This window comes from Narcine bancroftii, chromosome 1, assembly GCF_036971445.1.
Source record: "Narcine bancroftii isolate sNarBan1 chromosome 1, sNarBan1.hap1, whole genome shotgun sequence".
In the NCBI taxonomy this organism is placed as follows: Eukaryota; Metazoa; Chordata; class Chondrichthyes; order Torpediniformes; family Narcinidae; genus Narcine; species Narcine bancroftii.
The window spans coordinates 228,673,577-228,961,934 of record NC_091469.1 but is presented as its reverse complement, the minus strand read 5'-3'; the positions used below and the strand labels follow the sequence as shown (position 1 = coordinate 228,961,934).

Below are 288,358 nucleotides of genomic sequence, written 5' to 3'. Positions count from 1 at the left end.
ATTATCTCCAAACTTTAACCCCTTATTTTAACAACTTTCTGTTATATACGTTACTAAAAATGCACTTCAAAAATCAAATACAATATACTACATTCCTATTCTTAAACTGATATTTAAATTCAAAATAAAATCTTGAAATTGTCAAGAATGATTCCTATTGTGATAGATTATGTTATATTTTATATTGTGTATAGATATGTTTTAAAAGAGATAAATTGGGGCAGATTTTTAAGTGTAGGTCACATACAAACACTTCAAAACAGATCTCATTTAAAATTCCAGAGCTCTGCTCAAGTCAGACAGTCCAAGCTTCGAGTGCCTTTGCAAAAACTTGGAAGAATGCCTATAGAGACTTCACAAGTAGGTTTAATTGGACATGCTGTGGAGTAATGGATTATTGTTTTGGAAAGCAGCAGATGAACGGACTCGGAAGATTAGGTCTGGAGCCGCAATCTAAGAGTTGGCTGTTCTAAAAGAGTCATGTGGTTTTCTTTGTGTGAGAGAGAGAGAGAGAGAGAGAGTTCAGTTCTACAGTTCAGCGGCATCAGCTGGGACTGGAACATGTCAAGCTGACAAAATTGTGGAAAACCCCATTTTGAAGATGATTTGTGAGTTCATGGTTCAGCCTGGTCAAAGGCCTTGTGGTCCATACCAGAGGAGATGGCTCACTGTATAATGTTTCACTTGAAATAAGGGAAAGAGAAAAGGAACTCTGTGGTGACATGAAAGAAAGAGTTTATCATCTGGAAAACCCTGATGGGGCAAGTTTCTTCAGTAAGATACTGAAGTGGCTGATCGAAAGGGATCAGTTATGCATGTCCAATGAGCAACACATTTCTCTCTGAAAACTGACAATAACCTTCCTGAGCAGTAAACCATTTACTTTTCAAGCACCAAAGCCTGGTGAAATTCATAAATATTAAATTCTGTGCATAGTATAAGAATTGCCTGCAACCAGTGATCTTGGAAGAGTGAGAAGTGAGATTGGACTGTGAATTAAAGAACTTTTCTGAACACATTACCACCACATGCACTTAGAATTAGAAAGGGGTTAAGTTAATAGTAATAAGTTTGATCCTGTTTTCATGTTTAAAGACAATTAAAAGCAACTTTTGTTTAAGTAACCATTTGTCTTGGTGAATTTCTATTGCTGCTAGAGTTTGGGGTCCTCTGGGCTCATAACATTATTTTATAAAATATATTGATTGAAATCACATGATATTCTAATTCCCTATTCCATTTTGCTATTGATGTCAGGGTAGCTGGTCCATAGCTCCCCTATTTAATTTCTTCCTGTTTTCTTGAACAGTGATTTTACATGTGCTACCTTCCAATCTGTTCCAGAACCTAATAAACTTTGGGGAACCATCATCAATAAGGCAGCATCGGGTGATGCAGGTGATGGTGCTCTCTCACTAATCCACTGACATAGATACAATTCCAACCTGCCACTCTGTGTATGTGGAGTTTGAACCTTCTCCCTATAACTGATGGTGCTTTCCCCAGGTGCTTCTACTTCAACCCACATTCAGAAGACATGTTGGTTGTAAGGCAACCAACAATGTCCCTTACATAGATGGGTGATAAAAGAATCAGGGGTGATGAGCGTCGATGAAAATATGCAAATAGGGAAAAAGTCATTACACTGAGATCTGGCATGGCCTCAAAGGGCTAACTGACTTAACTCAACAAGGAAATGTATGAAATAATACATTTAATACCCGGCAGCCACTTATTTTAGAACTGTAACTGTAGGGGTTAAAGTATGTTTCATGCTCACCACTTTTCTGTTTGTGGTTTTTTGTTTAACATTTTTATACTGTCTCCTTGCAACATATTTGGTTCAGGGTCATAACTAGTTTTCTCTGTTTGCTTGGGAGATAAATGTTTCGTTTCTTTTGTTCTGCGAAATTTTCTTCCAACATTTTCTGTTGACTATTTAACAACTTGTAACAACATTTAACAAAATATAATAAAATTAACAATGCTTAATATCATTTAATAAACTTCGGAAAACTCAACTTACTCTAGTACGAATTTGTTTGAATGAGTCATAGACAACAAAATTCTTTTCGCATCCAAGCGATTATAATGGAAAGTAGTTGCTACAGAAACCTTAGGATCAGGTTGTGATATTTTGGCTCTTCAATGCTTGTTTTTTTGTGTATTGATTTGGTATTGGTTGAAGTTGAAATTTTGTCCTTGTGGAATAAATTCCTGTGAAGAATGGGAGACTGTTCAGTAATTGTTTCTTCCTCTTTGGACCTTCTCCTGAAAAGTCATAAAAGCTTACTATAAGAACACTAACTTATGCAATGGTGGTTTATTAATTTCAATTGATGTCAGGGTATTCCTTGTAGGTAATTTTATTAACTTTAAATTTCTAACTGCACTGTGCAGAGTGTCTCCATAGTTCACAGGGGAAACTGAAGCAGTGGAAAATGTGTGAAGAAGTTTGCAGTGATGGTGTCAATAGGAAAGATTGAATAAGATAAAAGGTGATAGAACTGACAGAATGTTTTCACTTACTGGAGAAACCAAAGATCTTAAGTACAAGATAACTGCCATTAAATTGATAGGATAAATTTGAAACTAGTTCACATGGAAATACTTAATGCAAACAAAGCAATGTGAATGAAACATCTGGTGAATGGGTTTGATGAGATAGATGATTTGACCTCTTTATTTAGTATTTAATTTTTTTTCACTTGAAGGACATTAAGTGCAGTTTAAGTCTTATTTTGTGAGCATAAGTTGTAAATATGAGCAATGATTCCAGGATATTCCATTAAATAGATAAAGGTTTAAAAATTTTGATGCAATCATTGTAAATTTATGATATGACCGGAATCAATTGATTAGGTAGAGATGCACAATATATTCCATAATTTTTGTATGAAACAAGATATACATGCTTTCCCAAGTTGCTGATTTTGTTTTACGATTTATAGACTAACAGAATAGTCTTTGATAGCTCTACAGAATCCTTCTCTTCATATTTTTTTTATTTTTCTTTAAAAAAAAGGCAAAGGGAACATTCTCTAACATTGTATCGTTGGCCACAGTCAACAACATCCTTCAGCTCGCTCTCTCCTGGGAAGTAGCCAGGCGAAGGTTGGCACTGACATGCCATCTTCCATCCAGTCACACAATAAACTGCAACCTGATGCTTATTGATGGTGCTTTGATTAACACAAAAGCATCTATATAAGTACGATGGTTCAGAAACCATTTTGCCCTTCTTTACTTTTCCTAGTTTTTGCTTTTGCTTCTGTATTGACAAAGTATATGTCTGAGGGCAAAGACCATGTCAGTAGTTCCTCTGTTTGCGCGAAAGCCGCATTGTGATTCTGGGAGAATATTCTCGGCGACACTAGGTATTATTCTATTTAGTAGAATCCTAGCGAAGATTTTGCCTGCAATGGAGAGCAACGTGATTCCCCTGTAGTTTGAGCAGTCTGATTTCTCGCCTTTGTTTTTGTACAGGGTGATGATGGTGGCATCACGAAGATCCTGAGGCAGTTTACCTTGGTCCCAACAAAGCTTGAAAAACTCATGCAGTTTGGCATGCAGAGTTTTGCCGCCAGCCTTCCAGACTTCTGGGGGGATTCCATCCATACCTGCTGCTTTGCCACTTTTCAGTTGTTCGATTGCCTTATATGTCTCATCCAGGGTGAGAACCTCATCCAGCTCTAGCCTTAGGGGCTGTTGAGGGAGCTGGAGCAGGGCGGAATCTTGGACTGAGCGGTTGGCACTGAAAAGAGATTGGAAGTGTTCTGACCATCGGTTGAGGATGGAGATCTTGTCGCTGAGGAGGACTTTGCCGTCTGAGCTGCGCAGCGGGCTTTGGACTTGGGGTGAGGGGCCGTACACAGCCTTTAGAGCCTCGTAGAAACCCCTGAAGTCGCCAATGTCTGCGCTGAGCTGGGTTTGTTTGGCGAGGCTAGTCCACCACTCATTTTGGATCTCCCGGAGTTTGCGCTGAAGATGGCTGCATGCGCGACGGAAGGCTTGTTTCTTCTCTGGACAGGACGGCTTTGTAAGGTGAGCCTGGTGGGCAGCTCGCTTCTTTGCCAGCAGCTCCTGGATTTCCTGGCTGTTTTCGTCAAACCAGTCCTTGTTTTTCCTGGAGGAGAAGCCCAGAAGCTCAGACAGCTCCAAGAAAAATGCAGAGAACAAAATAAAGGACTCTACATCACCTTTGTTGACCTCACCAAAGCCTTCGACACCGTGAGCAGGAAAGGGCTTTGGCAAATACTAGAGCGCATCGGATGTCCCCCAAAGTTCCTCAACATGATTATCCAACTGCACGAAAACCAACAAGGTCGGGTCAGATACAGCAATGAGCGCTCTGAACCCTTCTCCATTAACAATGGCGTGAAGCAAGGCTGTGTTCTCGCACCAACCCTCTTTTCAATCTTCTTCAGCATGATGCTGAACCAAGCCATGAAAGACCCCAACAATGAAGACGCTGTTTACATCCGGTACCGCATGGATGGGGGTCTCTTCAATCTGAGGCGCCTGCAAGCTCACACCAAGACACAAGAGAAACTTGTCCGTGAACTACTCTTTGCAGACGATGCCGCTTTAGTTCCCCATTCAGAGCCAGCTCTTCAGCGCTTGACGTCCTGCTTTGCGGAAACTGCCAAAATGTTTGGCCTGGAAGTCAGCCTGAAGAAAACTGAGGTCCTCCATCAGCCAGCTCCCCACCATGATTACCAGCCCCCCCACATCTCCATCGGGCACACAAAACTCAAAACAGTCAACCAGTTTACCTATCTCGGCTGCACCATTTCATCAGATGCAAGGATCGACAATGAGATAGACAACAGACTCGCCAAGGCAAATAGCGCCTTTGGAAGACTACACAAAAGAGTCTGGAAAAACAACCAACTGAAAAACCTCACAAAGATAAGCGTATACAGAGCCGTTGTCATACCCACACTCCTGTTCGGCTCCGAATCATGGGTCCTCTACCGGCACCACCTACGGCTCCTAGAACGCTTCCACCAGCGTTGTCTCCGCTCCATCCTCAACATCCATTGGAGCGCTTACATCCCTAACGTCGAAGTACTCGAGATGGCAGAGGTCGACAGCATCGAGTCCACGCTGCTGAAGATCCAGCTGCGCTGGATGGGTCACGTCTCCAGAATGGAGGACCATCGCCTTCCCAAGATCGTGTTATATGGCGAGCTCTCCACTGGCCACCGTGACAGAGGTGCACCAAAGAAAAGGTACAAGGACTGCCTAAAGAAATCTCTTGGTGCCTGCCACATTGACCACCGCCAGTGGGCTGATATCGCCTCAAACCGTGCATCTTGGCGCCTCACAGTTTGGCGGGCAGCAACCTCCTTTGAAGAAGACCGCAGAGCCTACCTCACTGACAAAAGGCAGAGGAGGAAAAACCCAACACCCAACCCCAACCCACCAATTTTCCCCTGCAACCGCTGCAATCGTGTCTGCCTGTCCCGCATCGGACTTGTCAGCCACAAACGAGCCTGCAGCTGACGTGGACTTTTTACCCCCTCCATAAATCTTCGTCCGCGAAGCCAAGCCAAAGAAGAGAGAGACAAAGTATATGAAACTTACCAAATTAATTCATGCTTTGTAAGAAACGTGAGTGCCTGCAAAATTAATTAGCAGAGAATGAAGCTGGACATATTGTTACGAGCCCAGAGGACCCCAAAACCCAGCAGCAATAGATATTTACCAAGACAAATGGTTACTTAAACAAAAATTGCTTTTAATTATCTTTAAACATGAAAACAGAATCAAACTTTAACATCATTATTGACTTAACTAACCTAACTTAACCCCCTTCTAATTCTAAGCGCACATGCTTGTAATATGTGTGTAAGTTCAGAAAAGTTCTTTGGTTCACAGTCCAAACTCACTTCTCATTCCTCCAAGTTCACTGGTTGCAGGCAATTCTTACACTGTGCACAGAATTTAACATTTATAAAGTTCACCAGCCTTTGGTGCTTGAAAGGTAAATGGTTACTGCTCAGGAAGGTTCTTGTCAGTTTTCAGATTTGTTTTCCCAGGACATCCACAACTGATTTACTTCCATCAGCTACTTCAGTGCCTTGCTGACGAAATTTGCCCCTTCAGGATTCTCCAGATGTTAATCTCTTTCTTTCATGTCACCACAGAGTTCCTTTTTGTTTCCCTTATTCCAAGTGAAACATTAGACAACCAGTCCTCTCCTCCTGAACCACAAGGGCTTTGACCAGACTGAACCAAGATCTCACAACCCATCTTCCAAATGGGCTTTTCCACAAGCTTGCCAGCTTGTCCTGTTCCAGTTCCAGGTGCTGTTGCTGGCTGTAACATTGTAGAACTGATCTCTGAGTCTCTTTCTTTCTCTCTCTCTCTCACTGAGAGAAAAACCTGTTTGATGCTCTCTGCTTGCAAAACCACATGACCCTCTTGGTTCCCTTCCAGACAATATGTGGCTCCAACAAGCTCTTTCATCTATTGCCTTTTCATAAACAACAATCCACTATTGAAGTCTTTGGGCACTCTCCAAAGCTTTTGCAAAGGCTCTGAGGCCCTGATACATCTAGCATTGGGCAGAGCTCCAGTATTTCAAAGAAGATCTGTTTTAAAGTGTTTGTATGTGACCTACAGTAACAAACTGTTTATCTCCCAAAATCATATCTGTATACTCTGTCACAATAGGTCATCACAATATATCCATAGGGATGCAAATTCAGATTTTTTCCACAATATGAGCTCTCATGCCTGATGAGAATGGAGCAAACCCCGATTCAGTTGTGGCCCGGATGTTACTGCCCCTGGGCTACCCTCTGTACCTGCTGTCCACGCCCTGAACTAAGAATTAATTGATATGGAGTATGTATACTATAGGTCAGCACAACATCATGGGTTGAAGGGCTCATATTGTGCTATTCTTTCTTTTTAAAATATTTTAATTGAGTTTAACATATAAGCATAAATACAGAATTGACAACTACATAATAATTCATTTGTGTACAAGTAAGCATGCACAAAAAAGCAAAAAGCCAATGACAAAAATTAGATAAAACTACATCAATAATTACTTATAATACCTCAAAACATTTAATTGAATTGATCCATGCAACCCTTTTATTGAAATAACATGTAAAATAAAGCAAAAAAAGAAAAAAAAGACAAAAAATGAAAACCCCTTTCTCTAATCAAGGTTACCTTTTGAATTAATAAAAGAAAAATCAATAGTGTGAGAACACGCAATGAATGACCGGAACATACCATAATTGTTAAATCTTCCAATTATAAAAAAATTTCTAAGAATGAGATCCACAATTTCATAAATTGAAACTTTCTATCTTTAATATTATATCTGATTTTCTCTAAACTTAAACAGGACATTACATCATATAACCCCTGTGCATGAGTAGGGGATGAATCATCTTTCCATTTCATTAAAATTGCTTGTCTGGCTATCAATGTGGTAAAAGCTAAAGTTTTTTTCATGAGATGCTGATATTTTAATCTGAATCACAAGAAAAACAAAACAAAGCAATTAATGGGCAAGGTTCCAAATTAATCTTAAAAATCGTTGATAAAGTTTGGAAAATATCTTTCCAGAATCTCTAAATTGGGGCACTTCCAAAACATACAGATGAGGGAAGTTCCAAAATTTTTACATATCTTACAAAGTGGATCAACATCTACATAAAAACAAGCTAAAGTTTGGATATATGAGTTCTGTGTGCCACCTTAAATTGCATAATCTTCATGTAGGGGGTAGTTTTACAATGTCAACTATTGCTGAGTGTGGTGGAACGTGGTACTGCAGACATGACCTCACTGGGCTGAGCAGGCTGGCCCGCCTTCTGTGCCTGTAGTTCCTCCCTGTAAGATCGCTAATGAAGGCTGAGAGCCATAATCTCCTCCCTCATACCTGACTTGGATGTGAGCCAGTAGCATGAAGAGGCATGCCAAGTTTTTCTGATTAATAAAGCCTTTGACTACTTGCGTTGTGTCTGCGGGTGGTCATTGAATGTGCCTCACAGAATATGGGGGAAAACACAGAAGCATAGTGCAAGCTGTGGAGAAAAGTAGTTACAAATAGTATAAAGTCATCAGCTTTTGCCAGTGAGAGATCAATTTAAGAGCTTGATAACAGCTGAAAAAAACTGTCCTTGGATCATATATGACAGGAATAAGGTTTGAGATACGTTGACTTCATTGGCACCCTGATACCTCTCCGAACAACCTTGTACTTTCAATGCTTAAGTTATAACTTTTAAAACATTTTAATTTAGATATATCAGACAGTAACAGACCCTTCCAGCCCACAAACCTGCACTGCCCATATATACCTGTGACCAATTAACCTACTAACCCCATACATCATTCGAATGTGGGAGGAAACCGGAAGACCCGGAGGAAACCAACGCAGACACGGGGAGAATACCAACTCCTCACATACAGCACCAGATTCAAACCCAAGTCACTGGCACTGCAATAGTGTTGTACCAACCACTACACTAACCACAATAAAGGCAAACGTAAATCTTGATCCTTGCCCGTTTTGAAATCACTGCCTCCAGTTTCCCTCATGTCCCTACTTCCTTTATCTGGGGGCAGACGCCCAATGGCTGATCTGGATAGTAACTGGGTCGTGAACAGCAGCACTGTGGCATGGCGCCCTTGAAATATCTTTGCAAGTTATTGACAGATAGCAAAACTAGCATTAGGGCTTTTCATTGGTAATAAATTAGAACAATTAAAAACAATTAAATGAAGTTAATAATTTTAAAAAACTAAGCATTTAACATTTAAAAACAACTAACAAAATAAATAGAAAACATGAAGCAAAATGAATAAAACTAACACTTTCCCTGCACTCCAAAAAAAAATTGGGTGTTTGGATTCTTTGCCTGCTGCGACTGAAAGATGATTCTCCCGCCTATTTGGCTGTGTTTGTCAGCAGGTGTAGAATGTACTGAAGTTTAAACCACTGAACATTAGAAGGTGACCAATATTCAACGAGATTGGACCCTGTAAAACCCTGAAGCTACAGGGTTTATGTTTTCCCCGCAAAGAGCATCTCCTCCTTGGTACTATTATACCTATAGATTTGACTCATGCACAAATTTCTCTCCAGGCCAATCCCCAGGACAATAACAAGAAGACAACGCACTTGGACCTGACCTCAGATTCTGAACAATCAAACACTAAAAGCCTTTGCACAATGGCAGTAAATGGCCTGATCTTGAAAATCTGTGCTGAGCAACAGTCTTGTTGGGAACAATCTGCAGCTCAAACCACCCCCCCCCCCCCCCCCCACCCCACGCTTCCAGCATCCTTTTACTCAGGGGAACGCTATCAAAGTTCAATCCCTTTCTCCAGTGCTCGAACTTTACATTTAATCTCTGCCACACCTGGAACCAACGATATATAACAAGTCTTCTTTGGCTTGGCTTCGCGGACGAAGATTTATGGAGGGGGTAAAAGTCCACGTCAGCTGCAGGCTCGTTTGTGGCTGACAAGTCCGATGTGGGACAGGCAGACACGGTTGCAGTGGCTGCAGGGGAAAAATGGTTGGTTGGGGTTGGGTGTTGGGGTTGGGTGTTGGGTTTTTCCTCCTCTGCCTTTTGTCAGTGAGGTGGGCTCTGCGATCTTCTTCAAAGGAGGTTGTTGCCCGCCAAACTGTGAGGCGCCAAGATGCACGGTTTGAGGCGATATCAGCCCACTGGCGGTGGTCAATGTGGCAGGCACCAAGAGATTTCTTTAGGCAGTCCTTGTACCTTTTCTTTGGTGCACTTCTGTCATGGTGGCCAGTGGAGAGCTCACCATATAACACGATCTTGGGAAGGCGATGGTCCTCCATTCTGGAGACATGACCCACCCAGCGCAGCTGGATCTTCAGCAGCGTGGACTCGATGCTGTCGACCTCTGCCATCTCGAGTACTTCGACATTAGGGATGAAAGCGCTCCAATGGATGTTGAGGATGGAGCGGAGACAACGCTGGTGGAAGCGTTCTAGGAGCCGTACGTGATGCCGGTAGAGGACCCATGATTCGGAGCCGAACAGGAGTGTGCGTATGACAACGGCTCTGTATACGCTTATCTTTGTGAGGTTTTTCAGTTGGTTGTTTTTCCAGACTCTTTTGTGTAGTCTTCCAAAGGCGCTATTTGCCTTGGCGAGTCTGTTGTCTATCTCATTGTCGATCCTTGCATCTGATGATGATGATGATGGCGCTTGACATAACATGTAACACTGTAGATATTAACATTACATTAAGATCAGCATCGAATCCATGCTGCTGAAGACCCAACTGCGCTGGGTGGGTCACGTCTCTAGAATGGAGGACCATCGCCTTCCCAAGATTGTGTTCTATGGTGAGCTCTCCACTGGCCACCGAGACAGAGGTGCACCAAAGAAGAGGTACAAGGACTGCTTAAAGAAATCTCTTGGTGCCTGCCACATTGACCACTGCCAGTGGGCTGATCTTGCCTCCAACCGTGCATCTTGGTGCCCCACAGTCGGCGGGCAGCAACCTCCTTTGAAGAAGACCGCAGAGCCCACCTCACTGACAAAAGACAAAGGAGGAAAAACCCAACACCCAACCCCAACCAATCAATTTTCCCTTGCAACCGCTGCAACCATGCCTGCCTGTCCCGCATCGGACTTGTCAGTCACCAGCGAGCCTGCAGCAAACGTGGACATTTACCCCTCCATAAATCTTCAGTTGCGAAGCCAAGCCAAAGAAGAAGAAAGATCAATCATATTAACTATTTGACTTATGTGTCCAATTTCAGGCCAAATGCTGCAGGGATGAAAGTTGTTAATATCTCCAAAACAACGGCCCTGAATTCTATTACTATACTGGTTATTACTAGTATTGTACTGAAGAAAGTCAGGAAAATATATTTTAAGCCAAAAACACATCTGATGCACCCTAATGTACAACAAGAGTTTAGATGAACAATTTCAATGGTACAAATCTGAAATAATAAATGGAAAACCCTTGTAGATCAGGTGGATACTGTGGAGAGGAAATCAGACAAATGTTTCAGGCTGATGACTTTTAACAGACAGATAATAATTAGTGATAAAACATGCTGCACAGAAAGGTGGAGGGAATGAAGAAACAAAGGGAAACGTTGGTTCTTGGGCAATAGGTAGAAGAGCTTAACTGATAAAAGTGATAAAACTCTAAAAGAGGTGGAAATGCATAGTTTTGTGAAATTATGGACAATGGAGGGATGCCAGAAATCAGAAATAAAAATGACAATTTAGCTGCTGATAAACTTGAATTGTTGACTCCAAAAGGTTGAAATGTGGACATTGGGGTGATGAGGTGCTGTTCCTCATTACTTGGAACTTTAGAGGAACCATGTGAGAGGCGATGGACAGAGTCCTCAGAGGGGGAGTGAGTCAGAGAATTAAAGTGCCTCTCGAGCACTCCATGATGGCAGATTTCAGAGCCACTGGACAACAGTCATTTAGGCCCTTAATAAAATTCTTCTTTGACAATGAAATGATAGTAGCTTGTTGAAGCAGGTTGGTAACATGGCGACAGTTGGTCTGTGCAGATACAGAGAATGTGTCCAAGGACTCCATCCGGTCCATTTGCCATCCATGGGTCCACTCTCCAGAAGACGGATCTGATGGATTTGTAACAGACTCCCAAGACATTTGTTTCTGGTGGAAATTTGAAAGAGTCGTTAGATTTTTCTTGCTGGTTTCTAATTTTCACAAACAGTTTCTGAATTATTCTGCATGTCCTACCTTGCTCCATGAATTGCTCCCAACCCTGGCAACTCATTTTTCTCCACAGCTTTTGTCCAAACTTCCAGTGGCACACATTTTGAAACCACCTTGGAAAAGATACAATATTCCCCATGTTTGTGCCTCCTCAATCATTGCGCAATAGAGACCTTTAAAAGACGCTGCTGCTTATGGAAGGTTCCAGAGGTTGTAAACACCTTCCTGAATTAGTAGGTTGACCTGAAAGCTTTCACCTGCACCTGAGACAATTGATGACTTGAAAATGCCATGGGAAGGTTAAACCTTGTTGGTTCCATGAGCTTGCTTTAAGAATATCAAATAATCTTGATCTGAGGCTGGGTTCTGCCATCTCTTCAGCTTTGCAGGTTGACATCAGTCCTCTGCTGAGACCCACTAACTAAGCTCCCCAGACTAACAAAGTGTGTTTGTCATCGAAAAGAGAATGTTAGTTGTCTCAGTGATATTTACAGAATCTTATGAACCTCACTTGATAGTTAGCATTCAGCTCTAGTCTATGGTTTTAAATTCAAAACTATTTATAGGCATGATGGAGGACCTCAGTTTTCTTCAGGCTGACTTCCATTTTGTGGCTAGATTACAAGCTCTTATGATGTCACTTTGTCTCTTCGTGGTTTTTTTTCCACCCTTAATTGCTTTAACTCACATCACATGAGTCCAGTGGGAGCTTTGATCCTTAACCCAAAGGTCTCTAATCAAGACTTGCATCACCAGGTTCAGGAATAGCTGCTGCCCCTCCACCATCAGACTCCTCATCAGCAAATTCTTACTTGTGCATTTGATTTTTTTTAAATTCTTTCTGTATTGTACGGTTTGTTTACATTCATTATCTGTTTGCAGTTCTCTGTACAATTTTTTTTCTCCACTGCCAATGAGTGGTAATTCTACCTTGCCCACGGGAAAAAGAATCCCGAGGTTGTATGTGATGCCATTTATGTACTCTGACAATATATCTGAAATATCATTTAGTTCAGAAAACCCTCAGGACAAAAAAACACTGAGCTTTCTTGCAGAAAATTACAATATTCTGTTGATTTGTGTTCATTAATTTAGTATTTAAAATGAGAAAATGATGCAATGGTGACTATGTCATGAATTAGAAAGTATAATTTTTTCAAAGATGCAATTCTTTATATATACATACATATATTCAAGATATTTTCATTGCAAATTTTATCTCTTATTTACAATATGCAAATATATCATATTTATAGTTATCTATTTATAGTTCCTTTGTATGGTTGATGACCATGTCAGACAACACATTGCACATACCAACACTTACATGTTCTGTTCCATCACATCACGGCATGTAGACTTTGTAATCAGAAATACACCTCTATTAAAAAATATTTTTGAAAGGAATTTTTTTTTTTAATTTAATGTTTTTGCTGACAAGTCCAAAATTAATTGGTTGTCCTTGCCCATTAAAAAAAAACGGTGGTGGTCCAGCTGCTTGATCCATCACTGACTGTATAGGGAAGGTTCTCCCACAAAGCTAATGGCTTGACATTTTCAGGAATCAATCCTGGAATCCATGAACATCTGAGTTAGGACGTTGTACAACTTGAAGGGACTTCAGCAGTGGTTGTGGTTCCGTCCATCCACTCAGTCGAAGAAGTTGTGGGTTAGTGAGATGCTATCAAAGGAATTTTACTGCAGGACCATCTTTTGGACTCTAGTATGTTGAAGATTGAGTAGCACTGGAGGGAAAGGTGCTAGTGGGATCCAATCAAGCTTCATCCTACAAGTTGTTGAGCTTCTGGGCTGTTGTTGGGGCTGCATTTATTCAGGGTAATGGAGAGTATTCCCTATTTCTGGATGGAGATAGGGTATGAGAGGATTTGCACTAGTTGTAGGATAGCTACCTTCCATTGCACTCTTACACTGAAGTTACCTACATTGTACCTGTGTAACTGCCCTCAGTGAAGGATGTCTTATGTATGGGTCTGCATAAGGAATATAAAGATATTAACGTGGAGAATAGGATCTTGCTGCTGGAAGGAAAGGAACAAGACTGATTTAACAAGAAGAAAATAGAGAATAAGGTTTATGACTTGAACGGTTTGGCAGGCAGTGAATGCATTGGATATGTTGAGAAGATTGAAAGGTACAATTGGTGGCATGAAGTAAAATCAGTGTCTCACAAAGCCAGAGAACCAGCTTCAATCCTTACCTCAGTATTGTCGGTGTGGAGTTTGCATGAGCTCCCTTGTAGCCGTGTGAGTTTCCTCTGGGTTTTTCTGTTTACTCCCACTTTCCAAAGACATAGGTTGGTACATTAATTGACCAGTAAATTTCTATGAATGGTAGAATCTGGGAAGAATTAATGAGGATTAAAGAAATGGCATTCCTCCAGGAATAGTATGAATGTTGGGGGGGGGGGGAGGGTGGTAGTTTGATGGTCAATGTAGATCCTTGAGTCAAAGGGCACATTTCCATGTTATGATTCAATGCCATCATGGAATTAGCCTTTCACCCTTAAGAAGGAAGTGTGGAAATGTTCATGAAGTTAACAATATCATCAAGGTCACAGGAAAATGGCAAAAAGTGTCAATAAGTGAAAAAAAACAGAAATTTAGTTGATGAAGGTAGAAGTTGTGACAGCATTGAGTCTGGAAACTATGAACTGCAGTTGAGGTCTTGTGTAAGGACAACATTACATTTTTGAAGAGATATGATAATATGCCACTGATATTTTTGGAGCCATGAGTTAAGCAAGTGTCACTAAAATCCAGAAAAACATGGATGTTGCTGGTGTGGCTTGATACCCAACCGTAGTGTAACCATTCAATTCATGTACTTCAACAGGCCACAGCCTGCGAGAAACATTCTTTGCCATTCAGAGATCCTCTGAGGAATAAATTTTACACAAATGATGCACAGATCAGATCAGCACTGTTCTCTGTTTCAATGCAATTCTGCAGAGTCCTTGTATCACTTGCCTTCTAATAGGAAGGGTGAATCTTCTTTGCAAGATACTATCTTTAATGACTGGCACAGATTGGGTATTAAGTGTTTTAAATATCTTTTTATTCAAAACAGTTTTTCTTCCTTTGAACAATTGGTGGTAAAATTTAACTTAACAAACACTCATCATTTTTTTAGATATTTACAAAGATCCCTGATTTTCTGCGAATCCCGAGGCAAACTTCCTTGAAACACTTTTTGATTTACAGCTTTCTCATAAAGGTTTAATGTCTCTTATTTATAATAATTTGCTTGATTTAAGAAAACCTATGTTAATTAAAATCAAAAATTATTGGGAACAGGATCTAAATTTCTCATTCTCAGATGAGGTGTGGGATTCTATTTGTAATCTGATTAATGCAACCTCCTTTTGTGCACGACACTGTTGCAATTTAAAGTGGTCCCTAGAGTACATATGTCTAAAGCAGTGATTCTCAATCTTTTTCTTTCCACTCACATACCAGTTTAAATAATCCTTATGCCATTGGTGCTCTGTGATTAGTAAGGGATTGCTTAAGGTGGTAGGTGGGTGGAAAGGGAAGGTTGAGAATCACTGCTCTAGACCCAATTGTTACTGAAATATTTGGCTTGAGAAAAATTGTAATTGGCCCATTTCCTTTAGAATTATGAAGCCATGCACTTTACAAGCCATTTAGGTACAATTAAAACAATGGTTTTCAAACATTTTCTTTCCGCCCACATACCACCTTAAGCAATCCCTTACTAATCACAGAGCACCTATGGGATAGGGATTACTTAAAGTGGTTGTGAGTGGAAAGAAAAAGGTTGAGAACCACTGGTCTAAAGTTAAACTATCTCATTTTTATTCAGATATAAATCCTCTATGTGATAAATGTAAAATTGCTGATGCTTCTTTGGTCCATATGTTCTGGACTTGCCCTAGTTTAGAAAAATTTTGAAAAGATTTCTTTCAAACATTATCAGTGATTCTCAAGTTCAAATTAAAACTTTCCCCTTTAATTTTAGTTTCAAGAAGACGATGTTTTACTGACTTCAACTCAAAACCAAATTTTATTTTTTACTTCATTGATGGCCAGACGTGCAATTTTGATTAAATGGAAAGATAATACTCCACCTACACATACACAATGATTAAGTGATATTATATTTTGTTTAAGTTAAGAAAAAAATTTAGATATGCCATTAAAGATTCAACTTCCAAAAGATGTGGGGTCCATTTATGGACAATTAGCTTTGGTGTTGTGCTCTCCATCTCCAGGTTGTCATTATTTGATTCCTACATGTCAGCTCTTAACCTTGCTTAGTAGTAGGGGTTCTGATTAATAAGGTTTTATTTTGTGGCGAGGGGGGGGGTTGTTTAGTATTCTCTTGAATTATACAATACAATATATAACTGTACTGTTCAATTGTGCATAATGCAAACATCAATAAAAATATTTTAAAAGAGAAGAAAGGAAAACATTACAGCACTGTACAGGCTCTTCGGCCCTCCATGTTGTGCCAAACCATATAAAAGTGCTAAACCACCTCTATCCTATAACCCTCTACTTTTCTTTCATCTGTTGCCTATCTAATAGTCTTTAAAAGGTCCCTAATGTTTCAGCCTCCACCATCATTCCTGGCAAGACATACCAGGCCTCAACAACTCTCTGTGTAAAAAAAAACTTATGCCTTATAGTTCCCTCCCTTAATCTTAAACATATGTTCTCTAGTGGTTGTTATTCCCACCCTAGGAAACAGGTATTGGCTTTCCAACCTATTTACGCCTGAAGTGAATGATTTGTCTGGACTGTGAAGGAGAAAATAAAACAATTAGGGCCAGAATTAGACTATTCAGCTCATCACTTCTTCTCCACTATTCGACTCATGGCTGATGGAGTGATTGTTATTGGGCAAGGGGTCCAGATAGTTCATGAACCAGTTTGCTCTTATGCATTTCTTCTTACAGGAAGGATTAGACTGATAGTGGAATAGGTCAGCACAACATCATGGTGGAAGGCCCAGTACCGTTCTACATTCTATTGAATGCCTGACCGCTCCATCGTGAGGTGTTCCCAGGCTGATGTGCCGATGGATCGACAGATGTAGGCACAGTTGAGATTGGAACTTGCAAAAGCTTAAGGAAAAGATGAAGAAGTAGGCGAAGCAGTATATGCCACAAGGTTGGGAGAAAGGGCTTCAAGTGTGAGAAGTTCCGGCCACGAAGTCAAAGGACTGTAAAGATGGAATCTCTGGCCCACCCTCCCTTCACCAGTAGCCTTTCACCATCACCCTTTGCAAAGATAGTTAGTGATGGCAATAAATTAAAATGAAGGCTCCAAATTTGATGGCAGGCTGCTGATACTTTGCAGGAGAAAGCTGCACAGATTCTGCTTGTTCAGTTTTTGATATGAACTGATAGCTCCCAGGCAGTCCAAACTGTTGAGCAGCTGGATGTGCACAAAATGTGCTTCTCATTTTGCAGCTGCTTTGCTAAAAATCCTTGACTATATACTCAGTAGAACATCTTGGGCCTCTGTTTTCCATCCAGTAAACCATTGCCTTGTCTGGCTTTTCCATTGTACCTCCTTGAACTCACCTCTTTTGCATGAATCACCCCGATCTGCATTCCGCTGCACTGGGAACCAAGAGGATCAGAGTGAGTGAAGTGGCACCCAGCAGGTGGGCAGCCCAAATACCCCTGGCCCATCAAACTAAAGGCCCAAGTCATTGGAGTGGCCGGAAGGAGAGAAGAGCATCCAGGATCAGCAGTAGGTTTACCGCAAGGTTGACACTCTATGTACATTTGTTTGAGGGAAGAGGAAAGAGACACTATTCTGCTGCACTTGGACGTCAGCATCAGCTTCTATTAAAAGGTTGTCCTCAGAACATGGCCACACCTTCTCAGCGGCCCTGATTGATCATGTAATTTCAAAAGAAGATGAGAGATTTTAAAACTCAGTAGAGTGAAAACTTGTGCACATATTTTTAAGTGAGTAGTCCCAATTTAGGTTCACACACCACATTATATCATAGAGACTCTTTAGGTTCACATATGTCTTTAAGTTCGCACGTCTTCAGGTTCACACGTCAGGTTCATATATTTGTAGCTAGGTTTACTGTTCAAACACAGCACTGCAGAGGTCATCGGTGGTTGATTCACTCACCTTGCATTTGGTTGCCTGGAATGTTCATCAGGAGACATGCATTCAAACACAACCCCCCACCCCCCTCCACCACCATAAGAGCAGGGGAATTGAAATTCAAGAAATTAAGTTAGAGATAAAATTTACAAGATTGTATCAGTAACTGTAACCATTAAATTACCAGATAATTGGGGAGGGAAAAAGTTTAAAATTATAAAATGTGTGCCACTATCACTGAAGGACAACCCCTGCTGAGCAATTCCAATTGATTTCTGATCGGCTGGGAGAGAATCCAAGAATACAACTGAGTGTCTGAATGTAATACTCTTTCAAACTGCCATTTTCCAGCCTTTAACCTTTAACATCAGTCACAGGCTAAAGGAGAATGAAAGCAGTAGAATAAATAAATGCAACAATGACTCGTTTCTTTCTTATCTTCTTTTCGAACAGGGTTCTTCAGTTACGCAGGAGGTGTTGGTTGGAAGTACACCAATCTCAGGAAAAGGCACAGGTAGACCATTTCTAAGGCTCTGAGGGATTAAAATGGATAATCCGCTTCAGGGCTTAGAGGTAAAAATAGAAGCAGTAACTAGAACAAGCGGAGAGGCAAATAAGTAAAGGCTCCTTTCACTATTATTCACACTGCAATATGTCTCCAAGGAGCCTCTGCAACGATCCCGACGGTGCCTGATTTTGTGAGGCTGGAATCAATTAGAATGAAATAAGAAGCGAAGAATATCTGAATTCCAAAATCCAAAACTAAATGGTGCTGACCTTTAGGCATGGGCCAACACAAAGATAAGTCTTACAGTATTTAGGAACAGCTACGTAAAGCAAGGTAAGAAATATAATCAGGATTCAAAAAACATCGTAATGTTATTCCAGAGAGAAATTCTAACCTAAATGTTGCATTCCTAAATTTAATGCTTTGATATAATATTGTATTTAATCTTCTGCTTTGATTTCTTTTTTTTTCGGGTATTATCCGGCCACAGAACAATTGCAGCCAGGTTGTGCTGAATGACCTCTTTGCCATCTCTGACCTGACCACCAGCAAATGGTCTTCACAGTCATCAGAGTCCAGGGTCTGTTGCAGACAGAGCCCATACTAAATTTATGGTGCCATGTTCCCTCCCCCATCCCCCCACCCCACCACAACTCCTGTCATTCACTCCATGCAACTGTTCTTTATGCTCTGCTGAAGGAACATTCCACTCCTGCAGGTGTCTATGTGGCAATTCTGTGGTGGAAATAATAGATCAGAAGGACAGGGCACATTGAATTTCTATCAGGTAGAGGAGGGGATTTTATTCATGAGAATCTTGTCATGAGAAGTGGAATTTGAAATATTTTGTAAAAATTCTCCTCTGGGCCTGAACCCACACCTGGTTCCATTTTATGTTGTCTGACAGAAGGCAGAGAGTCGGGATAAATGTGAGTTTTTCAGGTTGGCAGAGAGTGGTAAGTGGGGTGCCACAGGGGTCGGTGCTAGGCCCACAACTATTAATCATTTACATTGATGACATGGTGGAGGGGACAAAATGTGGTGTAGCCAAGTTTGCGGATGACACCAAATTGAGTGGAAGAGCAAATTGTAATGAGGATGTGGAGAGTCTGCAGAGGGATATAGTTAATGAGTGGGCAAAGGTCTGGCAGATGGAGTACAATGTTAGTAAGTGTGAGATTATCCACTTTGGCAAGAAAAATAAAAGAGCTGAATATTATTTAAAGGGTGAAAAACTACAGCATGCTGTTGTGCAGAGGGACTTGGGAGTGCTTGTGCATGGATCGCAAAAAGTTAGGTTGCAGGTGCAGCAGGTTATTAAGAAGGCAAATGGAATGTTGGCCTTCATCGCTAGAGGAATTGAATTCAGGAGTAGGGAGGTAATGTTGCAACTGTATAAGGTGCTGGTGAGACTGCACCTGGAGTACTGTGTCCAGTTCTGGTCTCCATATTTGAGGAAGGATATACTGGCTTTGGAAACGGTCCAGAGGAGGTTTACTAGGTTGATCCCTGGGATGAAGGGGTTGACATGATGAAAGATTAAATCGTCTAGGATTGTATTCGCTCGAGTTCAGAAGAATGAGAGGAGATCTTATAGAAACATATAGAATTATGAAGGGTATGGACAGGATAGATGTAGGAAGATTTTTTGAGCTGGCCGGGGAAACTAAAACCAGAGGACACAGTCTCAAGATTCGGGGGAGTAGATTTAGGAGAGCGATGAGGAAAAATAGTTTTTCCCAGAGAGTAGTGAATGTTTGGAGTTCTCTATCCAGGGAAGTGGTTGAGGCTGCCTCATTAGACATATTTAAAATTCGGTTTGATAAATTTTTACATGATAGAGGAATTAGTGGATATGGGGAGAAGGCAGGTAGGTGGAGTTAGGTCATAAATTAGATCAGCCATGATCGTATTGAATGGCGGAGCAGGCTCGATGGGCCATTTTTGGCCTACTCCTGTTCCTACTTCCTATGTTCCTATATTGCCTCTATCCATTTGCCTCTTCCAACACAAGGGATCTATGAGGTTCACCTTCTCTCCCTGTTAAACAGTGAACCAGCAACAAAAATGTCACCTTTCAAATCCACTCTCATCCCTACTGCAACACCATTAATGGAGCTATTCAACAGTCTAAAAACTAGCTGGTTAAGGGTAAAACTAACTATAGCCACTTTCAGGTGCTCAGACGCAGATAATGCGTCGGCAGATCCGGCTGGGGGAGTGCAGCTGGGACGTTCAGGTGGCGGCGGAGAAGACACCTTTCTGTCACCTGAACGTGCCGGCTGAAGGAGAGCCGTGTCTGAGCGAACGCCGGCTCCTGTGGACTGTGGCCGTAGTCCCACTGCTGCTTTCAGGTGCAACGGGGGGGGATTCTCCTCCTGGCCGGGTTCTCCACTTTCAGGGGGCCACCCGACAGCCACATCGGGGTAGAATAGGCGTCTTTACAGTCAGATATTCTGGCCACCTAAAAGCAGCTATCTCTACCATCCTTCATAGCCTCATTGCAGCATTTACTTAACCTGCCTAACCTCTACCAATGCCTCTCCTCTGGTCCAGTTGATAGAATGGTCCCAGTGGTTTCATCTTTACATATCAAATGTTATTTTTAAATGATAGAATCCCATTCTGGTCATTGAAACCCATGCTGCCCAATTAATCTACCAAACACTTGGTTGGGAGCATGTGAGGAAACCAAGGCACCCAGGAAAACCCACGTACAAATTCCCTAATATCTTGACCACAGAATCTCCCAGAAGCCCACTTATTCTTTGTTAACAGCCAACATCTACAGCCTTCAGAATGGTTAAAACATATCACCAGAAGTAATGGTGGCCTTCATCTCCAGTCCTTCTCTACCCATTCCACTGTCCTCCGTGAATCTCAGTATCTCATTTAACTCTCTTGATTTTCTGATCCAATACCTTTCATCTTCATAACATCAAGTTCTCAAGCCTTGTCTCAGGCTAACTGCTGTCAAAACTCCCACTTGTGTTATTTCTGGAGTCAACTGTTCCATTTACTACCCTTCCCTCTCGCCGATAAACCATTTCCTGTGCTGCACCATACCTTGTTCTTATAGGCCATTGGCCACAATGTCTGCACACAAACATGATAGCAAATTAAATTAAATCTCTGCAGCTCGCATCTGATACATCGCTCTCTCTCTCTCTCTCTCTGTCCCTTCATCAGAATCAGAATTTATTTTCGTGAACAAGTCTCGAAATTTGGAGTCTCGAAATTTGGTGTTTTGAAGCAACATCACAGTGCAAACATTCATATTATAAACAATCTGACAACATTAATATTAAAAAAGTGCACGAAAAGGAAGGAATCGTCTGTGGTTCATTGATTATTCAGGAATATGATGGCAGCAGGGAAGAAGCTGTCCTTGTGCCACCGTGTGCTCATCTTTAGGCTCCTGTACCTTTTTCCCAATTGGTAGCAGAGTAGAGAGGGCATGGCCTGGGTGTTGGGGGTCTTTGAGGATAGAGGCTGCTTTTTTAATTCACTTCTTCTTGTAGATGTCCTCGATGGAGTGAAGTCTGGTGGCTATGATGTCGCAGGCCAAGTTAACAACCCTCTGGAGTTTATTCTTGTCCTGAGCGTCAGTGCCTCCATACCAGACAGTGATGCAACCAGCCAGGATGCTCGCCACTGTACACTTGTAGAAATTTCTGAGCGTTTTCGGTGACGTACCGAATCTCCTCAAACACCTCACAGAATATAGCCGCTGGTGAGCCTTCTTTGTGATTGCATCAACATGGAGGCTCCAGAACAGATCCTCGGAGATGTTAACACCCGGGAATTTGAAGTTCTTGACCCTCTCCACTACTGAGCCCTCGATGAGGACTGGGCCGTGTTCCCCTGATTCTTTCATATTCATCTAAAAGCCTCTTAAATACTATTCCATCTGCTTCCACCACTACCCCTGACAGTTCATTGCAGATCACTGCCACTCTCTCTGGGAAAAAAACCTGCCTTGTGCTTGTCCTTTCATTTCCACCTCTCCCGCCCCCCCTCCCCAACCTCCGACATGTCCTCTAGTACCAATATTTGACTCGTTTATCTTGAAGAAAATTGTTTCCACTGTGGAATATTCCAATACTACTTATAGTCATATATCTATTTACTATTTCTGATTTTACATATTTTTTCATATTTGAAAGGATCAAACTTGCATGAAAATGACTCGGAGAAGGAGGAGAAGTAGCAAAAGAAGAAAGAGTTCCAATTATAAAGAGAGTAAGTAATCAGGCATTCAGGGACCCTAAAACACTGCCAATGACAAAAGAAAGATGAAATGGTGTAAAATTTATGAAATAAATAAGAAGTTACTTAAATTAAACTATAATTATGTGGAGTCACAATAGATACTAATTATTTGGTGTGTTCGACGTTGAAACCTTTGAAAATACCAATGGAGCTTGTGAACTATGTTAAAAAACATAAAAAATAAAAAATAGGGCAACGCTGTTACAGCGCCAGCGATCAGGTCCGGGGATCGAACCCCGCGCTCTCTGTAAGGAGTTTGCACATTCTCCCTGTGGATTTTCTCCCGGAGCTCCAGTTTCCTCCCATCCTTCAAAGCGTAAGGTCAATTGGGTGTACAGGTATACCCCGCTTTACGAAAAAGTAGAGCATCCCTATGAAACCTTTGCTATGTCGAAATGGCGTGAAGCGAAGACCTATTCATTACTATTGAAGGCTATTTTCACGAAAGCGAAAACCCATTCAAAACCAATTCAAATCCTTTCGTAAAAGCGAACACAGGTTTCTTCGTAAAAGTGAATTTTCGTAAAGGGAGTACTCGTAAAATGGTGTATACCTGTATTTGGGCGTCAAGGGCTGAAAGGGACTGTTTCCGTGCTGTATGTCCAAATTTAATTAACTGTGCTTCTTTGCCCACGACTGTTATTCCTCCCACCCACCAAATGTTTGCATCCACTTTCTCTTTATTTTCCATACTTTCTTTTCACTTCTAAATGGTTTATTCACTCTTGGGCATCTTTGCCTCAAGCATTTCCTAATTTTCTTTTGGTGACAGTCATCTGCTTCTGGTATCTTCTGTCTGCATGTGAAACTGAGGCCGAGTGTGTGTGAATTCATCCTGGGTTAAGTGGCCGTCCATAGATTTAGATGCGGACCTTGAACCTTGCTGACGGACATCGGGAAAACGCCCATGAGGATGGTGGAAGTACAGAGGCCCAAGTCAGAGGAGTAGGAACAAATGTCTAGAGCTTGGTTGGAGAGGTGGGAAAGTTTATCAATGGGATGATTCAAGTGCTAATGGTGGAAGGAAAAATTGTTACAAAAGGAAGATACTAATGAGTTTTTCAATGGAAGTCTCTTTCTTTTACTCTTACGGACTGGAATGCCGGAAACAGGATCTAAAGGTCCAAAGCTTTTACAGCCAGCTCAGATATTTAATGAGATTTTGGATGATTCCCTCCTCCACTTTCCTTCTCGTTCCCCATAACCCTCAGGGTGTTCTCCATGTTGAATAAGTTATGGTGAGTGGAAGGGATAGGAGGTGGAGATGAATTCCCTGTAATGGAAGGGAGCACAGATTAACATCCCTTTGGATGAAGTTCTCATTAAGAGAACTAACACAGGGATCTTTTACTCTAGGATCTGTCTCACCAAGCCCTAGATCAGTGGTTTTCAAACTGCCCCCCTAAACTCACATCCCACCTTAAGTAATCCTTGTGCCATCGGTGCTCTGTGATTAGTAAAGGATTGCTTAAGGTGGGAAGGGAAGGTTGAGAATCACTGCTCTAGACCCAATTGTTACCAAAATATTTTGCTTGAGAAAAATTGTCATTGGCCCATTTCCTTTTGAATTATGAAACCGTGCACATAACGAGCCAATTAGGTACGATGAAAACAGTGGCTTTCAAACTTTTTCTTTCCACTTACAACCCTTGCAGAACACTTATGCCATAGCGATTGCTTAAGGTAGTCCATGAACTTAGGGGGGGAGTTTTAAAAACCACTGCCCTATACTATTATAAAATAGTCTACTGCAAACTCTTTTAAAATCATTTTGAGCCTTAATAATTCCTTTTTGTGCATTAACATTTCATGGACTTGTATGCCTGCAAATTCCTTCCCATCCTCACAGCTCTGAGGCTTTACCACTAAGGGAGTATTTAGAAAATATTACAATATTTAATGCTCCAATTCACACCCTGTACATCCTAACTTTGTGCTGTGTGCACATCCTATTTGTATCCTTCTTTATAGCTTCTTAGAAGTGAGGTTATTATTGGACTTAGATGTGAAATTAGATCAATAAATACTCCATGGGACACCACAGAGTTGAATGGCAATAAAATGCAAATATTTAAGGAAATTTTAATTTTTTGTATTATCTTTGGAGATCATCATGTTAAACCTGTTCTCAAAAAAAAAAAATTTATTGATTAACCCTAACCCTAATGTGCCAGCAGGGCAATTAATTGGTGGAATGGATTTCCTTGATACTTGTAATGCGACTGAATGCACTCAGAGACAAGTGAGGAGTGCACACCCGCTTTTGCCAGTAGATAAAATAGTCCTCAGGAGAATCTGAGGTAAGGCGGGAAAACCAGGGTATGTATTGGAGTAGGTGAGGGTGGAGCCAGGGGAGGAGCCAGCCATCTGAACAACACACAGACAGTTCACTGCATCCACCCCTTCCTTCAGAATTGAGTCTGCGGATGAAAAACAGAGAGCATTCATTCAAAAAAATGAATACTTTTCAAATATTTATGTTAAGTCTGTCAGGGGATCTGGTAATTGTGGTTGAGCGCTGCAGAAATGGAGGACTTTGGGCTTCCCAAACCTCCTGGACCCACTGTGGTACAGGGTCAGTGGGTCTTGAAGGCTCCAGCTTGGGTCGTGGGGTGATTGGACCACTTCCCGAGCAGTGTCCTCCGGGACCCTGAGTGGGATACTCGGTAGTTCCAGGCACACCTGAGGCATCTGACTCTCAGTTCCAGAGGGTGCCAGGTCTCTGATCGAGACAGTGCCCTCTCTGCCGTCAGGCTATGCCACATGGGCATATGTTGGGTTGGCATGCAGCAGGTGCACCTTCACGATCAAGGCGGTCTGTCTTGCTCATCCTCATGTGCTTTCTCAGTAGAACTGGTCCTGGTGCCATTAACCAAGCCAGGAGAATAATCCCAGACGTGGATTTCCTCTGGAACATAAACATAAGCTCATGAGGAGTTGCGTTGGTCACCATGCCGAGGAGCGACCTTATGGAGTGGAGCACCATGGATAGGACTTCTTGCCAGTGTGAGTCTGGAAGGCCTTTGGACCAGAGAGCCAATTTCATGGCCTTCTATACCATCGTGTTCTCTTTTTCAACGTCTGTTCCTCCATGGATTATAGCTGGTCATCCTGCTTGGGCCAATGCCCCTTATGAGCAGGCACTGGTGTAGCTCTTCGCTCATAGCCCCGGTCGCTATGGGATATAGTTGGGATACCTGAACAGGATGAAAATAGACTGCAAGGCCCTGATGACTGTGGTAGTCATGTCTGGGCAGGGGATGACGAACAGGAAATGAGAATACACGTCCATAATATTGAGAAAGCACAAGTTTCCATTGGTGGAAGTGAGGGGACCCTTGAAATCGACACTGAGTCATTCCAAGGGGCAGGATGTCTTTATCAGGTGGGCTTTGTCGGGGCGGTAGAAGTGCGGCTTGCACTCCACACAGACCTGGCAGGAGCTGGTCATTTCCCTGATGTCCTCGATGGTGTAGGGCAGGTTGTGTGACTTGACGAAATGAGCCATTCAGGTGATGCCTGGGTGGCAAAGCTCATCGTGCAGTGACTGCAACAGTCCCATGTGTGCAGAGGCACAACTTCCTCATCCTTTTTGCATTATTAAACATAAGTTCCACCAATTGCTGGTCAGTGAGCAGTGTAAATTTTCTGCCGGCCAGGTAATGCCTCCAATGCCTAATGGCCTCCACAATGGCTTGAGCCTCTTTTTCCACTGATGGAATCCAAAGCTCTTAGCCTTGTAGGGTGCAGAGTAAAAAGCAACCGGCCTGCCCGCCTGGTTAAGGGGAGCAGCCAGAGCTACATCAGAGGCATCAGTTTCCACCTGGAAGAGTGCGTTCCCATCCACTGCATGCATGGTGGCCTTTGCGATGTAGCTCTGAACATAGTTGAAAGCCGCCTGGGCTTCAGCCAACAATGGGGAAGAGGTGAACTTTAAGAGGGGGCAGGCCTTATCTGCCTAGTGAGGGACCCATTGAGTATATTAGGAGAAGACGCCCAGGCTCCTCATTAAAGCTTTCATGGTCTTCATGATCGGAAGGTCTAACAGGGGTGCATTCGACTGGAGTCAGGTGCCAATGACGCCATTCTCCACCACAGAGCCCAGGATCGCCAGATGTTTCATCCAGAACATGCACTTACTGGAGTTGTACACGAAGTTCAGAGCCTTGGCCATGTGGAGAAACCTCTGGAAGTTGGTGTCATGGTCTTCCAGAGAGTGTCCACAAATGGTGACGTTGTCAAGATATGGGAAGGTGGCATTCAACCCATACTTGTTGACCATTTTGTACATCTGTCTCTGGAAGACCGAGACCCCATTGGTGATGCAAAAAGGGACCCTCCGGAATTGATAGAGCCATCCGTCTGCCTCAAATGCTGTATAGGGGCAGTGCTCAGAATGGATCAGTAACTGATGGTATGTAGCTTTCAGGTCAATGATCGAATAGACCCAATTCTGCACAATTTTGTTTACCATATCTGAAATTCGAAGGAGGGAGTACACATCCAGGAGTGTGAAATTATTAATTGTTTGGCTGTAGTCGATCACTAGCCTGGACTTTTCTTCCTCTTTCACGACTACCACCTGGGATCTCTCCATGGGCTGTTGCTGGGTTCAACGATGTTTTCTTTGAGCAGCTGCTGTGTCTCAGCTCTAATAAATTCCCAATTCCCCCACACTGTATCGGCTGCTCTTTGTAGCTATTGGTTTGTAATCGGGAACAGGTTCAGAAACAGTTGTGAGGGGGGGGTGGTGGAATTAATATTTAGGGTGGAGAGACCACATGTGGAGTCCGAAATTTGGGACCTTCCGTTTTGCACCATGATTGGAGGGTGTGGGCCAGAGTACTCCACGGTCACGCTTTTAAGGTGATATAGGAAATCCAGGCCCAGCAACATAGGAGCACACAAATCCTTCAGTACATACAATCAGAACATACAAAATTCCACCCTCCCCCCTTTTACAATTAGATGTACTATACAATACCCCTGGATCGTCACAGAAAGCAAGTGCGAAGCTATGAAAATACAATAGTCCGTCGGGTACACTCTTAAGTTGTACCGCAGAGCTGTCTCCGTGGAGCCCTTGTCTATTAAGCAATCAGTCAAGTGTCCATTTACCCTCACCTCTATCGTCGAGATATTCAATTGGTGAGGTATTGTCTGATCCAGGATGACTGATGCTAGTGCTCTGGAAACCCTGTTGCTCCCCATGCTGATGTTGACTCTCTCCTCTTGGCCCACGGGCAGAAAAGATGGCATCAACCACCAGGTGCATTATGATGGCTGCCCTCCATCTTGATCTGTAGGAGGACAAGGAGGCATTGACCATGAGGCACAACAAGATTGCTGCCATTGCTTCCCATAATGCTTTACTTCGGGTGGCAGGTCACTCCACAAGGTGCAGCAAGATGCTGGCACTTTGGGACTCAGGCACAGGTTGAGCGATGATTCGGGGTTTGCACACCCAGTCACCATCTTTGGGTTCCCTTTAGCCAGGCAGACCTTTACCCAGTGCTTTCACTTACCGCATCCTGAGCACACGGAGTCCTTCACGGGTCCTCAGGCGCAGGGGTACTGTGCCTGTCCGCAGAAAGGGCATCCCCAGTCATGCATGGCCACAACAATCGGTGCTGGGGCTGCGGGGGTCGGTGGTGCTCCAATGACCTGGTCCTCTGAAAAGGCGCTGATTTTACCCATGAGGTCGTCAGTTCCCAGTTGGGCCTGCTCGAGGGCTTTCACCAGCTCAGGGTGCAGGCCAAGTCATTCTTCCACAACTCCAGCAGTCACTGCCTCACATACCTCGACCTCACTCCTGCCACGAGGATGTCCCAGATTTGTTCTTCATCTCTCACCCGGGCCGTGGCCACTTCGTAGTGACATTTTCTGGTCAGGGCCCACAATTCAAGGACATAGTAGTCCAGCAACTGCTGACGTTGAGACTGTCAGTTCCTCACCAGCACATCATTCTGAGGCCTCATGTAGCGAGCCTTCAAGCTTTCTATGGCCGACTCATAGGTAGCACAGTCTCTGATAATAGCGTACCCTTTGGGGCTGACTCGAGAGAGAAGTGCCAATCTCCAGAGACTATCGGAGTTGAAGATGTTTTGGGTGGCCATCAGGTAGGACTGGAAGCACTCCAGCCATTCAGCGAATTCCTCTGGGACCTCAGGGGACAGAGGGTTAATCTCGAGCATGCCTGGTTTCAACAGGGCTTCCATCACGTTTCCAAGTTAAGCTATTAAAATTGTAACGCTACTGAATGCACTCAGAGACAAATGAGGAGTACAAACTCGCTTTTACTAGCTTACAATCAATGGCAAGTAGACACAATAGTCCTCAGGTGAATCTGAGATAAGGTGGGAAAACCAGGGTTTATATTGGGGTAGGTGAGGGTGGAGTCGGGGGAGTAGTCAGCCATCTGAACAACAGACAGATGGTGAATTCCAGTTCACTGCAATACTCCTAATAACAAATGCAATAAATGATAAATCCAACCATTTATAATCTTTTATTATCAACTAACCTTGGGGCTGAGGCCTCCCTATTAACTGAATTTAATTTGTTCCTCTCAGGTAACAATCTGTCATTACAGTCTGATTGTCCGAACATCACCTGCACAACGTTGGTAGATGGAACTTCATCGAGCCCTGCCAGCGAAAACCCAACCCCTTCACCAGTAAACAGAGGAGCACAGTCAGATCAGGAGAGCAGCAACAATGACAGCAGGAAACATGGTCAAGGTACATCCAGATCAAAATTAGAGCTGGATGCATTGGACAAAACAGTAGGCAAAATCACCTTCCAGGTATTGATCAGAGAAACTTTAACAGAAGAAGTATCAGTCACAATAGAGCACTCACTGCTGCATCCAAAAATAATCGAGCCCGCCAAGATCATTTCCCAATGGCAGCCTCAGTGTACAATGAATGCTCGTCATTCAGAACATGAGGCGCTTGCCGAGGAACAATCCATGTCATCCGGTGCCAAGGTGGAAATCAGAACTGTTGCATTTTCCGGTGATGAAAGCACTTTCCTGGTGGGAAGCAAAGATGAATGTTCAAAATGTCAAGGTCATCCCCTGCTGTTGTCTTGTTCTGCTGCTTTGAATGGCAAATGGGATCAGTGCACTGACCAAAGTTCTTGGGTAAAATTCAGGATCACAACAAACGATAAAGAGCGGAAAGTATCTGGGGAAAATTATGTCATTGCCCAATGTGAACAATGTAGTTACGACAAGTTTGCACACAGAGAGAACCACAGAAACAGTGAGAAGGTCCTGTGTCCCATTTATCGCCCTTCATCCTCCAGTCTATGCATATACCCAAATGCAGGAGACTGCACATCCAGTCAAAACCTGATGGTAGATTCTGTTGTGAATATCCCACCTCCTCATGAGTTTGCAGACAGCAGTGAAGATGCAAGACCGTTCTCTAAGACTCGAGAAAGCATTCGTTTAAGTGCAAAGGAACGTGGCAGTGAGTCTGATATATCCCCTATCACATCAGCAGATTCTGAGAGATATCTTTCTTCTGACGGGAATGAAATGGCAGGAAGTTCAAGAGACCAGTCCTCTGCAGTTGTGAAACAAGAATGCAAAATATTGAACAAATGGGAAAGATTAGCTGAGTACAACCACAGGGTTCAGGCTTTAGGGCCATTAGCAACTCCTTCTTCAAGCCAACAGTTGGGAGAAAATAAAAATAGTTCAAGAAACAATGCTATTGGTAATATCGACAGGATAGAGGCACAAAAATATTGTCAACTGCAGCCAGCAGTGAGGAGGAAGACATTCCCAGATAGTGATCGAATGGACCTGGCTCTCCAGATGGAATGGAAGGACATTCCAACCTTGCTTTGCCAAAGTCAGTCCCAGTCATCACATACTCACCCACCTTTGTTTACACAGACTCTTCCCAGGAAGAAAGGTAAACCAGAGAGAGTCTCTAATGAAGATTTCAGAAGTTTCTCATGTTTTCAACCCTCAAGCAAAAGAAATTGCAAGGATTCCTTTGATAGGAGCAGAATTAGCTGCTGGTCCTCATCGGACACATTAAGTCCCACAAAATCCCCAGAAATAAGTTCTGAGATGTATGGAAGAGGCAATGCCAGCCCATGTAGGTTTCATTCAGAAGAGAGTGCCGATGATGTGTTCTGTCTGAATCCGAGCATACAATCAGAATTTGAAGGATGGAAGGAATTTTTTAGGACAGATTCGTGCTTACATGAAAAGACTTTGCCTGGTGAAGGTACGAAAGCTATCATCCAGTCAGACATGGACTCGTGGCAAACCACAGATCTCCAGGAGCAAGGAGATTTCACAGAGAGTGGTTTTGATGAAGAGACGTTAGATAGTGATTACCCCAGCGAATTAGCTGATGATATAATATCAACAAATGAGCATTCTCGCATTCAAATCACACCACCTTCCCCAAGTGACCATGTTCCTAACCACGGTCCAAAGACTGTAAATGGATTTGACACTCTTTCTAAACTGGATAGCGGTATGAGGACAAAAACGGGAGATCAAGGCACCGAATTCAAAAAGAGAAGACATTCAGTGACAATATTACAAACAGGAGCATTTGATCAAAGATTAATTATTCAAAATAATAGCCGTAAGATTGAGAATGCTAATGTATTACAGCATTTCTCTTTCCTTGGACAGCATTATGAAGAAGACACTGTGTTCAATGAATCTAATACACCAGAAATATGCGAGTTTGAGCAAGACCATGCTTCCCCAAACACTGTGGCTGATATTCATACTCCCACTACAACTGAATCTCTATCTCAGGTCTCTCCTACTGTATTGATGGATGATTGTGAAGAAAATCCTGAAAAGGCAGTTTCATCAGCTTATGAAAAAAATGAAAATAATCTTCTGAAAAATACACAGAACCGAACAATTACTTTTGGTACTCAAAATAAGCAAAATAATAGCACGGAATATTCCACTCAGCAGAGCGGCAGTGAGCAGAAGCTTGCAGGAGGACGTGAGACATTAAAATCAAACATGGATGAAGTTGACGAGTCTTTGCAAGTATTGCCCGCAAGGGGTAATTTTCTTCCAGCGGATTCTCAGCCGCCAGACCAGATCACCCCGGGTGAAGAAGAGAAAGCGGAAATAAGTTGCCAAATGCTGGAACATGCAGAGAAACAAAGATGTCATCAAGGTATGGCAGAAGACATTAAATAACAATAATAAATTTTCTATGTAAAATAAAAGAGGAATCTTCATATTAATTTGGAATTTTAAAATATAAATTAAAAATGACGATAAAATTTAAGTCTCAGTTCCAGAACAGTATAGAGAGTGTAGGTGTATTTGGGTGGTACGGCTCGTGAGCCAGAAGGACCTGTATCTCTAAATTGAATTAAATTAAAAATTAAAACAGAATTGGCTAGCACGCTCAAACTCTTTAACAAGGCACTGTCAACTGATATTAAAGACACCCAAAACTCAGTCCTCCCGAGTTTATGTAAGTAAAATTCTTCTTCAATATAGCCGCAGATTTTCATGAGTCAACATTCCATGTTCCTCATCCCTTCAGACTTACTTTCTCAGGATTCGAAGGTCGACCTCATTTGTCCAGGTCATCGGGAATTGTGGTGAATCCCTCAATGGAGGGAAGGCTTCAGATGATGCCATGGAGTTCTGTCGGCAGCTTGGGACCAACGCCATCCACAGAACTCTTCGAAAGGCTGGAGACGGCCGGAGCAGTTCTGCCATCTCAACATTCATTTGTCAAGGCTGGCAAAAAAAAACTGCACTAAATGAAAGGAACATTTCCATGTCACTCAGTGCATGTATATTCCATTGAGCCAGGGAAAGAGGATAATCAGGAGAAAGAACTGTGGTGTACAAGGGATGTAGAAAATCTATGGTGGTTAAGAAGAAAAGCTTATGGGAGATTTTAGAGCTTGAGAGAATTAGAAGATTGCTAGGAAAGAGCTGAAAAAAAGACTTAGGAGAGCTAGAGGGTAGATGAGAAGGCCTTGGTGAGCAGGATTAAGAAAAGCACCAATACATTCTACAAGTACATCAAGAAATGAAAGGTAAGTCATGTAAAGATAGGGACCATCTGATGCCTTTATAATTACTTCTAGTGAATTAACATTTCATGGACTTGTGTGTCTGTTAATGTCAAGTTCCTTATCATCCCATGGCTGAGGCTTTACCATTCAGGAAATATTACAATGTTTAATGCTGTCATTCACACATCTGGGGTGATAGTGGAAACGTGCATGGAGTTGGAAGAGGTAGCGGAGGTCCTTAATGAATACTTTGCTTCAGTATTTAGCAGGAAAAAGAAGCTTAGCAATTGTGAGCATGTCTTAAAGTAGACTGAAATGCTTGAGTGTGTTGATGTTAAGGAAGAGGATGTGCCAGAGCTTTTGAAAAGCATGAAGTAAAGTTAAGTCGCCACGACCAGATGTAATTTACCCAAGACTAGAGTGGGAAGTGACGGAGATTGCTGCGAGCCACTGGCAATGATCGCTGCTTCATCACTGGGAGAGGAGAAGTACTGGAGGAATGTTTTTCCCATGTTCAACAAAGGGAGTGGAGATAACCCAGGAAGGATGTGAGACATTAAAAACAAACATGGATGAAGTGGACGAGTGTTGCCCGCAAGGGGTAATTTTCTCCCTGCGGATTCTCAGCCCGCCAGACCAGACCGCCCCGGGTGAAGAAGAGAAAGCGGAAATAAGTTGCCAAATACTGGAACATGTAGAGAAACAAAGATGTCATCAAGGTATGGCAGAAGACATTAAATAACAATTAAAAGTTTTCTATGTAAAATAAAAGAGGAATCTTCACATTAATTTGGAATTTTAAAATGTGAATTAAAAATGACGATAAAATTTAAGTCTCAGTTCCAGAATAGTATAGGGAGCGTAGGTGTGTCTTATTTCAGTGGAGGACAAGCTGTTGAGAAGATCCCATGAGACACAATTTACAAGCATTTAAAGGGGCATAATCTGATTAGGGATAGTTTATTGGTTCATCAGGGGAAGATTGTGCCTCACGAGCCTGATTCAGAATATTGTCATGAAGGTGTGTCATGAAAAAAAAAGTAAATTAGTGTAAAAGAAGAGAAAAAAGTGAGGTTGTGTTTATGGTTTGTTGTCCATTCAGATGGCGGAGGGGAAGAAGCTGCTTTTATGTCATTGTGTGTTCGTCTTCAGGCTCCTGTACCTCCCACCAGATGGTAGCAGTGAGAAGAGGTCACAGCCTGGACGGTGAGAGTCCATGAAGATAGGTAGAGGCTGTTTTCTTGAGACACCGACTCTTGTAGATGTCCGCAATGGAGAGAAAGCTAATGCCCATGACTGAATTCTTACCGATGACAGTGAACAGGGGATATATGCATATGGATTTCAGAAAGGCATTTGATAAGGTTCCTAATGCAGGGCTCATTCAAAAAGTAAGGAGGCCTGGGAATCTAAGGAGGCCTTTCTTTGCGAATGTAGAATTGGTGTGCCCAGAGAAGGCAGAGGATGCATAGTTCATATTCTGCATGGAGGGTGGTGACCAGTGGTGTTCCTCGGGAATCTGTTCTGGGACCCCCTCCTTTTGGTGATTTTTATAAATGATCTGGGTGAGGAAGTGGAAGGGTGGGTTAAAAGTTTGCAAATGGCATCAAAGTTGGCAATGTTGTGGATAGTCTGCAGGGTTGCCGGGGTTCACAAAGGGATATTGATAGGATACAGAGCTGCACTGAGAATAGGCAGATGGAGTTTAAACCAGAAAAATGTGAAGTGGCTCATTTAGGCACATTAAATATGAAGGCAGAATACAGTGTTGATGGGAGGACTTTGAGCAACGTGGAGGAACTGAGACTATGGGGTCCATGTCCACAGGGCACTCAGTGTTGCATAGTTTTGTTAAAAAGGTGCATGTTGCGTTGGCCTTCATTAACTGTGGGATTTAGTTCAGCAACCATGAGGTAATATTAGGGCTTTAATTAGATCCCACTTGGAATATTGCATTCAGTTCTGGTCACCTCAGTGCAGGAAAGATGTGGGTGCTGTCGAGAGGATGCGGAGGCCAATTACACAGATGTTGCATGGATTGGACAGCATGTCTTAAGTGAACTTGCTCTTTTCTCCGTGAAGCAATGGAGGATGATGGGTGGCCAGATGGAAGTGGTCAAGACCTCCTGTAGATGGCCAGATGATTTTTTTCCCCGGGGGCTAACAAGAGGGGACATGATTTTAAGGTACTTGGGAGTAAGTACAGGGGGTGCAAGAGATCAGTTTTTCACACAGAGAGTGCTGGATGCATGGAATGTGCTGCTGGCAACGACGAGTAGGCAGGAACAATAGGATCTGTTAAGAGGCAGGTAGACGGAACTGAGCAAAAAACTGGAGGGGTATGTAATAAGGAAATTCTAGGCAGTTGTTAGAGTAGCTTATTAGGTTCACACAACACAGTGAGTCGAAGGGCCTGAACTGTACTGTAGATTTCCATGTAAGCGAAACAAAAATAATATCTCACCCTTTCCCAACCTTTCTTCCCACATCCATACAATCCCCATTTGAGTAAATATCCTGCACTGGTTCTTATTTGGCACAGCATTCAAAAACAAATGTCCCAGGGTAAGTGCTAAGGAATCGCTGTCTGTTCTGCCTTTGGACTCCCAGCCAGGGAAAGCAGCCAGCAAATGTCCAAATATACTAATGCTCTGAAGCTTACTGGCATTTACACTGAAGATTTTCTCCTCGCAGAGGCCAGAAATCACTGGAATTCTCTGTTCAAGAGGCTTATGTGGGCAAGATCACTTCAGCAATTTAAAGATCAGTTAATTTGAGTAGTGAGGGATTAAGGGGAACTGGCACAGAGGAGGAATTGGTGCTTAGGGCAGGTCAGCCATGATGATTCATGGTCATGAAGACTTGATGGGCCAAGTGGCCTTCTCCTGTTGCCTCAACTGAATTCTGCTCTACCATGCAGAAGCACGAGGTGCCATGCCAGGTTCTTGCAAATGTTTCCACACTACAGGGTTGATATTTGAGCAAACAATGAGAAGCTGGAGGAGCTCAATGGATCAGCAGGCAACATCCATAGGTAGAAATGAAAAGAAACACACAAATGCTGGAGAAACTCAGCAGGTCAAACAGTGCCTTTATGTAGCAAAGGTGAAGATACATCACCAATGTTTTGGGCCTGAGCCCTTCATCAAGGTGTGGGGGAACATAAGAGGTGTCCGAACAAGGGGGTGGGGGGGGGGTTGGTGAGGGTGGGAGATGATAGCTGGAGGGGGGGGGGAAGAAGGTCCGCAGGAAGTGGGGTAGAGTCTAGGCAAGATGGAGAGAAGTAGGAACTGGAATAACTAGTTAAGGGGGGGGGAGGGGGAAAAAGGCAAGCTTTTTAGTGGACTGCAGTGAATTCAATGTTCATGTCCTGGGGTTGGAGGGTGCCCAGATGAAAACTGAGATGTTCTTCCAATCTGCAGGTGGTCAGGGTGGGGTAGTGTGAAAGGCCATTGACAAACATGAAAGTTTGAGAGTGTGACACAGAATTGAAATGGTTTGGTCACTTTTGTGGCGGATGGAGAGGAGGTGCTGGGCGAAGCAACCTCCTAATCTGCGACCGGTCTCTCTGATGTAGAGAAGGCCTCAGAGGGTGCACTGGATGCAGTAAATGAGTTTTTTGGAGGTACAGGCTCCATCTTTTCTCCCCTCATTCAATTCTTCTTCACCTACATCCTCAACACTTCCCACACCCTCCACCTTCAGATTCGCCAAACCGGACCACCTCATCTTCATGATGGATGTCCAATCCCTTTACACCTCCATTTTCCGCACAGAAGGCCTCAAAGCACTTCGATTTTTCCGGGACCTCAGACCTGAACAGTCACAATCCACCACCACCCTTCTCTGCCTGGCAGAACTTGTCCTCACTCTTAACATTTTTTCCTTTAACTCATCCCACTACCTCCAGATTAAAGGAGTAGCCATGGGTACCTGCATGGGTCCCAGCTACGCCTGGGTGTTTGTGGGTTTTGTGGCGCAAAATATGCTCCAAGCCTACACAGGCAAGACCCCTCAACTCTTACTTCGGTACATCAACGACTACTTTGGAGTGGCCTCATGCACCCGTGATGAGCTCGTCAATTTCATCAATTTCGCGGTCAATTTCCACTCAGACAAACTCACCTCCATCTCCGATGACACTCTCCACTGACATTTATTACAAACCCTCTAACTCCCACAACTACCTGGACTACTCGTCTTCATACCCTGTCCTCTACAAGGACTCCATTTCCTTCTCTCAATTTCTCCGTCTCCGCCACATCTGTTCCCACGATGAGGTCGTCCAGTCCAGAGCCTCTGAAATGTCTGCTTTTTCCACAAATGTGACTTCCCTTCCTCCACTATTAACTCAGCCCTCACACACATCTCCATTCCCCACTCATCTGCCCTAGCCCTCCTCTATCCCCAGAAAAAATAAACACAGAATCCCTCTTGTCCTCACCTACCACCCCACCACCCCACCAGCTTCCACATCCAACACATTATCTGCCAGAATGTCTGGCAATTACTATAGGACCCCTCCACCAGACACATTTTTCCTTCTCCTCCCCTCTCAACCTTCCATAGGGACCGCTCCCTCCGTGACTCTCTTGTGCACTCTTTCCTCCCCACACATTGCTTCCATCAGCACCTTCCATTGTGGTCGCAGGAGGTGCAATACCTGCACCCACACCTTCTCCCTCACCACGGTCCGTGGTCCCAAACAGACCTTTCAGGTGTGTTATGAGCCCAGAGGACCCCAAAACCCAGCAGTAATCAATATTCACCAAGACAAATAGTTACTTAAACAAAAGTTGCTTTTAATTATTTTTAAACTTGAAAATAAAATCAAACTTTAACTTATCACTATTAACTTAACTAACCTAACTTAACCCACTTCTAATTCTAAGTGCAAGTGTATATGATGTGTGTGTAAGTTTAGAAAAGTTCTTTGATTCACAGTCCAATCTCACTTCTCATTCTTCCAAGTTCACTGGTTGCAGGCATTTCTTATACTGTGCACAGAATTTAACATTTATGACGTTCAATAGGCTTTGGTGCTTGAAAGGTAAATGGCTACTGCTCAGGAAGTTTCTTGTCAGTTTTCAGAGAGAGATTTGTTGTTTGCTGGACACAAACTGATTCTTCTATTCAGCCACGTCAGTGTCTTGCTGAAGAAACTTGCCCCATCAGGGTTTTCCAGATGATAACCTCTTCCTTTCAGGTCATCACAGAGTTCCTTTTTGTTTCCCTTATTTCAAGTGAAACATTATGCAGCCAGTCCTCTCCTCTTGTATGGACCACAGGCCTTTGACCAGGCTGAACTAAGCACTCACAACCCATCTTCCAAATTCTTTTTCCACGCTTGCCAGCTTGTCCTGTTCCAGACCTAGTTGCTGCTACTGAATGGAATTATTTCTCTCGCTTTCTCTCTCACTCAGAGAAAAGTCTGTTTGACTCTCTCTGCTTGAAAAACCACATGACCCCCTTAGAACTGCAAACTGTACTCAGACAGACTGCAACTCTGACGAGTTCTTTCACCTGTTGCTTTTCAAAACACAATCCATAAGTGAAGTCTCTATAGGCACTCCCCAAAGTTTTTGCAAAGTCACTCAGAGCCAGCCTGTTCGGCTTGAGCAGAGATCCAGTATTTTAAATGAGATCTGTTTTGAAGTGTTTGTAACCTGCTCCAATTTATCTCCTTTAACACATATCCATATATAATATAAAATGCAACATAATCTGTCACAGTTGAAGCAACACTTCACCTGTATCTCCAAAGAACTCATTTACTGCAACCAGTGCACTCTCTGTGGCCTTCTCTACATTGGAGAGACTAGTCACAGATTAGGAGATCGCTTCATCCAGCACCTCCTCTCTGTCCACAACAAAAGTGACCTCCCTGGAGCCCACCATTTCAATTCTGAGTCACACTCTCAAGCTCACATGTCTATCCCTGGTCTTTCACACTACCCCACCCTGACCACCCGCAGATTGGAGGAACCACGCCTCATTTTTTGACTGGGCACCCTCCAACCCCAAGGCATGAACATTCAGTTTACTGCATTCTACTAATCAGCTTGCCTTTTCCCCCCTCCTTCCCTTCCAACTAATAATTCCAGTTCCTACTTCCTTTCTCTCTCCACCTAGCTTAAACTCCTCCCCTCCCCTTCCTGTAGTCCTTCTCCCCCCAATCCACCTATCATCTCCCACCCTCACTAACTCCCTTCCCCCTTATATTCGGACATTTCTCATGTTCCCCCACACCTTGATGAAGGGCTCAGACCCGAAATGTTGGTGATGTATCTTCACCTTTGCTACCTAAAGGCACTGTTTGACCTGCTGAGTTTCTTCAGTATTTGTGTGGGGTTTTTTTCCACTTAACCACAGTGTGTGTCAACAGAATCCTGCATGGGTAGAGATGGTGAGTCAACATTTCAGGTTGGGACCCTTCATCAAGACTCGGTCTTGAGCAAACAATGTACAGCTGGAGGATCTCAGTAGGTCAGGATCTATGTTGATGTTTGCCCAATTTTGTTTCCTTCCCCACTTGCACAAAGTCCCCTGTTTCCAGATCCTTTCTAGAGTCATTCTCTTGCTACCCACCAGAGGGGGGACTTGAGTAACTGGGATGGATTAGACCTCCAACTTTCACCATGTGAACATTTGATCTGCCCACTAGGTGGAGGTGTATTTTAAATCTGCTGTTTAAAAAAAATGCCCAATAATCACAATTACAGCAAATATGTTGCCTCAGAAATGGAAATGATCCACTGTAAGAAAATCAAATAAACTGGCATCAATTTGTAATTGTATTTAGTATGCTCCATCTCTTAACCAGAGAAATTAATTCCATTATCCTTCAAAAAAAAACTTAAATAGAAGGCAAGGTTGGCGTAGTGGTTAGCGCAATGCCATTACCGCGCCAGCGACTGGGATCTGGGTTCAAATCCTGCACTGACTATATGGAGTTTGTATGCTCTCCCCATGTCTGCGTGGACTTTCCTCGGGGGGGGGGGGGGGCTCTGGCTTCCTCTCATCCTTCAAAGCATACTGAGAGTTATAGGTTAATTGGATGTAAATTGGGTGGCATGGACTCGTGTGTCAAAAAAGCCTGTTACCGTGCTATATGATCAATTTTTTTAAAGTTTAAAAATGGAATTCAGCCCGCCTTTCAGAACACTCCTGTCCCCACTTACTGCCCTGTAACTCAGGGTCCATAATCACCCCTCCAAATTTTCCTGCCTCCACTAACTTCAGAAGCTATTTGTAACAGCTGCTTAGCCAACCGACACACCTTTGGCCTGTGGGAGGAAACTGGAGAGCTTTGATCCAGCCATGAGAGATCATGTAAATTCCACAATGAGATTGGCTCAGACCCAGGTTGTTGCAGGCTTGTGGCAGCAGAACTACCTGCTGTGCTACTGTGTCACCCGCAACCACAATTCCAACAAAAACTTGCTCATAGAAATCAGAAAACATTACACAAGTGAACAAGTATAATATGCAGTAAAACTCCTGATATCTGGAATTCAAGCAAACGGGAGCCTCAACCAACCGGCAAACAAATCAAGGAAAATAAATTTTAAAAATTTTAATAATTAAGGATAAAATAATTGGTAAAAAATATGTACAGTAGGTTTCAAATTTTAAAAGTAAATGTTCTCTGAAGTAACACACAAACCTTTGGTGAAGATGGGGGCAAATATTCAGCCAGCAGAGGGCCTTGGTCGTGCTTTGCTCATTGAATAAAGTTGTGTGAAACAGTAATGGCGTTGCCCAGGATGGAGAGCTGGTTGATGCCGTTCGCCATTCGGTTGACTCTCTTAAAGTATCTCCTTAACCCTGTTTAGTAAGAGTTGCTCCAATCAGAGTGTTTATCTGTAAATATGTGGGGTTGGGGGGGCTGTTAATTATCTATAATGTTATTGTTCATCTTTTGGGCGGATCCGTGAAGGGGGAGGAACCTGCAGATGCAGCAACAGTTAAATGTTTTCAAAGAACGTGCCTGAAAACAAAGTCAAATGATTTAAGGTTTATATATTCATGCAAGTGAAGTTTATTCAGTGTATGTGCAGTATTCATGTCTTTTAAACTGTTTATTCTTAAAGCAGGTATATTAGTTAAAAATCTTAAGAATTAGTCTCAAGCCACCATAAAATACGCATATCCAGCATCTACAGTATCAATCCCCATAGGTGCCTGATACCAGGAGTTTTACTGTATTATCATTTAGGTTTTGAGCACAACTATATATAGGTTTGCAGTTCAAAAGTAAAAAATAAATTCCAGACATAAGGGGGTTCAAGGTGGGCCAGGTGAAACTCAAAATCAACCTTTTTGCTGATGATGTGTTAGTATATCTAACAAATCCCGGGGAGTTATTGGCTGGGCTGAGGACCAGACTGAGGATTATGGGACAGTTTCATGTTACAGAGTAAATTTGGATAAGAGCGAGGTCATGCCTCTGACAAATGGGGATTTTGATCAGTATTAACCTGGCAGTGAGTTTGAGTGGCCAAGGGAAGGCATAAAGTACTTGAAGGTTGTAGTGCACGTCGAAAGAACCAAAGACTTGTTGATCCAACTAAAAGACTGGAGCATATCACAAGTAGGTCGACCAGTCCAGAATGACCTGGTCTGGCGAGGAGCAATCCTTTAAGACCTGCCAGTAGGTGCGGCTACCCTCTCAGCCAATCACAGTCATCCTACACTACCATCTGTACATATGTACATATACACATTGGTGATAGAATCTGTACTATCAAAGGGTCAAAGTTGATAAGGACTTATGTAATTTGTATAAGCTTAATTATATCCTTTTGCTCCAGAAGATTGAGGAGGACCTGGCCAGATGGAGGACTCTGCCCATTACATTGATAGGTAGAGTCAACTGTGTCAAAATGAAGATGATGCCAAGACTCTAATTCCTTTTCCAGTCATTACCCATTGCTTGTCTCTGGGGTTTTTTAAGGTGCTTAACAAGTGTGTCAGGAAGTTTCTGTGGAACAGGAAAGTGGCTAGAATCTCCATGGAAAAATTATCAAGGGATTATAAATTGGGGATTTAAAATTCCATGATTTTCAAAAGTATTATTGGTCATCCCAAGTGAAATTTATCATCTCGCTATTTGAGGGAGAGGGGCCCCAGCGTGGATGCAGATTGGGCTGCAGTCATTAAGTAAAGAGACGGCCAAATAATTTATTTATAAATTATTCTCAAAGAAAACGGATAACTCCACTCTAAAACATGTACTTCACATGTGGAAAAGGATAAAATAAGGTATTGGATGGAAGGTGGGATATCCCCCAAAATGCCCCAATTTAGAATAATTTAATACCCTTGACTCTATAATGGTAATAAGATCCTGGACACCTGGTGCCAGGTGTTATGAAGGGCGGCATCTTATGTCATTTAAGCAATTGAGAAACAACTATGATTTGTCCAACAGAACATTCTTCTGCTATCTGAAATAAGATCTTTCTGAGGGAAAAATTGGGACCAGCATAACCCTGCCTGATTGGAGTGACATGGAGATTCTAATTCAAAAGGGGAATTGTGTAAACTTATTCCTAGGATGTATAACATGTTCCAAAATCAGGGCCCGAAACTGGGCCTACAGAGGTTGAGGGAGAGATGGGAGTCGGACTTGGGGACAACAATTAATGAAGAATGGTAGCAGGACCTGTATCTGGACAGTGTGACGGGTCATCACTGCCAGATACAGGATGGTACCGTATAACTTCCTGCATCAGTTATACCTCACACCTCAGAAACAACCCAGATCAAAGTCTGAGGTTTCAGAAATGTGTTTTAGATGTGGTGAGGAGGTGGGAACTTTCATCCACTCTACCTGGCTGGTTCAAAGACCATGGGGACATTCTAAAAAAAATTATGAGTGGATTCTCCAAAGGACCCGGAGCTGTTCTTGGGGGATATTGGAGAAGTGCAGTTTAGACTGACTAAATTCCAAATTTAGTTTGTGAAGGTCACAATTCACTTTTGGGAATTGTATAGCTGTTTTGTGGAAGTCTGACTCCCAGCTAAATACCACATGGTGGAATATGGAAATGCCGAGTTGCATTTCCCTGGAGAAAACCACATTTAACCTATGGAGGAAACATGACACATTCGGTAGAGTGTGGCAACCTTACTCACAGTACATTGGTTCTTGGATAGATTGATTCCCCCTTTTAAATAGGGATAAGGTTAAATGATCCCAGTGCGGCCAGAGGGATGATTACGGAAATAGGATGTGGTACAAACTTTGCACCTGCCCTTTTCTTTTTAGATCCTTAGTTTTCTCTTTTCTTTTGAGTTCCTTTCTTTTTAGTGTTTTTCTAGAGGTTTCGATAGGCCCACGATGATTGGGATCGACATATGTTTTTGGAATGTATTCTCTGAGAGGGGTGGGGTCAAATACAGATTTTGGGTATGAATGCGTACATAGCTGGCTATGTTTATTGGACGATGTAAGTCTGTGAAAACTAAAATATTCCAAAAAAAAGTAAAACATAAATCTGAGCACTTGAAGTTTATGGATGAGATGTTTACGTCCATGTGCATCAACGTTTGGTCCAGGTGAAGGTCATTGGCTGTCTGGTAGTATCATTAACATGGTTTTTCTTGCCTAGATCTGAATGGTGAGACAAACTGTCTTCTGCACCTGCCCAGTGACCCTGTGCAGAGGGATGGGAAAGCAAGTGAGGACTGTCCAGTGGTTCCATCAAGAGAAGGATCGGAACACTGGGCAAAGAGGCGCCAACAGTTTAAGGAGAGAAGCTCAACTGGAGGAAGCACGAGCACCAGCAATCAGGAATCAGGTGAGACCATGGGTGGACACATGAAGGACATAATTAAGGTTCAATGGGCCAGGTCCTGCTGCCGCTTCGAGCGGCTTTCCTTTGCTGCTAACAGGAAGATATTGATACTGTTTCCAGACCCCTTGATGTTGATGGGCTGATGACATTTTGAATGAAATGGCAGCACCAGTGTCTTGCAGGACATAAAGCCATCACAGGCGTGACCTAAAACTGGGCTCAAGGAGAGGACATGCAAAAGCTGTGAACTCCATAGGAGAAGGAATTGAACAACAGATCAAGTTACGTTGGAGGTGATAGGAACTGGCAGGGACGGTGTTTGATTATGTTGGAAATATTTCAAGGTAGAAATAATTTATGTCATCCTGCTCATCTTTAGAACTTGTTCTTAGTTTGTCTGGTCGGAAGATGCATATGGAGCTGGGAGAGGCCTTCTCTTCGTAGAAGTAAAATGTTTGTTTCATTTTTATTGAGGTAAATAAAAATAATGATCCAAAGGGAAATTGTAAAATGGCCATGGATCTTTTTGCTCTCAAATAAATTACACTCTCAAACCTTGGAGGTAATACATGAAGATCATGATCATTAAAATGGTGTCAGAATTGTGATTTATGAGGACTTCTGATTATCTGAAACCCTGTTTCTGTTCTTCTCTGACGTATACAGTGAACTCAGAAGAGACGCACTCCATGGACTTAGCTCAGGTGGTTGCTGGGCATGAGCAAAGGGGCATTTACACCGACACCTACAATTCTGCCTCTTGGATCTTCAGAGGAGACGAAGGCAACCCTGAAACCGATACCCGTTGCCTTGGGAAGAGAGCTCGCCCTGCAGCAAGTAATATATTTGCACTCTTTGCTATCATTAACCAACTAATTAAGGACTCATTTTAATAACATTTAAAAAGCAAGTTCTGCGACGATACGCTGTGGTACATCTCTTGGCCACCAGGTGACCTAAGGATACGGCACCAGGCCTAATGACATCCGACCACCAGGCAGGCCCAAAGGGCCCATGGTATAAAGCTGAGGTCCTGACCGTGTGGTCTCTCTCTCTCTCTCTCTCTCTCTTGCTCTCTCTCTGTTTTCCCCAGGACCACTGTAAGCACAGCTAGCAGCTAACTAGATCTTTATGTGAGTGGAATAAAGCTGTGCTACCCCAAACAGTATTGTGCTTGTGTTTTCCTTTGCGCAGCCTGCCACAAGTTCAAAGAAAACTTTAATGTTGCAATATATCACATATCAATGTTGGTGAAAACCACAGAGCACCAGACTCAAACCAACATCACCTTTTCAAGCAGAGCAAAGCAAACCAACATCTCAATAAATCTTTAGTCAGTCCCACACTCAATCATTCAGAATCCCAATCAACTTTTTTTTCATGTATGCACTTATTTACCTATGCCTGACCCTTGGTTCTCTCCAATAACGTACAGGACTCAGAAAATAGTGTAACTTAACAACCAAATAGAATGCTCAGTTTCCCATCACTCTTGCAGGAATTTTTTTTTAAACCAGATTTAGGGTTTGATATTTTCAAATTTTCAAAATTAACAGAAGGCCATGAATTAGAAAGGAGAGTCAACATGGAAGACTACAGCAAATTTCACAAGGATGGTAATGAACTTGTAGGTTTGGCATTTAAGAGGCAAATGAAATTGAATCTTTAATAATTGAAACTTTGGTTTAAAAGGTAAGCTATTAAATGGATAGATGAGGAAAGAGATGTGGTATTTAAATACATCAGTGTAAATGGGAAGTTAGCAAATGTATAACATACTCAGTTCTGAAAGGATAGAACAGAAAATAGAGAAATTATGCTAATTAATGTATCAAGCCTTGGCTAGACATTAAGAGTACAGGTACACAATCCTTTATCCGGACATCTAAAATCCAGAAAGCTCCAAAAACCAGCATTTTTTCCTAGTGCTGGTACAGCGGAGGAAGAGAGAGAGAGGGAGAGAGAGAGAGAGAGAGAGAGAGAGAGAGAGAGAGAGAGAGAGAGAGAGAGAGAGAGACGGCAGCGCGACAAAGTTGGGTGGGGTGGGGGAGAGACGGCAGCGGGACTCAGGCGCGCGAGGGGGGAGAGAGTAGGCAGCGTGACTCAGGTGGGGGGTGGAGGAGAGAGAGAGAGATGGCAGCATGACTAGATTGGGCAGTGGAGAGAGACGGCAGCGTGACTCGGGTGGGCGAGGAGTGGGGAGAGAGGTGCCAGTGTGACTGGAAGGGGATGGATACAGCAGCACAATTTGGGTGGGCTTAAATCTGGGGCAGCTGGCTTTTGATCTGAAATCTGGAAAAATCTGAATTTTGGAACACAATGTCCCCCAAGGGTTCTGTATAAAGGATTGTATACCTATGTTATGTTTACTTCTTGACACTATAATGTAGTAATAAAGAGACATTGCAAAGCATATAATGTCAGGAAGGATATCAGAACTATGACAAATGATTTGGAAAAATAAAATGGCTACATTTCCTCTTTTCACATGATGAGTTCCACTTGCCAACCACCTTCTGGGTGAAATATTCTTCCTAAATCCCATCAGATTTCCTACCTGTGCCCTTTGGCCCATCTGCTAAGGAGAAATATTTCCCACTATCTACCTTATCCCTGCCCCTCAAAATTTGGCATCCATCAGTCCAGGCACTCCTCATCCTTCTCGGCTGGTCTGGTCCTCGGCAACATGGCTGCCAGATGGACATTGGCGGGCTAACCAAATCGAAGGATAAACGAGCACACCCGAGTCTATGAACAGCAAGTCTGGGTAGTTATCGTAACATTGGTGGAAGGGACCACTGTGTGGTCCTTGCGGAGATGAAATCCTGTCCCTAGTAATGTGTGGAATAATCCTCCTGGTTATGCATGAGGTGGACAAACACTGGCAGCTGAAATGTGCGCTCTGACAAACTGCAACCTTGTGGCTTGGCATGTTGCTGACTATCCCACTACTATTGAATCAACTCTGGTTCAATCAACTCTGTCTCAATAAGCAGTGCGGAGGGCGTGCTGGGGCCACACAGGGATTCGTGTTTGCTAATCAGCATATGATTGACAGATTTAAGTGATCCCTGAGTATTTTGATTTTGATTTTGATTTTCAACCTTATTACAAAGTGTTTCTCTTGTTCCAGTTGCGGAAATGCATTACTCCAGATTCAATTCCCCTGAATATTTGTTTGAAGCTCTAACCTTTCAATTTGCCCAATTTTTATGAGTCCAGAACTACCACTCTTCATCCACGACCTTTCAACCACCCCACTCCCTGCTCCCCATACTGTTCTTCTAGAATGCATGTTAAGGATTCTGCACCTTTTTTTAAAAAGATTTTCCTTATTTTTTCACACTATGAACCATATCAATCAAAATACACACAAACATTTCCCTCTTGAATATACACAGTGTCATTTTCTCCCCTTATTTCCCCCTCCCTTCCTTCCCTCCTTCCCACCCCCCCCCCTCCCAAATCCATTAAACGTTCAACATATACAATACAATAAACCTATTAAGCAATGTCATCACACAATGAAAATAAACAAGCAAATTGACACTGGATCAGGTCATTTTGTCTTCTTCTCATTCTATCATTTTAGGGGGTGGAGGTCCGAGGCAAGCCCTCTCTGTTATCTTTCATGTACGGTTCCAAAATTTGTTCAAATAATGTGATTTTATTTTTTTAATTATATGCTATTTTTTCCAACGGAATACATTTATTCATTTCTATGTACCATTGCTGTTCTCTCAGGCTCTCTTCTGATTTCCAAGTTTACATTATACATTTTTTGCTACAGCTAAGGCTATCATAATAAATCTTTTTTGCGCTTCATCCAGTTTGAGGCCTAATTCTTTACTTCTTATATTACTTAGATCTCTGGGTTTTTTGGTATGTTGCTTTTTGTGATTTTATTTAATACCTGATTTAGATCTTCCCAAAACTTTTCCACTTTCTCACATGCCCAAATTGCATGTACTGTTGTTCCCGTTTCCTTCTTACAGCGAAAACATCTATCTGATACTGTTGGATCCCATTTATTTAACTTTTGGGGTGTGGTATATAGCCTGTGTAACCAATTATATTGTATCATGCGTAACCATAAATACGAGGATTCTGCACCTTATATAGTTTCTGTTCCAAATACGTGACATAAGCATTTATTTCATATTCCACAGTTCGTGAACGGACGGTAAAGATTGCCAAGGGAACTGGTGACTATCCCTGGGGATTTAGGATTCAGTTTTCAAAACCCATTCTAGTCACAGAAGTCGATACAAGTAAGTCTCCCAAGCTTTGATCACTGTGTGTTTGTATTTAATGACAGGATCTTTGCTACCCAGGATTTTAAACGCAACAACGATATACAGCATAAGTGGCCTGAAACTGGAAATGGTGCCAATGAGAGAGTGAGCTGTAACGCATCCTACTCCAGAGGTTCTCAACCTTTTGTTTCCACTCACATACACCCTTAAATCTATCTACTATCTGGTTAGTAACGGATTACTTCAGGTGGTATGTGAGTGGAAATAAAAGGTTGAAAACCACTAACCTACCCAATTTTTATTTTCATCAAACTTTAAAGGAAAAAAAATTGGGAAAAGTGTAAACCAGTTGAGTTAATTTCACTCATGCTGAATATTATCCCCTAATTATTCCCTATAACCTGTCTAATAGTGCTTTCTCATTCCTGATACAACTAGATAGAACCATAGAACACTACAGCACAGGTGATACAACCATGACACTGGCAACTGCAGGGGGGGAAACACTGTACCTGCAGGTAGGTAACCTGGCCTTACCTACTCACTGTCAATCACTGGCCTATATAAAGACTCGTGCTGGCCTCTTTGGTAGTCAGTCAAGCATGTGGAGCAAGGAAAGTACAGAAACCTTGTGTGTACAAGTTTAAACAGACTAATGCCTGTTTGGGCAGTCTACAAACTTTGTGTCTGAATTCTTCGCACATCAGCACTCACACCCTTCTAGTCTGTGCTGACCAAAGCTCACTCGTCCCACTGACCTGCTCCCATTCCATAACCATCCAGTCCTCTCCCATCTATGTATCTATCCAATTTACTCTTAAAACACACAATCGAGCCCACATTCACCACACTAGAAGGCAGCCCATTCCACTCTCCCACTACACTCTGAGTGAAGAACTTCCATCTAATGTTCCCCTAAATCTTTCCCCTTTCAGTTTAAGACTATGACCTCCCGTATTTATCTCCTCAAATCTAAGTGGAAAAAGCCAATACCTCTCATACTCTTGTAAACCTCTAACAAATCTCCCCTCGTCTTCTTCGCCTCAAGGAATAAAGTCCTAACCTGTTTAATCTTTCACTGTAACTCAGTTCATGATGGCCCAGCATTATATAGATTCCACTGTCCAATTGCAGAGGCCACCTCCGATGATAGAATGTGATTCACAATACATGCCAAATCACAGAAGGTCCATCACAGAATGAGGTATGGGCCACCCACCAGCAGGAAATGAGACAAAGGGGCACATTAGTCCAACCCTGCTTGAGGTAAATCCTTGGAAGACCAGCATTCTCTGGGATAGAACCATCTGCGGCACGAAGGGAATGGAGAAATAAAGGGGTGGAAGTAAGGTCGAAATGCAGTAGTTAAGCTACTTTTAGAAGTGGAATGTGGTATTTTTATATCACTCTTGATTTCCTATAAAGTTGTGAAATCGATAAAATAAAATATGGCCCAGATTTTGTGCTTGGTATCTAAAACTGGTGCTCACTGCAGAGTTCGAAGAAAGCCGCCCATAAAAATCTCCTTCCAGTGCAGAGTTTGTATTATCTTTGACAGATTCAGGTGTCCTCCATTCATGCACAGAGCAGCTTGTCATTTTTAACAATAATCACAGCCGGAACCAGAAAGGAAAAAAAACCACATAATTTCAACATTTTTTAAAATTGTTCATACATTTTAAAGAAGAGAAAATAAAGACTGGGACAAGATAATACAGTAGAAACTGAAATATTTTAAATGAAAATTAATATTAAAATCATGAAATTTTGAAATAATTATTGAGGGGAACTAGATTTCTCACATAAATGCGTTTTTTTAAGGCCAAGGAGTTGTTCATCAATAATTATGGACTGTTAGAATCTTCATTCAAAAGGAGAGAAACATTGGGTGGAATATTTGCAGATGGAATGGATGCCTGACAGAGAAGTTTTCACTCATTCTGAGTTTGTCTTCATGCATTATATTTAATGTTATAATATGTCCTGATGCCTATCACATGATTATTACCAATCAAACCTTTCCACCCATCTACAAAAAAGTATTAGGATGGAAGAGCAAAATATCTGTCAAAGAAATAACAGCTAAAAGAGCAACAAGGTTCAGAAAAAATGCTGGGGGATCTCAGCAGGTGTGGTTTTTTCATGTCCAAAAATGAGTCAGGAAATGCGGAGAATTCTTCACAAAAGTTTAAGCCTTCATTTGCAAACAAAATCTGGGACAAATCAAAGCATGAACTCTGATGCTATGAGACACTGCCCTCTTTTTCATACAGATTTTTAGTTACTTATCAACGTTTGACTCTGATTGATGTTTTTTACCAATTAGCTCATCCTGAGTTCGTTTCTCGGTCACTACTTCTTGCGCTACACTTATCTTCTTGTAACCGGCCTGTTTCAGAATGAATCACTCACCACTATGGTACCCCTGCCTTGTCCTGTCTATCTTCTCCTATCTGATCTCCTGTTACTCCCCTGATCTCATCCTGTTTGAATGCTTATTCTCCTAGTGTCTGTAACCACTATTATTTTCTTAGATTTGAATGTATGGCCTTGATGTTTTCTCTCTAGACTTGTGTTTTAAAGTTAGCAGTTTTGTGTAACCTTGGGGATGAAGATATATTTCCATCTTTGTGTTTTAAGTTAGCAGGCTTTGAAGTCAGCAAATTCTACACATACGATAATCAGCCAACTTTTCTAATACTGTGGCTGTTACTTAATTACATTAATATTTTCCATAAACAATGTAGTTGAAGTACATAATAAATTGTTACATAGTAATGGATTAATGAATGCATAATGAATAGTACATAGGTCAGGGGGTAGCCAAACTTCTAATTTTACATTTTTAATGTAATCATACAGTACGATAACTGGCCTAATATTTCAGGCCACGTGTACGTACTAGGAGTATAGGTTAATTGGGCGCCACAGACACATAGACCGAAATGACCTGTTACTGTGCTGTATGTCTAAATTTAAAATGTAAAATTAAAAGGTTGGCTACCCCTGACATAGGTATATTTTCCATCCAGGTCATGCAAGATCCCTTAGACCTTGACGAAAAATTCAGCCCTGAAACATTGATTATATATCTTTACTTCCTATGGATGCTGAGTTTGGCCAGCATTTTTTTGTATTTACTATTTTGTACAGACTTTCTTGTTTCACTCTTAGCAAGGAATTCTTGAAAATATGGCCTAACTCCTGAAGGCACCGCAAGATTCAAGATCAAGATTCAAGATTTAATTTATTATCATAGTAATAAAACAATATCATATTACTTTAATTTTTTTTCCCCTGCAGCAAAGCAGACAGATTCACCACCGGCAGGAACTGCCTAAGCGCCTCTTACAGTCAGAGAGAGAGGGAAGCAAAAGAGAGATATTCCTCCCCCCCACCCCCAACAAGTCACCGAGTGTCTGTAGATTCACCTCCAGCGCTTCCGCAGCCCCCACAGCTGCACAGAGTCCAGTCCAACCTACTGGCAACCCGAGCTCCAGATCCCAACCTCTGATGCGGTCAGAAACCCTTCAGCGCCCTCAGCACCTCCTCGCATCCCGGTTCCAATACCTGGTACCCCTCCAGCCAGTTCAAGCCAGTCTCCAGCAGTATGCAGCCCGGCGCGAGTCTCCGACATTGGTCTCCAGCAGCCCACAGCTTCCGTGGGTTCTTCGCCTCGAGTTACCAGCAGCCTGCCGTGTGCACTGTTCCCTCAGCTGCAGAGTCCCCTCACTGGTCCGCCACCATGGTCACCATCCCCCACGGGTCATCTCCTCCGCTTCTCCTTCTCAGATGGGGCATGATCTTCCCATCCTCTGGCGCTCTGCTCCAGTCCTCCACTTCCCTTCTGCCAATTAATGGGATCTTGGGTGCAGACCTGTGGTCGCGGGATTTCAACTAAAACCACTGTCTGCTCCCTCAACGGGCCGTTCAAAGCCTGTGTGGAGCTGAAGGAGTCGACTAGGCACCTGGACCCCGCGGGAGTACTGTATATCTGCTCCCTCGCTCCCTGCTACAGCAATTCTGGCAGCACCACCATATTTCTTTGCATTGGCAGCTGTCAATCATGAAAAGTTTAAATTCAGAGATAAGCAAAAGACTCAAATTGGAGGAGGTTAGTGTTACGAGCCCAAAGGACCCCAAAACCCAGCAGCAATAGATATTCACCATGACAAATGGTTACTTAAACAAAAGTTGTTTTTAATTACCTTTAAACATGAAAAAAGAATCAAACTTTAACTTATCATTATTGACTTAACTAAACCTATCTAAACCCACTTCAAATTCTAAGCACACATGTATGTAATGTGTGTAAATTTAAGAAAAGTTCTTTGGTTCACAGTTCAATCTCACTTTTCATTCTTCCAAGTTCTATGGTTGCAGGCAATTCTTATACTGTGCACAGAATTTAACATGTATAAAGTTCACCAGGCTTTGGTGCTCAGAAGGTAAATGTTTACCAGTCATGAAGGTTCTTGTAGGGTTTGCAGAGAGAACTGTGTTGTTCCAGGATTTTCACAACTGAGGTACCACCATTAGTCACCTCAATGTCTCGCTGATGAAACTTGCCCCATCAGGGTTCTCCAGATGATAACCTCTTTCTTTCAGGCTATCACAGAGTCCCTTTCTGTTCCACTTATTCCAAGAGAAATGTCAGACAGATAGCACTTCCAGCCATTCACCACTCTGGAGCTTCTGCTTCAGTTCCAACCAGCTTCTCGTGGCTGACACTGATCAGTCTCTCCCTCTATCTGAGATTCCAACTGCCAGCCACATGTCCTTCTCTCTCTCTCTCTCTCTCTTTCTCTCTCTCTCTTGCAAAACCCCCTCCTTCTCCAATAAACAGTCTTCTAGTCCATCTGTTGTTTTAGGTAAACAAACCTCTCAATGACCTCTGAGTGAGCACTATGCAAAGAGGTCAAAAGCCTTGCAAAAAGGTCCAACACAGATAACCTGACTCTTCCAAGACAAAAGCCTATTCATTTCATGACATCATTTCAATTAGCACCTACTTTGAAATGTGCATAGCATTTTCCATAGTTTATGTTGTCATTGAATATGTATTCTTCAAATAAGATCTGTTTTAAAGTGTGTGCATGTATGTAACCTACTCTAATTTTACCAATTTATCTCCCAAAAACATTCCCAAATATTCCATCACATTAGAAAGCTTAAACAGATGTATATTTAGAAGGATCATGGAAATTGGTTGAAATTAGGATTTGGAAAACTGCTGAGAATTACAAAATCAAGTCATTCCTTAACTGGGGGCAAGTTAGCAGGCACAGGTGTGGTGGATGAACAGGTCTCAGTGTGAGATGGGACACAGATGACCGAGATTGGGGTATCTCCCATCTTATGCAGTTTCTGCTGATTAGCCCAGAGAACACTGCAACAGTAGATAAACAGTTTCTATTCTTAACGATATATTCTTCACGATTTGCATTTCTATTCTTAATAATATATCTCTTAAGACGCCGCATTTTTTGGACATTATATCGGTGAATGGTGATAGCCTGTTGTTATTCTTGATGCCATAAAGAATTAACTTAGTAAAATTGAATATTTACTGACCCTTTTTATTGGCCCAAAAATCACATTTTCAGTATGACCCATGTAAAGGTCAACCCCCCCTATTTTTGGCCCCAGCTGCCCAGCCATCAGAGTTCCCAATGCCCCGACCGTGGATCCTTACCCCAGCCAGCCACCCTCCGGAGCTCCTGATATCCCGACCGAGGATCCTCGTGACTACCACCCACCCACCAAAGTTCCCAGCACCCCCAACGTGGACTTACCACCCACTCCTCACCATCCGAGCTCCCAGTGCCTTGAACAAAGCAGGTGAATCTATATAAAAGTTGGCCACCCCCCCCCCCCAAATTTTTTCCAAAAAATCGGTCCAAAAAAACTCAACTATTACACTGGTATATATGGTAAGGATGATTTATGTACTGAACATATGGGTAAAAATAGCTTAGTGAAGAGTTTCTGTTTGTAGATGTGAGATGCACATTTTCCTGGTAAAAGCCTCTACAAAATAATGAGCTACGATATTTGTGCTTGATTCCAGACGGTCCCGCTGAAGAAGCAGGACTTCAGATTGGTGATATTGTATTAGCTGTCAATGGCACTGATGTGACCAGCATCCCTCACTCTGAGGCAGCCACCCTGGCTCGACAAGGTATGGAAAGTTACAGTCAGCTTCAAGCATAACCTGTGTTTTCATTTGCAGCGACAGTATTTCAAGATGAATGAGTTGTAGAATACATTCTGTTTCTTAACTTAACTAATTTGGTCTCGGATTCCCCCAAGTATTTTTTCAATTTATTCTTTTTTTTTGGAATGTGAGCATCACGGCCAAGTTTATTATCTTTCCCTGCATCCCCTTGCTAATCTTGTCAAGTTTATTGTCACCTCGTTGCACCAGTGCAACTCGACAAAACACCACTCTCCGGCCCTTGGTGCAAAACACGTCGACACATAGCCAGACATAACACACATACAAGCAATACATATGCAGGCAATACTAATATATAGAAATAAATATTGTTTCGTAAATATGAGTCTCGGATAGTTAGTGTGAGTAGATCCTTTAGTCGTTGAGCATTCTCACTGCCCGTGAGGAGAAGCTGTTCCTCAACCTGGTGGTGCTCCCATATCTCTTTCCAAATGGAAGCAGCTGTATGCAGAGCAGAAGGGATCCTCAATGATTTTGCAACCCCTCTTCAGACAATGATCCCAGTTGATGAGGGGGAGGGAGACTCCAGAGATCATCTCTAACACTTTTCTAGTCCTGTGGATTGACCTCTGATGCATTTCCCTGCAGCAACTGCACCACACTGTCATGCAGTCAGCAAGGACACTCTCGTTAGAGCTCCTGTAGAAGGTTGACATCCTGGTGGCCGGTCGACTTGCCCGCCTTAGTCTTCTCAGGAAGTGCAGTCACTGTTGCAGCTTCCTGACAAGTGAGGAAATGTTATGTATCCATGAAAGGCCACTGGTTAAGTTGTGCTCTCCCCTCTCTCCACTACAGAGTTATTGATGTGTAGTGGAGGGTGGTCATTCCTGGTCCTCCTTAAGTCCACGATCATCTGCCTTTTTGAACTACTGCATGTCCTGGTGATGGTATACCCATTTTGCTTTTGAGTAGAGCAATGGGTTCCAGCATTTGAACCCAGTGACAAAGAAGAAAGGGTGAATTACATCTCAGCGACTCCAATGTCATATTGAGTTCCAAATGGCTCTCAGAATTTGCTTCAATTATTTTGAGAATTGTGAAGCAGATTTACATTTCACTAAACTTCCCTGATGCCATTACAAGCTGCACACTCCTACAAGTGGTGAGCATGGCATAACATACCTGACTAAATCAAAGTGAAACACGATAGGCTGCAGACGCTGCAATTGTAGTAAATTTACCGCAGTGCTGGAGGAACTCACCCGGTCTTTTCAGCATCTCTAGGAGACACAGATATATTGCCGATATTTCGGGCCTGAGCCTTTCTTCAAGGAAAATGCAGAAAAAGGCAGAAGCAGGATAGATCAGAAAGTCTTCGAATCCCTTATCCTATCCAATTAACACCTTTTGTTGGTCTGGATTCCTTGAATTCTGAGACCTTCTGATGCATCCTAATTGTAAACTATCAGTAAAGTATTAAATTTCTGTTCCTAATCCAAAGTATTCCACTCATTCAAAACAGCTAAAAAAAATATAATAGCATTCAATAATTAATTGCCATTTGTATATTCCAAATCCTAGGTCCAGACTTTCTAACGCTAGTGGTGGGATCAGATATCAGCCGATGCCCTAACACACCACGGCCAGCATGCCGTGGATATCTGCATAAACGAACACACTCTGGGCTTCTGAAGGGTTGGAGAAAAAGGTGGTTTGTTTTAAAACACAATGGATTATTCTACTATTACAAGAACAAAATGGTGAGAAGTTATATAACTTTCAAATGTTTCTCTGAACCTTTAAGCAAATGAGTAGTGTGACAGAATATACATATGTTTTGGGAGATAAATTGCGGCAGGTTTTTAAGTGTAGGCTGCATACAAACACTTTAAAACAGATCTTATTTAAAATGCTGGAGCTCTGCTCATGCTAGACATGTCAGCCCCGGAGCCTTTGAAAAAGCTGTGGAGAGTGCCCAAGAGACTTCACTAATGGATTGTTGTTTACAAAAGGCAACAGATAAAAGAACTTGTCAGAGCCGCAGACTGTCTGGAGGGGAACTTGCTGTTCTAGGAGGGTTATGTGGTTTTGCAAGCAGAGTCAAACAGGTTTTCTCTCTGAGAGAGAGAAAGTGAGAGTGAGTGAGAGAGAGAGAGAGAGAGAGAGAGAGAGAGAGAGAGAGAGAGAGAGAGAGATCAGTTTTGCAGTTTTACAGTCAGCAGCAGCAGCTGGGACTGGAACAGGACAAGCTGGCAAGCTTGTGGAAAAACCCCATTTGGAAGATGGGTTGTGAGGTGAGTTCTTGGTTCAGACTGGTCAAAGCCCTTGTGGTTCATGTAAGAGGAGAGGACTGTCTTCCTAATATTTCACTTGAAATAAGGGAAACAAGAAGGAACTCTGTGGTGACCTGAAAGAAAGAGGTTATCACCTGGAAAACCCTGAGGTGGCAAGTTTCTTCGGCAAGACCCTGAAGTGGCTGGTTACAAGGAATCAGTTGTGGGTGTCCAGCAAACAACAAATCTCTCTCTGAAAACTGACAAGAACCTTCCTGAGCAGTAACCATTTACCTTTCAAGCACCAAAACTTGGTGAACTTTATAAATGTTAAATTTTGTGCACAGTATAAGAATTGCTTGCAACATGTGAACTTGGAGGAATGAGAAGTGAGATTGGACTGTGAATCAAAGAACTTTTCTGAACTTACACACACACTACATACACATGCGCTTAGAATTAGAAGGGGGTTAAGTTTCATTAGTTAAGTCAATAGTGATAAGTTAAGGTGTGATTCTGTTTTCATGTTTAAAGATAATTAAAAGCAACTTTTGTTTAAGTAACCATTTGTCTTGGTGAATATCTAATGCTGTTGGGTTTTGGGGTCCTCTACGCTCGTAACAGTAGATCAATCAGCAAGACAAGTGTGATAGAACAAGAAGCTATATCACTGTCAAAGCAAATAACTTCAAGGCTATTGTCTGTTTGGGAATCTGTTACAAGTACTAGTAAGGGGAATTTCAGGTAGGAAAAATAGCCACAAAAATCTGAGAAAGAATTTTTTTCATCTAGATAATAGTTGCAAACCAGAATGTATTGATTGAGGAGGTGATGGAGGCAGGTATTCTTACCGCATTGTGGAAATATTTGGGTGACCACTTGGATTGCCATCTCCACTAATTCCATTTGCCAGACTTGGTCTACGCTAGCTATGGACAAATCTTTGGCAAATAGTATTAGTATAAATGGGCATGGTGGTCAGCGTAGACATTTCATTGAACAGGTGACCAAGAGAGTAAATGATGAAAACATGGAATATAGCAAGGTTTTTGACAATGTCTTGCATAGTAGACCCAAAGGGTGTGATCACATGGGATACAGAATAAGTTGGCCAATTAGGTACACAACTAGCTTGGAGGAAGTAGTCAGAGGGTGGTAGTGGAGGGCTGTTTTTCAGACTGGAGGCCTGTGACTGGTGGTGTGGTCCCCTTCTGTTTATATATATATTAACAATTTGGATGAGAGTGTACATGGCACCTAGATTAGTGGTACACTGGACAGTGAAGGTTGTCTAGATCAACTGGGAAAGTGAGCAAAGGAATGGCACTGGAATTGAACTCAAGCAAGGGCGAAGTGGTGCATGTTGGGAAGTTAAATGAGGGCAGGACATACATGGGGTGGCACCTCCTTGTCGTTGTTTTTAGTGAGCTTCAGCACCTAAAAAATTACCACTGCACCCCTGGGCACAGGCACATAGTTTGCTGAAAGTAACAACATAAATAGAAACATGGTGAGTGTAAGTGGTGAAGAAGGCAACTGTAGGAAAGGTGTTAACTTTATTAAATTAGCTCTTATGTTAATGCAGTATATGAGCCGTGAACAGTGAAGAAAAAGAAGTAGAGATGCTTATCAAAAGTCTCAGAAAGGTTAAGCGGATAAGAAATATGTGTAGAATTTGGGAATTCGGTCCATCGAGTCTACTCCACCATTCAAATCATGCCTGATGTATTCTTCCTTTGAATCCCATTTCCCTGCCTTTTCCCACTACCTTTGACACCTTGACTAATCAATAACCAATCTCCGCTTTAAATCTACCCAATGACGGCCTCCACAACCATCTATTGCATCAAATTCCACAGATTCAACTACCTGGCTGAAAAAAAACCTCCTAATTTCAGTTCTAAAGGGCCAACCTTTTATTCTGAGGATGTGTTCTCTAGTCCTGGACTCTCCTACTGCTGCAAACATCTTCTCCATGCCCACTCCTTCAGCCCTTTCAATACTTAATATGTTTCAATGAGATCTTCCCTCTCCCCCCTACTGGCTGAACTCCGGCAAGTGGAGGTTCAGGGCGATCACACATCTACATACATTAACCCTCCCATCCACAGGATCATTCTTGTAAACCTCCTCTGGATCTTGCCCAATGCCAGTAACCTCCTTCTTTGGATATGGGGCCAAAAGCTGCTCAATTTTCCTAATGTGATCTGGCCAATGCCTTACATTACATCTTTGCTTTTATTTTCTAGTCCTCTTGAAATGAATGCTAACATTGTATTGCCCTTCCTTAATACCAACTTAATATTACCTTTATGCAATCCTGAACTAAGACTCCCAAGTCCCTTTGGACGTTCACTTTCTGATTTTTATTTCATTAAGAAAATAATCCTCGTCTTTATTTCTTGTGCCAAAGTGCAGGAATATACACTTCCCAGGGAAGTGTATATTCTGCCACCTCTTCGTCCATCTCCAAATCTCTGCCAGCTCCCTGCTTCCTCAACCCAAACTGCCCCAACACCTACCTGCCTCACCACCTACCTGCCCGAAAACCTACCTGCCCCAACACCTACCTGCCCCACCACCTACCTGCCCCAACACCTATCTTCAATGTGATTTGTCATTGAAAGAAGAGGTCCATTTGGATATGGTTGCACAAGGCTCTGTCTGTCAGTTTCACTACCCACTCAAACTGTTGCCTGAAAACATGCTCATGAACAAAGCTGTTCAGTTGAAGTAGTCGGTCTTTGTCAGGGTTGAGCTGCAGGGTTGGGATTTAATCTTTCTTCAACAATATTTTTACACCAGGATGAAGGAAGGTGCCAACCACTGGATGTGATGAGACTGGATGGGGCTGAAGTTGCAATTGACACCAGCCTCGGGAAACCATTTGTCTTTAAATGTTTTTTACAGTCAAGAAACAGGACGTTATACTTCTGCTCAACTTCAAATCAGGAAATGAAAAGGTAAAGATGCATAAAGCTTCTACTGTTCACTAAACCTCGACAGCAATGGAGGGGCATCATAATTAAAACATAAAGGTTCAATAATGATACAGTGTGTATTTAACATATAAGAAAATAATTTATATGACATTTTGCATCCATCTGTAACTTTCATGTAATCTGTAAACTAAGGTTCTTCAATCAGCTATGAAATAAATGATCAAATAACCATATTTAATTGATTGGTTGACAAAAAACATCTTGGAAAACTCCCATGATCTTCAAAATTGCAACTGATTCTTGTTTCACCCAGCTCAATGGGAAAACATCCCATTCAAAAGAAGAATTGCTGACAGGGCAGAAAGCCTTCCAAAATGGTCGAAGTTCAGCTTGAATTAATCTCCTGGTATCTCCCCCCCCCCCCCAAAAAAAATAATTAGTGCAAAGAATTTTAAATTTCACGTGTTAATCAAGCATTAATTATGGACGTAATAAGCTAAGAAATTTGATTAGATTCAACTTTATTGTTATTGTGTGGAAGTAAAATACAAAACCAATGAAATACAATTAACCTCCAACCAGAAGTTAGAATAAAATAAATAAGAGGAGGTGTAGATGATGGAATCTCCCTTGCAATTCCGTCAGATCATGCTTGATCTGATCTTGGCCTTAATTCTACTTTCCTTGCTGTTCACTAAAATCCTTGACCTCTGTTGAAAAATCCTTGACCTCTGCTGTAGTTCAAACACCCGCCCATCTCAGGCTTGAATACATTTAATGATTTAGCACCCACATCCCTGAGAAGAATCATCAGAGAGAAGTGACTCCTCACTTCTATCTAAACTGGGTGATTGCTTCTTCTGAAGCCAGGTCCACTTTCTCTAGTTCTCCCACAAGGGGAAACATCCTCTCAGTATTACTCAGTCAAACTCAGATTCCTCCATATTTCAAGTTAATTTATTATCATCCGATTGTACAAGTACAACCCGATGAAACAGCATTCTCTGGTCCTCAGGGCAAAACATGCAAATACACATGAAAATAAAACTCACTGTGGTAAACAACTGTTATACTGTGATTGGCTTATGCCAGCTGGACATGCCTCCCAAGATCGATCCTACACACAACCCCTTTTGCATGCTCCCCATTCACCCTGCCACGATCAGTCGATGAGGATGGTTGTGGTCCAGTCTACAGTCAATAAAAGCCTATCGGTTTCATACCCTCAGTTTTTTATGGTAATTGATGGTGCATCAGACACTTACAGGCAAATATTTACAGATTTTTTTTTAAGTTAGATAATGTTTAATAAATAGAATCTCAGAGGGTTTGTATGAACACTTCATTCAGCATTCTCACTGCCTGTGGGAAGAAGCTGTTCGTCAGACTGGTGGCGCTGGTTCTGATACCCCTGTATCTCTTTCCTGTTGAGAGTAGCTAAAAGATGCTGTGTGCAGGGTGGAAGGGGTCCACAATGATGTGGCGCACCCTCTTCAGACAACAATCCTGGTAGATCATGTCAAAGGGGTGGAGGGAGACCCTGTTGAGATCACCTCTCATTTTTATAATCATTAATGAACATAGAAGTATGGACCCATGTTTAAACATTCCATCATGCCAGAAAATAATTGAATGGTTTACTTCCAATTTGAGCATATTTCTACTAAAAAAGACTAAAATACCATCATGTCATTCCAGCACAGTGAAAATGTTGAATCTGGAGAAAGGGTAATTGAATCATCCAAATACAGAAAAATGCCTGGTATCCAGGAATTCAAGCAACCAGCAAAAAATTCGAGGAAAATAAAAAAAATAAGAATAAAATAATAGGTTAAAAAAATGTGTAGTAACACACAAACATTTGGTGAAGATGGGGGCAAATATTCAGTTGGTAGAGGGCCCTGGTCGTGCTTTGCACATAGCAGCTGTTTGAATAAAGTTGTGTGAAACAGTAATGGCCTCGCCCAGGATGAAGAGCTGGTTGATGCCACTCACTGTTGGGGTGACTCTTTTAAAGTGTCTCCTTAACCATGTTTAGTAAGATTCGACTGGTCAGAGGTTTTTTTCTGTAAACCTGGGAGAGTTGGAGGGGGGGGGGGTGTTATTATCTATAATTGTTATTGTTCGTCTTTCGGGTGGCTCCATGGAAGGGGAGGAATCTGCAGATGCAGTAATGGTTAAATGTTTTCAAAGAACGTGACTGAAAATAAAGTAAAATGCTTTACAGTTTATATATTCATGCCAGCGAAGATTGTTCAGTCCAAGTACAGGTATAGTATTTTTGTCTTTTAAACTGTTTATTCTTAATGCAGGTGTGTTAGTTGGGCATTGTAAGAGTGAGTCTCAAGCAAACTGGAAAATACACTTATCCAGCATCTACCAATTCCCATAGTTGCCGGATACCAGGGGTTTTACTGTAACCTGTATTTGCAAGTGAACCAGGAAACTCAATTGGTGTGGGATCTTCTTTCCAATGTAGTTTCTATTACAGAACATGTACTTATTAGGGAGGGAAAAATGCACTAGTAATGTAAATCTGCTGCAGTATGATATTCCCATTGTACCATTTGCTCAAATTCCTGGACTTTGATGTATCTAATGAAGTGAACGCACATTCATTTATTTCCTCCTGTCTGCAGGTGGCTGGAAGCTATGGAGCGAGCAATACATCCTGTTCACCAGGTATGAGAATTATACCAACTACATCATCGTCTTTTTAATTGCCCTTGTCGCAGCATCTTGCTTGGGCTGATATTCCCATCTGTTGAACCTCCATTCTTTTCTCATTTGAAAGCAAACTCATTGGACTTTCCAAAATCTGCATTTTTTTAAAAATTCAGTCCTACCAGAAGCACATTGAGGAACACTTCAGAAGAGCAGTGCACGGGTCTATAATGAATTTCCCGGAGAGCTTCCTGGAGGTAGAGATGGTGGAATCCCATACAAGGGCATCATTTCTGGTGGTTGGTGTGAGGCAGGGGCTGTTCTCAGACAATCCCTAACCTCCCTAAGGAGAAAGATCATTTAAAGTCCATTGTAACTCTCACCCTGGCCTTGGCGGCCTGCAGGACCAAGCCTCCATTGCAAACTCTCATCCTGTCGTCTCCCACCCGCCCCTTCCCACCTCTGATTTCCCCAGTTCTCCCCTTCCTCCCTTGGATCCCTCCGACCCTTCACCACTTGATTCACCCTGTTCTCCTCCCCCACCACCCCCCCCCCCCGACATCCTGAGCTGGTCTTTACCATCCATCCAACCTTCCCCTCTCAAAGACAGAACACTGTCCACAACAGAGGCTTCACCTTCATCCCCTTTTGTCCACACCTCAATGAGTTCCGCACATGCCATAATGCCGAGCTCTTCTCCTGTTGGCTTCATGTCTAAAACTAGGATTCTCCATCCCCACCTACAGACTACTTCTCCTGCCTTAAACCTTCTTCCTCCTTCTGGGAACCTTGTTCCAGCCTTCTGCCTACTCTGGACCTTTATATTTCCAACTGCCACTCCCCTCATTCATTCCAATCTCACCCCCTTGGAACACCTGGCCCTCCACTCTCTCTTCACAAATCCCAACCTCAACATCAATCCTGCAAACAAGGGTGGTATTGTTGTGGTCTGGTGCACAGACCTCTATCTGGCCGAAGCCAGACGACAACTCTCAGACACCTCCTCTTATTTACCCATCTAACAGGACCCCACCAAAGCTCATCAAACCACTGTATCAGGGACCATCTCTGAACTCATCACCCAGTCATTTCCCTCACATGGCCTTCACCCTCATTGTTTCCAACCCTGCAGTGCCTGGTTCTACCTCCTACCAAGTTCTGTAAACCCAATTGTCCCTGTAGACCCATCTTTTCCGTATACTCTTGTCCCACTGAAATGATATCTGCGGACCTCAACTCCGTTTTGCCCTCCCTGATCCAGACTCTCTTCACCTACATCTGGGACACTTCACACACCCTCCATCACTTCAACAGCATCCCTGAATCCAACTGTCTCATCTACACCATGGACATTCAATCATTATACACCTCCATTCCTCTTGTAAAGACCTTGTGTTTTTAACTCTTAGTTAATTTTGTGCCTGTCTCTTTAAGAGAGCTATTGTTTGTAGCGTTACCATAGCGACTATGTTGTAATATGTCAAAATTTCTGTCCAGACTAATGGATTGCTTATTATTCGACAACTCGCAGAGGAAGTGTGAGCACAAGACATTATTCTTTTAACTTTTTGGTGCATCTCTTTAAAGTTTGTGTATTTCTATAAGCTAGTATCTCTAAGCTTTTGTATCATCATATAGTAAATACTTTGTTATTCATCATTATGAAAGTCTTAATGCAAACTTATGCAAAATGTTTATCTATTTATCAACAAATTATTTCATAAAACAGCAGCCACAGAGTTTGATTTATTGGATTAAAGAGATCAAAATTTGTAATGTCACAGCTCATGCTTTTGGAAGATGGTACTTTGAAATTAGGATATATTAGAATAAGGAAAGTGTCATTTATACCCCTTACTGAAGCCCTCAAAGCCTTGCACAGTAGGGTTTGAAGGATGATTGTGGGAATAAAGGTCAGAGGGAAGACTGGGGAATGCGATTTTACAGACTCCTCATTATAAGCATCACTTTGTCGGAGAGTATCTTAAAACTAGTGCAGGAAACAACTTCCTCTCTGCTGGGAGAGGAGCCAGTTGCTGCCCCGCTAGGACATCAGCTGGCAGCAGATTTCCTCCTCCTTTTGCCTGTTCTATTGTTCAGACTGCATCTCATGTCACTCAAGGCTCAGGTCTACATCCTGCTCTTCCTCCTGCACTGTTGGCCCTGGATTGCTGGTCTGTATATATTAGGATGGCAATTCCAAAGGAGTAAATGGTCATAGGTGACCATATATTACTATATGTAGATAGATGTGTGTGTATAAAAAGTTTTTTTAAACACATTGCTTTTATATATATATGTATATATATATATATATATATATATACACACACATATATGGTAATATATGGTCTCCTATGACCATGTCCTTCTTTGGAATGTCCACCCTATTAAGCTTTGGCAAAAATTTAGCCTTCACAGCAGCTGGGGATGCACTGTAGAGAGCTGGATTGATTTTCTTACAAAAAGGACTTCCACAATGCTTCTCATACTTGCATGCCTCTCAGTGCAGCACCATTGAGAAGGGTTGGCAGGATTACATAGCAGAGCAACAGAAGAGCTATCCATTCCCCAACCTCATGCTTCCCAGAAACTTGGCGACTCAGTTCTTTTTCGTCTGGATATTTCTCCATGGTAACAAGCACAAAGGTGAATGCGACATTCTAAGAAACAATAACTTTGCTTATTCTTTTCCTGTTGAACATCTTCATTGAATTCCTTCAGTCTCACTGCTACTACATTGTTCTCCTTATAATTCTGCGCTGTGCACGTTCACAGTTTAAACGCTTTCACATTGTTGGGCGTTACCAATTGCCCCAATAATCACAGAGACAAAGACTGAGGAGAACGATAGGCTTTATTACACACAAGACTTGCTGGCCCAGGTCCAAGCTAGGGAAGTGAAGGGAAGGAAGAGGTGACTCGACCTTTATGGCCTGGGTCACAGGGGAGGAGTCCAAGGAAGAGTCTAGGAGAGGATGTCATCAGGAGGGCGGGCCATCCCGTACCTGTACCGGCCAGTACATACAATAAACCATATCATTACACACATATTATCCAATTTCTCAATCTGATGGAATCAGTTGCAGCCTCAGTGACACATACCCATTCCTCCAAGATCAGTTCAGCTCGAGTCATGCAAGACTTGCCCAGGGCATCAGACTACAATGCTGGCAAACCCCGGTGCTCAGCATTTCTCACTCAACTATTGCTCTACCTGGTTTTTTTTTCACTTTCACCTCATCTCTGTCAAGGATCTACAAAATCCTCTTTTACCTCTCCTCTGAGGTCAGACTGATGTGATGACTCCTCAAGGCTCACTAACAACACAGCCCAGAACTTTTCTAAAACAGAATCGAAGCAATCAAGAACTCCCAATAAAATATGGCACGGCACAGTTCATGTAGTGGTTCGCGCAACACCTTTACAACGCCAGCGATCGGTACCGGGGTTTGAATCCCATGCTCTATATAAGAAGTTTGTACACTCTCCCCGTGTCTGCATAGGTTTTCCCCAGAGATTCCGGTTTCCTCCCACCATTCAACACGTACTGGGGGTGTAGGTTAATTGGGTGTAAATTGGGCGGCATGGACCCGTGGACAGAAATGGGCTGTTACCACGCTGTATGTCTACATTTAAATTTGAAAATTAAAAAGGTAAATTTAAATAATATCCGTACAATCACTACAAATAATGTGGCACAAGATGTTTTTGAAGATGTGAGGTAAAATACTACAGACAATTTATTCCGTTCCTTACACGGCTTCAACCATTAACTTTAATCCATGGCACACACCCAAACATATGACTTAGTTTCTGTACAGGTGGCCAATTCTATCTTGACTTCCTTTGCAAGCTATTGTTTAACTTTAAGTGTAATGCACTATTGGATACAGCTTACATGGTGATCACTCAGACAGCAATTCAGTTCTCTGTCTAGAGATTCTTGCAAGTTACACTGAACCTTCTGCATTTTATAATCCAAAAATCCCACCTGTGACAACTTGAATGATGCAGCCTTCTGGAGGTACTAGTACAATGCGCAAAAGTGCAGGAAGAACTCAGCTGGTCATGCATCAATAGGTATTCAATGTTTCAGGCTTGAGCCCTTCTTCAGGTATGCCGAAAATTAAGCAAATGCCGAAATAAGAAGCTCGGGAAGGGGAAAGGGAGAAGAGCACAGGCTTGTGAGTGAGAGGGTGGATACAGGTGAGAGAGGAAAGAAGAGAAAGGAAGTGATAAGGGGTGGGGAACAGAGGGTTGAGAAAGATGGTCTCTGGTAGGAGAAAGGAAGGGAAAGGGGTCGGAGCTAGGGGAAGGAAAATGTGGGTGATGAGCAGGGGAAAGGGATGAGGGAAAGTAAGAAAATAGATGAAGGAGTTTACCAGAAATTGGAGATAGATATTGATGCCATCTGGTTAGAGATTGCTAAGTCAGAATACAAGGTCCTATTTGTTAACTTGAAGCTGGCAGTATATGTGGCTATGGAATGACATGTTTGGATGGCAATGGGATGGAGAATTGAAGTGGTTGGCCACTGGGTGGTCCTCGCTGTTGCAGTGGACAGAGGAAAGGAGCTCATTGTAGCAATTCTTCACTCTGGGTCCTGTCTCTCCATTTCAGGATGCAACCTTCCTGTTTGATTATACCATTGACATCTTGCATGTCTGCAAGAAGACCATTCTGACCTAGAATGTTTGATATCCAAACATTAGCACAACAAAGATGTTTTGTTGGGAGGAAGGTTAGTTTATCAACAGTGGTTTCCCCTTCCAAGCATCTGTTGAAAACAGACCCAGTCCCTCTGAATCCACCTTGTTTGCATAATTTGTAACCTTTGGTGACTTGATTACAAGAAGTTCTGCAGGATTTCCTTTCAGCTTAAAGCCCAACTCAAAGGTCCTACACTGACACTGGGTTAAACACAACATCTTGGCATGGGAATTTTGACCAATCTTTGGACAAATTTTGTTCACCATGAGTTGTGAATATCTTGTTGAAGACAACAGACTACAATAGCGGCAAACCCCACATTCCACATGATCCATACTGAGACATCCCACTGAATGACTGTTTGCAGATACCTGTTGGTCTGCAGGCTTCTATAGCAGAGTTTGGAAACAGCTACTTAGATATTCCAAAGTCAGCAATTCTCTTTTTTTTTAAATAAAAATAAATATAATCCCTTCAGCTTCAATGCCTCATTGATTCCGGGGAAACAGCGAGCCGGCACGGACTGCCCAACTACTCGACCCCGAGGCTTCAACAATGAAGTTAGGCCTCGGGCTCCAGAACCGCCATTGTATTTCTGTTCTATTTATTTTGTTTTTAAAAAAAAATAGGAGTCAATTAAAAGAAAATTTTCGGAAGGGTCCAGTCGTGGTAAAAGGGAGGGATCTTTCTCTTCTTTCCCCGGTTCCGTTGCTATGAGCGATGACCCGAATCTGCCCTCCTTCCACCGTAACAATGGTTAAAATCCAAAGTCAACAATTCTCCTTTAAATTTAGACATGCAGCACGGTAACAGGCCATTTCGGCCCATGATCCTATACTGCCCAATTTGCACCCAATTAACCTACGACCCTTGGTACATTTTGAACGGTGGGAGGAAACCAGAGCCCATAGTGGGGAAAACCCACACAAACACGGGGAGAGCGTACAAACTCATTATAGGAAGCGTGGGATTCGAACTGCTGCCCTAATCATTGGCGCTGTAAAGGCCTTGCACTAATCGTACCACCCCCTTAAATAACCATAAAGGCAGCAAAGTGGATTGCTACTTGAATTGTGGGTCGTCAAAAAAGGTCAGGGGATTACTAGCAAAACCTAACGCAGGTAAGATTTTTTCTAATGCATGAAATAGATCCAGTTTCTCAGCAGTAAAATAAATGTAGGTAAACAAGAGAGATTGCAGATGCTTTAAACTGGAGCAACTCGTGCATTGCTGGAGGAACTCAGAAGGTCCTGCAGCATCCACGGAAGGCAATAAATAGGTGATGTTTCATTCTGTGTAGAGAGACACTAGGAGGAGACTGAATTCTTTCTGGCAAGAGCTGGTGCCCACACCCTGGAGACCTGCCATGTTGAACTATTCAATTATTGCACTTCTACCCCTGGCTCATCCTCCATGCATCTGCCCTTCCAGCCCTCAGCACAACCCTGAATCTCCTGATTGATCATGCAGCCGAAATCAATCAGGGTCAAGGAGAAGACAAACCTCACGATTTATTTTGATTGTCTGGGTTTCCTTACTGCCAGGTGTCCCCAGTTCGATCCTGAAGAATCCTTTTTGTTAATTCTAGTCAAGGTGGTGGAAGTGCTGAGGATGGTGACATTTAATAAGTACTAATGTACTGTATTAACAAGGGCATTTCTCCTTTACAGAATCATGTCTGGGTGGATGTGACTCACCACAATGCCAACCTTCCACCCTTGGCCATCAAGAGTCCAGAATGTCTTGGACTCCTCCATCAGGTGGATAGAAACAAGAATCTACGGGCCCAGCATTACTGTGTGCTGAAGGATGCCTGTCTCTATTTCTATGCAGGCATTCGCTCTACACATGCACTCGGTGAGCAATATTTGGGACGTGGATGTTACAGGAAAACATTTAAGATTTTTTTTTTAAAGCTTTAGAACTGAATGATTAGCATTCTCTCCACAAAAGAATCATCAATAATCTTGCCAATGGAAACATCTTCCAATCTACAGTCGTGGATTTAACAGCACAGAAGCAGGCTCTTTGGCCCAACTGTCCATGCCAACCAAGTTGTCTACCCATTTTCCTATATTTGGCACATAGCTTCTATCTAGATATTTGTCTAAATATCTATCAGAAGTAAAATGGTACTCACCTTGAGCACTCTCTCTGGCAGACTGTTCCATATACCCACCAATTTCTGTGATAAATATGCCCCTCTCAGTTTAAATCTATACCCTCCAGTTTTTATTCCCTTATACATGGAAAAGGACTATGACTGTTTACCTTATCCATGTGCCACATGATTTTAAAACCATACAAGGTCCCATCTCAGCCTCCTGTGCTCCAGGGAGATAAGTCCTGGCCTATGAAGCCTCTCTTTATAATTCAACCTGCCAATCCAGGTAGCATTCTTGTGAATCTTTTCTGCAACCTTTCCAGCTTATTTAAATCTTTCCGATAGCTTGATGACACAAATGACACACAATACTCCAACTGTGGTCTTCTCAACATCTTGGAGAGATGTAACTTGTCTTGTACAGTTGTGACAGTAGTCTTTATGTGCACAGAAAATTATGGCACAGGAACAGGCTCTGTTGGCCCTTCTAGTTTGTGACTAAACCATTTTTCTCTGCCTAGTCGCCCTGACCTGCACCCAGTCTATTTCAGTCCAGACTTCTCCCATCAATGTATCTGTCCAAATTCTTCTTAAATATTAAAATTGAGCCCACACTTCAGCTGGCAGTTCATTCCACACTCCCAACACTCTATGTGAAGAAGTTCCCCCTAAACTTTTCTCCTTTAACTCTTAACCCATGGCCTCTGGTTTTATCTCTCCTACTCCCTGTGGAAAAAGCCTATTTACATAATTTTAAATACCTTCATAAAATCTCCCCTCATTCTTCTCTCCTCCAGTGAATAAAGTCATAACCTGTAACTCAGTTTCTGAAGTCCAGGCACCCTTTCAATCTTATTGATATCTTCTCTGTCATTAGTTGATCAAACTGCACACAATACTGCAAATATGGCTTCACCAATGTCTTATACAACTTTACCATAACATCCCAACTCCTATACTCAATACTTTGATTTATGAAGGCCAATATGCCAAAAGCTCTCTTTACAACTCTATCACCTGTGACCCTACTTTCAGGGATTTATGCATCTGTATTCCCAGATCCCTCTATTCTACCACACTTCTCTGTTCCCTACCATGTGTATATCCTTTCTTGGTTTTTCCTTCCAAAATGCAACACCTCACACTTGTCTGCATTAAACTCCATCTGCCATTTTTCAGCCCATTTTTCCAGATCCCTCTGCAAGCTTTAAAAATCTTCCTCCCTGTCACAACTCCTCCAATCTTAATCTCATTTGCAAACTTGCTAATCCAATTTACCACATTTTCATCCAGATCATTGATATAGATGACAAACAACACTGATCCCTGAGGCACACCACTAGTCACAGGTGTCCAGTCTGAGAAGCAATCATCCACCACTACTATCTGGCTTTTCCCGTCCAACCATTGTGAAATTCATTTCACGACTCCACCATGAATGCCTAGTGTCTGAACGTTCCTGACTCCCATTTGGAACCTTACTAAAGTCCATGTAGACAACATCCACAGCCTTTCCTTCACTGAGTTTCCTGGAAACCTCCTCAAAAAACTCTATAATTTTGGTTAAACATGACCTACCATGCACAAAGCCATGTTGACTATCCCTAATCAGTTTCTGGCTATCCCAATAATTGTATATCTGATCTCCTAGGACACCTTCCAATAATTTACCTACTACTGACGTCAGGCTCACTGGCCTATAAATTCCATGGTTACTTTTGGAGCCTTTTTTATAAAACAGAACAACGTGATCTACCTTCCAATCCTCTGACACCTCACCCATGGCTAAGGACATTTTAAATTGTTCTGCCAGAGCCCCTGCAATTTCTATATCAGTCTCCCTTAAAGCCCAAAGGAATATCTTGCCAGGCCCTGGGGATTTATCCATCCTTATTTGCTTTAAGACAGCAAGAACCTCCTCCTCTTTAACCTATGTGACCTCACTGTTCATTTTCCTTACTTCCCACAACTCTGTGCCCCATTCCTGAGTGAATACTGAAGAACATGTCTTCATGCCAAAGAATTTTTAAAAAGCCTGATTATGCTCTCTTTGGTGGTAAGTGCAAAGTTATATAACTAAATATCATTCAATGGACTCCTGGTCACCAATTTTGCAGGGTGAAAATGAACCTCATTTTATAAACTGAACATTAATTTGTTCCTAAGGAAGTTAAGTTTAATTTATTTTGATCTCCTCTGGTTGCAGATGATTCCAAGTCCACAGTTTTGCATTTCCTATATTGGTGTATACAATTGAGTATGTTTTCTCAGCTGGAAATTACCAGACAACCTCTAATTAAAATGTAAAACATAGAGGTTTGAAAGCCAAACTGCTTTCAAGCCAGCTCCTTTTATCTCTTCGTTTAGTTTGGTCTTCCTCATTCAATTACAGGGAATTCAAATATATGAGAGTATTTGACTTAAAATCTACATTAACTTGCATAAATAACCCTCATGAGTAAATAAAATATTTTGAATCTACTGTCTTTGAAGCAATTCTGCAATAATGGTCCAAGTATGATATTCCGTCAATCACAAAGTGTCAATCACAAGATATAAGTGCAGAAGTCGGCCCATTGGCCTAGCGAGTCTGTGACGCCATTCTAATCACGAGCAGATCCATTCACCTACTCAGCCCCACTCCCTAGCTTTCTCCCCACAACTCTCGATGACCTAATCAAATACTGTCTCAATCTCTGCCTTAAATACACCCAACGGTCTCGCTTCCACAACCTCCTGTGGCTACAGGCTCACGCCCCTCTGACAAATACTTTTTTCCTGCATCCCTGTTTTAAATTGATGCCCTTTTAGCCTGAGGATATGGCCTCTTGTCCTTGAAGCCCATACCATGGGAAACATTCTTGCCACATCTACTCTGTCCAGGCCTTTCAGCGCTTGAAATACCTCTACAGTTCTCAAAGTGAGGTCTCACCAGTGATTTATAGAGTCTCAACGTTACAGTCAATCCATGACTTTAGGAAACAAAAAAAAAGACCTTCATAAATAGAATTAATAGGCATTATACAAGGCATATAGGACAAGAGCTGCTTTTACAGTAAATTGGATGGACATATAAAGTGTGGCAAAATCAATAGGGATCATAGTTGAGTATCTGACTGCAGAGAAAAAAAATGACAGAAAATCATTAGTGTGGCAAATAGCGGCAGTCTCGCAAAAGAAATGGAACAAATTGAGACTAAAATGCCCACCAAATAAAAACTCCTTCATGTAAACTAGCATAATTCTGCAGAGCGGACAATTCCATGGAAGAGTAGTTAATGTTAATTTAATGGAAAAATGAAATCCATCTGGTTTTCATTTTAAAAATAGTTATTTTAGACAAGATGCCACTGTATTACAATTGTCAATTTTGAATAGTTTTTCACAAATTGCTTCTTCTGTTCATTGTTCTTATTGGCGATGAAATTAGCTGATCGAATATCATTTCACAGACCCTGTTTCACATGATTTATCAGGGAGAGTAGCAGCAGTCTCCATTGCTATCTGACCCTGAAATCTACTTCTACAAGCTCGTATATTTATATAGAGGGACAGACAAAGCTGTTACAAAAAATAGGATTACATCATGGGATAAACCCATTGAAAACTACATCAAGACATTTATTACAATTTTTGTCTTTTAAAATCTTAGTTATGTCTAATTTGAAGAAGAATGCATCAGTAACCACTGTTAACGTCCTTGACCGTGGTTAAGGCCTCAATTAGCTTCTAAATAATATCTCGCTGAACAGATGCTGTATTAAAATGGGCTGTCTGCCGATTATGTTAGTGACAGTATCTTTCCTTTCTTCATAAAATTTCTTCCACACGACCTTTCGCCTTAAGGCAAATCAAAATAGCAAGTTTGACCATAGGTAGCACAGAATGCATTACGTACTGGATTTAAATACAATCAATCATGGAAGAATCACTGAATCACAGAAATTATTGCCACAGAGCTGGCCAAGAAAGAGACTAACCTACTTCCCATGTCTCAGTGTTTAGGCCTGCAGTTTTTAAATGGCAAGCAAGGTATTCTTCACTCAGGGAATCAGATCCAAACCACCATCACTTCTGCTGATTGTTTTCCTTTAATTCCTCTCTTTTCCTTCCACTTATTGCCTCAGGTCTCTGCCCCCTAATTATTGGGCACGCTGCAAATTCACTTTCTTAATTGTACACCTCAAATTGTGTATGCATAAGCCAGCTTCAAACAGAAAGCATCCCTGACTTCTTCACTGAACACAATTAATTATGGAGCTGGATAGAGAAAAATGGCAGATTGCCAAAGCTGGGGAAAAGACTTCACAGCTCAAAAGTTATCCACCTTCAGTGCACATGATCCTAATGATTTATTATTTCTTGCCCCATGCAACATCTTAGGATTATAAAGACAAGAGTCAAACTTTATATTTCGATTTTGGTCCACCATATTCATGCCAATCACCAAGTACCCATCAACTGTACTAATCTCCTTTAGCAGCACTTGGCCCATAGCCTTCTTTGTTTTGCCAATTCAAGAGCTCCTTACGATACTTGAATGTTATGAGAGTACTGGCCTCCATCCAAAAACACTGTTAGCTTCTTCAAGTTTATTGAGATTACACACTTTTCTCTCACCATATCACTAAATGCTTGCCCTGTGTTGGCTGAACACGATTATCCTCAATTTAAATATTAATAAGACTGAAGCTAAGTTTCATCATTTTGCACTTCAAACGCTTTTTTCTCCCCTGATCATAATCACTCCCAATAGCATTTTATCTCTAACATCAAGCATTTCCAACTTCCTACAAAGTCCAATCTTGTCATGACCACAGATTATCTGCTACTGAAACATTTGTCCACACTCTTCTTGCCTCTCGACTCTATCCAACCATCCGAGGGAAATTATGAAAGCCTGCAGACGTTGTGATTGTGGTAAATGATGGAGGAATTCAGCAGATCTTAAACCATCCATCGGAGGTAAAGATATATAACCAAAGTTTCAGGCCTCAGCCCTCTTATGATCCCTTCAAGAAAGGATCAGGCCTGAAATGTTGGCAATATGTTGTTACTTGCTATGGACACTGCCAACCCTGCTAAGTTCTTTCAGCATTTCTGTATTTTTTTCTCTATCCAACCACTCTCCAAGCTAGATCATTCTTTTCTTACTTTCTTAAACTCAAGCTTGTCTAAAGGTTCATTAACATTTGTGGTGATACAGTCATTGGACTGTCTGTGACTGCCTGTGTCCGCACTCCTGCAATGCCTACTGTAGGGGGAAACCCACTGTACCTTCAGGGAGGTAACCTGGGAGACCAGCTCCACCTACTCCCTGCCAATCACCGGCCCCGTATAAAGGCTCCCGCCAGCCCTTGCGCAGGAGTAGAGCCCACAGATCCAGAAGATACAGAGAACCTTGTGCTTCTTTCGTTTGCATTGCAGCACACTACCAAATTATTAACTTTACATTAAAATCTTTTCATGTACTCATCCCTTCCCAGCTCCAATGTCGCCAATCCCCAAATTCTTCTGGCATGTCTAGTCATTTAATTCCAGCCTCTCAATCATTCCTTAAATTTATTTCTCCACCACTGGTGCCTTTCCCTCAGCTAACCCCACTATCTCTTCCAGAACCTCTTGACCTTTTGTTCCTTCTTTAATCTTTTGACCTGACTGCCCTGCAACTCCTTGTATTGCACTGTATCAGAAATCACTCCTGTGAAGTGTCCGGCAATTTTCTTTACATTTAAGGTACATTGTAAATGCAGGTTTTGGATGGAATGAGAAACTGTTGTCCTCTCTCCTCTCCCAGATTGGCGCCAGGTCCAAGAGCAAATTTATTTCTTTGTTGGGAAATTGGAATGGAAAGGTGGTGCTCCCCCCCCCCCCCCCACTCATAAAAATGGCTGTCGGTTGTGATGGCACATCTGTCTCTAGAAAAAAATTCTAAGGGGTCCTTGATATTCATTTCTTAGCTGATGCTGAATTTCATGACTTTTCAATGAGGTTTAAATTCCTGACCTCACGAGGATTTAATCGTCAGAAATCCAACATAGCCCAACAATTAATTTTTAAAAAACAGATCTTCGGTCCTGAAGCTTTTGGACCAGTTCGTGGGAGTGCCCTTATATCTGGTGAGAGCACTCTGCTATCGGAACGAAGAGAGCGCCGATGCTGTCCTTTCCTATACAGCAGAAGAGCTCACTGACAACATTTTGGCTGATTTGTTTATACCATATCCTTTCCACAAAACTCAACTCGTGAATAATTGTATCGCTATGGTTTTTACAGGGACACATTCTGCAGAGAATGCGCATCGCCAGATGAGATCATCCCAGCATGAAACTCACTGTGCTATGTTTTTGTATGGGTAATCTGTTGAGTTTTTGTTTTGAAAAGATAATAGACCACACATCAAATCCATTGATCAGGAATCTTGCAAGAAAATAACCTTAATGTTGAACAAAACCATCAGTGCCCTCTATGGCATGGCAGAGGGAGCAGCAGTGGACCAAATTAGCCCCTTTCACATTGGCAAACCGCTAAACTGGCGGGTGAATGAACCGTTTTGAAATACCAGTTGCCATGGGAAGAGCAAACACAACCCCACCAATAACCTTTTTGGATGCAATTTCAGAATCTCACAGTGAAGAAGGTGAATTCCTCGTTACTGACTCCATGCTAACAAATGGTGTCCATATCAGTTTCCTGGTTTTTTTTTCTTTCCTTTTCAATCTTTTTATTGCCTCTAATATATGCAAAATACATAGGTACATTTGGTAGTAATAAAGTAAGTTAATATCGAATTAAAAATACCAAATAACAATGAACAAGGTACACACGAACCCATGTTATTAAATGGGGAAAAAAACCATATATTCCTAAACTAAGAATCAAACCCTACCCTATGAGGGCTGCTGGCCAATTTAAGGAGTGCACTAACAACTATGGGGTCATAAAAAAAAAGCAGAGATGAATAATCTAAAAGTTTTTTTTAAATTTTACTTAAATTTTTCAAATTACACAGAAAAAATATGAAAAAATACTATAACCCCCTCCCCTACCTCCTATAACATAAAAAAACCACTAAAAATCCTAAAAAAAACTTCCCCCAATCCTCCCTCCCCCCCAAAAAAACTTACAACAAAAATCAATATTCCCTGATTGATGTACCAAACTTATTACAATTAGTTAATTTCTATAGCCATATATTTCAAATAAAATCCCCACATATCAATAAAGAAAGAATAATAGTTTTTCACAGTGTATGTTAATTTTTCTAAATACAAACAAGACTGTTTTTAGTTGTACATCATTCTTCTATGTAACCGCTATACATTTTCTTTCTACTGCTAAAGCTAACTTTAAGAAAGCTAAATATGGTTTAGGCATTCTTAAATCAAGAAATGGGGCCTAATCATATCCCAATAAACATAACCTTGGATCCAACTGAATATCCATTTTAAACAAATCTCTCAAAAATTTTATAATTTCTTCCCAAAAATATTTAATTTTCTTACACAACCAAACTGAATGTACAAAAGTACCTTTCTGTTCTCTACATCTAAAACATAAATCTGTTATACTAAATCCATATCTTTTCAATTTCTCATGAGTTAAATATAATTGATGCAAAACATTATAATTAACCATATTATATCTCACATTGATTCATTTTGTAACACTATCAACACACATTTGTGACCATTCTTCCTCTGTCAATACAATATTTAAATCTTTTTCCCATTTCTCTTTAATTTTATACATATTTACTTTTTCAGTTTTTTTCCTGTAACAATCTATATATATCAGAAATAAAACCTTTTTCACTTTTATCTTCAATCAATAATTCAAATTTCGTTTGACTTGGCAAATTTATTTTCTTACCATAACACTTCTTTAAAAATTCTCGAAGTTGATCGTAAGCAAACAAAGAATTTGAGGCACTCCCATATTTTTCCTGTAATCTATTAAATGAAGAAAACTTCCCTGCTTCAAAACAATCTATAACATTTACTATTCCTTTATTTTTCCAATCCTTTAAATAAGGACTATTCAATGAAAAAGGTATTAATTTATTCTTGATATATTGGTGATCTTATTGGAATCATCCCTTTACGCCCTACAATTAAATTACGATTATACCAGATATTCATTACATGTTGTAAAACTGGCAAATCAAATTCTTGTAATAATAAAGGATTCTATTTATAAATAAAATGCTTAATGTTACCTTCCAAGATCTGATCCATCTCTATCTGCGCCCACCTAGGAGGTTGTTCAGTATCAAATAGTCTATTAATAAATTTCAACTGAACCGTTTTGTAATAATTATAAAAATTGGGTAATTGCAAGCCATCTAATTCATAACTCCAAGTCAAATTTTGTAAAGAAACTCTTGATAATTTACCCTTCCATTGAAATAACCTCATTACCTTATTTATTTCCTTGAAAAACTTTTTTGGTACCAAACATGGAAGAGATTGAAAAGAAAACCTGTACTTGAGGATAAATATTCATCTTTATACAATTCAATCTTCCAATTAACGTCAATGGTAAATCTTTCCATTTATCTAAATCAATTTTAATCTTGTTTAATAAAGGTGCATAATTTAAATTAAACAAATCTTTATCATTTTTATTTACAACTACTCCTAAATATTTAATTTTATTTGACCATCTTAAGTTAGTAACTTGTCTACAGTCTTTATAATCTTCTTCCATTAATGGTAAAATCTCACTCTTTTCCCAATTAACCTTATATCCCGATAATTTACCATACTTATTCAATAATTCCTGTAATGACTTTAATGAAACCTTTGGATCAGTTATATATATCAAAACATCATTTGCACTAATTTTATATTCATTTTCATTCACTCTAATTTCCCCAATACCTAAATCTTGTTGAACCACCTGAGCTAAAGGTTCAATCACTAAAGCAAAGAAAAAGGACAACTTTGTCTTGTAGAATGAGACAAATTTTTAAAATTTGAAATCTGACCATTTTTTAACACACTTGCTATAGGTCCCACATATAAAGCCTTAACCCAACCTCTAAAAAGGACCAAAATTAAATTTTTCCAATACTTAAAAAAAATTCCATTCAACACGATCAAACGCCTTCTCAGCATCTAAAGATACAACCAGTAGTTGATTATTTTGTTCCTTTGTCGCATTAATGAAATCAACTTAACTATATTATCAACTGAGTACCTGCTCTTGAGAAAGAATCAGGAAATATACCTGTTTCAATTGTTTGTTTCAAAACATCTATATATAATGGAAATAGTAAATCATTAAACTCTTTATAAAACTCCACCGTAAAACCATCTTCTCCAGGAGATTTCCCATTAGGCATCGATTCCTTCAATTCTAATTCAGTAAATGAAATATCTAAATTCTTTACTTCTGCTTCATTCAGCATTGGTAAATTTAAATTATCCAAAAATAAATCAATTTGATCAATATCCTGACTACCTTCTGATGTATACAGATTTTAATAAAATTTTTAAAATTCATCATTAATATCTTTTTGCTTATAAGTAATTTCTCCATTCTTCCTAATAGCATTAATTGTCCTTGATACTTGCTCAGTTTTAAATTGTGTGCTCTTTCTCCCAATTCATAATAATATTGTTTAGATCTCAGTATCAATTTCTCATATTTATGTTTGTAAATCATTATAGCATAATTTCAATTTAGATAACTGTATCTTATCATCCTCTGTACAGTTTTTCTGTAACCTTTTCTCCACACCTTCAATTTCTTTCTCCAAATTTGAACTTTCTGACTGATACTGTTTTTTGATTTTTGTTGTTTAACTAATAATTAATCCTCTTAAACATGCTTTTAAAGCATCCCACAAAACAAACTTACTTTGAGCTGAATTTTGATTTGTTTGTAAATAAAAATTAATTTGATATCTTATATATTTAACAAAATCTGGTCTCTTCAATAACATTTCATTAAACCTCCATCGATAAGCTGTCTCTACCAATTCAGTACCTAAACATCTAATTAACAATAATGAATAATCTGACAATAATCTACTTTTATATTCTGCTAAATTAAATCTACCTTTTAAATGTTCAGAAATCAAAAATAAATCTATTCTAGAAAAAGAATTACGTCCAGTTGAATAAAATGAATAATCTTTTTCCGTTGGGTTTAATTTTCTCCAAATTTCCACTAATTCAAATCCTTCATCATTTCAAGCAATCTTTTTGCTATCTTAAACCTTCTAACAATTTTTGGAGATTTGTCCAACAATGGGTCCAAACAGCAATTGAAATCCCCTCCCACCAATACATTCCCATTTGACTGATTCAGATTTAAAAATGCCACTGAAATAAAAGCCTCATTATCTTCATTTGGTGCATAAACATTCATTAAAGTCCAACGTTCAGAAAAAATTCTACAATTAACAATTAACAGTCTTCCCGTATTTGCAAAAAAGAATATACCGTGAAAGGTATTTTCTTATTAACTAAAATCGCCACACACCTAGCTTTAGAATTAAATGAAGACAAAATTACATGTCCAACCCAATCTCTTCTTAATTTTGAATGTTCTTTTTCTGTTAAATGAGTTTCTTGCAAAAATGCTATATCTACTTTTAATTTCTTAATATAATATAAAATATGTTTCCTCTTTATCGGATGATTTAACCCCTTAACATTAAAAGTTGCAAAATTTAAATTACTCATTACAATCTATATAATGGCACCCAATTTTTCACAGCTTACTTAAACCCCTCCCAAACAAAAAAAACCCTCTAAAACAACCCTTAAACCCCGCCTAACCAAAAAAAAACTGCAAAGCAGTAATTTCCCCCCCACCCCTTATTAACCAGGTGCGGTTAATACCAACAGTGGCTGATGACTTCGGATTTAGCTGGGATAACATCTTCTCCCCAGCCAGAGAGCAAAGAAACTCTTCATTTACTGAATGCTTCTGGAATTTCTTCTTGGAAATCCATCAATTGTTCAACTTCTAGTTTCTTCTCACCTTTCCCATTTCCAGCTATCCAACACCACCAACAGTTTCAATGCAAATTCCTGTGTCAACTTAGAATCTGGTAAAGAATTAGCAAAAGTTAAAGCTGCCTATGGATTTTCAAAAAACTGAGATTGGTATTGCCCATAAAATATTTTTTTTTAATTGCTGGGTATCTAAAAGTAGATCTGTGGTCTTTTTTCCATAAGACAGTTTTAGCAGGATTAAACTCTTTCCATTTCATAACTACCTCCTGATTCAAATCCGCATAAAAAAACCTTACTGTTTTGAATTACTATTGGACCATTCATACGTGCCCATAACAGCGCTGCACGTAAAATCATGATCTTGATACCTCAAACACCTCACTAAAACAGCTCGAGGTGGTTGCCCTGGTAATGGTTTTTTTCTAAATGCACAATGAGCTCTCTCTATCTCCAAACCTTCCGGAAAATATTCTGGACCAAATACTTCAACAATCCATTCTTTAAAAAACTTTGTAGGATTTACTCCCTCAAAACCTTTTGGTAATCCCACTATTTTAATATTATTCCGCCGACTTTGATTTTCTAATGAATCCATCTTTCGTAAAAAAATTATTCTTCTCAATCTGCCACCCAGCAACTGCTCCTTCCACTTGATCCACTCTATCTTCCACATTTTTAATTTTGTTTTTGACTTTATCCACCTCTGTCAAACATTTACTAACATCCACTTCCATTGATGCAATTGCACCAGACATATCAGTAATTTAAAGTCTAATATCAGAAAGTTGCTGGTCAACATTTTGAAAACTAGTAGAAACATAATCCATCAAACTTCTCATGTTGTTCTGTTATAGTTTCCAACATTATCATTACATCAGAAGGGGGCATAGGATTCATAGTGCTGGGAGACTTATATGGTGAAGGTACTTTCAAAGATATTGGGGTACCTTCCACTTTAGCTGCAGCTAACAATAATTGATTGTCTTCTGCTTCCAGGTAGTGTTCTAATTCTTCTTCCATCTCTTGTTGTAGCTCAGCTTCCTGGACTTCTACAGGCTGGCTGCAGGTCTGTTCCTCACTCATCATCAAGCTGAGCTCCTCAGCCTGACCGCTGAGTGGCAGCCCACGCAGCTCTCACCCATTCGAGAATCTCACGCATGCACACCGCTGCCCGCGTCCCTGCAGCGACCATCCTTGGCTTGTCTCTCGTGTACTGCGTTAAAGATGCAGTCACAAGAGATGTTTCGTGTCTCCCCACGTTCAGTGGCACTACTCAACATGCCCAACGCAGCTGATCCATGCACGTTGTGGAACTCCCTTAACGACGTCAATGACGTGGCAGTGGTGGTGCTATCTTGCATCGCCTTGCGCATAGAAGATACCGTTGCTGTAGCCAACCTTGCCGATATAGGTCGCTGACTCTTCGGCTCCATCTCAACTTGAGTTCGAGGCTTCAAATCTTCAGTAAGGCCCGTTTTTCCCAAATCCCTTAACTCTTCCAACTTCTTAAAATGTAATTTTTTCGAATGTTGAACTTGTTTTCTCTTAATCAATTTTCTTCTCATATCATATACAGTCCTTTCATAAAGTTTTCAATCATACACTAAGTTTTTAAATTCGGGTTCTAAACTTTCTAGCTGAGGAGAGATAAGCTCCCACGTCTTTACCCTACACCATCTTGCCACGCCCCCCAATAATCTAAAAGTTTTGAAAGTAATTGAGAAAAATATCCCAAAGAAAAAGAAAGATCCACTGCAGTAGCAGAACAACTAATTTTTTTTCTAGAGACAAACATGCCATCACGTCCAACGACCAGTGAGTATGAGTTGGTGGGGTGGGGGGGGGGGGGGGGGTGGACACAGCATCTTTCCATTCTATTCTGATTTCCCAACAAAGAGAGTAATCTGGTTCAGTATAATTTTCTTCATCAATTGTATTATACTCCAGATAAGTTAAATGGACTTAATCCTAATGATTCCAATAAGTGTTTTCAATGTGTAAAAGAAATAGGGACTTTTTTTTTTGCATTCATTGTAGTCTTATGAAAAGGTGGAAAGGTTTTGGAATGAGCTGAGTTTATTATTAGGGTAAATTATGAAGATAAAGATACCAAAGGATTGAAGAATATTTTTACTTGGAGATATCTATGAAAAGGATATAAAATTGAAATTGGACAAATACCAAGAAAAATGTTTAAGTATTGCAGTAGCAACTGCAAAGAAATGTAGAGCGATGTCATGGAAAGATGATAAAGGAGTGTTATTAAGTAGATGATATAATGAGTTGCAAAATTGTATACCTTTGGAAAAAATTGTGTATAGTTTAAGGAACCAAGTTGAAAATTTTTATAATATTTGGAAACCCTATATGGATTTTATGGATAATTTTCCATCCACCTCTTCTATCTTACCCATTCCTCTTAATTAGTAATCTTTAATAACAATTAATGATTGTCTCTGCTAATATTATTGTATATTAAATGGTGGGTGTTTCTTTCTTTTCTTTTCTTACTTTTTGGGTGGGAGGGGGGATAGATATTTGATTAATTTTTATTTGGTTTTTTTTGTAATGAAGCAAACAATTTTTTAAAATTGCAAAAAAAAAGAAAGTAATCTGCTTTTGGAACTAGCACCAACCTTGGAGCAGAGACAGGGCCTCAGTTTCACATCCCAGCCAAAAAAGAAACAGCATCTCTCTGCACCACTCCCACATTCCTCTACCCGAGAGTCAGCTCAGCTTCTTGTGCCAAATGGGACGATCCCACGGCCTTTCAGCTCAGGTGTACTAATTTATTCGTGGATGGCACTACCCAGATATCACAATGTTTCTGGGGCCATCGTGTTAAAATGCACGATGCCGTGCACTTCAACACCACCGCAATTTGTAATCAGTTACTTTTGGCTTTGTACCGTCAGGTGGGATCTACTTGCAGGGTTACACAGTCACCGAGCAGAACATTGGGTCAAAGCGCACCATAATCGAAGCTAAGCCACCTTCGGAAGAATTTAAAACCTTTTATCTGTGTGCAGACAATGCAGCTGACAACAAGCGGTAGGTGCGGGGATGGGGGGGTGGGGGATTCCATTCCCAAATCCCTTAAAGTGGAACTTAAACCATGGATTTTAATCGTGATATTTTATCCTATTTTTGGGGGTCATTAAATCATTATGAAAAAATATTCATCATGAGACCATTTGATTAGGAGTCTTCAGTAACTCTGATAAATAATTGAAGCAGCTTGAATTTTGCTCAAATTAACAAGGCGGCAGTAAATGTTCAGATAGTTCCAAGACTATGTTTGTGATCTGCAGAGCAAGTTATAAGCCAACTTCTTCAACAGCCTGCAACTGAGAGAGAGAAGCCGCTGCAGCAATAAAGAGAGAAAAAAAGTAAATGTTCTTTGACTATTTCCCCCCCCCCCCCCCCTTCCAGGTGGACCATAGCATTGAAGGCATCTACAGGTAGGTGGCTGCCCCTGCATCAGGCCATTCATGACTTCATGACCAATCCTCCCGAAGAGACACGGATGTAAGAGGAACTCCGACCTTTCACCGATAAATGTAACTGAAGGCAACAAAGGCAAAACTTCAAAACCAAGATAGATTGTTTTTTTTTTCTTGCATAAGAGTATTAAAGGTGATGAAGAAAGGCGGAATGGAAATAATTAAGATGCAGTGGGAGGCCATGAGAAGCTCAAGCAACTGAATGTTCCAGATAGAGATGATAATAGTGTTTGTAAGTCTGCATCAACTGGCAAATGAATCCATGAAATCTCGCTTCGTATTCCAGACAATTCTCACTCCTTGTTTTGACGGAAGTTATGATAATTAGAATTCCTCGTGCATCTTTAGTAGGAAAATAAACAATAGGCAAACCACTAAATAATTCAGCATTTTGCCACACGATGCCATCTCTCCATTAAGAAATGATTTGAAGCTGTATCCTAGATTTGAACTGAATAAAAGAATGCGTAGAACATTGTGGCTATTTTCATCTATTCGAACAGGACGTTGACTTGACAGAGGGAAGCAATGGTCGTAGAGAGTTAAATGTTTGGCAGATCTGAAGGGGATCCACTAGTACTTCAAGATATTAGTCCATCTTAAAAAGCTAAATTACATAGCACAGACCATTCCAGCAAATGGTGGAGCTAACACCAGGATGCAACCAGTCCCAAGACTTATTTATGCTGGTTGTTTTATTTCTTTTAGTTGTTTGTTTCAGGAGTAAAAGGCGTGTTGACAATTTTTTTTTATAGTTCATTCCAAGTGGCCTGGAATTTCTCCAAATAACCAAGAATTCTGCAGTTAAACAAGAAAGTCAGCAGGTGCTGTGATTTGTAGGATGACAAAATGCTGGAGAAATTCAGCGAGTCACTGAATTTAGCAAAGGTAAAAAATTACATAACAAGCAATTCAGGCCTGAGCCCTTCATCAAGGAGTGAGCAAAAAGGAGGCAGGCGTCTCTATAAAATGGAGGGGAGAGGAACAGTGAAAGGAGCAGTGGCCCAGAGGCAAGAGGCGGATAAGGGAAGGAAGGCACAAGAGAAAAAAAGTTGAGGTGAGGGGTAGCTCTTTGAATGTAGAAGGAAGGGGGTGGAGAGCTGGAGGAGACAGAGGAGTGGTGGAATAGAAAATGGAGAAGTCAACGCTAATGCCATCCAGTTGGAGAGCGGTCCGACAGAATATCAGGTGTTGCTCCTCCAATCTGTGGGTGGGCTTGGTTTGGCAGTGCATGAGACCATGGGTAGACATGTCAGCAACGAGTGGGGCACGGAATCGAAATGGTTGGCCACTGAGAGATCCCCCCACCCCCCCCACCCCCCAACCACACTGTGGGCAGAGTGAAGGTGCTCACTGAAACTTACCGAGTCTGTGACCAGCCTCTCTGCTGTATAGAAGGGCACAACGGGAGCAGCGGATGCAGTCGATGATTCCCGCAGATTCACAAGTGATGTGTGGCTTCACTTGGAAGGACTGATTGGGCCTTAAAGAGTGGTATGGTCACATGGGTAGGTACCAAGGGGACGAATAGTGGGGAAGGATGAGTGGGTGTGGGTGTCATGGAGGGAGCTGTGCCTGCAGAAGGCAGAAAGGGGAGGAGATTGGAAGTTGTGGCTTGTGGTAGGATCACTTTTTAGGTGACGGAAATTGTAGAGGATAATATGTTGGATTCAGAGGCTGGTGGGATAATAGGTGAGGAGAAAGGGAATCCTATCCTTGTTGCATCTATGGACAGAGGGAGCCAGGGCAGATATGGGTGTGGATTATTTCAGCCATCTCCATCACATTTGCTCCCAGGAATTGGTCTTCCATTCCATCTGAGATGTCCTCCTTCTTCAAATCTCCTTCTGCTACATTGACATCAATTTTATCCATTTTGCTGCTAACTTTCACCCTGACCTCACAGTCACCTGCTCCATCTCTGGCAACACTCTCCCCTTTCCTGATCTCTCGATCCTCATCTCATGGAACAACATTTCTACAGATATTTTCTACAAACTCACCAACTCTCAAAATTAGCTTGACCACCCCTTTGCACACCATGTCACCTGTAGAGATACAGTTCCTTTCTCTCAGTTCCTCTGTCGCATCTGCTCCAAGGATGAAGCCTTCCATTCCAGATCATCTGAGATGTCCTCCTTCTTCAAAAATAAAAGCAGCTTCCCCTTCCCACCAACTCAACTCTCAACCCCATCACCTCCAGTTCCCCTACATCTGCCCTACTGCCCCTAGATATTACAAGGACAGGATTCCAGCCTCCACATCCAACATACTATCCTTCGCTATTTCCGTCACCTACAGCATGATCGCAACACCTGAAACATCTTCCCTTCTCCTCCCCTCTCCACATTCTGCAGGGACCCCTCCCTCCGTGACTCCCTCATCCCTTCCCACGAATCGCCCCCTTGGGTCCTACCCCTCCCTCTGTCATTTCTCAGCTTTTTTTCTTGTCCTCTCCCACCTATATCCACCAATGACCTCTTGCCTGTGGGCCTCTGCTCTTCTCCATGCCCCTGCCTTCCCCATTTTATTCGGATGCCTGCAGGCCTTTTGTTCATACCTTGATGAAGGCCTCAGGCCTGAAACGATGGTTATGTATCTTTTTCTTTGCTGCATAAAGGATGCTGTGTGACTTGCTGAGTCTCTCCAACATTTTTGTGCAAACTAAGATTTCTGCTGTTGTGAGACTGGTGATGTCACTGCTGTCTAGTCCTGCGAACTCCGAGTTCCCAATGCCCTCTATGGCATTCTCCAACTCTTGCCACACAAAAGGCAGGTGACAATTTCAAAGTTCAGATTTACTGTGAGAGTACATACATGACATCACATACAACCCTGAGATCTTTTTTTCCCTGCGGTCCAGCCAGAATTTCTACATGTTGGTAGTGCAAACCGTACTCAAGAAAAAAAAGACAAAACAGAAACATGTAAAGAAAGAAAGAAATGTAAACAAACTGTGCAATAAAGAAAAAAAATCTGTAATAAATAATCCGCAAAGTCAGACTCCTTAAATGAGTCCCTGATTGAGATTGTTGTTGAGGAGTCTGATGGTAGCAGCTGTTGCTGAACCTGGTGATGCGAGTCTCGAGGCACCTCTACCTCTTTCCTGATGGCATCAGTGAGAACAGAGCATGTGCTGGGTGGTGTGGATCCTTGATGATTGCTGCTACTCTCTGACAGCAGAGTTCCATGTAGATTTTCTTGATGATGGGGAGTTTTGCCTGTGAAGTACTGGGCTGCGTCCACTACCTTTTGCAGGGCTTTCCACTCAGAGATATCGGTGCCACCGTACCAGGCTGTAATCAGTACACTTTTCCATCACACATCTGTAGAAGGTTCCTATGATTTCCAATGCCATACCAAATTTGTGCACAATTCTGAGGAAGTGGATGAGCTTTCTTCACAGTGTCTTGAGTGTGCTGGGTCCAGGAAAGATCCTCTGAGATAGTGACTCCCAGAAATTTAAATTTACTCATCCTCTCTACCCCTGATTCTCCATTGATCGTAGACCTCATAAAGTCTACAATTAGCTCCTTGATTTTGGTGGCATTGAGTGACATGTTTTTGTTATTTCAAGCTATGTCACCATTATCCTGGAAAGTGAGGACCCAGGAGCGATTAATCCCCTTTTACACTGCCGTTAAAAGACGGGAGTTAACTGCCTTTTAACCACTTCATTTACCTGTGTGAATGCAATGAATGAACGTGGGATGGGGCGGGGTCATTTTCACCCTGTGTATTACCTGCCAAGGTAGGTAGTATCGGAGCTGATGCATTTCACATCGGCTCCTGTTTAACAGGAGCACTGACCCGGATTTTCTTGGTTCAGTGTGAATGACACGAGCTGGCTTTGAAGACAGGTTGTTCACACGCCAATGAAGTGGGTTCACTGTGTACAAAAGACATAATAGATTGCAAAAACTGTGGAAGATTTCTTGTGGAAGAGTGTATAAAGATAATAGTGATTATATCTGATTTTGGCCCAGCCTGTATATAATCTGATGGCTTTTTTCAAATTTATATTTTGTATTCATGTTTTTTTTACTTTTGCAGTATCAATAAGAATCCTATTAAATGAGATATAAATGTCAGTTTCTTCTACTGAATGCTATGAACATCATAACACCAAGAAGATATTTTCTTCAGCATTTTTGGATGTATGGATTACCTGTACTATTAAGGCATACAAACATGATCAATTATTCTGCAGATCTAAACCCAGTTTGGGGTCCACAGCAATAGTCTGTGAAGCTGTAATATTAATCTCCCATATATTCATACTGAATATAGCTGATTCACATAAATTCCGAATATTCTTGTTGTGGAGAGACCTGTCCTTATGTCATGGCAGTCCCTGTAGCCTTAGCTGTTGCTTACGGTCTAGAAAGGCTGTGTGCTTGCTGTCCCCACAAAAATAATCTGCGCTACCTGTGGGAAATTATGGAGTGATTATATAACTTAGAGTGAATATTGAGACACAATGCTGGAGAAACTGAGCAGTTCAAACAGTGTACTTTATACAACAAAGATAAAGAGACATTACCAACGTTTCGGGCTTGAGCTCTTCTTCAGGGTACCTTGATGACGGGCTCAAGCTAAAATGTCGGTTATGTATCTTCATCTTTGCTCCATGAAGGACATTGACCTTCTGAGTTTCTCCAGCATTGTGCTTTTACCTCAATCATGGTGTCTGCAGATATTTGTGTTTTACTTCCTAGAGCACACATGTCAAACTCTGGCCCGCGATATAATTATATTTGCCCCGCAAGATCATTTCAAAAATGTATTAGAGGTGGCCCGCCCAGCAGCGAGAGCCGATGCTGTTTTTTGGTAATGTCACCCCCACCATCCTCCCCTTTTATTGCACATCCTTCCCCACCCCCTAACTATCCCCTCCCCCCTAAAACCACCCCCCTTAAAATATGGCCAGAATATTCTCAAAAAGGAATCCAGAATGGTAAAGTTCCACAAACCTTCTGCTGGGAATCCTAACAACACCTGGGCATCAGATCCACGGGACGCGGAGGGAGCAAGAGTGTTGCAGGTTGACCGTGCAAACTTTGAGAACGGGGAAAACAAAATTGTAACACAAGAAGTCTGTCGATGTCATCAGCCGGCAAGCCAGTTGGAAGGCTCCCCGCACAACCAGTCACTTCTCCCACCTGTCGAGCGGTGCGGCGGATTGGCGAGTGCCTGTGATTTCCTGTTGGCGCGACGGGCATGGCAGGCTGCGCATGGCACCTGCTGTTCTGCAAAGGCTAATCAGCAGCGCGCTGGGCCTGAGTGGGTGGGTAAACAGGGATGGGCAGAGGGTGTAGGTGAGGAGTAATGGGCAGGGGAAGTTATGGTGGTGCTAGGGGCAGTTAGAGGAAGGGATGAGTAGAAGGAGGGGTGGATAGGGAAGAGGTAAAAGGAGAGGGGGAGGGCGAGTAGGGGAGGGGTGATTAGAGGGTGAGAGATGGGTAGAGGGAGGAACAGGTTGAGGGGAGAGGCAGTAGAGGGGCATGTATAGGATGGGGTGGGTAGAGGCAGAGCGAGTGGAGTGAGGGGTGAGTAGAGGTTGGTTAAAGGACTGGTCAGGTAGAGGGATGGTGGGTCGAGGGTGATTAGAGGCCTAGAGCCTGAGGAGTGAGCAGGAAATGCTGAGTCCTGATGCAGGCCAAAATGGACACAGCCTGTGAATGCTGACAACATCTCCACAGGGACCAAATATGTTTCCCTCAGGTCAAGCAAAGGGTGAACTTGAGCTACCTACTCCTGACCTGTAACATTATCCTCCTAAAGTTATATCCTAAAGTTTAACATTACATATGTTGAAAGAAGAGAAAATATGCAGATGTTGTTGAAAATTTTCAATAAATATTTAGTTCGGCCCTCGACTTAGTTCAAGTTTTTAATTTTGGCCCTCCGTGAATTTGAGTTTGACACCCCTGTCCTAGAGTATTAAAGCCCGATCTGACAGAACATGTATCCAGCTAATAGCTTTGTGAAATTTCCCTTTCAGAGAATACAGTAATGCTGATGACCTGCTTTAATAGATGGGAATTTCATGTATTTTAAAGTAAAATGACAGAAGATAACATACATTGATTAGGGACCTCTGTTCCAGAGGGCCCAGCTTCCTAAAACCTGCTCTCCCTTTAATGAGTACATCGATGTTTGGTTTTGTTACTAAATTCTATGAGAATGTGTGGAGATTACAATCTTGTCAAGTAAATTTAAATTTAGACATACAGTACGGTAACAGGCCATTTTGGTCCACGAGCCCGTGCTGACCAAATTACCTACAACCCTGGTGTGTTTCAAACAGCGGAAGAAACCGAATCCCCCAGAGGAAATCCACGCAGACACAGGGAGAACATCCAAATTCCTTACAGACAACATGGGATTCGAACCTGGGTCCCGATCGCTGGAGCTGTAACAGCTTTGCACTAACCTTGACGCCTCACCTGGTTGAGGTGAGAGAAAGAATGCTTTTGACTTCTGTAAGTTAAAATAGGTAAGTCTGCTTATAGATAAAAGTGGTGAACATTATGCCACTGGCAACAGATGACTAATACAGAGGATAGTGGGGGTGCAGATTTAATTCTCCAAATTGTTCGCTCTCATTATCACAGTCAAAGCATAGAAATAGTATCAATGCACCATTCATGCCATGAATGTGGACAGTGTAAAATCACTTTTATAGACATTTATTTGGGTCTGATGGACAAACATTTTCTAAAATTAGTATGTTTTTGTTGTGATATGTAAGTAAACAGTTTTTAATCATTTGTGGCTTTGTACAGATTATTTTAATGATGAAATGAAAAGAATGTAACAATAAGCAATAAAGCTATTTGCAGCAATGATCTGGCACAAACATTCAGCGTTGGCAGGTGCAAGTGCCTATCCCTTTATCCGTAACTCCAAAGGCCAAACATTTTTTCCATGGATGTTATGTGCTCTCCAAACATGATCCGACGCGACCTACACTCAACTCACGCTTGAAAGTCCCGTTTCGGTCTGCGTCAGTAGTTATCGAAAGGTCAGGCACATCAACCTCCCAGCAGCAGTGGAAACGTTGGCCTCTATAATTCGAACAAATCCGAAATCCGACAAGTCCCAAGATTTTCGGATAAAAGGCTAGGCACCTGTATACAGCAAGTTGATTGGAATTCCTATCATTCCAACTGTGCCCCCTTCATTCTTTCTTTCAATGAAATGGACATGAGGTTGCATTAACAAAGATTTTACTCGAGTGTTATTAGAATAGAATTATGATAAATAAGTGCTAATAGACAGAAGGACATACAAACAAATGATCAGATATCCATACCTTCGCGTGGTGGAATGGTTAAAACAGAGCAGGCGCTGATTATAATTTTAAAATACAGTACTTACAGTTAACGGTGCGGATGGCGCAGTGGTTAGTGCAACACTATTACAGGGCCGGAGGTCTGTGTTCAAATCCGGTGCTTCCTGCGAGGAGTTTCTATGTTCTTCCTCTGCCAGCTTGGGTTTCCTCCAGGTGCTGTGGTTTTGTCCCACGCTCCATATATTTGTAATCAATTAGTATTTGGGCAGCCAGGGCTCGTGAGCCAGAAGGGCCGTATGTCTAAATCTTAAAATTAAATGTAATGAAGGAGACTGAGAGCAAGTCAATCGTATTAAAAAGCATTTGATTCAGCATAATTTCCAGAAGAAATTACTTGCAGGTAAGGTCGCTGAATGTTTCCGTGGTAATGCGGAGAGCCTGGGGCTATAGTTCTTTCCTCTCATTTTTTTTTCGATGTCTGCCAGGGGTCAGTGATATTGTCCACTTGCACTCAGTTCAAGGAAAATAAACCATCCTTTTCAAATGATTTGCAAATTAGGATGTTTTTAATTGACCGTCTTGCATAATTGAAATATAATTGTGTAAATTACTTTGGCACAGTCACAAAAACAGTAATGAAAACAGAGCATATCTAATAGACAAAAACTGTGCCTCACAAAGTGTATTGACATTACAACTCCATAAATTGGTATCAGAAAATAATTAAAATTGTGTGTTGGGGAACATTTTGGGACAAGTAAGCATAATACCATTAGTTTCAATGGATAAAGTCTGGTCCTCGGTTGAGATTCTAAATCGGAGAAAGGACAATTTTGAGGAAATGAGAAACGATCTAGAAAGTTCAGATTGGGTCAAATTGTTTTCTGGCAAGGATGTATTCGGTAAATGAAAAGCATACAAAAGCAACATTTTAAGGGTACAGAGTTTGTATGTTCCTGTCTAGATTAAAGGCAAGATTAAAAAGCATAGGGAACCCTGGATTTCAAAGGATATTGCAGATCTGGTTAAGAAGAAGAGAGGTGTATAGTAGGTATAGGCAACAAGGAGCAAAGGAAGTAGATGTGGAGTATAAAAATTGCAAGAAGGAAATCAGCAGGGCTAAAATAAGAGAAAAAGTTTCTTTGGCAGATAATGTGAAGGAAAATCCTACAGGGTTTTACTGGTAGATTAAGAACAAAGGATAGTAAGGGACAAAGTAGTCACCTTGAAGATCTGAGTGATTGGCTATGTATGGAGCCAAATGAGATAAGAGAGATCTCAAATGGATTTTATGCATTAGTATTCACTTAAGAAACTGACAATGAGTCTAGAGAAGTGAGGCAAACAAGCAGCGAGGACATGGAATCCATACAGATTAAAGAAGATGTACTATAGTCTTAAAGCAAACAAGGGTGGAGAAATCCCAAGGGCCTGACAAGATATTCCCTCAGACCTTGAGGGAGCCTAGTGGAGAAATTGCAGGGGCCCTGGCAAAAATATTTAAAATGTTTTTAGCCACAGGTGAGGTGCCAGAGTTTTGGAGGGTAGCTCATGTTTAAAATAGGCTCCAAAAGTAACCGAGGAATTTATAGGCCAGTGAGCCTGACGTCGGTAGTGGGTTAATTATTGGAAGATGTCCTGAGAGATTGGATATACAGTACTTGGACAGGCGGGTCATAGCAGTTGGTGTTTAACTAATCTTTTGACTGTTTTTCGAGGAGGTTACCAAGAACGTTGATGAAAGATTGTGGATGTTGTCTATATGGATTTTAGTAAAGCCTTTGACAAGGTCCCACGTGGGACCTTGTTAATCAGGGAGGCTCAGGTGCTCGGTATTCATGGTGAGGTAGTAAACTAGATTTGAAAATGGCTGGACAACAGAAACCAAAGTGGTAGTGGATGATTGCTTCTCAGACTGGAGGTCTCTGACTAGTGGTGTGCCTCAGGGATTGGTGTTGGGACCATTGATGTTTGTCATCTATATTGATGATCTGGATGATAATGTGGTAAATTGGATCAGCAAGTTTGCGGATGGTACAAAGATTGGAGGAGTTGTGGACAGTGACAAAGGTTTTCAAAGCTTGCAGACGGATCTAGACCAGCTGGAAAAATGGGTTGAAAAATGGCAAATGGAATTCAATGCAGATAAGTGTGAGGGGTTGCATTATGGAAGGATAAACCAAGAACAGACATACACAGTAAATGGCAAGGCACTGAGGAGTGTGGTAGAACAGAGGGACCTGAGAATACAGATACATAATTTCCTGAAAGTGGCATCACTGGTAGATGGGGTTGTAAAGATAGCTTTTGGCATATTGGCCTTCATAAATCAAAGTACTGAGTATGGGAATTGGGATGCTGTTAATATAAGACTAGTGAGGACAAACTTGGAGTATTCTGTGCAGTTTTGGTCACCTAACTATGGAAAGATATCAATGTTAGAAAGAGTGCAGGGAAGATTTACCAGGGTGTTGCAGGGACTTCAGGAACAGAGTTATAGGGAAAGGTTAAATAGATTAGGTCTTTATTTCTTGGAGGATAGAAGAATGAGGGGAGAATTGATAGAGGTATATAAAATTATGAGGGGGATAGATAAATACAAGTAGGCTTTTTCCACAGGTTATTTGAGATACAAACCAGATGATATGGGTTAAGGGTGAAAGAGGAAACGTTTAGGGGGGACATGAGGGGAACTTATCCACACAGAGAGTGGTGGGAGGGTGGTACAAGCTGCCAGCTGAAGTGGGGAATGCAGGCTCATTTTAACATTTAAATAGAATTTGGACATGTATATGGATGGGAGGGGTATGGAGGGCTATGGACTGGGTGCAGGTCAGTGGAACAAGGCAGAATAATAGTTCAGCACAGACTAGAGGGCTGAAGGGCCTTTTTCTGTGTTGTAATGTTCTCTGGTTCCATCTTTGAAAGACAACTTTTCAAAGATGAATGGTGGGTATTGTATGGTATCAGTAGTATTCTGGAAGTGGATGATATTAAGTTTATTATATAGCAAAAAGTTTCACAAGATTTATGTTCATGACTTGAATTCAAGTCTGATCTCACCCTATGAAAGAATATGTTGTTATTCAGGTGCAGGCAAGAGAAGAGGGTTGGTTACATGTTTGATTTATTGATCTTCCATTTAGGAAGTTATTTATAAAACAGGTCTTGTATTTTGCTGCTTATATCCTTTTCCAGTTGCTAAGCTGCTCATGACAGATGAACATACAAGTTGTCTTGAAATAAATTGATTTAATATATTATAGTTTTGAACATGTACCATGTGGCAAAAGTATTTGATGGCTAAAATTCCTTCCCAATGTGTTACCAGAATACTTTCTGTTGTGTAGATGCTCAATTTTTTTTTAAAATGTAAAGAATATAAGAGTTGTCCAAAGTACTCCACTCCAAATTTAAAGCACATTATGTCCACTATATCCCAAAAATAAGAGAATTACCACATTCTGTCATCTTCTTTGCTATTATGTAGAGACAAAATATTGTTTATTTACTGATAGTCAGGTTTTAAATGCAAAAAGGTTTCTCCACTAGCAGAATCAGATTGTAGCATGGCGTTTTGTGAACACCTGATGAACAACGTCATCTGTACGTATTTTATTCAGCGTGGAATTTCAATGCCAACTGTTTCTTTCTTAAATAAAAAAGGCCAATTTTAAGAATGTCACACTTTTCTCCATTTTCTTGTTAACCATTTCTTGGATAATGAAATCACCCGGGCATGTCAAGTTTGGATTCAGTTTCCCTATTGTATTTCTTTACATTACCATCAACACCACAACAAAATTGAAAACTGATGACACAGAAAACAAACTCAATTTTCTCTGGAATTAATCTTTATTGTTGATAAAAAAAAACAGGATTCTCTATGCATATCATTCATGATTTGCTGAAGACAATATATTAAACAATTAAAAATATTTTAAAAATAAATAATATCCATATCCTTCATGGCTTAATGTGTACTTATTACACATGTTAGATTGCATTGAAAGAGTATTATCGCTGGTAACGTGGATGTATTAGTAATTGAGCAGAGTGCTTCTATCTGGAATCAATTTCAATACCACACAAGTACAGGTCAGTTTAGATAGAATCTCTTGTGAGGAATCTGTTCAACAAAGATACCCCTTAGATTGCATGGAAATTATATCCACGTAATTTCAAATATACCCACTTTTTGAGAGTGCATGGGAAAAATGACATTGACATAATTGTGCTAGGAGAGGCTTGAAGGGCTAAATGACCTATTCCTGTTTCTCTACATTGCCAGTCGTGACCTGCAGCAAATTTAACAGCTTACATTGGTGTGGATAAGCATCCCAGTTAGATACCCATTGTGGCCTGACAAAGAGTGAGCCCTTTGGGTTGCTGGCCAGGGCGCACGCAGTGTTGATATTCCACTCAAAAAAGTAGGAACCAAACTCCAGCATCCAGTTTGGATATGTTTAAACAGGGAGAAGTAGAAAACAAGTTAGACCACAGATGTTTTTTAAAAATCCCTTTATTTCTGTATATTAGTTGTTTGGATCAAAGGAAAGTGGATTCCACAAACAGATTAAATGTTACACATGTCAAAATTGAAATGCTATTGTAATTTCCTTGAATACGTCTCATTTTAGTTACTCGCCCAGTTTGTGAGAGTAACCAACATTTTCAAGTGAAGTTGTGACAAGAACTAGCTGTGGTCAAACAAATTGTGGGAAGGGAGGGAGAAGAAAGGTAACATTTGCAGTATCCAGAAGAGACATTTCATACTTAACTATTTCTAGATAAGGAGTTTATTAATCGTTATACATCTACTACATATTCTAATCTTTTACAGCAAAGTTTGTAGCTCCAAACTTTGTAAAATCTTTTATTCGAAGGTTAAAGCTAGAACATTCATTACAAGAAACCTGATTTACCGGAACATGAACATTTAAAAGCAGGTCATGAAAAGAGCTTAGTAAAGGTAAAGGTTCCATTATTATCATGTAATACTACATTTAAAATGTAACATACATGAAATTCTTAACTTTGTCTACCATAAGGCAGACAGAGAGACGCCATTTTGTCTAGCACCCTTCTAGAAGTGTATAAAATACGAGCTTTTCACACAAAAAAATCTGCTCATCAACAGTTCCCAGCTTTATCTTTGCAAAGGGTAATTTAAAAAATTGCATCACTCACAGATGTAACTCACGAATATGCTTAGATCAAAGTTTAATTATCTAATTTACTAAGGAAACAAATGCAACTCATCTCACACTTTGTAATAATGAAGACAGTCAAAAGGAGGCAGGAAAATGAAAATCACATCCAGGGTCATCGTTCTCTTTTCGGGGAAAGTTAAAGCATCTGCAATTTAGCTATTAAAATCTATTCAGGAAATTGTCCGATGTTGCCGTGGATACAATGGATTTCTATGTTACCATCCAACAGTAATATTTCTAACTCCCTTGAAAAGGTCTTCAAAGTGGATAATGAGAACATTCTCTCATATTCACAGGGAGCCTGCATCTCTTTGGAGGCAACGTACTCCTAGATTGGGTGGAAACCATCCTGATAATGCAACATTGATAACAGCTTCAGTATGTAAAGTTGGACCATCCAAGCATCTGGTTATTTTCTAAACTTCTTAGACCAAGCCAATTATTCAACTCTAATCACCAGTTACTCAAACCTTGGAGTTTCTTTTATGCAGGGCATCAGCCAGCCATTTAAAGACTTAGTCTTTAAAGCCATTTAGTCTTCTTGCTATTGGATTGGTGAATCTCTATTATAACAGATGATTCACATTCTATTCTACAAGTTACCGTGAACTGTAAACACTCTGTTCTAGGGCCGAGAGAAAACAGGTGAGTTTGTGCACTACAAAAGAAAAATTCCAGGAACTATTGGAATCTCAGACTTATCACTAATTGCACACAAAATGCCCTAAGGCTTCACTTGGAGGCAAACTGTTAGAGAGGATTCTTAGAGACAGCGGCTAGGAGTATTTGTAGAAGTATAGACCTCTCAAGGAGAGTCAGCATGGCTTTGTTAGAGAGCAGTCAAGCCTCAGGAATCTAATTGAGCTTTTTGCAAAGGTAACTAAAAAAATTGATGTGGTGTACATGGATTATAGTAAGGCATTTGACAAGGGAGACTCGTTCAGAAAGTCATGAGGTGTGGGATCCATGGAACCTTCGCTGTGTGGATTCAGAATTGGCTTTGCCTGAAGAAAACTGAGGGTAGTAATGGATCTTGCCCTTTGTGAGTTTTATAAATAAACTGGATGAAGAGGTAGAGGGATGTTTGCAGACAACGCAAAGGTTGGAGGTATTGTGGATAGTTGAAAGTGAAGGTTGTGGGAGGTTACAAGAAGATCCTGACAGGATGCAGATTTGGGCAGACAAGAGGCAAATGGAGTTCAATCCAGATAAGTGTGAAGTGATGCCTTTTGGAAGGTCAAACTTGAAGGCAGAGAATATGGTTAATGGCAGGATTCTTAACAGTATGATAGAAGGGAGACCTTAGTGTCAAAATCCATTGATCTCTCAAGGTTGCCACACAAGTTGACAGGGTAGTTAAGAAGGCTGATAGCCTTCAGTAGGCAGGGATTGTGTTCGAGAGTCAGGAGGTAATGTTGCAGGTCTATATTGAGAGTCATGACAAATACAAGTTCTTTAATGTTGGTTTGATCACATTTAAAATAAACCTACTTAGGGGATGCCAGGGTCATAAGCATTAAATAATGAAGCCAGTGTGCAGATGTAACTTTCTTGTTTAGTTCCATAACCAGTACTGCCTGAACCATCAATGAGCAATTTATTTAAAACAATACCTAACTTCCTTCTCCATCAACGCTCTTAATAGTTCAGGCCCAAAAAGAAAATGTGTCAGTAATCCAAAATCAATAAAGTAAATTGTCATTGACCAGAACAATTTTTAAAAAAATGACAATAAGCCATTTTCTTACATGTACTGTCATAAAGCAAAGACGTGCGAGCAAAAGAGAATCTCTGCACTCGATTCAAAGAAAGATACACAAAAGAAATGAAGTTTTCTTTTAGAGAGAGAAGTCCTTGGATAACAGAACAAATAATGATTTATTTGACCACAGATGAACTTTAAGAGGAGCTTCTTAGCAATTCAAGCTGGGAAATTTGAAACTATACTGACATTGTATGCTTTAATTACTTACTTCTGTTTCAAACACCCATTGACTGGAATTTTATTCTGACTTCCAGCAGGTTTCAACTCAAATCATTAATAATGACTTCTTGCTACATAGAGTTTAGAATTCTTTTGCTAGGTGCCCTCTTTGATACAAGGACATGCATCTCAGCAAATATGACTCTATAAGCCAGGAAACATTTTACACCTCTCCACAATTACTGCCACACGTTTCAAAAAGATTTACAATAAAATTCTGGAAAGAAACATTGTACTCATTATAATCATCAATTATTTCAGTTCCCAATAGTAGGTATCATACTTTATGCTAAATCGCCACAGTTTAGCTGAACTGTGCTAGGCAGTTGTGCAGAAAGATTGCATGGCAAAATAAAATCTTTCGAAAAGAAACACCAAAAGATGGCCATTGGCAAAATACTGCAAGCCATAAACAATAGAAGAAATTGTAGCAGACTTCAACAGGGATTTTATCTGAAGGCTGCACCTGACAATTGGAGTTAGGTGACTCAGGCAGTTGGAGTTGAAAAGCTCAGATTAGCAGCAAGCTGATTGGGCAATAGAGATCAAGTGATCTTGTGACACAGGATGGTATTAATTCACTTCAACTCAGCGGTTCAAGGAGGTGATACTATTGACTGGAGTTCCACAAAAATTAGTAGGAAATTTACAACTAATTAGATTTTTTTCCTACAAAATTAAAACTAATTAGTTTCCCTTTGCCCCTGTTAGCTAAGTTTACTGTATATGAGAAAATGCATCAATAAAATTAATGATGCAAACTTCAAGAAGCTGAATAAGCACAATTTTGGTAGAGGAATTTTCCAACTGCCTCTCTCTGCGTTTGGAGATATTGAAAGAAACATTTATTTTAGTGACTTGTTTGCACATCTTTAAAACAGTCCAAATGTGAATATTCAATTAATATTTTGTAAGAGCTGCCAACTTGTTTATGAGAATTCCAGAAGACGACCCATTTTCCCTCATCCATTCCAGCTAATGGTGCAGAGGACAGAAGGAAGAATTCTCATCAATCCCAATAAAAGACTTTCAACAGAAGATATAATTGTAAGGTAAATCAGAAACAAGCTTCCAAAAAAAAAGGATTGATCGTGTCTGCTCATCATAAGTGTAAACTTTCACCAAGGAACAGTTGTACTGTATGTTGGAAAATAACAAAGAAAAGGGAAATGGGTGAATGGGAAATAATTAAGGTAGTCACTTTAGGTATTCTTGAACATTTGGAAACATGGTGTAATACCGAAGATTAATATCAAAAAATACAATGGGAAGCTCTGCAATATCCTCAATACTTCCCTTCAAAGGCAATGCAGAGCCAACTACAACACCACACTCATACACTGAAAGAAAGAGCAAGCTTATTTTTGTTAAACATATATCAGATATTAATACATCGATAATTATTACATTAAATAATATTAAATTAGAAAGAGATAATGTACTGATAAAATATTTCCCTTATCCATTGATTCATTACATTTTGATATGAGCCGCTTCATTTGAGAAAAAGTAGTTGAAGCTTGCCTCCCAGCCAAAGAAGCTTGTATTTTTATCTTTTATATTTGAGAAAGTTAGTCCATGGATCAACGTAGGCATGGGTTAATATATCTGGCTCAAATAAGATCATCCGCAGTGAAAACTTCATAGTTCATTTCAGAACATGTAAATAGGCTGTTGAGAATCTTCACTCAGCAATTAATCTGCTGATAGAGACCAGTCTTAACAGCTTAAAAATGGTAGACAAGAGAAATTTGAACATTCATATATATATATATATGCAAAAGTATTGTAAATTTAAAATGGACTTTCTTCCTGCTGAATTGTACCCCGGCAGTTACATTCATTTAATTCTATAACATTTTGTTGCTTTCCAATAATAGTATGTCAGCTACTATTCATAAACAAACTAATTAATAAAAGGGACAGGAACGTTAACCAAAGACAATTGGTTATTATTGCTATAGAATAACAGTGCAGCAGTACGTCAGCCATTCAAATTACTGCCACAACAATAAAATACCATTTTAACCATTTACCAGTAACATTGGAGTAGACTGCTTCCAAATCTTTCTGCAATGTAACACTGGCCGTCTACACTATCTAACCCACATTAATTCTACTGGAAAGAGCACCTGTTTTGCAGCCAGTGCATAGTTTGTATAGAATCAGTGTTCCATCAGGAAAACTTGTATATCTACTGTCAATTTTTTTTTTCAGTTCGACTGCTCCCATCAGTCACAATGAAATTCGGGCAAATACGTTACTGACTTCCACGAGCCCAGTGTTGTTTCTTGTACACGTTGAATGAAGCAATGTGTTTCTTTTCAAGTTTTATTTCTGCTGAACACACGCTCCCCTCTCAGTGTGAGATGCTGCAACTGGTACTGCAGTACTTCTGTGTCTGCTGGCTCCTTTATACTCATTTTATCTAGGTTTAGATAATCCAAGGACTTTGACTGGGCTCTTTTTCCTTTAATGAGGCAAACTGGCAAAGGGCCACGTAGGCATCTGTTGGGCTCGAAGGACAATGACCTGATGGTTCGTTCCCCTGAGCTTGGCATTCGCCGCCGCCTTCGCCCATTTGCAGCTGGGATCTCGTATGGCTGATAATACCGGTTCTTGGTTCTGTAGACATGAGAATTTCTGGTTAGTCCCACATCCGGCTGTTTAGTATGTTGGGCAGACACCACATCTGCTGCTCCACCCTCGCTACTTGACCACCTTTGGGCCAATTTTAACAGTTCACCGCCTGTAGCAAAGCCAACCAGATAGTTGGTGTCCATGTGAAGAATTTGATAGCTAGAAACAGTCCGCTTGACTGGAGAACATGGGGTGCTGGAGCTACGAGGTTTCTCTGGCTCTGGTTTTCCCGGAGAGTTAACATCAACAGGTGGTACAGGAAGGATGGGCAAGACTGCCCTGGAAATACCACTGAGGTCCACCTCCATTGTGTAATTGGCAGCTGTCAGTCTGAAGTACAATATAACATAATACCATCAGGAAACAAACATACCATAAGGGTTAGACCAAGGCTCTGAAGTCATGATGGAATTTCTTTGAAACATTATAAACATTTCTGGGGGAGCACAGTTGGCATAGCAGATAGCGCAACACCTTTACAGTGCCAACAATTGGGACCGGGATTCGAATCCCGCGCTGTCTGTAAGGAGTTTGTACGTTTTCCCCGTGTCTGTGTGGGTTTTCCCCGGGAACTCTGGTTTCCTCCCACCGTTCCAAATGTACCAGGGGTTGGATGTAAATTGGGCAGCACGGACTCATGGGCTTGAATGGCCTGTTACCGTGCTGTATGTCTAAAAAAAATTTAGTCAACAATTTTCATAAATATCTCAGCTTTTATTTTGTCTTGAAGGAACAGTACCATACGATTTTTAAAACACTAAGTGGTATTTGATTCGGTAAGTGACGAAAGGAGTACAATTTAAAGCCACAGGCATAATGGAGAAATGCATGACAGAAGATTAGACACTGCAGGCAGGCAAACTATGCGTAAAGCCATCGAGCATTATAGCACAGCACACGCCCTGAGGCCCACAAAGATTTGCTAACCTATGTAAACCTACTCCAATAATCCTTCCCTACCTCACACTCTATTATTCCTACATCCTTGTGCCTATTTAAGAGAGTCTTTTAAATATCCTCATTATAATAGCTGCTACCACCCCCACACCCTGGCAATGCATTACAGGCACCCATCCATGTAAAATATCTTATCTCTGACCTTCATCATCCACTCACCTTAAATCGATGCCGGGATGATGTAATGGGGGAGAGCTATTATACTGACTGCTTGCTATTGGCTATGGCTGTAGAGAGACTCTACCCTACTGGTATAACAGATGGAGATGCTTTCCCAATGGCCATTTTAGTGGTGATTATAGTCTGTTAATAAAATCGATATGCCATAGACATGGACCAGAAAGGTGTATACTAATACTGACCCCACCTCTGTTAAGAATCCTGCCATTAACCACAGTTTGACTTTGCAAAGTGCATCACAATATCTTGATGAAGGGCTCAAGCTCGAAATGTTGGTCATGTATCTTTATCTCTGCTATGTAAAGGACATTGTTTGACCTTCTGAGTTTCTCCAGCATTGTGTTTTTACCTCAACCACACTGTTGGGAGACTTTTGTGTTTTACTTCATCACATAATTCTTATCTGGATTGAACTCCATCTGCCAGTTCTCTTCCTAACTTTGCATCCTATCAATACCCTGTTGTAACCTATGACCAACCTTCTAAACGATCCATGCAGTTAGTGCAACGCTGTTACAGCACCAGCGACCTGGGTTTGAATCTGGAGCTGTCTGTAAAGAGTTTGCATGTTGTCTTTGTGTCTGCGTAGCTTTCATCTGGGCACTCCAGTTTCCTACCACCATTCAAAACCTACGGGGGTTGTAGATCAATTGGGTGTAACTGGGCAGAACAGGCTCATGGGCCAAAAGGGCCTGCAACCAAGCTGCACGACTAAAAATTTTTACCTCGAACATTCGTGCCATCTGCAAACTTGCTGACTCATCCCTCTGCTTCTTTGTCCAGATAATTTATAGATATTATATACCTCACAAAGCACAGAACAGATCCCTTTGGAACCTACTAGTCACCGACCTGCAAACAGAATACATTCCATCTATAACCATGCTCTGCATTCTGTCGGCAAGCCAATTCAGAATCCAAAGATTGACCTAAATTATATAATTTAATGAACTGTTCAGAGCTCAGTGGCTATGCAGACCCTTCCATCTCAATTACAAAATGTTCAGCATGCACTGTTTGGACAAAGATATTATTTTAAAAATTGTTCAAAACAGTATACTGAACTGTTTGTTTCAAGCATCATTTGCATGTCGTATTATAAAATCAAAACAAGTTCCCCATTTTCCTTATTTGTCGATCTTTAGCTAATTTTAGTTTCATTTAAGAAGCAGAAATGGCCATTGCACCATTTGGAAGTGTGTCCACGTGTCAGGGTGATAAGCTGGCAATGTGACTCAAGGAGATAGTTCAGTCTCACCAGACTACTTCCTGAAAGGCCAGTGACTACCCATTCCCTCTCCACTGATGATGATTAGGCGGAGTTGTTTTAAACCTTTCTGCTTCAACTAGGACAACCTCTGTTCGCGAAACATGTTTACCTGAGATTTGATGGAATCGTTGATTTGCAATACTTGGCTTCAAGCAAATAATTGGGTAGCATTTCCAGTGTCGAGATCAGTTAGCAGCAGGTTCAAAAACTCAAATTTGCCACACTTGTAAAATCTGTGTGCCCTCATTCATCTATTAACCAGTCAGCATTGAAAACAATGTGTCATCTGGACAGCCTTATTAATTCTCAGAACCTTCTCACATTTGACATTGGATGAAAGTACTCCAGTCTATCTCTTCTTTTTTGAACAAGGGCCCTCAAATGCGCACTGTTCTTTGCCATGGCATGTCTTGTGTGTTTAAAGATAGTTGAAACTTTAGATCAAAATCTTTGCTGTTTTCTGATATTCTTTTTTCCCCCAAAACGAATTAGAAAACCCAAGGTTAATGATACAGAGCTATGGGCCAAAGCTTACCATGCAATGGTTTTGAAGTAGAACTGAAAAAAAATGTTAATTCCAACACTGGAAACATCTTCTGTTCCCTGTTCAATATAACCAAAGGGACCATCCCCTTTGTGACTCCCTGGCTTGTTTTACCATCTCTGCCACCACCTACTTTCTCACAGCACTTTCCCTGTCCCTTTACCTCATCCTTTCCCACCTTCCAGTGACCCTAGCCACACTTTTTCCACTTGTACTTCTTCCAATCCAACATAATGTGGATCATCTCTATGTTGTAAGCTACTTCCCCTCAGTTAGCAAGAGTAATCCTGAATCATCTCTTACTTTAATATCACATGGGCATGGTTAGCATAGCAATTCGCGCAATGAAGTTATAGCGCCGGCAATCGTGGTTGGAATTCAGCGCTGTCTACAAGGTGTTTGTACATTCTCCCCGTTCCTCCAATTTCCTCTGACCATTCAAAATGTACCGGGGGTTGTAGGTCAATTGGGTGGCACGGACTTGCAGTCCAAGAGGGTGTTATTGTGCTGTTTTATGTCTAAATTTAAATTTTAAAAATCCTTTGACTCAACCTGTCCATGCCAACCAAGTTGCCTAACTGAGCTTGTCTCATTTGCCTGTGTTTCGCCTATATACTTCAAACTCTTCTCAATCCATGCATTCATCCCAAACACCTTTCAAATATCATAACTGTGTGGCAGTAGCGCCATTAGGCAGGCAAACCAGCCCCGCTTGTCACCCACATGGCAGGGCAGCTGGCCACAATGGCACCATCGGGGGTTTCCTCCCGACCTCGGCACCAGGCTCAGAAGCCCGCACTTGGGGACCCACGTGACACCCCAGTGACGTTGGGGCCCCCCCAGCACGGTTCTCAGCCAGGTCTGGGCTGGGAGTATAAGACCAGCCGGGCAGCCTGCAATAAATCAGTTTTTGCTCACTGAACTCAACTCATCTGGTTGTGCGATCCTTCCGTTGGCAGTGTAGCTGCCGCTACAACTGTATCCATCTTCCCAGCTTTCTCCAGCAGCTCATTCCATATGCATGCCCTCTTCTCTATCCCATTCCCAGACTATATGAACAATACCCAATTTAATATCAAGGAACAGCACATAAACTTCGTTCTTAGCAATGTTCCAAGTCTCAGATCCGAATACTGAATTCACCAGGTTCAGACTGCTTGTTCTCCCTCTCAATGTCAGAAGTGGCCAGGTCTCTTGTGACAACTGCTGCCTGCTTGCTATTGCTAACATATTCGTGTTCCAGATTTCCAGTCCATTCTGCGTTCTGCACCTCATAGCTCTAGTCTGCCCTTGTGCTTTCTATTTTCTCTTTAACTGCCTCATTCATCTATTAACCAGTCAGCATTGAAAACAATGTGTCATCTGGACAGCCTTAGTGTCCAACCCTATACGGATATTTCCTTTGGTTCCTCCAACCCTCTCCCTCACTGCAATCTAAAACATGTTTGCTTTTCTCACTTTTCCCAGATCCATTGGACATGAATCAGAAACAATAACTCTTGCTTCTTGCCAAAAAAAAAACAAATGCTGGAGGAACCCCTGCAGGTCAAGCAGCATCTCTCAAGGGGTGGGGAGTGGAGAATTGTTAACGTTTTCAGGTCAAGACACCAACGGTTAAGAGAGGAGGGGAGATAGCTCATGTCAGGGGAGGGGTAAGATGGGACCAGGCAGGTGGATACCAAGGGGGTGAAGTGTAATGGGGAGATAGAACCAGGTGTGGAGTAAGGAGACAGGAGGGTGGATAAATGGATGCAGACAAAGAGAAGGCAGATTTGGGGGTGCGGGAATAGGGAATATGCGGGAAGTCGGAGGATGGAACTGGGCAGTTTGGGGACTGGGGGGAGGAGGATGAAAATGGTTGATGGGAGCTGGAGGGGCATAGAAAGGGCATAGATTGGAAAGACAGAGAACACACAAAACAGGAGAGAAGGATTACCTGAAAATGAAATTACCTGGTAACGAAAAACCTGATAAATGGAACTACCAGAAAATGGAAAGTTGTACACCTCACTCTGCCTGGGTATCAGCAACCTGATGGTTAAACAATGTATATTCGCACCTTCCCCAATTTGCTCCAGCTGCCGATCACCATAGGCCCACCACAACGCTATTTGTTTATATACTGGTTACCTTCCTGCCCTCATTGTCCTAAAGAAGGGTCTGGGCCTGAAACATGGACAATTAATGTCTCCCCGCAGATGCTGCTCAACCTGCCAAGTTCTTCCTGCAGTTTGTTTTTTTTTAAATGGAGATTTCAGCACCCACAATTTCTGTCTCCAATTATTATTTCTCTCTCCACAGATCCTACCTGTCATGTTGAGTATTTCCAATATTGCTCTTATTCCAAATTTACATCATTGTGGGGTTTCTCTTCATTTAAGGAAATCTATTTCTTTTTTTCCCCTTTGACTCGAAATGCCCATGATCTGGCCCCAAATGATATAAAGCCCAACCGATAGTTTAACTTCCTTCATGAATGGCAGAGTTCCACTCCGACACATACTTTGAATGACTCCAATCTTAAAACTCTTAACACGCTCTGAGCAACAAACAATAGCGACTTCTCATGTGTAAAGAACATTTTAAAAAAGACAAAAATAATCAGTTATTTCCTCTTCCTTTCTGATTATTCTCCACTGCAACATTCTCAGTCTCAAGATAATTTTCAAGAAAAAAATATAAAAAGACATTTATGTTGCCCTCACAGTGTGGGAATGCCATGGTCATAGATTGTGAGGTTCTGTTCAAGATGCTTTGCAAATAGTCACATGGCGCCTTGTTCGCTGTCACCATTGACCCATATAATGAAGTAAATGTTTAATGATGATCGAGCAGGCTGTCTGAACAAATCCTGGATGATGCATTATTTGGAATGCATTTATCTAACATCCAGAGAACATTCCATCATGCTTTGTAAGCCATGGAAGAGCATGGGGCATATCACTAAGTCCTGGGGTTAGCACTGGTCATTTCCAACGCAATTATGTCGCCTCAAAAGAAGCACCAACCCTCTTTTCAATCTTTTTCAGCATGATGCTGAAACAAGGCATGAAAGACCTCAACAATGAAGACGCCGTTTACATCCGGTACCGCACGGATGGCAGTCTCTTCAATCTGAGGCGCTTGCAAGCTCACACCAAGACACAAGAGCAACTTCTCCGTGAACTACTCTTTGCAGATGATGCCGCTTTAGTTGCCCATTCAGAGCCAGCTCTTCAGCGCTTGACGTCCTGTTTTGCGGAAACTGCCAAAATGTTTGGCCTGGATGTCAGCCTAAAGAAAACTGAGGTCCTCCATCAGCCAGCTCCCCACCATGACTATCAGCCCCCCCACATCTCCATCGGACACACAGAACTCAAAACGGTCAACCAGTTTACCTACTTCGGCTGCACCATTTCATCTGATGCAAGGATCGACAACGAGATAGACAACAGACTCGCCAAGGCAAATAGCGCCTTTGGAAGACTACACAAAAGAGTCTGGAAAAACAACCAACTGAAAAACCTCACAAAGATTAGCGTATACAGAGCCGTTGTCATACCCACACTCCTGTTCGGCTCCGAATCATGGGTCCTCTACCGGCATCACCTACGGCTCCTAGAACGCTTCCACCAGTGTTGTCTCCGCTCCATCCTCAACATTCATTGGAGCGACTTCATCCCTAACATCGAAGTACTCGAGATGGCAGAGGCCGACAGCATCGAATCCACGCTGCTGAAGATCCAACTGCGCTGGGTAGGTCACGTCTCCAGAATGGAGGACCATCACCTTCCCAAGATCGTGTTATATCTCCACTGGCCACCAAGACAGAGGTGCACCAAAGAAGAGGTACAAGGACTGCCTAAAGAAAGCTCTTGGTGCCTGCTGCATTGACCACTGCCAGTGGGCTGATATCGCCTCCAACCGTGCATCTTGGTGCCTCACAGTTTGGCGGGCAGCAACCTCCTTTGAAGAAGACTGCAGAGCCCACCTCACTGATAAAAGACAAAGGAGGAAAAACCCAACACCCAACCCCAACCAACCAATTTTCCCCTGCAACCGCTGCAACCGTGTCTGCCTGTCCCGCATCGGACTTGTCAGCCACAAACGAGCCTGCAGCGGACGTGGACTTTACCCCTCCATAAATCTTCGTCTGCGAAGCCAAGCCAAAGAAAAAGAAAAGATGTTGCCTCAATCTTATGTGGCTCAAATAATAGATTTCAAAGCTTTTCCTCCCTTTGGTCTATGCTTTCAATAAACTCTAATGAAAATGACTGAATTTTCCACAGCATTTTGGTTTGTCAGTCTTCAGGATAAACAGCACCCAACATATCTTCTCTATGATTCACCATCCAGGAACCTCGTTGACCTTCCACCTACCCTTCTCCCAATCCAGTGTTCCAGTCCCAATCTCCTTCAGGAATATTGTTCACCACCCTTGCCTACTATATTCTTTGGGTTGTTACAATATCAACAGCCTCTGTAAACACACAGGATATGGAGAGCTTGAAAGAACATTTGATTACGTAATCTTCAAGATTCTCAAAGTCAGCTATAATGCCTGGATAACTGGTTGGAGTGGACACGTTTTCTGTTTCCTATTCAATTGTGGTTCCATCTTACATGGAAAGCGTGATAGTCCAGTGGCAGATTAACACCACTCTTCCTTGTCGTGTGGCTTACTTTATTATTTAGCACTATCCCTGGAGGACTTAGTAGAAAGAGATTCCATGCAATTGATCAGAGGAAAACAGGAAGAGAAAAATTAGCACTGGTGCTCCAAAATCACTGAAAACATCAATCAAGGGACATCAATGTTCTTCAACAAATTAGGAAGAAAAATTACTAATCCAAATCTGTAACCTCTTCAGAATGCATTGAGATGCACCACATTGAAAGAGATTTTTTTTACAAAGGTAGCACATGTAAACTATTTCTATTGAGTCATATCATTGAGGGAAACTGTGGAAATAGACCCTCAACACCACTGAATCTGGGCCATTCATCAACTCCCCTAAATTCGACCGCTCACCTCCACACTGAAGATGTCTGCTTTATATCCACGGTGATAAATCTGATAAGCTGTTAGCGAATCAGTTGAGAGGATGTGAAGCAAGATGGCAAATTACAAAAATTTGGATCAATGACGCATTCAGGAATTGTTATTCCCGACTTTGCACTTATCTATTTCAAAATAGTAACAGTTCGATGGAGAATTTTAAAAATTGTTTAAATATTCCCATGCTTTCCCCAGATTACAAAATGAGATTAGATGAACCTAGATTACAAATAGAGATAACTGCAGCTACCTCTTCTTTGAAATCCAGAAAATCATTGGGTTTCCTGTGGAATTTTTAAAATCATTTTCTTCTGTGCTCTCACCTTGTTTAAGTTCGGTGATGTCTGATTCATTTAAGTAGGGTAAGAAAAAAAAGAGAACAAGAAAGATCATCTAAATGCAGTTTTTGTGATGTGTGCAGACAAAACATGGAATTATCAACATGGACCTTCTCTGTGGCCTTGTAACCACAGGCTGTGGAACCTCAAACTTTTGGTAACTGAAACATCTGACATTTCCTGAACTGACAGTACCATTCTCAGCAGCTTGGTCACTGTTACATGGTCATGGTTGAATTTCCTGCTCCTCCTTACAAAACTGGGTTCCCAAATGAAAAATCAAATAAAGCAAATACGTACTTTTGCAATGTGAAGAAGTGCACCTTGATTTGCAAGATTAATGACTAATGATCATAGAAGAGTGGAAGTCACCAAAATATATCTAAATCCAAAAACATAACTATGAATGCCCCTCAGAACCGTCCAGATTTACAAGCATTTTCTTGGTGATCAAGATAGTCCCCGACCATTTGCATCAGATGTTAAAAAGGCATATGAAGCAGATGTGGGGCAGGAGACCAAAAGTGCACATAACAAATGGTAAACAAGATTAGAAATTAAGATTCCCTCTATCACTGTGATACTATGTGCAGTTGCAGTTGGCATGTAACGTGCTAAGTTGCAGCCTAGGATGAATTAGAAAGGCCTTTGATAGGACCCCACGTGGTGTGAAAGGTTTGATTGCATGGGATTCAGGGTGAGCTGCCCAACGGGATACAGAAATGGCTGGATGGTAGGAGGATTATTACTTGGATTGGAGCCCTTTTTCCACAGAGGTTGGTCCACTGTTAGACAGCAATGTTAATGACCTGGGTGACAATGTAGTCAGCATGGTTGGTAAGTTTGCTGAGGAAAACAGAAAATTGTTGGCAGTGAAGAAGATTAATTAAGATTTCAACAGAATCTGAAACGAGGAATAGCAGATGGAATTTAACTCAAGACAAGTGCAAAGTAGTGGCAGGTTTAACCACAGCAAGTCTTACATGGTGATTGATGTAGCCCTGGGGAATGCAATCAGAGCAGGGACATCATGATTCAATTGTACACTTCTAGAAAGATATTAAGCTGGAAAGTGTAGAGAAAAGAGTCAAAAAATGTTCATGGGTCTTGAATTATCAGGAAAGGCTGGAGCTTTTCTTCCTGGAGCACCAGTGGTTAAAATAACGAGGACCAGAGATAGGGTGAACAGTCAAAGCCTTCCTCCCCCTGCTCCCAGAGCAGATGAATATAAAACAAAGGAGCATGGATTTAAGGTGAGAGGGAAAATATTTAAAAGGCACCTTCTTCACACAGATGGTGGTAGGCATCTCGAACAAGTAGCTACAACGAGTGCTAGAAGCAAGGACAATTGTCATGTTCAAAAGACGTCAAGACAAATAAATATATGGATAAGAAAGGGATACAAATGTCAGCAAATGGAACTAGTTTGGTTAGCATGGACAAGTTGGGGCAAAGGATTCTTTCCATGCTGGAGAACTCTACAATGTCTTGTCTGTTCATGTTGTAAACTCTCTGTACAGGAGAGCTTGTGATCTTGCCTGGTCTGCAGCAATTTAAAATGGTCAGACAATTTGTCAGATTTGGTTTCCACTAATAGCTTAAAGGCTCAACATGCAAATAGTCTGAGAGTGCTATCTTGTGGGGAAAAAAATTCTCCATACCCTTAGATATACATTAGCTACAACTCCATGCATTTGTGGGGAAAAAAATTCTCCATCCCCTTAGATATACATTAGCTACAACTCCATGCATTTGTGGGGAAAAAAAATTCTCCATCCCCTTAGATATACATTAGCTACAACTGCATGCATTTATGGGGGGAAAAATTCTCCATCCCATTAGATATACATTAGCTACAACTCCATGCACTTGTGGGGGAAAAAATTCTCCATCCCCTTAGATATACATTAGCTACAACTCCATGCATTTGTGGGGGAAAATATTCTCCATCCCCTTAGATATACATTAGCTACAACTCCATGCATTTGTGGGGGAAAATATTCTCCATCCCCTTAGATATACATTAGCTACAACTCCATGCATTTGTGGGGGAAAATATTCTCCATCCCCTTAGATATACATTAGCTACAACTCCATGCATTTGTGGGGAAAAAAAATTCTCCATCTCCTTAGATATACATTAGCTACAACTCCATGCATTTGTGGGGGAAAAAAATTCTCCAGCACCTTAGATATACATTAGCTACAACTCCATGCATTTGTGGGGGAAAAAATTCTCCATCCCCTTAGATATACATTAGCTACAACTCCATGCATTTGTGGGGAAAAAAAATTCTCCATCTCCTTAGATATACATTAGCTACAACTCCATGCATTTATGGGGGGAAAAATTCTCCATCCCATTAGATATACATTAGCTACAACTCCATGCACTTGTGGGGGAAAAAATTCTCCATCCCCTTAGATATACATTAGCTACAACTCCATGCATTTGTGGGGGAAAATATTCTCCATCCCCTTAGATATACATAAGCTACAACTCCATGCATTTGTGGGGGAAAATATTCTCCATCCCCTTAGATATACATTAGCTACAACTGCATGCATTTGTGGGGGAAAAAATTCTCCATCCCCTTAGATATACATTAGCTACAACTCCATGCATTTGTGGGGAAAAAAAATTCTCCATCTCCTTAGATATACATTAGCTACAACTCCATGCATTTGTGGGGGAACAAAATTCTCCAGCACCTTAGATATACATTAGCTACAACTCCATGCATTTGTGGGGGGAAAAAAAAATCTCCATCCCCTTAGATATACATTAGCTACAACTCCATGCATTTGTGGGGATAAAAAATTCTCCATCCCCTTAGATGTACATTAGCTACAACTCCATGCATTTGTGGGGGAAAATATTCTCCATCCCCTTAGATATACATTAGCTACAACTCCATGCATTTGTGGGGGAAAAAATTCTCCATCCCCTTAGATATACATTAGCTACAACTCCATGCATTTGTGGGGGAAAAAATTCTCCATCCCCTTAGATATACATTAGCTACAACTCCATGCATTTGTGGGGGAAAAAAATTCTCCATCCCCTTAGATATACATTAGCTACAACTGCATGCATTTGTGGGGGGAAAAAAATTCTCCATCCCCTTAGATATACATTAGCTACAACTGCATGCATTTGTGGGGGGAAAAAAATTCTCCATCCCCTTAGATATACATTAGCTACAACTGCATGCATTTGTGGGGGAAAAAATTCTCCATCCCCTTAGATATACATTAGCTACAACTCCATGCATTTGTGGGGGAAAAAAAATTCTCCATCCCCTTAGATATACATTAGCTACAACTGCATGCATTTGTGGGGGAAAAAATTCTCCATCCCCTTAGATATACATTAGCTACAACTCCATGCATTTGTGGGGGAAAAAAAATTCTCCATCCCCTTAGATATACATTAGCTACAACTCCATGCATTTGTGGGGAAAAAAGTCATGATGGTAAATTATCAGCATCAAAATTCTTCACACTTCAATATTTTTTCTCAAATTACACCGTCTTATAGAATACGTGACCGCTTCTGTTTGCATTTCTCATTCAGCACAGGCTGAGTAACCTAATCAACAACAAAACTAGCAGTGAATCATTTCTGTATCACTTGTTCAGATCAATGCTTTCCCCAGCTTAGGGGGACCTGAATTATACAGGCTCTTTGGTCTAGCGTGTCCATGCTAACCAAGGTGCCTACCCAACCTAGTGCCATTTACCTGGGTTTGGTCCACGTTTTTAAAACATTGTAAATGCACTGTCTCTACCCCTTTCTCTTTCCATTTATATGCATCCTCTGGGCAGAACACTTGCCTGTGAGATCCCCCTTAAATCTTGCCCCTCTCACCTAAACTTATGCCCTCTAGCTTTAGGTCCCCTACCCTGTGGATTATTTATATTCCTCAATATCACGCCTCTACAAGATTACACACCTCAGCCTCCTTTGCTCCAGGGAAAACAGACCCACCCTATCCAACCTCTTCTTATATCTCAAACCCTCCAGTCTTAGCAGCAGCCTTCTGAGTCTTTTCTGCACCCTCTCTACCTTAATCACACCCTTCCTCAAGTGCGGCAACCAGAACTGCTGCACACAATACTTCCAAGAGTGATCTTAGACAGCCACAGGCCTCAATTGGCCATTACGCAAAATAAGCACTTGCTTAGGGCACCAAGGGAAGGGGGCAGCACAGAGTTTTTTCCAGTGCTGGATTTACCAAGGTGCAGCTGAACTAGGGCCCAACAAATTTTTTAAAGTGTCATATTTGCATTTTTTCCTATTGCCCTAGTTGTAAGTTAAAAATTTGCTTATATTGCTTACTGATTTAATGTTAACTAAATATTTTTTTTAAAAACAGGTTATATTTAATATAGTTGTGGGGTCTGGCCTGGAAGAAAAATGAATTTTTAACCTACTATTTCACATTCAACACTTACTGAGTCTTAATGTCTGGTCAGTTAGTCAGACACGTTGAAGAATTACAACATCAATATCACGATTTAATAAACAAAAATAAAATGAGTGGAAATATAATGAGTGGAAAATGGCAATGAAAAGTTGCAACACAAAATCCAGTACCGGACAAAGGTGGCATTTCCAACCAAACTGGTGTATCTGTGTGTGTAAGCAAGCTGGGTGCATTTGTAGGTGCGTAACCAATCTGGGTGCATTTGTATGTGCGTAACCAGGTTGGATGTATTTGTATGTGTAACCAAGCTAGTTGTATTTGAATGTGCAATGAAGCTGCATGCATTTATAGGTGTGTAACCAAGCTGGGTGTATTTGTAGGTGTGGAACCAGGTTGGGTGCATTTGTAGGTGTGGAACCAAGCTGGGTGTATTTGTATGTGTGTAACCACATTGGGTGTATTTGTATATGTGTAAACAAACTAAATGTATTTGTATGTGTAACCAAGCTGGATGTATTTGTAGGTGTGTAACCTAGTTGGGTGTATTTGAATGTGTAACTAAGCTGGATGCATTTGTAGGTGTGTAACCAAGCTGGGTGTATTTGAATGTGTAACTAAGCTGGATGTATTTGTAGGTGTGTAACCAAGCTTGGTGTATTTGAATGTATAGCTAAGCTGGATGAATTTGTAGGTAGGTGTGGAACCCAACTATGTGTATTTGAATGTGTAACTAAACTGGGTGTATTTGTAGGTGTGGAACCCAGCTGGTTTTATTTGTAGGTGTGGAACCAAGCTTGGTGTATTTGTAGGTGTTGAACCAAGCTGGGTGTATTTGAATCTGTGTAACCAAGCTGGGTGTATTTGTAGGTGTGGAACCAAGCTGGGTGTATTTGTAGGTGTGTAACCCAGCTGGGTGTATTTGTAGGTGTGGAACCAGGTAGGGTGTATTTGTAGTTGTGGAACCAAGCTGGGTGTATTTGTATGTGTGTAACCACATTGGGTGTATTTGTATATGTGTAAACAAACTAAATGTATTTGTATGTGTAATCAAGCTGGATGTATTTGTAGGTGTGTAACCTAGCTGGGTGTATTTCAATGTGTAACCAAGCTGGATGAATTTGTAGGTGTGTAACCAAGCTGGGTGTATTTGAATGTGTAACTAAGCTGGATGCATTTGTAGGTGTGCAACCAAACTGGGTGTATTTGAATGTGTAACTAAGCTGGATGAATTTGTAGATGTGTAACCAAGCTGGGTGTATTTGAATGTATAGCTAAGCTGGATGAATTTGTAGGTAGGTGTGGAACCCAACTAGGTGTATTTGAGTGTGTAACTAAACTGGGTGTATTTGTAGGTGTGGAACCCAGCTGGTTGTATTTGTAGGTGTGTAACCCAGCTGGATGTATTTATAGGGGTGGAACCAAGCTGGGTGTATTTGTAGGTGTGGAACCAAGCTGGATGTATTTGAATCTGTGTAACCAAGCTGGGTGTATTTGTAGGTGTGTAACCAAGCTGGGTGTATTTGAATCTGTGTAACCAGGCTGGTTGTATTTGTAGGTGTGTAACCAAGCAGGGTGCATTTGTATGTGTAACCAAGCTGGGTGTATTTGTAGGTGTGTAAACAAGCTGGGTGTAATTGTATGTATAGCTAAGCTGGATGAATTTGTAGGTAGGTGTGGAACCCAACTAGATATATTTGAATGTGTAACTAAACTGGGTGTATTTGTAGGTGTGGAACCCAGCTGGTTGTATTTGTAGGTATGTAACCCAGCTGGGTGTATTTGTAGGTGTGGAACCAAGCTGGGTGTATTTGTAGGTGTGTAACCACATTGGGTGTATTTGTATATGTGTAACCAAGCTGGGTGTATTTATAGGTGTTTAACCAAGCTGGGTGTATTTGAATCTGTGTAACCAGGTTGGGTGCATTTGTAGGTGTGTAATTAAGTTGGGTGTATTTGTATGTGTAACCCAGCTGGTTGTATTTGTAGGTGTGTAACCAAGCTGGGCATATTTGTATGTGCAATCAAGCTGGTTGTATTTGTATGTGTGTAACCAAGCTGGGTGTATTTGTAGGTGTTGAACCAAAATGAGTGTATTTGAATCTGTGTAACCAAGCTGGGTGTATTTATAGGTGTTTAACCAAGCTGGGTGTATTTGAATCTGTGTAACCCAGCTGGGTGTATTTGCAGGTGTGGAACCCAGCTGGGTGTATTTGTAGGTGTGTAACCAGGTTGGGTGTATTTGTAGGTATGTAACCAGGTTGGGTGCATTTGTAGGTGTGTAAAAGCAGCTGGTTGTATTTGTAGGTGTGGAACCCAGCTGGTTGTATTTGTAGGTGTGTAACCAGGTTGGGTGCATTTGTAGGTGTGTAAACCAGCTGGTTGTATTTGTAGGTGTGGAAACCAGCTGGTTGTATTTGTAGGTGTGGAACCCAGCTGGGTATATTTGTAGGTGTGGAACCCAGCTGGTTGTATTTGTAGGTGTGTAACCCAGCTGGTTGTAATTGTAGGTGTGGAACCCACTGGGTGTATTTGTAGGTGTGGAACCCAGTCGGTGTATTTGTAGGTGTGGAACCCAGTGGGTGTATTTGTAGGTGTGGAACCCAGCTGGGCGTATTTGTAGGTGTGAAACCCAGCTCGTTGTATTTGTAGGTGTGGAACTCAGCTGGGTGTATTTGTAGGTGTGGAACCCAGTGGGTGTATTTGTAGGTGTGGAACCCAGCTGGGTGTATTTGTAGGTGTGGAATCCAGTGGGTGTATTTGTAGGTGTGGAACCCAGTGGGTGTATTTGTAGGTGGGGAATCCAGTGGGTGTATTTGTAGGTGTGGAACCCAGTGGGTGTATTTGTAGGTGTGGAACCCAGTGGGTGTTTTTGTAGGTGTGGAACCCAGCTGGATGTATTTGTAGGTGTGGAACCCAGCTGGGTGTATTTGTAGGTGTGGAACCAAGCTGGGTGCATTTGTAGGTGTGGAACCAAGCTGGGTGTATTTGTAGGTGTGTAACCCAGCTGGGTGTATTTGTAGGTGTGGAACCAGGTAGGGTGTATTTGTAGTTGTGGAACCAAGCTGGGTGTATTTGTATGTGTGTAACCACATTGGGTGTATTTGTATATGTGTAAACAAACTAAATGTATTTGTATGTGTAATCAAGCTGGATGTATTTATAGGTGTGCAACCTAGCTGGGTGTATTTCAATGTGTAAACAAGCTGGATGAATTTGTAGGTGTGTAACCAAGCTGGGTGTATTTGAATGTGTAACTAAGCTGGATGCATTTGTAGGTGTGCAACCAAACTGGGTGTATTTGAATGTGTAACTAAGCTGGATGAATTTGTAGGTGTGTAACCAAGCTGGGTGTATTTGAATGTATAGCTAAGCTGGATGAATTTGTAGGTAGGTGTGGAACCCAACTAGGTGTATTTGAGTGTGTAACTAAACTGGGTGTATTTGTAGGTGTGGAACCCAGCTGGTTGTATTTGTAGGTGTGTAACCCAGCTGGGTGTATTTATAGGTGTGGAACCAACCTGGGTGTGTTTGTAGGTGTGGAACCAAACTGGATGTATTTGAATCTGTGTAACCAAGCTGTGTGTATTTGTAGGTGTGTAACCAAGCTGGGTGTATTTGAATCTGTGTAACCAGGTTGGGTGCATTTGTAGGTGTGTAATCAAGCTGGGTGTATTTGTATGTGTAACCAAGCTGGGTGTATTTGTAGGTGGGTAAACAAGCTGGGTGTAATTGTATGTATAGCCAAGCTGGATGAATTTGAAGGTAGGTGTGGAACCCAACTAGGTGTATTTGAATGTGTAACTAAACTGGGTGTATTTATAGGTGTGGAACCCAGCTGGTTGTATTTGTAGGTGTGTAACCCAGCTGGGTGTATTTGTAGGTGTGGAATCAAGCTGGGAGTATTTGTATGTGTGTAACCACATTGGGTGTATTTGTATATGTGTAACCAAGCTGGGTGTATTTATAGGTGTTTAACCAAGCTGGGTGTATTTGAATCTGTGTAACCAGGTTGGGTGTATTTGTATGTGTAATCAAGCTGGGTGTATTTGCAGGTGTGGAACCCAGCTGGGTGTATTTATAGGTGTGTAACCAGGTTGGGTGTATTTGTAGATGTGTAACGAGGTTGGGAGTATTTGTAGGTATGTAACCAGGTTGGGTGCATTTGTAGGTGTGTAAACCAGCTGGTTGTATTTGTAGGTGTGGAACCAAGCTGGTTGTATTGGTAGGTGTGTAACCAGGTTGGGTGCATTTGTAGGTATGTAACCAGGTTGGGTGCATTTGTAGGTGTGTAAACCAGCTGGTTGTATTTGTAGGTGTGGAACCAAGCTGGTTGTATTTGTAGGTGTGTAACCAGGTTGGGTGCATTTGTAGGTGTGTAAACCAACTGGTTGTATTTGTAGGTGTGGAAACCAGCTGGTTGTATTTGTAGGTGTGGAACCCAGTGGATGTATTTGTAGGTGTGGAAGCCAGTGGGTGTATTTGTAGGTGTGGAAGCCAGTGGGTGTATTTGTAGGTGGGGAATCCAGTGGGTGTATTTGTAGGTGTGGAACCCAGTGGGTGTATTTGTAGGTGTGGAACCCAGTGGGTGTTTTTGTAGGTGTGGAACCCAGCTGGGTGTATTTGTAGGTGTGGAACCCAGCTGGGTGTATTTGTAGGTGTGGAACCAGGTAGGGTGTATTTGTAGTTGTGGAACCAAGCTGGGTGTATTTGTATGTGTGTAACCACATTGGGTGTATTTGTATATGTGTAAACAAACTAAATGTATTTGTATGTGTAATCAAGCTGGATGTATTTGTAGGTGTGCAACCTAGCTGGGTGTATTTCAATGTGTAAACAAGCTGGATGAATTTGTAGGTGTGTAACCAAGCTGGGTGTATTTGAATGTGTAACTAAGCTGGATGCATTTGTAGGTGTGCAACCAAACTGGGTGTATTTGAATGTGTAACTAAGCTGGATGAATTTGTAGGTGTGTAACCAAGCTGGGTGTATTTGAATGTATAGCTAAGCTGGATGAATTTGTAGGTAGGTGTGGAACCCCAACTAGGTGTATTTGAGTGTGTAACTAAACTGGGTGTATTTGTAGGTGTGGAACCCAGCTGGTTGTATTTGTAGGTGTGTAACCCAGCTGGGTGTATTTATAGGTGTGGAACCAACCTGGGTGTGTTTGTAGGTGTGGAACCAAGCTGGATGTATTTGAATCTGTGTAACCAAGCTGTGTGTATTTGTAGGTGTGTAACCAAGCTGGGTGTATTTGAATCTGTGTAACCAGGTTGGGTGCATTTGTAGGTGTGTAATCAAGCTGGGTGTATTTGTATGTGTAACCAAGCTGGGTGTATTTGTAGGTGGGTAAACAAGCTGGGTGTAATTGTATGTATAGCTAAGCTGGATGAATTTGAAGGTAGGTGTGGAACCCAACTAGGTGTATTTGAATATGTAACTAAACTGGGTGTATTTATAGGTGTGGAACCCAGCTGGTTGTATTTGTAGGTGTGGAACCCAGCTGGGTGTATTTATAGGTGTGTAACGAGGTTGGGTGTATTTGTAGATGTGTAACGAGGTTGGGTGTATTTGTAGGTATGTACCAGGTTGGGTGCATTTGTAGGTGTGTAAACCAGCTGGTTGTATTTGTAGGTGTGGAACCAAGCTGGTTGTATTGGTAGGTGTGTAACCAGGTTGGGTGCATTTGTAGGTATGTAACCAGGTTGGGTGCATTTGTAGGTGTGTAAACCAGCTTGTTGTATTTGTAGGTGTGGAACCAAGCTGGTTGTATTTGTAGGTGTGTAACCAGGTTGGGTGCATTTGTAGGTGTGTAAACCAACTGGTTGTTTTTGTAGGTGTGGAAACCAGCTGGTTGTATTTGTAGGTGTGGAACCCAGTGGATGTATTTGTAGGTGTGGAACCCAGCTCGTTGTATTTGTAGGTGTGGAACCCAGCTGGGTGTATTTGTAGGTGTGGAAGCCAGTGGGTGTATTTGTAGGTGTGGAACCCAGCTGGGTGTATTTGTAGGTGTGGAATCCAGCTGGTTGTATTTGTAGGTGTGGAACCCAGCTGGGTGTATTTGTAGGTGTGGAACCCAGTGGGTGTATTTGTAGGTGTGGAACCCAGCTCGTTGTATTTGTAGGTGTGGAACCCAGCTGGGTGTATTTGTAGGTGTGGAACCCAGTGGGTGTATTTGTAGGTGTGGAACCCAGTGGGTGTATTTGTAGGTGTGGAACCCAGTGGGTGTATTTGTAGGTGTGGAACCCAGTGGGTGTATTTGTAGGTGTGGAACCCAGTGGGTGTATTTGTAGGTGTGGAACCCAGTGGGTGTATTTGTAGGTGTGGAACCCAGTGGGTGTATTTGTAGGTGTGGAATCCAGCTGGGTGTATTTGTAGGTGTGGAACCCAGTGGGTGTATTTGTAGGTGTGGAACCCAGCTCGTTGTATTTGTAGGTGTGGAACCCAGCTGGGTGTATTTGTAGGTGTGGAACCCAGTGGGTGTATTTGTAGGTGTGGAACCCAGTGGGTGTATTTGTAGGTGTGGAACCCAGTGGGTGTATTTGTAGGTGTGGAACCCAGTGGGTGTATTTGTAGGTGTGGAACCTAGTGGGTGTATTTGTAGGTGTGGAACCCAGTGGGTGTATTTGTAGGTGTGGAACCCAGTGGGTGTATTTGTAGGTGTGGAACCCAGTGGGTGTATTTGTAGGTGTGGAACCCAGTGGGTGTATTTGTAGGTGTGGAATCCAGCTGGGTGTATTTGTATGTGGCTTGACGCATTTGCCCTTTCATCAAGAATCTGCGGTCCCCACCATTTCACAATATATTTGTCAATCCTGCACTGACAATCAAAAGGTCTGTCCCTTCAGTCGAAGTCCTGAATGCAGGAGGGGGGTCGTGATACGACCTCTGTGGACAATGGAAGGGTCGAGGGGGGAGCACTTAGCGTCAGTTGGCCTTCGTCCCGCCCTGCCAACAGGTTGGGGGACGGGCACGTATCCGACTCGATGTTCACGTCCGCCTATTCCCTTTCAGTCTCGGTGACAAATCGCGCAGCCTTTTCAAGGAGCCTGGTTGAGAGTCCAGCCGCGCTCGGTCAGTGGGCAGGGAACCGATGGTGGGGAGCTCTGGAGACCAGCGTTTCGGTGGGCGAGGGCCAGGCCAGCACGGAGCCCGGCTTCCAGCAGATACATGCACCCCCCACCCGGAGCATGTCATGCCCCGGCTCCACGATCCCTTGGGGAAAGGGTCTGGCCCAGAGACGTGGGAGCGTGTAAGCGCTCACCTGCGCGATGCGGGGTTTGATGCAGCCCAGCATCCCCCCCCCCTCCCCTCCTCCCCCCCTCCCCTCCTCCCCCCCTCCCCTCCTCCCCCCCTCCCCCCCTCCCCCCCCTCCCCCCCTCCCCTCCTCCCCCCCCACACACCACGGGCTTGGACGCAGCGGCGAGCCTCCTCCCCGCTGATGCCCCCAGTTTAAAACAAGACATAGATCTGACCTGGCATGTCGTTTGAAAAGCCGAGGCAGGATTGGATGGGGCTGAGGGGAAAGGAGACGAGACCACACCAACCTTGAATGGGAGTTCCTGAGACGGCGCCGCTCGCCTTACGATGAGAGCGGGGGTGGGGAAGGGGGCAGGTGGAGAGCTCCGGATTATCACATGATCCTGATGGAAACGACACCGCAGCGGCGGAGTCTCGCCTTCTCCGGGTTAACGGGAAGATCGTGCCACCGCGTGGCCTTCAGCAAGATTTCCAATACATTTTGGGGACACAGAGCCTCTTCCTCCCCACCCCTCCCCCCCACCCTCACCAGCATCAACATCAGTCCCATGTTTGTGCTCCAGGTTCCGGCTGTGCTGAACGCTCCCCAGTCCCTGCACCCCGATTGTGTTCCAGGAGGAGGGGGGGGGGGTCGTTCCAACCCCCCCCCCCCCCAATCCCGCTGTGCAATGAGAATTGGTGTATCCAAGTATCCAATAAGTACTACGTATGGGGGGGGGGGGGGGGTATTAGGATGTAGCCAATTAACGTTACAACTTCGAGACCGTGACCATCAGCGATGGCCGTGCTGCCCTGCAAGGCAATGCCTGGCATTTCCACACTCACCCGGCGTTTGCCTTAATCCTCTCACCGCCTCCTCAAATATCGGCCCAGCTCTCATTTTCAAAGCAGCTTGCAGCAGACTTTCAGCGAGAATTTTAAGTTTCAGATCGATTAAAAAAGTGTTCTACTCCTTAAAGCTTTTCTCTTTCAATCTTTTTAGTGATACCCCTTCCCCAGACAATTAATTTCCAAATAATCCTATTTTCTGCTTCTCAAATATTTTTGCCAGTGATTTTAAAAATTAATGTCCGACCACCAATGACAATCATTTTCTCCCTCAAAACCAGCAATTTGTTTGATATATTTTGATCAGATGGGCTCTCTGTTCCAAGGATAGTTGTGACCTTTCCATCCTCTTCAACAACGCCCCATATCCTCCACATCTTGATCAATCTTTTCCAAAGCTTTTACATCTTTCCGATAATGTGGAGTCCGGATGGTCTAAAACAGGGGTGTCAAACTCAAATTCACGGAGGGCCAAAATTAAAAATTTGGACTAAGTCGAGAGCCGAACTAAATATTTATTGAAATTTTTCAACAACATCTGCATGTTTTCTCTTCTTTCAAGATATGTAATGTTAAACTTTTTCTTATTAAAATAAATGTTTAATAATAGTTTTGAATAAACTCTTTCCAGAAGCATTAACAAATGAGAAATAAAATATAAAATAAATAATATTTCTCTATAGAGGATTTGTCAAATGTTGCTAGTGTGCTGTCGAATAGTAAAATCTGAGGGCTATTGAGAATGTGGGAGAATAACATGATTCCTGAAACAATCAAATGGGTGATTGATTGTGGGCATGAACTCTAGCAGGGTTATTTGCCATGCCCTTTTTCCATTGGTACAGATATCCTTTGATTTACACACTTTTCAAGTTTTATGCCTAATGAGCTTGTATCCAGGTGCAGGACTATTTTTAACCAGGAATATATTTATCACTGTTTCGTGAAACTATTGGAAGATCGTTTTATCCTGAGATTAAAGTTCATAATCCTTACTCAGGCCTGTGTGCGGGAGGGCGGGGTTTGCGGGCGATTGGGTTGGACAACGACAGTGCGGGGGCATCGGCTCTCGCCGCAGGGTGGCATCTCGGCGGATCAGCGGCCCCGTCACCGTGAGTCGCGGGTCGGCCTGCGGCAGGGAGGGTGAGTGGGCAACGGTCCTGGCGAGGTCAGGCCCGAGGCCTCCGGTTCCGGGCGTTGGGAAGCGGCCTTAGCTTCCCCTGACACCGGCCAGGCCCCAAAACCAGAGTCCACGGTGAGACCCTGCAACATAAACAGAGGAGGTGGGGACGATTAGCAGGCTGACGCCAATCCATTCTGGGATTTGTTGTATTACTGTGCATGCGCTATGCTGGCGCGGTGGCCTACGGGCCACCTCTAATACATTTTTGAAATGATCTTGCGGGCCAAATATAATTATATCGCGGGCCAAATTTGGCTCGCGGGCCAGAGTTTGACATGTGTGGTCTAAAATGAGCCAGCACAACCCTAACTCGTCATTTATAAAATCCCATGGTTTGCTGCTTGATGGTAGTTTCCAAACAAAACCAATAAATGCACAAAACAGGACATTCACAGCCATGAAACTTTAAAAAAAAATCAGCATACATTTTAAGAATACATAGTTGTTAAATAATTAATAATCATTGCAGATGGCACCTGACAGTATTGATACCTATTATCAAGAATACTGTTCATGTTAGTTAGTTAGTGCAATCTTGCCATTTATGCTTGGTTTCCTCGGTGCTCCTGCTGAATGAACAGGAGGTTCTCCACACAATCCTGAATGCTCCTCCTTTGAGCATTCATGGGCTAGGAAAACCCACGAGTAGTCGTGAAACTGTAATTTCTCAATAAGGCTTTAAATCGTATCCTGCCACACTTATTATCTTTCCAGGACAGCTCAGAACGGTGTCAGTTTTGGGAGTTAGGCATTTGGGCTAAATGACACAGGCTGGAGTATAATCAGGGCCGCAGGTGGTGGGGATGTTGGTCTGGGAGCAGTCTCTGTCATTGGATCATTTGACCCGAAGGTGAATTTGTATTTTGTTTGCAAAGGAGTGGACAAATTTTGTTTTACTTAAATAATCTCCTTGAAAATGAATAAAATGCAAAACTGACACTTGTAATGTTGAATCTGACAAGTACTTTCGAGAACCCATTTGGTAAAATGACAAAGCAAATTAGGATTCCACAAAGGCACAACTAACCCAGAAGGTGGCAAAACTTGGGACTAGTTTTAAGAACATTAGTGAACCCATGATGAAACAAGTTTCACAGACACAGCCATTAGATCTTCAGTGACCTGGGTCAATTTTTAATGTTGCACAAGGTGAAATGGGAAGATTATGAATTGTGCTCAAATGGAAACTATTCTGGTGCAGACATTTTTTGTCATTTAGATGCATCAGAAAAATAAGACTACAATCATTAATCCAGAGAGGTGTCCTGTTTACATAATTGGAACTACGATACTGTAGCCTACCTTTGGCTAGTCAGGATTTTTACTATCTTTTCCCAGTTTGTCCAAATGTTTTTTTTTCATCTTTCCATTATGTAAATTTTTGATGTACTTAAATTTATATATTTTCTTTAGACTTACCACACAGTAATGGATTATTTCGGCCCACGAGTCTGTGCCACCCAGGTACAGGTAGTCCTCAACTTACAATCGTAATCGGGTCCGAAGAATTGGTCATGACTTGGATTGGTCACAAGTTAGATTTGCATGTCTTTTTCAAAGAAATTTTTAACAAATGAACCTTTAAGAAGAATCTCAGCATATGTACAATATATTTTTAAAAATTTTCGGTCGTATGTGCGGGTGGACATAACTCGCATAGATTGTAAGTTGAGCACTAGCTTTCCATCGAATTGACTTATACCCCCAGTACATTTTGAATGGTGTGAGGAAACCGGAGCCCCCAGGGAAAACCCATGCGGATACGGGGAGAACATACAAACTCCTTACACACAGCATGGGATTAGAACCCCTGACCCAATCGCTGGCGCTTTTGCAGCATTGCGCTAATTGCTATGCTAACTGTGCCACGTAATTTCCCCTTTCATTCAATAATGCCAATACAAAGGTTCTATCCTTTAATATTTTGTATCTTTTTTTTAGAAACGAAATGTCAGTGCAAATTTTTAAGAAACGAAATGTCAGTGCAAATATATAAGAGTACTTAAATCATGACCTCATCTATCCATTAGAACAATAGCAGTGTTGCAAGTCAAATGCAAGTTTCACTGAGGAGCCATCAAAAAAGATTTGCCCTCTCTGCTCCAAGTACTCAACCAAGTGTCACTTCTCACAAAAGAATCTTAAGATTTCAGCAAAACTGTCAAATCAGGATTTTTTTTTAAAAAAGGCACTGTATTCTATAACTGGAAACCAAGCAATATTTCTATGGTAACGGACTACAAAATCCTGCAATTTCAGCTGTTTGACAAAAACTGATGTTGATTTTCAATGCTGAATTAAATCCCTTCAAATCATAGGAATAAATAGATGCAACCTCTGGACATATTCACACGGTTAAAAAAATCCTCTGATCTTTAAAGATATGATTTAGTCTACACTTTATTTAATAAACTTGGTACACTTATAATAGTCCCAATTTATAACAATAGATATGTAGTCTAGAATATACCAAATTATTGTTCAAAACTATTGTTAACACTTAAAGTTGATGAAATAGAGTCAAGTTACAATTGATATATTCTCATTACATATTTAAATTGATTAAAGCAACGTAACATTGCTCAACACTTCACTGAATGCAACAATATTTGCAAGAGAAATGTTTCCATATATAAATGTAAGAATAATCCATATCACAACAAAATTGCAGAGATGAATGCAGTGTTTGCCATAGCATGTTTGTAAACCAAAATAAAACTACTGACCTTCATACATACATAAAATCTGCTTTACAAAACATATCTGCAATCCATTTCATATAAAAACATACAACCAGATTTATATTTTGAAAATTATAACATCTCAAATTCATATTCACAGCTAAATCTGGGACAATAGCATGACAAGTTCAGGTAAACATTCTTAAAGCAGAGAAACGTCACATTTGTACAGTTAAACAATGTTTTAAACCGGACAGGGAAAAAAAAAGTGTTTGATAGCTTGCATTCTTCGGAATAAAAATAATCTTGTACCATTTTAGACATGTTATACAATTTTTTAAAAATTCTAACGTACCATAGTTATTTTAACCATGTAAAATTTGATAACTGTTTCCTCTATATACATATACACATACATACAAAAAAACTCAAAATTGCACATATTTCTTCGATTTGAACCCATGTCCGAATATGAAAACTTATTTCACTGTGATAATGGGAATTGGAATGAGGATAAACACATCTACTCAGGTTTTTTTTTGGTAGGTATATACAGGTTGGCACAACATCGTGGGCCGAAGGGCCTGTAGAGTGTTGTAATGTTTTATATGTTCTATGTAAGTGTGACAAAAAATGTGGTGCAAGTATTTTTTTTAAATTTAAAATAATCTTGGTTTGAAATAAGCAATCCTATATTTTGTACTGCATGAAATGTAAATAGTTTCCTCAAATTTTCTAACTGTAACAACTGCAAATCCCAGAATTAAAAGTATGCACGAGATATATTATACAAGAACATTCACCTTAAGCTGCAATATGCATTTAACAAGAATTCCAAATAGAAAATACAAAATGGAATTTCAAAAATGGATTTTTGTGACAATTACATTTTACATATCATTTATGGCAAACCTGTGAGGAATTTTGCTTATTACTGGAGCAAATAAAGAATAACCAGTACCTTTTTAAAACTAGTAGATCTTGTGGAAAATGTGCAGTTTATCACAGAATAAGCCACATTTTCCAATATGAAGTCTCAATAAATTAAGATATTTTTGAAATTCATCTTTTCTAAATGAGATTTCATCATAGTCGATAACTTCCTTTGTAAGGTATTGTTATTTCTGGAAATGGATCCCCCATTGGATAAAATAAAAATCTAGCACATCACCAACCTTGGTTAAATATGCAAGCTAAAGTTCAATAGCTTTATAAAGGACATATATGGCATTCCAATGCTTATTTTTTAACTAACTGTGTCTTGGCATAAGCACAAATGATGACAAGAATTTTTTTTTAATTAAAGCATTTGTACATATAGAATAATATTTCTAAAGCCGTGTGAAAGACTTTTATTTTCACATTGAACAACTTGGTTTGGACTAGCTTACTTCAAGTAGCTTTTGTTCATCAGCCTTTTCTTTAGTGCTTTATGAAGTTGCCACATTATCCCTTTGATCAACAGAGGATGAATTTTCTGTTAATGCAGACTTCACCACAATAGACACACTGTAGACTGTGTGGCAAAAATGGAAGAAAATTCATCTTTAAGTTAATTCATCTAAATATTACTTTTTTGTAATTTCAAAAGTGCAAAGTCATTCACTTAAACCAGTTGAAGTTGATTTTCCGGACATAATCAATCAAAATAATTAAATTTACAAGGTATACAAGTTTCTACAAATCATTACAGATGAAAAAAAATCAATTATTATGACAGCACCATATTAGAGCTTACAGTAGTCCTCTTTTTATAATAATATTCAGGCTCTAAAATATTCACCTTTTATAAAGAATTCCAACATTTTGCTAGATTCCATAAAATTAAATGACCTAAATATTCAGGTCATGTTGAATATTTCATGATGATTGACCAACAGTCAAAAGACTCAACGGACATCAAGGAAAATTGAAGATATTGTATGCTTAAACAATGCTATTTTTATACATTTAAAATTAAAAGTTTACTTACAAAAATATTATTTGTTACTTTTCTTGATTTGATGATGGAGGTGCTGGAAGTATTTTTCGACGTGTATATGTATTTAAAGTCTTTCTACCCATAGGCAAGAAATTAGTACAAGCTGGAATGAAAACAAGAACATGTTACCATCAACACAAACTCTATCTTCTGAGAATGTTCACGTTACCTCAATGATTCACCAAAATGTTTAATATGTACAATAATTAAACTGATGTAAGTAAAATTACATTTTAATTGCAATGGAGGAACACTCAACAGAACGTGGTGTCAGTCAATGGCATAGACAAATTAAACATGAAAGGCAACAAAATCTGAAGAAAAACACTACTGCACATGTTAAACCTTGAACACATTTAAGAATGAAGTGTCAGGATCCTTTACTGAGACTAAAGTAAGGTGAGATATCAACTATGTAAAGGAGGGAAAAGAAGGGGGGGGGGGAAAGAAAGGATGGGAAGGAGCCAAGAGGTGATAAGGGTGATAGGGTATTGAACAAAATAAGATGGGAGATGTTGAAAGAAAAGAAGAAGCCAGAAGAGTGCGGTGGGGAAGGAACAAACTGGAGAAAAAAGTGATATCAGGAATAGGTAAAGAGATGGTAAACAGTGGAACTAGATAGAGATGCAAGTTATGGGAGGTTGGGTAGAATTAGAAAATTAATTACTTTTAAAGCTGTCCAGGAAGAATATGTGTTGTTTGTCAAATGTATATTTGGCCTCACCATAGCAATGGATGAGGCAGAGATCAGACATGTCAGTGTGGTGAGGGGAATTAAAATAGCTAGTGACCTTGACTTCAAGCTTGGACCTACAGAGGGTAGACACTTGGCAAAGTGGAAGCCCAATCTATGTTTGGTGTCACTGATGTAGAGGATGCCAAGCACACTGTATCTAGTAGATTAGGTTGGATGATGTTGATGTTAAACTCTGCCTCACCTGAAAGGTCTGCTTAAACGCAGACATTTTTGAACTTTCTGCAATTACAACCTGAATCTCCTGATGGGGTGGGAAGATGTGTGGAGATGGAAGAACAAACAGGAAGTCATGGAGTGACTGATTCCTGCAAAAATCAGATGGGGTGGGGAGGAGAAGATGTGACTGGTGTTGTGATCAGGTTTAAGTGGTGGAAGCATTGGAGGATGATGTATTGGATGCAAAGGCTGATGGAGTGGAAAGTGAAGACCAAGGGGACTCGATCCTGGTTTTATCAAGATGAAGCAGAAATGTGAGAAATGAATATGCAGGCAAGGACTTTATCAATGACAGTTGGGGGAGCAATCCACGTTTTGAAGACATTTCAGATGGCTTGGAGTAGAAAACCTCACCCCAGAATGCAGAGGACACAGAGGAATTGGGAGAAAGGGATACAAGACAGGTCAGTAGCTGGGGTTTCAGTAGGTTTGTAATTAGGGTTAGTGGATTAATTGTCTCCTGAGATGGATTAATTGTCCAGGAAGGGGGAAAGAGATGTCAGAATTAGCCCAAGTAAATTTAAGGGCAGAGTGGAAATCAGCAATGTAATTAATAACATTGTGGAGTTTATCACAGATAAAAAATGTAAAGGTTCCATTATTGTCACATAATACTACATTTATAATAGAACATGCATTAAATTCTTTTTTTTGTCCACTGTAAGGCAGACAGAGAGTCGCCATTTTGTCCAACTCCCCTCACAGAAACCCTCAGCACCTGATGTTCCCCCTCCAAGAACTGAGCAGTCCTGAGCCTGCTTTGCTTCCAAGATAGGACAATCTTAGGCTATTAGGGGCTATGTTACAATCTGAAGATTGTTAAATATTTATATGCTACCAGGGAGCTGTGATCTCACTATATGGTGTACTAGGGGTGCACACATTCTCAAATTTAATCTGAATTTGGATGCTTAATCAATAAGCAAATCCATGCCAGCTGTCATAGCAAGTTCAGGTTTATTGACACATTTTACCCAGTACAGAGAAAAGGGTTTATTCCATAAACAATGCAGAAAATCAACACATACAGTGGTACAAAGCAGAAGAGCAAAAGCACCTAACAGCAGAGTTTTACTGTGAAATTAAACACGGACTACTCTGACAGCTCCAAAGGACTGTGCACTATTGGAAGTCACATTTTTGCACGAAGATTGCTGAGAATATTCATTATCTACCTCTCTTTATAGATTTATAGTATTTAATTGAATTAAAAAGACAATAGCTTTTTTTAAACAAATATCAGTTCGGCTGCAGAAAAGAAGAATTCGGGTGCATATGCACATTATACAATGTATGTGACAATAAACCCATAATAATGATCAAAAGATCAATTCGTACTAAGCAAAGGCATTCAGGAGTCTGAAGAATTTAGGGAGGAAACTCTCTGTGAGCCTGTTGATATACAATTTCATACTCCAGAACCTGTCCATTGATGGGAGGAGGGAGAACAGAGTAGGTATACTGGGCTGTCTTTCCAAGACAGTGGGGTGCAGCTTGAATTGATGTAAGTTGTGCAAAAATCTGAGCAAGCTTCCTCATCAGCTGTCACCTCCTTTAATTTTGGGCGAGGCAGTTTCCATACAATGCTGTGATGGATCCAGCAAGTGTACTTTTGAGGGTGCACCTGCAGACATTGGGGTTGGAGGGGGGTTGGTGGTAGACATCCTCAACTTAGTCTTCTGAGAAAGTAGGGGCATTGGTACACTTTTGTGATCATTGATGTACTGGTTAAGATCAAATCCCTGAAAACGTTTACCTCAAAGAACCTGAAGCTATCTCTGTCTCCATTTCAGCACTATTGATGCTATTTTTTAAAAAATTAGACATATAGCACTGCAACAGGCCAATTCAGCCCTACGAGTCCTTCCTGTCCAATTTCCACCCCATTAACCTACACCACGGTATGTTTTTGAAGGGTGCACAGAACCGGGGAGAACATACAAACTCCTTACAGACAGCGTGGGATTAGAACCCAGGTCCAGTCCCAATTACTGGCGCGGTAAAGGCGTTGCACTAACCCCTATGCCACCTGTGCCGCCCATGTTATGAGGGAAATATCCATCCTCATCAACTAGAATTTGTGATGCAAATTCATCTTCCTCTCTATTTCTCTCCATTTGTTTCATTTCACAAACATCAACATGGGGATTATTAAAATGCCCAATTAATCTACCAAACCACACACGTTTGGGAGGTTGGAGGAAACCTGAACCCCTGGTGGAAACTGCATGGTCACCGTGAGAACAGAGAAACTCCAAAGCCAACATCTGGCAAGTGAGGCAAGGATAAAACCCAGAATGCTGGTGCTTTGAGGAAGAAGCACTGACTGTTGTGCCATAGTCCTATTAAATTGCAAGTCCCTAAAATTATGTTTTTCATAGCAAAGCATTTTTGAAATAGGAAATGAAGTTCGCAGAGTCTTTTGGTAAAATGGGTTTGATCCATAGTCAAAAAGACTAGAGTCAAAACACAAGTAAAATGGGACTAGTAGAGATAAGCAAAATGGTTTATATGGACATGGCGGGCAGAGAGCCAGTTTCTGTCCTGCGCAATTTTCTCTGTGACTCATAATGGCTAGAGAATTCCAGTGCCACAGCCCAAAATGAGTCAGTCATATTTAATGCTTTTACACAGGAAATCCTCCAGGTTTCGGGAAAATCAAATGCAAATTGGGTGACTAGCTTTTGAGAAGCAGTGTGAAACTTACATTTCAAGGAGGGGCATTGCTATTCCCCGCTTAGCACATGGCAATTTCCTACTTGATATTTTGCAGCACTAGGACTTAACAACAAATTGAGATAACCAGCCTTTCTAGCTTACGTCAGAACTTATCAGTTTTGATGAAAGAATATCAATCTGTTCTTCACATATGCTGTCTGACATGCTGACTATGTCGCACCATACTGTTTTCCTTTCCTTAATCATGTTAGTATTTAATGCTTTTATGGCAGAGGTCGACAGCATCGAGTCCACGCTGCTGAAGATCCAGCTGCGCTGGGTGGGTCACGTCTCCAGAATGGAGGACCATCGCCTTCCCAAGATCGTGTTATATGGCGAGCTCTCCACTGGCCACCGTGACAGAGGTGCACCAAAGAAAAGGTACAAGGACTGCCTAAAAAAATCTCTTGGTGCCTGCCACATTGACCACCGCCAGTGGGCTGATATTGCCTCAAACCGTGCATCTTGGCGCCTCACAGTTTGGCGGGCAGCAACCTCCTTTGAAGAAGACCGCAGAGCCCACCTCACTGACAAAAGGCAAAGGAGGAAAAACCCAACACCCAACCCCAACCAACCAATTTTCCCCTGCAGCCGCTGCAACCGTGTCTGCCTGTCCCGCATCGGACTTGTCAGCCACAAACGAGCCTGCAGCTGACGTGGACATTTACCCTATTCATAAATCTTCGTCCGCGAAGCCAAGCCAAAGAAATATGATGATAAGGCCATTGCTTTTAATAGAAGAAACCTTTCCCAGATATCCGGTCTATTAATTGCATTTCCAAGCACGGAGGGATGGAAGGGCCTTTCTTATTCAATTTTTTGTGAAACCATATTAAAACAGAGCCACTGAAATCTGACAAGGAATGTCAGCTGAGGAGATGGAGATGGTTTTCCATTACTTAGTTTTATTGTGTATCTTCGATGTACTGCAAATTTACACAACCAATGAAGCTAAGGGTAATCTCACCTGAGGACGTAGTAGGAAATTCACATGACTCATGGCTTCTGGGAATTGATGTAAGGAATTCATCCACTTGCTTCAAAGATAATGAATTATGAAGGGTTTCAAGAGGACAAATGGAAGGCACCATAGAATAGAGCTCAAATCCTGTAACAGAACATTTCAGACTAAGAAATTTAAAATATGTTCCTAAACATACTGTATAACATGTGCAGTAAATATGCATGCAAAGGGCTACATTAAAGACCAAGTGTAATGGGAATGCATGATTATTACATTCTATGCTAGAGGTGACAGGGACCAAGACAATATTCACAACCATCAAGCTTTTTCTCTCAAGGCAATTGAATTCTTTTGCTATACCCACTGAAGCACAAGGCATGATAATGTCTGTGCATCGTTAACTCTTCATGATATTGCTGGATTCTACAAATAATTCAGATAATGTATTTTTCAGTTGTTTAGAATAAAAGAATGAATAATAATTACAACTCTAAATGATTTTGGCATTTGCCAGACACATACAAAAGTCAGTTACTGAAAGCACTCATGTTCACACTCCAAGATAAAATATCACCCAATGGGAAAACCCTATTTCCTGTATTAATTGTGCTTGCATTCTTGAAATATTGAAGGTGAACAATCCTGGTCATTCACAATTAGCAAACAGGTTGTGTTTCTTAATCTGCACTAACGTTTGGAGAGGACCAATCAATTCGCAAGGAGAGAAAGTTACACACAGGTGGGCGGGGGGGGTGGGGGGGGGGGAGAATTCGAAAAGGGGCATTCGTGAGGCTTAGCGCTTTAGCGGGCTAATCAAATTGGGATACATTAGCAGGGACAAATAAAAATCAAGTAGGCACAAGCGGAACAGCCACTGTGGGAGCGAGTTAGAGGCTTTGGCTTGAGAGACTTTGATGAGCAGAAGCTGAGGACATGTCAGGTAAGATCTCTTGGTAATAATTCAGAGTAGGTAGTGGAGATGGCAGCCAGGGCAGAGGTATGCTCCAAATGCAGAATATAGGAGAGGTGGGACAGCACAATTATTCCTGATGACTACACCTGCAAGAGGTGTATCCACCTGCAGCTCCTGACAAAGTGTGTTAGGTAAAAGAAGCTGGACGAACTCCAAATCATTCAGGAGGCAGAGAGGGTGATCGACAGAAGCTAGGAGGAGACCGTCACACCTAAGAGAAAAAAGGGTAACTGAGTGACTGTTAGGAGCGGGAAGGGGAATAGGCAGTCAGCGCACAGCAGCCCTGTGGCTGTTTCTTCATCAATATGCATAATGTTTTGGATACTGTTGGGGGGGGGGGAGCTTTCTACCAGGGACATCTGAGTGGTCAGGTGACTGGCACAGAGTTTGGCCCTTGGACAGTGACAGGGGATTTGATAGGGTAACAGATCGGAGTTCTGCAAGCAAGAGCGAGACTCTCGGGTGGAATGTTGCTTCTCAGGTGCCATCTCAGATCAAATTCACAGCATTCTCAAGCGAGAGGGAGAGCAGCCAAATGTTGTGCTCTATGTTGGTACCCATTACATTAATAGGAAAAAGGATGAGGACTTGAGGAGGGAAAATAGGGATTTAGGAAGGAAGCTAAAAAAGTAGGACCTCAAGGATGGCAATCTCTGGATTGCTGTTTGTTTTACGCGCCAGTGAGGGCAGGCAAAGGAAGTTGTGGCAGATGAATGTGTGGCTGAAGAGTTACTGCAGGGGGCAGGGGTTTAGATTCGTATGACCTCTCCAAAAGAAAGGTTGCTTCTGAATGAGAGGGGGATCAATATCCTGGTGGGCAGGTTTGCTCGAGCTGTTGGAGTTTAAATTAGTTTGGCAGGGGGATGGGAACCAAAATGAGAGGATAGTGAATAGGGTAGAAGATTCACTGTGAAGCGAGATTATGAGGAAGGACTGGCAGTCAACAGGAAAAAGTTGCAAACATACAAGGATTTAACCTGCAGTACAAAAAAATTGAAAAAGGTGATGAATGCAGCACTGAAGGTCTTGTATTGAAATGCCTGCAGGAAAAAAAGGGTTGATTTCTTAATAACAAATAATGAAAATGTAATGTCATGAATGGACTCGGACAATAAATCAATATATCGGAAATCTGATTACACAGTAGCGCAGCATTAGGTTGCCAGGTATGATATTGTGGCCATGATGTTGTGGCTAAAAGAAGGCCACAGCTGAGAACTAAATATAGTTACACAGAAGGCAGAAAGATAGGCTGAGAGGGTGGAGTAGTTTTGCTGGTTAAAAATGAAAACTTTGGGAAGAGGAGACATTAAATCAGAAGATATAGAATCTCTGAGGGTGGAATTAAGAAATTGTAATAGTAAAAAGTCCCTGATAAGAGTTGTACACAGGCCTCCAAACAGTAGCTAGGATGTGGTGTGTACACTACAGAGGGAACTAGAGAAGGTATGCAAAAAGGCCAATGTTGCAATAGGGTGCTCCTGTTTCCTCCCACCCTTCAAAGCGTACTGAGGTTGTAGGTTAGTTGGGTGTAACTGGACAATATTGGCTCGTGGGTTGAAAGGGTCTGTAATTGTGCTGTATGTCTAAGTTATATAAAAAAAATTAAATGAGGAACTATCAAAAGTTGATCGGAAAGGCAGACTTGCAAGGAGGACAGCAGCACAGCAAAGGCTGGAATTATTGCGAGAAATGAGGATGGTGCAGGACACCTCACTGACAAAAGGCAAAGGAGGAAAAACCCAACACCCAACCCCAACCAACCAATTTTCCCCTGCAAGAAGAAGAAATATTTAGTGGAAAAATAATACAACTGTGGCTGTCAAGAGAAGCCAAAGCCAAAATAAAAGCAAATGAAAAGCAAACAAGGAAGCAAAAATTAGTAGAAAGATGGAAGACTGGGAAACTTTTAAAAGCATACAGAATGCAACTAAGTAGGTGATTGGGAAGGAAAGGAAGAACTTTGAAAGGAATCTAGCAAATAATAGAAAAAAGATGCTAAAAGCTTTTTAAAAGTATATAAGGAGTAAGAAAAGAAGTGAGAAATATAGAACCAATAGAAAATGACACTGGAGAAATTGTAATAAGGAGATAGCAGAGGAAATGCATAAGAATTTTGCATCAGTCATCAATGTGGAAGATGTTAGCATTACAGCGGAGTATCAAGGGTGACAGGGAAGAGAGGTGAGTACAGTTACGATCACCAGAGTGATGGTGCTTGGGAAGCTGAATGCTCTAAGGGTAGATAAGTCTCCTGGACCAGATGGAATGCACCCTCAGGGACTAAAAGAAGTAGCTATAGGGATTATGGCATTGGCAATGATATTTCAAAATTAACAGATCCTGGCATGGTTCTGGAGGACTGGAAATTTGCAATGGTCACTCCACTAGGAAGGCAGACAGCAAGAAGGACATTATAGACCTGTTGACTAACATCAATGGTTGGGAAGTTGTTGGAGTCTACTGTCAAGGATAAGGTTACAGAGTACCTAGAGGTGCATGACAAGATAGGCCAAAATCCTGGTTTCCTTAAGGGAAAATCTTGCCTGACAAACCTTCTGCAATTTCTGAGGTAACCACACACAAACAAGACAAAGGAGATGCAATGGATGTTGTTATTTGGATTTTCAAAAGGCCTTCGAAAAGCCTCGCATGAGGCTGCTTAACAGGATGAGAGACCATGAAATTACAGGAAAAATACTAGCATGGTAGAAGGAATAAAAGGGCAGGGGAAGAGATTTCAGAATCTGTAGTTGCAGAGGGACTTGGGAGTCCTCGTGCAGAATACCCTAAAGGCTAACCTCCTTGGTGAGTCAGTGGTAAAGAAGGCAAAATGCAATGTTGGCATTCATATTTCGAGGAACAGGATACAAGAGCAGGGATGTGATATTGAGGCTTTATATGGCACTGGTGAGGCCACACTTCAATTAAAGGTATAGCTTTGGGCTCCTTATTTAAGAAAGGATGGGCTGGCATTGGAGAGGGTTCAGAGAAGATTCACAAGTACAAAGGACCCCAAAACCCAGCAGCAATAGATATTCATCAAGACAAATGGTTACTTACACAAAAGTTGCTTAAAATTATCTTTAAACATGAAAACAGAATCACGCTTTAACTTATCACTATTAACTTAACTAATCGAACTTAACCCCCTTCTAATTCTAAGTGCACGTGTATGTAATGTGTGTGCAAGTTTAGAAAAGTTCTTTGATTCACAGTTCAATCTCACTTCTCATTCCTCCAAGTTCACTGGTTGCAGGCAATTCTTATACTGTGCACAGAACTTAACATTTATGAAGTTCATCAGGCTTTGATGCTTGAAAGGTAAATGGTTACTGCTCAGCAAGGTTCTTGTCAGTTTTCAGAGAGAGATTTGTTGTTCCTGGACACAAACTGATCCCTTATAATTAGTCAAGTCAGTGTCTTGCCGAAGAAACTTGCCCCATCAGGGTTTTCCAGATGATAACCTCTATTTCAGGTCACCACAGATTTCCTTTTTGTTTCCCTTATTTCAAGAGAAACATTATGCAGCCAGTCCTCTCCTCTTGTATGGACCACAAGGGCTTTGACCAGGCTGAACCTAGAACTCACAACCTGTCTGCAAAATGGGGTTTTTCCACAAGCTTGCCAGCTTGTCCTATTCCAGTCTCAGCTGCTGCTGAACTGTAAAACTGCAGAACTGATCTCTCTCTCTCTCTGAGAAAAACCTGTTTGACTCCTTCTCTGCTTGCAAAACCACATGACCCTCTTAAAACAGCAGGCTGCACTCCAGACAGCCTACGCTCTGAATTACTCCTCCGATCTCTTTCATCTGTTGCTTTTCAAAACAACAATCCAATAGTGAAGTCTCTTGGGCACTCCCCAAAGTTTTTTGCATAGGCCCTGTCTGGCTTGAGCAGAGCTCCAGTACTTTTAAATGAGATCTGTTTTGAAGTGTTTGTATGTGACCTACACTAAAAAACCTGCTTCAATTTATCTCCCCAAAACATATCTATATATGATACAAACACAACATAATCTGTCACACCTGGAATGAAGGGATTAGGATTTGGGGAACGTTTGCCGGCTCTTGGACTATATTCCTTGGAGTTCAGAAGAATGAAAGGGTCCTCATAGAAGCATTTCAAATGTTGAACAGCCTGGGTTGTTTCATGTGGTAAGGGAGTCTAGGACAAGAGGTCATAACTTCAGGATTGAAGGGCTCCCATTTAAAACAGAAATGCTAGGAATTTCTTCAGCCATAGAGTGGTGAACCTCTGGAATTTGCTGCAAAGGTAGCTATGAAGGCCATGTACTTCTTTAACGCATGTATTTAACGCAGGGATTAATAGGCATCGTGTCTGCCTGTCCCGCATCGGACTTGTGAGCCACAAACGAGCCTGCAGCTGACGTGGACTTTTTACCCCCTCCATAAATCTTCGTCCGCGAAGCCAAGCCAAAGAAGAAAAGAATAGGCATCTGAAACAGTCAGGGTATCAAAGGTTATGGGGAGAAGGCAAGGGAGTGGGAGTGAGTGGGAGAATGTATCAGCTCATGATGGAATGGTAGAGTGGACTCAATGGACTAAATTACCTACTTTTGCTATGGAATAGTGACAAAAGCTGTGAAACATTACCAAATTATCAAATTTACAAAAATTATCATCTACTGCAGGGGAATAGCTGAAGTTTGTCAATGTTGCCTAGTATTAAACACAAAAATACAAAGACATGCATTTTTCATGATTAAAGTTCACTAATTTGACATTGGAATGAATTGTGTATTGAGAAATTAAGAAACATGAAAAATAAATTTCAATTTGGCGAAACAAACATAAATAAATGGCTTCAAGATTCCTTTATGGTCATATTGTCAGCACAACATCAAGGGCTGAAGGGCTTGCACTATGCTGTATTGTTCTATGTAGTAGTAGTAGTACAGAACGTAATATTACATGAGGTAGCCTTTTGCCTGCCTTTAGGCAGTCACAGAGTCACCATTTGTGTTGCCCAGCACCCCTTATACAATAAGAAAGGAAGCAAAGCAAGAGTCCCTTCAGACTCACTGGGAGTCCGTGGATTCACCTCCAGTGGGAGCTCTGGAGGCGAATCAGGGAAGTAAACAGAAAGTTGCTGGAAAAGTGAAGCAACACACATAGTGCTGGAGGGCCTCAGCGAGTCCAACATTCGTGGAAAGCAACACAGCCATCGTTTTGGCATGAAAACCTTTCATTGGGATAGTGAGAAGCAGATGGATGCCAAAGTGGATAGAAAAGGGAGAGGGGAAGAAAATGTATGCTGGCAGATGATGTGAACACAGGTGGGAGGGAGAAGAAAAAGAAAGGAACTAAGAGGTGATTGGGGAAGGGCAGAACCTCACTTCCCATTGCCAACTGATACTTACTGGCAGGTTGAGGGCATACACAGCACCTTATATTCTGTGTTGGCAGGCTCTAACCAGGCAGCATCCAATTTCCAGTCATCCCCTTTCCCAAACCCCCCACCCCCACTCTCCCTTATCACGGCCCCCATTTCACCTTCTCCCTCCCCCCACCTTCCCTACCTGCCTGTCAACTTCACTCTCTCCATTACATTGGAGAGCATCTTTTTCAGTCCTCTGTCCCCTCCCCAATAACCTCTCTGCTCCTTTCCCTCTCCCACCACCAGTTTATGCTCCCCTTTCTTCAGGTATCCACCCTGTGCTAGCTATTCCTATGCTTTCAGCTCAAAGCGACGACCGTCTATTGCTTTGATCTACCTGACCTACTAAGTTCCTCCAACACTTTGTGCATGTTGCTAAATGCCTTCATCCATCATGAAGATTGAGCAATCCAATGGGAAAGCCATTCCACGTGTACCGTGGAAATCATGCTATGTGATTGTGATAAAGATCCCATTCTTCATTAATTAATTGCAGGTTTGAGACAGGAGACAACACCTTCCAATATTACTTTGCCTATCCAAGTCAGCCCACACTTGCTATATTCCATTTTTAACTACCTAATCACTGCCACCAGTTCGCCTGCTGTGGCTTTAATGCCTCAAGCATTGATCCCAGGGCAATTCTCCCTTGATTAATACCAGTGGATACAACACAGCATCAACTTCCATGGGTATGATGACGGGACATGCTTTTCTTGGTCACTAACACTCCACAACCCATCCAATTTCTACAAACCAGACTGCTCACCCAAAATCTACCAAATTAGAGGAACTGAAATTTCCTTCATTATTTGCGAGGTATCTTTGGATCCCCATCACATTTTTTTTTCCCATTCCCTAACCAATGGCTCCATTCCTCCTCCCGGCAAATGTTGTGACTGATTCAGGTTGCTTGTACATTGGTGGTATAGTTGACTCCAAAATAAACTTCAGATCACATAAGAACATTATCAGTAGAATGCCTATTCTACATCTTACAACCATGCTTGATATGAACCCCACCCAAATTCAATGCTTACTGAAATCTTTCTGATGCTTCTCAACAAGATTAATCCAGTGCACCGTTGTGTCCAGTTCTAATCCAAGCCGTACACCATTTCTTCCTCAGACATATCCAACTGTGAACAGGATTAGGAAATAGCTTCACTGCAGCAATTCACGTGGGTCCCATTTATTGCTGCACTCCTCATGATACTACTAATACATTTGGAGTTATGAATGAAGAAATAAAGTGAAAGATGGCCTTTGCAAATAAAATTTACAGGTATTCAAATTATAAGCTTACAGTGACCTTAATTATCTTTCCAAACTACAGTGCTATTTTAGGTTGAATTACACAGATAGATCGTATGCCGAATAGTTTTGGCATGATAAGATTGATTAAATAATGAAATAATGTCCTTATGAAATATAAATAATCTTGCTATAATCACTGAACCATTAGAGGCAGTACTGGTGGAATACCATCAAACCAATACCGGAGCAATGTAAAATATGATGATGTTACGTGTTGCATGCTTGGGAGGAAGACACGATTTTGGAGCCATGCTGCTGAAAGCTTTCCATCAATACGTATTTTTTTTTTAAAAAATACTAACTGATGGAACAAAGTACTAAAAGTACTAACTGATGGGTCAAACGTTTCAATAAATCAGTAATTCATTTCTTGTGGGCTCATACAACAACGAGGGTGGTTGAAGTAGAATAACTAAAATCGTATGAGGCAGTTTGTGTAGTGGTTAGTGCGATGCTATACAGCACCGGCAACCCAGGTTCAATCTGGACCTCTAGAAGTTTGTCCGTTTTCCCTGTGTCCATGTGGGTTTCCTCTGAATGAGCCAGTCGCTTCACACATTCCAAAAAGACATGGGGTCATATGGGTATATTTGGGTGGTGGAGGCTCTTGGGCCAGAGGGCCTCTATTACCGTGCTGAATCTCTACATAAATAAAAAACTGAATGTAACACACATCTTAGGGTGGGAATGTGAGCGATGAGAGGATGCATAGAGGCCACAATGTGATTTAGGCAAGTTGGATGAGTGAATAAATGCATGGCAGCTGTGAGGTTATTCATTTTGGTTCTTAAAAACAGAAAGATTGATGAAAGGAAATTGATTAGAAATGTAACACAACCTGGGTGTACAACACAAGTTGCTGAAAGCTGATGTGCTGCAACCAGTTCAGCTGATAGAATGATAATACACTAAACAGGAAAGTCTGCAGACATTGGGAGTGTAGTGGAATACAGAAGCAAACTGAGAAACTCAGCAGGTCACGCAGCATCTAATGGAAGTAAGGGGTAAAGAGTGTTTCAGGTCAGAGCTTGATGAAAGGTTCAGCCCCAAAACAATAGGTTACCCTTTACTTCCTATAGATGCTCTGGGTGACCTGCTGAGTTTCTCCAGCACTTTTGTGTATTCCATGACAGAATAGCAATGGTTTCCTTTGCAAGAAGATTTGAGGACAGGAGCAAGGATTTCTTACTACAGTTGTACAAAATCTGCTCATTCAACTTTTTCTTGGAACACATGCAGTTTGGACTCCATATTTGATCAAAGATGTTCTTGCAGAAGGAGTGCAACAAGCGCTGACTGGAGTGATTACTGGGATGGCTAGACGGATGCATGATGAGGTAGTGGGTTGGTTAGGCCACATGTTCACAGTGATATTGGAAACAGATTGCATCTTAGAAACTAATGCAATTGTAAAAGAGCCATACAGCCGAGATAGAGGGAAGACATATTTGATGACCTGAGAACCTAGAATTAGGGATATCAGCTACAGAATTTACGCTAAACCATATAGAACCAGGATCTCTTTATATTTCTTTCCCAAGAGGGTGGTGAACCTGTGGAAGGCTGAGGTTAAGTAATGAAATATATTCAACGAAGATGAAAATATTTACTCTTTTCATTTTTAAAAAATATTGTTTAGCTTGGGAAGCTAGGGTTGATCATTGAAGCCCTTGCCAAATGACATTTTGTAAACAGTATATTCATTAATTCATTCACAAGAGTGTCTAATACTGAGTTTCCAAGGCATTAAAATGGTCACAGAAAAATTAAGGTATCACCAGACCACATTTTCCTGCAAGCAAAAATTACAATCAACTTAAGTAGCATTTTCTTAAAAATAATGACTACCAGTTACAAAATAGTGTACAAGGATAATAGAATTCATGAACATCCTGTACAAATGTTAGTCAGCTGAAAATCATGTAAATTGAGAGCATAATGGGACAGGGACAGATCAGTTGCTCTGATATTAATACTTAAGACAGGACTTGCATGGGCTTCCTTGAGCAAGTCCAAATTTCTTGTGGTAGCATTCAGTATGTTCTGCCCACCGTTCTCAATCCCATCCAACAAAACATCTTTCTGCAAACCTTTCAGTTTCACGAGAAAGGTGAATTTTATTTTGATGTTCTTTAGATTATTTCAATTATTGAATTGATTTACAAAATGTGGATTTACTTTTCAACTTATCAAAAGTATGTTTCTTGCAATATTTTTATTTTTTAAACTTTTTTTCACACCTTTGTCACCGAATGTGAACGTCAAAGATGGTAACAAACATTCAATGTCCTCATGAGTCTGTGGGGCATGCTCACAGTATTAATAGTCAAGTTTATTGTCATCTGATTGTACAAGTACAACCTGACGAAACAGTGTTTGCTGGCCCTCAGTAATAAGGTAGGCAAGCCTCACTGCTTTTCAAAGTTTTTTTTAATCTAGTGGGTTGCCAGTTTCAAAATAACTGCTCTGCTACACTGCGCTAAGAAGAAATCTGTAACAGGGGTACAATGGAGCAAAAATATTAACGAAGAGCCAAGTGGATAGTAATTTTGAGGCAACAGAAAACTTGGCCCACCATTCTGATCAATGGACGTAATATCATTTATATTTAGCTGAAGAATTTCATATTTACCTGGCTAATATGCATATATTTTTTCAAAGAATCATAAGTGCTCAAATAAAATTTCTAAATTTTAATCAAATAAACTTTCACATGTTGAAACAACCTTTAAACAAATTTAAAATTATTATCAGTAGGAACAATAATTTGCGATAATTTATATAAACAAAATTATCAATAGCAAGCCATACTAGTTATTTTTGGCAATAGCCGATTTAATAAAATGTCACCTCCGATTTGCCCAAGTTTGTTGCATCTTGAGAAGATATTGCCTGAAATATTTACTCTTGAAAATCATTTTTGTAAAAAAAAAATTGCTGTGTTGAGGATGTGGACAGTAGAGAAATTGTTAAAGATGTTAAAAAAAATTCCAGATCATAAAAATTAAATGCATTCCAGGTCTCAAGATATTAAAATAACTTATTCAGATAATTTTCAGGTCTACACATTTAGATGAAAATATACTTAACTAGAGAAATGGTCAAATATGAATTGTGTGCAATGAGATAACACAAACAGCATTTAACAGATTGCTATAAAGAGAGAAAGGTATAAAGAGTGGCAGCTTGATATCATTGGGCTTGTATGGTTTAACTACAAAAAAATGTAATGCCTTTTCACAAAGTGACAATATCCCAAAGCACTAAGAGCAAATTAAATACTTTTGAAATATTGCCATAGTTGTAACACAGGATATGCAATAGCTGACATATGTACAGCAAGGTTCCACAATGTAACCAAAACCTTTTCAAAAACAGAATGCAACCCCTCGGCCCACAATGTTGTGCTGACATATCAGCCTATTCCAGCATCAAACTAGCCCCTCCCATCTCCCATTATAACCCTCTATTTTTTGATATCCATGTGCCTAAGTTTTTAAATAAGCTGATTGTACAATTGTCCACCACTACAACTGGCATTCCAGGTACAGGTAGTCCTCAACTTACAACCGTAGAAGTGGTCATAACTCGGATTGGTCGTAAGTCAGATTTGCATGTCTTAATGAGGTATTAAAGCAATTTTTCCAAAAAAAATTAATCAAATGAACATTTAATGAAGAAACTCAGTATTTTTTTAAAATTTGGTCACATATGCGTAGATCGTAAGTTGAAGTCTAGCTGTATCTACCATGCTCTGTACAAAATAAAATAAACTAATTTTATCAGACCATTTCAATTTAATAATATCTTTTTATATTCTGAATAATCTCCCTCTCCAACTGGCAAAATTTCACTCTTATCCCAATTAACCTTGTATCCAGATAATGTTCCATATTGTAATAAACATTCCCACAAATGTGGCACTGATTGTTCTGGATTTGTCAAATATATCAAAACACCATCTGCAAATAGATTAATCTTATACTCTTCATCCATAACTCTCATCCCTCTTATCTGTTCATACCCTTGACGGGTCGAACGTGTCAATTTAAACGGTAATGAAACTTGACCATTTGTCACCATCCTGGCAATCGGGTTCGCATATAAAGCTTTAACACAGCCAATTAAAAAAAGGGCCAAATTTAAACTTTTCCTACACCTTAAATAAAAAATCCCATTCAACCCTGTCAAAAGCTTTTTCAGTGTCAAGTGCAACCACCATTGGATGGTTGGGCTGCTGTCGATATGCATTGACCAAAGTAATTATAATTGAAGAATATTATCTGAAGCATTTCTATTCTTAATAAAACCTGTTTGATCAATATGTATTAATTTATGTAAATGCTTGGCAAGTCAATTTGCTAACACTTTCGCTATGATTTTATAATCTACATTCAGTAAAGAAATAGGTCTATACGAAGACACTTCAACAGGTCTCTATCTTTTTTTGGAATTACAGTAATTAAAGCACTAGAACAAGATTCCAGCAACTCATGCTCTTCAGTTACTTGTTGTAATACGTCCTCAAACACAGAGGACAAATCTTCATAAAAATTTTTATAAAATTCCACAGAAAATCCATCGTCCCCTGGTGACTTCCCATTTGGCATCTCCAACATAGCTTCCTTAATCTCAAATTCTGTAAACGGAGCTTCCAATTCCATAACATCCTCCTCTTCCAATGCTGGTAACGTTAATTTAGATAAATAAGATTCAATAGAACCACTATCCTGTTTCCCCTCAGAAGTATACAATTTTTTGTAAAACGATTAAAACTGGTCATTGATTTCCTGAGGTTTATAAGTAACTGTTGAATTCCTTTTAACAGCATTAAGACGGTGAAACCTGTTCTGTCTTTAACTGCCACGCTAGTACCTTATGTGCTCTCTCACCCAACTCATAATAACATTGCTTAGATCGATTAATTAAACGCTTAAATTGAAAAGTTTGCAGTGTATTATAATGTAATTTCAAATTAGCCAAAGCCACTTTTTTTTTAATCTTCTGTCACATCTTTCTGAAATTCCTTCTCCAATTCAGCAATTTGCTTCTCCAGTTCCAAACTCTCTGCCATATACTGTTTCTTAACTTTAGTAGTATAACTAATAATCTACCCTCTTAAATACACTTTTAATGCAACCCATAATACAAAACGGCTATCTACAGAATTAGCATTCTCAGTCATCCTCCTTCACTTCCGAGAGAAAAGCTCTTGCACACTCAACCTTTATTCACAAGAAATGTTCTCCAATCCAGGCAACATACTAGTAAATGGCTTCTACACCTTCTCTTCAGCTTCCACATCCTTCCTATGAATCACAGAATACTACATCTCAGAACAGGCTCTATGGTCCTCAATATTCTAATGACCTATATATTCTGACCAAAAAAAAAACTGAACCTTTCCTACCTCAAAACCCTCCATTATCCTTTCATGTATGTGCCTGTCTATGAGTCTCTTAAATGTCCCTAATGTTTCAGCCTACATAACCTCCACCATCTCAGCAAGACATTCCACTCAGCCACAACAATGTAAAAGAAACCTTGAACTTTCATCCCTTCATGTTCTCTGGTGTTTGCTACTCCTGCCTAGGAAAAGGGCATTGGCTGCCTATCTTATCTATGCTTCTCAGAATCATGTAGACCTCTATTAAGTCACCTCTCAACCTTCTTCGCTCCAAAGAGAAAAGTCCCAGCTCTGCTACCTTGATCTTAAGACTTATTTTTCAATTCAGGGAACATCCTGGTAAATCTCCTCTGCACCATCTCCATAGCTTCCACATCCTTCCAATAATGAAGTGATACTCTAACACAATACTCTAAATGTGGTCTCATCAAAAATTTGTAGAGTTGCAAGATGACCTTTTGAACTCAATCCCTCAACTAATGAAGCCCAGCATCCCATAGGCCTTCTTAACTATCGTAATAATTTGTGTGGCAACCTTGAGAGATGCGTGGATATGGACCTCAAGGTCCCTGTTCTTCCGGCCATGAACCCTGCACTCAGCGTTCAGATTTGATACTTCAAAATGCATCACCTCACACTTACTGAAATTGAACTCCATCTGCCACTTTTCCGCCAAACTCTGCATCCTGTCTATATCCCTTCGTAACTTACCATAACCTTCAACACTATCCACAACTCCTCCAACCTTTGTATCATCTACATACTTACTGACCCATCCTTCCACTTTTTTAAAAATCTGCAATTTATGAAAATTACAAAGAGCAAGGGTCCAAGAACAGATCCCTGTGGAACTTCACTAGTCACTGAGGTGAAATACACTTAAGTGTCATTTAACCAGATTTTTATAGGGCTGCAGCATATACCATGGTTCTTGAACTCTATACCCCGACTAATTAAGGTCAACATACCATTCGTCTTCTTAACAGCCCTTTCAACTCATAAACAACTTTGAGAGAACAATGTACTCATACGCCAAAATAATTGTTCCTATGTACTGCTAAGAATTCTGCCATTAACTATGTACTCTGCCTTTACTTACTGACCTACCCCTCCATTTCTTTGTCAAAGCCATTTCTAAAAATCACAAAGATCAGGGGTCCCAGAACTCCACGTCGACTTCCAGGTAGAATGACTAATAGGACTGTGCTTCTCCAAATCCTCCTAAATCCTGTCCCTAACAATCCTCTCCAATAGTATGCAAAGCACTGATGCAAGACTCACTGGTCTATAATTTCCAGGATTCTTCCTTTAACCTTTCTTGAACATTGGATGTACAGTACATCTGCCATTCTCCAATCCACTGGTACCATTCTTGTGACAAAGGATAATGCAAAGATCATTGACAATATCCCAGCAATCTCTTCCTGCACTAAGCTGGAGCATATCCCATTGGTAGAAGGGACATATCTATCTGAATGCATTTAGGAAACTCTACCATTTTCCCTTTCCTAACCGTGACATGCTCTGGCACACGTCTGTTCTATGCTGACCGTCCATTCAGCAAGACTCCTCTCCCTGATGTACACTGAAGCAAACTATTTATTTAGACATTCCCTATCTTGCCCACCTCCAGGCACATGTTCCCTCTTTTATCTCTGAGTGGTCTTACCCTCACTCAAGTCATCATCCTGTAGTTTACATAGGGTTAGAATGTCTTAGGGTTTTCCTTCATTCTACTTGCCAGGGTCTTCTCATGTCCACCTCTAGCTCTGCTAAATTCATTCTTAAGTTCCTTCCTGGCTATCTTATAATTCTCATGTGCCCTTCCTGACTTTTCTTTCCAAAACTTAACATATACTTCCTTCTTCCTCTTGAATAACTTGCCAACCATAGTTTCTTTACCCAACCCTCCTCTCTGTCTCAGTGGGACATATGGACCCAGAACCTCGTATTAGTGGTACCTAAACATTCTCCACATTTCCTCATGAATATCTGCTTCCAATTAATGCTGTTTCACCACTTGACAATACACTTGATTTGACTTGAAGTTGTTGTTTAATACCATTATAATTAGCCATTCCCAATTAAACATGGTTCAATTTTGTCTGCTCCTATCTTTTTCGATAGTTATGCTAAAGATCAGGGGGTTGTAGATACTGTCGCTGAAATGCTTGCCCACTAAGTGGCCTGACCAGGTTCATTGCCCAGTATGGCCTCTCTTCTGGTCAGCCTGCCCACATAGTGTGTCAGTGATCTTGCTGTATCTCAAAACTGAGGAGGGGAGAGGCCAGGAAAGATTTGATAAGGGCACAATCTTTAAACAGGAAGCATGAGTTTAATTTAATATAACTCCATTTCTTTCCCTTAGTTATTTAGTACAAGTTTAAGGGGCAATGCTTCGCTACATATTCCAGATTAGAAAGTACGCAAGTGATTCTGCCCCATCTAACCCTTTTGCACCAAGGAGGTGCCAGTTAATATGAGGGAAGTTAAAATTTTCAAATTCAACAGTCCTATTATTTTTGCACCTTTCCAAAATTTGCCTAGTTATCTTTTCCGTAGTGGCCTGGCAGCTATTGGGAGGGCCAAAAGAATACTCCATGCATGTTCCCTTCATATTTCTAACTTCCACCCACACTGACTCAGTAAACAATCTTCCCACAACATCCTCCCTTTCTGCAGCTGTGTTACTACCCCTGATTCGCAATGCCACCCTCCACCCATTCCCTTTTACCTGTTTCCCTATCCAATTTGAAAAATCTAAACCCTAGAACATGAATCAGTCAATCCTGGCCTTGCAAAAACATTTGGAGATGTTGACTAAAAGATAAATTTGGCAAGAACTCTGGGAAAACTCCACTAGGCTTCTTTGAAATTGTGGAATTAGATCATTTATGTCCACTCGAGGACATATGTTTAAGTCGCCATTCCAGGACTTAGTCCTTCTGACTGCAAGGGAAAGGTGCAAAAGAGTTAAGATTTCAACCTTACAAGAGGCTTACGAATGTAGTTTATTTACTAACAATAGTCAATGTAGAATTAGTCCATAAATCACTGTTCAGGGCTTTTATCATCAGAATTCATGAGAAAAATGAACATTTAAACGCAGTATATCTAGAAGAGGAATTATAAATTTTTGTGGAGGTGTTTAGTTTATGATGACTAGGTTTTTCCTCGAATGGCGAAATATCTGTTTGAACTTAAAGTGCAATGAGACAATCTTGGAGTCAGGATTCCCTTGCTAAGTTTTGGGTTGAACGATATCACAAAGGCAGCACGGTTAGTGCAGAGGATAGCACAACGCTGTTAGAGCACCAGCAACTCTGGTTTGAATCAGCTACTGGCTGTAAGTTTGCACATTCTCCCTGTGATTGTGTGGGTTCCATCCAGGAGTTCCAAGGACATACAGGGTTAGCAGATTAATTGGTTACATGGGTGTATTTGGGCGGCATTGGTTCAAGGGGTGGAAGAGCCTGCTACAATGTTGCATCTCAAAATTAAGGAGAGGCCAGGAGAGATTCGATAAGGATACGATCTTTAAACAAGAGGCATGACTTTAGTATAACTACATTTCTTTCCCTTACTTCAGGGGTGTCAAACTCAAATTCACAGAGGGCCAAAATTAAAAACTTGGACTAAGTCGTGGGCCAAACTCAATATTTATTGAAAATTTTCAACAACATCTGCATGTTTTCTCTTCTTTCAACATATGTAATGTTAAACTTTTTCTTATTAAAATAAATGTTTAATAATAGTTTTGGTTAAACTCTTTCCAGAAGAAGCATTAACAAATGAGAAATATTCAATAAATAATATTTCTCTATAGCCTTTAAGCCAACAAGTCAAAAAAATAACAACTTGCTTCAATGACAAACAGGTTTGTCTTTTAAAATGATGAACATATAGTATCCCTCCCACCTGTCTTGAAAGGTCCTGTTTTCTGTCTTTCGTTTGGCCATTTTTCGTAAGGGGTTTATTACATGTGAGTTGGGCGACAGGTCGCAGATGCTAATGAAAGTAAAGAGAGGAGGTGGGGGCGATTAACGGGCTGACGGGCCGGCGCCAACGCATTTGCAAAGCATTCTGGGATTTGTAGTATTAGCTGTGCATGGGCTATACTGGTGCGGCGGCCAGCGGGCCAGCTCTAATACATATTTGATATGATCTTGTGGGCCAAATTTGGCCCGCGTGCCTGAGTTTGACATGTGTGCCTTAGTTATTTAGTACAAGTTTAAGGTGCAATGATTCGCTACATATTCCAGATTAGAAAGTACGCAACTGATTCTCCCATTTAGGGCACAAGGTTATTTAAACCCTGATGCCCAGTTTATGAGGATTGTTAAATCATGCAGGTTAGGACTTGAACAGCAGATGAACTGAGGCAGACAGGAATCAGGTGTTATCACTTAAGGGGAAACAGGGACTCAGGGATTTTGTATATATGTGGTCAGCTCATCTTAAAGTCAAAATATATCACCAGGATATGAACAGCATAGTTAGAGATTAGAGAAAGGAAATGGTGAAAGAGACATCAGACTTCCCTATATATAACTGAAGGGAAATATCTGCTGATTTATTAATGAACGTTCAGCCAGCAATGTGATCGTTGAGAATGGAGATGGTGCTGAAATGGTGAGTTCACGTGGAGATTGACACTGCAGTTTTAGATGATGTCAATGAATACGACACAGATGAAAGGAACCAAAGGGTTAAAGCAAGATCCTTAGGGTCAGCTTGAGTGATAAATGAGCTGATGGATGATTTGGATGACCACAAGGACAGAAAAATGTCAAAGAGTTAGCCCAGTAGAAATTGAACCACACCACAAAAGTCCAGATTAATACAATTGTACAGAGAGAACGTTTGAGCAGAAGATTCATCAAATAATACTTGAAAAGAATTGTTTATTTTCACTCATAAAAAAGCAACAAAACCCATATGTGTACTTTTTAAAAAAAAACAGAAGGAATATTTTGAAAACAAAAATAAAATTATGCCGTTCCTTCCAACTGATAAAGGATACAACATGGTTGCCATGAGTACTTATGCAGGATGTTCATTTTTTCCATTCAAAATTAATTTTCTCTTGGGTATTATACAATAAAATCAATATATTTTGTCAAATTGCCTATTGTTCTCTATCATCAAATATTATCTGAATGTTGGCAAATCTTGGCATTCTAATAAATGTGGTGGTCATTATTTTTCTTTAAATCAAAAGAACTCTCAACTGATTTGTATTACCGTTGCATGCTCTCTGGGAAAAGTGATTAAGAGTAACAGAGAACATTAGATCTAATAAAGTCATCAAGATCTCTGCAGAGGTAAAATGTCATGGCTGAAATAATCATACATTCATTTTGAAAGCAGCAAGCTATGCAGTCCAATCAACTTTTTCTCAAGCCCATCTTTCTCATGTTCTAATGTTTATTATGTCTATTGATTCTCTCAGATGATATTAAATTTTTAACTTCAATATTCACGGGGAGGCTGACGATGTCAGCAGAGTTGAAAATCTTTTTGTATTTTTTGGAAAATTCTTATTATTTTATTGATTTCTTCTCAATTATATGGAATTTAAGACAAAATGTAAAACTCTTATCGGTACTAATTTATTTGTGAAATAAACGAGAATGGATACACTATTAACATTATGACAAAATCATCTTTTGATAATTTTAAATAAACCCAATTAACCCTAACATAGTGTTAACTGCACAGAACAAGAACGACTTTAACATAGGACACAGAAACAACGAGGAATGATGATGTGTTTTAACAAGAAAAATAAAATAATGAAGACAATAATTATATTGCAATCCCAAGGAACACATCTAATGGGATGTGCCTAATGGGAGGACCGGGAGATGAATGGTGGTAAAAGTTTGCATCCAACATTACAAAGGGGATAAAGCAAACTTTGCTGGAGAGGGGATAAAAAGCAAACATACCATTGGTTGGGTGTCGAGCAAATGAGATAGAAAATCTTTTTACAGCAGAACTGCATGTGGCGTCTATGAGAGAGAAAAACAGGAACCTGAAATTTATAACAACTAGCAGAAGAGGGTTCCCTCCTACCCCCAAAAAAATTGTTAGGCTGCATGCAGAACTGTTTTAGAGGGGAGAGTAATTCAATGCAGGAGTGCCAGCTGTTAAAAATCCTTTAACTATTATCTTGTTAAATGCATATTAAAATTTAACCAGTCACTTCAAGGTAACAAATTGCAAGCTGGGTTAAATTAAGTATGGAGAAAATTTGCCATTTCTCTACTCCTCAATTCTTGAAATCCTATCTAAAACACATTGTGCTTCCATTAATTGGTCATGCATTCTACATAGGCCAGTGAAAATGTTCATTTATCAGGAATTAGTGGACTTAATTTTATGAATTAATGGCATGTAAACTTTTCATGAAAATCATTCACCAACTAAGCACTGCAAGTGAAATTAGTTTTAAACTGTTGTAAATGATATCTACCACCAGATTTTATCTGATCCATTGTTATTGGTCCTAATGCCAAAGAGATGTTCACGTTTAAAAAATTGTAATATTGTAAAGCTATATGTGAAACCTGTAAAATGATATCTGAAGTGTAAACTGGCAATTCCTCTATGAGATATGCTGAGAACAAGCTGCTCCTCCAGTTCCAGACTTTGGAAAGGGAGAATTAGGGTTCCACTATATCCTCATCACAGAACTCCGACTTTTCTGAAAAAGTGATTACACAGATTTGTCTGCAATGGTGAGTACACATACCATCAAAGCAGCCAGATGATGTCAGCTTTTTACGATGCACACGAGCATAATCCTGTAGGTTAGGTGCACTCGAGGAACCCCCTAGCACAGTAGTGCTAAACAGGCCTGCACAGTGAGACCCTAATGGGAGTTAGAGAAAACACATACAAACCAGGTGTTCTTTGTTCCAAAAGAGGGAATCATGCAGCATGCCTTAGAATTAATACAAGATCAACATCTCCTTGCAGGATGGTAATACATCAACTACTGCATACACAAAGCTAAGACAGTAATATCCTCACCATCATTTATATCCCATCAGTTAAAATGGTTTCAACATTTAAGCAGCTCTAACAATAGTTTAATATAGATGTCCCTAGGTCACTGATGAATCTTTCTTCTTTCTCAACTATGTCACCATCAACAAAAAAAGTAACATGGTAACATCTCGAAACTATAACCAATACATATGTCTTATGTAATAATTTGCAAATATACTTAAAAAATACAGACAGTTTTACAAAATTGTTGGGACAAGATGCCATTCGTATGTTTGAGGGAGAAAAGACGCAATTATTCTTCTCAAAAGAATTTGCTGTGGATGCCAAAACGAGGAAACTCAAATCTTTGGTTCTTTGTTCTTCCACTTCAGAGCTTAATCCTAAATACAGGCTAAGTGGTCAAACATTAATCAATTTTGTGCTACATGTACAAAATCCATTAAATATACCAGTTCTTCAATGCTTAATAAATTGCTTTCCAAAAGTAGAAGTGTTTGATTATTTTAATTACTGAATCTGTATGAAAGCAACAAAGAAACAAGATCTTACAGCACGCATCAGCTATGCAAGAAGCCAAGGCCTTTGTTGTAGGGATGCTTTATGCAATTGACTTCAAAATTCATTCAGAATGGTGCAGATTACTTGCATGGCAGCAGAAGTTTTCAATAAGACAGTTTTTAAATACATCAACATCTTTTATAGACCTAAAACCTCAAGATATTTTCATTCTGCATTTATAACTTATGGTTTGCTTTTCTTAAATATGATTTTTTTTTAATGAAAGCCGTAACAACTCAAGGAATAAAATGCTGTTTTTTTTTGCCTTTGCTACCTGCAATTCCTTCTAATACTTATAAAGATTAATTTAGTTATAAACACTAATAATTTCCTTTCAAAAGAATGGGAAATGGGGGAATAACCAATTCTTTTCCAGGTGAGTTTGCACACCCAGTACTTACCAAGTCCGGTGTATTTCTGTTCAGAATGAGCCCTTCCAGCTCGCCAAAGAGTACTGGTTTCCGGAAGCACCTGTAAATAAACAGCCAAAAATATTTGAACAAATCAACAGTAAGAACAGAAGGCAGTCTGATACTAAAGTCTGCTTAAGACAATTAATGTTAATAAGCTGCATGAAAAATGTTAGTGGAAATGTATGGACGGAGACAATGATAGATCATGCAAAGTTCTTTTAGCCTGAAATATGTCCATTCCACCTATAATGTTCTTGCAATGAGATGAACATAGAAAATGTTGAATAAACACAGTAGTAAAATAAATAAATGTGGAAAAATATCAATTTACAACAGCATAGAGATATTGCTCTATTGCTTCATCAGTTAACTAAACTGCTCCAGTCTCAGTAAGGACAAAACAAAAGCACATACAAGTGTGTTTGAGAAAACAGATCTTTACTCCATGCAGAGTATATACAAGAGTTGTGTGTGTGCTACACATTCCTCATTAGTGCCTTACGTTGCAGTACCTCTTTTCATTTAAATTGCATTTTAATTTTGGCCTCTTACATATGAACACATTTCATTCTTCTCATAGCTGCATCATTTATGCATCATAGCTGACCTGAGCTGAAAGGATGTTGGTTGTTAATATCTATCATGATCTAGGTCAGTATAAATTATTACTCAAGCAATAAAGACAGCTATTTCACCAGATAACATGGAATTTTAGTTGAACAAATATGCTGTAACCTGCATTAGAAAAAAAATATATTTTTATTTGAAGATGAAGCATTTATTTTCAAAGCAGGCCCTGGGATGAGTACTAACCAATTACATTAAAAATTAAGAAACTGCATACATTAGAAAACTGAAATTAAAATATTGGAAATACTTAACAGGTCAGGCACCCTACATATAAAATACCCTTCAAAGGATCTTCAACCTGAAATGTTATATCCTTTCACAGAAGTTGCCCGACTTGCTGAGTACTTCCAGCATTATATTTTGACAAAATGCTCCGATAGTGTGACTTTAACTCGTTTCTCCAATTTGTTATGGGAAATGCGAGGTTGCACTAAGGTTACTTTGGATATTACTGCATTAGTGAGAAATTTTAGTTCAGTGAATTAGTCCTTGTAGGGTGGTATTGAACAAATAGTAGAAAGATCCTACTTTGCACCTCTAATTTGACATTGAAAGAGATGAAAAAATATTTATACTACGTTAAATCATATTTCTATTCCTGAACATTGCATAGGATCTCTAACACTGACAAATGTTAAATAACTCTATAAGGTCAATGTACAACATTTCAACTTCAAAAAATTGGTCTAATAATCATCTTTACAGCCTACAGAGTTCACTCTGTTAAGTAAACTGGCAGCAATTACTAATTCAGATGACAACCATTTATGAATATACCAGGATATTATTTGCAAAAATAAATCAGAGGTCGAACACACAGCAAAAAAACCGAAAAAGGGAAAAAAGAGTTAATTAAAAATGACATAAAAAGTGAAACCCACTAAATTTAACATGTTTACACTAGTGTAAGACCCTGAACCAAGTTTTAAAATGCAGAGGAATAAGTCATTTTGATGCAAGCAGATTTTATTTTAGATTATTAATATAAACCTAAAATTGGATTTGAGATCAGAATTATATACGATGCATGACAAAGGGGAAAAAATTATAACTAGTTCTGACTTAAAGATCTTGTTACATTGAACATACATTGAAAAGACCAGGATGTAAATCAAATTCAAAATAGGTTTTATAAATGCAGAGTACCAAGAAGCCTCTGAGCTGCTGGACCTTTTGCAACATGATGTCAAAATGCAAATGTTTGAAGATCATAAATTCAGATGCAAAGTCAAATAAATTAATTATGTTTTTCTTATTTTATCTTTTCCAAATAAAATAAGAAAGAAACAAACAAAAACTTTATTGGGAACTTAAATAAGTTGAATAAATGTAATGGTACAATCATGGAACAAGATTAAATATCACAGCGCTCCTTGCATTGCCACAATTCTGTACTTTTGTTAGTAAAACAATACTAGATTTCTCACATCCTGTTTTGGGGATTTCCCTGACTAACACACTCTTGAGCTAGATGAAGTTGCAGTTTCAAAAAAAAAAGCAGCATGTCCTGTGACTCAACTTGTTCTCATCATCAACTGATATTCTATCAGTCCATCTTGCAGCGAAATTATTTTGAGAAGACCCCTTTACCTATAGCTAATTCGAGTATAGAAACACTCTGATTTACAGGGTCGTTTGAACTTAACTCACGAGGTGGTAAACACATGGATGTTTTGAATGGATGCCTGAACTAACTTACAAAAATTATTCTCCCCTTTCAATTTTATTTTCTGTTAGTCTCTCGTACAAAATCAGAACACACACGACCCTAACAATTCCAAATGTATGGGCTAGTTAAAAATTGCTACAGAATTTTAAAGTATTTTACTGATCAATGAAATTGGTACTGCAACATTTAGATTAAGAAAACAGGCCTGTAAAGGATAGCAGAAAGAAATGCAAGAGCAGCGACCATTCGCAGATAGGCCCAATTAGACAGCAATACCATTAAAATTGAAATATACTTTACAAAATAAAAGTCATGTTTTAAGAATCAAATTAATCCAATATTATCTGAATATAAAGAATAGCAATTCATGTCAACTATTTTTATTTACTTCATCAATTTAATTAATTGTATAATTATTGAGGTCAATGTTATAATTAACAAAAGGGACTTTTGAGACAGACCTGAGGAATTACGGTGAATGTTTGACCAATGAAAATGGCAATTTTCATAAAAATGAAGGAAAATTGAAAAACCTGTTGCCATGAGCCAAAAATACTTGACGTGAAAGCCAATGATTTGGGGGAGACAGGGGAAGAAGTGATTTGTTCCCCTGATCTGCGTCTTCGACGCCCAGCACCCACACCACTAGTGTAATGCATCCAGGTACCACTACACTCTGGGCTAGACAGACTCAGGGGGCTCTCTTCCTGGAAGTGAGAAAAGGGTGCAAAAAACACAACAGCAAAGCATTCAGAGTTAGACTTTAATTACACCAAAGAAGTCAAAAAATCTCTACTGATTGCTAACATAAATTACGGTTCACTATGTCAGAAATGACTAACAAGCCAGATAATAGGAAATCAATAAACTTCCCTTCTAGAAATAGAACATTTAAAAATGTACCCTGATGACATGTTTACTAACTTTTAACACATTTCTGTTAAAAATACATGTTTTATTTGCAGGTGGAGTTGAAAAAATTCTTGTTCCCCTGTTGACCTCCATCCATATCAGTATAATAGTAGAGGAGTAATTAATTCATAGGTTACAAAAAGTAAAAGAAATCAACTCCAAATTTGTATGATTTACATGGACCTAAAGAGATAAGCATAAAAGCATCAGATGATTTGTCCTGGTATTTTGGAGTTCAATTCTCTTTATGCTTATAATTTCAAGTGGTTCACCTTCTTCGTAATGATATTCCGATCAAAACATGTTACTTGGGTGTTATGTACGTCAGGGATGTCCAACCTTGGATTCATGGAGCCAGATCAATAGGTTGCAAACAATGTCATTGGCTGATTCACCCCTAAAAACACCAAGAAACTGAGGTCTCTACATTCCACCTTCAACTTGACATCAAGTAATGCTTAAGACAATGAAATGATCAGAGAGAAATATAATAAATAAAACTGTCCTCCACACTCTGAAAAGCAGAGGGGGCTGACTAGAGGTGGAACAACAAGCTGGGGAAAATTAATAATAGCACGTTTAGAAGCCCAGGGTCACAGAAATGGAAACCCCTGCATCATGCCAGTCTGATTTAAACAACATCCCATTAACCAATGTGCACAGGTAATTAAAAGAACTTGTCTAAAGAAAGAAAGGCTAAAATTGTTGAAAGTCACAGCAATCGAGATCTAAAAGGCCACTGGGTCTAATCCAACATCTGAGTACATACAGGTTGGACAACCATGATGTACATCTCATATCTGGTGAATGCCACCTTTAATCTCATCTTATGTTTATCATAACAATGAACATATAATACCATATTCAGTTTACCACCAGTTCTAATGTTTAATTCTAAAACAATAAACCTCAAGAATAAAGGAAGAAAATAAATCAGAAACAGATCGATAGATAAAAGCATAAGGACAATATGAAGCCAGGTGCTATTGCGAGGTATGCAATTCAATACAGTCGAGTGCAAGTCTAATTGAACATTTAACTTGAACGTACATATCAATGAATTTTCAATCAGCTAAAAACCAAGAGCAACCATTCTCAATGGGGTCCATGGACTGAAATCATAAAATATTTTTAATGTTTTTGTTACGTCGTTGGTAGGAGAATGGAAGAAACAACTAAATTTTACTGTTTCACAGGGAAGGGAGCCCCTAAACTTTTAGTAGAGTCCTAAGGGGCCATAGCTGAAAAAGGTTGAGAATGGCTGACCTAGAGCAACATAAAAGAAGATATGATCAAAGGATGTAAAAATTACTCTTTGCATAATAAACAGGCAATATTATTTTCCTGCACAAATACAGAGAATGTATATATTACTTTATATTGAATTATACATATTCATTCATATTGCTGCTTTCATTGAAATTATACAATCATATTTCTCTTTTGTGTAAGCTACCCAAAGTCAGGCCATTACTTTGTTACAATTGGACACAATGCATACTCCTAAAAAAAAAACCCACCTTCGCTGCAGCACTCTTGGGTCATAAAACCAGGAAGGCAATAAGAAAATTGCAAGTATTTGTTCATTGCACGATGCTAGATAAAGCATAACAATGAAAGAGAACTAGCAGAATGAGCAAGAGGTAAAAATGAATAAGCCACATTGGCTGTACACCCATCCTGCACGCCAAGACAAAATGAAGAAAAGCCTCATCAAAGGTTATAGACAATGGTAAGGACAGCACTTGTTGATAATGATCTCATGGAACCAGACATTGGAGGCTCAATTTTCCAACATTAGAGTAGTGCTTGGATTTGTGAAGATTGGCCATCAATGATGAATCCAGACTCTTCCAGGTCAGCCACTGCCCTGTGTTTCTTCCATATCATCAATCCAAAGTTACAGCTTCCTATGACTTGGTGCTTCAATTACTATAGTCACACTGATCTCACGTCTTTCCAATCCATAGAGGTTTATTGGCTGTTGTGTCACGTAATCTACTGGAATCGGGCAGGTAATTATCAAATGATGTTGCCCTCATGCTTTCTTGTTCCACATGGAACAATATTTCTCAGTTACAATTGGATTCTCAGATAATATATGTGAAAGAAATTAAGTCAGATGAGCTAAAAAGATTTAAGAGTAATGCAGTTTAGGAGATCTTATACAGAGCTCATTGTGTCTCGTTCTATTAATTCCAAGTACAACATTGGCATCTGACTATTAATCTAGCAATCCTTTATTCAAATGTCAGCAGTGATAGGTTATGAAATTGAATTCAAAAAATCTAGTTGTTTTCTGGACTGGCAATGGGAAACTGAAATGACTGTGCAACTACAATGGTCCAAGAACTAACATTCCAAACTGATTAGTTCTACATTTGAGTCCATGCCCAAGAGCAACACAGGACATGATATTAATTGCCTTCAGAACTGGTAAAGTTGATTATAAAGAAAAGGAAGTATTTGTAAGAAAATTTTTTGTTAAAGAAATTTAGTGTAAATAAATTAGGACTTTTGGAATCCTGGAATTCTAGGAAATAAAACAAAATAATTAAGATTGTGATGATACAATTTACTTGCATGGTTTTTATGCAAGCATCCTCTGCGTCCAAAAGGCAGCAACCCCTACTCCACACCATCTTGGCTCAACACTTCTGTCCGCTCAACACTTCTGTCCTCTCAACCCAACCTGACATTCCACCACCCACCACCACCCATGATTTTCTAATCCCCAATCCCAATAATGACTGCAGTATTAGTTGAGTGGACAATTCCCATTCAGGCTACCTCTTCCAATCCATCACGCTTCTTTCCACTCTCAACTTACCTGAATTACTTTGCTCAATTAGCAATGGCGGTGCTTGTCAAGGAAAGGCTTTAGCTTTTGTAAAATCTGTTCAAAAACTTAAAAGCTTTGGGTCAAGAATGTTATTTACGTTTCTAAATTTTGGGTACATCAACATTCACTGACTTGTCACGCTGCAAATGGCCAACATGTTCTTGTAGACACCAATGAAATTCTAAGTAATTGAGTGGTGCTGGTTTCCCTGGAAACACTGTTTGGATTTTGCCTAAACAATGGTTTAATTGCCAATAACCTTAAAAGCAAGTTGGATAATAACCAACAAACCAACATGGTAACTTCATATTAAAATTAACGACATTCAATAATGAATTTTCCATCCTTTTTGGAAGCCAGTTATTTTGGGTTGTAGATTCTCTGGAGAGGAAAGATTCATTCACCCATCTGGGGCATTGAAAGCTGAGCTTTATCAGATGAATCCAAACATTAGAAGACATAAAGCAGTGTGACAGAGAGATCCATCGTGTGCCAGAATTCTGATGACAACCAAGCAGCTTGACTCATTGACAGAAAGTAATAAAATGGATCAAATCAGTCTGAAAAATGACAAATGATTAATAACTCTTGCTTTCAGATTGCATAATTGATTTGAGGGATGACTAAGATGGGGATTTCATCGAAGTATGCACTCCATCACTCTAATTCTGTGAATCTCCTTGTAGAATTCAGGAATTCTCAAGAAAAGCAACAGAATCCCATAAATGTAATACCAGCTGACCAAAAGTGAAACCAGCACTTAAAGTTTTTATTGAACAATTCAGATATTAAAGAACATGTTAATTTGTCTAGTATAATAAAGCACTGAAGTGAACAAGTTAAGAAATTAAAACAGTCCATCTTATTAAAATCCTAAAAAAATTCCAGATACAACTACCAAAAGCATAGTTTGATAGCTTGCTTTTCTTAAATACCTGAGTTCAACAAAAAATATGAAGGAAAAAAATCATCTGTAGAAAATTCCTGATACTCTGTGGATACAATGAAACTATATATTTGCTTCATTGATGTTTACTTGTAAAATATAAATATTTATCTGGGAAAATGTTTTTTGGATACTGATGCACCCCAAAATAGAACTGAGTGGTTGATCAGCAGTTTAAGTAGACAGCTGGTTGCCTGCCATTATAATTCCTCTCCTGGTTACCACACAGATTTATCTGTCCACAGTCTCATCCATTGCCAGGGTGAAGTCAAATGTAAACTTGCCTCGATAGCCTAAAACCCAAAGGCATCAACACCAAATTTCCAATTTCAGGTGACTCCGACCCCACTCCCATTCCATCAATCCTTAACCTGCTCCCATTGTCATTTTTCTCTCAACCCTTCTCTTCTCCACCTCTAGCTGAAGATCCCAGCATCTGAAGTTTTTGTTTCTTTCCTTGCTGATGATGGGAAATGAGCTGTGGGATAGTCATCCAATGAAAGACATTAAAATATACATTTCTGAGTGATCAATTCAGTCTGTAAATTGAAAAGCAAGGAGAAATCTGCTCCGTTTCACAATAGTTGAACCAAATTAAACCTGACTGAAATGAATTCAGATCAACTATGCTAAAGTTTGTTCTCCACTTTAGCCTCTTGCAAAGTTTCTTCTAACTCGTAGTCCGATCCTCCATTTCCATCGCTCCCCATGCTTACTTAGATCTTCCTTTAATGCGGGGTTTTCAAACTTTTTTCTTTCCACTCACATACCACCTTAAGTAATCCTTATGCCATAGGTGCCCGGTGATTAGTAAGGAATAACTTAAGGTGGTATGTGCTATTTGCCTCCATCATTCTCTGTGTAACAAGTTCCACATTCTTACAAATGTGGAATCTTCCAAATTCCATTATGAAATACAAAATTATGATTTCCTTTTTTGATTTATTGGTGATTATCTTTTCTTGATATCCTCCAGTTTAATCCTCCTCTATTTTTCTTTACAAAACTTTCATATCATAAACACTTCTAATTAGATTAATAAATTTCAATTGAGCTGTCTCATAATAATGTTAGATAGGGGGCAAACTCCTACATGGGTCAGAGTAGAATTAACTCAACTTTCAGAAAATGATGTAAATTCTTTTATATATAAGTGGAGACCAAGTTTTTTGAAGTCTTTTAGTGTTTGAGTACTTCGACATTTAACTGATATTTGGTATAAAAGATTGTTTAATTGGATCTAAGAGTAAAATTACTGGTTGGACTCCTATACCTATATATATATATATATATATATATATATAGGATTATACAATTTTCAATGGATCATTATTATTTAAAGGAATGGGATTTAAAAGGTATCAAAAGGATAGAGGATCTTTTTTGAGAAAGGAAGTTTTCTTTCTTTTATTCAATTGCAAGAAAAATTTCATATTTCAATGAATTCAATATTTGGTTATTATCAAATGCAAGCTTTTTTTAAAAGAAAATTTTGGAAAAAAAATTAAACTTCCCAATTTGTCTAGATTCAAAAAATTAATTACAGAATCTTTGAATAAAGGATTCATCTCAGAAATGCATAGTTTATTACAAGAAAAGATGAAGAAACTTGGTGTTTTTAAGAATAAAAAGTAAATGGAAACAAGATTTACAACTTACTATATTGGAGGATGATTGGTTAAAGATATGTGAGAATGCGGTAACTAAATTGATTAATGCAAGGTATAATTTAGTTAATTATAATTTTGTACATCAATTATATTTGACACCGGAGAAGTTGAAAAGATATGGTTTTAGGGATTCAGATTATGTTTCCGGTGTGGAGTACAAAAAGGGACTTTTTTCTGTTTGGTTATGTGAAAAGGTGCAAATTTTTTGGTTAAAAGTTAGACAATTTTTAGAACTTATGTATAATATTCAATTATTGTTTGACCCTTTATTATTCTTATTAGGGTTTATGACGGACTTAAGGGGTTTGAAATTGGATAAATTTCAGACTGCCTTTATTCGTTTAACTTTAGCCTTTGCGAGAAAATGTTTTGCAATAACATGGAAAGATGAAGTAGTATTTTGAGGTGGCGTAATGAATTAAAATCTTGTATTTCTTTAGAAAAAATAACAATAGATTACATGGTAATTATTTTTTTTAAATTAAAATGTGGGATCCATATTTAAAATATATGGGTCTTAGTACATGTTAATTATGTTATTTTGATCATTTTTAAAATTAATACTTATATATGTTGTATTATGATATTTTAATCTTTGTAAAGCCTCCAACAGGTAGTAGAAATAAGGGTAGTTTGGGGTTTTTGTTGGGGGGGGTCAGGGTGGGTTATTAATCTACTAATTAAGATTATCTATTTTACTAATATATTTTTGCAATAATGGGTTTGTATTTCTGTTTGCATTATCTATTTTTTTCAATATTATAAAAAGAGTTTAAAAAAAATAAAGACTTCTAATTAGAATTTTTACATTTCAAAAGGTATCAGAATTTATTCTGTTCCTGATAACATCACATATTCAGCACTACTCTTATAATTACTGTTGTGCCATCTCTGATGCTTCTTTATCCTTTTTAGTACTGTAGTGTTCTTTAAATATAGAGGGTTACAGGGAAGGGAGAGTTTAGTACTTTTTTTAAAAAAAGGAATATATGGGTTGGTACAACATCAAGGGCCAAATGGGCTGTTCTGTGCTGTAGTGTTCTAATACAAGACCATACAGAATCACTGAAGTTCAATACAATTTAATAAAATCTCACTAGAATTCAATTCTGTCTTTCTAAAAAAAAAACTAGAGCTGAGTTCACTGTCACCAATTGAAATTTATATTTGGTTAGTGGTGATGACAAAGACTACTAATGTGAATGTAGCATTAAATTACCCGTTTAACTTGATATTTTAAGTTTAAATTAGATTTAATGATTTTAATCACTGTCAAGCTACAGTTCAGGATTTTCACTTTGAATCCCTTGTGTTGTCCTGAGGTTTTGAAAAAGTGTTTTGAATAGGCCTCCATAATATCAACTTGCATCAATCCCTTAGTCTAACATTTTGGTTTTCCATATTCAGACTGAATCACAATGGATTTTTTTTCCCACAAAATGAAATGTTTTTCTTTCATAGATTATTTTTATAATTACTGTTTTAAGAAAGGTGGCTATATAAATATTATCAAACATAAGCTGAAAAACTTCAACTAAATATAGCTTATAGTACATTGTAGGAAATAGCATCTGTGGAGAATGAAACAATGTTTCAAAGTGTTAACCTTTGATTAAAATGAATGAACCTGAAATGTTTAGTTTCTCACTTCACAGATGATGTCTACCCTACTGCGCATTTCCAGTTGGTAGCACACAATTATTTTTATAATGAATGTGTTGTATTCAATGTTATTTACATCTGAGTGTTTCAATCACACTAATGCCACTTTTACAAGAAAGTTAAATAATTATTTAATAACATTTCCTTTAAAAATACTTTGCACTGCTACGAACCTCCAAAAAAAAGTTTAATTAACACACTTACTTCTACTGAGCCTATTTTCTTGGACCGTTGCAGTGGGGATTTTCGATGGATATAAATTGGATCCGAGACCATTGGCCTGAATGACACTGTGGACTTTTCAGCAGTTTCCCTTCTTGAAACAGGCTCCTCCTCCTCATGGTCAGTACTCAGGAATGCTTTGGCTCCACTATCACTCTATTATTAAAAGGATGCATTGTTATTTCTGCAAATATATATTCCAAGACCAATTTCTGTTTTTTTCTTTATTGCTGAAGAGCAGAAATAACCTGCTTTTGGAAGTCTTCATGAGCACAAATACATAAAAATATTCCATAACTTTTCAGAAGTACTAAAATCGTCACCAAAATTTTGCACAATTTTACACAATCACTTTAGCCACATTCAGTGGCCCAAACTTCTAATATCACAGTGTTATATTAATAACAGAGTAAGACTACCTGACTTAATGGGGTAAGGAGGAATCATAGCTGAAAATAAGTCTATTTTTTGGTTGGGAGCTTCCATTTGATAGCCAAATGGTAATGGATTGCGGGGTTCTAACATGGAACCCAGGGAAAGGCTGGGAGAAATTCAGAAACCAATGCTGTCAGCATTCTGAAGGAAATGTTCCCTCTGTGACTCCGGTTTCCTCTTACCTTTCCACACCCTCTCCCTTCTCACAGCACTATCTTAGACAACCAGAAGAGATGTAACTTTTTATTTTAAATTTAGACATCCAGCACGGTAACGGGCCCTTCTGGGCCTGTGCTGCCCGACTACCCTAATTAACCTACAACCCATACATTTTGAAGGGTGGGTGGAAACTGGAACACCTAGGGAAACCCAAGCAGATACCAAGAGAATCTACAAACTCCTTATAGACAGCGCCGAATTCAAACCTGGGTGGCTGGAGGTGCTAGAGTGTTGCACTAACCGCTTCTCTAACCTTTGCTCTTCTACCCCTTGCCTCCCTGCCATTCAGGGTCCCAAAAAGTCTTGGAAATACAAGAGCATATGCAGATGCTGGAAGATGGAGCAAAAAATAATTTGTTGGAGGATGAGCAGCATCAGTGGGAGAAAAAGAACAGTAGAGTATAGGACTGAGAGAAAAATCCATGGTTTGTTTACTTTTTAGAAATATTAATTCTGTCTCTGGGTGGTGATTTGTAAATTCTCCAAGATGAACTTCTGTTACCCATAATGCTTAGAAGAATAAAGCCAATCTGCTTCGCCCATCAAATCATGGTTGATGTATTTTTCCTTTCAACCTCTGCTTTAAATGTATTCAATGACTTGGCCTCCACAACCATCTGTGGCAATGAAAAAAACTAGCAACGCTGCTGCTGGTATGGGCATGGGGAGTGGAGACACAGTCCTCCCTTGCAGAGTCTAACTGCCCAGTCCTATTGCTGACAGCTCTAAACAGGTTTTAAATGGCCTGTTCAAGGAGCTGATGGTGTTTTATTTAAAATCCTGCGAACATGGGGTCTGGGCCCAAGATGGTGGCACCTGTGTTCAGCTGCAGTCTCAAGGGGTTGCAAGCTCCAGGGGAGCAGCGTCCTGGCACAGACTACAAGTAACAGGGAGAACAACCCCCCCCCTCCCCCGACTGTTGAGAAGAAGCTGAAGAGACAACCCTAAGGACGGTGACCACAGTGGTGGACCAATGAGGGACCCTGCAGCTGAAGGACACACACAGTGATGAGTTGTGGGCAACTTGCAGGCAAGGAACCTACACAGGTTGCAGGCAACTTGAGGTCAAAGGACTGCACCAGACTAATGAAGACTGGCTCATGAGAACCAGGTATCGGAACCTGGGACTGGAGAAGATGCTGAAGAAAGGAAGGCTCCCGAAGGGCCCTGGGTGCTGAAGGCATCTTCATTGTGTAAGAGGTTTAGAAGTGGGCTCGGGTTGCCAGTGGTTTGAACTGAAATGGAGTCTTCTACTGCTGCAGAAACTGCAGGAGCACTGGAGAGGAATCCATGGATGCTTGGTGACTCTAGGGGTACTCACTTTTGCTTCTCCTTCTCTGACTGTAATCAGTACTGGCCAATGCTAATGGCAATTCTCTGTCGATCTTAAGGCAGACCAAAGGCAATTTTGTGTAATATTACATTTATGACAATAAAGTGTAGTTTCTGATCTCAATTCTACATATTCCCCATCCTCTGGCTGAAGAAGCTTCTTCTCGTCTCTATTCTAAAGGAACATCCTTTTATTCAAAGGCTGTGCCATCTAGTCCTAGCCTCTCACGTACGTTACTGGAAACATCTTCACCACCTCCATTCTATCTACCCTTTCAATATTTGGTATGTTCCGATGCGATCTTCCCTCATCCTTCTAAACTCCAGCAAGTACAGAACCAGAGCCATCAAATGCTCCTCATATATTAATTGTCTCATTCCTGGGATCATTGTGAACCTCCTCTGGACCCTCTCCATCATCCTTCTTTAGAAGTGGGGCCCAAAACAGTTCGCAATACTCCAAATATGGTCTCACCAACAGTTCAGCATTACATTTTGCTTTTATATTCTAGTCTTCGCTAAACCTTTGCTTCCTCAACATTAGCTGCCCTTCACCGATCTTTGAATCATCTGTATCAATTCAGTCGTGATTTACATAGAACTGCAATCTATCTCCTTGTGATCCCCCACCTTCTTCTCAACTTAAAACTATTTTCCTGCTTCCCAGCTTTAAGGATACATTTAATGTCCTGCATGCAGTTACATAAATGCTGGAAGCAGGTCAATGCCATTTTCATTTAAGGATATCATGAAAGTTAAGAGGGCACCTGAGAATTTTTCATTTCATTTTTCAGCATGGCAGGCAAGATTATATTTATTACATGACCACAATGCCCTTAAACTGAGCAACTTGCTAATACAGGCAAACTTGTTTTGGGTTTCGTCACACATGAATAAAAATTCACAAGATCAGCTGACTGAAAGAAAAAAAAATCAAGTTTATAAGGACATGGCCTTTGAAGAGAGAACATGGGATTTGGGCAAATGATAAAAATCTTTTATCAGTTTTTCAAACCAATAAAAATAGAAAATATTTCAGATCTAATTGCTTTAACTGTGGACTAACATAAATTTAACTTGAGTACATTATGTAGTAGAATATGCTATTATTAAATTTCTGATCAATACTGATGTCCAGTATTTTTGGTGATGTTATGGCTATAGAATGTCAAGAGCCTGTGTTTAGACACTGTCTCTTGGAGATGGTTACTGTTTGTCTCTTGCAAAATAAACATTACCTGCCACTTATTAGTGCATGCCACATGCGGTCAAATTGCTCACTTGATGCAAAGGACAGTCATTTTCACTTCACCTCTGTGGAGTTCAAGCTTTTGGAACACATTTTAAACTCTAAAACTGGTTGATCTGATCATTGACTCAACTCCACCTACCTTAATCTACCTCCATATTCCTTAATTCCTTTAAGTAAAAAAATCTAACTATCTTAAATATGTTTAATGAAGTAGCCTCAACTGCTTTCCTGGGCAGAGAATTCCACAGATTCACTCCTCTCTGGGAAAAACAGCTTTTCCTCATCTCCATCTGAAATGTACTCCCCTGAATCTTGAGGCTGCGTCTCCTAGTTCTGGTCTCACGTATCAGGGAAAACAATTTTCCTGCCTCTATCTTATCTTTCCTTTTCATAATTTTATGTGTTTCTATAAGATCTCCTCTATTCTTTTGAATTCGAGTGAGTATAATCCCAGGCTCTCCTCAGTCAACCCCTCATCTCCAGGGTCAATCTGGTGTACCTCCTCTGGACTACCTCCAAGGCCAGTATATCCTTCCTCAAGTATGGAGGCCAGAACTGTCCACAGTATTCCAGGTGCAGCCTCACCAATACCTTTATCTTGCAAGGAATGTGCTCGTAGAGAGTTCTACCAATGCTAATACATGTGGACTTGTGAGTACAAGGTCAAGTAGTTTTACCCAGATTCTACCACTCACTGACACAAATTCTCTTCTGGTTTTTATGACATCTGATGGTTTTGTAGACTTCATTATCCATGTCAATCACAAAACTTCAACTGGTAGGAACTAATGTCTCTGGATTATTAGTAATAACTCACTGGGGGTCTTTTCCCATGTTCCTTACAAACATATTAGAACAAGTTCCTCTTTTAGAGTAGCCAGGGCTCCATTTACCACATATCCTTCAAACTACTGGATTCTGTTTCCCACATTTTCTATAAATTCAGTTTGCAGAAAAATATTATCGTACAATGGTGTCACATCTAAAAGAAAAATGTATTAAGTGATTTGGTGCATTAGTAGGAGTTAACACCCATTGTCTGAAAAATGAGTGTGGCACCATCAAAATCCTGAGGGTGCCAGATTATGTTTTGCAGTTCTATGAATAATCCCTTAATTGCAGCTAGCATCATTACTACAAATGTTAACTTTTATACATTTATTGCTTTCTTTTATGACACAAGAAAACTCTCAACTTCATTCTCCTTCATGACGTCACACACTAAATTGGTGAAATATTATGTCAATTGTTGCACTTATTACAAGTGGACAGTCCATTGCACAAAGGTATTATTTTTTTTTAAATTCTATTTTTTCTACTCTTGTCAAAAACTAACTAACTGTTAACAGATTAATGTTATAAAATACATTGCAAGAAACATCTACAGGACTACAAATTTAATATTGAACAGATCTAATACTTTAGCAGTACAATTTCACTGAGAACAATTGCCCATGTAAAAATCATTGAATGTAACACTCATTACAAAAGTGAATACCTCACGAGATGCTGGTCTGTATCCAAATCCCGACGGAAGATTTTTATCTTCTTCACACCCTTTAGCACCAGGGCTAAAGTGTAATTCCACATGAAATCGTTCTTCTGAAGAAAGGTCCTGAAAGTTAAAATTGTGAAAAATACTTGCAGGGCTGATTGAATAAGTTGAGTATCTTAACTCAATAAATCTTACTCAGGTAACCCCATATTAGGACATTCTGGAAGGGGGAGGGAGAAAAGCCAGCTGTCGTGGTCCATATTGGTACCAACGACATAGGAAAAAAAGGGATAAGGTTCTACAAGATGAATTTAGGGATTTAGGAAGTAAATCTCTGGATTGTTACCCATGCCACGAGCTAGTCAGAGTAGGAACAACAAGTTAGCTAGAATGAATTTGTGGCTTGAAAGGTGGTGTAGGAGGGAAGGTTTCAGATTCTTGGAATAATGGAACTGGTTCTGGGGCAGATGGGACTGGTACAAACAGGACGGTCTGCATCTGAGCAGGGCTGGGACCAATGTTCTTGGGGGTTTGTTTGCTAGCGCTGTTGGGGAAGGTCTAAACTAATGTGGAAGGGGAATGGAACCAAGTCCAGAGAGTCAGAGGGGTGTAAAATTAGAATAGAAGCAAAAGGTAGCAAGGTGAAAAGCATTAGTGGCAGGCAAGTAAAAGCAGGAGGAATATCAAAAAGAGCTACTTATTTACATAATGGTAAAAGGGATAAGAGTGTGGCTAAAGAAAGGCTGAAGGTTTCGTGTCACAATGCAAGGAGCATTTGTAATAACGTGGAGGAATTGAATGTGGAGATAGCTATTAATAACTATGATATAGTTGAGATCTTCAGGGGGAATGTGACTGGGAGCTCAACATTCAGGGTTGCTCGACATTCAGGAGGGATAGACAGAATAGAAAAGGAGGTGGAGTAGCCTTGTTGATTAGGGAAGAGGTGAATGCCATAGAGGAAGGATATCAATGTAGAGGATGTGAAATCCATATGGGTAGAGCTGCGAAACACGAAGGGCAGAAGATGCTAGTGGGAGTAGTGAACAGGCCGCCTAACAGTAGCAGTGAGGTTAGTGAAGGAGTCATGAAGGAAATTGGTAATGCGTTCAACAAAGGGACGGCAGTTGTAAGGGGTGACTTTAATCTACATGTAGATTGGGTGAACCAAATTGGTAAGGGTAAGGTTGAAGAGGATTTCTTAGAATGTATGCAGGACTGTTTTTTAAATCAGCATGTTGAGGAACCGACAAGGGAACAAGCCATTCTAGACTGGGTATTGAGTAATGGAGAAGGGCTAATTAGCAATCTTGTTGTGAGGAACCCCTTGGGCAAGATTGACCACAATATGGTGGAATTCTTCATTCGGATGGAATGTGACAGAGTTGATAAAGATATAAAGGTTTTGAACTTGAAGAGGGGTAACTTTGATGGTATGAGATGTGAATTGGCTAAAATAGATGGGCAAATGGGACTTAAAGGACTAACGGCAGAAATGCAATGGCAATCGTTTAAGGATAGCTTGGAACAACTGCAGAAAATGTATATCCCAGTTTGTACGAAGAATAAATCGAGGAGGGTAGCGCATCCGTGGCTAACAAGGGAGATCTGAGAGAGTGTCAAATCCAAAGAAGGAGCTTACAAATGAGCCAAAAAGAATAATATCCCTGATGACTGGGAGAAATTCAGAGTTCTGCAGAGGAGGACAAAAGGATTAATTAGGAAAGGTACAAGGGATTATGAGAGGAAGCTGGTAGGGAACATAAAAAATGACTGTAAAAGCTTTTATAGATACATTAAGAGAAAGAGTTTAGTTAAGACAAATGTGGGTCCGTTGCGGACAGAAACGGGTGAGTTGATCATGGGGAACAAGGGTAGGGCAGACTGTTTGAATGACTACTTTAGATCTGTCTTCACCAAGGAAGACATAACTAATCAACAGGAAATTATTGAGGATCGGGGATCTATTGTGACGGAGGGACTGAAGGAAATAATGGTAAGTCGAGAAGTTGTATTAATTAAATTGCAGGGTTTAAAGGCGGATAAATCCCTGGGGCCGGATAGTCTGCATCCGAGAGTGCTGAAGGAAGTAGCCTAGGAAATAGTGGATGCATTGGTGATAATGTTTCAAACTCTTTGGATACAGGATTAATTCCTGAGAATTGTAGGGTGGCCAATGTAACCCCATTCTTTAAGAAGGGAGGGAGAGAGAAATCAGGAAACTACAGACCAGTTAGCCTGTCATCGGTAGTAGGAAAGGTGCTAGAATTGGTTATTAAAGATGCAATTGCAGTACATTTGGAAAGTAGTGGTATCATCACACAGAGTCAGCATGGTTTTGTGAAGGGGAAATCATGTCTGACGAATCTAATAAGAGTTTTTTGAGAATGTAACCAGTAGAGTGGATTGGGGAGAACCAGTGGATGTGGAATATCTGGACTTTAAAAAGGCATTTGATAAGGTTCCGCACAGAAGACTAGTGTATAAACTTAAAGAGCACGGTATAGGAGGTATGGTATTAAGGTGGACAGAGAATTGGTTGAGGAACAGGAAGTAAAGAGTAGGAATAAATGGGTTCTTTTCAGAATGGCAGCCAGTGACTAGTGGGGTACCGCAGGGCTCAGTGCTGGGGCCACAGTTGTTTACGATATATATCAATGACTTAGATGTGGGAATAGATAGCAGTATCTCGAAATTTGCAGACGATACGAAGTTGGGTGGCAGGGTTAGCTGTGTGGTGGATGCTAGGAGAGTGCAGGGTGATTTGGACAAGTTAGGCAAGTGGGCCAGGATGTGGCAGATGCAGTATAATGTGGATAAATGCGAAGTTATCCATTTTGGAGGTAAGAACAGGAAAAAGGATTATTATTTAAATGATATCTGTTTAGGAAAAGGGGAGATGCAGCGAGACTTGGGTGTCGCTGTGCATCAGTCGTTGAAAGTGGGCGTGCGGGTGCAGCAGGTGGTGAGGAGGGCGAATGGTATGTTGCCGTTCATAGCCAGAGGATTTGAGTCCAGGAGTAGGGAGATCCTGCTGCAGCTGAACAGGGCCTTGGGGAGACCACACCTGGAGTACTGCGTGCAGTTTTGGTCTCCTTATCTGAGGAAGAATATCCTTGCCTTGGAGGGGGCGCAGAGAAGGTGCACTATGATGAAAGGTTGGATAGACTAGGCTTGTATTCTCTGGAATTTAGAAGATTGAGGGGGGATCTTATAGAAACTTATATAATTCTTAAGGGTTTAGACAGACTAGATGCAGGAAGGTTGTTTCCAATGCTGGGAATTACCAGAATCAGGGGCCATAGTTTAAGGATAAAGGGGAATTTCTTCTCTCAGAGAGTGGTAAATGTGTGGAATTCTTTGCCACAGGAAGTAGTTGAGGCTGGTTCCCTGTCAATATTTAAGTGTAGGTTAGATTTGGCCCTTGTGGCCAAGGGGATTAGTGGGTATGGGGAGAAGGCAGGAACCGGGTACTGATCAGCCATGATCATAATGAACGGCGGTGTAGCCTTGAGGGGCCAAATAGCCTACTCCTACACTTATTTTCTATGTTTTTATGGATGTGGGTGGGTGGGGGTGGAGAAGAGAGGGAAATTTCCAAAACCGTCCATATCATGATTATCCCTTATGTGAAGTGTGGTCACCTGCATATGCATCAAGAAATTGTATTTATTTGCTTTTCAAAAACAAAAATCTGTATCTCAAATATTTGGGAAATGATTCACAACTCGAATGACTGCAGTAGTGCTTACTACACTGCAAGGAGGTTTAGAATGGATCTGAGACAGATCTGTTCCACCCAGATGATGATTAGAATATGGGACATGCTATCTGTGGGGGTGATGGAAACGAAGACTCTCACAACAAGATCTAGATGAATTATCAAGGCAAGAAGGTCTGCTGATCAAGTACTGATAATGAAACTAATATAGAGATACTTGATAGTTTGCAAAGACATGGTGTGCTTAAAGGCCTATTCTACACTGCACAAATCTATGAGTAAGTGAAAATTTAAATACAAAGTTAAAAATATTTAAACTGAAACAAAATAATATTAAAATGCAAATTTTTTAAATAGTTCATTGTGATTTTATTCTTTACCTTATGCAATACTTTACCTATCATTTTTATTGGATTAAAAGTGGCACAATAGCTGTTATCAGTATATTTAAGAAATTAAATTAGTTAGGATTACTTGCAAATAGTAGAAGAGCTTTTATATACAACACCAGCCTTCAATTTGCAATTCTCATGTGGTTAGAGATTTGAGAAATAGCTTATCGCATTAGGGTTCCCATTGCTATTAGGCAAATGCAGATAGCTGCTACAAAGTTATCACATTTTGAACATTCTCATAAAAATTTGCTAATACTGAAAGATAACTTCACAAAGGAACTAGCATCTAGTATCAATTTATCTATTATATAAAATGCATTGTCAATCTGAAATAATGTATACAACACTTTAAATTCAAAAATCAGTTTAATTTTTTTTGTTAAATCAGAATATCTTTTAACACTACATTAGAGTACTGTGTTCAGTTCTGGCCATCTCATTATAGAAAGGATGTGGAAGCTATGGAGAGAGATTTACCAGGACATTACCTGGATTGGAAAATAAATCTTATGAGTTAAGGTCAACTTTTCTGTTTGGAGTGTCGAAAGATGAAAGGTGACTTAATAGAGGTCTACAAGATTATGAGAGCCATAGATAGGGTGGACAAAGGGAAGGGAGGGAAGTTTAGAGGAGACATCAGGGGTACTTTTAAAAAAAAAAGTACACAGAGAGTTGTGGGTGCCTGGAATGCTTTGCCGGGAATGGAGGCTGAAACAATGGGGGCATTTAAGAGACCTTTAGACAGGAACATGAATGGAAGGAAAATAGAGGGTTACAAGGTAGGATGGGTTCAATACTTTTTTTTAAGGAATATATGGGTTGGCAAAACATCGAGAGCCGAACAGCCTGTACTGTGCTGTAGTGTTCTATGTGCTAGTATAATAAATCCAATGTAGAGAAAAAGTATTACCTTGTTTGGGTCTTCATACAACATGATAACAATCTGTGTCATATAATTAAGTTCACTGGTATAATTTAGATAGTTCATTGCTCTTTTCCACTGTTCATCTTTGATCTCCTGAATGTTAAATAGACAAAGTCACATTATGACTTCAAAAGCAATTGACTATACCAATAGATAATATGATCGTTCTCTTCATTCAACATAATCCATAGATCAAGCAATAAATTGTTTTTAAAAGGTTATGAGAACTACCATACACATAATTATGTTTTTTTTTTAATTCAACATTTTTGTCATTTTTAACTTCCCTGCAAGTAGTAGAGGTGAGTGCCTTCTTGAAGCACTGTAATCTATTTGGTAAAGGTGTTTTCATGGTGTTTTATGGTAGAGTTCCAAAATTTAAATCCAACAACAATGGGAAAAAAATTTTCAAGGAACATGTGAATGACGCAGCATTCTCAAGTGTTCATTACACATCCTTCATGATAGTGGAAGTTGTAATTTTGGGAGGTGATGTTTAAATTGCAAGTAACTGCTATGCATTTTTAAAACATTTTTTTATTTTTCTCACTATGAACCATATTAACCAAAATACACATAAACATTTCCCTCTTGAATATACACAGTCATTTTCTCCCCTTCCCCCGCTCCTTCTCACCCCCCTCCCTACCCACTAAACATTCAACATATACAATAAACCCATTAAACAATGTCATCACAAAATGAAAATAAACAAGAAAATTGTGTCATCTACTTTTACACACTGGGTCAGTTAATTTCGTCTTCTTCTCCTTCTATCATTTTAGGGGGTGGAGGTCCACGATAGGCCCTCTCTGTTGTGTTCCATGTACGGTTCCCAAATTTGTTCGAATAATTTAAAAAATAAAGTCACAGTATATGTTATTTTTTCCAATGGAATACATTTATTCATTTCTATGTACCATTGCTGTACTCTCGGGCTCTCTTCAGATTTCCAGGTTGACATTATACATTTTTTTGCAACAGCTAATGCTATCATAATAAATCTTTTTTGTGCTGCATCAATTTGAGGCCTAATTCTTTACTTCTTATATTACTTAGAAGAAAGATCTCTGGATTTTTTGGTATGTTGCTTTTTGTAATTTTATTTCATACCTGATTTAGATCTTCCCAAAAACTTTCCACTTTCTCACATGCCCAAATTGCATGTACTGTTGTTCCCGTTTCCTTCTTACAGCGAAAACATCTATCTGATACTGATGGGTCCCATTTATTTAACTTTTGGGGCGTGATATATAGCCTGTGTAACCAATTATATTGTATCATGCGTAACCTCGTGTTTATTATATTTCTCATAGTTCCGGAGCATAGGTTTTCCCATTTTTCATTTTTTATCTTTATGTTTAGATCTTGTTCCCACTTTTGTTTGGGTTTACACCTTATTTCATCGTTCTCTTTCTCTTGCAGCTTGATGTACATGTTTGTTATAAATCTTTTAATTATCATTGTGTCTGTAATCACATATTCAAAGCTGCTATGCATTTTAATGATACACAATGTGGCCGAGGTTACCAGTTTAGTGGAATTTGAATGTTTTGAGTTTGAATGTTGTAGTTGCCAATGAAGCAAGCTGCTTTGTCTCAGACGGTGTCAAGCTTCAATATTTGCTGGACTAACTATTTAGGCCAATGGAAAATTCCATCAACCTCTTGATTTCTATCTATGCACAGCGTACATAACCTGTAATCCGTTCTTGGAACCAGACTTCATATGTTCCTGGCCTGGTATATCTTCTGGTTAAAGGCAAGTGGCAGAATTTTGATGGTAGAAGATGTAATGCTTTAGCCATTAAATGTCAAAAGTAGGTAATTGGGCTCATTCTTGTTGGGGCTGGTCACTACCTGATACAGTACTAATGTGGGAAAATGTTAGAACAGAGAAAAGCACAGCACAGCAACAGGCCATTCAGCCTACAATGTTTGCCCTGATGCTGCTTGCCACTTATGAACACATGCCTGAATGGTGTCTCAGTCTTACTGTATACACGTACAAGCTGCTTCGTTTTCTGAAGAGTAGTGAAAGGAATCAACATTGCATAATCGTGAAAAAACATCCTCTATAAGGAAAGGTTTGTCGCTGATGAAGCAGTTAAAGGTGATGGCATGAGGACAGTACCCAAATAACTCTCGCAGCAATAGCCAAAGGCTTAAATGACCAACCTCCGACAGCAATTATCAATTTCTTTTGTGCAAAATATGTTCCCAGCCAATAATAGGACATCAATTTAAAAGCAGAGTTAAAAGTCTGTTGACGCTGCGATTGTAATGCAATATACAAAAGTGGTAGAAAAATTCAGCAGGTGGAGGTATTTTTGCTGAGTTTCTCCAGCACAAATAATTTAAAGGCAGCCAGATGTGCAATAATTCATGTTCATAATAATATTATGATTAAGTATTTTTCCAATGCACTAAAATAGATTTGAGTAATGAGAGTTCCTTCCCCACTCGTTATTAGTGGGAAAACAAAAATGCTGAAAATCTCCAAGTAAAGATGGGAAATGCAGGGGATAATCAGCCTCTATGAAACAACATCGACCCAATGTCAACTGTTTTTCTCATCACATATTCTGCCTGATTTGCTGAGTAGACCCAGAACTTTCAGTTTTCATTGGTAATATAAGATTGTTCTTCAAGTTATTGTTTGAAATCTTCTGAGCCATTTGTCACGACGTAACACAGGTGCCTAACCTTTTATCAGGACAGGACACCTGCCTTTGTTCAGAACCTTCCAGATTTTTGAATCATTTTAAAATGTCACCCCCTTTAAGCAAATGCGATGTTTCAAAAATCACACAAAACAGGGGTTCAGGGAGTTAAATGAATAAATAAAAACCATAAAAGACCATAATATCATCAGCATATTTTTTTATTTTAAAGTAAAACTTCAAAATAAAACTGGCTTAGACTCCTGTCCCCATCATTTCCGTCCCCGTGGGTGCCCTCTCTTACCTTCGGTGGAAAGGTGACTCTCGGCCCCGAGCACCTGGTGGGAGAGAAACAGGCGGCGGCTGGCTCAATACAGGATCGATGGCCATCTTACTTATCCATAATCCCCCACACAGCTGGAACTGCTCTGGCACTGGCAGAGCGTTCCAGCTGCGTAGGGAATTATGAGTAAAGAGATGGCCATTGCTCCTGCATTGAGCCATCGCAGCGAGCCAGTCGGCGCTCCAGTGAACCCCGGGCTCAGCTGCACTGCGCCCCTGCTGCCGCTTCAAAGTTAGATTGGGAGGGGGCAGGACAACGGACGGCCGGGGGCTAGGGGCAAGGTGATCGGATATTTTCATTCGCGTATTGTTGTAGACAGCCAGCAGTTTAGTTTCGGCTGCAGGCTGGCCACAAAAATGTCTAGGGCTGCCACAGGAAAAATTCTGGATGGGAATTAGTTTCTAATTTCTGCCTGGATTTAAAAAAAACTCAGCCAGCATTGTGGGAATTTTCCAAGAAATTCCCATTTTATAGTTGGCTTATGTAAAAAGCATCTTTTATGAGTAGATGTCATCGACTGAAAAAAGTGCAAGTTTTTGGAGGTTGCCTGTGTTTGGAATCCCAGATAAAAGGTTAGACACCTGTATATAAATGTAAATGGCATATTTTTGGTACAGAGTTATTCATCTTGACACAAAATCATATACTCCTACTTGGGAAGAACTGGAGTAGAAAAGTGAATGCTAGTGACAAAAACAAATTCTAGTCAGCAGAAACAAAATTGAAGCTAATCTTAAGGAAGGAGCACCATTACGACCAATTATCTATGTAGCAAAGATTTCCCTTTATCTTACCCTTGATAAATCATCACCATTCAGCCCATCATGCCCATAGCAACCCATTCATCTTAATTTCACCTTCCAGTACTAGGCCTGCAACTTTGTATTCCAGACAATTCAAGTGTTCTTCTATTCACTTCTAAAATGCTTTCTGCAACTCTCGTTGCACCACTCTCTCTGGAAGAGCATTCAAGGTACTCACCCTTCTCCCTCAGAGCCCTTCCAAATCTCCCTCCCCTTTTATTAAATCAGACGATCCATACAACATTCCAAGAGTACATGGGGCCCGAGGAATGAACATAAAGGAAGAACTGACAGTAATTGCTACGTCCTGAAACTGTGTTAAGCAAATTGATGGTGTTGGAAGTCAAGTAATCCCCAGGGCTTGTTGGATTGCATCTCAGTGTGCTTAAAAAGATAGCGTGAGAAATAGTGGACACATTATTATTTTCTAATATTCTCTACACTCTGGATAGGCTTATTTGGAGTGGAAGGTAGCTAATATGATACCACTTTTTAAGGAGAGAGAGAGAGAAAAATCAGGGATACAGACCAGTTAGCATGACTTCAGTGGTGGGGAAAATGCTGGAGTCATTAAAAATATCAATGCTGCACATTTGGAGAGGAGTAACAGGATTTACAGAAGGGCTTGACAAATTCAATTGAATTTTTTGAGGATGTAAATAAGTAGAGTGGACAATGGTGAACTGGTTGATGTGGTATATTTGGATTTCAAAAAGGCCTTTGATAAGGTCCCACACAAGAAAATGGCATGACAAATTAGAGGACATGGTATAGGAGGTAATATTCTGACATAGATAAAAATTGGTCAGCAGACAGGAAGCTGCGGGTGGTTATAAATGTGTCCTTTTCAGATTGGCAGGCAGTTATTAGTGGGGTACCACATAGTTCAGTCGAAGGCTTTGGTGAGGTCAACAAAGGTGATGTAGAGTCCTTTGTTTTGTTCTCTGCACTTTTCTTGGAGCTGTCTGAGGGCAAAGACCATGTCAGTAGTTCCTCTGTTTGCGCGAAAGCCGCACTGTGATTCTGGGAGAATATTCATGGCGACACTAGGTATTATTCTATTTAGTAGAATCCTAGCGAAGATTTTGCCTGCAATGGAGAGCAACGTGATTCCCCTGTAGTTTGAGCAGTCTGATTTCTCGCCTTTGTTTTTGTACAGGGTGATGATGGTGGCATCACGAAGATCCTGAGGCAGTTTTCCTTGGTCCCAACAAAGCTTGAAAAACTCATGCAGTTTGGCATGCAGAGTTTTGCCACCAGCCTTCCAGACCTCTGGGGGGATTCCATCTATACCTGCTGCTTTGCCACTTTTCAGTTGTTCGATTGCCTTATATGTCTCATCCAGGGTGAGAACCTCATCCAGCTCTAGCCTTAGGGGCTGTTGAGGGAGCTGGAGCAGGGCGGATTCTTGGACTGAGCGGTTGGCACTGAAAAGAGATTGGAAGTGTTCTGACCATCGGTTGAGGATGGAGATCTTGTCGCTGAGGAGGACTTTGCCGTCTGAGCTGCGCAGTGGGCTTTGGACTTGGGGTGAGGGGCCGTACACAGCCTTTAGAGCCTCGTAGAAACCCCTGAAGTCGCCAATGTCCGCACTGAGCTGGGTTCGTTTGGCGAGGCTAGTCCACCACTCATTTTGGATCTCCCGGAGTTTGCGCTGAAGATGGCTGCATGCGCGACGGAAGGCTTTTTTCTTCTCTGGACAAGACGGCTTTGTAAGGTGAGCCTGGTGGGCAGCTCGCTTCTTTGCCAGCAGCTCCTGGATTTCCTGGCTGTTTTCGTCAAACCAGTCCTTGTTTTTCCTGGAGGAGAAGCCCAGTACCTCTTCAGTGGATTGCAGTATGGTAGTCTTCAACTGATCCCAGAGCAGGAAAGGGCTTTGGCAAATATTAGAGCGCATCGGATGTCCCCCAAAGTTCCTTAACATGATTATCCAACTGCACGAAAACCAACGAGATCGGGTCAGATACAGCAATGAGCTCTCTGAACCCTTCTCCATTAACAATGGCGTGAAGCAAGGCTGTGTTCTCGCACCAACCCTCTTTTCAATCTTCTTCAGCATGATGCTGAACCAAGCCATGAAAGACCCCAACAATGAAGACGCTGTTTACATCCGGTACCGCACGGATGGCAGTCTCTTCAATCTGAGGCGCCTGCAAGCTCACACCAAGACACAAGAGAAACTTGTCCGTGAACTACTCTTTGCAGACGATGCCGCTTTAGTTGCCCATTCAGAGCCAGCTCTTCAGCGCTTGACGTCCTGCTTTGCGGAAACTGCCAAAATGTTTGGCCTGGAAGTCAGCCTGAAGAAAACTGAGGTCCTCCATCAGCCAGCTCCCCACCATGACTACCAGCCCCCCCACATCTCCATCGGGCACACAAAACTCAAAACGGTCAACCAGTTTACCTATCTCGGCTGCACCATTTCATCAGATGCAAGGATCGACAATGAGATAGACAACAGACTCGCCAAGGCAAATAGCGCCTTTGGAAGACTACACAAAAGAGTCTGGAAAAACAACCAACTGAAAAACCTCACAAAGATAAGCGTATACAGAGCCGTTGTCATACCCACACTCCTGTTCGGCTCCGAATCATTGGTCCTCTACCGGCACCACCTACGGCTCCTAGAACGCTTCCACCAGCGTTGTCTCCGCTCCATCCTCAACATCCATTGGAGCGCTTTCATCCCTAACGTCGAAGTACTCGAGATGGCAGAGGTCGACAGCATCGAGTCCACGCTGCTGAAGATCCAGCTGCGCTGGATGGGTCACGTCTCCAGAATGGAGGACCATCGCCTTCCCAAGATCGTGTTATATGGCGAGCTCTCCACTGGCCACCGTGACAGAGGTGCACCAAAGAAAAGGTACAAGGACTGCCTAAAGAAATCTCTTGGTGCCTGCCACATTGACCACCGCCAGTGGGCTGATATCGCCTCAAACCGTGCATCTTGGCGCCTCACAGTTTGGCGGGCAGCAACCTCCTTTGAAGAAGACCGCAGAGCCCACCTCACTGACAAAAGGCAAAGGAGGAAAAACCCAACACCCAACCCCAACCAACCAATTTTCCCCTGCAGCTGCTGCAACCGTGTCTGCCTGTCCCGCATCGGACTTGTCAGCCACAAACGAGCCTGCAGCTGACGTGGACTTTTACCCCCTCCATAAATCTTCGTCCGCGAAGCCAAGCCAAGCCAACATAGTTCAGTATTGCAACCCCAGAAATGTGCAATATATAATAAGGATCTAGATGAATAAATTGTAGATAATATCTCTAAATTTGTAATTTTCACAAAGCTGGGTGGCAGTGTGAACTGTGAGGAAGATTCCAAGAGGCTGCATGATGACTTGAATGGATCCAGAGAGTGGGCAAATGTATGGCAGATGCAATAGATGTAGACAACATCATGTTGACTGAGTGACTCTTTTGCTTCTTTCTTTTGCTACAAGGGGTGCAGGACAATACTAATGGCAACAATTTGTTTGCCTTGACGCCACATATGCCAAAAACTTAGCTTGCACATTTTCATAAATTCTTTCTCTCTAAGTTCAATGAACTACACAAACATGGGAGATCAGGAGGATGTCAGAATCTAAATGTGGTCATGCTTGGAAATCTGATTCAACCCATGATTCTTTTATTACCTTTGACAACCAAATCACCAGCCAATAATTTCTGTAATTCCCTCTGCAAGTTTGGTCACTTTCTTAAAATAATTATTTCACTATTTAACAGTTTTTTTTTAATCACTAATCTTGTACCTATTACTTTTGTAAAATCATCTTTTTAGTTATTTCCAATTTTTGATCAATTATGCTCAAGATTCAATGAGGTTAACTTGATCAAACTTGCAAATATAAATGGTCTTTGTTAATTACTATAGGCAGATTAATCGTTGTAAAAAAGCTTGCAATCAAATCAACACTTACATCACATAGGGAACCATAGCGCAGTATAGAGAGAAGCGAATGTACATGGCTCTCACTCGTAAAATACAATCGAGTACGAACATGTCGCTCTGGTGACATCACTCCTCTCGAGTATCTGGAAAAGAGAAGTATGATTTTGGTGAAATCAATATACAATATTGAAGGCAACTATAATGTTTTGTATATTATTTCATAGAAAATTAAACTACTTAAAAGATCATGAGATGTAGAAGCAGAATTATGCCATTCAGTCCATCGATTTTGCTTTGCCATTCAAATCATGGCTGATGTATTTTTCTCTCAAGTCCATTCTCCAGACTTCTCCCTATAATCTTACAGGCTCCTAAAATGTAATTTCTTAGTCTTTTTCAAGAAAAATAAAACTTTTTCATAAGGTCAGAGGTCGTGGTACATATTGGTACCAATGACACATGCAGCAGTGGGCTAGAGGTCCTGCAAAGTAATTTTAGGGAGTTAGGAATGAGGTTAGGGTTGGATTAAAGCAGGTCCTACAAGGTGGTAATCTCTGCATTACTTACGGTGCCACTAGCTAGGGAAAGTCAGAATGGGAAGATAGCTCAGACAGATGAGTGGCTGATGAGATGGGTTTCAAGTTCTTGGATCTTTGGAACCTTTACTGGGGAAAGGATGACCTGTACAATTGGGATCTGAACTCAAGAGGTCCAAAATCCTAGCAAGGAAGTTTTTTAATGCTGTAGGGGTGAGGGGGGGTGGGGAGGCCATTTAAGCTAGATTCACAGGGAGGTGTGAACCAAAGAGAAGAGGGAGTTGGAGTACAAGTAGGGAGGGAGTGTGTGGATGGGACCTAATTGCAGCCATGTGTATAAGTTGTGATGCAACATATCAGGGTCTAAAAAGTGACAAATAGAGGGGTAAAAGTTTTGCATTTAAATGCGCGCAGCACAAGAAATAAAGCAGCTGACCTTGTAGTACAGTTATAAATTGGCAGGTATGATATGGCCATCAAGGAGACATGGCTAAAGGTTGGATGCCATTGGGAGCTGAATGTCAAAGGATACATAGTGTATTGAAAAGATACGCAGGAAAGCAGAGAGTGGCATGGCTCTATTGGTAAAGAATACCATTAAATCATTAGAAAGAAGTGACATAGGACCAGAAACATAGAACATTTGGCCCTTCTAGTCTGTGCCAAACTATTATTCTGCCTAGTCCCACTGACCTGGACCCAGTGCATAGCCCTCCATACCCCTCCTATCCAAGTACCTGCCCAATTTTTTCTTAAATGTGAAAATTGAGCCTGCATTTACCACTTACAGCTGGTAGCTCATTTCATACTCCCACTACTTTCTGTGTGAAGATGTTCCCCTCATGCTCCCACTTAAATTTTTCCCTTTCACCTTCAGGTTTGTATTTCATCTAATCTCAGTGGAAAAAAGCCCAATGGCATTTACTCTACCTTTTTACCTCAATTTTACACATCTCATCAAAATCTCCCATCATTCTTCTATGGTCCTAACTGGTTTAATCTTTCCTTGTAACTCAACCTGGCTGCCGATATAAAATCATTGTGGGTGGAGTTAAGAAATGTCAAAGGTAAAAAGACACTGTTGGCAGTTTTACACAGACCTGGGAATGTGAATAATAAATTATAACAGCAAGTAGAAAAGGCATATCAGAAGAGCAATGTTATGGTAGTCATGGGAAATTGTAACATGCAAGTAGATTGGGAAAACCAGGTTGGGACTGTATCTCAAGACAATTTGTTGAATGCCTACGAGATAGCTTCTTTGTACAGCTTGTGACTGAGCTGAACAGGAAAATGGCAATTCTTGATTGGGTATTGAGTAATGAAGCAGAGTTGGTAAGTGAACTGAAGGTGAGGGAATCCTTTGAAAGCAGTGATTGTAAGATGATAGAATTCGCCCTGCAGTTTGAGAGGGAGAAACTAAAATCAGAGGTGTTAGCATTCTGGCAGAATAACGGGGACGACACAGGTAAGGGAGAACAACAGCCAAAAGTTAATTGGGAAAGCACACTAGCAGGAAAGATGGTAGAGCAGCAATGGTTGGAATTTCTGCGAGAAATAAGGAAAGTGCAGGAAGGCTATATTCCTAAACATAGGAAATAGATGAACTGAAATATTACACAACTGTGGTTGACAAGAAGTCAAAACCAAAGTACAGGCAAAAGAAAAGGGCATATAAGGAAGCAAAAATTTGTGAGAAGATAGCAGACTGGGACGTTTTTAAAAGCACAAAGAAGGCAACTAAGGTCATCAGAAAGGAAACAAATTAATTTTGAAAGGCGGCTAGCAAATAATATCTAAATGGAATCCTAAAGGACTTCTTAAAGCATAGTAACATTACAAAAAGATGCAAGAGTATAGATTTCTAGGACTGAGAGAAAATAACACTGGAGAAATTTATAAGGGACACAAGGAGATGGCAGAGAAACTGAATGAGTATTGTGCATCAATATTCACTGTGGAAGAAGCTAACAGCACACAGGACTTTCAAGGATGAAGGGAAGAGAGTGTAGTCACGATCACCAGATAGAAGGTGTTTGAGAAACTGAAAGGCCTCAGGGCAGTCAAGTCTCCCGGTCCAGATGGTTCTGAAAGTAGCTCTAGAGATTGTGGAGGTACTAATAATCTTCCAAGAATCAATGGATTCTGGCATGGCTTTGGAAAACTAGAAAATTTTAAAGGTCACTCAGCTATTCACAAAACGAAGGAGGCAGCAGAAAGGAAATTATAGACCTGTTAACCTAACATCAGTGGTTGGGAAGTTGTTAAAGTCGATTGATGAGGTAACGGAGGACCAGGAGTGCACAAGATAGGCATGGTTTCCTTGAGGGAAAATCTTTCCTGACAAAACTGCTGCAATATTTTGAGGAAAGCACAAGCAAGCGCGACAAAAGAGATGTTGTGGATGTTGTATATATGGACTTTCAAAAGGCCTTTGACATATCTATTTAAAAAGCTTATTCAAAATAGACGATTCTCTTTCTCTTTGGCTTGGCTTCGCGGACGAAGATTTATGGAGGGGGTAAATGTCCACGTCAGTTGCAGGCTCGTTTGTGGCTGACAAGTCCGATGCGGGACAGGCAGACACGGTTGCAGCGGTTGCAGGGGAAAATTGGTTGGTTGGGGTTGGGTGTTGGGTTTTTCCTCCTTTGTCTTTTGTCAGTGAGGTGGGCTCTGCGGTCTTCTTCAAAGGAGGTTGCTGACCACCGAACTGTGAGGCGCCAAGATGCACGGTTTGAGGCGATATCAGCCCACTGGCGGTGGTCAATGTGGCAGGCACCAAGAGATTTCTCTAGGCAGTCCTTGTACCTCTTCTTTGGTGCACCTCTGTCACGGTGGCCAGTGGAGAGCTCGCCATATAATACAATCTTGGGAAGGCGATGGTCCTCCATTCTGGAGACGTGACCCACCCAGTGCAGCTGGATCTTCAGCAGCATGGACTCGATGCTGTCGGCCTCTGCCATCTCGAGTACTTCGATGTTAGGGATGAAGGCGCTCCAATGAATGTTGAGGATGGAGTGGAGACAACGCTGGTGGAAGCGTTCTAGGAGCCGTAGGTGATGCCGGTAGAAGACCCATTATTCGGAGCCGAACAGGAGTGTGGGTATGACAACGGCTCTGTATACGCTTATCTTTGTGAGGTTTTTCAGTTGGTTGTTTTTCCAGACTCTTTTGTGTAGTCTTCCAAAGGCACTATTTGCCTTGGTGAGTCTGTTGTCTATCTCATTGTCGATCCTTGCATCTGATCAAATGGTGCAGCCGAGATAGGTAAACTGGTTGACCGTTTTGAGTTTTGTGTGCCCGATGGAGATGTGGGGGGGCTGGTAGTCAAGGTGGGGAGCTGGCTGATGGAGGACCTCCGTTTTCTTCAGGCTGACTTCCAGGCCGAACATTTTGGCAGTTTCCGCAAAACAGGACGTCAAGCGCTGAAGAGCTGGCTCTGAATGGGCAACTAAAGCGGCATCGTCTGCAAAGAGTAGTTCACGGACAAGTTTCTCTTGTGTCTTGGTGTGAGCTTGCAGGCGCCTCAGATTGAAGAGACTGCCATCCGTGCGGTACCGGATGTAAACAGTGTCTTCATTGTTGAGGTCTTTCATGGCTTGGTTCAGCATCATCCTGAAGAAGAATGAAAAGAGGGTTGGTGTGAGAACACAGCCTTGCTTCACGCCATTGTTAATGGAGAAGGGTTCAGAGAGCTCATTGCTGTATCTGACCCGACCTTGTTGGTTTTCGTGCAGTTGGATAACCATGTTGAGGAACTTTGGGGGGCATCCGATGAGCTCTAGTATTTGCCAAAGCCCTTTCCTGCTCACGGTGTCGAAGGCTTTGGTGAGGTCAACAAAGGTGATGTAGAGTCCTTTGTTTTGTTCTCTGCACTTTTCTTGGAGCTGTCTGAGGGCAAAGACCATGTCAGTAGTTCCTCTGTTTGCGCGAAAGCCGCACTGTGATTCTGGGAGAATATTCTCGGCGACACTAGGTATTATTCTATTTAGGAGAATCCTAGTGAAGATTTTGCCTGCAATGGAGAGCAGCGTGATTCCCCTGTAGTTTGAGCAGTCTAACTTCTCGCCTTTGTTTTTGTACAGGGTGATGATGATGGCATCACGAAGGTCCTGAGGCAATTTTCCTTGGTCCCAACAAAGCTTGAAAAACTCATGCAGTTTGACATGCAGAGTTTTGCCACCAGCCTTCCAGACCTCTGGGGGGATTCCACCCATACCTGCTGCTTTGCCACTTTTCAGTTGTTCAATTGCCTTATATGTTTCATCCCGGGTGAGGACCTCATCCAGCTCTAGCCTTAGGGGCTGTTGAGGGAGCTGGAGCAGGGCGGATTCTTGGACTGAGCGGTTGGCACTGAAAAGAGATTGGAAGTGTTCTGACCATCGGTTGAGGATGGAGATCTTGTCGCTGAGGAGGATTTTGCCGTCTGAGCTGCGCAGCGGGCTTTGGACTTGGGGTGAGGGGCCGTACACAGCCTTTAGAGCCTCATAGAAACCCCTGAAGTCGCCAATGTCCGCGCTGAGCTGGGTTCGCTTGGCGAGGCTAGTCCAGCACTAATTTTGGATCTCCCGGAGTTTGCGCTGAAGATGGCTGCATGCGCAACGGAAGGCTTGTTTCTTCTCTGGACAGGATGGCTTTGTAAGGTGAGCCTGGTGGGCAGCTCGCTTCTTTGCCAGCAGCTCCTGGATTTCCTGGTTGTTATCGTCGAAGCAGTCCTTGTTTTTCCTGGAGGAGAAGCCCAGTACCTCTTCAGTGGATTGCAGTATGGTAGTCTTCAGCTGATCCTAGAGGGTTTCAGGGGACGAGTCCGTGAGGCGGATTGCATCGTCGAGCTTTGCTTTGAGGTTTGCCTGGAACTTTCCTCACACTTCGTCTGATTGCAGGTTTCCAACATTGAACCTCTTTCTGGGGGCTTTACTGTTCCTGGGCTTTGGCTTGAAGTGAAGGTTGAGCTTGCAGTGATCCAGCCGGTGGTCAGTGTGGCATTCCGCGCTGGGCATGACCCTGGTGTGGAGCACATCTCGTTTGTCTCTTTCTCGCACCAGGACGTAGTCCAGGAGGTGCCAGTGTTTGGATCGGGGATGAGTTTATTATGATGCAGGCAGACGGAACAGCACATGACTTATTACCACCGTGTAGGGTAGAAGTAATAATGCAGGAACAAGCAAAGGCATCACCTCAGGAAAGGATGGTATGGGAGGAAAGGGGGGCAACCGAGGATCAAGGACTATGGAGATCAATAGACGGGAGGCCAGTTTTACCATCTGGACTCATGAAACCCCTCCTCGAGGAGGCGCATGGGCTAACACACTGTGGAAAGAAGCAGATGATAAGGTTTTTGATACATTGGTGGCACCCCTTCCTGCCGGCGATGGTGGAGAACCATATTAGAGAGTGTGAGGTATGTATAACTTTCAATGTCAAGGCGACTGTAAAGCCACATGAAGGACAGTTCCCGTTACCTAAGTTACCAGGGCAGGAAATTGTACTTGATTATACGGACATGATTGAGAGGGTAACTGGCTATCGATACCTCGTAGCAGCAGTAGATGTGTTCACAGGGTGGCCAGAGGCAATCCCTGCCAAAAGAGAAGATTCAAGGATGGTAAGTAAATTCCTGATCAACCAGTATATTCCGAGACACGGATTTCCTAGAAAAATTAGGTCCGATAATGGAAGTCATTTTAAGAATAACGATCTACAGGAGGTAGAAGCAATGTTGGGATTGAAACATGCCTTTGGAATGGTGTATAGGGTTAAAACATTATGAAAGAAATGATTAATTAATAAGTTTATATTTACTGCATGGTTCAGGGAAAAAGAGGAATGTGATTAAGTGGCAATCACAGCATGAAGCAAAGTTGGCTGAGCAAAATTGTCTACTCCCAAAATACAGGGAGAGGAAATGCATAAAACGATTTAGGAGGAATGCTCAAACTGAAGGAGGTGGTGAGTAGCACAGGAGACACAGGCCAGACCAGAACAAAGAATGGCCTGCAAGAAACAAAGGGAATGGAAAACCAGTCTAGAAGGAAGATTAAGGCATGAGGAGGTGTTAAAGAGAACAGCAGAAATTGGCCAGACAGGAACAGAATGGTGATTAGAAATATCTGGGGATGAATAAATTTCTGATCAAATCAACAGGATAGTCTGGCCTGGAGGATTAAGATGGGAGCGCTACACCCCAGATATCTGCAAAACAGGAGATGACTTGTGATAACCCTTATGCAAAAAGATCTAGCAAAGGAAGCCAACTTTTGTTCTGTATGATAATGAACTAGCAAAGGAAGCCAACTTTTGTGCTGTATGATAAGTTTGATCTATATAAACTGAGCCAACTGGACAATAGGGGTCAGTCTTGGGGAATAGCTCACTGTGCAGGTGACCTATGAACTAATGACTGACCCAGAGCTCTGTTAAGTTTTATTCTTGTGCTGTGTAATAAATTGACTGTTGAACCGAATACCTTCTCCTATCACTTCATTCAAAGAACACGCTGGACTCAGACCACACATAGACTAAATTAAGAGTAAGGTAAAGGTAGACCATTGGCAAATGACGTGGTAGCTGTGGTAATGGAGAACAAAGAAATGGCAAATAAAGTGAATAGGCATTTTGTGTCAGTCTTCCTTCTGGATGACACCCATGATGTGGCAAAATTCAAGAGGGTCAGGAAGCAGAAGTGAGTAGAGTCATTCTTATAAAGGTGCTTGGGAAACTAAGGGGCTGAAGGCAAAGAGGGAGCCTTTTCTAGCTGGCTGTCAGTGACTAGTGTTCTGCAGGGGACAGTGTGAGATCTGTTACTTATCATACTGGAGGCAAATGATTTAGGTGATGGAACTGATGCCCCTGTGGCCAAAATTGTGATGATACAAAAATAGATGGAGGGGTGTGGTTATGCTAAGGAAGCAGGGAACCTGCAGAGGGACTTGGACAAGTTTGGAGAATGGGCAAAGGTGTGGCAGATCGAATACAAGGTATGGTCATGTTCTTTGGTAGAAGAAATAAATAAGTGGACTGTTTTCTAAATGGGGTGAGAATTCAGACAGCGGAGCCCCAAAGGGGCTTCTGCAGGATTCCCTAAAAGTTAACTGGCAGGCTGAGTTAGTAGTACAAATTCATTTTAAATGTACAATGCTAGCATGCATTTTAAGAGGACAGGAATGTAAAATCAAGAATGTGATGATGACTCTTCACAAGGCATTTGGAGTACCATGAGTAGTTTTAGGCCTCGTATCTAAGGAAGAATGTGCTGGCATTGGAGAGGAGAGAAGGTTTACAACAAGGCCCCTGGGGATGAAAGGGTTAAGGTACAAGGAGTGTTTGATAGCTCTAGGCTGTACTCATTGGAATTTAGAAGGATGAGGGAGCATCTTATCAAAATCTACTGCATATTGAAAAGACAGGATAGATAGAGGAAATGTAAAGATGATTTCCAGTAGTGGGAGAGTCCAGGAGAATGACCTAATTCTGCTCCTATATCATATCATCTAGTTCAATATCTCAGAGTCAAGTGGCAACACTTACACTCATGTGGAAGAAATCTGAATATAGTAATTTTCTAAATGCTTTCGACTTGAATTAATGAGTTACTGTAAATAACCTCTTACAGCGGATGGAGCTTGTTAACAGTGTCATCATCCTGAGTTCTCTGCAAGTCAGAACGAATTTTTCTTATCAAAGGAGTACAATATCCTTTGGCAATATCCAATTTCTCAGCCTTGGTAATGCCATACTCCTAAAAAAAAGACAAATAATTACAAAAAAAATCTGCAAACTTTTAAAATTAATGGTCAAACTAGACAAGTCTGATGATACAAATTTGGCAATATATATTTCAGGAAACTAAAAATTTGCCACTTGGTAATCATCCAGTCATGCCGTCATCATGCTTCAAAAATCACTTTGCATACTTCTTGGGAATATCCAAATTGCCAGTGGATAAAAATGTGAGAGTTTTGTCCATTAATCTTTTTTTTTCTGTTTGCATTAATAAGGCATACAAATATCCAGTTCTGAGCTATATTCTAAAGAACTACCTCATTCACGTTATGCTCAACATGAAAAGTGGCAACCATTGAATGTGACCTTTTCAACTGTAGTATAAAATTAACACAATTTAAGAACATTTCAAACAGACTTCATAACTACTTTTGTGTAGTCAATAACAGAGGCAAATACACCAGTGTTTGATCCCATATAATGTTAACAGCATAAGGGAGAGAAAAGTAGCAGAGGTAAGGGGAAAAATAAGCTCATTAACTTCAGTAAAATGTTGTTCATTACCTGAGGTATAACAATGTCAGCCAGAGATTTTGATAATTGATATAATTCCATTGTATCATTCAGTTTCAGGGAACTGTTGTGTTGAACATCATATTTTATGCAATCATAGATATCAGGAATTTTACTTATATCATAACGACCATTCTTCATTTTGACATCCTTTTCTAATTTAGCCCACCTTCTAAGCATCAGTTCAAGTGATTCACTGTGATAAAGCTGAATATCTGTAAGTACAAAGAAAGCAATTGTTCCTTTTATGATGAAGAGAAAATGTGAGCTTCCAATGAAATTTAACAACATTGAATATTAGCTTCAACATCTATTCATTTGCAGGCATGGATATCACTGACAAAGTCACCATTTACTGACCATCCTTAAATGTGGTTCTGGTTTTTGTTGCTCCCGATGCAGCACACAGAAATCTATGTGTTCACTCTTTATTGGATAACAGCTGAGAGAGCCTTCTCCTGCTATCACACTTGAAGCAGTCTCTTAGGGTCTCCGCCCAACAAAGGGATGGATCAAGTATTATATTCAAGCGAGTTAGAAAAAGGTGACATCAGTCACCATCTCACGTGATCTAAAATTATAGCATCCAAGCAACAAACCCCACCCCCATCCCTGCAGTCTCCATGATTATACATCAAGGTTGAAAAATGTTGTTAGAACAAAGGGACAGTCTACATAATTCAGACTCAGAATAAACACAAGGACCCCTCATCTCTTCTTGCATTCCAACACTCTCTGATTTGACTCCCTCCTGAGGCACAGCAAGGTTGTTCACCCCAGTTAGCACCAGAGGCCCTAAACACAGTACTGTTACTAACCTTTCACCTCTCCTCTAGATTCTGAATTTCAACAAAGCTTTTTAAAAAGCCCTTAATATTCTAAGCAGGATTTCTAAGTGTCCTATACATTATTATTATTATTTCATTATTGTTTCTGAGCTGAGGAAACAATTAAGAGTCAACCATGTTGGTAGGTCAAGAATCTCATGTAGTCAGGCAAGGATGACAGACATTTTTGCTTTAAAGATACTAGCAAACCAAATGGCTTTTTTTTAATTAAAAAAAGAATAGTCTCGTTGCCGTTACCAAAATTTGTCTTTTTATAAAAAAAATCACAAAAAAAATTAATTGTTGAAATGACTGAGCATCTATTGAAAGAGAAACATAGTACTTAATTTAGATCAAATACCTTTGTCACTTTCCACAGTTACTGATTCGCACTTTGTTTTTAGTTTTAAATTACTACATTACGTTTCCAATTATCCAAAAGGCCTTTTAGCGAAATTACCAGTTATCTGCGAAAATTTTCGGCGGCAACATTACGGCACAAGTTGAGGAAAATTTAATTTTTTTTAAACCTGCCATGCTCAAGTGGGACTCTGACGCGCTGTTAGTACCATTTTGAATACAATGGAGCACTTGTGTACTCAAGTTAAGAATTTAATGCTTATAAAAACCTTCCCTTGTTCTTTGTCTTTGTTTTAATTGCTGATGCTGTACAAGTGTTATTCTGATGCTACTGGGCTGGGATCGGGGCTCAGGTGAGAGTCAGCAGTATCAGTGTTGGGATCTCCTACTGGTAGGCATACTGATTCCACACTGGAGTTAGCAGTCGAAGCGTCAGGAGCTCCGGTGAGCAGGTGGTTGGGGTCTGGGTTAGAGTTAGCGACTGTGGCGTCAGGAATTTTGTTGCATGATTGGCTGGGGCCAAAGTTGGTGGTGGTGTCATCAGGAACTGCAGTGAATCGGCGGCTGGGGACAGTGTTCAGGTCGGCTGGGGTGGTGGTGTGAGTTCCATCAGGGTCGGTGGCTGTGCCAGGGTTGGCGGCCATGTCATCGGAAACTGCGGTGAATCGGCGGTCAGGGGTAGTGTTCGGGTAAGCTGCCGTGGTGTCAGGAATTCTGATGGGTCAATGGCCGGGGCCAGAGCTGGAGTTGGTGGCTGTGACGTCGAGAACTCCAGTGAGTTGGTGGGCAGAATTTATTGTCATTAACAAGTCAAGTAATTTGGTGTTTTGTGGCAGCATTATAGAGCAAACATTCATATTATGAACCATCTTACAACAATAATATTAAAAAACAAAAATAGTAGTGGACATAAAGTAAGGCAATGTCTTTGGTTCATTGATTATTCAGGAATCCGATGGCAGCGGGGAAGAAGCTGTCCTTGTGCCTTTTAGTGCTCGTCTTTAGGGTCCTGTATCTTTTTACCCCTCAAAGGTAACAAAGTGAAGAGGGCATGACCTGGGTGGTAGGGGTCTTGGAGGAGAGAGGTTACTTTTTGAAGACACTGCCACATGTAGATATCCTCAATGGAGTGGTCTGATGCCTGTGATGTCAAAGGCCAATCTAACAATCCTCTGGAGTTTTCCTTGTCCAGAGAGTTGGCACCTCCACACTAGACAATGATGTAACCAGCCAGAATGCTCTCCACGGTAAACCTGTAGAAGTCTATGAGAGTCTTCAGTGACATACTGAACCACCTCAGTCACCTCACAAAGTATAGCCACTGGTGAGCCTTCTTCGTGATTGCATCAACATGGAAGCTCCAGGACAGATCCTCAGATATGCTGACAGCAAGGAATTTGAAGCTTTTGACCCTCTCCACCACTGGGCCCTTAATGAGGACTGGTTGTGTTCCCCTGACTTTCTCCTGAAGTCCGCAATCATCTCTTTGCTTTTGCTAATGTTTAGCGCAAAGTTGTTGGTGTGACACCATTCAAAGAGGTGTTTGGGTTGGCGGCCGTGACATCAGGAGCTCTGGTTAGTTGAAGGCCAATGTTCGGGTCAGCGGCCATGTCACTGGGAGCCCTGTTGGATTAGTGACCAAAGCCAGTGTTCGGGTTGGCGGCCAGGGCTGGAGTTTCCCAGCAGATTCCACGATGGCACTGAGGAGGTGACGGGGATCTGAGTGGGGACCTCAGACACCTGGGCAGGATTGGCGATGGTGGTGGGAAGGTGTCAGGACCGGTGACGGCGTCAGGATCGGTGACGGCTGATACAAGTATTCTGCTGTTTAAACTAGGCAGCAGATTAGATATCAGGAAAATGCAGTTAACTGATACATGTTCAGTTCTGAGCATTTCAGATAATCAGAAATTACTGTATTAAATATTTCATATTTCCATCTTTAACTCTCCAATTGTCCCAACAGAGAGCAACACAAGCCAGAACCACATTTCAACTTCCAAATAGCGGACAACAATCTTCAGGGCTCCATACTGAATTCATTCATTTTAAATCATCACCTATTCCAGTCTTGCACAGGTTATCTTACATTTTCAGCAGTCTTCCCACACCCCTCCAATTTCTAACTCCTGTCTCATTTCAGATGTTCTTCAACTCCTAGTTGCAGCTGCTCTACACAGAACATCAACACCACATGTGGCACTTATTCACGACTGGTCTCCATCCTATCACCATTTCTTTCCTCCATTCCCTTTTGAAGGTAAAACTATGATTTCATGAGAACTGGGAGAAATTAGAACTGGCATCAACCCAGAACATTTCTTTTATTTCACTTGGTACAGATGATGTCAGAGTTGTTGACATTTTCCAGCATTTCTTTTTTTTATTTTAGATTTCTTGCATCAACAATATTTGGCCTTTAGATCCCTTTCTTTTATTTTCTATTATGAGTAATTGCTTACTGGTAATTTGGACTCTCATTTTTTTTTAAACCAACCTATTATCCATTAAACTCTTTCTCCCAACATTATATGCTTTAACTTGTGTCATGAATCTACAGTAATACATTATCAAATGACTTGTTCTTTCATAAATTATACTTTTACTATCACCTGATCACTTGTTTGCTTTCCTCATTGCTTTTTGACATCAGACCTCATCATTTCATTTTTTTGACCCTCCTCTCCTTTACTGTCTGAACATAAATGAAACATCTTACCAGCTGATTTAGGGTCTTCCATCCTCTGCCTAATCTGGGATGTCAGACTCTGGATCAAGGTGTAGGCCTTATCACAGGTTGTAACAGGGTTTTTGATTAACTGCATAGACTTAATTATAGAACTGTTTTTAGTTGGAGCAAGCTGAAAAAATATTAAAGAAATATTATGAGAGATCTCATTGCATAAAATTAATAAAACCACAGAAGAGTGAAAAAGGGGAAAAGGAGAATGAAAGGGAAAGAACAAAAAAATCTGAATACAAATTAGAAAGCACATCTTTCTCATTATTGACACTCAAAAGGTACCATTCTAATATCACAGGCGTGCAGAAAATATTAATGTCAACCAGGCATGCTGAAGGAAATTTGGGCTTTTAAATGGAAACTCAGAGTGATCTTGGATTGGGAAAAACAACAAGTATTTTTTTAAATGACAACTTTTTCTTCAAAATATGGCCACTACATGCAAATAAATGTCAAGACAAAATAGATCAAGCCCAAAAGAAAACATGCTTTTTACACTAGTCTAAACTGGGACTATTTTCACATACATTGTATGCTCCTCAATTTGTATTTTAGTTGTGAGAAGAATACAAAGCCAAATAAGTAGTACAGGTACGCATTGTTTAACGTCTGTTCAGACAACGTCCAACCACATACATCTGTGGTCCCATAATTATTCAGTTACTGTGAGGAAGTCTGCAACAATTTAGAAAAAGTGATAGCTAGCTATAGGAAATTGTATTTTGTATACCCAATTGATCCGATTGCCCCGCTCTCTCCTCACAGCCCCATGTCGGTCCCCACACTAATCCCTCTGCCCCACTTTCTCACCACAGCCCTGTGTCAGTCCCCACACTGATCTGACTGCCTCGTTCTCCCCCCACAGCTCCTTGTTGGTCTCGACATTGATCCCACTTCTTAACTCTCTTCCCACAGCCCCGTTGGTCCCCATACTGATCCGACTTCCCCACTCTCTCCCCACAGCCCAGTGTTTGTCCCCACACTGATCCACTCTCTGTCTACAGCCCTGTGTCAGTCTCCACACTGATCCCTACTTAAAAATTATATTAAAAAGTTTACAGGTGCACTAAAGTATCCCATATAGCTTTGGTAAGAATATAATGTGGTGTTTGCACAATGTCCACATAGCATAACACCCAATTTCACAGAACGTATTGTGGACGCTAAACGATGCTTGCCTGTAATCACAGGTTACTTAATAGAGGCATAAAAGATTACAATCAAGGTAACTAAGATTTTGCGAAGTACAGAAAGGGTTTACAGCTGGCATCTTTTTTCCTTGGTCGCCAATAGTAACAACCAGAGGACATTTGTTTAAGGGAGCAGAGAAACCTTTTGGGGAGATGTCATAGAATGTGGGTGCTTGGAATGCATTGCAGGGGGTGATGGTGGAGGCTGGTACAATAGATAGGCACATGGATGTAAGAAAAATAGAGGATTATGGGGGTGAGGTCAGGAAGAATAAATTGTTGTAGAGTATTTACATGGGTAAATATGCAGTAATATTTTATGTTTCATCAGAAATCCAAACGAATGCAATTTTTCAAGGATAACACCAAATAACCACATTCAGGATAAAGGATAACATAACAGGTGCCTAAAACGCCAGCTATCAACAATAGGTTCAGACAAGATGGTAGGGTCATTCCTATTTATTTAGATCTGTCTGGTTCTTCTAAACATACAAATAAGGTGCAGGCTACTAAGCCCTTCAAGCCTGCTACATCATTCAATACAGAAATTTATAACCATTGAACACTATAGCACAAAAACAGGCCCTTTGGTCCATCTAGTCTGTGCTGAACTATTTATTCCATTGAGTCCCATCAACCAGTATCTGGAATGTAGCCTTCCATAACAAACCCATCCATGATTCCATCTTCTCTTACATGTCCAAATCAAATCTGCACCCACCACCTCTGTTGGCAGCTTGTTCAACACTCCCACCACCCTCTGAGTGAAAAGGTTCTCCCTAATGCCCCCCTTAAACATTTCACCTTTCCCCTGTATTGTGTATGCACTCACACAATTAAGACTCGGAGACGTGATGCTTTCTCATGCTTTACTTCTATCTAACCTGGCTACTGACACACAGGGTTATATATGTGGGCATCATGATGTCCAGCAGAGGGCGGTCTTATACCCAACACCCTAAACCCATGTAATCTAGTTCTTGATTCACCCAACTTCAGTGGAAAAAACCTGTATACATTTACTCTGTCTAAGCCCTTTGTAATTTTGCACACCTCTATCAAATCTCCCCTCATTCTCTAATCCTCCAGGGAGTAATTTCCCTGCAACTCAATTCCTCATGTCCCAACAACATCCTTGTAATTTTTTTTCTGCACTTTCAAACTTAGCGATATCCTTCCTGAGGGTCGGTGACCAAAATTGCGCACAATATATCCCAAATCTGACCTCATCGATGCCTTGAACAACTTCAACATAACATCCCAACTCCTATACCCAATACTTTGATTTATGAAGGCTGATATGCCAAAAGCTTTTTCGTTGATGGCTGTTACAAGGGGATGATTGGCTGGTTGATATTTTGGGATTCAAATGTTTCAAAAGGGATAAGGGAAGGAGGTAAAAATGGTGGGGGAGCACATTGCTTATCGGGGGTAGTATCACAGCTGCAAAAAAAGGGAAGACGTCATGGAGGGATCTTTTACTGAGTCAGTGTGGATCAGAAGTAGGAAGGGAACAATCACTCGACTAGGAGGGGAACCTTAGGTTCCCCAGTAGCTTTCAGGCCACTGAGGGGCAGAAATGTAGATAGATTATGGAAGGGTGCAAAAATAATAGGACTGTTCACATGAGTGACTTCAACTTTCCTCATGATTAGCACCTCCATAGTACAAAAGGGTTAGATGGAGCAGAATTTGTTAGGCGAGTCCAAGGAGGATTTCTGACACTGTATCTGGACCAGCCATCTAGGCAAAAGATCATACGAGACTCTTACTAGACCATGAACCTTGTCAGGGTACAGACCTATCAGAGGGTAAGCATTTCAGAGGTGAACCATAACTCCCTGACCTTTTGCACAGCCAATGACTAGGAGAGGAGCAGATGATATGGGAAAATATTTAAATGGGGCAGGGTGAATTGCAATGGTATTTGGCAGGAACTTGGAAGCATTAACTGGGAGTGAATATTCTAGGGAAATTCATGACAGAAATGTGGAGGTTGTTTAGGGATCATTTGCATGGGGGTCTGTCCCACTGAAACAGGGAAAGGTTGACAAGAGAGGTAGAAGATTTAGTCAAGTGAATTAAGGAGGCATACACAAGGTTTTGGAAGCAAAAATCAGGCAGGGCTCTGGAGAATTATAAGATAGCCAGAAAGAAACTTAAGAAAGAAGGGACTTAGGAAAGTCAGAAGGGAGCATGAAAAGGCCTTGGGAAGAATTAAGAAAAATACCCAAGGCGTTCCAACACACGAAGAACAGAAGGATGACTAGAGTGAAGGTAGGACTGCTCAGGGATAAAGGGAGAGGACATGTGCCAGGAGGCAGAAGTGATATGGGAGGTCCTGAATGAATACTTTGTTCAGTGTTCATCAGGAAGAGGGGCCTTGATGAATGAGAGGTCAGCACAAAACAGACTAATGTGCCGGACCATGTCCAGGTTAAGAAAGTGGTAGTATTTGAGCTTCTGAAAATGATTTGGAAAGACAAGCCCCAGGGGCCAGACGAAATGTACTCCAAATTAATTCGGGAAGTGAAGAAAGAGCTTGCTGAGATGTTGACAATGATCCATTGTACCAGGTAGCAGGAGAAAGGTAATAAGGAGAATCCTGGGAATTAGAGACCAGTCAGTCATACAAACCCCTGGAGAGCATTCCAGGGACAAACCTGATATGCATTTGGAAAAGCATAATCTTGTTAAGGAGAGTCACCATGGCTTTGCATGAGGCAGATTGTGCATCACGGGCCTAACTGAGTTTTTTTTGAGGAGGTTACAAAATAAAATGATGAAAATAGGGCAATGGATATGGTGTATATGGATTTTAGAGAGGTGTTTGACAAACAAAGTTTCCCATGGTAGGTTCCTCCAGAAAGTCATGAGGGCTGGGATCCAAGGAGCCTTGACAGTTTGGATTTGGAATCAGGTGGCCCATAGAAAGCTGAGGATGCTAACAGATGGAGCGGGATCTATTCTGGGACTCTTGCTCTTAGTGATTTTTGTCAATGTTTCAGATCAGGAAGTGCAGGGGTAGATTTATAAGTTGCAAATTACTCAAGGGATGCTGGTGCAGTGCGTAGTGTAGAAGTTTCTCATAGGTTATAACAGGTATAAACACAATTCAAAATTGGGCAGAGAAGTGGCAGACGGAGCTCAAACCAAAAATTTGAAGTAATACATTCTGGATGACTGAACATGAATACAGAGTATAAGTTTAATGGCAGGATTCTTAGCAGTATGGAGAAACAGATAGATCTTGGGATCCAAGTCCCTAGAACACTTAATGTTGCCCTGCAGACTGATGGTATATGGTATGCTGGCCTTCATTAGTCAGGGGACAGAGTTCAAGATGCACAAGGTAATGTTGCAGCTCAATGAAACTCTGGTTAGACCACATTAAGCATATTGTGTGCAGATCTGGCCACCTCATTATAGGAAGAATATGGAAGTTTTAGAGAGAGTGCAGAGATTTACCAGGATACTGCCTGGATTAGAGAATATGTCCCAAGTCGGCAATACCAGAGCACATCCATTTAATGTGTGTGTGTGGAAGAGCATTGAGATGTCAGAGTTAGGGTTTTTTTTTAAAAAAAGAGAGTGGTGAGTTTGTGGAACACACAGTGTTCTACAGGGGATAGTGGTGGAGGCTGGCACAATTGGGACATTTGAATGTAATAAAAATTGAAGGTTATGGGTCAGGAGGGATGAAAGGAGGGATGAGGGAAGGATTAGATTAATCATGGAATTGGTTTAAATAGGTTGTCATAATACTGTGAGTCTAAGGGCCTGTACTGACTAGTGTTCCACATTCAATTTCTGATCGGACAGTAATCTCATCTTTATAATCCTTCTTACTAACAGTTACCTTTCAACGTTTCCTGATAAAGAGTCTATCCAAATATATTCAAAATATCAGCTTGCAGTGCCCTTTGACAAAGAGAGTTCCAAAGATGCACAACCCTCGAGGTACAAAAATCAAAGCATTATGTATTTTAAATAGGAATCCTCTTGGTTCTAAAATCTCTTACAAGAATCATCAATTCCACATCCATCTTGCCAAGACCCTTCAAGATCACATATGATCCATCACCTCTCACTCTTAAGTGGATACAAGTATAGCCCTTGAATCTTTCTAATAAGACAACTTGCCCAGACCAGTATCAGTCTCATAAACTTTCCCAGAACTTCTCCCTGACATTTAATCATTATCTGAAATCTCTCAATCTCCAAAGGACATCTTTAACAAAATGCCACAGATATATCTGTGCATGAATAAATAGGTACTGCTAGCTCACAGGGACAAATTAAGGCTTTGTGTGCTGTGGGGAGAAGTTAAAACCAATCTTCTTTGCATTCAAAACTCGAGAGCTCCTCACATATTGCCAAGAAAAGGAACTGCAAAACCCTACAGCCTTTGGTTGCTTGTTACATGATACAATCAGTAATGAATGAGACAGAGGGACCGAGGTTTCCTTGCCCATTCAAGAGTTTTCCCTTTGATTGGAAGTCTACCAAGAGGAGTACAAAATTTTAAATGAAGAAAACACATAAATGAGTATGTGTAGAGTATATATTGTGTCTCTAACACAGTAAAATATCCCAGGATACTTCACAGAGACAGCATCGGACAAAATTCTGTACCAAAGGAAGAAAGGAGCTATTAGCTCCGATACAAGGACAAAGTTGGTTTTAATTATTATTAATAAAGGAAAAGCATGGAGTAATTTAGGAGGAATATTCTAGAAATTGCATTGCATCTGAAGCCACAGTTGCCAACGATGAAGTAATTAAAACAGAGGATAAGGAAGTCAGGTTTGAAGGCCAATATATACTTAACAGATGTTGACAATTGAATAATAATGGCAGAACTAATCAAGCACAATTCCTTTGAGATCTTGACCGGAATTGGCAAGCCCCTATCATTGACATTTCAAAAAATGCCTGAACTAGGTTACATCAGCCACGTATATATTAACCCTGGAATGGAGTGGTCAAAAGAGACACTCTCTTGAGAGCAATGGTTGAAATGAAATGGAACTACAACGCTTCCCAAATAATGAAAAAATAAATTTGGAAGCTTGTTCACAATATGGGAATAGGAAAATGGCATGCTTAAGAAATACCTACATCTGTATCCAATTCCTCACCATTATTCATGCATGGCCTTAAAACTGAAGCCAATCACATCTTACTCAACTCCATGTAAACATACTTACAGCACTATCTTTTAGAATGGGGTCAAAATTGTAAATTAGCCATTTTTCACCTTCCTGCCAATTTCATTATTCTTGATGTCTTACAACTATTTCAGATTTGGGTCTTCAGACATCTATATCACAAGTTTTTAAATCAGTAAGCTCATAGTTCCAGCACAGAATGGGCTTTCAAATGCTGCCCACGACAGCAAAGACTCAACGCACCCATATTAAAGCTGTAAAATAGATAGAACATCAATAAACTTGTAATATCTTCTGTGCCATATCCTCTCACATTTACTCTTATGAGATATGCCAAGCCTTTGTCACTCTTTATCAGCTCAAACTACTTCATCTTTAATTGCTTGAAATACAATACTTTAGGAAGACAATCTTTTGTGTCAACTTTCTCCACCAGAAATTATTGTTCTCTCCTTGGTATATGCAAGATCCAAAGTCTTAAGTCACACCAGATGTCACAATTTATGGATCTTAACTGTACAATTCATTCAGAAAAATGCAGGGTGAAAATTGTATCTATCAATAAAAGTACTAAATTAATTTTTTGTTGCAATTTAAAGATGGAATAGGATTACCAAAATATATGAGAATTCAATACAAAATGAATTATCAACATTGTGATACAATATCAGATGACCTGATATTAATTGGTTAAAATGAAAACTCATAAACACCATTCTCAGAAAAATTATAATCCAAAACCAAAAAGATCAAGGAGGAGAGGAAAGCAACATTTATATTATGGTACAATATCCCTCTTTATCCTCACTACAACCTTTTTCCGGCCTAAATAGGATGATTGTCAGTGATTTGGATATTAAAACATTCCTGGATGATTTGTATCAAAAGCTTCTTTTACTGTTCCTGCATTCCAAAAGTACCCTTGCCACAATCTCTGAAATTATTTCACTAAACCCTTCAACCCTTCCATGCCTTTTCTTCTAATTACCCATTTATCTCAACCTAATCATCCTTCCTTCTCCTCCCACCCCCATTAACTTTAAAATCAAATAATATAACTAGTTTTCCGGCACGCTTCCTAAACTTTCCATCCTAATTGCACCGTGTACATTTTTAGGTTCCTCTCTGTGAAACACTTCAGCATTTTTTTCATATTACAATCATTGTATGAATGCAAGGAGGTGAGGAAATATTATGCTCTCGGGAAAAAGAGTTGCATACATTTCAGGTTGTTCAGATTTATCTGAAAACTGTGATGAAAAGATTACATTAAATATGATACCAGTTCTTTTATGATGACCAAGAAACAGTTTTTGATTCAATGAGAATATAAAGGTGAGCATGGAAAGAAGCTGGCAATCACATACCTTTTCATAATCTTCAATGGTGAAGTCTCGGTCTTTCTGTAGAATCTCATGAAGCCGAGCTTTAACTCGCTGCTGACAACTACTCAGGGAATCACTGTCACTGTCTAACAAGCCATTCATGTTAGCACTTTTAACCATCTGTACAAGAATTGGGGTTAGCTCCCCTTCCAACGCAAGCAATCCCTATTTACAAATAGTCAAAACCAATTTGAGACATTATTTCACAAAACAGATGCATCCCATTTGTTGTTTTTCCAAACAGACCACATCTTAAATCACTTCCAGCAACACTATTGCTCCAATAAATATAATTAACCAAAATTCACAGATCCAGGCTTGATTTCTGATCGGAGGATGGGTTGGATGTGAGATTTAAAGACTGGGAAAAGATGAATTTACAATTTAATTTTAATGAAATATGAAAAGATGTTTCAGATTTAAACACGAGAACTCAAAAGTCTTGTGATCAGTAACTTTTTCCTAGTACAACTTCTGAACAGTTGAAGGTTACAAAATATTCATTTTATATGAACTTGCAATGCATTGAAAACATCTGTTCAAAGAAGTTTCAGTGCAATTGTCATTCAAATCCTTATAGGGCCCACAACTGGTTTTAAATCAAAGTGCATAGCAAATTCTAGGCAGCCTTGACAGTTTCACTTAAACTATATCAGAAACCTAATTTCATAATGTAATATAAATTAACCCATTGAAACATTTGGATGCCAGATAAAGACGTGAATTAAAGCATAGCTGTTTTCCAGACGGATGATTAGATCAGTATTAATCAATGAAATCTTGTAATATTGTCTAAAATGTAGGGATTAAAACTAATGGACATTCCCATCAGATGAAATTATTTGATGGGTTATAATCATTGCAGTGTTCATACATCAAATCAGTGAATGAAATTTGAAGGAGAAAGTATTTTGAGAAAAATTCTGAACTATTCAAACATCAAACATCATTAGTTATTACTGGTCTCATTAATAACCAGCAACACAGCTTTAAAATATTCTTGTGTTTGGTTTAAACACAACTGCTTTTCGTAGACTTCAAACCTTAGCAAAGGCTGCCGCTGTCATTTGAACTCTCCCTTCATCTGAAGCATAGATCTTCAAATCATGGCGATATGTACTGTGCAATCGGAGCAAACCACAGCCTGGAAATCCTGCATAATCTCCTGAAACAACATTTAACATACAAATATTGAAAGCAAGGTTGGACAAATTTAATGGTATAAAATAATGAACTTCTTCCAAACTAGTTGCAGAGACACTTAAAAAAAAATGTAAACAAATCAATATGCACCATTAAATCTTGGGCCTGTTGCCTAAGAGGATGATGGAAGCGGACAATATAATTAATTTCAAAATGAAATTGGATCGGGGCTTGAGAGAAATAAACTTGCAAGGATGCTGGAAGTGTAAAAGTCTGAGATGTTTGCTTTGCAAGGACAAATCACTTTTATGGATACTGCATTCCTGTGCACAAATCTTAAAAAATTAATAATTTCATGTCAGTTTCATTACTTAGCCACTGGATGGCTCAATAAGCAAACTTTTAAAAAATATTTTATTTTTTAATAAATATACATTGAAAGACTCTCCAATTTTATATATATATATATATGCAACTTTTCATCTCAGCAGTCCATCATGCTATATGTAGAAGGGTGTGGGATTTCCAAGTAATTGAAATACATTTCTTAGTCACTGTTAAGGCTATTTCCACAAACAAAATTTGGAATTTAGTTAATTACTTATTTCAATGAAGTTGCCTAAAAGATAAAGCTCCTGATCACAGGTGAAGACTACCCCTATTATTCTTGTTAATATTTCAGTAATATCCTGCCAGAAAGGTGTCACCTTCACACATGACCACATAACACGTAAAAACGTTGCTTTTTCTGTCCCACACCTAAAACATTTCCGATATACAATTTCTGTGGTGTGAGATATAAATGGTGTTGGAAATTGTATTGCACTAATCTGTATCTTGCATTTATAATTGATGTCATGCTATCTAAACACTAATTAGACCAACATCTTTCCATATTGCAACATCTAGATCCAACTCCCATCTCTCTCTCTCGACACTTTCATTCTGGAGAGCATAGTACATCTTAGTTATAAATTTAGGTGTATTCCCCAGCCAAATGGTTAGCTCCATTTCACTAATTTAAGTTGGGGTCAAACTTGGCCCCCATCTTTCTCTTCGGAATGATCTTAGTTGGAGAAACAAAAGAAGCTCCCATTAGCTACTCCACATTTATTTAATTGTTCAAAAGACATAAGAGATCCCTCCATATAACAATCATCAATAGATCTTATTCCTTTGTCATACCATGAATTCAATATTTTGTTACCCAGATTCATAGGCAGCGGCACATTTTTACATCATGGTGTCTTAATGATATCCCTGTTTTTTTTACCAATCCACTCATTTACTTCTTGCCATCTTCTGATCATATGTATTAATATAGGGCTATATTTTTTTTGTTATTAACTTAGCATTCCACTTATAAATAAAATCCTTTGTTGTTTCTTCTTCTATTGAATTCAATCCCATTCAGATCCAAGGGGGATTGTCTTCTTCTTCAAAAAATGATAAAAATTTCGCTTGTGCTGATAATAGTATTTCTTAAAGTCCGGAAGTCTAAGTCCTCCCATGTTAGCTTTATCAATGAAATTCTCGGCACTTTCCATAGGAAATGCCTTATGTAATTATTCAATAATTTAAAGAAATTTTTAGGTAGTGCAAAAGGCAATGACTGAAAAAGACACTGTAATCTTGGCATCACCTTCATTTTAATACAATTTACTCTTCCCACTAGAGTATTTGGCTAGTCTTTCCATTTCTGTAAATCTTTCTCTATTTTTTTCTAAAAGAGGAGTGTAATTATATTTATTCAAGTTCTATAAATTATGTCATTATTCCTAAATATTTGATTCCATCTGTCTTCCATTTAAATCTAGTACCTTTTCGATATCTTTCATAATCAAAAAATTTTCAATAGCATTATCTTACCCTTGTCCATATTTATTTTATGACCTGATATTCTTTCATATTTGTATAATTTTGTTTGTAAATTTATCAAGGATTTCAGCTGGGTCAGACATATATAATAGCACATCGTCAGTAAATAAACTAATTTTATGTTCTACCTGTCTAACTTTGAAACCATTAATATCTCGATCTCTCCTTATGATCTCCGCTAGTGGTTAAAATAGCTAGAATAAAAAATGCTGGAGACAGAGAACAGCCCTGTCTATTCGATTAACTCAAGGAAAAACTGCTGATATCTGATTGTTAGTTATAATTTTGGCTTGTGGTTTATGATGAAGAGTTCTTATCCAGTTTATAAATTTTCTGCCTATACCAATGTTTAAATAAGGAAGACCATTCTAATTGATCAAATACTTTTTCTGCATCTAGAGAGATGATTATGCTTGCATTCAACTTTGATTTTTCCATATGTATTATTTCAATAGTCTACTTAGACTATTTGAAGAATGTCTTCCTTTGACAAATCCCACCTGGTCTGTATGCATTACTTTTGGTAGATATTGTCCCAGTCTATTAGCTAATGCCTTTGCCAATATTTTATAATCAACATTGAGGAGTAATATATGATGAAGTTTTTAATGGGTCGCTACCTTTCTTCAGTAGCACTGTAAATATTGCAGTAGAGAAAGATTCTGATAGGGTCTGGGTCTTCACTGCCCTGTCCAATAAATCCATCATAAGAGGTATCAATAAATCTTTAAATTGTCTGTCGAACTCAGGAGGAAACCCATCCACCCCTGGAGATTTGTTAGCTTGTAAACTACCCAAGGCTTTATCAATTTCTTCTCTCGTGAAAGAGGCATCTACATAACTTCGTCCTTTATCTTCTAATTTTGGAAGTTCAATATTTGTTAAAAATTCATCCATCAAACTTTCATCTAATAATTCTGATTTATATAGTTTCATATAATATTGCCTAAAATATTATTGATTTCTTTTTGATTACATGTTATAATATAATATTGGCCTGTTTTTATTGCATTTATCATTCTAGATGACTCTGCCTTTAACTGCCAAGATAAAAAGCTTTGTGTCCAATTTCCTAATTCATAATATTTTTGTTTGGTTTCTAATGTAGGTTTTTCTCCATTCTATACATTTGTAATGTGTTATATTTCAATATTTTATTCTCTATATTCCTGTGACCTTGTTCTGATTCTTTTTCCAATTTTATTACTAGACCATCCAACTCTGTAGCATATTCTCTCAAGATTTGTTGTATTAGAAATTATTTGTTACCTTAGATAAGCTTTAAGCATATCCTACATTAAAAAGCTATTGTCAGTATTAGAAAGGTTAGTATTACAGAATAGTTCTATCTGTTAATAAACTCACAAAAGTCCCTCCTTTTCAACAGTGCGGCATTGAGACACCATCTATTTACACTTTCTTGTTTTTCCATTATTGCAAATGGTGAATGATCTGATAGAAGTCTTGTCAAATATTCAATTTTTACCACACTACTTTTTAACTGAGCAGATATTAAAAACAAATCTCCTTACATCTTAATCATATACTCTTGAGTAGAATGAATAGACTCTTTCTATGGGGTTAAGCTGCCTCCATATATCAACCAAATTTAAATCCTTCATATATGATAGATTTTGGCCTTGTCATTGTTCTGGCTGATTTATCCATAATTGGATATAGACAAAAATTGAAGTCTCCTCTGACCAGTATATTTCATTTTCCCTTTGTTGCTTTAAAAAAGATATCTTTCATAAAGACTTCATCATAATTTGATGCATAGATGTTCATAAGTGTCCATGATTCTGCATAAATTTGACAATGTGCCATTACAAATCTTCTGGCTTGGTCAGTCAGTGTCCCTTCTATTATTATTGATATATTTTTGTTAATTAGAATCGCTTCTCCTCTTGCTTTTGAATCAAGTGAAGATGATTATTACTGTCCCTCCCATCTTCTTTTTAATTTAGCAAGTTCCGATTTGGCAAGTTGCATTTCTTGTAGAAAGACTATATCTGCCTTTAATTTTTTTAGATGTGCCAAGACCCAACTTTTTTTCACCATCCTGTTTATCCCATTAACATTAAGACTAATAAATTTTAATGTTCTATCTATATTGATTTTTAAACAAATATTGTTTAACAACAAAAACTTTTTCGATTGTTTTGATTTTCCCCTTTAAAAAACTCATACCCTAACCCTGCCCTGACGGTGACATATACAGGAAAGCCCGAAAGCAAAAAAAAAGCCTGTGGAATCTCTTGATGAAGAAGAGACCCTCCCTTTAGCGCCTTCTTTTATAGATGCTCCTCTCTGGGCACCTCCTGAGAATGGAATCTCTACCTTGCTACTACTTTTTCCAAGTTTTCTGTCTTTTCTGAGCTCTCCAAAAACATTTCATTGAAATTTGCTTTTCAACAATAAATAAGATGGAGGTTTTTTTAAGTCACATTTTAAACATTCTTCAGTCTTCTTTGGCAACCAGTCTTTTCCTAAACCTCACAGGAAGTCTTCCACCTCATTCTAAGTCTTGAAAAATTGTTCACTACCTCTGCTACTTCAACCCTCAGAATCGTGGGATATATCATTAAATAATCAAGTTTTTGGAATACAGTTGTCTTTTTACATCAAACTCCTTCCTTTGCTTAATCAAAGTAGGACTGAAATCTTGAGAAAATAGTACTTTTTCATGGTCAATCTTAGGTGGGTCATTATTTTGTTTAGAGTATTCATCTGCTGCTCCCAGAATTGTCTCCCATTTCTGGTAATCAGAAATCTTACAAGGATCGGTCATCCTTGTAAGGATGACCTTACAAGGTCCTTACAAGCTCTATTGGGACCAATGGTCCAGTGAGCCCTTTCAACATGCAGTTTTTCTTTGAATTAGCCTTCTCCCAGCACTCACGGGATTCATGTTTCGAAGAAGTTCACCAAATCCCTTCCCTCGATTCCTTCTCTCAGTCCAATAATTCAAACATAATTTCATCTGCTAAAATTCTCCACGTGGTTGATCTTGTCCAGCAGACCTTGTATATCCAACTCCCAATGATTTGCATCTTTCTCCAAAGCTTATCTTGTGTTTTTCCCAAGTCTACTTCTGCTTGGGACATTCTTTCCACTAAGTCTTCAATGATTTCTTTAATTTCAATCATCCTTTCAGTCATGACTCTCATTACATTTTCAACGCCAACAAATCAGTTGTTCAAGTTTTCCACTTTCTCCAGGATATTTAGTTCTTGTCCCAATTCCTCACCTCTGCTGGGTCCGCCGGGCCTGAGGCCACTCTTTTGCCACTCCCTTTCGGGCTTTCGCTTGATGTTCCTGGCTGAGTAGAAACTTCATTTTTTTGTTCTCGGCTGCCTTAGTGCTTGTTTTGTCCATTTTTTAGTGACAAATTCTTAATTATAACATTTTAACTGTCTTTTTGATACTCTTCACAGAGATATCGATCAAAACACGCCTAAGTCCCTCACATGGCCATGCCCCCCTATAAGCAAACATTTTAAAGAACATTGGGGCAGCACAGTTAACACAACACTAATATAGTACCAGCGACCAGGGTTCAAATCCGCAGCTGTCCGTAAGGAGTTTGTACGCTCTCCGTGTCTGTGTAGGTTTATTCTGGATGATCACGTTTCCTCCCGCCCACTTCCAAACATAAGGGGGCTGAAAGCCAATTGGGGTATTTGATCAGCACATACTCATGGTCTGGAAGGGGCTGTTACCGTGCAGTAAGTCAAAATTTAAATTTAATTTAAACAAGTGGTTTTTTTTCATTATTTGGAATGTGGATTTTGCCTGGTGAGCCCAGTAGTTATTGGGCATTCCCAAATGGCCTTGAAAAGGCAATGGAGACCCACCATTAATGTGGCAGTACTCCCTTATTGCAGTTGAGTGTGAGGGCTAGGATTTGGACCTAGCACAGGGAGTGTCAGGAGTTTGGTAGCTACTCTTGGGTAGTCTAAACGAGTAACTGCAATTCATCATATACAAACTCCATACAAAGTGCACTGTTAGTGAAGGTAAGAAACAAATGATCAGGTTGGTGGATAGGGTGCCAATCAAGTACGTTGCTTTGCCCCAATAATATCATTGTCAGGTGATAATTTCACCTGAGAATTTTTTTTAAAATTGCAATAGTTTACAACCTGGAATAAATATAGAAATGTTTGGAAATACTCAGCAGGACAGCAACATCCGTTAGAAGGGAAAGTGTGAGAATTTCAGGTCAAAGGCCCTTTTTGTCAGACTGGAAAAGAGATAAAAGAAGCAGGGATGGTGGGGGGAAGGATATCTATGATAGGGTAAAAGAAAGGTTACCTGAAGACAAGTAGTTAGAGAGTGAGAACACAGACTGAAGAGCATTAAAATTTAGTAAATAAAACTGAGCAAAGTAGGTGTTCTTCTTGAACTGTGGCTTCCTCCTCCCTTGATTAACAAAACCTTGACCACATCTCATCTACTGCCCTGGCTCTCATCTTCTCAAGGATAAAACAAATCTTTATCTCAGCAGAGGTGGGGAGTTGGGACAAGAACTAAATATCATCCTGGAGAAAATGAAAAGCTTGAGCAACTGATTTGTTGGTGTTGAAAATGTAATGAGGGACATGGATGAAAGGATGATTGAAATGAAAATCTTTGAAGACTTAATGGAAAGAATGCCCCAAGCAGAAGTAGACTTGGGAAAAACACAAGATAAGCTAAAAGCTTTGGTCCCAATGCACTAACAGTATCAAGAAGAAAGCATGTCAACATCTCTATTTCGTCAGGAGTTTGTGGAGGTTTGGTGTGACATCGGAAAAACTGACAAATTTCTACAGAAAGTGTGTTGATCAACTGCATCATGGCCACTACTTCTGAGTAGAAAGCCCTGCAAAAAGTAGTGGATACAGCCCAGGACAATCCAGGCAAAACCCTTCCAGCGATGAGTACATCTACAGAAAACCCTGCCGTCAGAGAGAATTGCAATCATCAAGGATCCACACCACCCAGCGCAAGCTCTGTTCTCACTTCTACCAACAGGAAAGGGGTATAGGTGCCACCAGTTTCACACCACCAGGTTCAGGAACAGCTGCTACCCCTCCACCATCAGACTCCTCAACAACAAACTGTCCCACTTGACTCTTACTTTGTACCTTATTGATTTTTTTTTCTCTCTGTACTTCACACAGGTTATTAACACTTCTTTATTTATTTACATGTATGTGCGTATCTTCTTGAATACAGTAATTCTGCCTCATCTACAGGAAAAAGAATCTCAGGGCTTTATGTGATGTCACGTATGCACTCTGACAATAAATCTGAACTTAGAATTTTCAACTTTGAAGTTCCACTAGTCCTTGCTTCTTTCCCACCAGCCTCGGCATTCAACAGACATTCTCTGCTATTTCTGCCACCTTCAAAGTGATTCACCATTAAGTATGCCTTTACCCCTCATGGAGTGAAACATGGAAGTCTGCAGACGCTGTGATTGTACGTATTGAAGAAGGGCTCAGGTATGAAAAGTTGGTTATATATCTTTACCTCCTAAGGACACTGCATGACCTGCTGAGTTTCACCAGTATATTAGTGTTTGTACTATCTTTCTCTCTCATTCCTTTCTTCATTCACAAACCATTCCCTTGGCTCACACTTCCATTTCAACAAACTATCGCCCCCTTCTTACAGCATTTGCCCTTGTAACTGTCCTTGTATCTCTTCCTTTCTCACTATCCAGGAACTCAACAGACTTGCCAGGTGAAGCAGCAATTCACTTTACTTCTTTCAATCAAATGCACAAAGTTCACAACAGGACCTCTTTCAACTCTAAAGAAATGCATATTGGGTAGCATCTTTGCAGAGTAACTGTTCTGTCCGTTGGGTGCAATTGAACTTCCTATTGCTTGTCATTTTAACATGCCATCCCACTTCCACACTCATCTATTCAGTTCCATTATTCCACTATTGCACTGTTACAGTGAGGTCCAATGCAGCATGAGGAACAATCCTTCATCATTCACCTAGGCCACTGCAGCCTTCTGAATTCAATGCTGAATTCTATAATTTGATTTCTCCTTCTGTACATCATCCATCTATAATACTGGCTCAACCTGTTTGTCTTTTTCTGTCTCTGGAAATGGAGGATATGCCCACTCTGACCCATTGGGCATGCCTTCATTCTCTGCATTTCATAACTGCTACATTATGGGGTGACATGGTTAGTGCAACACTATTTACAGTGCCAGCGTCTCTGGTTTGCACTGTATGTAATGAGTTTGTATGTTCTCCCCATGTCTGCCTGGGTTTCCTCTTGGTGCTCCAGTTTCCTCCCATTGTTCAAAACATACCGGGGTTGTAGGTCAGTTGGGTGTAATTGGGCAGCATGGGCTCGTGGGCCAGAGGGCCTACTACCGTGCTGTACATCTAAATTAAATTAAAAATTATATTGTTTACCTTCTTCCTAACTGGTCCTATTCACTTAATAACCAGAAAACCATGTTTGAAGCTGATCCCTGTGGCACCCAGGGTTTTGCCTATTGGAATATCCCTCCCCCCCACCCCCATTCCCCTGGCAGCTTCTTTTGTCTCCTTCCCACATCTGAAGAGGGTCTTTGATCTGAAATGTTACCTGCTTCTCTCCCCACAGATGGGGGGCCTTTACCCCTCGAATATTTTCAGTATCTTCTAGTTCTTTTTGTTCATCCCCAAGCACATGGATCATGGAACAAATCTGCGCCAAACTAAACCAAATCTCTTCTGCTGGCACACGATTCATATCCCTTGGTTTCCTGCATATTCATGTGTCTACCTAGAAGCCTCTATTCCTGGCAGCACCTTCCAGGCATTTGTGAAGTTATCATCAAGTTACTGCGAAGTTTGATTCAACTCTGCAGTATAGTTTCAAGCCAGCCTTCAAGCTTCTAGGTATCCCTGCCATCAGTTGGTGTCAAGCCCATTCTTACCTGTCACAATTCCCATGGTTTGACTTAAACCAATCTTTCCTCGCTTCCAATTCATTCCCATATCCTCACAACCTGCTCATCATGCCAGAAAACATTGACCAAAGAAAATTATAGTGAATTATAAAGATGAAACTAGAATCAAAAAGTTACCTTTCTGAAAACAAGCAAGGGGACAGCCTGAGAATTGAGGTGAGAGAATAAATTAATTTTGATTGTTGAATGAAAGGAGCAGAGAACAAGCTCCAATATAAATGACAGAAAGTGATTGGGATATTCATAGAAATGAAACTGAGGAAATTGGATAATGAAGTGCATTTTCTGACAGACAAGACCCCAGAAGAGATCAGAATTAAAGAGGGAATGAATGTCCAAGGTATTGAGTAGGAGATGAGCTTGTGAAGATCTCGATTAACTGGAGTTTATGAGGGAAGATAGTGAGAACAATGGAGAAATCACTTTCTGAGATGACAGGAGGCAATGGTTTAGTATTTCATTAATAATACAAACTTTAACACAGCAACATTAAAATGTGGAAAACAAGTAATCTTGAAAGTAAACTTCCTTTTGATTGTGAAGGAGACTGAGCACATATGGCTTCAAGTATCAATTTTTTTGGAAAACTAAACAAATGCGCCATTCGATTATATGGGGTTCAGCTACATTTGGGGAAAAAAGAACAGGTTACCCAGATTAAAACAAAAATTTCTGTCAGAGTTATTTCTATCACCCTGAGGATAGGTCTTAGTGAATTACTAAGCAAATAAATAATGCACTAATTGTTTGTTCAATGGAACAATCAACTTGCAAGCTAAAGATTTAGAAAAAAAGGCTATCTATATATAGGAATTTAACAGCCCCTCTCTTCCTGCATGAATAGTACCTTGTATCTAAACATATACAGGTATGCCCCGCTTTACGAAAGGAGGGCATTCCTATGAAACCTTTCGTAAGCTGAAATGGCGTAAAGGAAAGTGGTTTACTACTATTGATGGCTATTTTCGTAAAAGCAAAAATCCATTCAAATTTCTTTTGGATAGCAAACACAGGTTTCTTTGCAAAAGGGAATTTACATAAAGTGAGTATTAATAAAGCAGGGTATACCTGTACTTTGCATGCCATGTGAGAATTTCACCTATGCTCCTTTACCACATTTCACACCGCAAAATGATTTACAATCAATAAATTTGTTTTGTAATAGAATCAAGTTTGTCATTTCAGTAAGCACTTTCATTTGATTGTGAAGGAGGATGTCAAGACTCTATTTGATCTTTAGAATGCCAAATCTCTACTTGTCATTAACTTTGATTTTGTGATTCTTTTGCAACAGCCACTGTTACATTGTGAAATTGACAAGGAGTAAAACAAGGATATTAAAAAATACAATCTGAATGTCAATATTGACTTGTTAAAAGGGGAAGAGTGATGACTGCTTTGAAAATCATTGAGGAGGTGCTAAACCATTAGTAGTTGCTGTTGAAGAGATTAGGAAACAAATTCACTTTGTTTTACCTTGTCCTCCTGGATACATACACCTGAAAGCACGACCCAGCTCTTCAGCTTGGACCCTGCCTGCTGGGGTCAGCTCTCCACCCCATTTTAACACCAGCAGTAGAGAAGGCTCTTCCTTCTTGTTTTCTGTTAATAATGCATAGTATTGTTTCAAGCTGGAAAGGGTTTGTATTTTTAAAGCACATTTTATGACATCAGGATATCACACATCCATACAGCGAATGAAGTACATAACAAAACCGAAATGAATGCTATTGCTCTGCAAATAATATATATTTTAAACCATCCCAAAATGTTTCATTCAAAGGATAATAATTGCCTGCAATGTAGCACTCTGAACAAACTGGATTATGCACTCAAGTTCTGGTTTGCGATGACATGAGAACTTTCTATCGCAGGAATGGTACCTTAGACGTTAACTTAAAGTCTCTACAATTTAAATACAAAAGGATAGTATCCTCGGAAATGATTTGAGACTCCAGTGGATTGGCATCACAAGTGATATCCTTTCATTTGAAATTATTGACAATCTAGATGGCAACACGGTTGGCCTAGTAATTAGTGCCACACCTTTACAGTGCCAGCAATCAGGACTGGGGTTCCAATGTCTGTAAGGAGTTTGCATGTTCTCCCCACGTCTGCATGGGTTTTCTCTGGGGGCTCCAGTTTCATCCCACTGTTCAAAAATGTACTGGGGATGTAGGTTAATTGGTGCTAAATTGGGGGATATGGACACATGGGCCAAAATGACCTGTTACTGTGCTGTATGTCTAAATAAAATGCCTGAAACAAACTGTCCTATTCTGCATGGAAAAGTCAGCATTATAAAGTTCACACATAAAGTAATTGAACAATTCTAGTTTAAATGCTAATAGAAAGACAAGAATAAAAGATAAAAATGTTTGAATACCTACCATCTTCTTCACTCGAAGTCTTTGGACACCCAAGAGGTAGGTACGTTAATTGAACTTTACGGTTTATTCCAGAAAAGTGGCCATACCTGCAAAAAAAAAAATTAAGAATTAATACAAGTAGATTGCTCAGAAATGTGCAACATTATTCATTTGAATAGCGACAGCATAAGAAAGTACATCAGAATAATCCCACATAAACTGATATAAAACTGGAATTACATCCAAATAATTTTCTTCGTTAGAGGAACCCAGAGATCAGATGTACAAGTATTCGGATAGCCAGGGACTGATTAGAGACGGTCAGCATGGCTTTGTGCATCGTAGGTCATGTTTAACCAATCTTATAGAATATTTCGAGGAGGTTACGAGGAAAGTTGATGAAGGAAAGGCTGTAGATGTTGTTTACGTGGACTTTAAGGCTTTTAACAAGGTCCCACGTGGAAATTTCAGACTCTGTATTAATGGTGAAGTAGTGAACTGGATTAGACAATGGCTGGACAGGAGAAGCCAGGGAGTCGTGGTGGATGATTGCTACTCAGACTGCAGGCCTGTGACTAGTGGTGTACCTTAGGGCTCTGTGTTTAGGGAGCATCATTGTTTGTCATCTATATCAATGATCTGGAAGATAATGTGGTAAATTGGATCAGCAAGTTTGCAGATGACACGAAGATTGGAGGAGTTGTGGACTCCAAAGGTTTTCAAAGCTTGCAGAGGGATCTGGACCAGCTGGAAAAATAGGATGAAAAATTGCAGATGGAAGTTAATGTATACAAGTTGAGCTGTTGCATTTTGGAAGGACACACCAAGAAAGGACATACAGAGAGTCCCCAACATACATCTGAGTTCCGTTCTGACCGACCAGTCGTATGTTGAAATGAATGTGTCAAAAATTCACTGTATCCATTTTATCATTCGTCCATTGAGAGTGGGGTGGTGCGATGGGTGTGGGGGTTGGTGGCGGGCTGTCAGAAGGGAGTGGGGCAGCAGGACCAGTGCGGGGGACCGAGAGCAGGCAACCAGGAGTCTCCCAAAAGGTCGCCACCAGCCCCCACACCCATCCCACTGTCCCCCCCAACCCCAACAACTCACCACTAACCCCCAACGATAGATGACGTTGATGATGTTAATTTATACAGTAGTGTTTTCTGAATTTCGCATTTCTCAGGATTTCAGAACAAAAGCCAGTGGTCCCAGATTTAAGCCCACCCGAATTGTGCTGCCGTATCCACCCCCTTCCAGTTGCGCTGCCATCTTGCTCTCCCCCCAGCTCACCCGAGTCGCAATGCCGTCTTTCTCCCTCCCACCCACCAAGTCCCGATACCGTCTCTCTCCCCCTGCCCGCCTGAGTCACACTGGCGTCTCTTTCCCCGTCACCCACCCGAGTGGCGCTGCTGTCTCTCCCCCCCCTCCGCCCAACCTAGTCGCACTGTTCTCTCTCTCTCTCTCTCTCTCTCTCTCACTCTCTCTCTCTCTCCCTCCCTCTGCTGTTCTAGCACCAGGAAAAATTGCCAGTCTTTGGAGCTTTCCAGATTTTAGATGTCCGGAGAAAGGATTGTGTACCTGTATTTTTTTTTGGTCAAATGTACGGATGATTGTAAGTCACAAAAGTCGTAAGTCGGGGAGAGGCTATACATGGTAAATGGAAGAATACTGAGGAGTGTGGTAGAACAGAGGGATCTGGGAATACAGATACATAATTCCCTGAAAGTGGTGTCACAGGTGGATAGGGTGGTAAAGAGAGCTTTTGGCATATTGGCCTTCATAAATCTAAGTACTGAGTATAGGAGTTGGAATATGATGGTAAAGTTGTCTAAGACATTGGTGAGGCCAAATTTACAATATTGTGTACAGTTTTGGTCACCTAACTACAGGAAAGATGTCAATAAAATTAAAAGAATGCAGAGAAGATTTACTAGGATGTTGCCCGGATGTCAGGAACTGAGTTACAGTGAAAGGTTAAACAGGTTAGGACTTTATTTCCTGGAGCATAGAAGAACGAGGGGAGATTTGATAGAGGTATTTCAAATTATGAGGGGGATAGATAGACAGAGTAAACATAGCTAGACTTCTTCCACTGAGGGTAGGTGAGATACAAACCAGAGGACATGGGTTAAGGGTGAAAGGAGAAAGTTTGGGAGAAACTTGAGGGGGAATGTCTTCACAGGGAAGGTGATGGGAGTGTGGAATGAGTTGCCAGCTGAGGTGGTGAATGTGGGCTCAATTTTAACATTTAAGAAGAAAATTTGGACAGGTACATGGATGGGAGATGTATGGAAGGCTATGATTTGGGTGCAGGCCAGTGGGACTGGGCAGGTTTGGCAGACTAAAAGGGCTGAAGGGGCCTATTTCTGTGCTGTAATGTTATATGGTTCTTGATAAAATATACATATCACAGGGCCATTCACAAAAATCAAGAACCACACAGTCAGGTTAACTGCAGCATGTTCGTGGTGAAGGCTGCAAAATTGGGAGACTTGGTAATACCCCATTGGAAGAGAGGTTTTGAGTTCCAAGTTCAGCCTATTCTAAACCCTTGTAGTCAATAACAAGAGGATGTGGCTGGTTATTGTGTTTTCCCTGGAATAGGGAAAAAGAAGAACTCGTTGTGGTAAACTGGAAGAGGTTATCTTTTGGAAAAACCCATTAGAGGGCAAGTTTCTTCAGCAAGACACTGAAGTGGCTGATTGAAGGAGATCAGTTTGTGTGGTTCCAACGAACAACTCTCTGAAACCAACAAATACCTTCCTGAGCGGTATCAATTTAACTTAAAGCACCAGAGCCTGGTGCAGATCATAAATGTTAAATTCTGTGTACAGTGTGGAAAACTGCCTGAGATCAGTGAACTTGGAGAAGTGAATGATTGGATCATGAAACAAGGAGTGTTCCTGATCACATACGTGTGCACTTAGAATTAGAAGGGGATTAAGTTAGGTTAAGTTAATAGTAACAAGTTAAATATTTATCTTATTATTATGTAGGAGGAAAATTAAAAACATTTCTGTTGAAGCAAACATTTCTCGGTAACAATGCAAATGTATACTATCACTAATCAATCATAGAGTAGAATTTCTCTCATACTCACATCTCGAGCACTGTTTTAAGTTGTTCAAGCTTTGATTTACTTTCTTCTATTTCTGAATCATTATTCTGACCCAGTTCTGCCAAAAGATGTCTTGCAATATCCAAGACTTCCTGAAAAGTGGTTGGAAAATATTTCATAATATTTATTCATTCATTGGAAATTACACGTGCAAAACCAGACACGTGAATCAAACTGGGTTTCCACCAGCATGAATGCTTAACCCTCAACTATATCTGGTGACGTTTGTGTCAAAGATTAAAAATTGCATTGCTGGTGACATAAAATTGGCAAAATCATGACCACTGAGGAATATAGAGAATCTGGAAAGAGGTATTAATAAGCTCACACATTTGTTCAGGAAAGAGGCAAAATGTGGGTAACTTTTTTTTTTAACTAAAAAAATGTGAAATGATTAAAATATAGCATTTTTTCCATCAAATCTAGAATCTTGGGACACTGATTTCCAAAACAAGTTGATGTGCAGAGTTAAATACATGGCAATGGATAATTAGCCTTTTTGCAAGGGGCTCGAGTAATGAATAGGTGTGTCTTGCTGACATTGGAATGGGCTACAATGAAACTTTGCTTAGAATGGCATGTAGTTTTGTCTTTTCAGAAGTATGCATTTACCATTGGGATGAATGCTGGGTGAAAAGTCGAGGAATAACAGCCTAAATTCACTGAAGCTTTGAATAATCAGAGGTAATCCCATAACAGTGTGATCTCCTTCTACACTAAAGAAACAAAATGCAGATTGAGTGAGTGCACAGAAGAGAACAGCATAGTAGAAGACTATTAATCTGCAATGTTGGTGCATTACTTGATTGGTATCACTGAAGGGAATACTTTATATTCTACAGTAATACAAATTTAAGAAGAAAAACTGACCTGCAGCTGCTTTGGCTTCTTGAGTTTTATTTTTCCTACTTTGTGTCCATTATATTTTTCAAAGAGATCAAAAAATCTAACAGGAATGAGAAAAGAAAGGATAAATAATACCGTAAGGGAACAAGCAATAAAATGAATTAGACACATGCCACAGCAGAAATTGGATTTCACCAGCATGGCTTTGTGAGGGGAAAATCGTGCCTTCCAAACCTAATATGAGTTTTTCGAGAAGACAACAAAACAGATTGAAGAGGCTCCTCATGATAGGCTCATCCAGTAAGGATCCATAGGAACGTGTGGATTCAGAATTGGCTGGCCCACAGAAGGCAGCAGAGGGAGGGTATTCAGTAACTACTGGTATTCTGCAAGGATGTGTTCTGGGTTACTACTCTTCGTAATCTTGATCAATAACTTGTATAAAGAAGTTGGGGGAAGGGGGTATGTGGGGGTGGCTTAATAAGTCTGCAAATGACACAAAGCTTGGAGGTTTTATGGACAATGTAGAACATTGTCATATAGGATCCAACAGTTACAGAACTGGCAGCTCAATGTTCTGGGGTCCTGAGGTTTCAGATGCAATAGAGCAGGAGAGGTTAAAGGGGGAGGGGTGGCATTGCTAATCAGGGAAGGACAGGACAGATGAGAGGGCTTGTTGACTGAGACTATATGAGTGGAACTGAAGAATGGGAAAAGTATGACCACATTAATGGGGTTGTATTACAGATCACCCAAACGTCAGCGTGAATTGGAGGAGCAAATCTGCAGAGCAATAGCAGACAGCTGCAAAAAGCAAAGTTGTGATCGTAGGTGACTTTAACTTTTCACATATTGGGTGGGCCTCCCATACTATAAAAGGGCTGGATGGCTGAGAGTTTGTAAATTGTGTTCAAGAAAGGTTTTTAATTCAATATATTGAGGTATCAACAAGAGAGTGTATACTGAATCTCCTACTAGGGAATGAGATAGGACAGGTGACACAAGTGCGTGACTCAGAACATTGAGTCGAGAGATCAAAACGCCATGTATTTTCAATATAATTATGGATAAGGATAGATCTGGTCCTTGGGTTGAGATTCTTGGTTGGAGTGAAGCAATCTTGAGGAAATGAGAAAGGAACTGGATGTTTTTTGGCAAGGATGTGCTTAGTAAATGAGAGGTCTTTAAAAGGTGACATTTTGAGAGTACAGATTTTGCATGTATGTGTCAAGATGAAATGCAAAGGTAACAGTCTTAAGGAACCTTAGTTTTTGAGGGATATTGGGGATTTGGCAAAGAAGAGGAGAAAGATTTATAGCAGGTACAGGCAACAAGGAGCAAATGAGGTACTTGAGGAGTATGAAAAATCCAAGAAAAAACTTAAGAAATCAGGAAGGCTAAAAGAAGACACGAGATTGCTTTGGCAGACAAGGTGAGGAAAAATTCTAAGAGGTTCAACAGGTATATTAAGAGCAAAAGGAAAGCAAGGGACAAAATTGGTCCTCTTGAAGATCAAAGTGGTTGGCTTTGAGTGGAGCAAAAGAGATGGGGATAGATATAATTTTTTTTCATCTATATTTACTCAAGCAATTGGCACAGTCTATGGAAATGAAGGCATGGAACCTATACAAATTCAATTGGATAAGGGTGGATAAATTCACAGGGCCTGACAAAGTATTCCCTTGAGCTAGGGTAGAAAACGTAGATATATTTAAGATGTCCTTAGCCAAGTATTTGGATAGATAGGGATAGTCAACATGGCTTTGTGTGTGGTAGAGCTTTATGAGCACCTTACCAGGAAAGTTGATGAAGGGCAGGACATGGATGTTGTCTACATGGACTTTAGTGAGGCTTTTGACCAGGTTCTGCTTGGGAGGTGAGTCAGGAACGTTTAGTTGCTCAGTGTTCATGGTGAGGTAGTAAATTGTATTAGACATTGGCTTCATGGGAAAAGCCAGAGAATGGTGGTGGATAACTGTCTCTATTACTGGAGGCCTATGTATAGTGATGTGACTCAAGCATCAGTGCTGGGTTCACTGTTGTTTGTCATCTATATCAATCATGTGGCAAATTGGATCAGTAAGTTTACATACAACACAAAGATTGGCGGTGTAGTGGCAGCAAGAAAGGCTTTCAAAGTTTGCAGAAGGGTCTGGACCAGCTGGAAAAATAGGTGCAAAGTTTCAGATAGAGTTTAATGCAGACAAATGTGAGGTGTTGCACTTTGGAAGGACAAATTAAAGTGGGCCATACACTGTAAAAATGTAATGCTGGAGAAACTCAGCAGGTCAAACAGTGTCCTTTATATAGCAAAGATAAAAATACACAACTGATGTTTCGGGCTATTTAAAGGACACTGTTTGACCTGCTGAGTTTCTCCAACATTGTGTTTTTACTTCAACCACGGTGCCTGCAGACTTCTGTGTTTTACTTAGGACATATACTGTAAACAGTAGGCACTGAGAAATGAGTTAGAACAGAGGAATCTGGGAAGACAGATATATAATTCACTGCAAGTGGTGTCACAGGTAGATAGGGTTGTAAAGAGAACTTTTGGCATATTGGTCTTCATAAATCAAAGTAGTGAGCAATGGAGTGGGATGTTAATGAAGAAGTTGTACAAGACATTGGTGAGGCCAAATTTGGAGTAACTTGTGGAGTATTTGTCACCAAACTACAGGGAGGGTATCAATAAGATTGAAAGAGTGCAGAGAAAATTTACAAGGATGTTGCCAGAACTTGAAAAACTGAGTAACAGGGAAAGGTTAAATAGATTAGGGCTTTAATCCCTGGAGCACAGAAGAATGAGAGGAGATTTGATAGAGGAATACAAAATTATGATGGGTATAGATAAGAGAAAATGTAAGAAAGCTTTTTCCATTGAGGTTAGGTTAGACAAAAACTGGAGGATATCAGTGAAAGGACAATAAAAGGAACATTAGGGGGAAAATTCTTCATGCAGAGAATGATGGAAATGAGGTGCCATCTGAATTGGTAAATGCAGGCTCAATTTTGATATTTAAGAAAAATGGAAACAGGTACATGAACAGGAGAGATATGGAGGGATTAGTTGTAGGTGCAGGTCAGTGAGGCTGGAAAGGAAAAATAGTTTGTCGCAGACTAGAAAGGCCGAGGGGCATTTTTGTGCTGTAGTGTTCTATGGTCCTCGGATTCAGCATTGTGTGGAGAAGTGACAGATGGAATTCAATCCAGATAAGTGTGAAGTGATACACTCTGAAAGATTGAACCCAATTATGGTTAATGACAGAATTCTTAGCAGTGTGAAGGAACGGAGGATCTTGAGTTCTGTCCATAGCTCCATCAAAGCTGATCAGGTGGTATACGCAGAGAGTGGTGGGTACCTGGAATGCACTGCCATGGCTGTGATCGAAGCTAATACAATAGAAACATTTAAAAGACTCTTAAATAGACACATGAATGTAAGAAAACAGGGGGTTATAGACTATTAAGTGAGGGAAGGGTTCAATTGATCATGAAGCATTTTAACATGGGTCCGCCAACATTGAGTGCTGAAGGGTCTGCACTGTGTTGCACTCTTCCATGTTCTATATTCCACATTGGATGGGATAAAAGTGTATGTTTTGTTCTGTTGCCGTAAATCAACTGTCACCAGAGGTTAAAAAAAAACATCAGGGCTTCCTTTAAGAAATCACTATTGTGAATTCATCCCACCCAACAGCATTAAAGGACAATTTGTCTGTTCATGAACAGAAGTTGCTCCCAAACTCCAAGCTACCAGTCAGTTAAAACAAGAGACCATGGTGAAAGGTTGCTGGGAGGTTACATCTTCACTATGCAAAGCCATGTACAAAACAAAGGTATCTCTTTAACAATGGCAATCACAAATTCACCATTCTCATCAACACACCCACATAGCTCCTGGCTGGCTCATCTATGGGAGAGGCAAGGAATTTGAAGACTTCAAAACTGGTACAAATCTCATCGTCTAATAGTTCTCCCCATCCTCCTGCATAGTTCCGAGATGTTCAGAATACTTAGGGAAAGCAAACTCAAAAAAAACTGGAAGGATATTGCCAACACAGTCGGCAAAGGCATTTGGATCCATTGACAGGATAAGAGAAGCAACTTTGGCATTCCTCTCAGGCCTGCACTCACAGTTTCATTGGACTGGCTATATTATTTCCATGCCTAATATTAGACTCCCAAAATAGACATTCTACATTGATCTCCATTAGTGCCAAGTGGACAAAGGTCAAGAAATCAAGATAACCTCAAATCGACCTCCAAGAAGTATAACATATTTACCACACTGGCATCAAAAGTCAGCTCAGAATCTGAAAATGGAGTGAAAGAAGTCATCCTCAATCTCAATAGACTGCCAATGAAGATAATACAAGGCAAAATACTTTTAACACTACAATCTGAAATAAAATGTGACTTCAAAAAAGCAGATCAGATTCAGGAAGATTACACATATATATTCAAATGAAGTGCAAGGGGCTCCTCTCCCTGCTTTTTCTTCCCCAGTCCTTTTATACAGAGCCTGTCTGCTTTTTGCTCATTTTGTGAGGAAGGGCTCAGGCCAGAAATGTTGATTTTATATCTTTACCTCCTGTGGACCTGCTGAGTTTCTCCACCACTTTTTGTGTTTTTACTGCAATCACAGCCTCTGCAGATGTTCGTAATTCACTCCGTGAGTTCTACTAAAGTGTGCTATAGTTCTGGTTGCATCACATAAGTAACTTTAATTTTCTACTGCACATCTTCTAACACATTTATCAATTTATAAACACAAAATTCAATTTAGCATAATATGATATACATTAAAAGACTAAAAATTTGGATGCCATAAATCTGGACCACCAAAAATACAGACTTTTCAAAAACTCAATTTAAAAAAAAATTAGCGGGCTTTTGTGTGCGTGCATGCATGCATAAACACCACAAATGTATAGCCGCAATAGACAACATGCCTGTTGACTTTATTTTTCTTAAAACTGCTCGTTTTGATAAATTAAGCATGCTGTATTTGCTAATGAATAAACTATCAAAATTTACCTGTTTGTCTCTCCTATTATTTCTCCTTAAATTTGAATTTTAAAAGTACTGCCTGAGAATTTGGAAAATCTGAATTGGCCCAATCCATGAGCAGTCCAGATTTCTACTGTACATGACTACAGAGCTCAAAAGTAAAGTGGAACCCCGTTACAATGCGATAGTTTGGGTCCAAAAAATCTCATCGCAAAAAAAAAGTGGGGTCGCGCTAAATCGGGGTTTCAATAAATGGTTATAGTTACAGTTGAAATTAAAACACTAAATTTTAGTAAACTGATCATTCCCACTCGCAGCGGCAGCCTGACGCCCAAGTCCAATGTCTCATTGCAATACATCCGGATTCGCGCTAAATCGGGTTTCCACTATAACAATAATTACAAGCATAAAGTCAACCACTATAAACAATGGAAGCTGCAATTCACCTCTGGTGCCTCACTTCCATTTTCATTTTTTGTTTTGGAGTTCGATCTCCATGCCTTATGACTGCAATCACACAACGAAGTTCCATCCTATGCAACAATTAATAAAACAATCAAGGGTGAATTCGTAGAACATATAAAATCCAATTTGAATGTTTTTCAAATAAAGCTTATCTAAAGTTTGAAGATAATTTCCTAAATGAGAAACAAAAACCAAATTTTCTTGTATTCTTGCTACTTATATTTCTAATCTGCAGCAACCTTACATGGTGCCAGATGTGGTAGGTACAATAGGAATGTCCTCTGCTTCAGTAGGGATAGACCAAGGGATACGAAATTGTGGAGCTAACTCTCGCATGATGAGGTTTCTGTAAAATAATCAACAGGATTTGTGAGCAAAATAATAAATAAAGAGTGAAATTATTTTAATTTATAGCTTTTATTATAGCTTGGCTTAATCAGAAATAATACTGAAACAGTAGATCATTATGCATAGTTTAAATTTAACACAACCCAAATGTTTTTGGATATTTACAATGGAGTCAAGAAAATACATTTTCCACATTATTTACATTCAAAATAATATTTCAATTTTTTATTAAAAGGTTGCCATGTTTCTGATTTAGGTGCAATTGGCAGTCAGGGCACAGAGTGCATGAGTATTCAGAAGAAAAACTTTGGATTAAGGCTCCATGGTCAAATAGAAATGGAACTGAAGGGATACTGGTAACTTAACCACTTTATGGCTAATTTCATTGCTAATAGACAGGAGGTAATCTTTTGGTGAATGGTGTTTTACTGACGACAGAAAAGGATGCCATAATCTTCTTGAATAGAGAGAACTTTGAAGTTTGTACAATAATTCTCGTTCAAGAGTCTTCATTGTTTTCTAAAGAATACAATATTGGGAAAAAAAACAAACCTTACCCCAAAATCTTTGCACAATCATCATAATACTTCATTGAATTCTTCACAAAGCTGAAGCCATTAACATCACAAACATAGGATTGACCATTAGCTCTTAACAGATCGAAGCCACAAACTGTTTGCTATCAAAAATAAGATAGAATCATCAGAATTTTACAACAGAACATTTTCAGCCCTCAATCAAAAATTGGGCTTCTGAGTTTACTCTCATTTCACTTTTTCCAACATGTATGTTGCAGCCCTTCAAGTGTCATTTGAATGTGATGAGTTTCTGTTCATTGAACATTGATTGAGCAGTGATTTGGTAATCTTCTCTGGACTATTGTCTGTCAGTGCTATTACATTCTTCAAGCTAAGTTTATTGTCATCAGATGGCACAAGTACAATCTGACAAAACATTTAGACATACAGCATGGTAACAGGCCATTTCAGCCCACAACTCTGTGCCACCCAATTTACTACACCCCTGCTACATTTCCAATGGTGGAGGAAACCAGAGCACCTGGGAAAAACCCACACAGACACGGGGAGAATGTACAAACTCCTTACAGACAGCACGGGATTCGAACCCCAGTCCCGATTGTTGCCGCTGTTATGGCATTGCACTAACCGATCTTGTTCTTCGGTCCTCTGTGCAAAACACACAGACACACCACCAGACGACATAGCACACATACAAACAATGCATATGCAGGGCAAGTATTCATATATACAAATAAATTAATATTTTGTTTTGTGAATATGAGTCTCGGATGGTCAGTGTGAGCAGTTCCTCTGGTCATTCAGCATTCTCACTGCCCATGGGAAGAAGTTGTTCCTCAGTTTGGTGGTGCTGGCTCTGCTACTCCTGCATCTCTTTCCTGATGTGTGTAGCAGAAAGATGCTGTGTCCAGGGTGGAAGGGGCCCTTAATGAGTTTGTGCATCCTCTTCAGACAAGTAGCTTCTTCCAGTAGTATGGTGATTAGAACCTTCCATTTTGCACTAACTAAGCTATTCTTATGTTTTGTACTGTTCTTGCATGTTTTCCCTTCTTTGACTGTTCTTTTTGACTAGTTTATCTATCTGCCCTTGTTCATTCAGAATTTGCAGATATGCACCCCAAGATCCCTGTTCCTTTCCACTTCTTCGGATCCTGCCATGAATGATTTCCCTTGCCTATGTGCAACCAAATGCATTACCCTCACTCTTCTTGAGGTACAACTACAATGATCTCTTCTGTGCCTATCCCCTCATGTCTTTCTGCAACTAGAAATCCTATGTTCACAAAAACCTGCTGAGGATTTGCTATCTCCCACTAAGATCATTTTTAAAATCCAATTTATCACGCTCTTGTGTCCTGCTGCTTTTATCTCTTTGATCAATATGGTACGTGGGACTGTATCAAATGCCAAGCTAAATCCTTGCAAACGACATCAAATGCACTACTACCCCTGGACCTTGTTATCTCTTCAATTAATTAATTCTAGTTGGTACGACATGATTTTTCCATAACAAATCCACATTGAACAATATGCTGATATCCCAGATTTTTCAAATAATTGATTGAGAACTGAAATTAAGAGAACTTAATTCTCCATCTTTTTTCCCCCAAAAAGAAAACTAACTACTATAATAGCAATCCTGAGTACTCTTCCTTGCTTCTATTGGGAGTCTGGAATATATTTTATCCATTTCTTAATGAAGCATGAACAGAGGCCCTTCTGCCCATTGACATCATGCTGACCATCAGCCACCTATTTGCATCAATTATACTCTAATCAAATTTGATTCTCCCCACAAGAGCCCCTGTCATAGATTCTACCACCTACTTACACACTAGGAACAATTTAAAGTAACCAATTAACCTACCAATCTGCACATATTTGGAATATGGAAGGAAATGGGAGCAGCTGGAGACAATCATGTGGCCACAGTGTGAACGTTCATGCTCCTCAGACATAACAGAAGCTCACATTGAAATTCCAGATTCCACAGCAAGGAGGCAGTGGTCCTGCTGGCTCTGCCCCTTAACCTAATTTGTTCCTCTGCTTATCATTTTAAATACTTTGGAGAAGAGAAGTCAAGATCAATTCAATATTAATCAAGGGATGAGGTACAAAATAGTATTTGTTTTCAGGGTTTTTGCTAATGGATACTTCAATGCCTCTTGCTCTGTGCTCATCAATGCTTCAAATCACCTGCAATATCCACTTTGAAGCTTGAAGTGTTGCTAAGTGGCGCTTTTACAGAGGGATCTATTGAGAGTTGCTAAGTAGCTAAGGTAACAACAACACCCTTTTTCGATATTTTTTAATTCAGTTTTTATATAATGCATGCACAGAAAAGAGAATGATAATAACACTGATACAGCTGTAACAAAGTAAGGAAACTCGTTAACAATTTTTTTTTAAAATTTATACAGCATTATTAATTCAAGGATGTAGAGCTCGTCGAAAGAACCAAAGACTTGTTGATCCAAACCAAGGCTTTTATTAGCAAAAGACAGGAGCTCTTCACAGGTGGCCGACCAGTCCGGAATGATCCGACCTGGCTAGGGACACAACCCTTTAAGGCCCAGACAATAGGTGTGGCTTAGCTTTCAGCCAATCACTGTAAGCAGTCTAGATACAGTAACTATATACACTATGTACATTGGTGATAGATCTGTACTATCACAAAGGATATATTGGAAAAAGAGAAAAATGAAACAGAAAAATTTTTTAAAATATAATTATATAATCCAAGCCCTAAACTATTCTAAAGTTGCATGATAATATAAAAAAGTACACTACTAGTAAAAATAAGAAGAAACGCAAATCCACAAGAATCAAAAGTTACATAATTATCATTCCCATTAAAGGTTATGAAAGTAATTAAAAAAAGAGCCCTAAAGATTAGAAAATTTAAATTTAAAACTCTTGTTGAACATCCTATATTCTTCGAAGTTAGACATGACATCACATCATGTAACCATTGATCATGAGTTAGTGGGACAACATCTTTCCATCTGATCAAAATTACTTGTCTGGCGATAAGAGAATCAAAAGCTAATACATGACACTGAAGTGAAGACAATTTCACCACCTTCTGTTCAACCATCCCAAATAAGGCTACTAACTGATCTGGTGTTAAGTTTGCATTAATAATTATTGATCAAGTACAGAAAACCTCTTCCCAAAATTTGACTAGGTTCAGGCAAGACCAAAACATATGAATTAGTGAACCATCCTCATTCTTACATCTGTCACAAAAAGTGCTAATGTTAGGGTAAATACGAGCTAATTTAACTTTTGACATACAAGTTCTTTGGACAACTTTAAATTGTAGTAGTGAGTAACGGGCCCAAAGAGAAGATGTATTAATCAACTTAAAAATGGAATTCCAAGAATCTTCAGAAATTGAAATATGGAGGTCCTTCTTCCATGTCTTTTTAATTTTGTCCAATGAATTTTGCCTTGATTTCAACAAAACATCATATACAATAGATATTAACCTTTTCTGAGATGGTTGAAGATTGAAAATTGTTTCTATCAAATTAACAACAGGAGCCTGGGAAAGGTTTGATAATTGAGAATGAAGAAAGTCCCTAATTTGCAAATATCTATTAAAAAAATGATAATTTTGTAAATTAAATTTAGTGAAAGTTACTCAAGTGTAGCAAATTATCCAAAAAAATCATAAAAACATTTAATACCTAATCTAAACCATTCCTGAAAAATAGAGTCATCAAAGAAGGTTCAAAAAAGTAGTTCAATAGAATATAACTAACAAGAATAAACTTATGGAGTCCAAAATGTTTTCTAAACTGAAATCAAATCCTAATTGTGTATTTGACCACAGGATTATCAAAAAGAAAAGGAAGTATGTTCCAAGTAAAGAAACAATAGAAAATTTCTTGGTCAAATTCAACTCCAAATCAACCCATTTTGTTATCATAATATTAAAAAGAATATAATACAGGTAGTCCTCAACCTACGACCGTAATTGGGATTGAAGGAGTGGTCATAACTCAGATTGGTTGTGTTGGTTTGCATGGCATTAAAGCATTTTTTTTTAAATTCAGTAAGTGAACTTTTAATGAAGATTCTCAGCATATGTACAGTATTTTTAGTCGTAGGTGCAGGTGGACGCAACTTGCATAGGTCATAAGTTGAGAACCTCCTGTATAACGAATATTAACAGCCCAATAATAGAATCTAAAATTGGGTGGAGCCAATCCTCCATTCTTACTGAGATTTTGGAGATATATTTTATTTAAATGAGGACATTAAAAAAAGATTTAGGAACAAAAATTGGAATAGCTTGAAAAATATAAAGAAATTTGTGTAAAATATTCATATAAATTCTTGTAATGATGTCCAATTAGGGACATCGAAGAGGAGACCACTGAATTAAAGATTTCCTCACCTGATTTATTAGAGCAAGAAAGTTTTCCTTAAACAAATATTTGTGATACTTAGTAATCCTTACACCAAGGTATGTAATTGGCTTTTAGGTGTCATGAAAGGAAAAGCAGTGTGCAAAGGATCTAACGTGTTTTTAAAAAGTTTGCTCTTTTATAAATTTAATTTGTATCCAGAAAACTGACCAAATTGATGGGAATAATGTTAGTATAGCAGGAAATGAAGAATACAATCAGAATAGGATCAAATACAAGCAGAAGAGGATCAGATACAAAAAGCAAAAAGGTCATCAGCATAAAAAGAAACTTTTGTGGACTGATCCACCCCAATAATTCCAGAAATATCCTGAGATTCTCTAAAGGAAATAGCCAAGGGTTCTAAAACTAAATTAAACAACAAAGGCCTAAGAGAGCAAAGAGTTAGTAAGAATAGAAGCAACAGGAGATAAGTATAGTATCTTAATCCATGAAATAAATGCAAATAAATATTCCCATTCAACTCTATCAAAGGCCTTTTCAGCATTTAAAGAGATAACACATTCCGAGGAAAAGACAGAGGAGGAATATATAATATTCAATAACCGGCAGAAATTAAAATGTGAATAACTGTTTTTAATAAAACCCATCCGGTCCTCTGAAATAATAAGCGGCAAAATATCTTCCAATCTACTGGCCAAGATTTTAGATAAAAATTTTACATTGGCATTAAGAAGAGAAATTGGCCTGTAGGAGAGGGGAAATTGTTGCATTACAAGAAGTAGTTGGCAAGTTCCTGTATTTAAGAGTCAGAACATAAATAGGATACCAGCAGGTGGGAAAAATGTTATAAAACTCAACAGGAAAGCCATCAGGATCTGGTGCTTTCTCATCTTGTAATGATTTAGTAATCATTATTAACATTTCTTGTGAAATAGGCTTTTCTAACTGTGATTGTGTTTCCAAAAAAAGAGTAGGTATTGTCAAATGGTCCAGAAAATTTATCATAGGAGTTCTATCAATGGTAAAAAAAATCAAATTTATGAAGATTAGAATAATATTGTTTAAATGTATTATTAATTTCTACATGGTCTGTGGTAACACTACCATCTTCCTTCTGAATCTCTGTAATAAGAAGTTTAGTAGCTAAGCCTTTGAGTTGATTTGCCAAAAGTTTACCCAACTTATCACCGTGAATGTAAAATTGGCTCTTACTTTTCAAAAGTTGTGTTTCAATAGGATGTCAAAAGCAAATGATATTTAGCTCAATACGTTTTTTTTTAAATATCTCAAATTTCAGAGTAAGGGCATATTGTTGGACTGAAAGCTTTATTTGATTGGTAAGTGCAATCCTCTCAGCATTAGCCTCTTTTCAATTTTGCCATATACAAGATAATTTGTCCCAGACAATTAAGCTAGAAACCTCCAAAGAATTGTTATCAAAGAAAAGTACAGTCTGTTCTTTCATAATTTAAAAAAATCTGAATTGGAGAGTAAAATTAAAGTTTCAGTGTCTAACAGATTGAGGTAAATTAGGAAAGTTCAGTGATCAAATCACCGGAGTATGGTCTAAAATTACAATAGACTCATATTTACATGCATTAATTAACAGAAGCAGTTGTTTATCAGTAAAAAAAGCTATCAATCCGTGAATACGTATGATGGACACTAGAAAAAAAGCATTCCTTATCATTAGCATGGAGAAAACGCCATACATCTAAAGTGCCACACTTTAGCAAGAAAGAATAAATGAATAAGGCAAACTTATTTAATGTAGCTGTTTTAGAAGATGAACAGTCTAAGACAGAGTCTAACCAACAGATGAAGTCTCTACCCATTACTAGAGAATACAAGTTTAAGTCTGGTAAGAAAGAAAAGAAACGTTAAAAATAACCTGGATCAACAACATTTGTACCATAAATGTTAGCAAAAGCAATCCTCTTATTATATAGTTTTCCATAAACAATAATAAAATGACCATTAGTGTCAGAAACAACATTATGATGAACAAAAGGAATAAATTGGTCAATAAAATCGAAACCCCTCTGGCATTTGCCACTGAAAATGCATGAGAGTTCTGCCTCTTCCAACATCAAAAAAAACACGAAGTGTCATTCAAACAGATATGCATCTCTTGTGAAAATATCTCAGCCTTAAACTTTTTAATGTGAATAAATATTCTTGTGTTCTTAATAGGATGATTTAAACCACAGGTATTCCAACTCACAAGGTTAATAACTTTATACATATTAACTAAATTAAAAGCAAAGATATTTGAAAAGAAAATCCATAAACCAAATTACTATTTGGTTGTGAAATTGGAAAAACTCGACACAAAAAGGAATGAATGCAATCATAAATCACCATAGCAACTTCAAAAAAGAATTCAAAAGCAAATCCTCCCTCCCCTCCCCCTAAAACTATCCCTAGAGATAGCAAGCTAAATCTCAAACAATCCATCCCCCCAAATTCTTCCTTGAAGGCAACACTCCTTATCCAAATGTAAACTTTATTAAATCTCCTAGCTAAAATGAACTTCTTGTGACTAATGTCTAAATAGCAAGGTCAGATTTCGACAACTCAACTGAACATGGCCATTAGATGTAACAGGCCAAATATATTTAAAATATTCCAGAAGAGCAAGTCAATGTAATAAATATTTTTTTTTAAATCAAACTCGCATAAGAATATCAAACCTTAACTCTTAGAGAGATATGAAAAAAATTTTTTAAAAAGCAATACAGGTATATATAAATAAAGAAAACTGGAACATCCTAATTACTCATTCAGATAAGTATAAGCGCAGGAACCTTAAGCAATCTGAGTCTCATACATCTTGTGACTTCAAAAAACACACAGAAACAAAGAAGTCATTACTGATTCACAGAAGTTGGAGTAGTAAGGAATTCATTGAGAAATTTCTGAGCATCTGATGGTGAACTCAGCCAATGTTTCGAATTGTTTGTGAGTGTGATCCGAAGACATGCCGGGAAATGATGGGAGGGTTTGTAGCCTCCTTTATACAACCTGGACATAACTTCTTTATATTCAGAATTTTCTTTCATCACCTCCATGGGATAATCTTCAATGATTCTGATTTTCTGTTGACTATATGTTAACATTCCCCTTCAGTGAGATTCACGTATCATTAAGTCTTTTACTTGGAAATAATGGAAATGGAGAATCAACGAATGAGGTTTATTCCCAGGGGCAGGTTCAGCAGCAAGTGATCTGAGATCGTCCAGTGCAGGCAAAGTAAGTAGCAATGTTTCATCAAACACTTTTGCAAAAAAATTAGTAATTTGGCCAGACCAAGAATTCTCAAGTTATGTCATCTGCTTCTCGCTTCGAAGTCAGTCATCTTTTTCAGTAGGTAGTCACATGATTTGCTAAATCGAATATTGATTGCTTGCATATCATCAAGCTGAGATTCTGAACATTCCACAGCCCGTTCAAGAGATTTTATCCATTCTTCATGGTCTTCCATTAACTTGCAAATTTCATCGACTTCACATCTGTTTAGTTAACACTAACCTTTAACACCATTCTTCAGTTCCTTAATGCATTCCATCAAAGTAGTCATTGAATCAGCAAGCGAAGGATTTTCCTCTTCTTTTTTCCCCCAGCCTTAGCGCTTCTTGTCGAGGTCATTAAACAATTACAATAATTAGCATAAAAATATTTGAAGAAGAAAAAAAATCTTTCACAGTAAGGATGTAGGAAGGTAATTAAAAAATTAGGAGCAAACTGCAGTTTAGCTGCTACTCCATCAGGGAGTAGGGAAGTCAAAAAGAACTCCCTTTTAACATACACAATCAACTTTGGGGGAATCTGAGATCCTGCAGTGAGCTGTGGACACTGCCCTTTGAGATCTGCTTTGGTTAGCCCTTCAAATCACGAATAAACCAAGAAGGTAAAACATTGTGTTCAGAGTTCTCAGAGATTAATATACAATGGTTATATAAAGCTTTGAGCAACTTGGGTCAGTACTGGCTGAAGTGAGGAATGAATGATGTTATTTAGTGTTTATCCAAATGTTGGAGAAACAAAACTTAATAATATGATAGAAGTACTGGTCCAATTTCACAATGAGCAGAATTTCATGGAGAGAAATTTGCTTGTGATTTATTTTGGATAGAAATTATTTTTGGACCTTGTAGCACTGGAAGAACAGTATTTTATGACAATTTTTAACTATGCATTTCTATCAAAGTATGAACAATTCTACAGAATCATCCAATTCAATGCCTATTTTCCTCACGCAATTCTAGGCGCCTCAATTTTATTACACTATGTTTAAGCATGTTAGCCCTGCAAAGATTAGATTTGAGGAAACCAGTAGAAGTTTTATTGCTGATATTACTGTCCTGACAAAATGACAATTCCTGGTCAATGATTCAGAACTAGAGGGCATAAGTTTAACATGAGTGAGGAGGGATTCAAGGGAGAACAGAGGAGTGATTTTTTTCCCACTCAGAGTGTCATTCTTAGCTGGTACGAGTTGCCAGAGAAAGCCATCGAGCTGGGTACAATTGACATTCAAAAGGCCTTTGGATAGATATATGGTCAGAAAGGCCAAATGCAAGCAAATGACATTAATCCAAAATGCCAACTTGGCTAACTTGATAAATTGGGTCTGTGCTGTTGGGCTCTATTTATCTACTGATTCAATGCATTTGGTGATACTTGTGAGTAACATCCTCGATTGCTGGAAATTGTGAAATTAATTGAAAATATAACACTATTTCTTCATAATCTGGAGTAAGGATTCCAGGTTTTACCCAGGATATTGAACAAGTGATAATGAAAGTCTAACAAATGGCAAGATAGCTAGAATGGAAAAGATGGGCTGAAGTAATCTGTTTCTGCACTGTCGAATTCCATGTGCAAGGAAAGATTTCAAAAAGTATTTATAATCACGTTTGACAAAGTGCATAACTTCAGCAACTGTTTGATAATTCAGCAATTTTTCAATAAAATCATTTGATGAAATATTACAGAATTGGTGTTTCCATTTGGATATTAAAACTCCAATTACAGGTGATCACAAAAGAAATTTCTCCTTAAGTTTCTTTTAAAAAAAAAGTTATGGGTGCCTGGAATGCCTTGCCAAGGATGGTGGTAGAGGCTGAAACATGAGGGGCATTTAAGAGACTCTTAGACAGACACATAGATGGAAGAAAAGTAGAGGGTTACGGGATAAGGAGGTGTTACAATGGCAAGGTAACCATACCTCTGATATCGGAAACAACACAGAACTGTCCATCATCGCTTAGGCATCGCCCAGCCTCTCCAGCCTGCCAATCAAGTGTGTGCCTGCCCACCAGTCGGAGCACACACTGTCATTGGCTGGCCCCATACATCACAGCCCCTGCTCAGCAGAGTGGGATATTTAAACCTGAGCACACCATTGTTCACTCTCTTTGCCATGTGGTCAGGTACTGCACTCGTTCCGGGTCTTTGTTGCCACGATGGACGCCATCCAGAAGGGAATGCAGGTAAGGAACTAGCAACCTTTAGGCTGACCAGGGCATCACTGACAACCCAGTAGATACCGGCATTGTAAGCAGTCCTCCATTTACTTTGGGTTGTTTACTTTGGGTTAGAGGGTATGTTTCTACCTCGTAGGTAGCCAGTTAGGGCACCTCATCAGGAGTCAGATCCCCTGCCCACGGGTAGTTACTCCCGGGCTAGGTTCCAACACATTCTTTTGTTGCTTAGCCCCTTCGTTTGGTCGGGATTCCAAGGCTGGGTGCAAAGGTAACTCGTGCGTGTGGCTGCTTGTATTGAACCTGTTTAGCTTAACCTGTGTCCAGGTGTTGTAGCTGATGAACTGTGTTTGCTCTGGGACTGCCCCAGAGCCCTTTTTACTGTGTATTGCTTTAATAAAGCATGTGTATTGTTGCACCACACTGTGTCCGGACTCGCTTGCCTGCTGTACCCAAAAACGAACCCTTTTCACACAATACAGAGGTTTAGTATTTTATTTTTAAAGAATACATAGGTCGCCGAAAGGCCTGTACTGTGTCATAGGGTTCGATGTTCACACAACTGAGTTTGATGATCTGCCTCATTAATATACAAGTAAACAGAAATTATATCAGCGTCACATTTAATTTAGACATAATATTTGAATCAGAGTGCAAATATTTTGTATGTAATCACTAACACTGGCTGGATATGTCCACTCATACAATATACATTTTCAGCATTTCACTGAAATTTAAATTTAATCACTCAATGCAAAGAGTTGAATTGGCAAAGGTTTCGCTAAATTTGAGAGCCATAACCCTTTTACCCCCTCCCAAACAAATACTATATAACCTACTCAAATTTCAAGGATCATTTCAAAATATCCAGACTTTGCAGAATCATCTGAAGATTTTACCAACACTGTAATCTCAAAATACCAGGAACTCTTTGCACAGTCTTTTTTAAACCAAAGGTATTTTCTTCATGTTTAGTATTAGTACAATGATAATCTCAATTATGTATTCTGTTTACATTAAACTAACCAAGCATTTATTTATCTTACCACTCACCTTAAAAGCAAGGCAAACCTTCCAAGCAATTAACTTTTCTCTGGCATTTAGTATAACAGGATATCGAACTTCCTTTCCTTCACTGTCTCGCTCAACCTTGCCATCCAAAGCAGGAGATTTGCGAGCCTCTGCATGAGCATAATCTGGACCAACTGTATAAACCTTCAGAAATGTATAAATAAACTCAGCTCAAACACAAGTATGAATGACTCATTAAGAAAGGGAACAAAAACATCAATGTTCTAATTTATAGTTTGTTTCCCCAAAGCATTCAGAAATAAAGCAATAGGTAGTTAACACAGAACCTAAAATTATTTTATAATGTAAAAATACCGTGAAAGCAATTAACTATTTATAATAAGGTCAAAGAACTGTTGACAGTGAGCTTGAATTGCTTATAAAAACACAATCATTGTGCAGAAAATTAAATGGCTCAAATAATTTGTTGATTGTAGACTGAGGATTACTTTATAATATTTGATTCTTGGTACCTTCACATCTGTACCATCTGTCGGCATAAATTGTTCATAGATATAAGATCCAGTTTTTCGGACATTGCTTTCAGGAGAATATACGCTACTTCTACTCCCAATCTAAAACAAAAGAACAATTTATTCTTTACATGGCATTTTGACCATTTTATTTTTTCTATATTAACAGATAACATTTTCAGTACTTAACCAACTAATTCCACATGGCACTGTGAATGGTGATCTGAACAATGCCTTATTTGTTAGTTTTTTTCAATTTATCGCTGAAAGACATGCACATTCCCAAATCACCTGAAAAGGCTGATGGGAAGCTGCCTTACTGTTTGCTTGGTACTGCAATGGAAGGGAGAACCAGGAGCCAGCAATATTAAAGGAATGGCAATACACTTCAGAGTCAGAAAAGTATACAGCTTAAAAGAGATGGTGAGATTTCACACTCTTCCTCCACAATCTCCATCAGTACCAGAGCACCACAGGGCTGTGTTCTTATCTCCCTGCTCTACTCACTTTATACCTATGACTGTGTAGCTCGGTATGACAATAACACCATGGTATTGGGCTGTATAAAGGAAGGGGATGAGTCCAGCATACAGGATGGAGATTGAAAACTTGGATGAATGGTGCAACAACAACAATCTTGGCCTCAATGCCACCAAAACTAAGGAACTGTTTGTTGACTTCAGGAAAGGAAAGCAGAGATTTACAAACCAGTGATCATTGGGGGAATCAGAAGTAGAGAGGGCGAGCACATTTTGGTTCTTGGGAGTCACTATCTCAGAGGATCTTTCCTGGACCCAACACACCAATAACATAGTGAAGAAAGCGCATCAGTGCCTCAACTTCCTCAGGAGTTTGCAGAGGTTTGGTATGACATCAGAAACCCATCAAAATTTCTACAGAGGTGTGGTAGAAAGTGTGCTGACTGGCTGCATTACAGTCTGGTGTGGAACACCAATACCCCCTGAGCATAAAGCCCTTCAAAAGGTAGTGGATGCAGCCCAGGACATCACACGCAAAACCCTCCCCACTATTGAGCACATCTACAGGGAGTGATGCCATCGGAGAGCAGCAGCAATCATCAAAAACCCTCACCACGCAGCACATGCACTGTTCTCGATGCTGTCATCAGGAAAGAGGTATAGGTGCCACAAGGCTCACACCACCAGGTTCAGGAACAGCTGCTACCTTGCCACCCTAAGACTTCTCAATGACAACCAATCAGACACATTTAAGGACTCTTACTTGTGCACTTTATTGGTTTTCTTTTTGTTCTCACTGTATTGCAGTTTGTTTACAGTTCTTTGTTTGTTTACATGTTTTATGCTGTATAGTTTATTTTTTGCACTACCAATTAGTGGTAACTCTGCCATGCCCACAGGAAAAAGGAATCTCAGGGTTGTAGGTGATGTCATGTACGTATTCTGACAATAAATCTGAAATCTTCTGTCCTTCTTTTTAATTTGTACAGGATAATGGGCTCAGGCAAGACCAATATTTATTGTCCACCTCTGTTCACAATTGAGGTGATAGCGGTGCTTGAGAAGGCAGTGGTGAGCTAGCATACTGAACTAGTGCAGACTTTGAAGATATTCCTACAGAGCTATTAAAATGTCATGGTTTTGACCCAGCATTGATAAATAAATGTTGATACATTTTCAGGTTGCTATGGTGTGTTACTGGGAGAGGAATGTGTAGATGGTGTGCTTGTGCCCATGTATCGGATTCCTACAATCTTCAAAGATTGCATGTTTATTCAGTGCAGTCAAAGAAATCTTGTCAAGTTGATGCAGAGCATCTGCAAAATTCAGCCATTGTGCTGAATTAAAATGAGAGGTGAATAGAGTACTAAATACCCTCAAACCCCTGAAGCATTGCTGGAGTAGCACTCATCTAGGCTGGTGAACAAAATTCCACAACTGATTTATGCCTTGTAGTTAGTGGAAATGTTGGATGAATACCAGACAAGTCACTCATCACAGTAAAGTCAGCCTCCCCATGCTCTTGTTCACCAAAATGAATTCTTAACCCCTGTAATTTGGCTTTCTGATCACGATATCATGGGTGTTACAAGGTCTGGGGCCCTTGTAAAATTATCAATAAGGCAATCAATACAAGCACAAAACTCAACCTTAATTCCTTTTGAATTTTATGAAACAGTATGGATTTTTTTTAATTTTGAAAATTAACTCAAAAATTTTCAAAATGCTACAAATGGTATAAAAATTATATGAAACGTACCTTTCGAAAGAGTCTTTGGCTTCCCCCTCCAGCACTTGTTGGATAATAAATGTAAACGTTGTGGTCCTCTGCACTTACTGGTTTCTCCACAAATGGTTTTTGAAAGACATCTCCATTGACCTCAACATGATCTTCACCCTCTATCAAATTGCATTCTAGGAAGAAAGAAGTTACTGGGTTGATGTCTAGATGTAGATGCAAGCTTATCCACTAAAAACAGAAGTATTTTCTTTCTGATCTCAGGAATTGTACAATTCTTTCAAATAAGATCAAACACTAATCTTCCATTCAACAGTTAGATCCATACAAGAACAAAAAATAGAGAAAATGAACAGAACTTGTTACTTTAAACAGATACCTCAAAGCAAGTTGACATAAGTAAGGGTATCCTGTTCACCTGAAGTTGATAAATGAAATGCCGAGAACTTTTTGACATGATGAGATCGAGAAAATACACAGAAACGGATGCTGAGCAATGAAAGGTATGGATGCTGAGAAGCTCCAAAAGATTTTTTTTTTAAATAGTATGAAAGATAATTTTCTGATTTAGGAAATGTTAACATAAAATATCACTTAAATTTCATAAGTAGAAAAAGGGAATACAAATAAAAATGATAATAATATAGGAAATATCCCAAACAAAATGAAAAATGCAATGATGGAGGAGGGAAAGGAGCTGGTTAATAATTTCATGAAGTATCAAAACTAAGTACACTACTGAAGAACTATAACTCAAGCCCATGTGCTCCACTATAGAAATAAAAGGACATCCAGCTGACAATACAGATAATGACCCATATATTGCAAAACCAAAAAAGTGAAAATAAGAACAGTAGGTCACTTCTCCCTTCAATGCCATGATTCTATCTCAATATCACAAGCCTGATCTCTACCTTTTGCCTTTTGTATCTAGACATTCACCGACCTCCTTCTTCCTTCAATCGATTCAGCCATTTGGCCTCCACCACCTTCTGTGGGTAAGCAATTGCATCAGGTTCAGCACCTTCTGAGAGAAGAAATTTCTCCTCATTTCAGTCTTAAATATCTTACCCTGGTTCTACACCACTCAGCCAGGGAAAACATCGTACCCAGATCCAATGTGTTAGGCACTGAAAAAAATGAAAACTCTAACAAGGCAGTTCCCCCTCATTCTTCTAAATTATAACGAATACTGTATACGTTGAGTTGATACAACCTTGTGTGATATTCCCAATGTCCAGGAACCATTTGGTAAACCTTTGTTGTACCCCTTTCTTAGGCTTTCTTTGACACTAGATGCTTTTAAATTGCCACACCTGAGTAGTCCTCCTGAGACCCAGGTGCATTAAATGAGTGAAAGGTGATCCCAGCACCTTTCAAGCTGGGGCTGAATCGCCCCAGTAAATCGCCAAACTAGCAATTTAAGGGGGATCCCGCCCCTGCGACGACAAGGTAAATTACACGTCACGCAAACTGGTCTCCCCTTTCCCGCCTCCCCCACCAGTTGTCAGTCCCCCTCCCACTGTCTATTGTGCTCCCCTCCACCCCACGGCAGCCGACTTCTCTCCCCTTCCCCGCAGCAGCCGACTCCTCTCCCTTTGATCGTGGCAATCCACCGGCCCGTGACAATGACCTTCCTCCCCCCACCCCCCCGCCCCCTGCAGTGACTTTTCTCTCCCCTCCCAATCATAGCAGGCACGTCACCAGGGGATTCCCTTTGACGCCAGCGCGTAAATGCTGACATCACTGGAACAACCAGGTCAGCCATTTTCGGTTTCAAGCCGCAGGAGGACATGACCTTGATGAGTATTACTGGGTTCCCTTACTACCTCCAAGATAGGGCAGAGATCCAGTTGATTTCTCATGCTAATAACAGTGTCAGACCCTTTCAAACTGCCCTGTAAAATGGGGTTAAAACGGGCCCAGTTAACCCCATTTTACAGGGCAGTATGAAAGCACCTAATGAAACTAAATCTCACACCATCCCAGCTGTGCTTTCTCAAAAACTTTGCACAATCCTAGTCAGACATCCTTTCTCCCAAACAAAACATTTGCAATGAAAGCCAACCTACCATTTGACTTCATACCATGTTGCACCTGCATATTTGCTTTGAAGACAAGTGTAAAAATGCACTCAGGTCCCTTTGGGTTTTCATTCTTCCACTCTTTCACCATTTAAATAACACTATGCATTTCTGTTTTTCTTTCTACCCAAGTAGATAACTATTATCTAGATTTATATTCACTGAAATTTAACTCAAAAAAGTGTGAGGCTTTGTACTTTGGTAGATCAAACCCGGGCAGGATTTGTACAGTGAATTGTAATGCCCAAGAGAGCATTGTAGAACACAGAGACTTAAGGGTATGGAAACAGAGTTCCACAAAAGGCGCACTTGGCAAAGTTGCCTTCATCGGTTATGGAATATCATGTTATAACTGTACATGATTTTGGTAAAGACCACACTTGGGAGTATTGTACACAGTTCTGGACACCCAGCTTTAGGAAAGATATCATTAAGATGAAAAGGATGTAGAAAAGATTCACAGGAACATTACCAGGACTGACAGATTATAAATACAAGTAGAGAAGCCAAAGGCACGTTTGGCGTAGCAGTTAGCGCAACACCTCTACAGCGCCAGAGATCTGGACTGGGGTTGAATCCTGCACTGTCTGTAAGGAGTTTGTACATTCTCCCCGTATCTGCGTGGATTTTCCGCGGGGGCTCCGGTTTCCTCTCACCGTTCAAAATGTACTGGGGGTGTAGTTTAATTGGGTGCAAATTGGGCGGCACGGACTCATGGGCCAAAGTGGCCTGTTACCATGCTGTATGTCTAAATTTAAAATTTATAGAGGTTTATAAAGATATGAAAATCATAAACAAGGTAAATAATCCATTTTTTTTCCCCCAGGGTAGGGGAATAGATGGCACAGAGTTAAGGTGAGAGATTTAAAAAAAGAGACCTGAGGGGCACATTTTTCACAGAAGGTGCCAGAGGAAATGGCAGATGCAGGGATAATTGTAACATTCAAAATAAACCAATACAGTAGATAGAGAGGAAAGGTTTAGAGGTTCATGAGATAAACACTGGCAAATGTGATGGATCGATTGGGCTGAAGAGCTTGATTCTATGCTGCAAATCTCTATAACTCTATTTATCCACTTTATACTGCAAATGTCTCCTAATGCCCTGCTCATTAATTTGTCTAAAATGCCTCATCTCATCAAATCCAACAGCACAGTGAATGCTTCATCATCACAAACTCCAGCAGTTCAAAAAATAACAATTCATCACAGGGCCAACTACTGGTGTTGGATACATTGATCTCCAGATTCTGTCCTGAGAATTAAAATAAAAAGGACACCCACGATTGGACAAGCTGACTTTTTTTTGTTGAAAATTTTATTTATTAATCATGATAAATCATACAATAAAGATACAAGTAAAACATAATACACACGTGATATTTTACCCAACAACCCACCCACCCCTCCCAACCCCACTTTAAACTACCCCAAAAAAAAGAAGAAAGAAAAAAAGAGGAAAGAAAGATCAATTAACAGAACACTCTTCAATTATTTGCCACAGTTCGGAGCAACACTATCAATGCGTGGGAAAAAGATAAATAATTCAACCCTATATATTCCAAATACAGGCTCAAGGTTTTAACAAAAAAAAGAATAAATATTACGTAAATTATGTTATCTTTTCCAACGGAATACAAGATCTCATTTCCAAATGCCATCGCTGAATACTCAAATTACTCTAATTTTTCCAAGTAATTGCCAAATATTTTCTAGCCACAGCTAGAGTCAATCTCAAAAAGGCAATTTGAAATTTATTTAATTTTAACTCTTAAGCTTAATTTCTTAATATCAATTTTAGCTTCAGCTTCCAATACTTCAGAAGTATACAATTTATCATAAAATGTACAAAATGCCTCATTAATTTCCTCAATCACGTCCAATAGCATTTATTGCTCTAGAAGCTTGCTCCGACTTTAACTGTCAAGCTAAAACTTTATGAGCTCATAATATCACTGTTTAGTCCTCTAATAATTTCTCAAACTTATAAGTTTGTCACGAATTTTACCTTCATTTTATATTAACTAAGTGTGTTTTCTTAACTTCTGTAGAATTTTGTTGTAAATCCTTTTCCAAAATCTCTATCTAATCTCAGCCATTTGTTGTTTATTAATTTTAGTAGTATAACTAATAATTTGTCCCCGTAAATAAGCTTTCAAAGCATCCCACGGAACAAATTTACTATCAACTGAGCCTATATTTATTTATTTTTTAAAAGCAACATTTGATCCCTTATAAATTTACTAAATTCAGGATTTTTTTTTACAATAAAGAATTAAATCTCCAATAATAAACATTCTCCATTCTCTCCAAACCTGTACACATAATTAATAACAAAGAGTGATCAGACAAAATCCTACTCTTATATTCAGCCTTCAAAACTCGACCTTGTAATTGTGCTGATACTAAAAATAAATCTATTCCAGAATAAGAATCATGATGGAATGAATAAAATGAGAAATCTTTCTCCTTTGGATTTAACTTTTTCCATAGATCTACCAAATTCATATCTTTCATTAAAACCATTAACCATTTAGCCATTTTAGTTCTAATTATCGATTTTGGAGATTTGTCTAATAATGGATGACGAACTGATTTAACCAAGTGATGTTTCTCATCTGTAAATATTTTCAATTCATGAAACATGAGGTTACAATGTTACACTTAATTTGATGCTAGATAACCATAGAAGCAACAAAAATAGTCAATTTAGAATTTAATTACCATCAGGTTTATCTGGATCCCGATTTAAAATTGCATAGCGTGGCAGTTCAATCCCTTCCTCTTTCAAAATATGATAAACTTTCCTCCTGGACAGAAATGTTACATGTTAATAGAAATAAACATGCAAAAAATATTCAAAACAAAAGATTATTCAGAAGAAACACAAAGAGGCATACTTGCACAATGGCCCTTCCACCCTGTACACAACATCTATCAACTGCTCGCATTGGGAAAGATACAGGTGTATCAGTGTTGCCAACAGCAGGCTGAGAAAGTTTCTTCCCTTGGGCAGTGAGAATGTTGAATGACCAAAGGAACTGCTCACACTAATCAGCTGAAACACTCATATTCACAAAACAATTTTTATATATTTGAATACATCCTGCATATATGCTGTTGTCTGCATGTGGGTTATGTTCTGCATGTTTTGCACAGAGGATGGGAGAAGGCTTTTTCATTGGATTGTACTTGTGCAATCAGATGATACTAAACTTGACTTGAAAATTATAAGTGCATATTTTTCCCTACTAATGTCTTCTTCTTCTGGCTATCCATCCCATCAGATGATGATGGTTCCTTTCAGTCAGTTTGTGGGGTTTGATATGTGTGTCTTGGAGTGGCTGTACAGGCTGATCCTTGACAGGCGCTGCGAGGATACCCCACTCCTCAGAAAGGAACAGCATGTGCGTGAATGAATTTTAGGTGAGTCGGAAGTTGCACAAATCCAGACCCACCCTCTCGCCACCACCTCCTGGATCCAGCAGCATGGTGAGGTCCAAGATAGCTGGGGAAGTTCTGTTGCAGTAAATGACCAGACCAAGTATTGATGCAAGGGATGCCCTTTCTGCGCTTCACAGCACATTTGCTAGATGGCCATTGACTAACAAGAGGGTTCATCCACCCTTTGACAGGCCTTGTTTTTCATCCTGCTGGGTGCCTAGCCACCCTCTTCACCCGGTAAGCTTGGTGGAGGAGCCGGTTTTGTCGTAGACCACATGATAGGGTAACATGGTACCAGTAGCACTCAGATGAGTGACTTGACCCCACTACTATAAAACCATTGTTAATTAAGAATGGAAGTACAGCATAAACTATCAGAACTTCAACACATACTACCATTATGTAAAAGATATTGAAAGTTTATTTTGATTCAGAACTTTGAATGTTACATCTATTTTTTATTGATTAAAAAAACTAAACTTGTTTATGTATATGGCGATGAAAAAGGTCTTTCTTAATGTTCGAGGATTAAAAAGTATGATTAAACGTAAGCAAGTCTTGGCGTATATTAAGAAAATGAAAATTGATATTGCCTTTTTAAACATTTAATGAAGTTATGGATAAAGAAAAATAAAATGATTGGTTCTAGGGGTAAATTATTGACTTTGACTCCATTCTATAATAATCAACTTATTTATTTTTCAATACATAATCAAAGTTTATTGCATTAGAGATTTAAAGGTGTGAAAAATTTGGGAGATTGTTTTAAAGAGGGTAAGTTTTTATCTTTTAATCAGATGAGGGAAGATTTTGGTATTGATAAGAATTCTTTATTTCTTCATTATCAAATTCGATCTTTGGTGAAATGTATGTTTGGTAGAGATATGATTTTACCTAAAATGACTAAATTTGAGACTTCTCTTATGAAGGTACCAGAGAAAGGTTATATTTCATGGATTGGTTAGATATTTGTTATGATAGTGTAACTAGATTGATAAATGCACGTTATGCAATGATTAATTACTATTTTTTACATCAATTATATTTGACACCTGAAAAATTAAAAAAACATGGTTTTAGTGAATCAGATTTGTGTTTTAGATGTGGTGATACGGTTGGAACTTTTTTTCATGCTGTTTGGTTATGTATACATATACAATCTTTTTGGAAGAAAATTCAATAGTTTTTAGAATATCTGTATAAGATTAAAATAGTTTTAGATCCAACAGTATTTTTATTGGGTAGTTTGTAACCTCTGAAAGGCTTGGGATTAGATAAGTTTCAGCTTGCTTTTGTATATTTAGCTTTATCCGTAGCGAAAAAATGTATTGCTAGTATGTGGAAAGATACAAATATGATTGATATTAATTGATGGCATAATGAGATGAAATATTGTTTAATAATGGAAAAAATTACATATGTTTCACATAATTATGATTTTTTAATTAATAAGTGGCTGTTATACTCAGAATATTTACATTTCAATTTATATTGATTAGATTTTAATATGTATATTTAACTTTTTTTAAATATTCTTTCTTTTATCTTTTTTTATGGCTCTACTTAGGAGAGTTGACTGAAGGGGGGTGGATGATTTTTTTTCTCTTTTTTTATATATATATAAAATATGTTCATGTTTAATTGCTGTATATGTCATATATTATTTGTTTTTTGAACGAATAAATAAAGTTTTTAAAAAGGAAAAAGGTCTTTCTGCATTGTTTTAATACCACTTTTTTCTTGCACTATGGTAACAGTAAATATTTAGTATCTTTTTTTATGTACACTATTGTAATTTTAATGGCTGAAGCAAACAAAAAATTCAGGTCATATGTACAATAAACTCATTATCATTCTGTTTGTAAAGGTTACTTGTCAGTCAATGTGCAAGGGAAAGTCACAGAGATTGGTGGGTGCATGGAATGCGCTGCCAGCAACGGTGATGGAGACAGGTACAATAGGATCTTTTAAGAAACCATTGGATAGATACATGGATCTGAGAAAAATAGAAGGTTATGCTGAAAGAAAATTCGAGGCAGTCATCACAGTAGGTTATTAGGCCAGCACAACTCTGTGCGCTGATGGCCCTGTACTCTGTTGTAATTTTCTAGGTTAATTCAATGCATCTAGTACACATACTGAAAGTGAAAAGTAACCATTCACCCAAGATTTGCTCTCTCTCCCACAATGCATGGATTACAAGAGCATGACAAGTGATGGAAGTGGACCTTGCTCTGGTCAAATCATTACCTATAGTAATCATAAACTGGAATTTTATCTAAATTATAATATCAAACTCATGATCCACATCTTGAATTAATTGTTATTTAATTAACCTTGAACTATGAGAGTCCCTATTTCTTACAAGAAAATAAATGCTACAGTCTTTGTGCATTTACTAGCTCCCCATTTATAGCTGATGCATTCTGACCGGCAAGATTTCAAAATCTTTATTTCTTCTTTTGTGCTTTATGCTTTCTCAAAACTATTCATTTATTATTTAAGCACAAGATTCTGTTCAGTAAGTACCTCATCCCAAAGGCCATTTTTCAAGTATAATATGCATCCAAGCAGTGGCTGTTAGGAACCATTGAAGAAGTTATAGTCACAAACATTTCTTTTTCAATTTATTAAATGGAAAGCATGAAATTCTGAAAATGCCCAATTTAAGATGAAATTGAAATGGAATGTTGCGACAGAAGTGATGGTTTGTCATTTCTTATGGAAGACAGGACTCATTTATTCAATCAAATGGATTTATACAATTCTACCTCGATCACCATATTGTAGAGCAGAAATTTTCTTGTTTTCTGTCCAACATTCATTCCTCCACCAATAATATCAAACTTTTTGTTTGATTTTTGGTAATGGAGCTATCACTATCAAGGTCATTATTTATTGCTGATATCAAATTGCCCTTCAACTAAATGGCTTGCTGGACTATATGATTCCAGATGCACTGGAATAAAAACCAGACTGCAGTAGAGTGCCAATTTTCTCCCCTTAAAACTGATGAAGAGTGAAAGGGATCAGTGAACCAGGTAAAGTATTTTTTTTTAAAAAAAGGGCAATCCAGTAATTTTGTGGTCGCTAATTTTTTTTTCAAATTCCAGATTATTCATGGATTTTAAATTACACAGTTGGTGAAAGGATTGGTACATTAAAGAAGGAGGATGAAGTGCAAAATTAATTTTTTTATTGTCATTCTCTACACAATCTTTTCAGGTATGTTCATTTAATCATTACACTATCGGTAGGCTTCCCCTCTTAAACCAAGGCACAAGTGTGTTCCACCTTGGCTTTTATATTTACTTTTATGAGAGCTTACCTGTCTTGAATATTGTATTGCATGTCCAAATCATTAATAACAAATGGATTCCTGAGCTTTGCATAGGCCACTGCTTTGTCCAAAAGAAATCCTAAAAACAATAAAATCAATGAACTTCAGGTTTCTAATTTACATGCAAAGTAGATATTCGTACTCTTGACCACATGGACAATTTTAGATCCATTTATTTCAATCCATAAAATTATCTCAAAATGTACATTCCCCTAAAAATAAATTTCTTGACATAATTTTTTTGTGTTTTATTTTATTAAGGTAGTAATTTTTGTTTAAAATCAGTGATCTATGGAACATGGCATCAAAACCTTCATATTCATTATTTGTATTTATTATTGTATTCATTATATTTACATTCATAAAGTAAAATGAAATCCTGGATAGTGATTGGTATTCCACAATTGGCCTCAAGACACCTAGGAAAAACTGTTATAAATCACAAACCAAATTGGATGTCTAATTTTAACTAGGACAATAAAAAAACTTAGAATAATTGAACAAATATATTTGATATATTAGGATTCAAAATGAAGAGGTTTGCCAGCATTGTTGCCCATTATTTCACTTTACTCATTTCACTGCTTATGGGTAGATATTGAACGACGACAAGTTAAATTATCTGTAATCCCTTCCTTCATTGAACAAGGTACACTATTCATTGCCATGATATATTTGGGAATAACAGGCAAAGCACTTGTCAAGATCAGAACTGGTCATCTTCTATTTAGGAAGAAATCAATGTATACCTTAAGGAGGAGCAGAAGTTCTGTATTTTAATCAAATATGTTTTCTGAGGAGCTTTTGGGGAAAATGTTATAAATTTAGTAATTTAAGAAAGGATGGGAAAACCCTTTAGCAGTTAGAATCTTTATATTCCACTTTTCAGCCCCAACAGTTAATTGATAAATAAAACCCAAAGAAGTAAGTCTCCACATTTCTTAAAGTTAATTTTTAAATATTTGTTTAGAATAATTATGACTGACCACACTGTTAAAAAGTACATTTAAATATATAAACATTGATATTTTCTGTCCAGTTTATCATCCGGCAAGTACCAGGATTTCATGAATTTTGATGAAAGGGCACAGATCCAAATCATTATTTTTGGTTCTCTCTGCCAAATGCTACGTGAATTCCAAAGTATTTGAACATTTCTGCTTTTACTTCAAAGTAATCTACTGATGCCTCTATATTATATTACACATAGATGACAGTCAGCAAAAGCCTTATGTTATTCTCATGAAATTAGACCCCAAAACACAAAATTATATCAAAGAAAGGAAAGTGGAAGAAAAGGATTTCACCAAAGTAATCTCAGACATCACACGCAATTTAAAACTGCTACCTTTTGAATGGAAAGAGATGAGGCAATCACAAAGTGGCCATTTTTCCACTGGCTCATTTAGAATAGTGTCTTCTTCAAATATGACAGTAGTGATGTATTTGAATTTGCAAAGGCGATCCAGAATCTCACTCATTGGCTTCGACTTCGATTTCTTGGCCATGGCACAAATACCAACTACAATCTGTCTTTCTGGTGGCTAGAGGATGCAGCAAGGTCATATTAAACAAATTAAGCTTTTATTTAAATCTCTTGCAACAACAGCCCACCCCAAGAAAAGACAATGAACAGAAATAAAACGCAATTATAAATATAAAAATTTACAGCATCAAAAGCACAGGCAGCCCCCGGGTTGAAACTTCAGATTTACCAACAACTCATACTTGCGTGCCACGAAGTCGACCAGAAGTAGAATGCCGTGAGGTTCCGGCTTCAGCACGATCACGCTTGAGGATGTTCTAGTGTGATGCTGCCATCGCTCAGCAGGGAGGGAAAGAGAAGAGGGAAGAGTCCAAGTGAGAGGGAGGGAGGGAGGAGCAAAGGAACTGTGTGTGGATTGGAAGGAGTGAAGATGTGGGAGGGCCTTGGGGTCAGGGGCACTGCCATTGTCCAGCATCGCAAGAGAGTAGCCATCTCTCCATCTGTGAGTGTAACCTTTTATTCATGATCTTATGACCGTATGTAGTTATTTTTATTATTATGTACCGCATTATTATGTTTAAGATGTTTTCGTGTATTAGGAAGTGTTTAAATTCATGTAAAGGTAATATATACATCAAGATAAAGATTTAACTAACAGACGCTTGTTCAGATTTGCATACAAAACTGAATTGAAGACAGACCTAGGTAACAGAACTCATTTTTAACTCGGGGACTGCCTGTATCTTCATTTAAATTTAAACCCAAGCATCTAAAGTCATAAAGATGTTTATATACATCTTCATACTATGTATCTTACACCCTTTTATTTCCCCCTCCCAAAAGAAATTAATTGGATTGAGTACTCACGGAATCATATTCTTCATCCTGATCAAAGTCTTCAAATGCTTCCTGTTTCATTTGTTGCAATAGCTCTCCATCTTCAGGTCCAAGAAAAAAGGTAGGAGGGTGGGTTTCCACACCATGAACAGACATGATTGTTTAATAACTACTAACTGGAGGAACAACACTTTCTACGTGTAGGTCACTCAAGCCTGTCTGCTTGATTTGTGGTTAGCTGCCAAATCCACTAACTCATTATGGAAAGTCCATGTAATTAACCAGTTCATATCCTTAAATTTTGCAGAATGCCCTGAATCATTGAATGTTCTGAGAGATGCTTAGCAAGGTTACATTCTTCTTTCTGAAAAAGAGTGAAAGTTTGTTAACATATAGCAGAGGTTCCCAAATGGTTCAGGCTGCCGCCCCCTTGGCTCCAGGGCCACACCCTACCCCCACACCTCTTTCTTAGTATTAGGTCTAGTCAAATTTCAAACAACTACAAATATAACATTATATACAACCGTATATATTTCATAAGCAAAATTTCTCGTAAACCTATTTATTTAGCGATATGAAAGGGTAAATTTATATCTCAACTGTCACTACATTTTCTTCAGAGTTTTAATGGGATGGATGTACTTGGTGCAGGGATATCAGCTTCTCAACATCAGGGTAGAAGGCACTAAGAACAAGTCTTAGATCCCACTTTGAACAATTTTCACTTTGTTTCTTTGCTTGGAAGGAAGCTGGCTGACTGCACGTAAGCTTCACTCTATTAAATATGATGGTGGAAGGCAATATAGTACATCTCGACTCTTTTCTACATTGCAGGTAACTGTCAGAAATGTGTTTTTGTAACCAAAAATCTTGACATGATTTTTTTGAAATTTGGCCTCAGCTCAATGTCATTTTGGAGTGCAATCAATACTTCCTCCACCATTCCTGTTTCCCCATTGCTTATATCTAGGAATGGATTGATCACCTAACCTGATATTTTAAGTTAAAAAATCCTGAAATCTGTCAGACATGTCTCTATTCAGCTGATCTAGGTGTGTACAATACAGTAGAAGGTCATCGTCTGATATCCTCTTCTCCTTCTCCAATTCAGAGAGGCTCGGAAACCTGTAACTTGGACAGAAAAGTGGAGGGGGCTGATTTGTCTTTGATAAGTTTAACCTCATTTCCTTGCAGTTGCAAATTTACTTTGTGAATACATCTAACAAGTAAACAACATCATGCTTGATGTTTCATAGTTCATCACAGAGAACAGAATTGGAGTTTTGGAAGAATTCAACAAATATTTTTAAAATTGAATAGAAACGTCTCAGGCAGTTTCCCTTTGACAGCCATCTAACTTGTGTGTGCAACAACTAACATTCAAAATTTTAATCTTTCTCAGTGCAGAGCTGTCGAAACAGTCAGGAATTGAGAGCATGTGCCTTGAATTTATTTACGGCTGAGATAACAATGCTTAATGATCTGTGAATTCGACCACTTAGGTTTTCTTCGTGACCAGATGTTGCCTGTGGATTACACAGTGCACCGTAAACACACCAGGTACAGATTTTTCTAAGAAACTGATGAAGCCACAATGACGACCTGTTATCGACGGTGTGCCATCTGTTGCACAAGTGGGATAGCTTTCTCTCTGAAAAAAATTCTCAACAACACAAAATATTGTCTCCCCTTGTATCTGTTTCTAGTTGTCTTGCAAATACCAGCTTTGAACCAAAATTTCATCTCTGACAAAACAAACAATAAGCAAGAGGCAAAGATTAATTGCCTGCAGAGTGGACTCATCTACTTGTAAGCCAAATGCTGTTGTCCTAAGCACGTTGGACACTGTGCCTTCACTGTTTTCAGCCATTTCATCCACTCTTCTTTGAACAGAGTTATCACTGAGAGGAATAGCTTTAATAATTTGTTCAGGAGATTTGTGTCAAATTGTGCGCAGAACCTCACTCACTGCTGGCAGAATAAGCTCTTCTCCATTGTATGTGGCTTACCAGATCAGCAATGAAATGTTGTGTGATGCACGCAAACCATCACTGGATTGTTGTGAAGTGCCAGCAAACACACTTCCAATGGTTTTCCATTTCTGTAAGTTTTCTCGAAGTGACTGAAAATATGCTAAGTTTTTGTCTGCTTCATCAGAGGGCATTTTCTTCAAATGTTCTAGAAGCCTGGAAGGTTTCTCGGATTCATTTGAAAAGACTCTTTCACACAGGAGGCACATAGGGTTTCTGTTGGCTATTTGGTGCTGATACACAGCCATAGTTCAGATATTCCATGCTATATTGCCTACACTTTTTTGTTTTGCTGTGCTGAGGCCATATTTTATTCTGCAAAATAAATGTTCTTTATAAAAATCTTGTCAATCACAATAAAATGCAGCAGAAAAAAAACATAAGGAAATATAATAGCAATGCAATTATCTCTGCAGTCCACCCTCAGGTTCCATATCAACGGATTCAACCAATCGTGGATTGAAAATATTCAAGAAAGAAATTCTAGAAAGTTCCAAAAAGCACGTGCCAAGCACTTCGCCATTTTATATAACCGGTAAAACAACATAGCCCATATATGTATAATATGTATTAGTGCATTTATGAAATATAAGTTAACGGTGCCTGATGTGTCACATATATAAATAAAATTAATATATTGTGTGTCGTTACAGAGGAGAAAGATAAAACAAATCATTTCAAGCATAATAAAAGTAAGAACCATGTAAATCACTGCAATACACAGCAGAAAAACATATGAAATATTGTAGGCCTCTCAATCATGCTCTGGCCATCAGCTACTGAGTGAGCAGGTGGCTGAGGCGAGGATCAACCGTCGAGAGCTCAGGATGGCTGTGGCGAAGATCAGCCGTCGGGCGGCCTGGGAGAGGATCACCTGTTAGGAGCTTGATGGGTAGGTAACCGGGACGAAGGTCAGCTGACAGGAGATTGATGGGCGGGCAGCCAGGTCAAGGATCAGCCAAAGGGAGCTTGATGGGCGGGCGAGGCAAGGATCAGTCGACAGCTCGATGGGCGAGCAGACAGGGGAAAAAATGGCTGGGTGGGGGGGGGGGGGGTCAGTGTATTTATATGTCATTTAAAATTACATTACAACCTAAAGATAATTTGAAATTCTTACAAACCTGGAGCATTGGCCCTTGAAGACGTGAATGTGGCGTGTGTCATGTCCAGAGCACGTCAACAAGAAACAAACATTCACTGCTCCCTTTTTCTTCACTGTCCCAATCACCCCCTTTCTCCTCACTGCCCCCCAAAATCTTTCCACACCCCCAGGAGGGCAGCAGTGCCCACTTTGGGAATCACTTATATATAGTAATTGCAAGTTTGCTTGCCAATCAGATCAACTTAACATCTCTCATCTGTTATCTCATCCCTTATCATATCCAATTAACACTCTTTATTGGTCTGAATTCCTACCCCAGCCAGCATTGTCTGAATTCTGAGATTTCCTTCTTCTGCCTTATTCTGCTTATTCCTTGAAGAAGGGCTCAGGGCCAAAATATCAGTGATATATCTCCATCTCCAATGGACTCTGAAAAGACTGGCTGAGTGATTTGTGATTTTGATGTGTTTTTACTACAATCATAGCATTTGCAGACTTTTGTATTTCTCTCATCTGTTATCTTTCTTTGGCTTGGCTTCGCGGACGAAGATTTATGGAGGGGGTAAAAAGTCCACGTCAGCTGCAGGCTCGTTTGTGGCTGACCAGTCCGATGCGGGACAGGCAGACACGATTGCAGCGGTTGCAAGGGAAAATTGGTTGGTTGGGGTTGGGTGTTGGGTTTTTCCTCCTTTGCCTTTTGTCAGTGAGGTGGGCTCTGCGGTCTTCTTCAAAGGAGGCTGCTGCCCGCCAAACTGTGAGGCGCCAAGATGCACGGTTTGAGGCGTTATCAGCCCACTGGCGGTGGTCAATGTGGCAGGCACCAAGAGATTTCTTTAGGCAGTCCTTGTACCTTTTCTTTGGTGCACCTCTGTCACGGTGGCCAGTGGAGAGCTCGCCATATAATACGTTATACCAGCCATTTAAACAGCATTGCTGAATCCAAGAAATTGAACACAAAAGGTTTGAAATAAAAAAAACCCATCTTAAGTAACATTTGCTTGAAAACAAAAAGCTAAGCTACAAAAAAAACTTGTTATTTAAAGTAACATCAATCACATTATAATGTCAAACACAGGAAAAGAAATTAAGTCAAATAGGAGACTGCAAAAGGAGTCACGTGATGGAGTAATGGTTGGTCAGGTAGAACCAGCCCTCTCCAAAATAAAAGAAAAAAAGTTTGGAAAAGACAAAGCTCAACGAATATAAAACTCAAGAAATAGAAAATAAAGTTACTGAGAAGAACAAGAAGATGGCACCCAAGAAAGAGAAAGTAAGAACAACTGGAAAAAAAGAAGAAAAATCACCGGAGAAGAAAGAAGGCCTTACCCGCACGAAGGAGCAGGGAGCTGCGGTGGTGAAGAGCAGCTGATCTCCGAGTTTGGTGAGTGCCCTGCGAAGTCGCGACCTCCCAACCGGTGGACTCCAAAAATGGCTCTCGAAGCCAAACAAAAGTGCGCAATCAAAGGAAAAAATGAACACTGGTGGGAGGGGGGCTCAGCCAAGGAGCGGGCAGTTACAACGCGACCAGCTGAGGGACGTCCGTCATCAGGGCACTCAGCTGGAGGATGAAAATAACGGCGAGGAGCCGGACGAGGGAGAACGACAGCAGGATGACCGACAAGAGGATCAACAGCAGGAGGCCTGACAGACAGACAGCCTGCGAAAGGAGGACCAAAAGCAAGAGGCCCAGCAAGAGGAGGCCTGACAAAAACATAGAAGTAATTCATCAGAAAAAGCAGAAGAGACACAGATACAAAGAAGAAGACACAAACAGAGGTACAGATACAGAAGAAGGAGGAAAAAGAGCAAGATCTTCACAAGGAAATAGAAGGTAAAGCAGATGGACAGAATATAAAGCCTTTTTTGAAGAACAAATGAGATTATTAAAAGAATGGTTATCATTAGAATTTAATGCAATTAAAAGAAAAATGAAAAGAGCAGAAGATAAAATGCAAAGAACTGGTCATGATAGAAATAGGGAAAAGTAGAAAATGTGGAGGAGCGGGAAACTGCTGTAGAATTGGAAGTAAATGATTTAAGAGAAAAATTGGAAGAAAGTTACAAAAAATTAAAGAGACACAAGAATTGTTATCTCAGAAAATTGATATGTTGGAAAACTATAGTGGGCCAGAAGGAGGATGATGGGAGCGCAGACCTGAAGGATGGATCCTGAAGGCTTTGGGAACAACAGAACAACAATAGAAAGGGCACACAGAGCACTAGTACCAAAACTGCAGACACATCAAAAACCAAGATGCATCTTAGTAAAATTTTTAAGATATATGACAAGAGAAAATACCCTGGAGTGGGCAAGGAATAAAGTTAGAGAAGGTAATAAGCCATTGGAATATAAGGGACAAAAAATATTTTTTTTACCAAGACACAAGTTTTGAACTCTTAAAGAAGAGGAAGGAATTTAATACAGTGAAAACGATCTTATGGAAAAAAGCTTATAAAGTCATGTTAAGACATCCAGCCGTACTTAAAGTATTTATACCTGGGGAGCAAAACAGACTGTTCTCGGATCCAGAGAAAGCACAAGAATTCACAGAACGTTTGCGGGACAGAAGAAGAGATGTAACAAGAAAGAAGACCGGCGATAATGTATATAGAAAGATGTAATAATATAAAGTTAGAATAATATATATATAAAGAACTAAAAATGGAAAGGAGAAGGGAAGGAAGGAAGGGGGGGAAAGAGAAAGCTTTGTTATATGTCTAAAAGAAAGTGTTTTCTGGGGGGGGCTGGGGGGGGTCAGTGCGATATCAGCTGACGCTTGTGAGCAAGATCGCAAACCAAATGGAAAGGGGAGTAATGGTTGCCCGGCAAGGGATGAGGGGCAACTCGGGGGGGGGGGGGTGCATTTGGAGTGAAGGAGTTATTGGGTGTGGGAATTGTTGGAGTATTTTATGTTTTAAATGTGTTTTCATACAAAGGGAAAACTAAAAGATAAAAATGGGAAAAATGGTGATGGAGGTGGCGAGGCGGAAAAGAGGTGTAAAAAAGATATAAGATGGCCACGTTGAACTATATGACTATAAGCATTAATGGAATACATAACCAAATTAAAAGGAAGGAGCTACTAAATTTACAGAAAAAAAGAAAAAATAGACATAGCATTTGTGCAGGAAACGCATCTAACTGAAGAGGCACATAACAAATTAAAGAGAGACTGGGTAGGACACGTAGCGGCAGCATCATATAATTCAAAACCTAGACGTGCACCCATATTAGTTAACAAAAATGTACCAATCAAGATAGAGGAGGAAATAACAGATCCAGCAGGGAGGTATGTAATGATAAAGTGTCAGATATACTTAGAATTTTGGAATTTGCTCAATATATATGCACTTAACGAGGAGGATCAAAAGTTTATGCAGGATTTTTTTTGAAGATTCCAGACACACAAAGAAATATAGTGATAGGAGGAGATTTTTAACTTTAATTTGGATCCATTGTTGGATAAAACTGGACAAAAGACAAGCAAAAAGAATAAAGAAGCCAAATTTATGGTTAAATCAATGCAGAAAATGAAACTTATGGATATATGGAGGAGGTAGCACCCAAAAGAGAAGGATTATTCGAGTAGGCATAAAACATATTCAAGGGAGAGTTAGGAAAACTGAGTATAAAGCTAGAGTACTTTCAGATAATTCACCCCTATTATTATCAATAGAACTGGAGGACATCCCACCAAGAACATATAGATGGAGGTTAAACTCCATGCTACTTAAAAGGTACAAGGACTGCCTAAAGAAATCTCTTGGTGCCTGCCACATTGACCACCGCCAGTGGGCTGATATCGCCTCAAACCATGCATCTTGGCACCTCACAGTTCGGCAGGCAGCAACCTCCTTTGAAGAAGACCGCAGAGCCCACCTCACTGACAAAAGACAAAGGAGGAAAAACCCAACACCCAACCCCAACCAACAAATTTTCCCCTGCAACCGTGTCTGCCTGCCCCGCATCGGACTTGTCAGCCACAAACGAGCCTGAAGCTGACGTGGACATTTACCCCTCCATAAATCTTCGTCCACGAAGCCAAGCCAAAGAAAGAAGAATTAAAAGGCATGAATTTAGAGAGTTTATTGAACGCCAAATTAAAACATATTTTGAAATAAGCATAGAATAGGTGAGAGATAAATTTATACTATGGGACGCAATGAAAGCCTTCATTAGAGGACAGATAATAAGTTATGTAACAAAGATGAAAAAGGATTACAATCGGGAAATAGAGCAGCTGGGAAAAAGAATAGCAAGTATAGAAAAGGAACTAGTGAAAAGGGACGATATAAATAAAGAGAGAATTGGTGGACAAAAACATAAAATACAAAACATTACAAACGTACAAGGTGGAGAACATAATGAAAATAAAGCAAAAGTATTAGGAATTGGGAGAAAAAACACATAAAATATTGACGTGGCAACTTAAAATAGAACAAGCTAAAACAACTGTATTGGCATCAAGGAAAAAGGACAAACAAATTACATATAATCCAATGGAGATTAATGAAAATTTTAAGGAATTTAATGAACAATTATACCAAACTGAGAATGAAGGGAAAGATTATAAAATAGAAGAGTTTTTAGCTAAAATTGAACTGCTGAAATTGAAAGAAAAGGAACAAAACAAACTGATAAAACCATTTGAAATAGAGGAAGCACAGGATATATTAAAAAAGCTGCCGAACAATAAAACACCAGGAGAGGATGGATTTCCAATAGAATTTTATAAAACATTTAAAGAGTTATTAATTCCTCCTCTCCTGGAAGTGGTGAATCAGGTACAAGAAACACAAAACCTTCCAGATTCATGTAAGACAGCAATAATTACAGTAATACCAAAGACGGGGAAGGATCCATTAACACCAGCATCATATCGACCAATATCTCTACTTAAGTCAGATTATAAGATAATAGCAAAATTATTAGCAGATTGGCCAACTGTGTATCAAAAATAGTAAAACAAGATCAAACTGGATTTATTAAGAAAAGACGAACATTGGATAATATCTGTCAACTTATTAATCTAATTCATGCAGCTCAAGGAAATAAAAAAAACAACTTTGGCTGTTGCCTTAGACGCAGAAAAAGCCTTTGACAGGGTAGAGTGGAACTACTTATTTAAAGTATTACAGAAGTTCAATCTGCCAGAAAAATATATTAATTGGATTAAAGCATTATATAATGAACCGTTGACAAAGGTAGTAGTAAATGGATATGTATTGAACCATTGTTCATCTTAGCAATAGAACCATTGCCAGAGCTGATAAGAATAGAAAATAAAATAAAAGGGATAAAAATAAAGGAGAAGGAGTATAAAATCAGTTTATTTGCAGATGACATCATAGTATACCTAACAGAACCAGAAATATCAATAAAAGAATAACATAAGAAATTGAAGGAATATGGAGAAATATCAGGGTACAAGGTCAACGCAAATAAAAGTGAAGTGATACCAAGGAGTAATGCAGATTATATAGAACTTAAAAAAGAATCACCATTTAAATAGCAAGCACAAGCAATCCAATACCTAGGTATCAGGTTAAACAGGCCACTTATACAAACTAAATTATCAACCATTAATAAAGAAATTACAAGAAGACTTAGAACATTGGAAAGAACTACAGCTAACATTGATAGGGAGGGTGAACTGCATTAAAATGAACGTCTTCCCAAGGATATAATATTTATTTCAAACGTTACCAATTCCCTTAACAGAGAAATTCTTTGTTGAACTAAAGAGAATAAGGAAATTCTTGTGGAAAGGGGGGGGGGGGTGAAATTGAGGGTAGCGCGAGATAAATTAACAGAGAGGTATAACCAAGGTGGTTTCCAGTTACCAAACTTCAGAAATTATTATAGAGCCGCACAAATAAGGTATTTATCAGATTTTTACCAGACGAGAGAAAAACCAGACTGGACTAAGATAGAACTAGATAAAATAGGGGTGAAGGTACCAGAACATATACTTTATAAGTGGGATGGAAAGCTGGTGCAATATAAAAGCTCACCATTATTGCATCATTTACTTAATATATGGAAGAAGATCCACGTAGAAAGGAAAAAAATGAATTACCAAATATTAAAATTGTTATTGACGCAAAATCCACTAATCCCTTTTACAATAGATAACCTTTCCTTTAGAGAATGGGAGAGAAAAGGAATCAAAAGAATAGAAAATTGTTTTTTGGGAAATAACTTATTAACATTTGAACAGATGAAGGACAAATATGGAATAACTCACGGTATAATGTTTGCATACCATCAACTGAAAGCTTATTTAAAGGATAAATTAGGAAACAGACTGAGATTACCAGAAGGAAGCAGCTTTGAATATGTGATTACAGACACAATGATAATTAAAAGATTTATAACAAATATGTACATTAAGCTGCAAGGTAAGGAAAATGACATCAAGCTATAAACCCAAACAAAAGTTGGAAAAGGATTTAAACATAAAGATAAAGAATGAAACATGGGAAAAGTTATGGTCTGGAACTATAAAGAATACAATAAACACAAGGTTACACATGATACAGTATAATTGGTTACACGGGGTATATATATCACTCCTCAAAAATTAAAAGAATGGGATCCAACATTATCAGATAGATGTTTTCACTACAAGAAGGAAATGGGAACAATACATGCAATTTGTTCATGTACAAAAGTGAATATGTTTTGGGAAGAACCAAGTTGGATATTATATAAAATCACAAAAAACATACCAAAAAATCCAGAGAGCTTTCTTTTAAGAAGTAAAGAATTAGGCCTCAAATTGGATAAAGCGCAAAAAAGATTCATTATGATAGCCTTAGCAGTAGCAAAAAAATGTATAATGTCAACTTGAAAAAATACAGCAATGGTACATGGAAATGAATAAATGTATTCCATTGGAAAAAATAACATATAATTAAAAAAATAAAATAAAATTGTTTAAACAAATTTGGGAACCATACTTGGAACATAACAGAGAGAGCATGCCTCAGACCTCCACACCCTAAAATGATAAGAAGACATAACAATTTGATTTAGTGTGTAAAAGTAGATGACACATTTTTCATTTGTTTTTCCTTTGTGTGAAGACATTTGTTTTATGGTTTTATTATATTGTATATGTTGAATATTTATTGGTTTTGGAGGGGAGTGGGAAGGGGGAAAATGCCACTGTGTATATTTAATGAGAAACATATTTTGGCTGATATGGTTCACAGTGTGAAAAATAAAAAAATATTTTTTAAAAATGTGACTGCAATTGCTGGAATTTGAAGCCAAATAATCTGCAGGAGGAACTCAGTGGGTAAAGCACCATCAGAGGGAGAAAAATAGTCAATATTTCTAGCTATAACTCTTGATCAGCCCACAGTTCCTTTTATTGTCATATGCATGATGCATTTCAACTTTTGTCTGCTGTAAGGCAAAGAAAAAGCCCCCATGAGCAAGGCTCCTTACAATAGGAGAAAGAGAAGCAAAAGAGAGACCCTTCAGACACACGATTGTCTATGATTCACATCCAGCCCTCCCACAACCTCTGCAACAGCATAGACTTTAGTTCAATCCATTGGCAACCTGAGTTCCAGATTGAAATCTCTGATACAATCAGGAAGTCTTTGGAAGCTCTGCTTGTCCTCAGAACCCTTTCAAATCCCAGTTCCAATACCTGGTTCCCATGAGCCAGACTCCAGCAACACTTCCGTGAGTCCTTTGACCACAAGTTGCCAACAGCCCACAACCTGTGTGAGCCCTTTGACCACAAGTCGCCAATATCCTGCAGCCTGTGTGGGTCTTTCAGGCGCTGAAACCGTCACTGGTCCGCTGAAGTGGTCACCATCCTGTAGGGCCATCTCTCATGCTTCTTCTCAGCTAGGGTTGTTCTTCCCATTTCTGTTGCCCTGTCAGTCCATTGCTCTCCTCTATTATCTTATAGAACTTAATCATTCCCGTGAATTCCTGGAGGCCTTTGAGGGTGTCAGGATGGGAAAACTAGTGTATGGCTGCGACCTGCTCTGCCGATGATGCTGCCCTGTTCGCAGTGATAGTGTGGGCCAAGAACTGCATGGAGCCTTTCTCGAAATCGCACTGCCAAGTTGACCCTGAGTCCAAACTCTGATAGGCGAGCAAAAAGTCTGGTGAGATGGTTCTAATGTTTCTCGTGGTCCTTGCTGGCGATGAGAATGTCATCCAGGTAAATGAACACAAAATTCAAGACACTGCCCACCACGTCCATCAAGCGCTGAAAGGTTTACACCCTGTTCTTGAAACCAAAAGGCATGCGGAAGAATTAGAAAAGTCCAAAGGGGGTGATAATAGCCGTCTTGCCAATGTCATCCAAGTGGACTGGGATTTGATGATAGCCATATACCAAATCGACTTTGGAAAACAGCTTTGCACCGTGAAGTGCTGTATGCGTGGGAATGGGTAGCAGTCGGGTGTGGTGGAGTCATTAAGGCAGTGGTATTCCCCACAGGGCTGTCAACTACCTGAGGACTTGGGGACCATGTGTAGTGGGGACGCCCACAGACTGTCGGACCTGCAGACTATGCCCAACTCTTGCATCCGGGAACATTCCTTTGGCCAACTGCAGTTTGTCTGGGGGAAGTCTCCCGGCTTTGGCATGCAGCAGGGGCCGCTGGGTCGGCATATGGCATGGTGGAAGTGAATTGCAGCCTGAGGATAGCCGGAAATTCATCCAGGATGCACCTATACTCATCCTTAGGGGCACTCACCATGGCCATGCCTGGGTTGCGGGCGATGGTAGCTTCCAGTTGGACGGTTTGGAAAGTCCACGTGGGCACGAAGGAAATCTGGACCGAGGAGCGATGTGCCCACAGGAGCTAGTGTGAAGTTCCACCAGAACGCCTCGTTGCCTGGCTGTATTTGCACATTGCGCGTGCTGAAGGTTTTGATGGTGATGTTGTTTGTCACCCGGAACATGGGGCCTCGTGGTCGTGTTTGTGTTTCCAGTGCGGTTGGTGGGATGACAGAGTTCGGAACCCATGTCAACCAGGAACTATCAGGCACTAACTTTATTGGTGACGTCGCAACAGCTGGCCTGGTCGTTTTTCGAAAAAGAGCAGGGTTGCCTGTATTTACGTGCATGTGCCCCTCCCCCCCCCCCCACCCCAGTGATGGTGGTAAAAGCATTAGGTAGTGTTTGGTGTCTCTGCCGGCTTCCTGGTGCGCGACACCTGGTTCATGGCAGACTAGATTTCGCGTTTCGTGCGCCACAGGACATCTGCTCTGGCCGCGACCTTGCGTGGGTTCGAGAAATCCTCATCTGCTAATAGCAGCTATATGTCGTCCAGCATCTGCTCCAAGAAAGCCTGCTCAAACATGAGGCACAGCTTGTGGCCCTGTGCCAACACGAGCATTTCATCCATTAGGGCAGATGGTGCTCTGTCTCCCAGGCCATCTAGGTGCATGAGCCAGCAGTGCGCTGGCGCCTGGACAGGCCAAAGGTACTTAAAAGGAGCTTCTTGAGAGCTGGGTATTTATCTTCCTCCATGGGGGTGGAGGAGGGGGTCGTGTACCAGGTCGTCCACTCTGGCTGTGGACTCTTGGTCAAAGGCACTGACCACATGGTAGAACGTTGTCGAGTCAGAGGTGATCTGCTGGAGGTGAAATTGAGCTTCAGCTTGCCGGAACCAAGTGTGTGAGCAAAGCGTCCAGAAGGGTGGTACTTTCATAGCCACTGCATTAACTGTTGCAACATCCATGGTATAGAGTCCAGAATCGTCTGGGCTCATCGGGGTCACCAATTGTAGCAGTAGCTACGAGGGGGAAACGAGAACAGAACTACATACTGGAGTCAGTTTTGTTTCCAATGGTTTATTCGAAAAAGCCCGTGCTGCACCTTATAAGGCAGCCATCAAGTCCCACCCCTGCGTTGGAGGTGATGTGATGATACAGCTGAATGTGCATGCACGGCGCCTCTGCCCACGAAGGAAGCAAAATCCGGCAGCGCCATCTTGATGTGGCTGTTCTGTGACAAACACAAAGCTGGTACACGTGCGTTGCAATGTGCGCCGCCTCACTAGAATATTTAAATATATTTCTATTAAGTTATATCTTTATGTATATATGTGATTATTATGTACTGTGTATTGTGTGTGCAATACGGAGAAATGCTGTTTCGTAAGGTTGAGGTACGTGTACAGTCAGATAATAAACTTGAACTTGTGCCAATTTGGGGAGCAGTAAATTACGTTCGTCAGTGATAGGCAGATGGATTGGAAAAAAGGTGGGGGGGGGGTGGATCAGGAGAGAGAAAAAAATAATCACAAAAGGTGCAGATTACCTGAAATTAGAAAGTTCAATTATGTTGCAATGATTCAGGTGGTCTATGAGTTGGTGTCCACCAGTTTTGTTCCCCTCTCCTCCAGTCCCTCATGCCTAGGGCATACACTTAAAAGGCCTCCTATGCTCTCACTCGACTGGTTCCAACTGTTCTCTCCCTCAATCCCCTTTTCTGCTCTTTGTAATTGAGAAGTGAGAGGAACTCAGCAGGTCAGGCAGTATCCAAGGAAAGAAACATTCAGTCAACGTTTTGGACTGGGATCCTTTATTGTGATTGAGGGGTCTTAATGATTTCAATGAAGGGTCCTGATCCAAATCTATGACGTTGCCTGTAGAAAAAGTTTCTCTCTTACCAAACAAAGTTCTGATGATGGGTTCTTGTGTCTCTTTCACAAATCCTGCCTGACCTGAATGTTTCCAGCATTTTCTGTTATTTCAGATTGACAGCACCTGCAGTTTGTGATTTTCATTTAAAGTTGAAGTGTGCCTATCGCTTGCCTTTCTGAACACCAAAGAACATGGTCTTTTTACTATTTCTGTTGAACTCAATGGACTAGAAAGAATGACTAAATAAAGCTTGCAAATCTAAATTCAATTCAAAATTCTACAGCAAGGACAGCTGCCCTTTATTGCAGAAACTAAGTGATGAGTTTTGGAACATAAGAAATAGAAGTAGAAACAAGTAGTTTGCCCCTACTCTGTTCTTCCATGTTTGCTCCATTATTCAATTATATTTTACCTTAGTGTTCCTTCCCGACAGTAACCCCATGTACCCTGAGTCTTTCAATATACAAAGATATATCAATCTGTGTCCTGAATATGTTCAACAGCAACATTCAGAACTATTTTAGGTAATGAATTCCAAAGATCAACCACCAACTGGTGAAAGAACATTTCCCATCTCTGTCCTGAATGGTTGATTCCTTATTTTAAACCCTTGTTCCAGGCACTGCAGCCAGTTTGGGGGGGGGGGGGGGGCGGAAGAAGGGGTAAACACTCAGGCAACGTGCTCCAACAAATCAGCTGTCATTCTTCAAACTCAATAGAATACTGGCTTAGTTTGCTTCATCCCCAAACTGAAATCTTCCCATCCCAAGAATAAATCTAGTGAACCTATTTTCCAGTCCTATCCCAATTACATACTTCCTTGGGCCCAAACCAGACTGGTACACAACATCCAAGATGCTGCTTTATCAAGACATGGAATTAGCTCAAGATTAATCTGTTTTTATACTCAAACTAAAGGCCACCAGACAATTTCTCTTCTTAATTGCTTGCTGAATTTGCACATAAATGCAAGTACAAAAAAAACCTGGTCCTTCACAACACCAAAGCCATTCAGTCTTTCACTACTTAAAAATATAATTCAACTCCATAATTTTCCTAACAATATGAACTGTGACAGAGTACATAGAGGTGTTTGGGGGAGATAAATTAGGAAAGATTTGTTAGAGCAGGTCACACAGTAAAAAACAGTAATTTTGCAGAGTGCTCACAGACTTCAATGATGGACTGCTATTTTGCAAAAGGCAACATACAGCAGCAGCTTTGTCTGAAAAACTGTTTGCTGTCTGGAACAGCATGTGATATTTGCAGGCAGAAGGAGAAGAGCTTTGCTCTCAGAGTGGGAGGGAGTGAGAGAGAGGAGAAACATAGACATCAGTTCCAGAGGAACAAGCTGGCAAGCTTTGGAAGACTGCCTGGCCAAAGGAGAGGACTGGCTGTCTGGTGTTTCCCTTGGAATTGGAGGAAACAGAAAGGAGCTCTGTGGTGACCTAAAAGAAAGAGGTTATCATCTGGAGAACCCTGAAAGGGGGCAAGTTTCATCAGCAAGATACTGGAGTGGCTGTCCTGGAACAAGAAAATTCTCTCTCTGAAAACCAACAAGAACCCTCCTGAGTGGTAAGCACCAGAGCGTGGTGAATTTTATTAATGCTAATTTCTGTGCACAGAACAAGAATTGCCTGCAACCAGTGAGATTGGATTGTGAATCAAAGAACTTTCCTAAAGTTATATCACATTACACACACGTGCACTTAGAATGGGGTGGGGCGGGGGGGGGGAGTTAAGTAAGTCAATATAGATAAGTTAAAGTTTGATTCTGTTTTCAGGTTCAAAGAACATGATCTCCTGATCATAATTAAAAGCAACTTTTGTTTCAGTAACCCTTTGTGAGAGATAATAGAATATAGGAAGTAAAGCTAGTATGAATGAAATAAGGAATACTGGACTGGACTAGAGGAAGTTAAGTAAGTGCCGAGTAGGGATGAATTCTGATAAAAGTGTGAGGAAGGGTTACGCAAGTATAATAGAATAAGGGTCTTATAGTGATAGACAGAATTAGCAAATTCTGCATATAAAATTAGTAAATCCTGGGGGTTGAGATGTGTGAATAAGGACAAAGGCAGATTCATGAATAAGGACAATGACATGATGGGACCCAGACAGGATACCCCATGGTCTTTCAAGTTTACAGAATCTGCACGTAGGCAGACAGAATTACCAAATGCCAAACCAATCCAGGAGGCAGAAGAATGTTAAGGGGGTAGGAACTGTATAAAAGTTGAGTGAGCCCCAGTATGTGTGTATATTCCCAGGGTAAGGGGAAGCACCCAACTTTGCATTGTTGTATAATAAATGTTCTTTGTTCTCAATTTTTGTCTCGAGGAAATCTGTGAAGGTACTTCTGTTCCTCACAATTGGGGACTCATCCAGGATCGCACTCCCTCCACTGACAGAGTGCCTGATGACGGGGGTAGGTGCACCCCGGCAGATTCAGCTGGACTCCCGGACGACGGGTGACTGGTCAGTGGATGAAGCGAGTGATATCCGAGAAGAGGCATTGAGAACAAACAACAGGAGAACGTTAAGGAAGTGCGCTAAGAATAGCTACTGGATCCCGGTAAGAGGAATTTTATTTACCTGGTAGTATGGGAGGAGTAAGTAGCAAGGGAAACAGTCCTAAAGAAGGACGGGAAGATCAGATACCTAAACATAGTCCGTTAGGATTAATGTTATCTGATTGGGGTGCGGGGAAAACCCGTGGGAAAGATAAACAGACCATGGTCAGGTATTGCTGTCAGGAATGGGTTAAGAATCCGATAAAAGGGAGTTCGGTATATTGGCCAAAGTTCGGATCCAACGAGGACTGGATGTGTCAGGCATTGAACATCTGGCTCTACCAAAATCAAGGAGGTAATACCGAGAGCAGAGAATATGCAGCCTGTTGGCTCAGTGGATCGTTTGATCAAATGATTTTGAGCGAAAAGGAATGTAAGAACAAGAAGGATGAGGAACCTTCTGCCCCTGAAATACAAGGATGGGATGTGTTACATTCCCTTCCTCCACCTTATGTTCCCCCTGTGCCAGCTCCTATCTTCCTCCTCTCACCTCCGCTTTACCCTTCTTTATCTTCCCCTCCTCCTCCACAGTTAGAGAAAGAAAAAGAAAGTAGGGGTGGTATGATGACCCGCTCACAGAGTACAAGATTACCGCCTCAATTGACACGAGAGGGAGGAGACTTTGATTATGAGGGTCATTCAGAACAGTGTGAGACCCTTCGGGAGGGAAGGGCAGAACCCTTTGTCTCCCAGAGGGCAGGAACCTAAACATTATCAAGGAGGGGATAAGCCAGAAATTAACTGGATGAGACCTTTACGAGAGGTTCCCTTGGGAGGGAATGTGGGGGGGGGGTCTCGGGTTCGTAAATGTGCTTCTGACTAGTACAGAGGTGCGCAATTTTAAGAAGGAAACGACCTCCCTGATAGAAGACCCTCAGGGATGTGCAGAACAATTAGATCAATTTTTGGGACTGAATATATATACCTAGGATGAATTAATATCGATCTTTAAGGCTCTATTCACTTTGGATGAGCGTGGAATGATTCGCCAGGCAGGGATTAGAGTCTGGGATAGGGAACACCAAGGGGGACCAGAGGCGTTACCTGGGGAACTTAAATTCCCCCTGGTAAACCCGAATTGGGATAAGAATACTAATGATGGTCGCACACGAATGGAGGAGTATAGGATTAATCTAATAAAAGGAATGAAGGAGTCTGTTCCAAAAGGACAGAACTTTAAGAAGGCATTTGAGGTTCCCCAAGGTCCTGAGGAGACCCCCCTTGCATTTCTGAATAGATTGCGTGCGGCCATACAGCAATATGGGGGGTTGGATATAGAATCCCCAGCAGGTGAACAGTTGGTATTGACAGGCTTTGTTACTAATTCAGCCCCAGATATCATGAAGAAATTACAAAAGACAGAGAATTGACATGAACAGGGAATAACACAGCTTTTACAGATCGCACAAAGGGCATACGTCCAGAGGTCTGAAGATAAACAGAAAGAAAAGGCTAAGATTTTGATGCAGGCAGTCAAGGAAGTTGTGGAGGGACAGCAGGGAAATGTTAGGAGTTGTGTGCCAGCTCCTGGACGTTGGGAGGAGCGCCGGGGGTGGGGAAGTAGAGACCAGAGCAGAGGCAGGGGTAGAGGAGAATTCCGGGGACGACGACCATTCCCGGGACCCCGTGGAGACCCTGGTAGAAATTGGGAAATAGGAGCATTCGTTTGCTATTATTGTAAAAAGGAGGAATACTTTAAGAGGGAATGCCCAATGCGAGCCAGGGAGACGCGATCTTATGCATTGATGGAGGCAGATTATGAATAGGGGGCTCACGGTTCTCAGTCAATACACACCGTGGGGCTGCACGGAGAACCATTGGTAAATTTAAGCATAGAACCCCACAGTGACAAAATTACCCTTTTAGTAGATTCTGGGGCAGCCCGGTCTAGTATTTTACAACGGCCCGAAGGTGTTAAAACAGAAGGGACAGTGATGATTTCGGGAGTGGGAGGAAGAGATTTTGCGGTCCCTATACTAAAGAATGTAAGGATACAAATGGGAGAAAAGATAATAACAGAGGATATTTTACTAGTTCCCCAAGCTGGAGTTTGCTTGTTGGGACGGGATTTACAGGACCAATTGGCTATCGGTACCAGACCACAGGGATCAGGTATCGGGGTACTAACAGAGGATCGGGAACTAATAAATCCTAGAGTATGGGCAAAAAGAGGCAATAGAGGAGGGTTAGATATTCCTCCCCTGCAAGTTACTTTAAAAGACCCTGACCAAGTAATTAGACGAAAATAGTATCCAATTCCTATGGCTGGCCGAAAGGGACTGCAGCCAGTAATTGATCAATTGGTGAAAGATGGTATACTCGAACCTTGTATGTCACCTTTTAATACCCCAATTTTACCTGTCCAAAAACCAGACGGTACCTATCGATTAGTGCAGGATTTGAGGGAGTTAGACAAAATTATTATCACCCGTAATCCGGTTGTACCTAACCCCTATACGTTAATGGGTAAAATTGATCCCCATAGTAAGTGGTTTAGTGTAATTGACCTCAAAGATGCCTTCTGGACCTGTCCATTGGCAATAGACAGTAGGGACATGTTTGCATTTGAGTGGGAGAATCCTTTTACAGGATGGAAAAATCAATACCGGTGGACGGTTCTTCCCCAGGGTTTTACAGAATCACCAAATTTGTTTGGCCATGTTTTAGAACAGGTACTAGATGAATCCTCTCGGAGAGAGGATTGTCAATTAATACAATAAGTTGATGATTTATTAATCACGGGAAAAACGTATGATGTGGTTAAACAATACACTGTTGAATTTTTGAATTTTCTAGGGAATAAGGGTCTTAGAGTGAGCAAATCAAAGTTACAATTTGTTCAATCTGAAGTTAAATACTTGGGTCATCTGGTTAGTCAAGGAATTAGGAAGATAAGTCCAGAGAGAACATGCGGTATTCTGCAGATCCCGCCTCCAAAGAGTGCTCAAGAACTTAGGAAATTCCTTGGTTTAGTGGGATGCTGTAGAATTTGGATTGAGAATTATTCTAGCCTGGTCAAATTTCTTTATGATAAACTTGCGACTCTAGGGGGCGAAACTGTTGTCTGGACGGAGGAGGAGATTAAAGATTTTACCTTAGTGAAACAGCGTCTTATTAGTGCCTCAGTTTTGGCTTTACCCGACCTAAATGAGCCATTTGACCTTTATACCAATGCGAAAGATGGTGTGGCCATGGGAGTATTAACGCAAGAGAGGGCAGGCTTTAGACAACCAGTTGCCTTTCTGTCAAAAATTTTAGATCCTGTATGTCGTGGTTGGCCAGAATGTGTGCAAGCAATTGCAGCCACTGCTATTTTAGTCGAGGAAGGACGAAAGGTTACGTTTGGTGCCCCGATGATAGTTCACACCCCTCACATAGTCCGTACCATTCTCTTACAACGTGCCGGAAGGTGGCTTACTGATTCTAGAATTTTAAAGCATGAAGCGATTCTTATGGATAGGGATGATTTGACACTGATTATAAACAAAGAACAGAATCCAGCCACCTTCTTGGTTTCTCCAGATTCTGATAATGTCCCCAATGATTTAGAGCGTATATGTTTAGAAGTGATAGATTTACAGACAAAAATTAGAGATGATTTAAGTGATGAACCTTTACGGGAGGGCGAAAGATGGTTTATTGATGGATCTTCCCGCTGCATTGACGGCATTCGGTATAGCGGGTATAGTGTAGTGGATGGGAATGAAGGAGTTGTGTTTGAAGCCGGTCGTCTTCCCGGTCATTGGTCGGCACAATCCTGTGAATTATATGCCCTCTGTAGAGCTCTCCAGGGTTTAGAGGGAAAGGTGGGCACAATCTATACCGACTCAAAGTATGCTTTTGGTGTAGTGCACACCTTTGGAAAGATTTGGAAAGAGCGGGGAATGATAACTGGGAAAGGACAAAAGTTGATCCATGAAAACTTAATTGTTCAATCCTTAGATGCTCTTATGTTATCTGACGAGATAGCTGTAGTTCATGTATGGGGCCATCAAATTATTGACAGTCCTGAAGCACAGGGGAACAGACAGGCAGATGAAGCTGCCAAACAGGCTGCACTCACAGAAAAAATAGACATGCAGCTGTTACTCCCCACCCCACATGAGGTTCAAAAGACTCCCATCTTTTCACGGGAAGAGGAGGTTTATATGAAAGACCAGGGAATGTGTCAAACTGCCGATGGGTTGTGGTGGACGGCAGAGGGACGCCAAGTACTGAACAAAGCCTTGGCTCATCAGATTATTGATCAGCTCCACCAGCAGACACATTGGGGAACACAAGCACCAGTTGATGCTTTTGTACGTTCCTTTAATTGCTCGGGAATATACACTATAGCCAAGCAAAGAAATCAGGGGTGCCCAATCTGTCAGCAAGTGAATAAGAAAGTCATGCGCCAGGTAATGCCTGGCGGTCGCGATATAGCCGTACGCCCGTTGCAACAAATACAGATTGATTTCACGAAATTACCTAAGATAGGGGTTTATAAATACCTCCTGGTGATGGTGGATCATTTTATTCGATGGGTTGAGGCTTTCCCGACCCCTAATGATCGTGCTAGCACCATTATCCGGATATTACTAGAGTTTGTTATTCCGCGTTATGGAATTATTCAAACCATTGACTCAGATCGAGGTACACATTTTACCTCTCACGTACTCCAGGGTGTGTGTAAAATCCTGGGAATCTTTGGCTTGGCTTCGCGGACGAAGATTAATGGAGGGGTAATGTCCACGTCAGCTGCAGGCTCGTTTGTGGCTGACAAGTCCGATGCAGGACAGGCAGACATGGTTGCAGCGGTTGCAAGGGAAAATTGGTTGGTTGGGGTTGGGGGTTTCCTCCTTTGTCTTCTGTCAGTGAGGTGGGCTCTGCGGTCTTCTTCAAAGGAGGTTGCTGCCCGCAGAACTGTGAGGTGCCAAGATGCACGGTTTGAGGCGATATCAGCCCACTGGCGGTGGTCAATGTGGCAGGCACCAAGAGATTTCTTTAGGCAGACCTTGTACCTCTTCCTTGGTACACCTCTGTCTCGGTGGCCAGTGGAGAGCTCGCCATATAACATGATCTTGGGAAGGCAATGGTCCTCCATTCTGGACACGTGACCTACCCAGCGCAGTTGGATTTTCAGCAGCGTGGATTCGATGCTGTTGGCCTCTGCCATCTCGAGTACTTCGGTGTTGGTGATGAAGTCACTCCAATGAATGTTGAGGATGGAGCGGAGACAATGCTGGTGGAAGCATTCTAGGAGCTGTAGGTGATGCCGGTAGAAGACCCATGATTCGGAGCCGAACAGGAGTGTGGGTATGACAACGGCTCTGTCTACGCTAATCTTTGAGGTTTTTCAGTTGGTTGTTTTTCCAGACTCTTTTGTGTAGTCTTCCAAAGGCGCTATTTGCCTTGGCGAGTCTGTTGTCTATCTCGTTGTCGATCCTTGCATCCGATGAAATGGTGCAGCCAAGATGGGTAAACTGGTTGACCGTTTTGAGTTTTGTGTGTCCGATGAAGATGTGGGGGGGCTGGTAGTCATGGTGGGGAGCAGGCTGATGGAGGACCTCAGTTTTCTTCAGGCTGACTTCCAGGCCAAACATTTTGGCAGTTTCCGCAAAACAGGACGTCAAGCGGTGAAGAGCTGGCTCTGAATGGGCAACTAAAGCGGCATTGTCTGCAAAGAGTAGTTCACGGACAAATTGCTCTTGAGTCTTGGTGAGCTTGCAGGCGCCTCAGATTGAAAAGACTGCCATCTGTGCGGTACCGGATGTAAACAGCGTCTTCAATCCTGGGAATAGATTGGCAGTTACATACACCATGGCCCCCCCAGAATTCAGGCCGTGTTGAACGAATGAATCAGACCCTGAAAAATCAACTCACTCGACCTCATGATGAAACTGGCCTCTCCTGGATTAAATGCTTACCCTTAGCTTTAATCAAGACTCGCACAGCTCCTCGTAAGGACCTTGCTGTCTCACCATATGAAATTATGTTTGGTCTTCGTTACATGGGATTCCACACTGATACCCCTACCCCTGAGGCTAATGACCAGTACATATCTAAATATTTACAGGGAATTTCTACTTCTCTATATGACTTAAGACAGAAGGGTTTATTAACTCAAAACCCACCCCTGGACTATCCTATTCATTCTATTAAACCTGGTGATTGGGTATATGTAAAAGCGTGGCAAGACCATAAACTAAAACCGATATGGGACGGCCCTTATTGTGTACTTCTGATTACAGACACTGCAGTGCGAACAAAAGAAAAGGGGTGGACTCACATACAAACGCATTAAACAAGCTAATCCACGGACTAAAGACGTTGATAATATACCCTTCACCTGGCGTGCAGTCTTGCATCCTTCTGGTCTGAAAGTTACGCTACGCCGGGAAAAAGTGCTGTAATGTTATTTTTATTATTTGCTGTATTGTTTTTCTGCTGGTTCCCAATTTTTGGGAAACCACCCAATTGTACACAATGTATTAAGTCCTCCTGGAATAGGGGCAGCAGAGGTGATAATTACTTTGAGGAATGGACAAGTTTACCTTTAGAATGCAGACAGAGCACAGGTATAGAGTGTATTCATAGTGGGCTACCTTATTTAGTATGGTTTAATTTAGGATCCCAACATGGACCAGGGAAACAGAACTGCCCTAGGGGAGTGGATTGGGTTTGCATCCCGGCCTCTACAGATATTAAAAAGATGAGTGCTAAAAATATGGTAAAAATAAGATGGTGGGAAAATGATAGGCAGAACATTAGTCAGGGTTATACCTGGATTAGGGATAAAGGGGGTATATATGCTAATGCTCGCAGACAAGCTGCTACTCACAGGTTAGGTAACAATAAGTACCCCCCCCCCAACTTGGCATCTTGTAAATCATCCTATGGGTCACGAATACATTTGGAAGGCTAAAGGCCATCACTATAAGGGGGATTCCAGTTGTAAATGGCTCAAGCTGCTCCAGAATACCACATTTGGCATTTAAACCGTTTAATCAGACTCCAGGCAGTTTTGGAGATTATCACCAAACAGACAGCGGCAGCCTTGAATTTATTGGCTGAAGAACAATGACAGATACGAGCTACAACTTATCAAAACTGCCTGACTCTCTATTATTTGTTGGCTGCTAAGGGCGGCGTTTGTGGAAGATCGATTGATGACAATGGTCACAATGGTCAGGTGGTTGAACTTTTTACTGGTGACAGAGATGGATACACACAGCCCTTATAGCAGTTGGACTCGTTATTTTAGCCATCATGATACTTCCTTGCCTAATGATTTGTTTAATTCAACGGACCCTTCGTTAGATCACTACAACCCAAAGGATGTATGTTTCCCAAACTCCATCTGATGATGCTGAGATTGCAGTTTGTTTGCTGACTCGCTGGGAAAAAGACCAAGCTTCCAGTTGAGAATTTACTAAGCGTAGCTAAAGAAAGTGTGGATTGTGAGAGATAATAGAATATAGGAAGTAAAGCTAGTATGAATGAAATAAGGAATACTAGACTAGACTAGAGGAAGTCAAGTAAGTGCTGATAGGGATGAATTCTGATAAGAGTGTGAGGAAGGGTTACGCAATGTAGGGTCTTATAGCGATAAACAGAATTAGCAAGTTCTGCATATAGAATTAGTAAGTCCTGGGAGGTTGAGATGTGTGAATAAGGACAAAGGTAGATTCATGAATAAGGACAATGACATGATGGGACCCAGACAGGTTACCCCATGGTCTTTCAAGTTTACAGAATCTGCAGGTAGCCAGACAAGACAGAATTACCAAATGCCAAACCAATTCAGGAGGCAGAAGAATGTTAGGGGGGGAGGAACTGTATAAATGTTGGGTGAGCCCCAGTATGTGTGTGTATTCCCAGGGTAAGGGGAAGCACCCAACTTTGCATTGTTGTACAATAAATGTTCTTTGTTCTCAATGTTTGTCTCGAGCGAATGTTTGTTTCTCACACCTTTGTATTGGTGCATATCGATTGCTGCTAGGTTTTGGAGTCCCTGAAACTCTCATTTTTTCCAATTTCACACAGTTCATTCAGTTAGCCGGTAGCCTATTCTTTACTTCCCCCAAAGCCTGCAAAAAATACATTTGTGGTGCCTTAAAACAAGAAATACAGGGCCACTGCACTGTGTTTGAACTGATGCTGATTAGGTTCAGAATAACAAAGTTGGAGCCACTGCCACTGCCCACAGGTTTATTAAAAGGCACAAAGCCAGTGTATTGGCCATCACCAATAGCTATTTTAAAAAGTAGCACGTCCCAATTTTCTTCTTTATTTTGATCTTAATGATCATTTTACATTTGGATGCCCATAACCACAAAGAAAATAATGCACAACACAAAATATTTCCAGAAGCTCTGACTGAAGATAAATTTCTATTTTCAACCGATAATGAGAAACAATTGTTGGCATTTGCAATCACTTGGTCAAGCTGAGAAAACTAAGCAGATGGTTCCAGAGCAACTGCACAATTATGTTCAGTGTTGGTTCCCCCAGGAACTACTGAAAGACAAGATTGTTCTGTGGACATGGTCCCCCAAATCCCTCCGCTCTGCCACACTACCAAGAATCCTGCCAGTGCGGGAAGTTGGCATCTCTCAAGGTTGTGGGTGAAATCTGCCAAACCTTACTGGGTTCATCTCAATTACAAACCACTGGAAGTTTCTCACTGAAACCACAGAGGGAGTTGAATAAAACGCCGGTGGCCCAGTAGGGCCATGGGATGGGAGGGGTGGGGAGGGGGGATGGGAGGGGTGGGGAGGGGGGAATGGGAGGGGTGGGGAGGGGGGAATGGGAGGGGTGGGGAGGGGGGAATGGGAGGGGTGGGGAGGGGGGAATGGGAGGGGTGGGGAGGGGGGAATGGGAGGGGTGGGGAGGGGGGAATGGGAGGGGTGGGGAGGGGGGAATGGGAGGGGTGGGGGGAATGGGAGGGGTGGGGGGAATGGGAGGGGTGGGGGGAATGGGAGGGGTGGGGGGAATGGGAGGGGTGGGGGGAATGGGAGGGGTGGGGGGAATGGGAGGGGTGGGGGGAATGGGAGGGGTGGGGGGAATGGGAGGGGTGGGGGGAATGGGAGGGGTGGGGGGAATGGGAGGGGTGGGGAGGGGGGAATGGGAGGGGTGGGGAGGGGGGAATGGGAGGGGTGGGGAGGGGGGAATGGGAGGGGTGGGGAGGGGGGAATGGGAGGGGTGGGGAGGGGGGAATGGGAGGGGTGGGGAGGGGGGAATGGGAGGGGTGGGGAGGGGGGAATGGGAGGGGTGGGGAGGGGGGAATGGGAGGGGTGGGGAGGGGGGGAATGGGAGGGGTGGGGAGGGGGGAATGGACGGGGAGGGGCGACCCTGCCACTCACCACGTCGACATTCCCCAGAGGCTGCTCCATCCACCGAGCAGGTGGTGGGTCAGAAGGCGGATACGGGTGCCGAGACCGGGGCGGGTGGTCCGAGCATCACCCCGACCACGTGCCCTGCTCCCGCGCCCGGCAGTTGGCACCAAGGCACGCGCGCGCATCCCCCCCCCCCCCCAACCTCACCTCTCTGGCTTCGCCCTGCCACCGGGTCACGCCAAACCGGCCACCCGACCGACCCCAAGGCAGGATGCATCCCATGGAGACCGGGCGGCAAGCTCATCCTCGGGCACCAGGCCCTCTGGCTCCGCAAGCTGCTTACCTGGCGGTGCCGCTGCCCTCTCAGGGGGTCCCGCACGGCCACCTCCTCGCTGCTTCCCCCCCCCTCCACCCCCGCCGCCTCCCTCGTCCCACCGCGAAAAGCGTCCGGGCAGATCGGCTACCCCACTCCTTCTCACTCGCGTTCCGCCCTGGCCGGGGAAGTGAAATGTGATGCACCAAAGGACTGGGGGGTGGGGGGGTGGAGTTCAGCAGGTCACGCAGCGGCCGACGGCCGTGAAGGGTGAGTGGGTGGGCTGGTCTGCAGATTAAACGGCAGCTCCTTCGGTTGACGGTATCGGTGGGTGAGGGGCTCCCACCCAGAGCGATTCATGACCTGCAGAATAGCGCGCAACCCGCCACTGAACGGAGGGCTCCCCTCATGGAACCGGTTCAAGGGAATTGATCACCTGGGCAGAGGGGGGGAGTGGACGTGGGCAGTGGACGTGCGCGCATTCGCATGGGGGTGCGTCTGCAAAGGAGAGAGCATGTCTGGGTCTCTGGGTCTGCAGCTCGAGGCGCTTTCAGGTGCCTTCCCTGCCAAGAAGCGGACAGCACTGAAAGCCCAGCGCTGGCCAGCTGCACGGGAGGCGCCTCGGGCTCCTGTCCCTTCGGGCTATCATCCCCTTAGCAGCCGCTGTCAGGTGCCTGGGGGGACCTGAGTGCTCCGGCGATTATCCCTCCCGGAGGAGGGTTACAAAGTGCGTCTCCTGCACTTTCAGGTGGCCTCCCGACAGCCGCAGAGGGGAATAATATGCAGCTCGACATCGGAGTATTTTCGCCACCTGAAAGTGCCTTGTATCTGTGTGTGTGCCGGCATATTGGAGCGCTCATGTATGTGTGGCATGTCTGCTTGCGTGGTTACATGTTTTTTTGCACCCAGGACCAGAAAACGCCGTTTTGTCGGGGTTGTAGTTGTGCAATTGGAGGATAAATGAACTGGAACTTCCATACCACTGTTATGCTCTCAGTGGTGCACCAATCAAAGTCAGTGAGGGATTGCTATCTTAATTCATCTTCGAAGAAAGCAGAGGCCAGTCAGTCATCGCGCTTGGCCCAGGTCAGTGGGGGTGTTTATTCCAAGGACGTTGAAGGTAAATGAAATGCAGAATTTGGGGGTGCTCTAAATAATAGCTACATAAATATATTATTTTTTAAAAATTAGTGCAAAAGAAAAAAGTGAGGTAGTGGCTCTAGTTCACTGTCCATTCAGATAGATGATGGCAAAGGGGAAAATGCTGTTCAAGTACCATTGGCTCCTGTACCTCCTTCCTGATGGACGCATTGAGAGGAGGATATGACCTGGGAGGAACCTTGACAGAACCTGCTTTAAGACACCACCTCTTGTAAATGTCCTTCATGGAGTGAAGACTAATGTCCAGGATGGTGCTGGCCATTCACAACTCTAGCCTTTTCCTGTCCTCTGCAGAGTTACATAATTCCATGAAAGTGGTGATACAGACAGGGTGATGAAGAACGTGTTTGGCATGCTTGCTTTCGTCGGAAGGGGAATTGAAGACAAGTGTCAGAAATAAAACTTCTCACACGAGTCTCTTTAAAACTGATGACACGACAAGCTTTATTTACAAGTCTGCAGAGTTGGACTCAACTGGTTTCTCACCAGTTAAGCCCCGATACATACAGTGCATTGATTTTTATACCTTTATTATTTGCCCTTCCCCTTCTTATTAATACTGTTTTAATTGGTTAGTATTACAAAAACATTCTAAGTATAACTGCATTATTAATTATCACGTTCGTTACGTACGCTGTGAACTCTACATTCACTGAATTCTGTTTCTCACACTTCTTATCAATCCTTTGTCTCCTGCATGTCTCTCACTATGACCATGAAAAGATAGGTTTAAAAAAAACATATTCAGCAGCTCCTTCTGTCCTTGACTGCTAGTAAACTCTCTGTCCGTTCTGGCTTCCCTGTTTATGATTAATCATCACATTTTAACTTAAGTCTTTTTAACCTAAATTCTCTATATCACAATCCACCCCTTTCTCTCTTTAAAATGTGTTGAATATATGTATAGATATGAATGGGGATTCTAAGCTAGGGAAGAGAAATGTTTTATGATACATTAATCTCACGCTGAAATAAAAGTCTTACAGGGTCTCCCATCCCCCCTGGTTGCATAGCTTGTTCGACCATGGAAATCACCAGGCTGCGTAGACAGGGAATAATACAGGGCAAAATAAGTAGGAGGAATAAAATACCTCCGATGACCCACAAGAAGGTACGCCACCAGGTTCCTCCAAACCATTTGTCCATCCAATTAAATTGTGGGAAAGGATGCCAGGTTTGAACCGGTACATGGGACAATGTACGAATATTATCAGCGATTTTACGAATGGCTTTTCCATTATCATCAATCTGTAAGCAGCAGTTAGTCAAATTAAGTTTGCCACATACACCTCCTTCCGTGGCTAGGAGATAGTCTAGGGCTAGACGGTTCTGATATATAGCAGAGCGCATTTGACCTTGCTGGGATGCAAGTAATTGCAGGGCTATAGCTGTTTGATTTGTAACAATTTCAAGCACTGCTTGTAAGCGAATTATGCGATTTAACATATATATAGGAGTACGATAACCCCAAGATCCATCTTGAGCCCATGTAGCGGGACCATAATATTGAATTATGCGCTCTGGAGGCCAATCATCTCTCCATTCTCCCAAATGTACCGTGGTAGAGCGGGGTTCACGATGTAATGTATCAAAGACCTTCACGCCTAATTTATGACCGTGATCGTGGGGTAGAAGGAAAAATTCTGGGCGGATTATTCCTAGGAAACAAGTTCCACTCCACTGTGAGGGAAGACGAGTATAAGCTTTATTACCACATACCCAGAATAATCCATTTGGGGATACTCCATACCCCCTTTCCCAAACTCTTTTAAGAACAGGATTTGATTGGTATGGTCCTGTGATGGTGGAAGTGGTACAATTCCAAAACTGAATACTGCTATTAGACAGGGGTAGGCAATTAGTTTTAAAAACAGTGGATAAGAACCAAGTCTGAGGTTTAGGAAACCAAGTGAAAACACCAGGCGAAATGCGAATCCATACAGCCTTGCAGGGACTTTCTCCTACTGGGTATTTGCCGGCTCGTGAGAGACAATAAAAACCAGAGGGGACATTAGAGAGAGACCAGGTTTCTCTTAATCTCGTTCGGTTAGTTGTCCAAATGCGGGAAATCATGGTCAATGAATTGAGAGGTTCTCCCCACCAAGGCCATTGTTCTGACATCCGTGGACCCCCGCAGACCCAACAATTAGTTACATTAAAAGTTCCTGCAATTTTAGTTGCCAGATCTACAAAAAGGTTATCTCCCCCAATTACATTACCGAAACTTACATGGTTATTTGGATGGACTCGAACTAAGTCCGGCTGTCTTAAAGGGACAGGCAATTTCGAGTGTGGAGTGTAACTTCTCATTGGAACAGTACGTTGGTGTATGCAAAACCAGAGTCCATCAGGGCATGGTGGGCTTGAGTCACCTTTCCAACCGTTAAGAGGGAAAGGAGTGGTATTAGGAATCTGTATATAATGACCCATATTATTTCCTTCTTTTTCCACACAAGGGGTATATGGATGTTGGGTGGTATTTTCTGCCCAGCATTTCTCAGGAACTGAGGTATGGGAAATGAAATTACCTTCCTTTCTTCCCCAAATGTGGTCCTGAAACAGGACCACTGTATCTCTGCATTTCTTACATTTCACACCTGATAAAGACATAGGCAAACTAAGAAAAATCAAAGAACATAACAATAACATTGTGAATTAAGTCTTTTTGCGAAATCGTAAGGTAAGAGGTTTTTCTCCAGGAATACAAGTCCAATCTGAGTTCGTATCAGGGTCCTGTGGCGCCTCTACAGGTCCCTTAAATCTGGATGCGTGTGTCCACCCCTTCTCTCTTGTTCGTGCTGCAGCTTCTGTAGTTAAGAGAACTTGGTATGGACCTTCCCACTGGGGCTGGAGTTTTTCAGTCTTCCAGGTCTTGATAAGAATCCAGTCTCCTGGTTCCACTTTGTGTAAAGAAAAGTCTAGAGGCGGTGTTTGTGCCAATAGTCCTCTCTTTCGTAAATCTGTAAGAGAGCGTGACAGTGCCTGTAAATAGTTCCTAACAAATATATCCCCTTCCCCCAAGGTGGGACACCCCTCAACTGTACTCCAGAAGGGAAGCCCAAACATCATTTCATAAGGGGACAGCCCTACATCTTTTCGTGGGGCAGTACGAATTCTCAATAAGGCTAGGGGCAGACACTTTATCCAAGGCATTTTAGTTTCCACCATTAACTTTGTCAATTGGATTTTTAGTGTTCCATTCATACGTTCGACCTTCCCTGAGCTTTGTGGATGCCAAGGGGTATGTAATTTCCAAGAGACCTGTAATGCATCACAAATCAATTGCTGGATTTTTGAAGAAAAATGTGGACCCCTGTCTGAGTGTATAGAATCCATTATACCATATCTGGGGATTATCTGCTCTAGGAGGAGGCGAGCTACTGTAGAGGCTGTAGTATTTATTGTTGGGAAGGCTTCTACCCATCGGGTAAAGTGATCTATTATCACCAACAGATATTTCCATCTTTGAACTTGAGGTAACTCTGTGAAGTCGATCTGGATACGTTGGATATGGCTAATGGTTGACCTCCCATGGTCCCTGTCCTCATTATCTTCTTATTAATTTTTGTGCATAGGTAACAATTTTGCACCTCTTGTTGGGCCAAGGTGTAGATTCCTTTACACACATATTCTCGAAGCACTGTGTCACATAAGGCTTGGGTGCCCCAGTGGCTCTGTTGATGCAGGTGTTTTAAAATATTGCGAGTTATTTCTTTATTTAGAACAATTCTTCCATCTGGTGTTTTCCATGTTCCATCAGGTAACTGGCTTGCGCCCAGCTGATCCATGTTCTTCTTTAGCAGTGAAAATGGGAGCTGTCTTTATGCCTTGCCTTATTGGGATTAAAGTCAGCAAACGGACTTCTTGTTGCATGGCTGCTCTTTTGGCTTCTTCATCAGCCAGTCTGTTTCCAATTGCTGTCGGGTTATCTCCCCTTTGATGGCTTGGTATGTAGACCACTGCTATTTCTTGGGGTAATGTTAAGGCTTCTAGAGTCAGAGTAATCATCTGTTCGTGTGCCAATTCCTTTCCTCTTGATGTAATTAGACCACGCTCCTTCCAGATCTTACCAAAGGTATGCACTACCCCGTATGCGTATTTGGAATCTGTGTAAATCGTTCCAATTTTCTTTGCCAGTATTCTGAGGGCTCTTTGCAAGGCATATAGTTCACAGGATTGTGCTGACCAGCTTCCGGGTAGTCTCGTGGATTCTACTACTTTCCAAGTATTTCCTTCTATTATAGCATACCCATTTCTTCTCATTCCGTCAACACATCTGGCGGAGCCGTCAATGTAGAATTCATATCCTTCTCCCAGCGGAGTATCGCAAAGGTCTTCTCGGGTCTTGGTCTGAAGATCTGTCAACTCGACACAGTCATGCTCCACCTCTTTCTCTGTTTCACTGCCGTATAAAAATTGAGCTGGGTTGCAGCTATTAATTTTTGCAAACTGTAAATCTTCTCCAACCATTAAAATGGTTTCATACTTTAATATGCGAGAATCAGTCAGCCATCGATGGGCAGTTTGTGTTAATAAAACACTCACAGAATGGGAGGTGTACACAGTCATCTTTCCTCCAAAAGTAAGTTTACGTGCTTCCTCTACCAACAGAGCAGCAGCCGCTACTCCCTGGATACACGTCGGCCATCCGCGAGACACTGGGTCCATCATTTTGGAAAGGAAAGCTACTGGGTGTCGCTGACCGCCTTTTTCCTGTGTTAAAACTCCCACAGCTGTTCCTTAGTTATGAGTGACAAATAGCTGGAAGGGCTGTTTTAAAGAGGGCAGAGTGAGCACTGGGGCTCGTGTTAGGCGATGTTTCAAGTCCTCGAACCATCCCTCCTCCTCCTGGGTCCATTTCAATGGATAGTCATTTTCATTTGTCAGTTTATCATACATAAACTTCACCAAAGCTGAGTAGTCCTCTATCCATAACCTACAGTATCCTAAGAGTCCCAGGAATTGTCTTATTTCCTTCTTATTACGGGGTAAAGGCATTCTAGTGATTCCCGCAATTCGTTCAGGGGTAATCCGTTTCTGTCCTTTACTTATCTGGTGTCCCAGATATATCACAGTTTTCTCAACAAACTGTAACTTGTTTCTGGACACTCGTAGACCCTTTTTCCCCAGATAATTCAAGAGTCTAATGGTCTCTCTCCTCATTTCTTGTTCCTTGGGTCCTGATAATAGTAAATCATCCACATACTGCATTAGTTGGGAATCATCAGATTGTGGATAGTCCATCAGGATTTGTTCTAGCATTTGTCCAAACAGGTTTGGAGATTCAGTGAACCCTTGGGGCAATACAGTCCACCGAAACTGTCTCCGTCTACCTGTCCATGGATTTTCCCATTCAAACGCAAACATATCTCTACTTTCCTCTTCTAACGGACAAGTCCAGAAGGCATCCTTCAAGTCGATAACACTAAACCACTCATGGTCTGGGGGAATCCGACTCATAATAGTATAGGGATTAGGCACCACTGGGTGGCGGGTCTGAACAATAGCATTCAAACTTCTTAGATCCTGAACTAGGCGATAGGATCCATCTGACTTTTTTACTGGGAGTATAGGGGTGTTATAAGGTGACATGCATTCTTCTAATAGTCCGTCTCGTATTAAAGTCTCAATTACCGGTTGTAGCCCTTTTCTCCCTTCCAAAGAAATAGGATACTGACGTTTCCTTACCGGCTGATGACCTGGTATTAATGTGACATGTAAAGGTGGGGTGTCCAGACCTCCTCGATTTCCCTCCTTATACCAGACTCTCTCGTCAATCTGCCGTTCATCCTCTTCCTTTAAAGCGCAGAGGTGGACTCGCACTTCTCCGTCCACAGGGAGAGCACCCAAACCTAGGAGAGCCTGTAAGTCCCTTCCTAGGAGGTTAAATCCAGCTGAAGGTAATAACAAGAGGTCTTGTACCCCTTCTCTTTCTTCCAGTTTCACTGTTACTTGGGGAATTATTGATACCATTCTGGGAGCCCCTTCTATCCCAGAAATTGTCAAATTACTTTTTATAGGTTCAGTTCCGATTGGCACAGTTATTACACTACTTCGTTCCGCTCCTGTGTCCACCATAAACACCACCTCTTCTCCCTTGGGACCAATTTTTAGTTTTACCAGGGGTTCCCTCTTATATTTGGTCCCTAACATTTGGAACCCCTGACACCCCTAATCTTCTTCCATAAGTTCGAGGGCACGCAATTCCCTCTTGTATCGGGGGCATTCCCTCTTAAAGTGTCCTTCCTCATTGCAGTAATAGCATTTAACAAATCTCCGGGGTCTTCCCTCTCTTGGATATTTTGGATTGTTTAGAGGAAGGTTTTGTTTTCTTTCCCCTCTGGATTCAGCATTCATCTGTCGGATAGTCTGTACCATAACCTTTGTCGCCTTCTTTTGATCTTCTTCTTCTCTCTGCACATATACTTTTTGTGCCTTTTTTAACAGTTCACTTAGGGGTTTTTCACTCCAGTCCTCCTCCTTTTCTAGTTTCTTTCTAATGTCTTGCCATGATTTGGAAACAAATTCAATTCGAATAAGCTGTTCACCCATTGGTGTACTAGGGTCCACACCAGCATACTGTTGGACATTCTTTCTCACCCTCTCCAAAAAATCAGTAGGGGACTCGTCTTTCCCCTGGTGGTTCCCAAATGCCTTGGTAAAATTGTGACCCTTTGGCACAGCCTCCCGTATCCCTTTAATTGTCCACTCTCTATATTGTCTCATACTTGCCAATCCCTCGGGTGTTCGTTTGTCCCACCTGGGTTCATTTAGGGGATATTTTTGTTCATGGGGTCTAGGGTCCCCAGGTTGTTCATATTCCCACATGAGGAGGGCAGCCCGTCGAATCATCTGCCTCTCCTGGGGTGAAAATAATATTCCCATTATTGCCTGCATCTCTTCCCACGTATATGTGTTTGGTCCCAAGAATTGGTCAAGCTGTTCAGCCAGTCCTATAGGATCTTCCAATAACTTTTTCATTTCTTTCTTAAATCCCCGCACCTCTGTACTAGTTAGGGGAACATTCACATATCCCGTTCCCCCTCCCGGTCCTCCCATAGGAACTTCTCTCAGGGGATTTAGGTTTATTGAAAACTTTGATGGTCCTGGACCAGTCTGGGATCTTGTCCAGGGTCGGTTTACCGGTGGAAGTTTAGGGTCCGACTCCCTTAATTCATCCTTTTTATCCCGGCCCCCTTCGGGGCAATCAAATTCATCACCTTTCCCCTCCGGTAATAAGCTTTCCTCGGGCGCAGTAGGCACCGGGGGAATATAAGGAGGGGGAAGGTTGTCCAGAGGTTCCCATTTCTTTTCTCCTGCTACCCTCAATTTAAAACATTCTGTTAAGGATCCTGGCCAGGGAACCCAACAAAATGCATATGCTGACTCTTCTTGATTCACCTTTGGTCTCGAATTTACATATATGTTTAATGCTTGTCTAACCCAATCCTCATCAGATCCAAATTTCGGCCACCAGACCGAGGAACCTTTAATAGGTTGTTTTGACCAAAGGAGACAATATTGGACCATCTTTTTCTTGTTTTTGTCCCGATATCTTTTACTATCCCAATTTTCAAACATTCTCCCCAAAGGGCTGTCAAGGGGTACTCCCAGGAATTGTCCAGAATTTTCAGACGAGCACTTAGATTTTGATCCTCCCATTTTCCCACCTAGATCTGTTTATCGTTGCTGAGGACCCTCTCGCTCTGGACCCTACTCCCTTCCTCTCAGACGCCTCGTCGGAGGTGCTGTCCCTCCTTCGGTTACCGCTGAGGTTTTCCTGGGGTTGACCCCTCTCTTCTCGGCACTTCGTCGGAGGTGCTGTCCCTCCTTCGGTTACCGCCGAGGTTTCCCTGGGGTCTATCCTAGAGTCCCGCGACAGGGTCCTCACACAACGACAAAAGATCTATACTTAATCTATTCCGTTAGGTTTTTATCCAAACAGGTGTATCCCGTTACACCTGTTACCCAATCCCCACACCACAATCGTAAGTCGTCACTTACCGGTGTCTTCCCGGGGATTGAACCGTCACCCTTCTCCTCTCCGTCTTGTTGTGTCACCCTGTCCGGATACCACTCGCTCAAGCCGCCCGAAGCGACGAGCAAGGGACTAGGAGCCGCTGAACTCAGCGGGGTGCACCGCCTCCGATGTCCCTCTTCTCGCCTCCCCTCACGGCCGGAGTGTAGATCCCGGACGAGCCATTTGTCAGAAATAAAACTTCTCACACATGAGTCTCTTTAAAACTGATGACACGACAAGCTTTATTTACAAGTCTGCAGAGTTGGACTCAACTGGTTTCTCACCAGTTAAGCCCCGATACATACAGTGCATTGATTTTTATACCTTTATTATTTGCCCTTCCCCTTCTTATTAATACTGTTTTAATTGGTTAGTATTACAAAAACATTCTAAGTATAACTGCATTATTAATTATCACGTTCGTTACGTACGCTGTGAACTCTACATTCACTGAATTCTGTTTCTCACACTTCTTATCAATCCTTTGTCTCCTGCATGTCTCTCACTATGACCATGAAAAGATAGGTTTAAAAAAAACATATTCAGCAGCTCCTTCTGTCCTTGACTGCTAGTAAACTCTCTGTCCGTTCTGGCTTCCCTGTTTATGATTAATCATCACATTTTAACTTAAGTCTTTTTAACCTAAATTCTCTATATCACAACAAGAACTTGAATGTTGTCAATACAGACACTGATGAGATCACATTTGGAGTATTGTGTGCAGTTCTGGACACTCTGCTGTCGTAAAGATCTCCTTTAGGTAGAAAATGTTACCAGAACTGGTAATCTTCGTCCGCGAAGCCAAGCCAAAGAAAAGAAGAAACTGGATAAACTGGGTCTTTTCCATTGAGTGTAGGAGGCTGAAAAGGGATCTTACTTGCTGTACTATGTATAAGATAATTAGCTGGAATGCTTGGAAAACACACTTTATCACTACAACTTAGTGCATGTGACAATAAACTTGAACTTACCCCAGTCTGTGGTTCATTTCTCCCATTTCCAAAATTTCAGATCCACTTGGACCACTGGCTCTTTACCTTCATTAGAGCAGCACGGTCGATTAGCACAACACTATTACAGCTGTCAATTTTCACCCTGCTTTCATCTACACCTGATCTATCCCATAAATCTTCTTTTCCTTTCCTCGATCACTGTCTCCATCAAAGTAGATATGCTGGCCACCAACATCCACTTCAAGTCCATAAACTCCCACCATCACCTTGCTTAGACTTCCACCCTGCCTCTGAAGTGACTTAATATTGTCTTTAACAATGGCTTCCCCTCTACCACAGTATACAGAAACCTTTTCCCCCTCTTTATTGATCTCCCACACTTCAGCTCTCACCTCACATTTGGACAGAGCAAGAATAAATTTCTCCTGATCCTTACCTTCCATCCCACCAGCCTCGACATTAATCCTTTGATGGTTCCAACAAGGTTACCCCACCAGATCCCTCCCCTTTCAGCATTTCAAATGAACTTCTCCCTTTGCAACTCCCAGATCCGCTGTCCTGTCCCCACAAAGAATTCTCATTGCATTGCACTTTCCCAAGCATCTACAAGAGATGTACCGCCTGTCCTGTCACTTCTTTTTCTACCATTCAGGCACCCAAACTGTCCTCCCAGGTGAAGCAGATGTTCACTTGCACTTCCTCTAATCTAGTGCACTGTTTTCTGATTTCACATAGTGGCCTCCTGTGCATTACAATTGCAGATTGGTTGATCTGCACAGTTCACAGGAGTGAGCCTGACCTATCTGTTGCATGAAACTTTAATTAATCTTCATACTGGCTATTTCTGCTTCCCATTCCTTTATTTTAGTGATTCCCAAAGTGGTTGCTGGCACCCCCAACCCCCCCCCCCCCCAATGGGGATGGTCTGGACAGGACATGCGCCACATCTGCAAGGGCTAATGCTCCAGGTTTGTAAGAATTTCAAGTTAACTTCAGGTTGTAATGTACATTTAAATTATGTATAAATACACTGGCGACGGCCCCCCCCCCCCATTATTTTTCTCCCCGACCGCCTGCCCATCAAGCTCCCAAAGGCCAGACTGTGATTGGGGACCCCACAATATTTCCGTATGTTTTTTTGCTGTGTTTTGCAGTGATTTACATGGTTTTACATTTTTTTTCCTAGAAATGCTTCTTGTCTTTCTCCTCTGTAGCAGTACACAGTATTATTCATTTTATTTAATTTTATGTAACATCAGGTCATATATTTCATAAATGCACATATACGTATTGTACATATGTGTTGCGCTGTGGTGCAGCAAGCAGCCACAAAATACAGGAAAGACTACTACAAGCTTTAATCCAATTAAACTCTGCTATACACCAGAGTAGTCGCAATGGCTCCATGTGTGACTAGCCCGGGAGGGGCCGGCTCAAGTCTATGTACAAGTCTCGGTGATTGACAGCCGGTTAGGTGGAGTTGGCATCCCAGGTGGTCTTACTACAGGTACAGAGGTCGCCCCCTGCAGTAGGCTGGTGGGCACACAGCCCAGTGCTGTGGTTGTATCACAATATATACCAGTTATATAAAATGGCGAAGTGCTCGGGGTGTGCTTTTTGGAACTTTCTAAGATTTCTTTTTTGAATATTTTCAATCCACGATTGGTTGAATCCTTGGAAGCAGAACCTGAGGGTGGACTGCAGAGGTAATTGCTATTATATTTGCTTTTTTTTTCTGCTGCATTTTGTTGTGATTGACAAGATTTTTTAAACATTTTTTTTGCAGAATAAAATATGGCCTCAGCACAGCAAATCAAAAAAGTGTAGGCAATATAGCGTGGAATATCTGAAATATGGATATGTGTCAGCACCAAATAGCCAACAGAAACCCTATGTGCCTCCTGTGTGAAAGAGTCTTTTCAAATGAAGCCGAGAAACCTTCCAGGCTTCTAGAACATTTGAAGAAAATGCCCTCTGATGAAGCAGAGTGGATGAAATGACTGAAAACATTGAAGGCACAGTGTCCAACGTGCTTAGGACAACAGCATTTGGCTTACAAGTAGATAAGTCCACTCTGCCATGCAATGAATCTTTGCTACTTTTGAAAATAGCAACTAAGTTGTAGTGATATTTTGTCAGAGATTAAAATTTGGTTCAAGAGGTGTTATTTGCAAGACAACTAGAAACAGATACACAAGGGGAAACAGTATTTTGTGTGGTTGAGAATTTTTTCAGAGACAGACATCCCACTTTCTAACATTCTTGCTTGTGCAATAGATGACACACGATTGATGTGTGTCAGGTTGTCATCGTGGCTTCATCAGTTTCTTGAAAATAGGTGTGTTTACGGTGCACTGGTCGCAAAAAAAAACTAAGTGGTCGACTTCACAAATCGTTAAGCACTGTTATCACAGCCGTAAATAAATTCAAGGCACATGCTCTCAATTCCTGACTGTTTCGACAGCTCTGCACTGAGAAAGATGAAGATTTTGAATGTTTGTTGTTTCACACAGAAGTTAGATGGCTGTCAAAGGGAAACTGCTTGAGATGTTTCTATTCAATTTTTAAAATATTTGTTGAATTCTTCCAAGATTCCAATTCTGTTCTCTGTGATGAACCATGAAACATCAAGCATGACGTTGTTTACTTGTCAGATGTATTCACAAAGTTCAACAAAGTAAATTTGCAACTGCAAGGAAATGAGGTTAACCTTATCAAAACCAAATCAACCCTCTCCACTTTTCTGTTCAAGTTACAGGTTTCCGAGCTTCTCTGAATTGGAGAAGGAGAAGAGGATATTAGACGATGACCTTCTACTCTATTGTACACACCTAGATCAGCTGAATAGAGACATGTCTGACAGATTTCAGGATATTTTTTTTGCTTAAAATATCAGACTAGGTGATCTATCCATTCCTAGATATAAGCAATGGGGAATCAGGAATCGTGGAGGAAGAATTGATTGCACTCCAAAATGACATTGAGCTGAGGCCAAAGTTCAAAAAAATCATTTCAAGATTTTTGGTTACAAAAAGACATTTCTGACTGTTACCTGCAATGTAGAAAAGAGTCACGATGTACTTTATTGCCTTCCCAGCATCATATTTAATAGAGCAAGGCTTCAGTGCAGTCAGCCAGCTTCCTTCCAAGCAAAGAAACAAAGTGAAAATTATTCAAAGTGGGATCTAAGACTTGTTCTTAGTGCCTTCTAGCCTGTTGTTGAGAAGCTGATATCCCTGCACCAAGTACATCTATCCCATTAAAACTCTGAAGAAAATGTAGTGACAGTTGAGATGTAAATTTACCCTTTCATATCGCTAAATAAATAGGTTTACGAGAAATTTTACTTGTGAAATATATATGCTTGTATATAGTAGTTGTTTGAAATTTGGCTAGACCTAATACCAAGAAGAAAGGGTGGGGGGGGGGGGGGGGTGTGCGCGTGTCTGCTCTCGTGCATGGGTGTGTGGCAATAGGGATCTGGCCAGGGAACCAAGAAATTCATTTATCATTATTCTGAAGTAGTGAAATGGATCCTGAATTTTAGCTGTACATCTTCTTTCACCAAGGTCAGCAACTTCCATGTCCATC

General features: G+C 40.5%; 3 protein-coding genes and 1 long non-coding RNA gene across 15 annotated transcripts; 1 reads left to right on the top strand and 3 right to left on the bottom strand.

Annotated features, from left to right (window-relative positions):
- Nucleotides 1-94,862: 94,862 nt before the first annotated feature.
- Nucleotides 94,863-120,648, bottom strand: macir (macrophage immunometabolism regulator). Of its 2 annotated transcripts, none has more exons than XM_069892430.1 (2): nucleotides 120,497-120,648; nucleotides 94,863-100,525 (listed from the first exon to the last, which is right to left on the bottom strand). In XM_069892430.1, the coding sequence occupies exon 2, from the start codon at nucleotides 100,501-100,503 to the stop codon at nucleotides 99,880-99,882; it is 624 nt and encodes a 207-aa protein (XP_069748531.1). In that variant the 5' UTR covers nucleotides 100,504-100,525; nucleotides 120,497-120,648; the 3' UTR covers nucleotides 94,863-99,879. The 2 variants fall into 2 exon arrangements, with proteins under 2 accessions (XP_069748531.1, XP_069748536.1); XM_069892435.1 differs by lacking the exon at nucleotides 120,497-120,648 and adding an exon at nucleotides 120,425-120,486.
- A 5,681-nt stretch (nucleotides 120,649-126,329) lies between these two features.
- Nucleotides 126,330-274,752, bottom strand: ppip5k2 (diphosphoinositol pentakisphosphate kinase 2). 11 transcript variants are annotated; one of them, XM_069892389.1, is made up of 31 exons: nucleotides 274,664-274,752; nucleotides 248,702-249,035; nucleotides 247,697-247,892; nucleotides 246,337-246,427; nucleotides 242,289-242,374; nucleotides 237,502-237,656; nucleotides 235,264-235,365; nucleotides 234,773-234,934; nucleotides 223,873-223,994; nucleotides 223,212-223,313; nucleotides 222,949-223,035; nucleotides 217,514-217,589; nucleotides 216,626-216,735; nucleotides 213,544-213,629; nucleotides 212,630-212,755; nucleotides 202,205-202,326; nucleotides 201,144-201,326; nucleotides 193,389-193,530; nucleotides 189,474-189,697; nucleotides 188,798-188,925; nucleotides 180,680-180,794; nucleotides 172,934-173,041; nucleotides 167,911-168,027; nucleotides 163,157-163,330; nucleotides 155,454-155,627; nucleotides 152,610-152,679; nucleotides 151,391-151,510; nucleotides 150,585-150,647; nucleotides 131,541-131,681; nucleotides 126,874-126,985; nucleotides 126,330-126,417 (listed from the first exon to the last, which is right to left on the bottom strand). In XM_069892389.1, exons 2-30 carry the CDS (start codon nucleotides 248,825-248,827, stop codon nucleotides 126,888-126,890), a joined length of 3,606 nt encoding a protein of 1,201 aa, XP_069748490.1. In that variant the 5' UTR covers nucleotides 248,828-249,035; nucleotides 274,664-274,752; the 3' UTR covers nucleotides 126,330-126,417; nucleotides 126,874-126,887. The 11 variants fall into 11 exon arrangements, with proteins under 11 accessions (XP_069748490.1, XP_069748491.1, XP_069748493.1 ...); XM_069892390.1 differs by lacking the exon at nucleotides 274,664-274,752 and adding an exon at nucleotides 274,348-274,465; XM_069892392.1 differs by lacking the exon at nucleotides 274,664-274,752 and adding an exon at nucleotides 250,681-251,011.
- LOC138739964 (uncharacterized) lies at nucleotides 274,527-288,108 on the top strand. Its single transcript, XR_011342623.1, has 4 exons — nucleotides 274,527-274,903; nucleotides 275,543-275,719; nucleotides 285,636-285,735; nucleotides 286,554-288,108. It is a non-coding gene; the product is annotated as an uncharacterized lncRNA (long non-coding RNA).
- Nucleotides 276,210-284,471, bottom strand: LOC138739840 (endogenous retrovirus group 3 member 1 Env polyprotein-like). Its single transcript, XM_069892386.1, has 2 exons — nucleotides 283,799-284,471; nucleotides 276,210-278,754 (listed from the first exon to the last, which is right to left on the bottom strand). Exon 2 carries the CDS (start codon nucleotides 278,441-278,443, stop codon nucleotides 276,740-276,742), a length of 1,704 nt encoding a protein of 567 aa, XP_069748487.1. The 5' UTR covers nucleotides 278,444-278,754; nucleotides 283,799-284,471; the 3' UTR covers nucleotides 276,210-276,739.
- Nucleotides 288,109-288,358: the final 250 nt, after the last annotated feature.

Bases quoted from the DNA above. Each gene is read 5' to 3' on its own strand.
- macir (XM_069892430.1), bottom strand. From the start codon at position 100,503: ATGGAGGTGGACCTCAGTGGTATTTCCAGGGCAGTCTTGCCCATCCTT.
- ppip5k2 (XM_069892389.1), bottom strand. From the start codon at position 248,827: ATGTCTGTTCATGGTGTGGAAACCCACCCTCCTACCTTTTTTCTTGGA. The intron at 223,314-223,872 runs GTAAGGTTTGTT...ATTATTTTACAG, and splicing joins GATTGTGCAAAGATTTTGGG to AAACCTCATCATGCGAGAGT. The intron at 193,531-201,143 runs GTATGTGATTGC...ATATTTTTTCAG, and splicing joins CCATTGAAGATTATGAAAAG to CTTGCTCCAACTAAAAACAG.
- LOC138739840 (XM_069892386.1), bottom strand. From the start codon at position 278,443: ATGTTATTGTTATGTTCTTTGATTTTTCTTAGTTTGCCTATGTCTTTA.